Genomic DNA, 288,358 nt, shown 5'->3' on the forward strand with positions numbered 1-288,358 from the left:
CGCGATTACCTTTTCGTTTAACAGGAAGACTGGCATTCATTTGGCGAAGGCTGATTGCTACAAAGCGACCGCTGTCCGTGTCCTCGAAAAACAGACCCTTGAGCAGCTTTCAAAAATTAAGGGCCCGTATTACCAAACGTGTTGTTATGCCACAACTAATCATAAAAGAGATGCGAACGCTGGCTTAATATTTGCCACACATGATACCCTCTTCTGCCGCTGCACCATTTGGCATCAAAAAACGATTCTATAATGGTACCACCTAGTGAATTGTTGTTTTCGAGCAAGCAATTTTTTCAAGGAAGCGATCCCAGCACGCATGTCTTGAATAAGAATTCACAAAATAATGCAGTCGGGCTTACCATAGAGTGACAATAGTTTGTTTGTAAGAGATGAATAATTAGCGGGAAACGAAATAAGGGCACGACAAAGTTCCTTTGTGCTTGCCTCTGAGTGTCTGCATGGCTACTTTATCCAACCATGTTGGTTGGGTAACACTGTGTAACACCGTTTGGTTATTTCCCAGTAATATATATGCGCTGACTAAATCATACGAGAAATTGAACGTATCTCATTCTAAATTTCACATTTACTGTGAAGACGGCAGTGACATCAACTTTTCGAACATCTTGAATCGTATTGCGTAGTTGGCAACACTTTTCAATACTGTACTATCTCTCCCGGAAGCAAAAAGTGTACTTTGACAGCTTCCACTCTTCATATGGCAGTGTAACCTATGGGGTACCTCAAGGGTCAGTAATGGGACCACTTTTATGTTCAGTTTTTATCTAAACTCTGCCAACACTCTGCAAAGGTCTAATTCACTAATGTACACAGATGAAAAACCTCTTGTTTTTGTTGCTGATTTGCTTCCGCATTTAAGAAATACTATAACCTCTTAATCACCTAATGTGTCTAGTTGGTCCTCACAAAATCATGTAACATTAAATATCGAAATGACCAATTACCTGTTTTTCTCCTCAAAGAGAAAAAATATAGAAAACATCACACTTGATTATTGCTATGTGATCGGTTGATTGAAATAGCATACATATTTAAATATCCACCAGTCCATGACGTAGCTGTACAGTGCGAAAAAAAACGTTGAACCGGTGAAGAGAAATCAGGACGAGCACCCAAGGGGTCATTTTCGGTGAACATCTGCATTTGAAAGAGCTATTTTTTGTAAAAAATAGCTTGCGAGTGTTTCACTTTGAAAAAAAGCCCGATCATAATTGTCTTGCAGTTTATTAAGAACATTTCATTTTTCATTGTTCTACAGCCACACTGTCTATTATCGCTATAGAAATTACATGACACTCCAGGCAAATTTCCACCGTCGGCGTCGCCGTGATGTTCCCTCTAAAGTCCAAGTGCCATATAAAATTGAGGCGAGTGAAATAGCTGCGAGTGAAAACGTGTCAGGGTGAGACGAGGATGGCGGCTGGAACTCGAGCGCGCAAAGGAAGAAGGCTGGGAGGAGTAAGCACGCCATCTTCCATCCCGCGCGCACGGCACCGGGAGGGGAGGGGGGGGGGGGGGTGTTACTTCGGCTGCGGTGGTGCGGGCCCTATCTTGAAAGCGATCTGCGATGGGTACAGAATCTAGGCGCACCGAGGGTTAATAGCATCGTGTGGGCTGTGTTCTCGCCGCTTACTTCGAGTTGAAGCGAGAGGCAGCACAAAGGTCAATTCGCTCGCTTCTGTTGCCGCTTTTCCTCACGTCAGCGTTTTGACAGCGAGTGCATGCGGTCAGCGAGTGAGATCTATTCATGTTTGCTTGCGCGCGCGTGACACCATGCTTGCTAATTTTCTGAGTAACCGGATGTTTACTAGTTCATATGGTCGATACGACTACTATCCTTATTTCAGATAGCTGTATAATTATTTGCTAGCACAATCGATGCTTCGCGTTTCAGGCGAATCTGTGACTTTATTTGGCAGAGTCGTGGGGTGAAACATATACTTTGCAGTTATGACCACTACGTCGACCACAAAGCCGAGCACTGCGCGTAATCGCGTTTTCACCAGTCAGCCATCATGTTAACGAAATTTATCAGCGTTTATGCATACTACCCTTCTCTGTACTGTGCGAATGCAAGACATCAGTTTTAGTAGAAAACAATGTGCGTAAAAACTAATCTACTTCCTTCTATAATGTTCATGGTACAACCCCGCAATACGAGACAAGCATCAAAAGGTAACTACAATTTACTAATATGTCACAATGCATGCGGCGACAAACTTGTTCAATTTCATGGTTCAATGGTTTGGATTGAATCGTTCCCTTACAATAAAATTGGCCAGGTACTTAAAAATATCATCTTATCTGTTTCCCATAAATGATCAAAATATTCCCGAAGTGATCTACCAGAACTATTGCATGCAGATGTATTTCTGTCTTGTCACTTCAATGTTCATGACCCATTGCAGTTGTATTATAAGTGATTCATTCTTTGTGTATCTGGCGTTTTACCTTCTTTCAATTTTTTTAGTTCGTCCATGTAACCTACCTGTAGATGCAGTTTACTTTGGACCACTAACTAATTTGTAGGCTATTTCATTTATTAAATACTCTTTTTATGTTGCACTAATAAAGATCATTGATTGATTGATTGATTGATTCAATGTTATGCGCCTTCATACTACAGGTGTAAATGCTTTAGTGAGACACAAAAGGCGTCTATCATAGACAAGTCATCTACCATAGTGTATTGTCTGATTATGCATAGCGGAGACAAACTCACTGACACTGTCTAGTGGCTGAATTTGTCGTCCTATAAAAGTATCATTGCGGGGCCCCAGATTGCCCACAGAGCGACCATGGTAGCGATAATTGGTTGGTTTGTTTTCTTCACTAGAAATGTGGCTCAGTCGCAAACAAGGTTACGCTTTCTGCGCGTTATATAGAGAAATAGATGCGTCCGAATAGTTGAATTTTCGAATCGAATCATCTACGAAAGTTGGAGAAAAGTGACCTTGCAATATCCCATCGAATATTAAATATTTTCTCATTACTAAGAAAAGCGAAATAGAAAGGTTGTGGGGAACCAGCTTGCTAAAACAATGAGGTCTATACATATACCTGATTTGATACGTGCATGCAATATCGCTCACAATTGGACGTCCGGTCAACTGAAGAGCTCGGAAATGAGAAACAATTCCTTGTTGTTATCGCCTATAATACAGCACAATTATTTGAAACCATCCTCACTTGCATCATCTCTCTCGTTCGAGGCACCAGTAAGTGTTGTTATCCATAGTATTCGAAAATTTCTTATACTGAATAATCGAATCAAATACTAATGAAATAGCAATGACTACTGGATTCGTATTCGAAGTTTCGGGCATTCGTATGTCCTTATGGTGAAGATGAAGCTAGGCATGAAGAGGGTACTTGACGATGACATGATAACGACGAACACTTCACGTCTGCTTAGACGTCAAGTCATCTTGACGTCTTATTGACGTCTCGACTTGATGTCTGCATTTCGGAAATGAAGGACGAATGAATGGGCGGACACATGGATCGACAAACCAACTTCACTTTAGAGCTCTTGACTGCTGAATGAACGTGCGAGGATTCCACAGAGTAGACCTTCTGTAGGATTCCAACTAAAGTCGGCAAGTAAATTCATATTTGAAAGGAATCGGCCACAAGGCAATTGTGAACGACGTATGCTATGAAATTCGGTGCGAGTTCCAAATCCTGAGTTATACCGAGTTATCATGAGTTTCAAATCGAAGTAATATCGTGTAGCGCTCACCAGTGAACCGCGGTCTACTTATGAGGGCCTTCCGTCCGGTAATGCCGAAGTGATTACCGATGAAGACCAGGCGTACATAACGTTGCCGAAAGGTACTGACGTCGAGAAGTCCTGTTCAAGGAATTAGTTGCTAGGAGTAGTGACATACGGCACAGCATGAAGCCTGAATAATTGTTACAAACTGTGTGACCCTCCTTGAAGATGTTGTCTACCGCTAGTCTGTGCCACGATTAATTAGGAAACGCCAGATCGAGCCCATCGCCTGTAGAACGCTGACTGCGCTCCGCCTACATCACAGGCTGTCATGACAGCACTGCCGAAATAATATCGTGGAACCCGAACTCCTGCCCGTCGACAGAAGGCTCGTGTCAGAATAGTTTAGTATCCTCCTCCATGGCAATCAAGCTCGGCCATACTGGGAATCAAATTTCATTCCCAGTGAACGATTGCGTTAGAAAATAAGAACCTATTGGTACGCAGTTTGAAGTTGATGCACCAGTTATCCCACTGCTAAATATAACGCAATTTTTACATTGTTATTATGACCAGTTCTACTGAAAGTGATGAACAAACAGGACTTAATACAGCAAGTTATGTCAGCAAGAACGCTTTACTCTGAGCATGAGAAAACATCTACCCACCACAGCAACCAAGCACCACAACATGAAACAGCCGCATTATGCTGCAAATAAATTTTTCTTTTCTATTACCATTCCTATAGTTATCTGGAGGAATAATTTTGGAGCTACGTTAGGCCATTTCGGCTTCGCTTTTGTTAGTGCGTTTGTTCTTTGAGGGCAGCAAACTTTCTGAGCGAAGATTTCGTGGCCTACTCTATATATTCGGTCTACTTCATTCTTAAGTATAGGTGTGCTTCATTCTTAGGCGTAGCGTATCTGCCACCTGATATGTATCCATTCTTGACCAATCAGCCATAGTGGGTATGGACGACTGCGACCCAAGGTGCAGAGAAACTCTAGTTACATTCAGACTTGCCGCATTTCTCCGTGCCATACACCTCTCATTACCATTGCTCCATCAAAAAGCATCATATGTGCTATGGTCTCTGTGTCACGTGGCCCTTGTGGCGCAGACAGCAGACAGCTACAAGCGACGAGACCATGCGCGTGTCATCTCTTGCAACTGCTATACATCCATAGCTAAAACAAGCTTTACATCATTAAGATTCCAACACTGTGCCGTATCTGCGTGGTTTTTCCCTTTCTCTAGTTAGAGGTGGTTAGGTTCCTAAGGTATTTATTAGCCTTGTTCTTTATCATTTGTTTTAATAAGGTTCCCCTAACGCTTCACATTTTTTACGGTTCACCTAGACAAAAGGCAACTTTCGTCACGCCGGAATTGTTGGTCAAATGCGCACAAAAATTTGCATAAAGTAGAACGACAACAGGAACAACTCAGGACTCACAAGTGACAAATTAGAGGTACGGTCGTACAAGCTTAATTTTGCTGTAGGAACACCACACATCTTTCTATTTTCCAGAGCACGATCTAGTAGCCAGTACCCGCGCTTTGAATCCGTATAACGGCTATGTTTTGAGCGACTGCGAAGAAAGGCCAAATTGAAGGTGAAATTTCAATCACTGAAAGGGTACCAGTTGATGGCCCTGTGATACCGCTAAGTTTCGCGTTGCATTCGTGGAGAACGAGTAGAGCTTCAAAAAGATGTTCTTTTTCCAGGGCTTGCATAACTGCAGTTAAGGCAAATACTGTGAGTTGCGACGAGAAACAGTGATCTCAAAAGCCGCAGTATGAATAATTTTTCATGGAATATAACTACCTAAGCACTGCAGTACAACGAAAGATTATCTTATATAACCTGAAAGAGTTAACATTGTCAAAAGTGCCCATTTTATAACTTTAGGAGGATTTTCGGCCAACGAATTAGCAGCAATTCCTACTGGTCATTGGTATCACTACGTCTTACAAAACATTGAAAACTGCTAAATGCTAGAATCTCTTAATCTACAGCGAGGACGTTTGTATGTTCATTTTGATTAGTTGTACCACGGAGCCAAAATGCAATAGTTCCAGACACACGTTCCAATTATTTTTATAGAATGAATATGGAACTTGAGTAGAAACGATGGTTATGTTTGTACTTCGGCGAACTCTAAATTTCTAGACCTACTCTGCCAATATGTAGCAATGTTTCTTCCCCGTTATCTTTGCTGGCTCCAGAGCTGAAGTAAGCTTCTGAGTGTAGCTTTTACGAAGCGAGTCGACAGAGGCTTTTCAGTTTCAGAAGGCTTGCCACAAGGCCGAATGAAAATAAAATAAATTAAGAGACAATTATTATAACATGCAGCTAATAATCATGGGGGAACCACAGCAATGTTCCTGAAGAACTTTCTTTCCATTGTTCCTTTAAAACTTGTGGAGTCCTTATTTGACGGCAGATTTGCAGAATGTTTGTTAATTACCTCAGGTGCTTCACATGCTCTAAATAGGTCGGCGAAAGCTTCTCGCGCTTGTTATTTTCGGTGAAGGGCTGATGGGATTTGGGGACTTACATTCAAGCCGCAACGCATCGAGCGTTGCCTCGTAAGTGAAAAGAGATCGAATTTCGGGTTGATATGGAATCGGGTAGATGACTCCTCCTCCCGGCGAAAAAAATCATCGCATACGTGCACATGACACAGTGACTTTCAGAAACGCTTTGTAATTTTGTTTGTGGTGATAAATGGGTAACAGCGTAGGAAAAGGTAGTCGTGCTATAGTGCAGCAATGCCGCCACTCTGCGACGTTTCTATATTAGCCTGCCCTGCTCAAGCCGTGTGACCAGCTTAGGTTGGACGCTGAGCTTGGCATTTTCTTGAAAACATATATTCGGCGTGAGACGAGGGAGCGCTGTGATTGCTCTCACGGCGTCTCTGTTCCCCCGCTTCAGAATGGCGCACTGCGGTGGGGTATTGGGATCTGTGAAAGTACGCTTGATACAAAATACGCCGCTGGAGAACTCAGCTAATAAGATGGCGAGCCAGCTCGGTACATGCACAGCCACTCCTGAGCCTTCGAATAACAACGTAGCTGTCGTACTGCGTACATTTCAAGCCAGGTGGTGCCCATGCCGGACTGGTAAACGTCAAGCATGGGTAAGCTCAGTTCTACGGTTTCCGCTATGTTCGTTTACCCAAACTAGAGTGCGAAGGCAGTTTGAGAGACCTGCCTCGTGGCCACTTTGTTATTCATTGAAGTTTTGATTATTTTAATTATTACTATTCATTGTCTATGATCAAGTTGTTATCTCGATAAATAGAAGCATGATGAACATCGACAACACTTGAAATACAGTTTAGCCAATAATTAAGATACTGTGTTCCGGTGGCGCGGGCCAAAGGGGAGTTCTAAGAATTAAGACGCAAAGGAGGAAGAAATGACAATGCATCTTTTTCTGAACCTGGAGGAAGTTTTGTTCGCTAAACAATGCACTGCATTTGGATCAAAGTACTGCTTTGTCATATGAACGGGGCTAGATGACAATTCTTTGTACAATTTGCACAAGGAACAAAGAACAAGCAATAAATACACAAAGAACAAAGAAACGGGCGTCTCTTCCTTCTGCACGAGGCGTGATCGAGTCAATATCAAGGATTTTCCAAGACTACGAAGTACAAATATACTTCAAGCAAACTAAAACAACAACTCGTCCGAGTCAAAAACCGCCTGGAAAAAGGAAAAAATATCCCGGCGTGATCAACAAAATTCCTTGCCAGGACTGCCAGGCGTGCTACGTAGGCGAGACGGGGAACTTTAATAGAAGCTTACAGCAGCACCGCAATGATGTAGCTAAAGTGCACACGATTTCCAGCGCCCTGGCAGAGCATCATGAAAAGACGGGACACAGCACAGTATTAACTGGCATTCGGCTTCCATCATCGAAAGAGAGAAGAAATTATCATCCCGATTGCTCCTTGAATCGTTGCGCATACAATCTACTACTGACACGATAAACCGGACACGGGGACACCTCCCTGAGTTCTGCGCAAGCGCATTACGTCTTCCGACGCATATATAATAAAGACCATCAGGTATTCGTTCATTGTGAACAAGGCACTCGTATTGGGCGTCGAAACGTTAATCTGTTGTTTTGTGTTTTTTTTTTTCAGTTGGCGAGTGTATGTTTCTTCAGCCATTTCCTTTCCTCGCCAGACGAGTTTTCGTCAAACCCTAGACTTCTTTGCACAAATGAATATGCAACTGACAAATTAGGTGCATGTGTGAAATCAGAAAAGTGCCCCAAAATTCGGTGGATGAAGGGTTCTTGATGGGAAGAGCTAAGTCTCTCATCTAGAATCATTGTGGATATAAGGAGAAGGCAGGAAGAAAGCGATTTAGTTAGCGCAGTAAATAGTAGAACGTCGTAATCTTTCAATGTATCTAAACCACACAACAATATTGATACATGCATATTGCGTGTTTCTTATGGACGATGCGCGCGGGCGCCCAGACGAAGAAGACGAATTGCGCTTTGCTCTCGAGCTGTCGGCTGAACTGGCCAGCGCTGCAGCTATCCTGTGTAAATATATTTTGTAAATAGTCTCCAGTACTCAATCCTTCGTTCGCGTAACAATATGAAAGTCTTGAGAAACATAAAACCATGACGCTTCTCGTTTCGCTAATAGTCGTTGTCGTTTTGGTTGGACAAACAATGAATCTAGAGAGAGTTTACTACGATAAAAATAATATAAAGCCGGCGAACAACGAAAAACATTTGCATACAAAAAAAGGACAGAAGGGAGGGAGGTGGCCGCCGGCTGTTTCAAAGTCAGGAGATAAAAAAAAAACAATATAACTCTTAACACAATCCGAATTTTGGTCTAGAGAATGACCTCCGTGTTGCGTGTGGTCTGTGATACGGGTATTTGAGCGCACAATTTGCTGTTATTTTCTTTAGATAGCTTCCTGAGCGGAAACGAATTACAAGTAGTTCGGCAAAACTGGACGACCCTGGTTTTTTTTTCTATCTTTGCAACGAAACAAAGTTTGTCAACGATACCTTAAGGCACATATAACCTTTTACTTCCCACATACGTAACGCCTCCACCGGGATTCATTCGCGAAATGTGATTTCCTTGGAAGCGTGGGTTGAATACGTCGCGAAAACAGTATTTTCTCAGTTTGCAGACTGATTTGATCCAAACCGAAATACAAACAAACAAAAATTGTGAGAATGCTAACACTGAGACGCAGTCGGAGGTATTGAATGATTCATGTCGCTTCGTTTTAGAGAGCTTCACCCAACCGTGGCAGTGATAACGACAAAAGAAAAAACCATGCATACGCATTCTACTGACACCTTGGCGCGCGCGCATAATTTGGTCTTCAACGACAATCTCGTTTTCGGGTCGACATATGTATGTGCAGGACTATGTTCTATCATGTGTTTTTAAAGTATTACTTCCGTAATGTTTTTTCCACTTCGAGGTTGATATAATAACGCGTCTTTTCCTAAATAATCGTAGTGCCGAGAAATATGTTTGGGATTATCGTTTCGAGCCAGCTCGTGAGGTCATGGAATGATGTACACGTAGGCTATTTTTCAGTTATTGTACAACATGTTTACTTTATCTGACATATAATGCACGGATTTGAATGTCCGTAACAAAGAAATCAAAATAGAAAGGTTAACACAGTTCACCTTCAAAAGAAAACACCCGGTGAGAGAAATTTGTCAAAGAACAAGGTGCTTGTTTTTTTATTTTTTTATCTATTAGATACTGCAGACCCTTGGATCCAAGCAGGTGGGTAGTTTCAAAAAAACAGTCTTATTACAAAAAGCGACAATACAAACTGTTTGAAGATTAACGCAATAACATAGATAATAAAACACAAAAGAGCAACAATAGAATCTGTTTCAAGATTAGTGCAATAAGATATATACAACTGAATGCAAAACAACAACGGAATCTGTTCCTAGATTTTTGCAAAAATAGTGCTACAATAACGGATGTGAAATGGTGCAACAGTGATACTTCGGTGTGGTAGGAGAGACTAAGATCTCTGGATTAATTCGTTCCAATCTAAGACCGTGCGTGGAAAAAAGGAATACTTATAAGTGTCAGTTCTAGAAAAATAAGGTGTTAAAGAGTTGGGCTGATGGTGCCTTGTACGTCTGGTTAGTAAGGGTGATAGACACGGTGATGGATCTAAAGCAAGTTCGTGATTAAGAAGCAGTGAGAGGAAGTCGATTCGGAACTGTTTTCGGCGCGTTTTAAGAAGGGGAATGTCATTGGCTATCATTATATCGGATGGAGAGTTTGTTCGTGAGAATTTGTTATAAATAAATCGGACTGCTTTCCTCTGTATTCTTTCAAGCCACTTAATGTTTATTGGAGTATACGGGTCCCAAACTACACTGGCGTACTCCAGTTTAGGTCTGATTAAGGAATAATAGCAAAGTAGTTAACATTGCTTGGGGTGGTTTGAAGTTTATGTTTTAGGAAGCAAAGCTTTCGAAAGGCCGATGAACAAATATTGTTAACATGTATATTCCAGGATAAATTGAGTTGTTAATGTAACACCTAAGTATTTGTAATTGTCAACTTTTTTCAATGACGATGGGCCAAGTCTGTAAGTAAAAGACAGAGGTGTTTTTTTACGTGTTATAGGGAGGAATACAGTTTTGTCGGTGTTAACAACCATCCCCCACTTTTTGCACCACTTCAATATGTTATAAGTAACCAGCCAAAGAACTACAAAGTAAATTATTGCGTTATGACATTTCTTGCAACACTTAGTGGCAGGCATTGCCGTATCGCGGTGCATGAAGCTATCAGTGATACCACTGAGATTTAGAGGTTTCTCTCATACACAATGCCACAATATATGGAAGGCACCCTAGCAAGTTCGAATTGTAGCGTTATAAGTATCCTGACTCCATTTTACTAATCCGCAACGAATTCCACGCCAAACAGCATGTCACAGCATTTCTTTATCCAACGACCGCTTCAGAGATAAAAACTGCATTATACATATTTGTATATAAAGTAGTGTGTGCTCACATTTACGACGTACGGAGTCAGCCTGTTAAGCACACAAATTCGCTTTAATCCGATATTTTAAGCCACTGTCCTAGGTAGTTTGATGTTGTCAAAAGATGAATTTCAGCAGTGTTCATAATTGGATAAAGTGGTTCTTTCGTTTCAAGGTGCCGACATGAACAAATTGTCAGGCCACAGGCCAAAACTTTATTCTCCTGGTTCTTTCTAAAGTGATGGAAAACTTAGCATATAAAAGAATGAATGCTTTTTAATGAAACACTACTTCAATCTGACTTATTATTATTAATATCTTTTCTGACTATCCCCAACGCGCCATGATCTCAGTTCTTAACTTCCTAAGCGAGATGCGCTAAGAACGACGTCTCTAGGGAGACATGTGATGGGAGTACCGCGCGAAATGTGTTTGTGTGACCTGTTTTGTGGGTACCTAATCACTCCTTTCCGAGTGCACTTATAGCGTTCCTATGCGTATTGGATGACGTAGGTATAGTAGCTCATTGCACTGTAGCATACTAATCTATCATGTAACTCTCTCTTACACCGTATCTCTGCCTTCCCATCACCTCGGTGAGGAGTATATATGCTAGACGCATGCTTTCTAAGACGACCTCTCCTTCTTTCTCTTCAATGAGGACTTATCCACCTAAGAATAGAAAAGTACCACTTAGTTGAACAAAGTACGAATGCTAGATGTTGGGGAATATTGTGCTAAATGCTTTAAATGTTGCAATATAATAAAATGAATACATTTTGAGTACCGTACATATTAATGGAAATGCTTTGGAAATGTTACAATTTCATACTTTCTGAAATGCTTGTATCATTTTGTTAGAAATGCACGGTATGTTCTTTTGATCAATATACACATATGTTCCATTTAATGGGTTGCCTTTCCTGCGAACCAATTGTATGGCTTTAGGTAAAATTAAAAATAAAATAAAAATGATTTGATTACTGCTTACAACGAAATTGACATTGAATGACGATTTGATTTGATCTGAAACGTCTCGTGCTGGATAATATTTTAATACACACACTGCATATACGGCAGCACGAGCACTGTTTTTCATGCCAGGATGACCAACTGTCAAAAGCTTTGAAAAGTAGAGATATATTCATGGAGCGAAATGCGAAAGTATTCAAACCCAAGTGTCGTCGACAACGCATAGTCGGATACAACTATAGAAGGCATCGGCAATTGCCCCTCAAAGGCGGATGCACACAAGCCTCCACCAATGGGCGCGCGCTCTAGACTGACGTATGAGCGGAACGGCCGGGGACCCCGCCGTCCGAGAACATGGCCGCCCGTGCATCCAACTGAGCCGAGTCGCGTGAGCTGTGTGCGTCTGCCGCTCGTCAGAGTTAATTCGCGAAGCGTTTCTGGTGATCTATCATGCCAGAAATATTACTGCAAGCTTACGATGCACCATTTTTACGCGTGCCTTTGTTGTCAGCGATGATCGGGCGAAGAAAGATACCAGAGAGAATCGGTGTCCCTGCGCTACGCTTTGGCTGAAAACAACATCCTGCGTTTCTGTTCCATGGTGTTTTGTTTTGCTCCAAAGTGAAGTTAGGACGATGAAAGTTTGCCAAAGTCTGATAGCTACTGTGAGCAGCGGGTGTGTTGATGTCATGTTTCTCTGTGTTTTTTTGTCGGATGAAACAAACATACGACAGTCTCAAGAGAAAATATTTGCGAAAGCAAACTCCAACCCAGTTTCGTTGCTGCAAACTCCGCGCGCAAAGGATCGTTGGCAGCAATGTCATAAGATAGCCGAGTCCGTAGCAGCATCTGTAGCAGCACCGTCGATTGATTGCCGTCTACAAATGCTAACAATCAGTGGCTAACACGCGCTGCTTGACCGAATTTCATTGAATTAGTAACGGTCATATATTTGGTCGCAGCGTCTCTTTCCTTAGTATCAGCGCTATATAGTGCCAAGTCGTACAAAATTCTAACCATTAAACTTGGGAGGTATTCTGTAAGGTACACCTAGTGAACAGGTCGATTTCGTCTGCTATGAAAGTTCTGATTGGCTGGGCTGGAGTGTGCTTCAGCAGGATCCAGGTGCCACAGCCAATCAGCACTTCAGAAGCAGACGAAATGGACATGTCCACTAGGTGAGCAATAACAAAATACCTCCGGTGGTGTCTTTGCAAGGGAGATTGGCATAAATTCGCGTCACTGTGTGGCTTAATACAATTTCGCTCACAGCTCGCGCAAACTGTGGAATGCCTGCCGTGACACAATCACGTACCAGTTGTGCTGCCAGCGCTTGTTAGGCTTTCCCACAACGCAGCTCCGCGCTTCTTTTCGATTCTCGTGATATGTTGCTACTAAAATTCCTATGACAGTGCTAAGGCAAGAGCACAAAAAATACGTTCGAGAAGGTAGGCACAGCAGCTTCTGAATTGACTCCTAATACCCTCGTCTATTTTTAAATGTGCGTGCGTGTTTTCTTGCGTGTTTGTGCATATTTTTTTATTTGCTCCATAATTTTATATTTGACATTTTCTTAGTTCTCGCGCTCGCGTTTGAGTGCATGTGTGTGCTTCCGTGCGTGTTTGTGTTCACTCTTATTTCTGTTCTTAGATTTTACATTTGCGTTTGTTTTTGCAAGTTTTCTTTCAGCTACGTTTTTTTCTCTCAATTTCATTAACTAGTCTCATTAAAGTCTCATTATAGACGATCTCATTAAAGCCTTTCTCTCTCGCCTACCTTGTCTTCTCAATCTGCCTTCTCGCTGTGTTTTCTCCTACTATTATCTACTTGCTTCTTGTGTTGTCACCGCAACGTGATTAACGAACATGCACAAAAAAACCTTCTATCAGGTATGACAAGAGAAAAGCTTACAGATACAATAAGTTAAAAGGATCACATGGGTTGCACAGTAATTTCGCCTGTTACTGTGGAACCCCTGTTCATGTATAAACGCGATAGCTTGAATGGCCCCGTGTCGCAGAAAATCCGGCGTCGGTGTCGCTGTCGGCGTCGGCGTTAAGCATTGGCGTCTGGCGGAAATAATCATGCCGAACCACATCATCTCGAACCATCCCGACCGGGCGGACCCTTCGCGTGGCGCAAGGCATTAGTGAACAAAAATGGTATGTCTCAATGTAAAATCCATCAGAAAGATTGTAAAGTACGGCTTAACCACAACGTACAGATGTGGTAGCGTCGGTGTGTAATTTGAACATACGAGAAAAAAATCCTGATAATCAGCCAGGGATCCTTGAACGCTATCGCGTTCCACTCTTAAAGGCGAAGTTTAAGCCTGCTCCAATTCTGATGGCGTTCTGCTGTATTTTGGGTTTAGGAAACATTGAGGAGAATGTTCAAAACCGATCCATTCTAAATTTTGGACACGCGCACCCCTCGGGGCCACAGCAAACAATTAATAAAGTAATAAAAATGTCCTAGGGCCTTCACATGTGCATATAAGACGGTTTATATTGCCCCTGTAAAAATGTCTTCCCAGCAATGCATTTCTGTTTAAAAGTGCAGCCGACTTTAGGGGATTGGTGTAAGCTTGGTCTTTGTAAGCTGGCTTTCGCACGTTGTAGGTTGCATGAAGCCTACTCAAAGAAAAATGCGATGCGAACGGGTCCCCATAACGTGATAGCGTTGCACTCTTAAAGCCGAAGCTTAAGCGTCCCCCAAATGTTTTATGCATCAGTGAATGCGGCAGCTCACCAGAAGTGCACATAAAAGGGTGCCATATTGTGAAACAGCACCTTGCTAGGTTGTTGTTTTTTTCACCCTTCCAGTCACAGTAAACAGACGGTATCCCTGCCCACCACACATAGTGGTACACATTGTCAGCACGATAACATTGTGCAGTTAGGTATCAAGACCTGTGTAACGCTTTCCTCATTACACAAGCATTTTTCAGTGAATGTAGCCCAGCAATGCAGTGCACTGACAGCTTCTACAACTTTCACCATTTATTACTTCACCAATTTCATTGTCTGAATCTGGCCGTCGCTTTAACTACGGCTTGTGCGATTAACAATATGCCTCAATAAAACATGCTCAACGTTACTCAGCATTTTTTGACACAAAAAACAAAATAAAAATGCAAGCGAGGTTATACAGGGTTAATAATTGTGCTTGCATTTGCTTTACTTGCCCGAGTCAGATAAACAAGTTAAACAAAGGCTACGACATGAGTGCGCTTTTAACTGCAGACTGCTAACGGTGCCTTTCATGCGTACTCCGACTCTTGCTATTTCACTACGAGGGCCGTCAAGCTCGACAATAGGTGCCGGAATTAGCATTTTGGATCGGACTAAGCTAATGATGTTTTATAATTGTTCTCTCAATCGCATTACTTGCCTGAGCCAGATAACAAAAATAAACTATGCACCCAGATGAATGCGCTTGTGTGTGCAAGCTGCTAACAGTGGCTGTCAATTTTACCTTGACTACTGCTATTTCACCAACAATGGCTACGGCATGACTGCGCTTTCAAGTGCAGACTGCTAACGGTGCCTTTCAAGCGTGCCCATACTACTGCTATTTCAACACGGGTCCCGTCAAGCTCGACGGTGGCTGCCCGAATGAACATTTTGGGCCTCGTCACATTGGCATTATTCGTATCAACAGGGTTTAAAGAACAGTAGGGGCGGTACAACTACATGCAGACAGGCTACAGGAGCATGTCACTGTGCTTGCATTGCTATTAATTGTTCAAGTAGCCTAATGAAATTGCCAGTGACAGTGCTGGGGAGTAAACTGGGCCGATGCTTTGTTTTTGTTATCGCTTGGCTGCATTTATTGGTCTTTAAGGGCATGTAAAGCTTGATGCTGGCTCTAGCATGACTGCTTTTATTTTTGTTTCGACATGGTGTGTTTTCGTTTCGACATGCAGGCTGTCAACATTGGCAGTCATTTTTGCATCGGCTGCTGCTACTTCACCATAGGGCCCGTCAAGCTCAACAATAGCTGCCCGAATGCGCATTTTGGGCCTGAGTAAGCTGATGATGTTTTAAAATTGTTCTCTTACTCCCATCACTTGCCGGAGCCCGAGAACCAAAATAACGGAACCACATAAACGTGCTTTGGTGTGCAAGCTACTAACAGTGGCTGTCGATTTCGCGTTGATTACTGCTATTTCCCCATAGGTCCTGTCGGGGTCAACGGCAGCTGCCCGAATTATCATTTTTGGCACCACAATGTTATTTAGGATTAATAATTTTGTTTACATTCGAATTTGCCAGCTTTTAAGCCTGTTTCCATGCCAGTACCTCAATTGAACGCGATGAGTGCAGAACGTTGCCTTTTCAGAATTGAGCTTCCATGAAAAGGAATATGCCATCAAATGAACTACCTATTTATTTGAGAGGTAATGGGGTGGATGCTCGGCAATGGTGTTCCCACCAGCAACATTTTGGCAGCCCTAATAAGGGCTGTTCTTTCATTATTAAGATGCCATTACGCTGCGCCGAGTGGCTCAATGCCAGACAGTTCGCAGTCGGAGTCCCTTACTTCAGTGTCATCTTCACACAGTTGGATGACGATGAATAGGATGTAGTCACTCCCAGGCTTGCCAAGTTTTAACTTTGCCTCCAGTGGTACGACGGGATCCTGAGTACAATGCAACCGGCCATTTCAGCTGCTTGTCTACGATGTAGTTCAGAAAGCCTGACTTAACAGATGCCACCAACTCAAGCAGCTGCTTCTTCACCATCCTTTCACTATTTGGCGATGTTCTTGCTTTTGAGCCACACTGTAATTTTGCTTTCTTCCAGGCCATCATCGCCAGTTTCCCTTCTCGCCGGGTATGATAAGGTGCGTTGCCCATAACAATGACGCTACCAGCTGGAAACTTCTGCAAAACGTCTTTGACCCATGCCCAGAACCGATTCCCGTCCACTTATTTGTGGTAGTCGCCTGTTTTCTGGCCTCGGAATACATCGAAACAGCTGTCGACGGAGCAACTCTCGCTGTCGCTGCCATTCTCGTACCCGACTATAGACGTTTCGAAACATTCACTAATACCCTCCCTATTACAGTGTGGCGCACATCACGGAGCCAGCTGCCCCGCAGTAGCGTGACAGTTCTATGGCACAAGTGTCGTGGTGCTTTCATCCCCTCTCATTTGGAAGCATAACGGCGAAAAGGGCTACTTGAAGCTGAAGAGTTCTAGAAAACGTTTGAGACCGGGAACGTATTATAGTATAGATAGGCTTGAACACTTTAATTTAAATAAATAAAAGGCGAGTCCGCAGCGTTTGACAACGAAGAAAAGCCAGGTCACCTTGGCTTTATTAATGTACCGTTTGGTTTCTTAATTGAACTGCACTACCATGAGGATTAGCTCACATTTTAAGACTGAACTATCTCCGGGATTGGTCCATATTTATGGTTGCGTGAAGTCTCAGTTCCGGTTCCGGTTTTAGACACACGCAGCATACGAAAGAGCGCATCTGAGTTTCACTTCGGCCTCTCCGCGCTAATTATGCGCATTATTATTGCTCCGTACGTACCTCTAAGTAGAAGCATAGTAAGCTGGGCGGGTTGATAAGTTTGCATCATGAAAACAAATGCACACACATAGGGAGAGAAAACTGTCATCGTCTTTTCTTTGTCCGTGTGTTCGTGTTGGCTATGAGGCCTAAAATTCAACAATTTGACAAGGTGGAAATGACTAGACAATCCAGATACCAGGATCTCCAAATCAATCTGAAGTGTCTAAAGGTGACCTTGCATTAAAAAGTCAGTTGAATCTACGCTACATTTATTTTTCGGGCCATTTGGTTCTAGACCAAAGGCTTACAGTGTAAGCAAATCTACCAGAGTACTAATATCCCAGTCACACGGGCACTTTCAAAGACCTTTGAACCAAAGATCCTTTACTTCAAGGGAGATTGCGCGCTGTCACACGAGTGCCTCAAAGGAGGCCTTCTTGAAGGGAGCTTTCAGTCAAAGGAGTCCGCATTCGTCCTTTGAAATCTCAAGGGAATACTCTCGAGCCTAGAGGGTGTCCAATAGCAGAAATAACAATGTTTATAAATGCGGAAGCTTAAGTTTGACCTGTTTAGAACAAGCTTCTAAGTACTAAATACTAGTAATAATATAATAAACATTTTTGGGACACCCGCAATCTCGATCATGAACTCGCCGGTACAGCTGCGCCGGCACGGCCTGTCATCAGCGGCAACACATTACGATAAATACTTGTGTATTTGGTAAAGTAACGACCTTACTACGCGTACATTTTGTTTTGATGTTTCAATGTAATAGAAAGAGTAAATATCGCAGAAAAAATACTGCATAAATGTATTGTAAGACGCATTTGGGCCCATATTAACACGAAAGTGTTTTATGCCGGGGTCCACCAAGACTTCACTGACGTATTTCCGTCACGGAAATACGTCATAGAACATAATACAAAGAAAGAAACCAGAAAAAAAAGTTCCACAAATATGCAAAATTTGGAAATCGAACCCACGACCTCTCGGTCCGCGACGATAGATCGCCGAGCGTTTAACCCATTGCGCCACAAACGCATTTGCAGAGAGCTACACAGACGCGCCTTATATATCTAACACTCCTCCGTGTACCCGCGCTCTTGCTCGGGGCGGTGCCGCCGCCTACGCGCAGAAAAGAGAAGTACTGCATTATGACACTAACGCGCACCGACAGTGAACGCTTCGGTGGTCTCAGCACTACGACGCCTCGATGCCAGCATTCGAAGGGACGCTGGCATCAAGAAGCACTACCAACGCCACCTAGGTGGCGTTCACCGTACTCAGCACAGCGGAGCGTGGCCTCCGCAATTAGCTCTGAAAATGTTTCTGAAGTTGATCGCGGAGGCTGCAATTACGACGCGCTGTACGCGCTGATTTGACTCGGTGACGATTCAGTTACGTGCTTTGTCTTGCGCGTTGTATTAGTATGTCAGTTACGTGCTTCGTCTTTCGCGTTGTGCTAGCGTGTGCAGCGTAGTGCAGCTTCCATATGCACGACGGTTGCTCATGGTCATCGACGTTGGTAGTCGTGATGGAGGAGACGTGCCACCAGGCGTCAGCGTGGGTGCATCAACGCCTAAGGGCGCTTTAGCCACAAAACACCAATAGACATTATATATCAATGTGCAATAAACATTACACTACTTCTGTGAAGACACGTTTCACTTTCGTGTTCTATACCGATTCCTATATAAGAGGGATCAACCACATTTTTTTATTACTTTTGAGGCGACGGCAGCGCTATAGGATACGTTGCGGTTTCTGTTAAAAGCTTAAACGGAGACCGTGTAGCACTGACACATATACCTTGAACTAATGTTCCTTTTGAAAGCTCTATGTTCCTGAATTTCAAAGGACCTTTGGCACGCCCGTTTGAGGCAGGGGTATAAGACAACGATCGGTGTAAAGCTGCGAGCTTACATGTGCTTTGATATAAGGAGCCTGGCGAGGCCAAAGCCGTGCTTCCGCCTGCCGCTTAAGCAACCATTAGTTGCGTTCCTTTTGCCTGCAGCTGGGACTAAAATGAGAAGGGGGTTGGGTTGGCGTTTCACTGTCTACAATAGTAGTGAACCAAATATTCACTGAGTACCCCGGTAAGCGCGACGTAAAAGATTATCCACCGTAAAACGCCCTTGAGTGTTCATGTGGAAACATATATTGACATAAAAAACAAACTGGATACAAACAAAAACCGAGAAAAGTACGTCCAGTATTACAAAAAAACTATGAATATGAACATTAACCCTTATATACATCAGAAGTGCGTCACTGTTAGGCTACGTTTGTTACCGAAGCTTATCCAAATAGGTCAAGCGCTAGGCTTCGTCTTCCAACTACAAGAGCAAGCCCAGGTTGGAAACAAATAATCCACTCTCGAATCATTGGAAAGCCAACGGCATTTACACATAGCAGTACTTGTAGCTGGGCTCGTTGGTGCATATTCAGTAAATATAGACGAAAGAAACCTGGAACACGAACGTCCTCTCTCTTCGTCCGTGTGTCAGGCTGCGCTCCTTTATATTTACTGCGATTTAGGCATTTTAAAAGCTCATTAACTCGTCTAACTTTCACGACGGGTCCCGCATATTTGATTATCTATATCACAGCCAAAAAAGCCCTCACCAAGTGGCCTTTTGAAGCTTACATAAGTGCATTACGGTGTCTGGCTAGCTGACCGGAGCATTTCGTCTTATCGAAATAAGGAGGACGAAAAAGACTCCCTTTTGATTGTTCCGACAACTCTCTCAGAACCCTGTAATGTGGTCATCGCGGCGGTGATTTTGCACCACACAGTCCAAAACCGCAATAACGCACCACGAACGCGTTTGCTCTATAGGTGATTTCCTTCGTCAGCATTCTGAAACTTAAGAGGACTGTGGGTGACACAGCATATACGCTAATTTCACACGTCAGTCGCGACAAACCCTGTTGTGGACTGCTTGGTGAAATACTTGTTTGCCGCGTCGTCTGTTACGCTCTCCGCAGAGCACGCGGTCCGAGCGAGGATTAGGAGGAATGTTTAGCTCCCTCCTAATCCCCTCCTAAATACATGAGATCCCCTCCTAAATACATGAAATGAGAGAAATTGTTTTGCTTGGAATCGAATGCGCCGAATTTGATGAGGTTTGTTGCATTGGAAATGAGAAAGCTAAAGTATAGTCACTGGAGCAGTCAGATTTATTTAATTTGGCTTTTGATGCCCTTTAGAAAGTTAAATGATAAAATTGAAAACAAAAACTTCGAGTACCACATTTTCAACCTTCTAACTTAGTAATACGCAAATATACAGGGCTAGGCATAGATACTTTGCAACTGTATCATGATACGATTCAAGATGCTCAAGCAAAAAGAATTTGAGATACCGTTATAAGATACCACCGCAATTATTGTATCCGATACGGTACTTTCCATTTGTATCTTAAGATACTTCGATGCATTCCTATATTTAGTATTATAGATCTATATAATGTAGCAGCAAAGGGGCTTGCACAAAAATGTTTGCTTGGAAATTTCTTAACTCAGATCAAAGTTGTTTCATTTGAACGAAATGTCTGTTAGTATCTCAAAAATTTCGGCTTTCTTGCTGAAAGTATAACATTTTCTTTTCGAAACAATTTATTAGGGTTGCTTAATTCAGCTGCTTAACATGAAAGCCCTTTATACGCTGCGCTGTCAGCGGTTCTTGCATGTGGCTTTTGTAATTGATGGGAGTCGAGTTACTGCTTTCCGACTAGCTAGCGGGTCGTCATCTAATTACAAGAGCATCAGTAAGAAACATCTGCATGATGGCACAAATACCACTCTGGTGTTCAACCTTGTCTGTAAACGTATGACCGTTTACGCGATACCGGATCACTGGACACCAGCAGCAATAATGTTGGTAGGGACATCTTTTGTGGCGCATCGTGTCGAGAGAGAGCACATAAAGCTGCAATGACCTTTCATATTCTACTTATCCGCTAGCCTAAAGCGTTAGTTAGTGTCGTATTCACTAACGTGCAATTCTTTTATGATTTTTCATCTACGAAAAAACTTTTGCAGCCAAAAAAATTCCATACATACTGCAGTGGTACAAAGCGTCGCAGGATATCACCGCTATTCACACTCTGCCACTTACTTATAGCTCCGATTACCTGGTGACTTGTAACAGTAAGAAATTTAATGGTGAACTACAAAAGATAAGATATCTAAGCGAAATAGAAAGGCGGTTCTGCATCCACCAATCACAGTGAATAAGTAGAAACACATTACAAGTGGCATCACTAATAGCTATGACATGTAAGCATGAAGTATCGTCAACTTGCCCATTAAAGTCAGACAATAGAACATTCAGTGCCTGTGGAAAATAGCTCAACGCGGCCCGTGTGACCCTCATGATAAAAAATGTCACAGTTTCGCCCTACGGGCGAAGCAATGAATGCGTAGCAACACAGCAATGTCATACGAAGTAAAGTGAGCGGCTTTGGTAGCAATATGAATTGTAGTAAACATGAGCTGATTAAGTAAGCAGGTGTGCTGCGGCGTAAGTAGACCGACATGAAGAGAGACTCGATGACCACGAGAAGGCGCGTGTGAAACGGTGGTGTTGATGAGAAGCGCTTCCCGTGGCCAGCGCGTGTGAAGGGACACACCTGTAGCGCTGCACTGCCGACCCGGGCAGCATTGCATGCGTAGCGTGTGTTGGAAAATGTGGCCGGACTATTACTAACTGATTTAACAAGCGTGGTGTGAGCGCGCGCAAACAAGCATGAATAGATCACACTGAATGACTGCAGACAACGACTGTCAAAACGCTGGCAGCAAGCGCATACGCCGCAGCAACGGGCGAAGGTACGTGCGGTTTATCGCTTCAACGGAAACTGAGCGGCGAATGCACGGCGCATAAAGGTCAGAGCCATGTGGAGATAAGCGACGGTGCGAGCGAGCGACGAGCGCGGTTGTTGGCAGAGTAGACGTGTGCCCCCCCCCCCCCCCCCCCCCCCGCTCCCTCCGGCGCTGGCTTCCCGCTTCCTTGCTTGCGCGTGGGAGATTGAGTGCGTTCGCTCTCCGTGATAGCGCGCGTCCCCGCACGCTTCCGCTCGGGCATACGGCGCGCGGCGAAGATTTTATCTATAGGGAACCTCACGGCGACGCCGACGGCAGAAATCCGGTTGAAGTGTCCATATAATTGCTATCGCAATAAAACGGAGTATTTGGTATTATAATTTTCTTCGCTGGAGGGTCCTGGCGGAAAGATAAAAGTAATGTCACTGTCTTTAGTTTTATTCAGGTAGCTTAGTGGCAGCACTATCAGCTTGAGAAGCGCAGTTCAGCCGACGTTTATAGTTTCCCACGGTGATGTTGTGATAGCCGTATCTTGTATCTTAAGATACACGATACATTCTTTCATGTAACGGAAATACAGAATCTGATACACGTCTTGCCTGACCTATCATGATGCAGATACAAGGAGTATCTAAGACTATCTCAGATACATGTACCTTCGATACTGCTCAGCACTGCAAGAATGTGACGATTCTTTAAAACGGGAATTATACGAACATCAGTAGGGGACAATATTTAAGTGTTGTACAGTGCTCTGAAATGTAACAACTAATTTGTAATACATTTGCAAAACTTTAGTAAGCATTGCAACAGTTTGACGTAACCTCAATCTATGAGAAATTTGTCCGCTTTAGATGCTCCAACGGATGCAGTTTACTAAACTTCGCTATGTGTTTCTTGTACATATTTACGGGTTTATAACCTTCGTGCTTTAATTTTTCTGAGACACGAATTTCCCGCAATTTTTGAAGAAAATACATGGTTCCAAATAAAAATGGTGAATCGTACAGTTACCAGAATGATACTTTCTCTCTCAGTTTTAACAATTTTATTAAAATTGGCCGATGGTTGTTTAGTGAGCGCATTTCGGCATTCTACATGCGTTTGTGGAGAGAAATTGGAGTGGGCTTCGAGATTAATCTTCCTGTTAATACTTGTGCACTTAACACTTAACACACGTGTGTGTGCGTACGTGTGTGTTTGTGTGTGGGGGCGGGGGAATGCCTCGAAGCTACGTGTAAGCTGACCAGTGTCGCAATTCGGGTCTTCGAACCTCAGAGATGCTATAAAAGTTTGCAATTTGGAAGAGAATAGCGAAGGATTATCTACGTTGGCGGTGAACATTCACATGCATTTACATACTGTACACAAGTAGCAGATGTTAGCAGATACAAACAGCGCATTAAGGCCAGCCGTCTACACGGATCAACTGATCCGACTGGTAGCGTATCTCTCGTCTAACAATCTGGCCTAAAATGCCTTTGGGAACGCAGGGTCACCGGTCAATTCTCGTGCCGAACAAGGGAGGGTCGGTCTTAGTTTATGTTCAAGCGTCCGTGTTTGTCGTTCTTGGCCATACCCTTCGTCCTCTTGTTTCTCTTTCCACACTTTTGTGCTTCGCGCTGCAAAAAGGTAGCACTGGTGGTGACACCCCCCATGTCACATTCCTTTCCTACCGGAAGACAGTCACATGAAGATATTTTACAAAGCATTAGCGCTGGCTGGGCGGCCTGACCATGTTTGGCAAAGGGAGAAAGGCACTTCTGCAGGAGCCAATTAGCGTCCCGGATGAATGCAGGGAAGCGCTCGTCGGGACGATGACGCTTCGGAAGTGGTGTAGCACACCACCGGCAAGTGGCCTGTTTTACCGTACGAAGAATTCAGATCTACGGTCATGTACAATCGAACAATTGTTCTGCCCTCTCATACGTGCCATGTTTGTGCAGCCTGAAAATGCCACCCGTGGCAGTGACTGCAGAGCGGGAAAACGTCCGTGGAAAAACGTTCGTGTGCTGCGTATTCGTTGCACATTGGAGAGCCCCAGGTGGACATAATTAAAAGGAGCCCCCCCCCCCCCCCTACCCCCTTACGGCGTCTCTAATTATCAGATCATGGCTTTGGCAAGTTAAAAACCGTGGAGCTTGTTTATTTAAATTTTAATTACTCGTTATACCACCTAGGCTGCAAATTCGGGCTTTATCTCGGCGGTGGTCTTGAGATTGGTCCTTCATATCGAGGGATGGCTATGATTACACATGGTAGCTCGGAGCACTCTAGGTTGCGCCACCAGGCGAAGCGCACAACTGACAATCTAGTCAGGCTTTCCAAACGAGCAAGAAATGCAGGGAACGGGCTGGCCCTCGAACTGTGAAGGTTGGTGATCACGCGCTAATAAACATTGCAGTGGCATATACTTAGAGAACTATTTCTGACTACGTTCATTGTTCATATGTCACTCAGAGGCCGCAGCTTCTGCGATAACCTACTTGGCTGGGTGCAGAAGCCAAGTATACCTAATCTTTTTACTCTTTTGAGTAGTTTGAGGGTAATTTTCCTTCCTATTCTTGCATATACATTACGTTCAACTTAATGGCACCTAATTTTAGGGAGCAGCTGTTCTGCTCTTCCCTGATTTCTTTTGTAGGAATATATTTTCACATGTTCACAATAACCCTGAAACTCTTGAACACCATGAACAATGCCACGATTGCCAAGCACGCAACAAGGTTATGAAAGCGAAGCATGGTGCAGATACGGCACTGGCTGCATTCCGCCTTCGCTCTAATGCAGCTGCTGTGTACGGGAATTGAACTAATTGCCGATAATGTTATTGCGACTACAACCACCGGGGAAGGCTTACTAAGTCGAGTCTTTTTCAAACAATATGTCATACAACTACTGAACCATCCTGTCAACGAAAAAAAAAGAAAAAACCTATTGTGCGGCAAAGGGAAAATAAGAAACTATGAAATGGTTATTATCAGCGGTAGCCGGAATGCTGCCCACAGTTACAACAGCCTTCATTTACAGCTTGTCACTGGCGCACACTTGCTTTTTTTTGGTTTTCCGAAGCCACAGAAAACAACTAACAATATTTTGTGAGACAGTTACCTCAGATACAAATCTACGCATATAGTTCCTTGAATTCAGTGATGGACGGCGCTGAAGATATTAAATAAAATAATTGTTTTATTTGCACCTAAGAACAACGAATTTAGCTCAAGTTGTAAGTTAGAGGTTAACGTAGTTGAATTATGCGCAATAAGAGGCATCAACACAAGAGAGAGAGAAAGAATACACAGAAAGGCAGGGAGGTTAACCAGATGTAGGTTCGGTTGGCTACCCTGCACGGGGGGAAGGAGTAAGGGGATAAAAATAGAAACAGAGTGGAAGGGGGTGTGAGAAAAAGAGAGACGAGCACAAACAAACTGCGTACACTATAGAGCTGTAGGGGGCGGCGTTGGTGGTGGTAGTAGCAGCAGTAGTAGCATAAACAGAGATGTGACAGCTACTACTGCTGCTACCACCACCACCACCACCACCACATCACTAACACCACGAGCACTACTACTACTCCCACTACAACTACCGCTACTACAACAAAAAACAAAGCTATTCCTAGTAATGTTTAGTAATAAAGTGACATTTATTCCGCATTGTGACTTTTCATCAGAATATAAACAAATACATATTCTTTCAGAAAGTGTAAAGTGGGATACGTGAAATTTAATAATGTTTAAACATCACTGTATATGGTGGATTTGCGCAGGTAGTGCGAATGGGCAAGACATTCAGCACAGTCTACAGGAACGGGCGACCGTCTGCAGCAAAGGACGATCGGTAAGAACTCAGTGCAAGGAAAAAAAAAAAAACATCACGCTTTCTTCTTTGTGACACCCTCGTCTAATCATAAATGGGAGTAGGAAAAAAATTAACGCGGAAACGTCCCCTAGTCCAGCAAGAAGACGTCGATATTGCCAGCAGGCAATCTTCCCAGAGGACAGGTTTATCGGAGAAACAAAACACAAAGATTGCGGCATGATGAGATATACGGAGACAGGGTAACGTCTTGGTTCCCCCCCCCCCCCCTCCCGATCCCTTTTTTTTTGTGTGCGATCATTTTTTTTTATGTGTGTTGTCAGTGTAAGGGCGCACACTCTGACATCTTGCTAAGCCTCCAGTAGGTGATCAGATGACAATGTCATCTCGAGGTGTGCTGGCGACTGACTCCTTTCTGCGCTTATATTACGCCATCATGAGTGACATTTATGGGAATTCATGTGACAAAGAAATCGCAAAAATAATGTCATTCATCGCGCAAAAATAGTTCGAGATAATTGGCGATGACATGCAGGTGTTTTGTCATCAGAAAAAAAACTCATAACAGTGGTGTAACAAAGGAAATCAGGCCTGACTTGCCTTATTGCGATTCGCATTCCTAAGGTACTTCGCGTATTGTCCAGTGACTATCAGCCAATCTGTTGGACTATGTCTCTAACCGCTTTCCCGCATACTTGGGTCACTGGGTGCTCCATGGTCTAATGGGTAGAGTATTGGGCTACTGTGCTGAATGAAGTGGGTTCGAATTAAACTGTCGAACCAACTTGTGTATGCGACATTGGGATTGTTATTTGAGGTCACTGGGCATGCGCCGATCCTAATTGAACTTACCTCCCTGTCTTTCCGTCTATTCTCCCGTCCTGCTAAGTGAACTTTTTTGATGCCAACTTGGATCGTAGGGTATGTGCTAAAAGGCATGTGCCGCTCGATCATAAATGACTAAAAATATATAATTTACCACATCTCCGGGGCTGGACGGAACGGAAGCCTTGTCATATACCGGGTGCTCAAAATTAAGATTTACGGAATTTTTTTTAGATCGCCTGTCGCAGGTAGCACAATTCTTATCACTGAGCTGGGTTATTCGAAGAGGCGGAAATTAGTAGCACGAGAAATCGAAACACACATTCAAGTAATTAACAAAAATTGACTAATGAACTTCTTAGTTAATTACTTTGCGACACATATTGCAATTTACGAATTGTAGCAGGTGAGTTTGCAAGAGTTGAAATGAATTTCCAGAATGACACCAGTTTCGAGATATTATTTCCGAAAGTGTGGGACGAAATACATGAGCGTTGCAGCTACTTTGGCGCTTCATTGTATAAAACAGCATCTTGGTTAAAAAGTAAGTCGAACAACAGTGCATTTTTTAAAGGCGAGTTTGATGGCGCATATCTCCAAACTGGTGTCATTCTGGAAATTCATTCCAAGTGGATACGCCTAACAAGCTTACCCGCTAGAATTCGTAAATTGCAATATGTGTCGTAAAGTAATTAACTGAAAGCTTAATTATTAACTTTTGTTAATTAGTTGAATATGTGTTTGCATTTCTTGTGCTACTAATGTCCGCCTCGTCGAATAACCCAGCTCAATGATAAGAAATATGCTACCTGCCACAGGCGATTTTTAAAAAATACCGTAAAGCTTTAAAATGAACGCCCGGTATATACAGTCAATCTTGTCTGAGCATATATGTTCACACATGCGCTAATTGCGCATTTCGCGGGGGCGGCGCTAGGTGTCGCAGCGTGTATCAGAGAGAGCAGCGCGGTTGCATACGCGCTTCATACGCGACGCATCTCTGCGTTGGCAGTACGGTGCGCTGCTACATCCCTGCAATGCTAATCGCAGTAACGCTTACATTCATCGTGAGACGGATTCTTCAAGGACGTTTCAGTTCTCTTTTTCTTTTAGTTAGCTCTTCGAGGGCAGCAATTCTGCAGTGTATAGGCAAAATTTGATATCACGCATGTTCGTCAGTCCCTCCTTCTCTAGCTTCTGGCCGGCACCTCATGCACCTCTACGGCTTAATGGCAACGACGTCATGTCAACGATAAAATCAAATCAATATAAAATAATGAAGAGAAATGAGGAAATGCGATGCAGTGGCGTAAGCTCTGCATTCGCCTCTGAATATTTGCCTCTGAAGTTCACATTCTACCAAAATGCCCCATTGACAGAAAGGTTCCAAGATGTGCAAGAAAGAAAATGTGCAAGAAATAATAAAATAAGTACACTAACCAATGCACTCTGATTTTTGCGAATCATTTTTTCACCTGCTGAATGGCAGTGTACGTTGTACAGCTGTGACATTTGCAGTCTGCGTCCTTCTTGAAGTTACCCTAAGTCAAAGTTTCAAGTGCGCTCATATCACAAAGAGTAGTAGAGGGCGAAATGTAAGCGTGACTAAAAATAGCCTGTAGTGCATAGCTATGATCTTATGCTTGCTGTCATCTTTCTTTCTCTCTAGTTATCTTCAGTTTCTTAGTTTGTATCCTATTATTTTTCCTGAAGAGTAGGTAGGCATTCTGTCCCTGCCTCATCCATATAGCAGCGTGCTCCTTACTTTTTCCCTCTCTGAATTGCATACTTCATTGCAAACCAAGTCATAGTAATTCCTTCAGCATTCGTCATCTATTTTGCTCACTGGTTTATTTTTTTATTGCGATAGCAATTATATGGACACTTCAACCGGATTTCTGCCGTCGGCGTCGCCGTCGCCGTGAGGTTCCCTATAGATAAAATCTTCGCCGCGCGCCGTATGCCCGAGCGGAAGCGTGCGGGGACGCGCGCTATCACGGAGAGCGAACGCACTCAATCTCCCACGCGCAAGCAAGGAAGCGCGAAGCCAGCGCCGGAGGGAGCGGGGGGAAGGGGGGTGCACTTCTACTCTGCCAACAACCGCGCTCGCCGCTCGCTCGCACCGTCGCTTATCTCCACACGGCTCTGACCTTTATGCGCCGTGCTTTCGCCGCTCAGTTTCCGTTGAAGCGATAGACCGCACGTACCTTCGCCCGTTGCTGCGGCGTATGCGCTTGCTGCCAGCGTTTTGACAATCGTTGTCTGCAGCCATTCAGTGTGATCTATTCATGTTTGTTTGCGCGCGCTCACACCCCGCTTGTTCAATCAGTTCGTAATAGTCGGGCCACATTTTCCAACGCACGCTACACATGCAATGCTGCCCGGATCGGCAGTGCAGCGCTACAGGTGTGTCCCTTCGCACGCGCGCTGCCCACGGGAAGCGCTTCTCATAAACACCACCGTTTCACACGCGCCTTCTCGTGGTCATCGAGTATCTCTTCATGTCGGTCTACTTACGCCGCAGCACACCTGCTTACTTAATCAGCTCATGTTTACTACAATTCATATTGCTACCAAAGCCGCTCACCTTACTTCGTATGACATTGCTGTGTTGCTATCGCATTCATTGCTTCGCCCTTAGGGCGAAACTGTGACATTTTTTTTGACATCACTTCCTTATTCTCCTCTGCTTATAGAGAAATTAACGTTGCATATCCGGCCACCCAGCTATTGAAAAGCATTTCTTGAACGTGAGGTATCCGCCCTAACTCTCCCGAAAGCTCCCCAGGCGCAGGAAACAAAAATAAGATGCATCAGTTGCCTCTACTATCAATTTGCAGCTTTACCTCATTTACGCAAGCCCTACGTCACGCCATCGCTATATTAACGAACTGTTTACAAGCTCTCTCTCTCTCTACAGAGCTCACCCGAAATGTTTCACTGACCTTGAGTTCCTAAGTCCTCCTTAATCAAGCCCTAATCCTCTTTACTGCGGCGTGCTCCCGTATTGATCTCTGTCGACTCTTCCATGAGGACGTTGTCGCGGCTACGGAACGATGTGCCACTACCGGGATTAAGCTTTAAGCCTGACTAACGATCCCTTCTTCCTGCTTCGCGCCCGTCCTACTTCTAAAGATTAAGGGAGCGAGTGATGGCACCAGAGAATCGTACGTTGCGTAGTGCTGACACTCAATTCTCTATTGCAGCATGCGAAGCGTCACAGAGCTACCTGAACGAAAAGATGTGGCTACCGAAGGGCCCCCAGTTGTGTTAGTCACAACCATATGAGGCCAACAGAAAGTGAAGTCAAGGAGCCAATCCCAGCCTTGCCACGCCTTCAATGTCTCTTTGCTGTCTATGGTTGGGTATATTACAAATACCTGTTTACGAAATATTTATACCGACTTGAGCATAGCACGTACTTGTGAGGAGATCGCTTGATTTGCAGCCTTGTTACAGCTTTCCGGTGTCTTTTTGATCACAGTTACATTAATCAGGTTATATCACATATTTCACATGCAGAGAATGCGTAGGGAAGCCTAAGGTGGGCAAAAAATTTAAGGCGCTATTACTTTTCATCCGTAAGTACGAATTATGCTAAGCCAGATAACTTTTGATTAGCTTAACGCAAATGCACCATGAATTGCTGTTAAATAAGGACTACTGAAGTTCAATCCTTGCCGCCAAGTAGCCTCCGCACCAAATTATTACGCCGCATGTTACGTCAGAGGACATAGAATGTAAAGTTTCTTTGTCTTTTCATGCAAAAATGATATTCTTTTAAGTGTGTAAAAGTGAAAAGCGGGAAAAGAGTGACGCGTGAGCAAAGAAAAGTCCCAACATTTTGTGTTCAAGTGTGTGCATTTAGGGAAGCGAGAGAAGAGAGTTTTTAATGAAACTGAATATGCACCTGCTACATGCCGCAGTTGCTACTCTAGATAATGTAATTGAAGCAGCACAAAGAAGCGAAGGATTCCACAAAAATAGGAAGAAATAAACGAACGAATCAAGGCAGGACGACAAAAATTTGCAGCATGTTTATAATTGGCTAACTGACCTAAATAAACAGCAGGGCTGTAGTTGCTCAAATTGCCTACCTAATTCGGCCCCAAGGGCTTGCAGTGTGCATCCAACACCGGCCATATGAGTACAAATACGGGCCATATGAGTGGCCAGTATTTGTTGTCTTATATCAAGCGAACGCCTTTATGTTAAAGGCGTGGTGGTGTAGCGGTAGCAGTGACAGAGCATGTGCTAATATTATCAGGTAGCTTGCATTTGTTGCACATCAGTTAACTGAGTGGCCCTAATTTAAACAAACTACTGGTGTTCTCTGCATGAACTATCAACCAATGCCTGACGTCCCTAACGTGCACGCCCGATTTCCGGGGGCCGTTGCAGACGCACTGCTGGTCAATGCCGAAATGAGGGTTGGGTTTACAAGCAACTGGTGTTCTCCATCCGATGCGCTAGGCAAAGACTCTATTATACTCAAGGAAAATTGGATTTGTGTAGCAGATTGCAAGGAGTGCAATCCTTAATTGTTCGCATAAAAAACAAAGAGTTGGCCTTCTTCGCAATGAAGTTTCAGTTGACGTTTTCTGCAACGCGACAGATCCCAGGTATCCACTAAAGAGCGTTCTCGTTACCTTCGCCCATCGCTCTCGCGTGTGAAGCGTTTACTTCATAAATTAGAGTGCCCTGATTTCTACTCCTTTTGATGCTATCGAGAGATAAGCGCGCCTTAGTGAAAATTACTCCCTTTGCGCAAGCTGATCACACTCATGCTGCAATGTTATTCAGAAACACTTCAGTAAGCAATAACTATCTATAGCTGAGACAGCGATAACACCAATACAATACCAAAACAGCAACATAGATAAAGACCGGCACATAGGGAAAAGAGAATCTCTGTGAGGGGAAGTGATAAAGACTGCCACAGGTAAGTGAATCGAACAACAACGACGACGAGTACAACAACGTTCATTTGCATAAACAAGTATATGCAAGGTTGCCAAAAATGGGGGGGGGGTTCTTAAGGTAAACTGACTAGCCTTAATCTCCCAGACAAGCACGGTGGGTGGGTAGAATAATCAAGTTGTTACACAATATTATAAAAGTGCAATGCTCAAGATATAGATTATGAGCATACACACTGTTAAAGAATGGGGAAAAGATAAAGCTTTCGTTTGGCCAAGTACAATAATCTAAACAAGTGAAACCTGAAAATCTGTCTCATAAGTCAACTAGGCAATCGGAGATTAATTTAAACGAAGTTTGAAAGTGAATTTGCTTCCACTTGGAATTTATTACCATGAAGACAAATATCAGTTACCACTTGGTAGTTCAACTCGTGTACCCATCGAAGCACCAAAGAAGAGATGCTGTAGAAGTATGCAATGTTGGGCTCAATGCAAATCTAATGTTTTAGAACAACCAATTTGCACCGTATGGGCACGCCAAACCACATTCAAAACGAGGATGAATCTGCTTCTTGAAGAGATGGTAGCTCGACTATTTCAAGATTGAGTTGAACCAGGTAGAGATAGGCAGCAACCTTGGGTCAAAATATTAGTTCCTTGGCCTCATGATTGTTTATTCATTCGAATTCAACATATAGCTAAAGTTTAGACTGGCGCGAGAGATTTCAGTGGCAGAAGACAGCAACTAAACGCCCTGTTGTCAGACGTTCTCTATGCTGGCATTTTATGCAGGTGCTGTATCGAGAGGTCAATAAAGCTCTTTTGTCAAACATTTCGCAGTTTTTAGTCGTTGCCAGCGGGAAATTTGATAAGTGTGTTATGCATGCCACCTCACTTGTACTTTATGCATTTCAATTTGGAATTCATTCATTTTCTCCAAGTGAAAGTTACATTATCTTTTACCTAACATATATGTGGTTTTACTCAATCCAGTTCGCTCACACTTGAACTAATTTGAAACAATAGAAGCTAGAAAGAAACCATGTTTGTATGAACAACGCACATCGATATGAATCACACTTGTATGCAAGTCGCATACGATGTGGGTCTTCAAAACAACCACATCATGGCATACTCTCTTCGTTTTATCTTTCGTCCGTCTACCTCAGCGTTATACCATCCGGTTGAAAGCCTAGTTAACCGGTCTCTCGATAATGTTTTAAAACATCCATACATCATTGTGCAGATAGCTATTATTAGGTTTGCAGCTTACTATGCACCATCTTGCGCGCACAATTTGAGCCAACCCGATTCGCTTAAAAGCAAAGACTATCTGTTTTGCAGCTCAAGCACAATGCACTTTTCACTGCGTCATGCAGACATACGTTACGGTCGGGGACAACTGACCGGCGGCCACAGGGAACATTTTCACTTCGCCATTCACTAAAGCTTAATTTTGAAAAAAAAAAACATCCAGAAGCAACTAAAAGTTGTTTAGAGTTCTGGAAGAGAGAGAGAGAAAAAACAATGTTATTGCAATAATGATTGTGCTTGGTTACTGCGGTGGAATAACCATGCTGATCAGAAGTGCAAAAGTGATTACGTGAAGAAGGACAACCATGGCAGTGCAAAAGTGATTACATGAAGAAGGACAACCATGGCTGAAATCCCGATGTCAGCAGACCTTGGCCTGCAAAGTGCGGTTCTGCGCATTTGCTGTTTCGGGAAGCAATTGCGAAAACCGAAGCCGACGCTGGTTTTTGCACGGCTGCGTGCCATCGATGTTTGCATTGAAGACCATGTGAATCCATGATGAACTAAACAAGCTTTCGGTGTTCGCGCGTGCATTCAAAGGAAGGCACAGCAATAAAAAACGGCCAGAACTTTTCCCATAGCTCCGTGTTCCTTCTTTGCTGGATCACTTAAGGCATTGCCTCTACCAGCCGGTCGATACAAGCAGTGGGAAACAACAGGAGAAGAATTGATGCGCCAGGGCCGCAGGTGTAGTGACCTTGCGAGCCAAGCGAAGCACAAGTAATGCAAAGCCAAGTCAAGAACAAGTCAAGCACTGGGACGAGTTTCCCAGCTAAGGCTAGAAACGCCAGGTAAGGAAGAAGAGTGGTTGGATGCCTGCACACAGCCACACTAGTTTAACGTGATGCAGTGCATTCCATGCTCACCCCGTCATTGCGGTGTTCATGCTTCTTTTTTGTTCTGTTCCTTGCTGTTTGCAAACTTCGGTCGTTTCCTTGCATGCAAGACAGAACGTGAACCGAAAGTTAAAAGACAAAACGCGAAGAAATGCTAGACGACAACGAAAGCGTAGCGTAGGTAGCGAACATAGCGAAGTGGCTGGCTCTCGCACTGGCTCCTTTGTTGACCCCTCGATGGAGTTGTCCGTCTTTCTTACTCCTTTTGTGGCATGTCTATGCTCGCAAAAGGGTAACGCGTGGTAAATACAAGCCGGTCGATCCGTTCCGACAAGCGTGCGCGGATGTGCCCCGCAGGCCTACAGCGCAAGGCATAACCTGTTGTTTTGGGACAGGGGCTGAGCTCTCTTGTTTGCGTGGCGTAGCCATAAGGTCCTAGAGATCGACAAAAAAATGCCGACAGAGAACATCCGGGTTTATCGGCAGGGCCCACGGCCTGCCTTATTACGCGTTCATGGCCACGTTGCGACATCGTCGAGAACAAAACGGTAATGCGGGACGCGAAACCGGAGACGCGTGCCCTGAAAGACCAGACAGCGGTCGAACACTAGGTGCTAGACGAAAGGTCTTTTCAATTTCATCCCGCGTTGTGGTGCACTGCAGTTAATACTCCATATTCACTGTTATACCACGGCCCATTTAAGTACAACTGTTTCTAATAAACATACTGAAGAATGCATTTCTTTCTCGGTGAATACTGTGTGTGAGCGCTGTGTCAATTTCTAGTAAAGTGCTGTGCGGTCAATAATATAACGAATCTCGCATCACTATGTAGTGGCCAAAGCGAGACTTGTTACTTCCTGCGTTTCCGCTGAGCGCGTTTAGCGTTTGCGGAGCACAGTAGCTTACACCAGCAGAACTATCAGCTCCGGACAAACTCTTCGTTCCTACCTCTGTCGTCTCTCCTTGCCCTCTCCTTCTTCGCCACGCTGATGAGCGATGTTCGGGTGTTAACCACGTGCTAGACAGTTAAGGCGCGATCAGCAGGCCTTCCTCTTCTATGCCAACGAATCTCTGTCTCTCTCTCTCTCAGTGCTTAGTGGTGCACTCATTTTGTGGCTGTTGTACTAGTTTTGGGATATATAGCAAGCCGACATGCCTCAAACCTTAAAAGAGTTGCAATTTCGCAATTGAAACGTGTTCTCCAATCCAATTCAAAACCAACGAGTAACTTTCTACTGATAACACAGGTGACCCGCAATTATTATCGAAATCTACTGCTGAGCACTGCGTATATTCTATCCTTCAAATGGTGACAATTTTATTACTCCTGCATTGACGTTCGCAATCAAATATTGTATTCGCTGAAACACCTGGTGTCACGTACGCCTTGCAATACATCCCCCGGAGAATATTTTTTCAGCATGTTTTTTAACGGTTATGAAGCGCGGTGGTGGCAGCATTGGCAGTAATGGTAGGCAATGAAAATTACCTTCATCTTACGGACATGTTGCTTCAATTGCTGCAGTAAGATGGAAGTATCAGCATATTTGATGTTTTTAGCTGCTGCAATTTACGCAGGGGGATTATCGCCACCGACCAGAATGCTTTTCTTGTACAGGTCATCCGCGCGCGTAGGAAGTTCCGTAATGTTCGCGCATGTGTTAAAGTTCTGAATTGGGAATTTTTCTGCCACGTGGCGCGCATTACATTTGCCTTTCCCGAGCGAATAAATCACGCTGGAGGGCCTCAGTGGAAAATTTAAGCTGAACCCACTTCATCTGCCAGATGAAAAACGATAACACGCACACGCACGTACTCACGCACGCACATGAACATCTGTTGTCTGCAGCTACTCCCAGCGATAGCCATTAATTAACCCCAATATTTGTAGCACAACCATAAAGCGATAAACTGCACTACAGAACTTGACATAATTGGCATAGTAACTGATCACTACCCTGGCTAGCCTAAACATTCCGGATGAGCACAGCATCCACCTGCCCCTATTGTGATACTACGGAAGCTTCTCTTGAGCACTTTCTCATGAACTGTCCGCAATAGGAACAGAGAGTCCATTTGAGCTATAAGTAGACCCACTTGGACAGACGTGACATTTCTTTACACTAAAATAATTGGTACATGGTCCTGCTGCGCTGAATGGAAATTTGCTCTGACAACCGTACGAATTTTTCGCCGAAACCAAGCTAATTAATTTTGGTTGGCTTATTCTCGCACACCCTACTTACACTGAATTCTTGTTTGTGGACTATACTAGAAGAATCTTACGTTTGTTTGTACGTGTACAATAGTGTTATATTGTATAGGGGAGGCAAAGTATTTATAGTTAACGTGGCTACATGCTGGATGCTTCTTCTGGTTAGGATTATTTTTTTGTTGCTGATATTTCCCCTCTTTTTTTTTTGCTGAAGACATCTTGTTGTGTTTGTGGTATGCACATGCGTGGTATGTGGGGAAACAGGAAGCCAAAGCTTTGTGTCTCTTTCGTTAGCCGTCTCTGACACCCTGATTTATGGCAGAGGGAAGAAATAATGCTGGATATCGCAAATTTCGAAACACGACCCAGGAAAAAGCAACAACGAAGAACCGAGATAACGATAACACATAACAATGTACCAAAAGAAACATTGTACACACGATTGTCTACGTTCCCATTGCACCTTAGTTATGAAACAACAACAACGACAACAACTACGACAACGAGGACAACAAAAACAAATCTAACCATTCGCTGCTGTACGCATATGGCAGCACACGAAAAGCACAAGCATCGCCAAAGCGAGGTTTCGCCGAGAGCGTAGTTGTTTTCTGGGCGGAGAGGCCAGACGGTGACCTTCGAACGCCACCAACCAAGTCATATCCTATATAAGCGGAGCGAACATGTCCCTTGATCTCCGGGAAGCTGTACGCAAAAGAGCGGAACGGAGCGTCTCTTCAAATTGCATTATCCCCAAACGCGGAAGCTAAGAAGAGAAAAGCAATGACTTCGCATCTATGAATGTCGGCCACTCGCCGATGTCCGGGTAATACACAGTTGCCTTACCTAAGCGACCACGTACAGAAGCACTAACCTTGTCACGACGGCATAGAACACGAATCATGCGAGCATACAGCGCATCGATGCGCCCATAATGCCATTGACCCATTCAATCCAATCTGCCGATCTGTCATAATTCTATTATTCGTCGGTGCAAATTGGTCTGCCGGACTGCAAGAAGTGCCGCTGCTAGAAACCTGGTCAGGATACTAGTCACGGGAACGCAGTACTGACTTGTTCTGGAGAGCAAGGTAGTAGCAATGCGGCCGAATAAGTCGCCGATACAGTCCGCAGAGGCGGCATGACGCGGCTTACCTGGATACGATCGGATCATGAGTAAGATACCCTTAGTAGAATCATTGCCGGCGTTTTACTTCCTGAACCTACTACCCCCCCCCCCCCCCCCCGGCGTTGATATTGGACATTTCATTATTCGCAGAGCCATTGGAGCGTTGGCCAGCGCAAACCACGGCAGACAATCCTTTACTTCAAGAGATAGCATAGACTAGGTCCTGATAACCGCAATTTTGTGGTACAGTGCCATAACAACAACTCGGAAAGAAACCGCCGTATACTTTACGTAATCGATTGCGGTTTATAAGCGGCTTTCATGGGACGTCATAAAATATCTTAGTTTTGAAGAAAGGACCTTTGTAGCCATGTGTCTTACTTTTGTCCATCGTCATTTTTCCAACCTGTATCCCGAGGAAGCGTTACCCGGTTATGTCAGTGATCAAACATAACAGCATACAAAAGAGCACACCAGGATAGCAAAGAAAATATAAAAATGCAATTTGGCGTCCACCGGAAGTTCTGTAGCCTTTAAGTTCGCCTAAATGGACTTGGCACACGATCGGAGGCTGTGCCTTATAACTGCATTCGGCGATCAGTCCTGGTTGACGCCACGGCAGCTGTTGAGTAGAAATTAGTGGCGCCAGCAATGGGTCATCTTGGCAAAGAAGCTGCTAGTTGTGTCAAATAACGAAGCGCGCAGAGTCAAAACGAGAGCCCTTGCTGCTGTCAACACCGATTGTCCTTAGGAGAACGACACGGGTGCATTTTAGTAGTGGCCAGTAATGCAAGGAGGCAGGACTCGAAGCGATTGGCACTGTTACATCAGTTTGTGCGGATGTATTCACCGTGCATTATGAAGAAAATGGTGCAGTTCTCGTTTAATGTGACACTGACACTAAGCGGACATCGACATCAGAGGGGAAAATGGTAGCGAAAATAAAAAAAAACATACCTGACCGGCGTGGGAATTATAGCATAAAGTGTTGAAACACACCTAGAGATTACATGATTAGTACTGCTGAAAGGCCACCCACAGTACGATTTCGTGAACTGAGAATTTGGCATTAGGCATTGTGGAGATTTTATGCGGTGGAATGCGCTACGGTACTAGCGCCAGAGCCTTTTTTACAGCCCGTGTGATCTCTGGGCTTACTGAAGTGAACTGCTGCCCTAATTTCAGTCGAAATCATACCTTATTGTGTTTGCATGCAAGGCGAATGGGACTCCTTTCGTTCTTTAATGTCAACTTGCTGTGGAATAATATTATTTACCTAGAAAATCCTTGCCCCCAATCACTAAGGTTCTTGTAACTCTAATTCACGGAATAACCGGTGCGTCGACATGCAGCCACGCACCTCATAGAACAATTGAAACGGACGTGAAGGGAAAGACCGCGCAATGCTGTAGCTTTTTTTACAGCCGTTACAGGCTTGCAGCTGGTTGTAGCTATGACGCTTTGCGGCTGCTGTTTCAACTCTGAATCCTACATAGCCTACTTTACGTTTCCATCTGGTTTAATATTTATGACGTCTTTACGGCTTCTGTTTGGTGGCTGCTACGTTATTCTGTCTGCGAATGATTAATTTACTTCAATCTCTGGCAACAAGAAGTACCTGACTGTAAGTTGACTTAGAAGCAATGAAACGGGCTCGCTATTCTCCACACCATAATGAGGTTACGCTGCCGACTGCCTCGTGTCTAGTTCTTCCACAGACGCAGAAGAGAAGTGTGATTTCGATTCCCGCAGGCTTGGAAAAATATTCCCATTCTATCCTTTTGGATGTTTGTGATTCTTCTATTCGTTGCATCCTACATGCATGTCCAGATTGGAGTTATTTTCCTTATTGGAACGCAAAATAAAAGAAAACATAAATAAAAACCAGGGGATTTTACTGAATCCTTGGGCTTCGAACTCAATTACCGAGACAGCTCTCCCACCGAGAAGGCCATTTTCTGAATGACATTTCTTTTCATGTTTGATTCAGGAAGACTAACTTTCTAGCACCCTTCGTGAGGAAACCCTCTTCTCATGCTATCCACGGCGCCATTTTGTTTAAGAACAGAAACGCTTGTATCAACAAATTAAGTATACTGCACCGGCCTATTTCGTTGCACTTAATGTTAAATGAAGAAGCAGTGCGACGGACCTTAAACGAATGTGCAGAAGTGCACGCGAATCTCGTTCTTATTTTTATTGAAGTGTGTCTTTCATGCATCTAAGTCCATTGGCAAGACAGGAGTGATGCGGCGGTTTAGAAAGTTAACGAAAGTGGTGACGAATTATCTCTCTATCGAGTTGGTATTTTACCGGAGCTCTCTCTGTTCGCTGTGCGCGCACTTCTGTCGCCGTGATGAATTTGCACACCTGTTGTGTTATTGAATTCCGCTTTCCCGGAAGGTGCGCAGATAGTGCGCTGGGAAGTGTAACGCATTCTACCTGCATTTATGCGAGATACTGAAACGATTCACTCAGAATCGTATGCATCTACGGTACGATAAGGCACGCTCAGGTGAGGCAATTTCCGGGCAGTTCCGCCAAGCATACTCGGCGAGTACTGCTGCCATGACCGGAAGCACCACCTTTTGCCGATGCACAACATCTTCCTCATTCGCTAGAGTAGTGACTGCTGTGGTCTGATGAATAGATGCACGAATTCAGTCACCACTCACGCAGACTCCAAACATTTTACCAAGTGCTATAGCTGTGCGAAAGCGCTACCGCTCGTCGCGCCCAGCAGTCCTAGTGCACATTGCCGATGGGGCGTGGGTTCGGAGCCTAGTACTGGTTCGCATTAAAGTACCGCTTTTTCTTCGCTTCCTAGCGAAACTAAAGCGTATGAAGAAAAAAAAAAAACGTGGGCAGTATGCACTAGTGGTGCAAGGCTGGGGTAAACAGCGGCGCTGGTGAGCGACCTAGCTTTTCTTCCCGGTTTTGCTTGGCTTGGTTAAGTTTTGCCAGGAAACGCTAAGTGCTGCTAGACACGGTATTCCGAATCGGCTCGCCGCCGACACGCAGATTCTCGCTTGGCCGCGCGACGCGCTTCAAGATGAGCGGTTTCTTCTTCGGGTGTCCGGATCTTCTTTGGTCGTTCCATGTCAAGGGTACATGTACTCGCCACGGAGTCAACGAGAGTTCTGCCGCTGTCGCGGCGGCTCCGAGCTTTATCTCCGCGGTGACTTCAGGGCCAAGCTGCACCTCCACACTTGCCGGGGCGCGTATACGAAAAACGTATCCCACGCAGAAGAGGGCCGAAGAGCTGCACGCCTATTGGATCTCACCGCAGGCCACTCCCGCCAGCATGGCGGCGCCCAGCGGAACATTGGTTTCCGAGAGTTGAGGTTTGGTTTACGCGACGCGAGCGTGCGCTCTTGCGCAAGCGGATACTGCTCCAGTCAGGTAGACTGCTCCCTTGCTTCAAGAGGTGCATCAATTGCAGTTCATGAGGAATTTATTCGCTTGTGTACTTATGTCATTCTGTCTGCGCAGTAAACAAACAAATGTTCCTGAAAAGCTGGCTGCGAAAATTGCATATCTTTTACATATTATCAAATAATTCAAATGAGATGAGCTGTAGGCATCACGGGCTAAACATACGTCTCCTTTTTTTCTTTTTTAGTTTTATACACGGAGAAAAGGTGGTGTAATACAGGCTCTCAGTGGCTTTACAACGATGGTATGCAGAATTCCAGGGAAGCTGAAAGAACACATAAAAAAATCACAGCATATCCGACGGGGTGAATGATGATGAGTGGGCGAAGCTCCGGAGGGAATCATCGGATCTCCCGCTTAAGGGGACGCTAGCACAAACGCGTTAGAAACGTGCAGTACTCTCTAGTAAGGGGGAGCGGCCACAGCGTCTTACGCAGCCATTTACACATGCCGGAACGTGCACCGCGTTTGCCGACGCCATCACATGACTGCTGAGAGAGTATACCCCCAGTATTCATAAACGCTCCTCGACTTGAACTTGACTTGCCACCGCCTTGGGCAGCGCGTTCGAAACGCGTTGAAGGTAAGGCGGAGAGGCCACAGCGTCTTACACCAGCTTCTTACGCGGGCCGTAACGCGCTAGCACAAACGCGTTAGAAACGCGCTAGAAACGCGCCCTTTCGTTAATGTTGGGTATTTATTGCCATCGTGGTACGTGTGTCTATGTGCGCTTCGTGGCGGAGTGGTTAGCGCCGCGCGTTCGGAAGCGAGGGGTCCCTGGTTCGATTCCGCGCTACGGACACAACTTTCGGAATTTTTTTTTTCATAAAATGCCGGAAGCGTTCTCCGGAAGCCGGAAGCTGGCTTCCGGAACCGGAAGCGGAAACGGAAGCGGAACCGGAAGTGTAACCGGAAGCGGAAGTCGGCTTCCGGTTATACTATACGTATACATATATATGTATATATGGGTATACATATACGGACACACAACGCCATCTATTGAGCAATTCATAAAGCTAGACGTGGCTACCTACTACGACGGGGACGAACGGGTGCCGCTATAAGGAGCTTCGCCCCTAAAAATTGTTTCATATACACGCGGGTACTCCATGTCATCTTTACGTGTTCATGCTGGTCTTTATTAACTCCTTGACAAGTCAGGTCGAGTAGAGAGACGCGAAGACCTCCGCGAATTCGTGCGCGTCTTGGCTTTCATACGAAGAAAGTGTGGAGTTTAACAACCTGAAACCGTAGAGTTGAATTGGCCAATGCAGTAATTCGGACTGTTTTTGGTGTATCATACTGGTATCTCAAATATAGCGCTTAAAAGGTAAGGATAAATATACGTACAACAACAAATGTCTATTACGTCGTATCTTGTTGTTCGCGTGGCATTCCTTGCCTACGTCAGTACCTCTTAATTAGGCTCACAGTGCTCAATCGGTTGGTAAGAATGCCGTAGTGGAGGATTCAGGACTGATTTCGACCGCCTGGGGTTAAGAATAATAGCAAACTGCATGAGTTGATAGTGGGTAATGTTTTAATGGTAGTGCTATAGCTGGCCCGGACCCTTAAACCTCAAAATGCCCTAAACCATTAAAAGGTGCACCCGGTTTCCTTTAACGGGCAATAAATCTAAATATAAAGGAGAACTGTTGCATTTCACATTCATTGGAAAGCGGCCGCTTCTATTTGACGTTTATACTTGCGTGACAATCGATAGTAAACAGCAGTGTGATTTTGAGGGCTGCCTTTCAATTTTACCGCGTGCACGTTAATTACACTTATACGTGTTTTTGTGCATAAAATATGTCCATAGATTTGCCGAAATATTAGTGTAACTGTATACAAGCTGTTCATGAGAAGGAATATTCATTGTCGTGTTTGTGCCCCAGCATCTTCAGTTATTATGGCGCAAAAAAATCGAAAAACTAAATTTATGTACAATTTTTGAACTCCCACGAATAATTTTTGTCAAAGGAACTAACTCTCTCTTTATAATACAGTTCTGTTTTAGGCTTAATTACTACAAGTGCTTTCTAAAACACCAGAATGAGAGAGAGTGAGAAATAGAGAGAAGACAGGAGTTAAATACTCTGGGACTGAATGCAAATAAAGCCTCTTTAGGTGAGGACCCAAGAGTGAAACTTGCAGCGTAAGTTATTTCTGAGTACAGGGAAAAGCCAGAAACATGATCACATTTGCAAGGTATGGAGTGCATCATTTGTATATTTACCTTCGCGCGTAATGAAATGCACGCAGGGACGCAACCCACAATTATCAAATGAGCGCACACAAAGATTGCAATAAACCGGGTCACATTGATTAGCAAGCGTGTTCCGTTATAGCAATCATCAGTCCCAAAATTCGGTTAGGATGTAGTTTCCTGAACGGGGCCCCGTCCTGCAGGAATTCCTAGTGAAGGCTGCGATATTTACGAAATCTCATTACCAAATACCGTAGCATAGCAACAATGAGTTACATATTCTCAAACGAAAACGTACGTTACAGATAGGCGCAGCTGTGAGCAGCCAGAGCCGCGTGCCACCGGCTTTCCGGCCAAATTTTCGTTTGTTGCGGAGAATAGCGTCTCTCGACCGACATGGGATAATTAGGTGCTATTTCAGGATTATCCAATCTTCCACTGACTAGGTGGGACACTCTTGCTAGGCGTTGCTGAGTGTTATATATGCTAATTTGGAAACCGGAACCAGGTACGGAAATGTCACGTGAAGCTGGCGTACGCGCTGACGAGGAAGCCGCGACCCGTTTATTACAGCACCGCAGTTCGAGGCATGTTAAAAGAAAAAATAAAGGCAACGGGGAGGGTCTTCGTGGTGCAGAAAACACATGCTCAGAGAGAAAAACAAAAGAGTTTTCTCTCTTGCAGATACAACAGTACTCGCGCTGTTTGAAACGGTGTCCTTTACTGTCTGTAATTGTCTGCGATCACATGTGGGCATTGAGGGTTGTGTTTTAGACCCGCAGGTATTGAGTAGGCTAAAGAAAGCAAAGCTAGCATTATTTGTGAAAAGCGGGCACAGGTGGTCATATGAGGCTGCAGAGGGCCCGCGCATTGCTTTGAAAGGGGATGTTGGTTTGTGGAGACACCCACTGCTTCTTGCTTGACGGAATGGCGCACCGACGGCTGTGTGGCGAAATAGAATAATGGAGCGAACTGTGGCCGAACACATCGCAGTGGGACATGCGCCCTCTTACCGAGTTTCCTGCACAAATTACAACAGGGAACTCTATTCCGGAGATCCTTCATCTTACCAAAATTTGTGACTAAAATTGTTTTACATCAAGAAGTACCACTGCCCTGCAGATTCCGCATTCTAACAGTAAAAGCCTACTTAAAGATTTAGGAATCTGCATTGAGACGATCACTATTTTTATTTGTTAGTGATACGAGGACATTTTTCGATGAGAATTGGTCCCGTTTCCGCGGACACCATGTTTTGCTTGCAGAAACAGACCTAGCTCTATTAAACGTTAATGTACGCGAGATCATTTGCCTAGACAAGCCCTTGCCTAATATAAAGATTGAATTAGATGATACATTTCCATCCAATGTGAAACTCCTGTTCACTACATATTTAAATGGCATGTTAGATATGTAGCAATAGATAATGTGATCGCGACTGATGCGCCAACGAGTGAAGAGAAAGCGGGTGATGGTATTTTCTCCGTCATTCCCCTGGTCATATACATTACGCCATCCAGATTTTACACCCACATTTCTGGCTGAACTATCAGCCATTACTTGGCCCTTCAAAAACTTCCTTTAAATTATTCAACAGTGGTTATAGTGACTGATTCACTGTCAGTTCGCACATCTCATCTTCAACTTTAGTTACTACTGGAGTCAATACATTTAAATCATTAACCCCTCCAAACTTAAGCATAGTGCGATTGGTATGGGTTCCCGGTCATCGTGGTATATTCCTAAATGAAATGACTGACGCACTCGTGCCGTTATGTCTTGATGGACTAGTTATGTGCGTTATGCCTACTTCGGCTTAAGTCACTGCTGCTAGGTTTAGAAAATTTCTCTATTTAAAGATTCTACATAGCCGAAAATCCGACTGTCGGAAGCTTTTTCTTTGGGGAAAATAAGTCATGTCCGACAGGTTAATTACAAATATCCATAACAAAATTACGCTGCCGCTACCCACACTTCAATCATTTGCCTGTACAGGCCTGGTCTGAAACCAGCCCCCCCCCCCCCCCCCTTTGTGTCCTACCTGCCAGGAACCTGAAAACATTTTACCACTTTCTACTAACATGCCGTCGATTGGGAAATCTAAGGAAAAAATTCGAATTTTCATTCCGAAAATTAGGTATTTCTTGAAATGCTCAAAATATCCTCTCCTTCGGGCCTTGTTCAATGGGCTTTCGCCACAGGAACACCTGTATGATCATTTGCGGCTATGTCTGTGGCACAAGAAGTCTACCATGTTAATTCTCGAAACCAATAATTGGATAGCTAATTCAATCGCTGATTGCGTGTTCCAAGTTTTTGCAATACAACCAAAAATGCCACACAATTTCTGTTCATAAAAAAAGTTATTTTTACCTATTTTTATTTCTGCCAGGTAAGTCTGTTTCCTAATTTTCATAAACGATCTACCTCACCATGATTTACTTTTTCGTTAAATTTTACAGCGAAGCTGTTAGGTCGTCATTTTGCGTGTCCGCGTCCATGACAAAAGTGCGCCGATCCCGGTGGCAATGCAGGGCAAAAGCAGTGGCTCGTACCCCCGTAAGGCAAAGGCTTCAAGCACTCATTGAAACATTATTCTTTGAAATCACGTGTACAACATACAGATCAGTATTCGTTTCAATAAAGAACAAGCGTAAAACAACTCTACCAACCACATCATTGATGATAAGGCGCTCCAGATAACAATGCGAATGCGTAGCACTCCCGGCATACGTTTCCCAGTAAAGATTACTGTAGCGCAAGCTACCGCGGCGACAGCAGCTTGCCACGCGCGGAGTGACGTCTTTAGCCTTTCGTATATATATAAAAAACAGCCTAGCAACTGATTTCATTGTTGTAGCACCGCTACGGCTGCGTAACCCATAGCCGAGGAGGACTCCCGAGGAGGGCAAAGGGAAAAGAAACGGCAGTACGACCAGAGGCAGCGTTTTTCTAAAATTACCATTACTATCTTTATTCTAAAGCAATAATTGCATACCCCCTTAGCAGTTTTAGTGGTCGTTTTCAATAGCTTCGCTGGACATTCACTTTCGCAAGGCCGGGATGCCAATTCAATTTCTTTCTCTCTCCCCCTTCCCTTTAACCTTTAACCGCCGTCCTCTTGGCCAATCCCTTGTAGTGAGTAAGCGTCACAAGTGAGGGAACAAGCAACCAAGAAAGCAAAAGGCGCCACACAGGAGCGCCAAGCAAATCAGCGAATAACGCCTAGATCAAGCAGCCTACGGAAGGATGCGAAGAGACCACGTCGGCAAAGCCACGTGGTCGTGGTCAGGAATTGAGAAGAGAAGCAGAGAAGACGTGTTGGCTTGGTCGGGCGTCAGCGCTCGGGTGGCCAACAGCTGTCGGAGGAACCCGGTCGAGTAGCCAACTCACTAGGGGACCACGAAGGGACACGACTCCCGCTCCCATCGCCCGGCCGACCTACAATAGTCTGCGAGGGACCGCCTACCCTCTGTCCTCGAATAGTTCTTCGACCCAAGTTGTCTAATATCTTGGACCACTAAATATCGCGGTCGTGATGCCCTCGTGGTCAATGCATCACCGTCATTTAAGCTTTGTCATTCGACACTCGTTATGCCGTCATGGTCGCGCAATCGATCGTCACCATACAGTCGTCATTAATTCATCGTCACACCGCCATAGTCATGCCATCGTGTTAAATCGTCATCATTACAGCTTCGGGACCTGACTCTGACGTGCTCGTCATCACGTTTTCTACTCCACGCCAGTAGTCCAAGTGGTCTAAATAGCTTAGGCTGCTAGGTATGTGTTCGGCGTCGTGATGCCATCGTAATAGTTGCATGCTCGTCATTCCACCTCTGTCCTCACGCTATCCTCGTCCCACACTCGTGTCACGGCGTCACCTTTACTCTGTCGTTTTATCACTGTCATCGCTTCGAGTAACGTCATCCCAATGTCCTCATGACGTGGTCGTCATACCGCCTTCGTAGATCCATCGACGTCAATCTTTTTTCGTCGTTGTATTGTAATCATAATGCCATTCAATCGTGAATATGCCGTTCTTGTTATGACGTCATCTTCAAACCGTCGGTATCTTGCCTCCATTGTCCGACTGTCGTCGTAATGCCGTCGTGCCGTCATGGCCACTCTAGCTTCGTCATCCGACTCTCCTCCCGATTTCGTCGTCAATGCATTGTGGTAATACAGGTTTCGTGATACAGTAATCGTCAAGCCATTGTCCTCATACACTCGTCGTCATTCCTTTGTCCTCATATCGTCGTCGTCACACAAACCGTCATCATACAGTCTATCATCTCATGGTCCTCGTGTCCTCGTCACGTTGTCGTCGTAATACGCCATCGTCCGTATACGCCTTTGTCATTCGATCGCCGTCATTCCTACTTCGTCATTCCATCGTCACTGCGTTGGTGTCATACAGTCGTCGTCATGCCTCTATGCCTATGGGCGACCTTGTGCAAGTGAGTGCCATGACGCCATGAAGTCTCAAAAGTACCACTAACATGTGATAAATAAACGTCACTTCAGGAATATGGTCTGTCGCTACATTGCTCGATTGCTACTCGAATTAGTGTCGAGAGTCATCCTGAGATAAGTCCTGCCGCAAGTTTTTTTGTTCATGGACGCCATCTCCTGGATCAGCCCCAGTTTGCTATTCTATTCTTCAAGACCGACCCACATTGCTTGACCAGAAGCTAACCGAGCAGGCGCGCCTACTCTCGGCGAGGAAGGCAGAGAAGGCCTTTATATCATTAAGAATCAGAGGCTCTAACACGAATATTTGTTGCAGTGAGGATATTCAGCTGATGCATGTCGTTTCGGGGCGTCATTTCGTGAAAAACGGAACCGGTCACAGTATATGTAGCGGTAGTACCGATTATTATATATGAGCCGGAACCCCAGGAATTTGGGCGTGTCGGTTACGGCTCATTTGTTGTATGAATGATTTCGTGTGTATGAACTATTCGGTAAGAATGCATCAGCAGCAGCAGAATATATATATATGAGCCAGATCCCCAGCAATTTCAGCCTGTCGGTTACGGCTCATTTGTTATATGAATCATTTCGTGTGTATGGGCTATTCGGTAAGACTGCACAGCAGCAGCACCAAGCCATGACCAGAAAATTCTGGGAAGGTATGCCAAAAATGTTCGCTTTAAAACAAATCCACCGACTTCACTGATTCCTCCTGCGATCAAGGACATGCAATTGCGTCAGGCACAATCCTAACAGCAACGCCAGAGGTAGGAGAAGAGGTCGCCATTGCACTAGTATTGACATCTCCCAAATATAAAATTATAATAAGTGATTCCAAGACCGCCATATTAAATTACGCTAATGGACGCATCTCACCAATGGCGCAAAAATCCTCCAGGCTGGTTTCCACGGAGACCGATTTAGGGGAATGCAAATCATCTGGGCGCCAGCCCACTCTGGCCTGCCAGGCAATGTGAATGCGCATGACGCGGCTCGAGGTTTCGCAGACCGAGACGACGTCACCAACACCAACACGGACGCATTCGCAATCCGCCGGTCGGGCAGAGATAGGCTGGTTTCCTTTAGGGAAATAATTGATCATTACAGACTAGTCAGGGCTACATATCCGGCACCACATTGCTCATTAAACAAGTGGAAATCGGTGGCTTGGCGGCTTAATACAAATCAACACAATCCCCAACGCCATTGCCTTCAGTCACTATCACCCATACGTATACATAGACATATGTAAGCATTGCAACAACCGAGCAGATCTTCAACACATAATCTGGGCATGCCCAAAGAAACAATATCATAACAATAACTGTTCAAAACCACAACAACCAAGTTTAATAATACGAAATGAGGAGCAATGGGAGACCGTGCTGCTCAGCTCGGACCCGTATGTTCAAGCAAGAGTAGTCCAAATGGATGAAAACGCCGCCGCGGCTCAGGGGCTGCCAGCCGCCGTCTAAAGGGGGGACGGGGGAGGCTTCTAGTCATTACCCCCTCCTCTAACCACATTTTGGGCAAAATAAAGTTATTTCTCTCTCTCTCTCTCCTGCGCTCAGCTCGTTTGCTAAGAAAGCGAGAGGCTCTGGCAAGGCACACACAACGCAGGCTTCTTTCACGATCCGAAAAAGACTTATGTGTCACGTATTGAGCAACAGAAAGCTGTATCAGGAATTTTTCATGTTTGTCTGCAATTTGCTCAGTGACACTTTTCACCTGATTATAATGTTTGAGGAGGTAATTATTTAGGAAAATTAATTATGGTTTAAGGCGGAATGCAAAAAATCTGAGTATCTCGAGACGACGGCAAACAACATTACCTTGGTTCTGTCCAGCTACGTGGCATTTGCATGTTTCTTTAAGTCTTGGTGCATGATTAATGGGACAACCTGCATATGTCCACACACCATGAAGTAGCTCGCACGGTGCCAGGTCATCTTGTACCAAGAGTTTGCACGACGCTTGTATTCCAGTGTGGAGAGCACAGGAGAAGCATAAACACGTGCTGAACTGGCCTTGAACAAAGTCAAATCGAAGAGTGCGGGGATATCGGCCCGCGCTCAACTCTCATATAAAAGAGAAATATGCTGCGCTATCTAAACTAGTACAGAAAGCCCAGCCATATCAAACATAATTTTTATGGGGTTTTACGGGCCAAAACCACGGTCTATTTATGAGGCACGCCGTAGTGGGGGACTCCGGAATAATTTGGACCACTGGGGCTTCTTTAACGTGCACCTAAATCTAAGTACACGGCTGTTTTCCCATTTCGCTCCTGTCGAACTGCGGCCGCTGTGGCCGGGATTTGATCCAGGCACCATAGCCACTTAGCAGCCACGGTGGGTAGATCGAACATAACTAAAACCTTAACCTCTACTGCCTGTTCGACCTCCGAAACAGGTGCAGAGATACCTCCACATTTGAAGTATTTATAGCGTGTAAAACGCTGCAGAGATCCGCAAGCCCAAATATTACGTGATTACCCAGTGATTAGTCCGTATCGATATTAAGCGCGTATTGCCACAGGCACTCGAGCTCGCGTATTAGTGGCGGCGGCGGAGTTTTTTTTTTTCTTTTTTTTCGGGGTACTGACACAATGAAACAAGGGTGAACAAAAGAACAGCAATAGCTAAGTTGCTTCATCAAGAAAGTCGGGATAGAACACAGGAGGAAATCATGGATCGATTGGCTGCCAAATGTCTCCCGCTTAAGGGACCAAATGATGGAGACGAGTGCTCTGAATACTCCGGTGGGATATGTGAGGAAATGGACCGCGACTTTTCGGAGAGCGAAATCAGGACGGCTCTCCACAGTCTTCACAGTAGATCAGCGGCGGGATCCGACGGCATAACTAACAAGATTCTTAGGAATCTGGATGATGAAGCAATCACTTATCTAACTCACCACTTTAATGAACTTCGGAAAAAAGGGGTATATCCGGAGGAATGGAGGGCGGTCAACGCTATCCTCATACCAAAACCAGATAAACAGCTCACGCTAGACAACCTCCGTCCTATTTCGCTAACATCATGCCTAGGTAAGGCTATGGAACACATTATTCTTAATCGACTCAGGAAATACGTTGAACAAAACGACATTTTACCATACAACGTAGTCGGCTTTCGCCCTGGGCTGTCGACTCAGGGCGCTATGCTCCTGATCAAGCACCAGCCCGTATACAGGCCAGCCCAGCGCCAGTGTTGCCAGGTCCGACGAGGCGGCGTAGCCAAAAGCTAGAAAAGTTGAAGCCGAAATGTAGCCAAACACGAAAAACGTGCAAAATATTTCGTAGCCAAATATAGCCATTTTTATTTGCAGTTTTATTTGTGCATACATCTTCAAATTCGACAATGGCAATCCTTTTTTTGCACGATCCGTCGTAACAAAATGTCCGTGCCGCCGTGACGGTCGCGACGCCCTTGACAACAACAGCGACATCGTGCTTGCACAGAACCCTTTTTGGTTGCGCCCGGAAACTCTTAAGTTCCAGCGAATCGCTGCAGAGGCTAAGATCAGTGCTTTTATTTTATGACAGATAGTACTAAGTTATTATTTTTATTTATTTACAGTAATATTACCTACGAACTCTGCTTTTTAGCTGTCGTGAGCGCAAAATATAGTTTAGCATCGTCGAACTCTCACGTCATATCTGCCTACGGCGTAGAAGTTCAGCTGTCCAGCGATCTGCGACCTGCTCACGGCTTCTTTTTTTATCAGCTAAAACAAGTCTTTCGTGCTATGATATCTCGTGTTATTTGTCTCATCCCCCCTATCTTGTTTTCTCGTTTTTTTTCAATTAGCTTGGCCCGGGCTAGTTGGTACATGCTCTATATACTGTCCATTTACATCAACCTGGCCGCTATCTTAGATCTCTAGCACGGCGAGAACATGCGTTAAAATATGGTGTCAGACAATAGATGTCACTCGCAGTCTGAATCGGTGTAAGCGAAGCTTTAAAGGATTGCTGCGCAAACGGCACACCAGTGTAAGAAGCGCGCAGTCGTTTTCGGCGACGAGCACGTTCCCAACGTAACTCGCTCGAAATGGTAAAAGCCGCGACGGCGCACAAAGAGCAAAGGTAAACAACACATTGACAACAGTGGTTATGCTGTAAAAACCGGTCGCTGTCAAAAAACAAACCATGTTGATGTGAATAAAGTTTTACAATAGGGGGCCCCAAATTTAGGGGCCCCAAAGAGCTTAGCGGGTGTTAGCGTTCGGGCATAAAAATAATTAAACAAAAGATACCATTTCATGCTAACAGGAGTAATTCAGATTTTCGTGTTGAATTACAATTTAGAACTTATTCTATTAGCAGCAAGCAACTTGTTGCGCTTAGTTTTGAGTAACCAACTTTACATACCTTCACCCAGCCAAGTCAATCTGTGTTAGGCCTACGAGCCATGAAATCGACTATTGAATTCGGAATCAGCGGCGTCTAATGAATCAATGTTCGTTACACATGTTAGTTGAGGGAAATCAATAACTACCAAACACTTCTCTAGCTTACAAACTTCACGCGTTACCACGAATCGAGCCCAGTGCGGTGCTAGTTTAGAGCCATCGCTTCGATGGGCGCCGCCATGTTTGTAGACGAAAGCTTTTGGGGCATCTTTTGGGGCTCCCGCTAAATCGATAAAATAGCGCGCGCGACGCAAAACCCAAACACAGTTTGCGTCCTGCGCCTGCGCAGTGGCTTTACGCTATTTCTTTGGGGTGAGGCCCCTATTCTAAAACTCTAATAATTGCTGGGGTTTTACGTGCTAAAATCACTATATGATTGGGAGGCATGACGCAGTGGGGGACTCCGGAATAATTTTGGGCACCTCGGGTTCAATAACGTACACCTAGATCTAAGTACACGGGTGTTCCTGCATTTCACCTTCATCAAAATGCGGCCGCCTTGACCGGGAATCAAACCCGCGTCCTCGAGCCAGCAGCGCGACACCTCACAAGCTAAGCTAACATGGCGAGTGAAGTTCATGTGACGTGGTGCACTGATGTCATCGTGGCAAACATGTTTCATTAATAGCAGAATGAGTATCTTTATCCGTGGCATTACGGGCCAACCATGCATCTAAAAGTAAAAGCACCAGAACCCACATTTGGCTAGGGGTCTTGCTCCCTTCTTTTTTATATTTTCTCGCATACTTGGCCCACTTTCCCATGTTTGGATTCTCCTCTCGGAGGAGGATACGATCTGACGTCCAACCTATCGAAATGAATCTCGAATGTAAGCACGGACAAAAAATCATCTGGCAGGAGAAGGAAAATGGCACTAAAGCTTCGCGAGATACCTGGAGTAGGTCGAAAGTTGTTCCCGGCGCGATACTTCACCCAGAATTGAGACATGGACATGAACACACTGGGGCATGTCATCCACTCGTGCTTCCCTTCTTTCATGTCGGCGCCACGGTCGCCCAACGGCCCCGACCCTATGTTACTGCTCTCTGTTCCTGAGCATAGCCATGTTAGTGCAGTGTACTGTGAAAAACCCACTACTCCCAGGTTCATCCCGATGCCCTGCGATCGGGTACATAATGGTCAAGAAGGGTGTAAGTTTATGTGCATCAAGGATCAAAGCCACCGGCTCAGGCAATGGCGCAGAGAGGGATAGGAAGGAGATGGGGTTCATTACGCGCACGCACACATGCACAGCCACACAGACGGCTCAGCCAGCTAAAACATAGCCTTCGAGATTTGCTTCTGCCCAATCAGAGCCACCTCTGGAGCGTCGATTAGGGTGCCACTTATAGCCCAAACAAAGCCAAGTCGCAGATTTTCAGTACACAATATCAAAAGGAGAAAGGCAAGAGCTAAAGCATTCTTGCGGAAGATACAACAGCAGAATCAACAAGCGGCTTTCATAGATGCTGCCTGGGTGAAAGGGAAAGAAACATATACTGTCGTAGTAGCAAACATTCAAGGGAAGGTACAAGATGCCATCAGCATAATAAACCAAAGATCCCATGGTGGCGGAGCAAGTGGCAATTGCTCTAGCCATCAGGAACAATAAATGGACTTTTATTTACAGCGATTCCAAAGCTGCTATAAAGGGTTTCGATAAAGGCTACGTGGCCGCGGTTGGAGCTAAACTTATTGAAAACACCATGAGTATCAGAACTGAAATCCAATGGTTTCCTGCGCATATGGGAGAAGTGGACGAGACCCGAGCTAACCTTAATGAGGGTACTCATGACTTAGCACGAGGACTTGCTAGCCGTGACAGTCACAACCGAGCCGTCCACCACCAGGCCGGCGAATTTAGAGATCATTTATTAACATATAACGAGATAAATAAACACTACTATCTAGGACGCGGACAATTTCCATTGCCACATTCAAAGCTGAACAGGGCTCAGGCAGTTTCACTGAGACTAATACAAACAGGAACTTATCCCACGCCGTACCACCTTGATAAAATTTATCCAGAAAGGGAAGGTCAAGAAAGATTGTCATGCGTGCAATGGCATCATTGGGATCTGACACATGCTCGCGGGATGCCCTGCGACTCCCACCAATCCCGAAGAAGAATGGCTCCATTGGAAGATGCTACAGAGTTCATCTTTTCAAGATCAGCTAGCGGCTGTCCAGAGGGCCCACGATGTCGCTGAAGGGCTGAGCCTAACGGTGCCATCGTGGGTGCGGCCCACCTCGGATTGAAATAGTCGAGCCTCAGGACTTTTGTAAATAAGAAGTTTTCACACACACACTGACACAATGTTTCCGAGCCTACTTTTTTTAGCCCCAAAGGAACGTCCGGTACCTCTCAACACCTGAGAAAATACTATGAGACATCATAGCGCCTTAAATATTTTATTATAGTACAAATTTCGCAGCAAGTTTCTATTTTAGTGTTGTGGCGTCATGACGCAGTATGGGGTCTCATGGAAACAAGATATTGCGACATTTTGACACTCGGTCGTCCGCTGTGCTGTCACATCGGACCTCGCAGCTCTTGAAGCGAGTGACAGCAGGAGGCGGAAACAGCGTCTGCCTCCCATTGGCCGTGTCAAGCGCGTCACAATTACATTCAGCGCCAATTCCTTACTTAGCGGTAGATGGCGTGAAAATGTAAATCCCAAACCAAACAAAAGTGGCGGTGACGTCACGCGGCTCTTCTTTCGCCTTCTGCCCTCCTTTCCCCTGACGTCTCATTGCGTCTTCGCCTCTTCGCTTCGCCGACCGCTCACGTGTTCGCAGCTGTCCGCTGCACGTGGTTGGCTGGTGCGACTGCTCAGCCTCGCGGCGTAAATACCGCTCTGTGGAGCGCATGGCTTCTGCGTGTTATTCATGCAGCGTTCCAGCGACAGGAAACTACACACAAGCCCTAGGTTCATTTTTATTGCGATAGCAATTATATGCACATTCCAGGCGCATTTTCGCCGTCGCCGTGATGTTCCGTAAGAGGTCCAAGGGCGATAACACCGTCGCCGCGCGTCGTATGCTGTACTTGCGAGCACGGTGTAAGAAGATAGGTGTTCCGACGGCGCGCCCGCGCTGGGACGAGAGAGCGGCCACTTCGTGTGACCGGAAGTGAGCGCCGCCGCTAGGGACAGCACGTGTTCAGGAGGCCTTGGAGAAGCGGCACAACAGTGGATAATTTACGACCTCCGTCAGCATTTAAACACTTATACCCAAAGATATGCGATTTTTCGTTATTTAGACGCCAAATCCTGAGCAGGTAGAAGGTTTCATGCCACTTATAGTCAAAAAACCGTCATTTGAAACACGAGAGAGACGCGTCGTCTGCTCGAGCAGACGGCGCGCTGCGCTTACCGCTGCTCGCCGCGTCGGAGTCAATCGGAATGTCGGCAGAAATATAAAGTGACGTTCCTCCAACCAAGTAGAGTCGTTTTAAGCAGGCGAACTACATATATTCATCGATATAAAGCACTTCTGCCGCGCGTGCCCATAAAAGCGCCAGCAAAGCGAGCGAAACATTGGCCCCCAGAACAGGTGCTGCCCCTTGCGGCAGCGGCGTGCGAAGAGTCACACTGAGTGGCCGCGCCTCGCGCCGCCGTCGGATCACCTTCCTTTTTTACACCGTGCTTGCTAGTGAAAGCACGCGAGGGGAGCCGACGATCATGGCTCATAGTGATGTGCGCGAGAGGAAAGCGGAGAGCACACGTGGCGTCTTCCGTCGTGCGAAAGGCGGTGGGGGGGGGGGGGGGGGATGGGAGGCAGGGAGCTGGAGGCGGTATTGTGCTCCGGCACCTATTGTGTACTTCGCGACCGGGCGCAAGGGGAACTGACGATCGCGGCTCAATCTCACAAATGAAAGGGCCGAAAGCGGGAAGGTTGCGCGGGAGGCAGAGGGTGCGGCTTCTATACTGGCAGCAACTGCGTACACTTGAGCGGCCGCGCGTGGTGACGCGTGCCGTATCTTGAAAGTGATTTGCAGATGGCTTATACCTTTGTATTGTACCTTTGTATAAGTTTTCGCCGCTCAGTTTGCAGTGAAGCGATAGGCATTACGAAGTTCACTTCGCTGGCTGCGCGCTGCCGCGCTTGATAGTGCTTTGACAGCGAATTTCCGCGGTCATCGAGTGTGATGTGTTCATGCTTGCTTGTGCGCGCTGACACCATCCTGGTTAAGTTACTGGACAGTTGTAGAATAGCGTTTTCAAGCAAACGTAAACGCCTTACGTACGTAAAGAAATATCGTCGTCCTCACTGCGCATGGTCCGAACGTTATTGGGTTTTTGTGGTCTACGTGCCCTATGATAACGTACGTTATTTGGAGAGTTTAACGTTCGTAATGTTTACGGACGCCAAAAAATAGCGTTGTCGATCATGGCGGCACCCATGGCTCCCGCTTCAGCGTGAGTTCTCGTGTTGGCTACGCTCTCAATCGCGTTTATCGCCAGTAACTGCTGAAAATAGCTTTCGCTTTCTCTAAACTGACATGAAACATGAGCGCATGGCGGGTCCAATTTCCGAGATCGTTCGGCGATTCCAGAGACCGCAGGCCTAACGAGACGCCTCTGCGTAGCAACAACAGGATGGTTGTTATTGGATTGTTTTGGCTTGGATACGTTTGGCACAAGGCACCAGACGGCTCCCTGTTTCATAATGTTTTCTTTATGTTTGCGTTCCCATTCGGTAAACTAAAGGACGCGCACCGTAACGTACTGAAAAGGTGCTTACCTTTAAAGTACGCAAGGCGAGAAACGCTATTGTAAACTGTCTAGTAATCGAATGTTTCCAAGTTCATTTGGCCGATAAAACTACTATCCTTAGTTGGTATAGCTGTCTAATTTGATATCGCAATCGATGTTCCGACTTTTGAGCGAAACTGCGACTTTCTTATACGAACACATCAAATGTATTCTACAGTAAACTAAGCTTTCATCAAGCAAAGGCACGAAGGGAAACAGTGAAATTCGTTTACGGTTTTCGCGACTAAACAAAAATGATGGCATAACAAAAATGAAACCCCTGAGGAACAGAATATCGCTTACCTGTGGAACCGAAAGAACCTTGCGTACACCACAGAACCACATAATTGCTGTGAGTCAACGACATAACCTTCTCGTCTTTGGTCCGAGCTCGTCCGCCGCAGTCGTTTCTTGGCACCCCGGCAATTCGGATGGTTCCGAGGTTTCCCATGGTCGGTCTCACAGCAAAATCAGAAGTTGTCGCAAAAACAATGAAAAACGCGCACAACACTCAAGAACGCCCACGACTGCATGATCGGCATGATCGACTGAGCCAGCTGAGGAGAGCCGCCGCCACCCGTCACCGCCTCAAATGAAACTGTCGAACTAAAGGGACGGAAAGGGAAAGTGCTTTCGTTTCTTTCACACAATAAATTTGTTTTATTTTATTAATGTATTACATATAAAAACACTACCACAGCAAGCACAATTGATACATTCCAGTTTATGAAATTCTATCATTTAATAAACAGCCGTCCGCCACAAGGGTGGCGCAGAATCAGAAAATGATACTAGTCGCTGCTTTTCGCCGGTTGGTAACAGCATACTAGTCGACCGACCGAGCCGGAAGAAGCGCCTCACGTCACAATGTCATGCCCCCACGTGACCACATGCTGTATTATGACGTCCCAACGCAGTATCCTACTGAAGAGGAAACCGACCAAAACTGGCTGTTGAAAAGCTATTATAACAATAGGGCACTCTGAGGCTTGCCAATATTCTTTTTGTGGGTTTAGAGGTCTAGAACCTTCATTTAACGCAAAAAATGTTAATAGTCAGAAATATGTCAGTGCTGCTTTAAGCGCGCAAGTGCCCATATTGATACACAAAGTGCATTTAGCCGACGTTCGCACTTGTCACATAATGTGTTTAACATCACAGGTGCAAGAGCTATGTAAGGGAACCGTTGACTATTATACTTTTGTCTATTAGGAGGTATACGGGCGTTTTGGATAGCCATGAACCGGCAGCGTCTATGAAGGTATTTCATTGTGATGTATTATTTGACTAAACGAAAGCACGATGCATCCACTGGCACAATCTTGTGGTTGAGGCCACGCTATGTAAGCCGGTTTGCTGCGTCGGGAGTGCTTATATGCGAATATTGCACTCAATTGATACTGGCGCGCTGTTACAATCACGAAGAATCATGGGTCGTAGCCCATTTCGTGTTGTGCAAGCGAGACATGTGGGATATCTCACAACACAAATATTTCACGGGCAAATGCGAGAGCAAGAAAAGTACGCTATCGCATACATATAATCTGATAACTGATACTACTCGACAGCTGCACGTTAGTGCCGTATGGGCGACCTCGAACACTCACATTTATCAAAGTGACCCTTCTGGCCCTCGTATCTGTCTTGCGACTTCGTGCACACTGTGACACGATCTCGCATGCCTAACGCAGCACGAGTTTTATTGAAGTGCCTCCGAAGTGGGCAAACTGGGCCTATAATGCTACAAAGAAATGCATGACGTCATGCTATTCTGGTATTTCAGCACACTAGCCCAATGCTCTAACAATTAAGCCACGAGCGCAAGCATACTTTTCTCATGTGAAAGTCGCTTTTTAAAACTTGCGGCGCGTGTGCGTTGCGTGCCATGATCTCGCATTCTTCCTCCGTGACAGGTAGCGATTTGAGACGTTGTGTTAGACTACTGCTTTCGCGATGGGACTACATTCTTATTGCGATAGGAATTAGATGAACAGTCGAGGCGCATTCCTACCGCCGGCGTCGCCGTCGCCGTGAGGTTTCGTATAAAGTCCAAGGGCGATAAAATCGTTGCCGCGCGCCGTATGCTGTATGTGCGAGTGAAAATGAGCCAGGGTGAGAGCCAGCGATGGCGGCTCTATCTCGCGCACGTAAGTGAGGGAAGCTGGAAGGAAGCGCGCTGTTTTTCGTCTCGGGCAGCGCTCCGGGAGGAGGGTAGGGAGGGGGGACGGCGCGTTGTACTCCGGGTTGCCCCGGCTGCCGCGCGCGCTCACTATCATCAAAGCCATCTGCGTCGGGGAATAAGTGCGCCGTGCGCTGTGTTTTCGCGGCTTAGTTCTCGTTGATGCGAGACGCACCACGAATTCGCTCGCTGCTTCCGCCGCGCTTCCTCACTCCAGCGTTTTGCGAGCGAGTTTCCGTGGTCATCGAGTGAGATGTGTTCATGCTTGCTAGTGCGTGCGCGACACCACGCTTGTTCATTTAGTTAATTATACGGCAGATAAAACTACTATCCTTACTTCGCATAGCTGTTCACTGATTTGCTATCGCAATCGATGCTTCCCGTTTCGGGTGAAACTGTGACTTTTTTTATCGGACGGTTACTTACAAAGTGTGTGAGGTCTCCTTAAATGATATCGCATTAACAGGGTTGAATTTGCTCATAACAATTTTATTGTAACAGCAACCACGGAAACACTCGAGGCGCGTTCGAGCCACCGGTTGGTAACAGCATAATAGGCGACCCAGCGAGCCGGAGCGAGTGCCTCAACGTCGTAATGTCGTGCTCCCACGTGACCATATACTGTGTCATGACGTCCCAACACAGTATCCTGCTGAAGAGCGAAACTGATCAAAACTGGCCGTTGAAAAGCTGTTAGAATTATTTATTTAGGGCACTCTGAGACTTGCCAATATTTTTTTCAAGGGTTTACAGGTCTGGAACCTTCATTTAACGCAATAAAAAGAATACTAGTCATAAATATGCCATGAAAGAACTTTATGCGCACAAGACAAGGGCAGAGATGAGGCTAAGACACGCAAGCGCAGACTTACAACGGTGCCTTATTTCGAAGCAAGCAAGCAATATCTGTGACACATCACGTGTGCGCCGGCCGCAGAAAATTACTATCTTGACTCAAGGAAGATAGCTCTTTCGTAGAAAGTGCGATAGACGTTTTTGACACACAGGTTTCACCAAAACTGTCAATCAATTCCGCTTCGATGATTGTGGTAACGGTGCGTCTATGGATACGCCTAACGCTCAGTGCGCGAGCCTCAGATGAACCGTCAATAGCAGGACAGCACGGCGGCGGCAGCGGTGGCGGTGGGATTGCACCTTGATCCTCCATATAATTGCTGTCACAATAAAACAAAAATTCCTGTGTCCGATGTTGGGATTTAACCTCAGTACCCTAACACAATAATCTGATCTGTAACCAGTCGGCCACGATCATTTTCTCTCATCACGATAGCAATTATACGGACACTCGAGGCTTGTATCGCCACCCTCGTGCAGGGTAATCCCCCACGTACCGTCCCACCAATTTCTGTAGCTAAATGCCTACGCCTGATGTAGAATAATTCCTTACAGGGTACAGTGGCGCCTGGAATATAACAAAGTTTACAGAGACTCTAAGGTTTGTTTTTGGCGTAAGCGTTTCTCGACTGATATGTTAATTTTTTGACTGTCGTTTAAATCAATAATCTCTGGACTTTTACTTCTACGTCGCTATTATTCGCCGTAGAATGAGCGCATGGCATCATTGTTCATGCCGCTATACGTGATGTTCATGAATCGGTTCGCTGTGGCATTCGAGCGCATCGCTTGAGCTGAATTTACATATAGGATATTGGTGCACACCAGGGGCCATCAGACGCACGTCTTAGGGTTGTCCAAAGTTGTGTCTTGAGCCCCTCACTATTCAACCTTATATTCATTGGACTCGCAGAACACTTCACAAATGGTGCCCAGTTATCAATGCGAGGCATCAATAGTTCACCGACGATTACGATACTCCCTAATGCGAATTTAGAGCTCAGATGTTAAGGTGTTTTTAATACGCAATATATTTTGGCAAGGAATATAATTCTGAACGACAGGGTTCTCTCGGCGGCGGCGCTGAAACTCTGCTCGGGCAGTTCATTTAGCAGCAGTGGCAGACGAAGTATTTCCACCGTTTGCAAAGCTCATTGTTCAGAACGAAAGCCAGAACACGGGAACGCGTGGCGCGCTGGATCGCATTCTTGAGCGGCGGCGGCGTACGTGATGTAGCGCATGCGCAGTGGGTCGGAAGCCCACGCCAGCGCTTTGTTTCCATATGTGGCATCGGTGGATGCGCCCGCCTCATGCCTAGTGGCCGCCGTGAAGCATGTCTCGTGTGGCACTCCGCTTTCCTTACAGACTGTCACTCAGCATGTAGAGCCTACGCGAACGGCCATCTACATAAAATCGCATGCGATATTCTTAATCGCCTCAACGAAATACCCCGCACCACAATAATTTGGACACCGGGACACGAAGGCGTCAGCGGAAACCATCGTGCACACACGATAGCCCGAGGTCACTGCAACCGGGCACTGCAAGAGACGCCAGATGACCCAAGTCCAGACACACTACAAACTTACTACGACATACTGCAGCACTACCGCCTTTCGAGAAGAACGATGCCGGCACCGCACCCATCCCTCCCCAGAACTGAAGCCACGACCTGGAGGCAACTCCAGACCAACACCTATCCTCACCTCACGCTCCTTCACGCGATGCACCGCACCCTTTATCAGCCCCTTTGTCCTTTCTGTACAGAGCGAGCTACCCTCTACCACACCACATGGGCATGCCAAAATATCCCCAATAACTCCCCAAATCGAAACGCAACGCACGAGCAGTGGGAGATGGTGTTGACCAGCTCGGCACAGGAGGATCAGCGAAAGCTTATCGCCAGAGCCGAAAGTGCTGCCACCGCCGCTGGGGCCCTGAACTGAAGGCTCCACCCACCACGGAGATCGACGCTACTCCGTGCCCCATCAAAATAAAGTTTTGTCTCTCTCTCTCTCTCCTCAACCTTTCGCCATACACTCCTCCTCCGCTTTCCTCCTCGCGCTCTCTTCACTATCACCATCTTTCATTCCTCGATGCGCACCGCGCTGCACTCCGGAACGGGAGCCTAATAAGAGCTGAGCTCTGAAAGCGGCGACAGCAGTATCCACATGCCTAATTGAAGAAGGGATCGAGATCTGACAGGGCAAATGTGTGTTAGCCTCGTTTACTCGTAAGCCAATGACGTTCTACTTCTATAAATTAAAGGCTTAAACGACTTTTACACAAGAACGCACATATTCTTAGCAGTAATCATTGATAAAGGTCTCTGTTGAAGAAGGCGCCTGACAACCAATTCACATTTAAACAAATATTTTTGATGAAAAGCGTGGTTGTGTGTTGGTAGTGTAAATAACATAAGTGTACGCGATGCTGTTGCCGAGGTATCCCCGATAGAGCGTGCCAGTACAGAATAGCACCTGCTGACATATCCATACTTACTGTAATAAGTCCCGTAAAAACGAAAGCTATCACGCCCGTACGCTCACAGTTTGTCTTAGATTGCTACTGCGTGCGCCAACAGCGTTAGCGATTGCTCAAGACTACCTGACCACTACTCGAATAAACTTGGATGTGTTTTCACTAAACACCTAAGAATGCTACCCGAACCTCTCTCTGCCTTACGGCCTCGTTGCTAGAAAAAACGAGTCCCTGCGTTTTACTGTCACAAGGTATGCTCTAGCAAAAAATACGACTAATCTCCATCTCGATCCTTATATATTAAACCTGTGCGGCTAAATTCAGAGTAACTGATTGGTTTTTAGCCCAACCACATGTTTGACTTCCACTGCCAGGAATTTGGATGAAAGCAGAATTACCTGGAGCTTATGAAGCAGCTTTCCCTACTGGTACTGTACAAAACATACGAACACCATATTCCCAAGCACACTGTGGATCTGTGATCTGTAATGCAAAATCCGATCCCGTAACGTTATGACGTCTCACGGGAAAACAGCGTCAGTTGACTAGCTTGCTGCTAATCGCTGTGCACCTTAAGTGAATTTTAAGGAAGTGCCTTTAAAATTGAGCGTATTCAGTGACTCTAAGGTAGCACTACAGTATTTGCATTAAGGTATGAATCCGAGCTAGTTGGTATGGTAACACATTTCGAGGAGAACATCGCTAAAGCATGGAGAAGCGAGTAGCACGCAAACAGCACTGCTTCAAACTGAGTTTGCTAAAACCCACTGACCCGTTTTTAGGCCTTCACAGCCGACAGTTCAAGCCACACGCACGCGCACAATTCCATCAATTGCTTCTTCCATCAAATTGTTTCCTGTATCAGTGGTCATGCCAGTTATCAAATGCGATGCCTGTCAGATTCAGTTCTACTTGTCCCTTTTTTTCCGCTGTTCGCTTCAAAGAACGCATCAATACAACGCTTGCCGTCCGCCGTATTCGACATAATCCACAGGTACAACCAGTGAATGAAGTTCGAAAGCTTCTGCATCATCTCGCCGAACCAGAACACGAGGTAACTCTTCATTGGCTTCCACGCCACTGTGGCATCATGGACAATCAACATGCTGATGAAGCAGCTCCTGCTCATGAAGATGGCGTGGGAACCCGTCCCGCGGTCAAGAATATTAAATTATTGTTTCAACTTTCTAAGGAAATTTTGGAGCTACAAGAAACCCCTTGTGGATGACTCCGCAACAATTTTGACCCCCTGGGGCCCTTCAACATGCATCTTTATCTAAATTCACGATTGTTCTTGCATTTCTCCCCATCAAAAAGCAGCCGCCATGACGGAGAATGAAATCCCTGACCTCGTGCTATGCAGAACACCATTTCCACTGAGTTACAGCGACAAGTTCTCTCAAGAATCATTGCAGCAACGAAACTGCGCACAGACACGTGCGTAACCCCACACGGTGTATGCGGAACACTACGTTTCCTGTACACCAATCTGCTAAGCCGAAGTCCTTCTCTCCAACCCGGTATCCCGTCTAAAATGCCTCAAACCGAAGCAACTGTAATTTGCCACTTTTGGCTTGATGTAAGTTTTACGAAATATTTGCTTGTCGCATCTGATTGTGCCACAGTGCTACATGTGACGAGTGAGGCAATGACGAAGCCATCAAACACGTATTTTGCTCTCTTAAAAGCGAAGCTTTTCATTGCGAACCTCGCTGCGTTTTGGTGACCGTGGGTGCTGCGGCATGGCTGTTCTCTAGACAATTAGGTCAACCAATCAAAGCAGAGGACGCGCACCGCACGCGTATTTGAGTTCCTTGCACCACCACCAGATGGCGCTCGCCTCCGCAGATCCACGGTAGGGGCGGCGCCGGCCGTGCAGGAAAAAGAAAAAGTTGTCGCAGTTTCACCTGAAAGGCGAAGCATCAATTGCGATAGCAAATTTGTAGAGAGCTATACGGAGTAATGATAGTAGCTTTATCAGCTGTATAAACTTGGACATGCAGCAGCACCGGCAACACGCAGAACTGTTGTCGACGCCGTCGGCGTTTTGCCCGCGTTCGCTCAAAATGCGTGCGGCGTTGGTGACTGTTGCCAGAGCCTCTGATATAAATAGGCACTTGGTGCCGCAGCTAAACGTCGCCTCCCTTCCCTCCCCCACGGCCTCTCGCGCGTCGGAAGAAGGCGCGTTTGCTCTACATATATGGTGATTGTAAAGGAGGAAAGAGACGCCTACTTCTGCAGCCCTTAAGCGAGCACGGTGCAGAACGCGCGTTTGTTCTCCGCCGTGCGTTCACTCACCGTGAAAGCGCGCGCCCCTCGCGCCCTTTCACTCGCACATACAGCGTTCGGCGCGCGGCGACGATTTCATCTCCATTGACGTCATACGGAACGTCACGGCGACGGCGACGACGACGACGACGCCGACGGCAGAAATCTGCTTTTGAGTGTCCATATAATTGCTATCGCAATAAAAACAACCAGAAAGCTCGTCATCTCGCATCTGCGGCAGCGGCGGCGGTATTGCATTAGCCTCTCCACAATGCCTGAATGAAGCGTTTCGTGCCACTTTGTGTGGACATTCAATACACAGAAATTCGTGTTTCGACTATTTATGCACTCACATAAAGCTTCGCTGTGTATATATTCCACTTCGTTGTATCTGCTGCATTTTCATCACTGCAGCACGTAGAGCTGGTTCCTTGAGATCCTGCCAAAACGTCTCGATGACTGGCCCACTTCCGAGTAGACGATCCAGGAGTGCTGGCCTATACGGTGGTCACATTAGAAGGCTATAGCTGCTCTAATGAGCTTACTACGTGGAACTAATTTCGTCAGTAACTCCAGCAGTCCAAATATTATTCGTGAAACTGCTGAACTTATTCGATTTACATCAATCATTCCGTTTTCACAAGCCCTTCCCTTCAACCAACTTAGGGATTGGGTATTTCCCTGTTAACCTAGTCATTTTTTCTTTGTCACTGTAGTGGAATTTACACCTGTCACGCACCATCATTAACAAAATACGGGTGACGCTGCTGGCATGTTTTCGCGCCTCAATTTTTAATTCGCAAGTCCACAATACTACCGTACAAAATAGTAGTTACCCACAACTTGTTCTACTTTGTCATTATTCATTTCTACAACTGCAGCGTAAATGTATTTCATGCTACTCTGCCAAGCATTTTTTTCACTTGCTGTTATACAAAATGCAGTAGGTTACGCTTGTTACTAAATCCTTCTTTGTTACCCTAAAATGGAGCGTTTTTCATAACAAGGACACGTATTGCATACAAAAGTAATGCCAAGTTAGAAATATTGAGGCGCAATTTATAGATATGCAGGAAAGAAATTAAGAAAGTCCAGGAAAAGTGCATAATCTGCGGAACGTCATCACAGTAGCTTCTTGAATAAAGTATAAAATTGGTTCTTTTCGTCCCAGTTTTTGATAGAAATTGAAGTTTCCGTCGATAAGAACTAGGTTTTTGCTAATGTTGCTTGATTCCAGAGGTGATAGAACCAACACTGTAGACCTTTTTTCTTAACGCCAAAAATAAAGGGCATATTTATTTTTCACATACGTCAACTTTCACACAGTCTGGTTTACAGTTTCTTAAAGGGAATACCCAATGATCGTGCTTCATTTTTACAATACTATCCCAACCGCAATCACTTCATAGGAGTCTTGATTTAAAAATATACAGCACTCTCAATAAGTCGGCAACACTTGCGTGACTCCGCAGATGTACATCATATTGGTTTACTTTCTAAACCACTTTGTCACACTGGAGCTGTACAAAGGAAGCTTGCAACACGTGTAGTACTGTGCTGACCAACTATCACACACAAACCACGGCAACTCTCAAGTGAGGGTGGACGTTGTCAACCCAAGCGTAATGTGTGCACGAACAGCTAACCCCGTATTGGTCAGCAGTACTTATATCGACATGGGAGTCCCCAGCTTTGCCCACTCCCTAGGCAAATCTTCACGCTGTGCACCAAAAAATATTTGCACTGCAAATTCAATTACACATAACACATAGTCGTTGAAAAGAACATTTGTCAATGCAATGGTGGAACGTAAATAGCCATATACACTGGCCAACATGTATGACGAGTACATACAAATGGAAACAGTACCGTTGTACGCAACGTTGACATGTTGGAGTGCGTTACAATACCTGGGAGTGTGTCCACAGCTCAGAATAAAGAAAATGATACACTTCATGCATGTTTCACAATGTATGGTAGTTATTAGCAGCCGGCGAACGGGGCAAGGGTGCGGGATGTTACACGCAAACTTTCAGGTCTGTACATGAGAATGTGGCCTTTGGGTTCGCAGGATCTGCTATGAACGCGTAGCAAAAACGTGTGCGCAAACAGGGCACCTAAAACAAGCTTGCCTGCACAACACACATAACAGAAAAATCGAACACTACTGACTGAGGTTCACAGAAAGCTTCACTCTTCAATAGATAAACAAGCAAATCGCGAACAGTGATCAACAAGGGATATCTCTGGTTGGACTCAACGCTTCCACAAGGGGACAAGCCGATGTTTACGCAAATGTTGATGTAGCTTGCTGCTGAAACGTTGTCTTCAGCCTGAGACATCGCTTGTTCCTACGTTACTGATCAGAAACATCCGCACGAACATTGCACAGTGAAGCATTTTCATAATACTCTTATAGGTGAAATGACATTGCCTAGTGACCTTGTCTCACTTAAGCTTTCTGTAGTGGTCGTCAAAGTGCAAGTTATGGAAATACCATGTATATTACAAGAATACGGAACAAATCTTTTTTGTAGAATTTGTCATTTCCACCATTTCCATTGGTCATTGCATAACTAAAGTTGCAACCCGAACATTTTATTGCACGTGTATCATAGCAGTAGGTTCTGCTAAATTTTATGAACAGTTTTGTGCACCGTGCTGCAAGCCCCCGAAATCGGAAAGCATTGCAATATAGGGCAATGCAAAGTTTCAGCGAAGGCAACGCCTTTTACTGGTTAGCCTTCCGCCATAATAGCAATATTAGGCAAGCATGCTTTTCACATTCGCACTTCAGCATTGCCCAAACTAACAGCGCTCCTTACGCCTTTCCGGGACTGAATATTTTTCGGAGCGTTTCATAGTAATCATACGGACAATTATTACATCAGCCTAGTAAATTGCGGAATGCGTACATTTTTATTTGTCACAGCATTGGCATTATGATTAGCTGTATTGACGATGACATATAACTCCAAATATTATTCTATTCGGTGCATGGTTCCCCTCATTACGGTGCGACGAAGTATTGAGGCTATTTGTGAAGATCATGCTCCATGCCATCTTTTTAGTGGCACGGGCATCGAGTGTCGCTTTTGTTTTTTGCGCAGCATTTCCGGTTCACCTTCTGAGACAACCGGGCACGAAATTCAAAATAAGTCAGAAAAAAGGAGAAATAATGTACAGTACAAAATTCATGGGTTTAATTATAGATATGTTATCAGAGCATAAGTTTAGTTAGAAGTTGAGTTACTGAAGTGTCTCGAATAATTAGAAATAATTAGATATAACTGAAGTAGAAATAACGCCAAAGCAAAGAATCGTAGACATTAGAGACCCGCCACGTGGGCACGACTTTGGCAAAATTTCTGGAAGTCCGGAAGTAGAAAGCGGCAGTAATAACGTCACTAATGACGTCACAATTATATTTACCCCCTTATTATTGAAAAACCGTTGCCTGGCATAGACTCAACATCTGCCTACAGGCCTACAGACAAAGGTTCTCTGTGTTTGTGTCGTTCTTTCAAAACATACACACACAATGTTAACCGAAAGAACATCGACGCCAAGGTGCGAGTTGCACTAGGAGACACCTAAGTCAAAGATTAGGGTCGCCTACCGTTTTTTTTTTCAGTACCTTACATTTAAGAGTGGAAGCGAAAATTGCTTTGCGGGAAGGTGTTGAATACATTCCTTGCATAATTTATCACGACCTCCACTAGAGAAACAGGCTATTCAAATCTGAGAGAGGAAAAAAAACACAAAGTGTGAAACCACCCATTTAGTAACCCGTGCGTAGAAGGTATTCAACGTACTCAAAAAACACCCAATAAAGGCAGTGACCAAATACACGGCACAGTCGGTGGCCGTCCCTAAGCCAGGAAACGTCTCCTTTTCTGCACTAGAGGAGCAGAAGAAGTGTACTGTTGCTCCCTCTGTTCGTCTAAAAACCTTATCAGTTGAATTCCGCTGAGGAGCCACGAAGCACCATAGACGATTGAGTTCTATCGGAAATAATTTTTCACCACGAACAGGCAGACTCGCATGAAAAAGTAGAAGATCACGTTGTCATGCAAAAAAATACTCTTCTCCTCAGTAAATATAGGCATACACAATGATGAGTTAAGGCTCTTACTTGTTCACCATTGGATGTATAATGACTGAAAGCTTCGAACCTATATTCCAGTGTTTGTACATATAAATATTCTGCACAAAGGTTTCAGAAAGCACTGTACACAACATTTTGTATCCTTGCTTATCGTAAGAGAAACGAAGTATAAAGAGCTGGAGGTGTAGCTCGCACACACTAAAGTGTCACAATATATGACAGCTAGAGGACCATCTAAACACAGGTATTTAGACAATAGATAAAAGGAATCAGCGTCATGCTGAGCGGAAACTCACAAGAAAACATACCAATCCTGCGGGCTCGCAGGACTACGCTAGAGAGCGTGACCATTAGAACACTACATGAAATCGCTTGAGTCTTCTATAAACCACGGTCGGCCACCACCTCTTGCAAACTTTATCTTCTGCACCCTTTAACCTTCCAATGCTCAAACATGACCCTACTTTCTTTAGAGGAATAAATAGGTATTCAATACTCTGCTCCGTGTTTAGACCGTTCAAATAATCTACGTGCTTGTTTAAGTTCACACTACGCGAAGTGGTTTTCAATGTCCTAAATCTGGGCCTCAGAAGTATTAATTGCCGATGATCGCACTCTATAGAAAAAAAGGCAATCTAAACTTTCAGCAATGATTAAAATGAGCGTCGTTTTAGACTGGAAATGTTTGTGATACTCCGAAAAAAACCGAATGTGTGGAATTTAGAAATCTCTACAACATTAGATAGCCAATTCCATTTAAGAAGTTATACATGGTGAGTACACAGTACATATCGTATATTATTTTCTTTCCTACCGAATTTCTTTTTCCTTCATACTGCAAAAATCAATTTTGTTGTCGAATAGGGTTTTATTGCAGAATCTGCGAGTTGAACTGCTGTGCAAGAGCTACCGCATGTATATCAAAGCAGATAAAGTATAACGACTACCTGAATATATGCTTGTGCAATGATAAGCCTATGCTCTGCCATCTGTATGTGCACTCACGAAACTTTGACGTGGAGTAGAAATTTGAAGTTAACCCTTACGCACGAAATTCACAGGAAAACCCACTTGTTCTAAGCTAAGTGTTTTATTTTAAGTAGACAACAACTAAACATATTTATATCTCTTGATATTTAAATATATCTGCAACAAATACATTTTAAAGCGAGGAATAAAATTTTGACACCGAAAGAGACAAGTAAAAAGTGCACAAAGGCACGTGCCTAGTGAATAGTGATCTGTAACAATGCCAATGCCAGATTAATTACCCTAGCGTGACACCATGCTTGGTATTATTTGCTCAAAATCAGCATCAAGACGTAATGCGTAAGATGTCCATGGGAGATTAAAAATAGCTAGTGGGAACACTCACACGACATATAAACAATGAAAATGAGAGTTTGAAGGCTGGTGGAACTACGCCTGTTTGCCTTGTCAGACATCTAAAAAATAGTCACAGTATTGCCGGGCGAGGTGTAAACAATATACGAACTACGAGTTTAAAGGATAAACATCTCTACATAAGCGGCAGCTGGAGGTCATTCACATGCACGGACAACTCCTTTTTCCGCCATACAAACAAAGATATGTACATACGTACACTTCCGCGAACACCATTGTGACATATTTCAGGAATTGAACACGTCACTGGCCCACGCGAGACATAGAGCAGGATACAGCAATATTCTGGACTGTGGAACGAATGGCATAACTCTACTCGGTTTACATTCATGCGAGCCCAGAAAGATGTGAGATGCTGTGTGAAGCATAGTTTTATAACATTTGATGTAAAGAATGCTCTTTGTGGGCACATAAAACGCATAAGGTGCCTTATTTTTTACCTCTCGGAACCAGCTCTATTATGACTGCCACTTTCGCGCCTTTTGGAAGTCAAGTGAATTTTCACGCATTTACAATACTTATTCACGTACTTCACTTACACAACTCACATTTCATAGCAGAAGGTCGCATGATATCTCCGTCTACACAGATTGCGAATTAGTCATGCTACAAGTACCCATAGCACTAGCACTAACACGGGCGGTAAAAAGTGCTATAATCTTGGCGTGAGTCTTGACGTCTGTGTCACTAAAGTCAGGCGGCTCTACCACTGGAAGTCCTTGCTTGAGTAGAGTCTAGTAGTTTCATCGGGTACTTAAAACAAGACTTCTGAATGTGGTAGTAAATACCAGGTGAAAATCTAGTGTTCATGAAGAAGGGCGTACTGGCCAGACACGTACTACCAGTAAAAATACAACCTGAAGCTGACAACAGAATGCCCTGATATATACTTCTTCCCTTGTTGTTCCATTACTTGGCGTTGTAGGTGCGACTAATATACGTGATTGTAACAATCCTATTTAACACATTGTGCAATTTACTCTACACACTGCATCTTGCTTAAACACTGTGCTTAAGCACAACCATAGACAAAAACGCTAACGCTATGCTGCAAACCAAGTTTAGCGAAAATGAACCGGGAAAAAAGCATCTTCAACTTATTTTACTTACGACGCTTGGCGCGCACAAACAGCAATCATGATGTCTTGTAAGGTGCTTTGATGACGTTTAGTGCAGGGAAGTATGCCACGAAAGCTGCGCACATTTGTCTGCCAAGCAGAATTCACCGAGAACATACGAAATAGAGTGCCTACTAGAAATCTCTATTACAATAGGAATATCCTGAGTTTGTATACATACTATATTCAGTGAAGCATTATTTGCAGATTAACACAGAAAACATTTACTTACGTTTCAAGAGGCAAAGTACTGCATGGGAACACTAAGCATCGTGCATTGTGAAAATTTGATAGTTACACAATCAGAAATCGCGATGTGTAGAAGCCATATAATGTGGTATTTTTCATTTCAGATCAGGCGATGATGATAGGTGAAGGTGAGACACGACTTTTCTGGAGCACGACTTGTGTTCACTTCCCAGAACGGTCAGTGGTGGTTTGTATTTTACATCGCAGCGAGATATACACCGAAGAAAATCTATGACATATCTGAAACAACTACATCTAATACCACATCTGTTTAGGTGCCTACATATCACAAGTTGTACAGTTATTGGTAAAGCTATAGGTAGGCAGGCCTTAGGTATATTCAGCGCGCATTAGCGGTACTGATCGTACCTAAAACACATCATTATAGAGGAAAGAAGGCAAGCCAAGCAACGGCATTTTTTAAAAGCATATCTGAAATCCTGGTCCGAAGTGCATCGCGAAACGACTGTACATGTGGCGCATGACGTAAACCATTGGAAGTATGCTAGTAAGGAACTTTGTGGGAGCAGTTTTCCTAATGTGTGCGCAGGGTAAACGGTCCAATATCTTTCGCATATTCCAGAGTATCACATTGCCTCTTTTTTAATTAGGAATTTATTCGGCATAAATAACATTTTTCCTCACCTTCGGAGGGTGCAAGAGAAAGTGCCCAGCATGTTCTTAAGACGAGAGTGGCTGAAAGGTTCTGGTGTTGTCACCTACGCATCAAATCGCAAATGTGTAGCGGCCCTTGATGTGGCTGCCAAAGGCTTCTTACAAGCGCCTACTGCGCCAGGAATTCATCAAATCCCGCTCAAGGCAACTCACAGCAACACGAGTCACACAGAAGGAACAAGAACGTATAACTAGAGTGGTATAAGAATGAGGATCAGGCGTTATGCCACACCGCACTTTGGCCAAATGCATTTTCATGAAGTCTTTAAACTCACATCACCAATGTTCAGAATGCAGATCACTGCTATTGCTTCCTTCCGGCGAGCAACAGTTGTACCTTGGTTACAGTTACCTTTTCCTGCTAGAGAGCGAAACACTCAAAATCTGGGTAAGCGCTTTCAAACGTGGCGCCCAAGAATGTTCTTACGACGAATTCATGCCGCTCGCCACCGAACACCAACGCTCTGAGCTGACCTATTGGGAACAACGTGGTGTCCTCGATTCCAATGAGCTTAGACTTGTACTTCGCCTTTAGTTACCTTACAATGGCAGCCTGTAAGCACAACTGCGGCAAAAGTGTCCAGTCTTATGACGGCAGGTCAAACTGTGTCCAGCACAGAACCAGCTCAGAAAGCCATTTTTACACAAGCCATCCGTGGAGAAAAGATCAGCACTGTTTTGGAGCGGCTGAAGCCAGCTGCCTCCCACGCAATGCCGCTTTGCGGAATCCTTCAAGAAGCAATGCTGAGACAGCAGTCAGCGTTGCCAGCAGAAGCCATTTCGGAATTCGAAGTGGTGATCCCGCAAACTCTTCACTTTAGACAGGTCACTGACGGTGTTCGCGGTGGGTCCAGCTCAGCCGGGAGGCTGTCTATTAGAGGGTACCATTGCGCAGTCGGTTTCCGTGGGTTGTCCATGACGGCAAGCCAATGGTCACGTCCAACGCCAGTAGCCAACTGTCCAACGGCGCAGCAACCCATGAGTTCGTTTGGTCCAACCCTGCAACAGCGAAAGGGTTTTTGCAGGCCAGAATTCTTGTGTACGTGTTAGTGTTGTGGACATTTATGGGCATATTTAGCTAACAGGCGTTCTGGAAGCCTAAGTTGAGACTAGGATGACACGTTATCCTGTACTCTGCCTGACAAGAATTAAGAAGTTTTGCATGCAAGAAATGCAAGCAGGTCAGTAACGGAGGCTACAGAGTTTTTTTTTTAACATGAGAATGCTAACGGGGTAAAACACACAAAATAGAATAATGTGCGTACAAGAGTAAGCGAACATTTCTCAGCCGAACTAAAGAGAAATAAACATGCGGAAAACTGAAAGACAACTAGAGCAGACTATTTTGGATGACGAATGAACCCCACGACACAGAGAAATGCTACCTTAGGATAGCAGAACGCTCCGACGTTATCGGGCACTTGTTAATAATGAATCACAGTAGCTGTAGTATTGAACTAAATAACTATCCCTAATATGGATAGTTATTTGGAGATTCATAGGAGTTATAATCCATGAATCTCCAATGAGTTCTCGAGCCTTGATTGCGCTATATTATCCCGATCCAATCTTGCCCCTCTCGATAATTCGCATAAACAATATGGAGCAATTTCTTGTATAGATCTAAGCCGTGAACGGCATAGATGCGGCGTGAAAGTTAAATTGAGCAATACAGTGCTGGAACTATGTCGAATATTCGCGTTTCCTTTTATGTCAGCCATGTCATGCATGTCCTCAGTACACAGTTGGACTAATCTGTTTACATGCAGTAGATAAAATATTTTTAATGACCGTGGCAAATCTACGCAATGGCTACTCTGACGATGATGTCCTCATACTACTTGCAATGAGCTGACCAACGGTTTTAGAGAGAAGCCAGCTTGTACTAACCGTAACCAGGCGCTGTGAGGCAGTTTTACTTACGAGGAGAAGAAAAAAAAGATTACATGTGATAACCCACTGTGGTGCTCAGCCTTTACGAATGATGTAATCTCAACAACTGTTTGAGGTTGTGAACATACTTCAACCGCAAACAGCGACTCAAATAATCAGTTTCAGGTTTAGTTATCGGACGTCATGCTGGACCAATGAGTCATAGCTCACGAAAGAATATATTTTGCCAAGGCACTTATACTGATGCTAATATTAGTAATTTGCAATACATATTACAACCTTGTTAACTGTATATCACTCTTCAGAAGCGATTACAGAACACGTTTTGAAGACGCTACCAAACGTTGAAGCAGAAAAGAAGAACTTTTAGATCTGGAGCGCGAACTAAGCATTGGGCTTACCTGTCGTAGTCAACCACTTTGATTGCAAGGTTTACGTCGTCGACGTTCTCTGGCGGCACGTCAAAGACGAGGGCCTCATTGAACACGGGGTTGAGCGTGGATTTCTTGACGCTTGTTTTCTTTTTCTTGATTCTCTTGCCCTCGCAGACAAGGATCACCTTGATGTAGGGGTCTGCATCAAATCGCAGAGAAAAGTGAGAGAACGAGCGGTACACCCACGCTCGGCCTTCAGCACGGCAGCCTTACGCTCTAGCCATTAGGCCACAGTTGAACATCTAGTGGTTAACCCCACAAAACCCAAGGTATAATTTTTGATATGCTAAATTTGATGCCTAACAACTGTGATTTAGGCAGTCTGAAACTGAATGTAGAGGCAATACTAGCGTTTTTTATATGCTGGGGGATGGGGGGGAGGGGGAGTTTCCTAGTTGAGCATAGTTCAGCAAAATAATTACTAAGGCCAGTAATTACCGTACAAAATAATTTTTACTCCTGCTAACATTCAACTGTTTTCTTCGTACCAATATACTCTCCTTCATGATAAAGTGTGGCTGAAGCAGCGCACTTAACAGGACAAAGAAGAGATGACACAAGCAAATATGACACTTCGATGTGTTCTCTCCGCTTTGTGCTGGTCAGTGCACTGCGTCACACACGGTGTGCTGATTAGTCACCAACTCGCCTCCAACTTTCCACAATTCTGATACTAGCAATATGCTCTCCATGGCCAGAAATAAACATGAATACGTTGTTTTAATTTTCTTTGATGCAGAATGATGTTCGTGCTTCGTGGGGTTAAATAACGTGGATCGAATCTAAGTAATGTAGTCTTTTTTGTCCTCTTCGTGAAATGACGCCTGATTTGTTTTTGTTCTTGTCCTTGTCTTTAGTAAAGAAGTATTTCAATTTCTTTGTAATATCGATGATAGTGGCAAAATTTACACGGAGATAGAGTGAGGGATAAACAAAACGTGTGAAGGTAATTGGAAGAGTCACCTTAATAACAGGCGTGGCTGTTGCTGCAGGTTTAATATATGGCAAAAGAAATACAGAAATACATTAACACACACACACAGCCGCAGAACGCAGTCGTAGGCGTAATCAAGGTGATTTATAGTCTTCGCGTTGCGCGTATTCTTCTGGAATGCTACAAGCGACTGCACAAAAAGGTGACGAGGGATGGCACAATGGTCGCGGCACGTCTCGCTGCTCCAGACGCGCGTCATAAAAATTGTTCTTTAGGAAAGCCATCGAGGCTCTCGAACGTGTGGAAACGCAATTCGAAGGGTCCACCTCCTTGTCAAGAATGCACATGGAACACAGAGGGCATGCTGGACAACATTATTTCAAGAGATCAGTGCTCACTATGAACTCTCAGATTGTGAAGATTCTATAGCAAGTCATAGTTAGCACAATTTCCCTTCTGCTCGCCCCTTTCTTCAACAGGATTCAAGCCACCATTTACATGCATTATTATTTCTTTCTTTCGCGTGTACGACACTGAAACGAAGGGGACTTAGGCACATATGATCACGACAAATGAGACCACGTGGGTTGTGGAAGTAACATTACTGGCTCATGTTACGCGGTCTGAATGGATGCGATTGGACATGGCTACAACTGAAGCAACGGATTCAAGACACTCTTATCACGGTACTTAAAGTTGCTGCCACTTCACATATAATATGCTCCCATTGGTTTTATCTTTAGTCAAACACACGTACCAGAGGATCCGCTGATGTCCATGGGCTTCAGGTGCCTGGCTTTGATGACAGTGACTGTGAGTCGTCCGGCAGTAGGGAGATAGCACAGTGAGAGCATCACCTCTCCCAGCTTGTCCATTTTTTCCTGCATAGCGTAACGTGGGAGAGGCTCTCAACTAAGATTTTATTTAAGGAGCGCACCTTTTATGTGCGGAGCGCTTATTTGTAGGCGCTCCACGAGTTTGTTCGTGAGAGTCTTAGTACTGTAACAGCATAGGTTGTTATGGTTTTATGATGAAACCGTTGATTATGACAAGGTTTTTATTATAGGTCTGCGTGATTTAGAAATATATCGTAACGTTTTGTTCAACGTGGATTAGCAGAAATAGCAATACAGTTGCCAGGAACGCTTATCTTTGAGCTGTATATATGTATGTATATATATAGAGGGTGTTTCAGCGAACACTTTCAAAATTTATTTAAGGTTGCGTGTGGCAGAAAGCCCAATTCTAGTTAATGAGCAGGTCTACTCGAAGAGGCGGATATTACTTGCACAAAAATTGAAACGCATAATAGAATCATTAAAACATTTACTAATTAAGTTTTTAACTGATTACTTTAAGGCCCATATTGCAATTTACAAATTGTAGCCGTGGGGTTCGCAAGGCGGATCCACCTAAAATTAATTCTGAGGTTGACACCAGTTTCGAGATATTAATTCCAGAACTTTGCGGAGAAATGCATTGGCGTTCCAGTTAATTTTGTGCATCAATGCAAAAGCGACGTTTTGTTAAGAACCTAACTGGAACGCCAATGTATTTCTCCACAAAGTTCGGGAATAAATATCTCGAAACTGGTGTCATCCGGAGAATTCGTTCCAAGTGGATTCGCCGTGCGAACTTCACGGCTACAATTTGTAAATTGCAATATGGTCCATCAGGTAATTAGTTAAAAACGTAATTAGTGAATTACTGTTATTTATTCGATTATGCATTTCAATTTCTTGTGGAAGTAATGTCCGCCTCTTCGAGTAGACGAGCTCATGAACTAGAATTGTGCTATCTGCCACAGGCAACGTTTAAGAATTTTTGAAAGTGTTCGCTGAAACACCCTGTATATATATATATATATATATATATATAATGAGAAGTACTTCTTCGGAACCGGTTTTAATAAATTAAAACAGGCACCCATAAAAGAGCAACAACATTTAATTTCAACGTGGTGGTCGGGGTACGGCCTTCATCAAGAGTGCGATTCAATCGCATCAATCACAATCCTGATGAAGGCCGGACTCCGGCCGAACCGTCAGTAAAGTCCTGTTATTTTTTTCCACGTGCTTGTATTCTTGGAACTATAAATTTATATGTGTGAACGAGAAGAAAGGGAGCCCAGGGGCCCAAGCTTTATTACTCCTATCAGAAGTAACAAGCAAACAAGGACAACAGGCTCCTTAGTGTCATTGTTTGCTGGCGTCTTACGATATATATATATATATATATATATATATTGTGAGCGCATTTTGCGCATATCGTCGTCGTCATCTGTACATACGACTCATCATCATCTTTTGTCTCGTGCGGTGCTTCGTCTCTGACTCGGGCGACTGCTCGGAAATAAAGGCATCGCATCGGTCAACGTCTCACAATATGTATAGATATATAGTTCGTAATTGAAATGCTATGTGCTTACAAAAACAGAGATGGGCTCATTCTCATACTTTTGTGAGCTAAAATGATCCAGTACGATCGTGCCGGGACCTTTTGCGGCAAGTAGCCCTTAATTGTTGCCGGGAGGGGGACACACTGTTTGCCACATAACCACATGTTTCAGTGCAATTACAGCCTGCATTTCCTAAACGTCATTTTTTCGTCGTCTCCGCCTGCAGTTGAGCATGCCACGAGGAAGATACATAGCCACGTGCTATGCAAAAGGCGTGCGAAGGTGATCTCAAAGCTTTCAGAAGAAATAAAGCATGACACCCAGCCCACGATCGAGGAAGGTCACCTTGTTCTGGTAATGTATCCGACCTCTTTGCAGGCCGCGTGAGATGAGGACGACAGGCCGGAAAGGAATGGCAAGCTCTTTTTTTCATTTTTTTTACTGATGTGCTTTTTTCCGACAGAACCACGGTGAACAAAGACGCAGGTACCATGAAGCACGTGCTGGGTGTGTCTGACATAAATAATTAGCATTAATAAAGACAAGGCTGGAGCAGCGCTGTCTCTTCGCTGCGCGACTGTGTCGTCCACGCTCATCCCTATCATTTAGATTTTTTTATTTTTTCTATAACAGCGCTCATAAGACCTGTAGGCATCTGCGACAAAAAAAAAAGAAAGAGTGCTGCTACGGTGAAACAAGGGGAAAAAAGGAGGAAATGTTTTGGGTCGTTTTAAGGAAGGTGTGCAAAGTTAACAGTACGAACCGTTTCTGTGAGAGTTTTTTTTTTTTTTACTTTCGAGTGTGAAGTGTAACGCGAGGTTGAAAAATAAACAAGTGTGCAAAAGATGGCCTTCAGTGTAGGTGCAAGTCATAGAGGAAGCAACAGTCTTTATTGGAAAATAGGTGGTGTTTCTTGCTGTGAAAAGCAAATTCCAAGCTCTTTACACGTTGCTGCCGGTACTAAGCCTGTTTCGGGCCTGGCAAACACAGATGAAAGCATTAAATCTAGAAGATGGGCACGGTACTTCAGAAGTGGAGTCACTCAAAATGGCAGTGCAGTTGGCAGAGATTTTCCTGTCTACAACTGCCACAACTGATTCACTATTGAGGGCCAACAGTTAGGCTCGGACTTTTTGATGACTATGTTGGAACCTTTGAATGACATCGGACTGCACGGAGCATCGTCCAGTGCGACACGTAATTTATCATTTCGACATCGTTACGTCTGCCACTTGTGAACGGTTGAAAATGTCATCCCCGTTACGGAGATAACGCTGCTGTACCGTTTTACAGTTCCATTTATTACCTGCCCTCCAGAAGCATACTGCCGCAGATACTATTCGCATTCAGGTCTTGAGTTCACTTCACCACTCAGTTTTCTCTAGAAAACTGTAACCAAACCAATCAGTGCAATTAATTAAGCAGCCGTTCCGCGGAATATTATTCAAGAGCGCACCATAAGTCATCCATGTTGTCTACGTTGGCTTCATGTGTTTGACGTAACAATTCAGCGGAAACCCGCTAGGTGGAGAGAAGTAATCCTGTGAAGCAATTGGTACGATTGGGTGGATGTCTCATTTTCCATTTAATGGCTTCCTGTGTGAGTCCATATTCCCTTGTCTTCCTCCCCTGTTGTTCAACTGAACTGTAACAATGTCGATGGGAGACTTTGGAGATTATCTTTGCACGAGGTTTAGAAAAGCTGACAAGCTTTTTATAGCAGTGACAAAATTTGCTCGCCATGTTATCCCACGTAAAATCAGCGGAATTTAGGAGTCACGAATGTCCCTCATGAGCCCATTGCGAAAAGTGTTTTAGGAAGAATGTCCATCATTTACCTCACAAGTCAATTACCTAAGGAATTTGAACAAGAGTCCCCTCTGTCTCAGAAATTGCCGGACAGAAGCTTAGATGGGACGCAATCTGACAGACTGCCTTTGGGAAAGGCTGTCAGATCTGAGATTGGAGTGTGACATCAGCCGGTTTCACTGACATGAAGATATCGCTTCTTCACTTTTGCTGCTGAACTTGAGATAACTGGTTCCACTCCTGTCATAGGCGACAGCCCCTCGTGGTGGGCAAAACACCCCAACACCCGGTTACTTATATTCAGGTTCCCTTTGAAAAACTTCTCTTTGTCAAAATTATTCCTCCATCACTCCACCCTGTAGTGCATTTCGTGACCTACTGCGAAGTACTGCGAAGTATCGTCTCATCAGTGCTGCAAATTTTATTTAATGTAAACAAAAAGAAATTACTGAATTGGTGCTTACCTGGGGCACACCCACAATATCCATGGTGTATTCCATCTCGTGAGTAGGGTCGCACAGCTCGTGTAGGTGCTTGACGATCACGTGACCGATGAGGTCGTTCCGCGAGAAGCGGTCGAAGTCGTACACCGAGAACTGCAGCGTCCTCTGACGGAGTTCGTCCAGCGACATGGCGAACACGAAGGACTCGTTGAACACGGGGTTCAAGTTTTTGCGGTGAACCTGATTAAAGACCAAATCACTCACGTTAGATTTTGTCAAGTCAACTAGTTGTCTATTCTTCCAGAGAAAACGGGATGGTGAACTCTTTGCTCGGCAGACCTCGCCTTCTAAAATCCTATCGAAAATCCATTACTGATCAATAAATAAAATGTGCTATACTTTTCGTCTGTAAAGCGCAATGGAAAGGATATAAATTTCAGAACCTTTGAGTAGACAAACTGTTATGTACGATCCAAAATTTGTCACAGAAAAATAATTTTTCCAGTAGGCGACGATATCAGCGAATGTTTTTGTAGCAACTCGCTATGAGAAAGACACGTAGCTTTCCCGTAATTCAAACTGACGTCATTATGCTGACATGATAAATACTATCATCTGTTGTAGCCTAGAATAGTAAGCGGGTAGGTCACTTTCACCTGGGAAGTTGGAGATTTGACGTTACTGCTTTTTTTACGGCAAACTGCTATTTGTATTGCACAACTAACAAACCAAAGCAATTATATGGCCTCTGAAATGACAAGGGGCTGACTTACTCGAGTCTGAAATTTCTTGCGGCGTTCCGGGAGGAGGTAAAGCTTAATGTAAGGGTCGGAAGAGCCGAGGAAATCCTTGGAAGGAAGGTCCTTGGCCTGCAGTATCTGCAGCAAGAAATGGAAACGAGAGAGTCGTTATCAAAACGGGACTATTCGGCAGTTCGCACATGAAAAGATGTGCCAGTGGCGCCCAATATTTAAAGTAACAAAACTTGTTCTGAGCAACGGCACGTCTTCACAGACTTCAATAGGGATGGCGAAAGAAGATAAGTGCTCGTTTCCTGAAAGTACTGCTTTTTGTTTAAACTCATCTCGCGTTTTCCATTAAGCAGGGATATCTCAGACATAATTTTATTTTGAGTTCACGTACACGCAGTAGCAGTGGGTGCTTGTGTCACAGGCCTGCCATTGCTGTTGGAATCCACACAAAAAAGATAAATGTCGCTGCAGGCTGGCCGCGAAACATGTAATGGCTACTTGCAGAATGCAATCATCCCTCCCTCATCTTATCTCCTTCGAAACCGCTCGACAAGTACTGACTTGTGCTATTTTATTGCTTGAAAGAAAAAAAAGTGCGCAGGAGGCATTTTCGTTTTTCTGCCATCCACCCTATAAGCCGGTGAACGAGATTGAAAGCTTGAACGCTTGAAAAATAATATATACACCACAATAAGTGGACAGGAAAGACACATAAATATTCAGCGTTAATTTTCGGCTACTCATTGCAACAGTGGTAGGTCAACGCACATCGGATAGTGACACCTGTCTTGTTATTTATAACCAAATTTGCTAGACGTAGGGCGCGCTAGCTCCTGAAACTTCGTACTGTTTCATTCAACAACAAAAACAGGGGAAAAAACATTAAAAAGCCAACTTTCTTATGCAAGGTAACGCCCATTTGCTCACGACTATCCAATTTTAATATAACGGAAAACCGGTTAGGGCTCTATTTTTGATAATTTTTCATGTATTAACACTTGAAGGGCAACGATCCTCCTGCGCTCTCCTGTTATCTACGATAGCTTGCGCTGCTTAAACTAGACCATCCAAACATTAGGCGACTCATTCACATCATCTGGCTATAGTGCTATATTCCTGTGATAGCTAAGCATCCGCAAAATTTAGAGCGCAACCTAACGTATTCTGTCACAGGCAATTTCTTCGCCAAAGTCAAAGGATTGCAACAAACTTAGCAGAAATTTATGTCACGGACCATGTAAGACTCCTTAACAAAATTGCGAAAGTCCTGCAGCCTTAAGGGGCATCGCTTTATGAATGTCCTTGCACAACATCTCCTCGAATATCTTTCTGTATGAGCCGACCGACGAATAACACGTTGCTCGTGACGTGCCGCTAATTATTTTTTTGCAAGAAACGCCGAATCTAGAATAGCCCCAAATTTGGAGCCATAAATATAGATCCGATGCTAGGGCAACGCCCTAGCCGCTCCCATGCGACCCTTTCTTCTTCAATTTCATTCACACGCTTTCTTTTACATTTTCTTGGTTGTCCGTTATTGTGTCTTTGTCCCGCTCAGATTCGAAGACAGCTGAAGCACGTAAGTGATTTTCAAGTTGGTTATTAGTTAAACAAATAGAATGTTACTGACGCAAAAAGCGCTTTTTGCATAAATACCATAATTAGATGCTTAATGCACAATTTCTATATAACGTGGGGGAATTAGCCATATCCTAATGATCCCTGTCGAAAAAGCCACATTTATTGGCTTAAGCACAGAGATGGAAGTGTGATATTGCGTAGCAGGCTGGCATGTTGATGATGTTGCTTGGATTTTATGCCACCTTGCGGGCATTCGAAATGTCCTTCATGGTTGTTTTTCAGCTTCTCTGACGACGCAACATCCTGGGTCAAATTACTGCCAATTTTCGCAAGATCTTCCAGCAATTCTGTACCTCATCCACTTCCACATATGAAGATCCACACGCGTCTGATGTTCACATTCGTGTGAATATTTATTCTACGTAATCGCTTCTGAATATCTTTTCATCAAGTAAAAGCAAGGTACCAAATTAAGTACCAAGGGGCCGAGGAGGTCATTGTGAACTACCATCCGTCGCGCTAGCTAAGTTGCTAAGGCGCTGCGTTGCCAAGTGCGAGGCCGCGGGTTGAAGCCGGGCTCCGGTGGGCACATTTTGATGGAGGCGAAATGCAATTACGCTCGAACCCTTATATTTAGGTGCGTGTTAAGGAAGTAAAGGTGGTCACAATCATTCTAGAGTCGCCATCTACGGGGTGCCTCCTAATCACATCTTTGGATGGGAAGGTTATATAATAAATTAAATTTTTTATAGTAAAATACATGGCAAGAAGTGCTAGTTGATTTGACTTCACACTGACTTTATAGTACAACGAAACACAAAACGCGGAAGCGAAGGTACATGAAGGGATGCACATTATTTGTTCGCTTGCTTTGCATTAAGACTTCACAATGAGACATCGCGGTATTGTGGATGCTAGAAATGACTAAAAGTGATGCTATAGTGGGAGTTTGTGTGACACAGCAGAGACATGGGGCGTTGATATTCGTGAGCAGACTCTCTCCTCGTCATCAAAACCACATCGCTAGCTCAACGGAGTTATATAATCCCAAAACTTCACTTCGAAGTGCTGGGAAGAATACTTCTGACATTGAGCCACGTTGTTAAACTTGAGTGAATATACATTTCAAGTAGTCTGCTGACGTTTTAAGCCACTACATGTATGTATGTATGTATGTATGTATGTATGTATGTATGTATGTATGTATGTATGTATGTATGTATGTATGTATGTATGTATGTATGTATTGTATGTATGTATGTATGTATGTATGTACGTATGTACGTATGTACGTACGTACGTACGTATGTATGTATGTATGTATGTATGTATGTATGTATGTATGTATGTATGTATGTATGTATGTATGTATGAATGAATGAATGAATGAATGAATGAATGAATGAATGTATGTATGTATGTATGTATGTATGTATGTACGCGCACGAGTGTGTGTGTGTGCTTGTGTAAGTATATAGAAGTAAGGGCCGGTCACAATATTTCGATATCATAATGCAGTTCGAATAAGAAAACACTATAACACCGTCGTACCTGCATACTGAAACGCATATTACGAATTCGTACATTCATTACACACAGCCCAACCACTTCTCATAAAAGACGTGAATTTTTCAGGCTTGTGGTATTTCTCCAGATAAATGGTAAACATTAACCTGCACTGAGATACATTATAACAACGTTTATTTGTTCCCGCTTTCAGTGTTTGCTTCGTAGTTATCGCGACAAATTTATTGCTTCTCTGCACTGCGCGAAAAAACAATCGAAAAGAAAGAAATGTTTGCCGCGTCCTATACCAGATCGCCGGACTAGCACTGCTGACGTCGCCACCAGAGCAAGTGCGAGTACTAGAAGTGCTAAGTGTAAAACAGTAGCTCAGTCTGCTGAGAACAGCACCTCACGAACGCAGTGGAGCGCGCAAGACGCCGTCTGCGCGATACAGTGAATATCCTTGCAAGAGCATACCTGATACCACGCACCGCCACAATATTTGCTGTCCTTAAGTCACCTTCATTTCTACGGGGTGCACTAACCAGACGAGAGCTTCCCGTGCTGAAGTTCCGGTTGTGCCAAAAATAAAGGAAGACAGAGTAATCTTACATACATAACAGTTCAGGAATAAAACGTGCTTGGCTTATTCCTTTTTTTATCCTTGCCGAATATATATGATGTGCAGTTTTTGTCGCAGCCTAAAGATATATTTACGGATAATGTATTCAGAGTTTATTTGCATTTTGTTTTTCATAGTTTCACGTAGAAGAGCACATGTTATCTACATATGCAGTATACACGTGCGTTGTTTATGTGTAGCATATGTATGTTCTATGTGTATGCCATATATGCAAGTATATATTTGTGGATGTGTTGTATATACACAAGAATATCAGAGTGTGACTGCACGGTATGTGAAAAAAAAAACTACGTATTTATTTGAATGTACTTCAAACTTTTCCTTTCGGAAATGTTACCCAAGCTTAGCCATCGGCTTATGTTCTTAACCAAAGATTCCCGACTTATACTGCGACTTATATAGCCAGAAAAGGTACCGAGTTAAGGAAGTTGCTCCGTCGCGCCCGTCTCAGCGGAGATTATCAAAATTGCCTTTCAGGAATGCTGCATATCCAATGCACTGACGGTATCGAGGAAGTCGTCGTTTGCTTGCCGAGGGCGCCTGCGAGGCATCCGATGAGGATGACATCTCTGGCAGTTGCGACGAGCATGCAGCTTGCGGCATGGACAAGATAGATTAGCTTGTCGATGCCACGAAAGTGGCATCATGCGTAAACGTCCCATCTTTATCGTGTCAAAAACAAAAGGCAATGGGACAATAAAAATAGCGAAGTGAATTGTCGAGAGAAGGATAATCAGCCGACTACGACATGCACCTAAGGGACTTGTGCTTCACAAGCGATAGCTAAGTGCTGCTTGGAGTTCATTAGGAAGTCTTCACACGGAAATGCGATTAATTAGTCCAGCTTTGCCGCGCAAGGGTGTCGGTCAGCGAACGAAGGTAGCAATAACGACGTAAAGGATTCTCCTGAGAAGCAAATTACTATCTCTACATTATTCAGTGTGTAGTCAATATACCCATATAGAAAAGTGGAAGTAGCAATGACAATGTTCTGCAGCCTCTGTAGGAAGGCAATGCGCGAGCCACTGCCCGTACTCTTTCCTCACACCACATAATTTATATGACCACTTGCATAGAGCCTCCTAGAGCTTTCTATGCCCATACACGTAGAGAAAAGAACACTTTTAGCTTGTATTCTCTATATTTGTATAGGCAAGCAACAATAAGTAGATGGCGTAAATATATGCCGTGCTCCCTCGGGGAATTATTTATCATTGATAGCCCACTTCAATGGCCTGAAATTTTATTCCTCGTGGAACTTGAAGCAAAATTGCCTTCCTCGGTTACGTTACAGGAGAGAGATAGTCACGATGACGACACAAACAGCATGCATGCAAGCATGAATAAAGAAGTGAACGTCCATTAGCAGAAAGACAAAGCATGCTTCCAAAGCCTAGCCATATTGATTTTGGTAAGATACGATAAATGTGGTACACCAGCCACACTAGCTGACGTTGCTGGTTAGCCAGAGCAAGAGCAGTCAAATGAAGACAGTGCGCAAAAAAAAAAAAAAAAAAAAAAAAAAAACGGACTGCAGCCTCTCTATAGTATTTTCCCAACAAATAATCGAAGGGAATACCGACGCGTTGCCCAACGTGCCCGGCGAGCGTCACCACTTACAAGCACGCAACATTGATTCCTTTGTTATTCTTTGTCCAGGCGCACTAATATGGTTAGTCGCCTTGATAGCCTTCGAACAATACACTAGCAGTGAATGAACCGTAGTTTAATGCACAGTGAATGAAAAGTACCAGAAAACTTATAAACTAAGGGTGCTAAATGTTGGAAGACTACGAGTAAAAGGCTTTACCGAAACACAATGGTTTTGCAATGTTTTGTGCATCTGGCAATTGATAACGAAATTGCCCCGATTGCTGTGTTGTTGCGTGCAGTGAAATAAAACAAAAATTACCACTAAATCGATTAGAAACGTCTTCTTTGTCTGCTGCCGGCTGCGTCACCTCTTTATCATTCTATCGCAGCAATCTGTTTTAAAAGCATCACCAACAACAAAACTCGCCTTCTCTTAGTGAGTGGCCGGGGATGAAGCGCAAGTAATTTCCGCTATTAGCCAAGTTCAAACAACGCCTCTAAGCACTCCTCCCTCATGGTTAAGCAAACCTCCCGGAGACTTGCAAATGAAAATGAAAGCTTTAGGTACATCTTTGCAGAGATATTAGCTGTAAATACTGCTCAATGCGTGTGCTCTTGACTGTTTGTTCCAAGTTGCAACTATTATCTTCTAATATCAATACTTTCTACATGCAACAATAAAACAGAAGCTAACAGAATCAAACACACATTTATGTATGACACTAATGAAAAGATATGAAATTCAGTAATATATTACTGTAATAACAAAATGGTGCCAAGGAGAGAACTCGAGGTTGAAGACGCGAATAAGGATTGAACTGATAAGATAAAAATCTGGAGTACGAGAGTTGGATCAATCGACAGAATACCAAAATATTTAGGAGCCCTTAGAAAGGCCTTTCATTCCACAAAACACAAATTAAAGTGCTACTGATCAAATACGGATATTTTAGCCCTGGAGAGCTTCCGAGTACTGTCCTCTATTTCTAAACAGCCCAACAATTTGTTCGCGTCAAGTTACTTCCACTCGTCGCACAGCCAACTCGTCGGATTAGGGATAGCTCAAAACAGCCTGATGCTTCAAGACAATAGCACTGCTGAGTGGAAGTTTAGTAACTTCTGAAAAGAGGCTACATTGTTTGTGCGCTTGTAGACATTGTCTCGATTGCATCGTCACAGAGTCCCACTCGCCTTTCTTTCTTGGACAGGAACACTGGTACAATCCCCCCCTCACCCCCCCCCCCACCCAAAAAATGAAATAACTACAATAAAAAAAACTAGCATTGAATAAATTCCAGCCATTGTTCGACAGACTGAGTTACTTTTTTTTCGCTCAAGCTCGTAAATGACTGCGTTAAGCCAACGTTACACAGGACTGACACTTTCGCAATGCCAAAAGGGATTCGCAATTTTCAGATTCTGATTTCAAAAGCACAATAGTCATTTAACGCCTAGTGCGCAGAGCGGGGAAGCAAGAACAAGGAGGTAAGCAGAAAAAAAATGTTGGAGTCAGAAACCGGAATAAGTCTACAGGCCTTACTGACGTTATACATCAGCGATGGCGAAATGTTTCTTTGAAGCGGCCGTGCCAGTGCATGAAGGCCGGTCTTACCCGCAACTTGTGCTATAATATAACTTGGTGTTTGCAAAGGGAGCTCGGGTTACGCAAATGCGTATGAGGTAGCGGTGATAGATTGCTATCGAAACTTCCCGGCGCCTGCTCATCTGCATCGATCCAGCCTGCGGTCTATTTGACAGCCGTTATTTGTTCGCGCTGCTCCCAGACAGCATCAGCAGGAGAGGAAATGTCGGCATGCACTCGAAAAAGTATTACGGAAGGAAGAAGTAGCGAAGACGATGCAAAAACGAATTATAAGTGAGCAACTCCATCAAGTTGCAAGCAACTCTTCTGGATAGATTATTATGCCGAAAGTTCTTCCCTGTCTGCTCTGTCGCAATCACCAGGACAGTAAACTTCGTAGACACACCTGCTCGGTTGTATCAATATACTGGTGACATCGATTTGTGGTGCAAAGCCTTCTTGGAAAGAGGCTACGCAAGCAGAAAATGGATATCAGCATGGCCGACATGCACTAGTATAGGCTATTGGGAGACTTTCCAAATCAGAACCGCAGTGGTAAAACAAGGCAATGAACATCGCTTAGATTAAGGAACCACTTCCTTAGTAGTGCTGTTGTACAACAGACATGACAACGCCTATGCACGTTAAAGTCCAACTTAGCAGATTTTGTATAAATCGACGCAGATACATAGGGTTCCATCCTTCTTCACTAACACCACGGGGGGCGCCCACCGACTATTGGACGGCTGAATGATGTCACCGTGTAGCATTTCGTCGACGTCCGGGAATAAATGAATCGTCGTAGCTACGGAGCGTAAACGCGAACCTATCGTTTGCTTTCCCGCTGAGCAAACTATAGACTTCTTACACTCAACTTTTATGCCTGTATGTACATCAAGATACGAGGAGATATTTTGGTTAGGCACCTAAGCTATCAGCTTTTAGTCCTTGTCTAAGCATTAGGTTTAGTCGTGTGAAATAATAAAAAGCAAGTTCATTTCAGCTGTCGTAGAACGTTCCCGCATTGCAAGCATTGCAAGCGCAGTAGAAAAAGTCACAACCCTGCGCGGTACACGCAGCAAAGTCACAGCGTACGGTAGAGGATTCGCTCCATAGAAGACCATCGTAAACTGCTTGAAGATGGTAAGTGCAAGTACTGAGTGCGAAATTTACGGCAGCACGTACTAAAGCGTCTTCGCCGCGAAGTCTCTTTGCGTCGTTTTCACGAGAGCGAACTGAACTGTCCGCCAGACTTCGACGGCGAGCTTCGGCTTGTGCTGCTCTCTGCACAGCCGTCTGCTGAGCCGGACATTGAGTGGTTGCAGCCGCGCACGTAGCTGTACGATTCGCTTCTTCAGCCACGGTTCGTACCTTGCGAGGAGATGTCATAACGTCTAGCGATGAGCAAACACAGGGACCGACACTACGTAGCGCACATGTCACATTCCTTGACACGATGCAACTGCTACCTGGAGTGCCACCTGGTGCAATAATTTGCAACTGCAATGCAAAGTGTGCACTTATCGATGCTACGCGGCATGCCTCTCCCATCGCGCGACTCCTCAGGCGCTATGACGCCTGTATAGGGCATGTTTCCGCAGTAGGTAGCAAGCGCTGGCGTGGCTCAGCGCAGAAGGCCTGCGTTCGATCCCGGCAGAAACTGGGTATTTTTTTTCTGGTGACAGCTGCGCCTGACACCGGCAGCGGCGGACAACTTCGCCAACCGAAATGGTATTGGGTTGATCCCATAACAGCTTACGCTTTCAAAAAGCACAACAAATGCTTTATCAAAAAGAGCGAACAAGAAGCAATAGGAGAAAGGCAGAAAGGTTACCCAGGCTGAGCACGTTTTGCTACCCTGAACTGGGGAAGGAAAAAATGTGATCTAAAGATTTATGGCTATTGCTAAGCAAGTGCATGTATGCCTGGAAAAGCACATGCTTGGAATTAAAATCTCTTGGGCTGCTCGGAACAGATTCCAAAGAAACCTCCACCCTGAAAAGGCACTGGGCACCTAATTGAGCATATTTTTTTTTGGTTTTGAAAAAAAAACGGAAAGAGAAAGAAACTTAGCGCGATAAAAAATTCTAAAAGAAGAAATATACCGCTGAGAAAGGAATAAAATGATTAGTTGATGCAAACTATGCAGTTTTGAGGCGGCGAAACATATACGCGCATATAAACCATGCTAGAAGAGACTTCGAACTTGCTCGTCGATGGCTCCATGGCTGTTTCCATGAATAGTAAACTGTATTTGTACCACAGGATGTCAGGGCGGAACAACACACTTATTGCTGCGTGTAATTAAGAGGCCTAAGGTTAGGGAAACGATGCATAATAGTGGCAAAGACGGAAATCAATAGAATAGTGAATAGAAGTTCTGATTCAGAATGGCGATCGGTTTGTTATGCACGAAGGCTATAATTTAACCGAAGATCCTTCACAGATGTATGCTAATCTGAGCAACTGATACATCAAACACATACAAGCTATGTACGCGAGTTCTTGGTGCTAGGGATTTGTTTGCTGGCTAGTTTTAGTGATAAAACATCACCTACGTCAAGGTCATCTCATATGGGGCGCCAAAGCAGGCTGCGTTGCTTACCACTTCGTGAATTTTCACCGCCGCTGTAGTACAAACTTCTATAGCTGACCTCCAACTTGGAGCCGGTAAAGTGCGATGTGAGACAAATTACGAATTACAGGCCTAAAAAAGGTGCCAAAAAATCGTGTTCATACGAGTAAGGTACACATACGAGACGCGTTATTTTATAACTGTTTATAATTACGCGTCAAAGCAACCATTTGGTATTTTGACGCCGGTTGCGTCGCTGACTGAACCGAGCATGACGGCGCACACCAGGGTCCAGCGCATTGAATCATGCGTGCCGGATTACACGCGTCATCCGGTTGTACCATCACCATTGCCTCATATGTATATACGACGATCATAGTTTTCCCCCTTTCTTTCCCTCCACCTCCTAGGCTTTTCTGTTTTCAATCCCCTTCTTCATGCAGAGTTGCATGTAAGCGCTACATTTACGCTCGCAGAATTTTAAATGTTTCAATAAAGAGCTTTTTTTTCTCTCTCTCTTTATTTGAAAGTAGACACGATACGCCATAGCTTACAGAAAATGACGTCATAGGCTTGCTCGTTACTGTGTGGGTACTTGTAGAAGGCGCTCCACGCCGTCTCCGCCCCAATCACGTAAGAAATGGAAATAAAAAGACTAATTCTACGTATGTACTCTAACAGCCTAATAAGTGTGCAAATGCGAGAGTAATACATGATAGAAACAGTAGGTGTCAAGGGATTGTGTGACCTGTATGACGGCCCATGACACTCCCACTGCGCGAACTTTTATTTCCAAAACGTGCGAGGCGTTTTCTATATAGTGCGATCAAAATAACGCTTTCACGCCACGCGGTCTAGTGCTATAACGAAAATGACCAATCATGTCGGGTTACTACCCCTAAGGCTTAAAACTCCGGGACGTATCTCTTGAGCAAAAGTTGCGGTGCCGTTCCTAGAACGGTTAAAGCGGCGACCAACGCTGCACACCGTAGAACAAGAGGCGCTTTTCGTGAGCAGGGGTGCACTGAATTATTTATGAACCCATTGACTCACGCGAACAATTTATACTTCAATATCTCCTTAAAAGGAGACCTGAACATCCATTCAGCAAAACGCCGACTATAGTGGTTGGCCTTTCAGGACCATCTCGAAACAGCCGGCCCTGAAACATCAACTACTTGGCGATGACGATGTTGTAACATGAAAACAAAAGAAACAAGGTATGTCGGAAAAACAGGGAAAACATTGAAGCGCTAGCAGGCAGGCCTTTAGAGGATGACCTAGACACCACAGGTGCTCTTCAGCGCGTTTTTTGTCCTTTTCTCCATGTTTGATAGCGCTCTAATGCCTTCCAAGTACGCTCACTAGCATGCCCAGCACGGAGCTGTCAAAAAGATTGATCCCTGACTTGCAATACTGCCTTCTATGGAGCAAGAAACTTCGCTGGCTCACAAGGCTGAAAACATTACACCGCGACGACGTGCGGCTTCTGTGACATCTTAAACAGCGCCCGCATTTCTTCACGCGAACATTGCCTCCTTCAGCCAACTTAGTCGCACGTAGTGCAGTTTTCTTTGGCTGCGCTCTGCGTCTGGGGACGGCATGTAGCCTGAAACGACAGTAGCCTGGCGCTCAGGGCGAAGTACGACAAACGGCAAACGGGAACTGCTGCAACACAGCTGGCAGCGGCATTTCGTCTTGCGAGCGTGGTTGCGGTTTTCGTCATCGCTCCAGTCATTTCTTCTTGGAAAGTGTTCGCTTGGCCGGCTGTACGTGCGGCATCTTCGTCCTCCTGTTTTATTGCTGCATTTTAGGGCGAATAGCTTTCACTGGCTATTTCGGCCGTCTTCGCGGTTGGTCTGTGGTCGATCATTTGTCGGTGGTCAGACTCGGCAAGGAAAACGCTCATTCTCTTACTCTCTCTCTCTCTCTCTCTCTAATATCTCGTTCGTTCAGTCTACCCGCTTTTATTGACGATCATCATCGATATTTTAAGGCAGGTAAAGCGCAAAAAACACGGGCAGGGAAAATAATGAGGACATACAGCGCGCTCATTCTTTTCACTATCCGTGTATTTTGCGCTCTACTCGCCTTAAAATGTCGCCGTACCAACTAGGTGATAGTTTCTACACATTTTTTTAATTTTCCGCCTCTCGGCTTATAGATGGGTTCCAGCGTCGTTTGTAGCGTTGAGCACTGTTTTAGTGTGCGCCTGATGAAGTCTATTATACACTCTCCATCTCGTTCCACGTAAGTTCCACTAAATAAGTGGGCCATTTTTGCAAGTATCTTCACACATTGGAACCTACCTGTAATGATATGGGGCACTTAGTTCCGCTTAGTGTAACCACGTGAGCTACACTTAGTGGCAAATTTTGCAAATATGTGCCCATGTCGAACAAGATTAAGAGTGTATAGTCGACCAGCGTCGAATCCTCTAGGATCGTGCTACTAAAATTAACAGTTGAGAGGAGCAGGAGGAGGACGAAGAAGAAGAAAGAGATAGTCAGAATGCAGGGAGGTTAACCAGAATAACGTCCGATTGAAGACTGGAGCCAGTGGCTCATAGCACGGCCCTTCAGTGAGTAAACAACTGTTATTCGACTAATCAACAAACAGTATGCAAGGAACATGTGGCCTTACAGCTTTTACGAGCCTGCCATTCCCTTCTCTGCTCCATCCCCCACAATAACACGGGCACACGCAGTTCTGCAACGCCTAAAGCAGGTCATCGCAACCTACCAATTTTACAATTAGTTTAACCGTTACATTTTGGTCTTACGCTAAGCCTAGTAGATACAAGTAATATGAGCTTGTAGTTTTGAGTCCGGGGAGCTACGAGGCCTTAGGTCTTGGTCAGGTGATATCGAGTCCGCGATTCCTGTACCAGCAGTGAGTCCTCGTCCGTGATTCGATGAGCCTGGGTCAGTTAGTTATCTAGAAATTGCGTCCGAATAAGCTCGAGTTTCAGAGCGCTTTAGCCTCATTTTGGTGAGTTAAGTGAGCCAAGCTGGGCATGATTTTAATCAGTCACGTGCTCGAGTGACCCCTAAGCTCGACATATCAATTGTGAGCGAGTCTGAGTGAGGTCTCCTTATTTTATGGATTTATGATTGGGGCTACACACCATTAGCTCCCCCTTCACTATGCTTTGTGGCGTTTACGGATATTTATTGAATGATGATGATGGTAGTGCACGCGAAGATGAAAAGGCAGTGTTATTTCGTACAGCCAAGGATGGCGCGTATTTTCCAGAGGAAATATTTAAGTTATGCTTGTTCCGTGCTACGCTTTTCTTTTAAAATTATTTCTTCACAGTTTTCCGACCGGTTGTGTAGTCATAAGTTTATTCCACACATCAAATGTCTGTTCATTTTCATATTAATCCTCCGAAGTACAGTGGCACCGAGAATTTACCTCTGCGATTCTGTTGTGTTTTCTTTAAACCAGCATGGTCTTTAGCGACCAATCTTTGCCCTCATGGTTGTTTGCGCAAGGCAGTATTCATCTCACAAGCATTCACCAAGGCTATTATCAATTCGTTCCGCGAACTCAAGGCAAATCGAAAGGGAAATCTAAATATTAGCTTAGTCTAAATCCCCATCGACGAAACAGAATTCCTTTTTGATCCGTAAGGCAAGCGTGATTTCTAGGTATATATCGAAATGCTGCTACTTTCGTCTGCTATATTCTTGCCGGCTAGCACTTTTCGAGCCACGCTGACTAGTGGCAAGGTCTGTCTGCGCGGCTCCTGTAGATTTTTATGCTTTTGCAGCACCGACGCTGTTTGCTTATCCCGTCCTTGATTTCTGGTTGCATATGGATGCGGTAATCTGAGCTGTCACGCACATGCTGCCGACGATTACGCGCACTCATGTTTGGAGGAAACTTCTAGGAAACGAAAACAGGCCACGGAGGAATGATCGGATTGGAGATGCAACACATGTGTTTTTCAAGCGACGTTTTGTGCCTACTTTGTGTTATTTGCTCGACTATTCCTAGGAAAACAACATTTCGTAATATAGAAGACGCGACAGTCTTGAATAAATTCTACATGTGCAGGCGTTTATTATATTTCTTACTTGATTCGTCATATTACCATTATATTTTTTACATAGAGGGCGGTGTTTCTTTAGTCTATAAATTATTTTTTTTAATTCACCGACGATTACGATACTCGCTAATGCGAATTTCGAGCGCAGCTGTTTAGGGGTTTTGCATTCGGGATATATTGCGGCAAAGCATTTCATTCTGAACGACAGGGTACACTCGGTGGCGGCGCTGAGCCTCTGCTCGGGCAGCTCGTTTTGCTGCAGCGGCAGACGAAGCATTTCCACCGGTTGCGTCGCTCATTGTTCAGAGAGAAAGCATGAACCGGGAACGCGTGGCTCGTGCGGAGCGCTTTCTCTAGCGGCGCCGGCACAGGCGAAGCAGCGCATGCGCAGTGGGTCCGAAGCCCACGCGAGCGCTTTGTTTCCATTTCTGGTATCGGTGGACGCGCTCGCCGCATGTCTGTCTGGTCGCCGCCTTTGGAGCACGTCTGGTGCGGCACTCCGCTTTCCTCCTCACCGTTTCGCCACACTATCCTCCTTCCCTTTCCTCCTCATGCTGCCGCTGCACCCTCCTCCTCCACTTGCCTCCTCGCGCTTTCTTCGCTATCGCCGTCTTTCATTCCTCGCTGCGCTCCGCGTTCGCTCTTTCATCCTTCGCTGTGCCACGGCCGCTGGATAAAAAAAAGTACAAAGCGGCCGACAATGCAACTACGGCCGTCACGTTCGCTCCCATTGCAGCGCGACCGACGAGGCAGGCCGCACCTTTTTTTTATCTAGCGGCCGTGGCTGTGCTTTTAGATGCGAAGCAGCTTATGGCGGGCGCTTTGTCCGTCCCTCCCGCGGCGTCCCACACCCCCACAGCGCATGCGCGTTCCCTCCCCTCTCTCTCCTCTCCTACGCTCCCCCTTTCTCTCCTCTAGGAATCCGGAGCGGCGCGCACGACAGGTGGCGCGACAGCTGCATACTCCGCTGGAGGCGCCACGGTAGTTCCGCGGTATGAAAATGAAGGAGCGCGCGCGCCTCATTCTCTCTCCTGTGCAGCGCCGCGGTAAGCGCTCGGGGTGCTGCCGTGAAACCATCTCCCGCTCAAGCTAACCATCTCGCCGCTGCTTCTCATCCATACATGGTTCCCTTTAGCGGGAGATGGAGTAATTTTTTCGCTCGGTTACGCCGAGGGACGCCGACGCTAAACGCAGGAACGGTCGCCTAATAGCTGCGCTCTAACACATTACCTGCAACAGAGAGCTCAAAACTGCCATAATTTCGAAATTAAAAATATGGACAGGCAGGCATGACTGCCAAGAAAAGTTCCGAATATCAGTTGATTTAACGACCAGTTCCTCATAGTAAACTTTTCAATTATTGCGCTTACGGCACAGGTGGTACAAAATGCACATTTTCAAGCCCAGCTGTGGCTCTTCAAGGCCATATAGTCGTGTAAAAATTTTTGTTGCGCAATTCTAGGCAAAGAAATGCATGATCAATAGGTGTAGTATATGATTTGGAAACAGCGTCTGGCGCTTCGCCGTCGCGGAGGCATGACGTAGGCAGACCAGGCAGCTGCTTAAATAACCGCTCACAACCCACGAGGTCGGCAACGTCGTAAATATGAAAATATTTTGACTCTTGAGACTCATACGACAATGGTGACGAAGACACTGCTTTGACTGACGTTCAACAACGTCGAGAGCCGTGTTTATGAAGTGAGCGCTGGGGATGGCCGCTGCGAATGAGCGTGGAATCTTCACCAACAATGACTGCGCGGGCGTACTGTCAGATGTTGCCTCCGAGATACATACGCATGTAGACGCCATCACTCTCGGAGACTCTTTCGCTCACAAAACGCCCTGCATATTACGGAACACGCAAATTGACCGACAGGTCAAAACGTAGTATGCGTCAGTGATCAGGCAAATCCAAACATAAATCGAAGAATGAAAGCCAATCAAGAGGTTCGATAGAGCGCTCATATATCCCACGTATTTCAATTATTCGTTTTTGAAAGCGCTAGTAGTTGTTCTCGGTGGTTCACCTTGCGTATGAATCATTCTTGCCTTCCAGAGACCATGAAATAATCATAAAGGAAACACATGGTAGGCAAGGTTTTACTTTTAGAGACCTCAAGGTACTTGATACTGACTCGCTTCATTTCGAAGTTATATTTCAATGTTCACAGTAGGATTAAAAAAAAATACGGCATCTCACCAACCCGTGTTGTAATAATCAATCGTATCTTTCTTTTTGCATAATCTGCCACTTGTGTCCCAGGGAACAAATGATCCTTTAGTATTTTGCCTCGACTCTACACGAAGTGTCGACTTGGGCATCAAGTTTCTCTGCTGACGTAACTGCTACTGCTTTTGTTTCTGTGCAGTAAAGAAGAAAAAAAAAGTGCGCGATAGCAGAATGGTTGGCGCCTCTTGCTCACAGCTGTACTTGGAACGGTTCTAGTTCTCTCCGCGATGAGGGGAGGGAGGAGTTGAGGGAAAGGAGGCGTAAAGTGAGAAGGTGCCTTGGCCACGACAGCACGATAACCACTCCACAACGAAATCAGTGTCATGACGGCGTAACTCATAGCTGGACACATTGAAGCCCTTTCAAAGTTTTAAGCACTGTCGCAGTAAAGCCTCCAAAACGGATTGCCCTTGGACGACGCAATGCTTCGGATCTATAAATTCGGTTTACATGCCTTAAGGGCGAAAATTATTACGCAAATTAGCGGACACTTGATCATTATTGCAATGATGATTCTAATTTTCTTCGCAAGTGTTGTTCCCGCTTGCCCATAAAACCTTCCACTACTAGACTGGCTGTTCCCCAGTAGTGGGTGAGCGCAGTTATCCGAGGAACAAGCAAGCAAATAAAGCCAAGAGGTAGTCTTCCTTGTGGGGGAATGCTGCTGTAGCACTAAATGAGTCCATTTGCTTTTTTTTCTCTTTGCTTTCCCTTGCTTTAGTTTTTGAATACAAATTGTGAAACAGAAGCTTTAGTTGTGTGAACTGCCGAAAGCACCGACACAAGCAAACGTCTAATTGCGTCCTTGTTTGTTAACACCTTAAAACGACTGCCTCATACAAAATATAGAGCGTTGTTTCACTTTCTCACAACGTAGCGGGTTGCACCCACACGAAGACTGAAACACTTCATTAATTTTGAACGGACGAGTGAAAGCTTGAGCGTCTCGCATGGCGCATGATGGGCGCTAGTTAGCAAAGGCGGTACATTCATTAAAGTACTTGCACTAGCCCCGTAGGAGCATTAATTAATTACCCTTTCCGACAAGCAAAAAGAACTTTGCAGAGCCGCTGAACCATGAAAAGGGAATCCGCATTGCAGTTATTTTGCCGTTATGTTTTGTGTTCTGGGTATTTAGTTGTTTAGCGAAACGCATGGAATCTCAAGTTTGTTGCACTCACCACCAGCTCGAAAACACAGAAACAATTCCGAAAAAAATATCACCACAAATTTGCACGTCAGTATGGACTTCCAGTATTCGTCTGCTTCTCTTGATCGCGTTTCGACTGGATTGATCTTCCGTAGCGTCGCCCACCGACGAGACGATAAACACACGAAAGACTAACGAGCACTTTCCGTGACGCTCGAAGAGACAACGACCTCGGAAAAACAAACAAACAACGTGTCGAGCATAACATTGCTTTGCAGGCTTCTCATGAAAAGCTGAAGATGAGTGCATTTCATTTGAGTGCCGATGAAAGTTTCGCGTGTACGTCATCGTTGCTAAACAAGACAAGAAATAATGGGATTACCTCGCGGACGGTGCCCAGAGGCATGCTTTTGTTTTAAAGAGAAGCTTTATTTGCCTCGTCTCCCCACTTTCCGGGCGCTGCTGCTGCTGTTATGGTCTTGCTCGCACGCGCCGCGGGGTTTCTTAACACCCACAGATGGCGCTTGCCTCCGCGCATCCCGGCCGGCGCCGTCGCTGCTGCGTTTCCCAGTTTGTCCGTATGGCACGTGCTGTGCTTGCTTTCCTATGCGACAAAAATGCAGGTGCGCTGGGCTGTGGAGGTCGCGTGCTGCGCTGTGATAGTGTAAACATTACAATGGTCCCTAACCTGAAGAGAGAGCTCGGAGCTGGCGTCTCAATAGCGTGCTCCCTACGTATGCACAACGAGCACGTAAACACGCGCAGCGAAACGCGGTGCAGACCGGGAATGTATGCTGGTTCGAAGACGTGGGGCAAGGTAACGACGCGTGGTGGCCATGGCAGGCGAGCAGCGTGGTGAGCACTACGACCAGAAGTGACAAGCAGAATAATAATTATCGTCAATCAAAGCAAACAGTATCGAAAGCTTCGCTTACAGCAATCATAAAAGTGCGTGGGATTCACCTATTTCTTTCTTTTGCATTGTGCTAAAGAGTACAGTTTTATAGTGTATATGTGTGGTGTGCAGTGTCAGACACCGTACACACATATACACACACCTGGATGTGCCTGGATTGGCTCTTGTTTTCGTTGATGTCTTCGGACGTCAAGTAATCACTGAACGCATGTCTCCGAATAGCTATACTAAAAGGAATTACTGTGAACAAAAGATGTTATTGATTCTTCGCGCCTATAACTAAAACAACCGAGCGTTTTCAGGTTCGTTGGCTTTTTTTTATGCTTCTCTAATGCATCTTTCACATGTTGCGCGCCTCTGATGTGAAACTTTTCACGCAGAGATGTTACACCCGCTAAATTTCTCCGTGTTCCAAAAGAAATCTTTGGACTACACAAGTAAAATAAGCCACGCATCTAGGAAGCCATCCCACAATTCATTTGGTGTATTTTGGTCTTTCTGAGTATTTCTCTCTCTCTCATCGTGCTCTAATGTCAATCTTATTTGTCGCACCTCATTAATTTGTCTAAACGTAGATAGCGCCAAGTTTTCCTGGAGTCCAACGACACAGGTCGTAAACTGAAGGCCAGACTATGAAGGTTCCGTGAATTGCACACTGGAGTCCAATTACATCTAAAGACAGGGCTGCTAACCCAATGTTTATATAGCACTGGTGACTGTTTGAGCAAAAACAGTGTTTAAATGGAAAGCTACAAAAACAGGCTCTAATGCCGCGTCAGTGAGAAGTCTGAGACATTACCTAAATGAAACCGTTATGGAACCAAGAGATTCCGAATTCGTCGGCTCTGTTGGCCAATCACTCACGCAATGGGTTTCCAATTGACTCACCCTCTCACTGACGCATTATTACCACAATTTATACACTCGACGACGAAGACGACGACGAAGTTCGTGCGTTCGGCTGGTGGCTCCTTTTGATGGTGAAGTTTTTTCTATTTTTTGTGTTTAATCGTACATCAGCAACACCCAGCGCTGTTTGTGCGGGCCTTCAAGACTGCTGCTTTGCTGGGAGGCCCTCCCTGCGAAGCCTGCTATGGAGGAGATGGTGGTGGACCCATCTAGCGGCAGGGACAGGCCTCCCGTCGCAAGGAAGCGCCTCAGCTCCTCGGTGGAATCAGAAGCTGCCGATTCCGAATCTGACGCCAGGTCGGACGACTCGGATGCCTTTATACCTGCTAAGCATCGGCGTTCAAGACGGAAGTCTTCGACATCGTCATCAAGCGAAGCAACCATTATATACAGCAGCATCGTGACTACGACAGTAGCCTTCGTACCAGTCGACGTGATGGTAAGCCTGAATGCCATCTCCAAACAGAAATTGCATGATTTCTTCTTCAAACTGGCACCGGGTCTTATTCAAGAGGTTCGAGTGAACCCAAGGAAAAATATCATTGCCGTGGACACAACAGATGAGAAGACGGTGCAAACTCTACTTGGTCTGTCTCAACTCTGTGGTGTCAACACGCGGGCTTACATACCTCAGGGAGCGGATGTAACAGCTGGCGTCATATCCGATGTTGACCTCGAACTTCAAGACGACGTGTTAAAAAGTATGATCGTTTGCACGCCACCATGCAAAATCATCAGCGTTCGACGGCTCGGCTCGTCAAAGTGTGTGAAGATTCTTTTCGACTGTGCAAAACTGCCTAGTCATATAAAGGCTGGACTAGTGCGATACCCAGTTCGGCCTTTCGTACCAAGACCCTTACAGTGCCGCAAATGTTTAAAGCTTGGTCATGTGCAGGGTTTCTGCACAAGTGCTGTGGTGTGTGCCAAATGTGGTCAAAATCACGACGCAAATTCTTGCGACAGTCCGACATCTCGGTGCCCGAACTGTAACGGTGAACACTTGGCAACAGACAAAGAATGTCCCACACTGAAGAAAAAACTAAAGTTCCTTAAAGAGAAAGCTAAGAAGAAGGCATCAGGAGAGAAGCCGAGTAGCCGCAGTGCCCGTCCAGCGGCTACAAATGGCAAAACTGAAGATATACCCGCACGTACGAAGAATAGCAAGGACAACGCGCGTCGGCAGGACAGTGGGAAGCGGAATTTCTGTCTCTCTGCGATATCGTGGCCGGCGCTTCCATCGAAAGCGTCCGAACCAGTATCTGCCAAGATCACGCCTCCGAAAGCTTCGGAACCAGCTCCATCCAAGGCGTCCCCGTCTGCAGTAGTAAACTCTGTAAATAGGGTGCCTACAGCGGTCTCGGTCAACGATGACGAACAACTTATCAACCTGCTTAAGATGCTTGTCAACGTTGTTAGGTCTCTGATTGCCGGTCGTCAGACACCAGCAGCATTAGCCGCAGAGCAACTACTAGAGGCTCTTGTTCCAGTGCTTGACGGCCTTCACTAGAAACATGAATGCTCGTGGAAAGCCCCGTCCCTCTGTGCTGCAATGGAATGTCAGGTCCTTACGGCCGCGGCATGCGGACCTAGTCCTTCGGCTTCTCGCAATGAACACCCCGCCAGATGTTATCGCACTTCAAGAAACCAATGTAAGAAAAGATGATTTCAGACTTCCTGGTTACGTAGGCATCCACAGCAACGCTCGATGCACAGTGCCGGCATGCGGATCCTTCCAGTGTACGGACGCCACGCATCCGCGAAATCCTTCAAAAGCATCGCTATACATCCGAGCTGACCTACATTTTGCAGTTATTGACACAAGTGACATCTGCGACGCCGATTTTGAATGCACAGCCGTTACTGTGAGTATCAGAGATACGACGACGACTGTGGCAAGTATATATTACCGACCGACACGATCTTCAGACACCACCTTATTGGAGTTCTTAGTCTCTCGGTGTAGCCCATCATTTGTGCTGTGCGGGGACTTCAATGCTCACCATCCTCGCTGGTGTTCTCGTCAACAAGACCAGCGTGGGATAGAGATCAACGAGCTTATTGTTAGGCATGATCTACAAACACTCAATGACGGCTCACCTACATTTGTCGGCAGAGGGAAGGGACAGTCCACCATCGACCTTGCGATATCAACAAGAGATGTGTGTCTCGCCTGGTCATGTGAATCTGACCCATGGGGCTCAGATCACCTACCAATTTGGTTGATTCCAGAACATACTCCTAGCCGCCAGACTGCCGCCTACACAGTGACGAACTGGAACAAGTTCCGTCAGCTGATTTCAGAGGCCCCATCGCACGACAAGTTGTTTAAACTGGTGAGCGAGTGTCTTCAACAAGCTACCGTAAGACGACGGCGGGGCATAGATAAACCGAACCCTGATCTTAAGCTCTTGAGGCTACGCGCCTGTCGACGCCGCGCTTACAGGAGAGCGCAGCGCTCTAAAAGAAGCTCCGATTGGACGGTGTATAACCGCCTAGACGCAGCCATACGGCGGCACACAAAACAACTTCGTCGAAAGAGCTGGGCAGCACTGTGTAGTTCATTGCATACGGCAAATGGTTTTGGAAGTGTTTGGCGAATACTGAAGGCTCTTCGCACTCCTGAGATCTGCAAGAATCCAACTGCTGCTTTGTGCATAACGACTGGCCGGACTCCGAAAATTCTTGCGGAAGCATTTGCCGACCTTTTCGTACCTCCTATGCCAAGTGACAACGCAAACAATGACGTTAATCCTCTGACAAGTCAGAACAACACAACGTTCTGCTATGGTCCAGCCTGCCAGATGGATGAAACAGACTTTACTCTCGAAGAGCTGCATCACGCCCTCAGCCTCTCCAAACGTCGCACTGCCCCTGGTGAAGACGGTGTTACGTACCAGGCATTACGAAACATCGATGAGGCCTTTCATCAAAATGTCTTGGACGCATATAACGAAGTATGGCGAACGTCTCTGATCCCCAATGATTGGAAATCATCTGTGGTGATACCAGTCTTAAAGCCCGGCCGCCCTGCAAAACACCTAAAGTCTTACCGGCCAATATCGCTAACTTCTAATGTTATGAAGCTGATGGAACGAATGGTACTGTTTCGTCTAGACGGCAGGCTACAAGAGCTTAATTTCTTTCCTGATGTCATGAGCGGCTTTCGTCGTCACCGTTCAGCCCTCGATAGCATAGCAGACCTCGTTTCATCTCTAGAGTCTGCTCGAGAGAACAAGCACTCTGCATACATGCTCTTCCTGGATATACAGCAAGCGTTCGATTCGGTTCCCCATAAGGCGATTATTATCGCCCTTAGGAATGCGGGAATTTCGGGTCGACTGCTTCATTTCGTGCATAACTTTCTATCTGAGCGCCACATGAAAGTGCGTGTTGGAGGAGCAACAAGTGATTCTCGCCCCGTTAAGTGCGGTGTACCACAAGGCAGCGTCTTGTCGCCGCTTCTCTTCAACAGTGTACTTGCTGGACTTCCAAGCCGATTGCCTCAGGAAGCAGACTTTCCAATATGTATAGCAATCTATGCTGATGACATTGCACTGTGGATCAGCGGTCCTTCGTACCACGGTCCACGTCTTCGTGGAATCTTGCAGAGAGCTCTGAATGCGACTTCAGAGTACTTGGAGGAAGTTGGTCTGCAGATCTCACCAGCTAAGTCAGCCGCGATTGCGTATCATCCAAGGCAACGGGCTCGTCGAACCATGAGCCGGCTGTACCTCGGAGAGACACCGGTACAATGGGTACAACACCACCGCTACCTGGGCGTAATTATCGATGATCGCCTCTCTTGGCGCCCTGCCATTACCTCTGTGCGGTGCAAATCCCGGTCGCTGCTCAAGTATGTGGCCGCCTTGACTGCTAGAGGCGCTGGCTGCGACCAGACGACAGCACTTCAGGTATACCAATCGTCTGTCCTCTCTGGCGTGATGTATGCCTTGCCAGTCTTGAACGTGCCGCCAAATGTGATGTCTGAGTTGGAACGGGACCATCGTGTTGCCCTCCGAGTCATGCTTGGCTTACCTCGTGAGGCGCAATCTGTTCCACTACTCACGGAAGCGCACCAGTTGCCCCTGAGCTTGCAAGCAGACCAGAGAGCGCTACACCATATCGAGCGTTTGCACCGAGCATCAGACGGCCAAGCACTGATTAATCGGCTGCTTCAGCGCCCATTCTCTCGGATGGGGAAAATGGCGGCATTGTTTGTGGACATTACTCACAGTTCAGGAGACACTTCTTTCACAACTCCGAAGAAGCGCAACAAATGCTCCTTCCCCATTTATCTGACAATTCCTGAAATACACAAAAAATCTAGTCAGCCTGTTCCGGCACTATTTCAATTGGCCCAGTCCCACCTATTTGAAAAATTTGAAGGTTATATTGAGGTATTCACGGACGCATCTGTACACAGCGACGCGCAAGGCGCTTCTGCAGCTTTCTTCTGCCCTTCGACTGGCATCAGACGGGTATTTAGAATACTACATCCAACCTCATCAACAACTGCAGAACTAGCAGCGATTGATGTTGCTCTGAAATACGTACACGAAGAATTAAACGCCTTGAAGGTCGTCATTCTTACAGACTCCCGTGCTGCCCTCAGCAGACTTAGACAAGATGCCGATAGCCCATTGTTGTGCAGTATCCAAGAAACTTCCGGCAAAATTACTTCCTGTGGAGTGTCCCTCATTGCCCAGTGGGTACCCTCGCACGTGGGCATCGCTGGAAATGAAGAGGCTGATCGCCTCGCTTCAAGCTGTGCCCACCATGAATGTGACTGCCCTGACATTTCGTGCACATTTGAAAATGCCCGTCTCCTGATACGCCGACACCTCCTAAAGCAGCACCCAGACCGGCGTGTTGCAGACGGATCGTTCCCTCCACGCGTTCGTGGTCGAGGCCTGCCCCGTCGTGCTAGAGCACTGTTATACAAGTTAAGGGTTGGGTGTGTGTTGGTGCGCGAACGCCTATACCGACAAGGACGTGTGGACAGCCCGTCGTGTACGTTTTGTGGCTCCTGTGAGACACTTGAACATCTAGTTTTAGAGTGTCCCGCATTCGTTGCGCCGCGCGCATTACTAATTAAGGAGTACAGACTTATGGGGCTGCCATGTGCGACCCTTGACGATTGCCTTTTTCCAAGGGGGAGCGCTGCAAGACGTGACCAGGCCCATCGAGCCCTGCTAAGTTTTCTGAAGGACACTGACTTGGCCTCCCGTTTATAGACGTTATTTCTATTTTTGTTTTGTTTTTGTTTTGTTCTGTCTGTGTCTCCGTCATTTCTTTATTTCCTCTTTTCTTTTCTCATATTTTCATTTCCTCTATTCCCTCCTCCTGTAGGAGTAGGCAGGCGTTGTGCCCCTCTCGGTGGCAGTTGTCAGCTTGCTCCCTCCTTAATCCCTTTGTGTCCTTGTGTGTATATGTGTACAAATCAAATAATAATAATAATAATACACTCTTTTACACATTGCTTGCTTCACGCAACTCGTGTTCAATGTTCCCGAAGCATCACCGCTAAAGACTAAGTCAGGCGAAGGTTCCTGAGCGCGCCATGGCCAATGGTATGACCATTCCGAACTATAGCGCTGAATAATGAAGTCGAAACGGACACCCTATGTGACCTAAGGCGTTTCTGAAATGCAGCCGTTGCTTAAACGCGTTTTAAAAAAAAAACTAGTGTAGCTGTGCATGAGCCCAGTTTAAGAACTCCATCGGGACCTGTATCAGCAGTGTAACGTGTATCAACGTGTAAGCCGACGGCGTACGCGGCTTCCTGAATTGTCCATGTTTAACCATTGATGGCCAAGCCATGCTATACCGCTGTGTGTATTAGACACTGCCGCAGTAAGTTAGCTTATGAGTGCTTTAAGGAACCTTGCTTTCATCGCAAGATTAACCATTTATAAATAGTTGTGATGTGAATACAGGAAAGCTTATGAATTGAATAAAGCATGAGTAAATGTAAAGCGATGAACTGAACCAGTTGGTGTTTATTAATCTTGTAATACGCTGAGTGGGGTAGAGTAGGGCTATAACACGATTTATTTGTTTTGCACTGGGCCCGACGTTCGGTCATAATTTCTAGGAAACTGAAATTTTCTGCAGTCACACATAACGATCATGGTCGTAGGCATCAATTGCTTGCTTGCTGTTTTTTAACGTTTATGCTTTTCAGAGGTTTATTTTGTTTCTTATATCAAGGAGGCATTCAAATATTAAGTACTTGCTTATCGCATTATGCGTGAGTAACCTAACCAGCGGTAACCTAACCGCATATTAACCAGTGGAGATAATCAATCTGAAGAAAAGAAAGAAGGAAAAACTACACGAGCATGTTGCGGTGCAGTAGCTAGAAAGTATCGCTTAAGCACCACCATCTTGCTGCATATACTGTTACTAAGCAATGCGTTGTGATTTCGAGCTTAACACTAAGCCTGTGGCAACTTTCGAAGCATACCTAAAGCAATACAACATTGCCTTTGCACCCTTCGCTAATGGGTATTACGGTTTCGTTATTACTAAAGTATTTCTGTGACATTGTAAGATTTGCTTTGTTTATTCTCCATGCCGGGGAGCGCTCAATGCACGTCCGCTTAATACGTCCTGCATTAAAAGGACGTCAATTACACCGTATCCAATTTACCAGATGAGTATTTGGCCATAATCCTTTCTTCACACGTGCGTATTATTTAGATTTTATTCAGGTAACCATTTTCCAACCGCCTAATCACTGTTATACGGTTAGGGCTTCAGGGTTATAATTTGGGCTTTACAACCACTGACCTGACGAAAAAAGTTGTGCCTCGCATATTGCCCTTAATGAAGCAAGCACAAAATGAACGTGCTTGCGCGCAAACTGAACATGTAGATGCATTTGAAACATGGCAAACAGCGCGTTCATTTCGCTACGAAAATACACAGTATATCATTACATTTAATCATTAAGCATTACATTAAAGGCACAGCAAAACGATGCCCCTTTTCATCGAATCCTTTCTAAATACAGCCATTATTACATGTTCATGTCCTCCTGCGCGTTTTAAAGCGATTCTTTCCTTGACTCGCCTTGAAGATTTCGTGTCCTCACACGATGAGTGCACATAAACAGTTGTGTCACGAGCTGCACGTAGCACAGGGTATGTGTTCGAACAGAAGAAAAGAACAAGAGGAATTCGTGTCGCGTGGAAACGGAGGCCGCAACTGTATCGAAAAAGTTGCTTCATTGTATTACACTTACGTGATCGCGTCACCTATGAATAAAGAATTCACTGCATTACGCTTATGCGTTACACGTAATACACAATTCCATTTTCGTGATTTTGTACAAGGATTTCCATTTTTAGCATTACGGTTGCGTAACATTCGCACAGATACGAAATAGGCGTTTGCTTAGCAGCGATTTCAACATAAACCTGGGACCCGCGATTTCTTTCCTTTCCCGTGTACGTCGTCATCTTAGCCTTTCAGGTTTTCAGGCTGAAAGAAACGCGTTTCGAGAGTGACTTGCCGTTAAGGAAGCTCAGAATAAGCTGCCCCCGAGCGTCGCAGAGTGTTTTCTTCGTGGTACGTATCAAAGCAGGCTTGCCTAACAACGCCGCAAACATTCTATTCACAACTTCGCGCAGATGCGTCCCATGCTTCTATTACGGGGGGGGGGGGGGGGGGGGGGAGGTGAAATGGGATTCTTATTTTCGCGTATCTATCCAAACTTGAACTCGCGGCGTTGACTCGCGCCGACTTCTTCGAGTAATAGGCTCCTCAACTTTCGCGGTCTCTAAGGTGACATGTCAAAAATGGAAAGCGTTCACTGCGGCGGAAATTCGAAGGCAGTGAAGTGTGCTCTAGAGTTCGCGGTCCACGCTCCGGGCGAATTTCATTGAGTTTACGTCGCTGTTTAACTCGCTACGTATTCAGCAGTGGCCTGTGACCTTTATGATTCCGGAAGGATCGCTCAAGCATAACGTTGCTTTGAGCTAGTTGGTGAGTCATACCCCAGGGTAAAAGGAACACGTGGATAGATAACACATACTGAAGGAAGTTTTAGACTTTCCCTTTTGTCCTGAATAAGTGTCACATGTGATCTCCGTTTGCGCTTATCTAGCGGCGTCATTTTGTTAGGAGCGTTGGATTTATTCATGTAATATAAAAATGTCACAGTTTCGCCCTAAGGGCGAAGCAATGAATGCGATAGCAACAGAGCAATGTCATACGAAGTAAGGTGAGCGGCTTTGGTAGCAATATGAATTGTAGTAAACATGAGCTGATTAAATAAGCAGGTGTGCTGCGGCGTAAGTAGACCGACATGAAGAGAGACTCGATGACCACGAGAAGGCGCTTGTGAAACGGTGGTGTTGATGAAAACCGCTTCCCGTGGGCAGCGCATGCGAAGGGACACACCTGTAGCGCTGCACTGCCGATCCGGGCAGCATTGCATGAGTAGCGTGCGTTGGAAAAGGTGGCCCGACTATTACTAACTGAATGAACAAGCGTGGTGTGAGCGCGCACAAACAAACGTGAATAGATCACACTGAATGACTGCAGACAACGACTGTCAAAACGCTGGCAGCAAGCGCATATATACGCTGCAGCGGCGAAGGTACGTGCGGTCTATCGCTTCAACGGAAACTGAGCGGCGAATGCACGGCGCATAAAGGTCAGAGCCGTGGGGAGATAAGAGACCGTGCGGGCGAGGCGAGCGCGGTTGTTGGCACAGGATAAGTGCGCCCCCCCCCCTCCCCCCCCCCTCCCTCCGGCGCTGGCTTCCGGCTTCCTTGCTTGCGCGTGGGAGATTGAGTGCGTTCGCTCTCCGTGATAGCGCGCGTCCCCGCACGCTTCCGCTCGGGCATACGGCGCGCGGCGAAGATTTTATCTATAGGGAACCTCACGGCGACGACGACGGCGACGACGACGGCGACGCCGACGGCAGAAATCCGGTTGAAGTGTCCATATAATTGCTATCGCAATAATATCGTACTCTGTATAATAAACACCTGTTAAATGCAAGCTTACGCTCCCATCCAGGTGATTTTCTTTGAGATGTTTCGTATTTTATTGTCGCGAAGCTACAGCAAACCCACACAGCAGTCGCGACACGCAGGTCTCTCTCTGTTTCCGTACACAGTTTCCTGCATGCCAGGCGACGCTACCAAGCCTACAGTGTGAAATAATGTGCACATTATTAAAAGTGAATAAAGGTGTATATGTGTCTATAACCCACGCTCTTACACCCTTTTAGATGTACCCTTACACTCCGAAAGAGTGTAAGGGGTGCAGGTTACACTCTCCTGGGTGTACCATTACACTGCACAAGAGTGTACGAGGCTGAACAATTGAACAATTGAAATTGAACAATTTGCGACGTACCAAAGCCGTCTGAAGCCAAGATGTCAAATTTTAGGCGAATCGATGTACTAATCGTAATTTGCATGCTGACTGAATCGCCTTGCCAGCAGCTCCTATAGACTAGAGCGCCAGAGCTCCCTCTAGTAGTTTTTGCTGGAAAACTTTGTGCTATTACCGTACCTAGAGTCGACAGGTCTCGCCGACCGCTTTCAGACTCGGCGTGTACCTTCACGTGCACGCGCAAATAGTGTTCTTTCTCTTTCCGCCGCTGTACCACCTTCCCCAATTGCAGGCCATCGAAGCGGATGAGCGCCTGGTTAAACTTCCTGCATTTCCTTTATTCAATAGGCAATCAGCGCCTCTGATTGCCCAATGAACGCTTGTTATTAATTTTCTTCTATTGTTCGAATTTTCATATTTCCCGCTTTCCCTTGCATCAGTGTAGGGTAGCAAACGAGGTTCAACTTGGTCAACTTCCCTACCTTTCCTTTGTTCTCTCTCTCTCTCTCTGGCACCGCGAAGTCAACGGGCGCGAAACTTAATGCAAAGCACCAGCCAAACTCACCTTGACGACGAGTCCCTCCAGGTCGGTGTCGTACTTGAGCGTGAAGTGCAGCTTGCCACAAGTGGTCGCCTGTGCTGTCAGGTCGGTGGAGTCACGTCCCGACTCACCGGAACTGACGCCCTCCTGGTCGTACAGTTCGGGCTGTATGGCCCCCACGGTGCCGTGGTTCTCACGCTGTTGCATGTTGCACACTGGACCACAGAATTTGTGAAAAGAGGGAGAGAAAACATAAAATGTCTCTAAAGTCTACAAACCCTCTGGAGAACGCTATAAAACGTAGATAAATTTGCCATGGTTACCGTAAGTATTACTTTATTCCCATGAAGACTGCATAGCAAAACATACTACAGAAATTCTGAGAATTGTCTACTATAGTGTGGAAGGATGATTTGGCCCAGCCGCTACTTCGATTTTGCTTATTTAGCTAGCTCATGCATGTCAAGCCATCACTACCAATCATCTACTATTACACCATTATAACTATTACATGTGCTAACTTAGTTATTTTGCTTTTTTCTACTACCATGACGCGCGACGACGACGTAACCTTTTTTTTTAAATGTAATGTAGCCGTGCTACGGTCCATGGTTCGAATGCCGGTCAGAAGTACACGAGTTTTTTTTTTACAATGCTGACAATCATCTACTATTACACAATTATAGCGATTACAAGTGTTAACTGTACCAATTATGCATTCGTTTTGCAAGTATAAGTCGCCACGGGATGGCCAGATCTTGCTGGGGTACCCGCCAAAGAATGCTGACGCATTAGAAATTATATTCGGTAGCATAAGCATCTGGCAAATTCATGCCTGTTATTATTAACTCTAGCTATCATGCTGTCAGAGGTGTTCTGCGTTTCACGAACAGAAGTGAAACGTGCAGAATTAGGGATCGCAAGATTTACGTATTATACATGAAGAGAAGACGATTCGGAAAATAGAATTTTTCAGGTAACATTATTATGCCTTTCACAGTTATCGCTGTTTGTCCCATTCCTGTGGTGTAGTGTGGGGGGGGGGGCGGGGGGGGGGTATACCTAGTTAGCGCACCAAAGGCAGCAGCTTTTAGGCAAAACGCTGTGTGTCACCATGTACAGGCTTTATTTTATTGTTGGACACTTAAAAAGCAGAACCAAGCTCCTCTGCCACCTAGTCACTTTCATGTAGTTTGGGGACATATCGATGAGTGGGAGACACATCATCACATGCGCGAACGAATACGCAGTCTTCGCATTTAAATTATGCGTAGCGCGTAAGAGCACAACACGGACGGGAGCAGACATACGATGCGCTGACTTTTTTTTTAAGCGCGCACCTTTCAATATACACTCGTTATCATCGGCACGTCAATTACAAGGTGCGCTGCACCACATAATGATGCAGCTGAATGTGCTGAATCCACAAGTGTCGTAAAAAAAACACACACACAAGGCACTGTACCACAAAACATTTTCAACCTGGCATGCAATTCTCACCAAAAATTTTTAAGCAATGTCTGCTTCTGCGCAGTGTACAATCACCCAAAGACGATCATAATACAAGGTACATCGAGTTGCCGTCTTCGTATTTCGCTCTGAAGCTGACATATTGTACGAGTTGCACCAACTCGACTCAAAACGCGTACTAACGTCTAACACATTTGAAGTTCATCGCTATAGGGTTAGTGAGGGAGTCCGTAACATGCTTCTGCCCTGCGGGTCTAAGTATGCATTACCAACAGCACAACATTCCTACTCTTTAAAACTCACCTTCGAAGGGCACCGTTGTGGAGAGGTCAAGACGGTGTGACAGCTGCCTCTGGAAGGTCTGGTGGCGGGTAGGCACGGTCGGGAGGGTAATCTGTCTCAAGGGAGCCACCTTCTTGCCGGCGCTCTCTTGCACCCCGTCTGCCACTACTTCCTTCATCTCGGGGAGGCTATGGCTGATTGTGATTGATGGCACGTTCGAAGAGCTGGGAGACCTGAAAAACAAAAAACAAAAACGCTTAAGTTAGCGCGGGCTCTGGGGACTGATTTGCTTAAGGAAATTTGGACAATGATTTGGGACGGCCCATACACTAGCCTATACCACAGAAGTGTACGGCCGTAATATACACAGAGCTAAATCACACCTGATTCTGTTAACCGTAGAACATAAACAAGTTATCGACAGTGGTAGGGCAAGGAATGTAGCTGGAGCTGAGGTTTCGACCTTATTATTTGTCTGTATCGGCACAGCAACGCACGCAGCCGCTCTGACGCAGTTGCTGGCCTATACGATAACACCTCCCCTTGCTGAAACGTTAGCCTTAGCGACATTACTCGTTCGGCTACGCCGATCGCTTAAAGCCTCCATGTTGCTATGAACTTCTGCCTTGTTGCAATAAACTAACTGTGCTTCTTCGCGTGGCTTTGCTATGTTCAAGTTCTGTTTTCCGCGTCACTATATAAACGCTGCACTTAAATAGACATCAGGGTAGCTGTTAGAATCATTTGAAACACTGAGAAATCTTATGAGACGGTTTTATACCGAACAGCCTTGGCTAATGTAAGGTTGGCGAGTTTTAAAGGTCCAGTGCAAAATCACATTCTAAGAATATGGAATGCCACTAACGCGCTATGAAAATATTACTGCTGAAGTGACGAATTTCACTGTAGTGAAAATTTGCGCTTGATCGCACACCCAAACCGACACGTTATTCGTGGGATGAAGTTTCCTCTCGTCGCAATATTCAGCAGATTCTATGAAAGCCAGATTTTTGTACCACAAGATGTGCTCGCAAAACCGCAATGCACTCGCCAATTGCGCAATTCTAAATGTCCTGGCAAATATTTTAACATATATTTTAAGTTATAAGCAGTTTTCTACCATTATAATATCAGAGGTGGCTTGAATGGCGTGACACCTTCAATAAAACCGATTTATCCTTAACACATGTCTGTCTTCTTTTATTTATATCACTTCACTAATGATATTAAATCCGAGTTTTCTACATGTAGAAATAAAGCTATGAAAAGGAAACATAAAAAGCAAACATAAATAGGTGAACTTTGAAAACATGGAAACTACCAACAATATCAGCAGAAAATACAACGTAGAGGCGATATATGCATATCAGTGCCAGGCATCTAAGTAAATAATAAACATTGATTTCAGATTCCGTCCTTGTCGTCCCATCTTATTAGCTCAAACGCCACTGCGCCAATGTTGTCGCCGCCTATAGCCACTCGATTCAACGGGTTAATAGAAATGAAAAAATAATCGACACTGATATATATCGTTAAAAATTGATCTTTCTTAGTACTCTTCACTTATTGCTAGCAATAACAGATTTGCAGTCTTTCTCACAAGATAGGCAAGAATATTTTGCGTTTCCACCTAAACATGCACTTTCGGCTTGCTTGATCAAACGATAAAGTGAGGTAGTGTTCCCGTAGCCTGTCTTGTTACCTCGGGGCAATCTTGACGTGGACGGGGCTGTCGTTTAACACTTTCGGCTTGAATTGGAGGTTGTCGTAGAGGCGCCGGTACGTCAGGTACGTCACCACAAGCACCACGGCGAACACAAATATGGCCGCCAGTAGCAACAACAGCAGTGACATGTCCACCGGTTCTACAATGAAAAAGAGAAAAAAAGACAGTGATGGCTTCATGCTCGTTTATTTCTGAAAGGTATATTGAGAGAGAGAAAGAGAAGTCAAAGAAAAGGCAGGGAGGTTAGTAAGGCGGGGCCCTGTTGGCTACCCAGCACTGAGGAAGCAGGAAAGGGAACCGAGAGATGTGAAGAGAGAGCGTGCACGCAAAACACAAACGCAGTGAAGGGTTTCATCGTTCTGTTCATCACAAGTGGTCATATAGGCTGGTGCATCTTAAGAAACGCAGCAGCGCCTGTGTGACTTTACTCATGCCAGACGCACGGGGCCCTAGGATATTCTGTTCTGTAAAAGGTTTGTCATCTATTGCAAGTGCCTTGAAGCTCTTCGAAGGACACGCATGTTACCTTCGTGTGATGGCAAGTTACATAGTATGTGCTGGTAATGTTTCTTCGGCACCTCTGTATCACAAATCGGACGACCCTAAATTCCAATGACAAATGAATAGAAGTTCGCAAAAAAAAAAAAAAAACGCTTTCTCGAAAGAGACGCCGTATAGGTTTCTTCATGTCGAGTAAAACCGGGCAATAGTCCTAATTAATGATATTTCAGTGGCCACCGGGGCCCTGCGGTGTCATCGACAAAGAAAGGGCCAAAAAGCTGCCCGTCAGGCACATAAAAAATTTGAAAGCGCCTCGATTCCTTTTGCTGACAACAGACGCAGCGCGACACCTCGTGGTCTTGCCCGTACCATCGCATTAAAGGGGCCCTGCGACCATTTTACACCCGCCAAATTCTGCATAAGAATGTCTTCCCTGTGTTATCCCCCTTTGAATGCAAAAAATAAGAAAATTGGCACAGCAAAAAAAAAAGGTTATTCAACTTAAAATTTTAAAATAAAAGAAGTCGACAGAAACAGGTATATCCTCTCGCATTTCGTTCAACCGGACAGGAATTCTGCGGCTTCCCATGAAAAACTCGGCTTTCGCCCTGCATTACCGGAAGCTTTCTTCCCATTATGGCCTTGCCCCCGCAAGCCGCAGTCACGCAATTTGACAGCATCGTTACCACGCGCGGCAGCACAACAATAAAGGTACATCGTATTGAACAAAGCCGAGTTTCTAGCGTCTATTACAGGTAAAGGTGAGTTCTCCGTACGTTTCAGCAGCAAGCGCAGATGACGAGATGTGATTCGGACGAGACACGCGGTCGGGCACGGTCCCGAGAATCCGCTGGATATGATGGCGTCATCTACTTAGAACACCTGCAAACGCACCTTGGTCATCGGATGTTTGCCAAAAATATGCAGAATTTACCTTACACGCTGTTCACATGTAGCGTGCTACGTTAGAATGCTAATTTTTTCATTATATTTTTACTGTGGACAGTTGGACAGTGCACCACATGTCAGTTGCAAATGAAACTAATTCATATTGCACAAATGTGTTTACTCCCTGTAGATTTAATAAGCACATAACACGTTCTTATGTTTAAAGTTGTCTTTGTATGTACGCCGTTAACATGCAAAATATATTTTGAGCGCCCGACCAAATAGGAACGAACAGCATAGGCCACGCGCCTTTGCGTCACATCAGTGGCCCGAAATTGCTCATCTATGACGCTGCAGTCGGTGCGGAAACTGATTTCAGGAGCAAGTTAAAATATGAAATGCTCTGATTTCGGCAATTTCACTGGCAGTGAAAACATCATCAAGTCCCACAGTAAGAAAACGAGGAATGAAAATAACATGCTTAATTGGCGACGCATGACCCCTTTAAGGAATAAGTAGATTTCACTGGAGTTCCCTAACGGACGCCTATACAGGCCGTGTACCCGTATACCGTGTAGAACCTCACCAAAGGGTTGCAATCGCGCTTCACATATGCATAACATTTTTAAATGGAAGATAATATTGAACCATTGTTGGAAACTGCAAGCACAGTACCTGCTTTATATTATATGTTCAGCGACCACTAGCCCTGCTCAGAGAGAAAAAAGAGAGAGAAATGAAACTTTATGTCAACTCGGCCAATTTTTTTTCTGTTTTTCTGTGTTTCAGATCTCCCCTGTAAGCTACACAGCGAGTCAAATTGGAGATTGGTCCGGGAAATATTGCCTGTGGTTTAGCTCCGGTTAAACCTAGTCGGGTAGCGATAGCTACAGACCCCCGGCTGCCCTTAGGCTTGGGCTGTAGTTAGACATGTTGTTATAAAACTTAGTGGTTTCCCACTAGACTAAGAAAGGAGAGCCGTTGTAGTCAACCAACGGATAAAACTGTATTTTTCGCTCCAATGAATACGCTTCTACGATCCGTAAAGTAATGGGCTTTAAAGGGAAGCCATTCGGCACGCTCCTCTTGAGTCTCTTCAGCGCGCTGTCTCCGGTTCACTTCATTTCTACGGCGATCCCTGACCTCCTTTAGGCTGGCCGACTTCTCACCATCCATACTGCGGCCTCAACTATGGCTACGGCGACGCGAGCTCTCCCCTTCTATACTAGCGGTTAACAGCTGCGGAGCGCGGGGTGTGACGTCACACAGAGGGCGCAGCGAGCGCCCAACGGCACGAGCGGTGGCCGCGCGGCGACCGCGACCGAGGTGAGTTGCTGGAGAATCGAGGGCCGTGGTGTGACGTCACAGTGCGGCCACGGCTCAAAGGGCGGCACCGGCGAAGAGGCGAAAACCGGCCGTAATGTAGCTATCGTTACAAACGGATGCCGAAAGAAATTAATTTATCATTGATGTATATAGTCCTTCGCACACTGGAACATATGCAGAGACAAAGCGCGAGAACAAGTTGCACCACACACATATTCGGTCCCGACATATACGCGTATATTGATGTCCCATCATGAGGCCATGATACAGTCCTAGATGAACTTCATCTTGCGGACTTCACTTACTCTCTTTAGTTAGCTCCGCTGTATATTTTGTTGCCTGTGACGTTTCTTCTTTTCATGTAATATTTCTCTAATTCTTGTGACTATTATGTAAAAGGAGTAGCCGCCACTCATATAGGTGACTATATCTCCTGATTTCATTCTTTTTTCAGTAAAAGTAATAAATATGTTTAAATAAACTCTGTTTATACGGAAATTTGATTATAAAAAATACTGGACTAGTCATCTTGCACTGACTGTTGCATTGTTAACTCGTGCCGCAAGAAATATGTGGGCTGCAGTAGACATGGCCACTCACTAAGTGACTGGCTGACAAGGTAAAAGTAATGAATCTAAAAATTCAATGCAGGTGTAGCAATGTCAGCAATGGGCGAACAATTTGGCTCCTTCTATGTAACAATAGCGAGAAATGTATGGTATTCTGACAGACACGGCTTGAAATGGCTCCCTTGATTGTTATTTCGCTCTAAAAACGAAATTTAGTAGCTATGATAACCCGCCAGAGTGAGAAAATAGACATCATTGTTGTTAACTTACGTATTATGAAATATTGTTGGCCGGTCTTTCTATGTACTAGACTGTTACCATGACACAGGCAAAATATAACGCTTGATAGCACCCGTTGACACTTAAGCTTACTAGTGAAGATAAACGGGCTTGAAACGCCTCATTTTTTTTTTGCAAAGCGGTAGATTGACAGCGTTCATGGGTCGCGGCACAAATGCGTATTACATATTATTATTAAACCGTTCTGTCATATTTGCCTTAACGTTGTTGCCTACGCAAAATAGCTCTCGTGTAAAGCTAGGCCTATGGATTACCACTGAGCCTTGGTTGCTATAAACGAGATGAGATGACAGACTTTAGTCTGCAGTTCCAACCTCGTAACACTATAGAGAGGATCGCCGTAATGTCTGCACTAACTATACCTTAGGAATTACACTTTGTGCTAGAACGTGTACTTGGATCGTGAACTAGGGCCACCTGTGTGCCCTATGCCCCCAAAGCTTCTCTTAATGTTTTCAGAGCTGGTCTCAACGAAATATTTTCTGGGTGTTGTGCGAGGTGTGTTGTTCGGTGCGTCTGCTTGTTGTATGTCCCCTGTGTGTATCGTTTCATTCCTGATCGCACTCACTAGGAGTAGGGTGCTATATCTGAGTCGCCAGGCAAATCTCCTTATTTTTCATTAAAGAGCTTCGCCGCGTCTCACATGTTACAAAAGACCACCTCTTCTTTGCGTGATGCAATAAGCACAAGTTCGGCGGTCCCGCACACGTTTATTAGCGCAAGCAACAACTTTTTCTCCGAGCGATCTAGTAATTGCAAACAACAACGTTGTCTCCAGCTCCAGGATCGCGTGTGAAAGCACACTCTTTACCCCGCACCAAGCTTGGCAAAGCCCCTTTTAGCGAAGGCTCTGACAACCTTGAATCTGATTACGAACGTTCGCTATAGCGCGTCTATAGCATTCGGAGCATGTGCGGCCTTGGCTCATTCTTTCGGCAGGATTGTTTTTCTCCGTTGCAAGAGAAAGTAGAGGGCCGAGAGCGAAGGATGGTGCACTCGGTGCGGGAGGCGCACCACATATTTGAAGAACAACAAGCGCTGACAAGAACAACCAAGGTTTTCGCTGTAGTCTTGGAGGATCAACGAAGTTAGCCTCCGGAAACGTGACGGCACGCCATCGCTAATGAAGCGTCCAAGAGCGTCTTGTCAAAATAATGAATAAAGGGTTGCAGTCAACTCTGGAGAATGTGGCCGCATAGTTTGGCGGCATATAAGAATGCTGCAACGAGGTCAGGAAGCATAAGAAGACAAAGATGTGAGATAAATGGAGATGTGCACGACTTGTAGACTAAGTTATCTGAAAAACAAAGAGAGAGACACTAATAAATGGTCGCGTTAGCTAGTCGGTTCTTGATATAGAGGCAAAGTCACGCTGAATATACGTAGTTGTAACACGAAACACACACACAAAGAACTCTCGATCACACTCACGTAAGATGCTGCAGAAGATTGCACGTCATCTAGTGCCTGGGATCGTATTATTTCAGTGGGGAAACAATTACTACAGTCGGATATCACTTTCTGTCAATAATCCCACAACCTCTTTCATGGCCTGACGCGCAGTGTGCTTTGGCTATGGACTTAAAAGAAGGTTTTGAGAAAGTGGCCGTTTGTCGAAGCATGCCACAGATGGAGCCATCGATTGTCTCACGAGCAAGTATAATGGGCACATACAAAGCTCGTAGGCTATACTTCTTTCTTTAGTAGCCACAGAAAGCGCCGGCTATGCCAAAATCTAGATAATACTCATCAAATTTAAAAACTAAATTACAAAACACTGTCGAAAGTCTATAACGAAATAACAAAGCCCTAATGCCCCAAGTTCATGGATCCCATAGAATGCAGAGAAAACTAGAAAAAAAGGGCGTCACCTCAGTACAGCAACAGCACAAGCATGAACAGGCCATGTGAACGCACATGCATTTAAAAATTATAGCGTGCGGTTGATCTGGCTCTCTGGCAATCTTGGCTATCCGCACGCCCAATGAGATGTCGATAGTGTTGCACAAAGGTTACGCCAAGAATCAACCTGTGTAGAAAGCTTGCGTGGGTTCTTCGGATCTTTAGCGGTAGGCTGGATTGAAGCTGCGATGAAGGCGGCTAAGACCATTAGCTTACCTTAGCAGCACGCACAATGTTATATGACATAGCGTTCGCGTATGTCATCATAAATGATCACGAAATGGAATCTGGATTGAGCAGGGTTCACTTTACATCATCGTCGGCTAGATCAGTTCCATGAATTCCGCAATGACCGGGAAACTTTCTAAATGTTACACGGCGCCCATTTCGCAAGCTGAACTCACAAAATTCGGCCACTGATGAATCCATCAGACTTTATAGCCTTATAACAACACTGGGACATATTGCAAGCTTGCGTAGAAATAAAAAAAAGAAAGAAAAACTATGTTCTCGGAAAGCAACAAAATGATAGATATGCTTATAGGGAAGAAATTTACAAAGTATACCTGATACCTACTTTATCCCTATAAGTGTATTTTATAGCCCGATAATGCTAGAGCTTCGGCTACTCTTAACATCATAGTTCGAGTGAAGATAATATGACTACATGAACAATGAGCCGTCAACTATGATCTCTTTCGGAGACGACGAAGGGTATGAAGCCGCAGGTGCTTGGATATGTGGCTGATGAACTTTATGTGTGGTTAGCCAGGTCGTTAATAGATTGCCCTCAATGCTCAAACTTTGCTTGGAATTTCGACCTTCTTACCAAAAGCGCAAGAAAAATTCTTCCATCGTTGCAGGTTTATCAAAAGCCACAAAGCCACAAAATGATCTGTCTGCCTGTTTGCATAGCAGTTTTTTGTGTTCGCGTAGACGCACACCGGAGGATAAGCACAAACGGTGCGGGAACAATCGGAAAGTAATTTCACATCAACAAAGCAAAAGAAAGAATACATCTCCGTTTGTTCTGCTGAAAAAAATAAAAATAAACGTCAACCTTCTGCTTTTTACGGTGTTGCCCCGAGTGCTCCAGCCACCTGCCATGCCAGGTTCCGAAATGGCAACGCTTCTGGATAATTTATTCGGTAACTGCTTCTAGACAGATCAAACGCATGCGATGTTTACTCTATATAGTTAAGCAGCGCGTGCTTGTTTTGCTGGTACGAAAGGTGACACTAAAACTGACCCCGACGGTCGTGACTGATTGTAAGTTTGTATACCTAATTTTTTTCTTTATTTTCTTGTTTGCTTTGCCAGAACACTTGCGCGCACACCGTACCAAATGTCGTGTTGCGCCCACTACATGGCTCACCGATTCAAGCGCGCTTTCGCTAAACGCTATTTATTGTGTGTATGTTTGTGCACACGTTATTTGCTCATTTCTTCGTGTCATTTCTGCATATTCATTAGACCGTCAAATGATGTGAAAAGCTGGCGACGAAAGTTGCTCACGCATCCAACATCTTCAAATAAATGAAATCAGAGTTTCACCGGTATATCATACATCGAAAAGACAGCAATGAGATGTTGCGCGCATGAAAAACACGACCATCTTCACTCGCATAGAGGTCAGCGACACCTAAGGGCAACGACCATTGATTGCACGGCCGGCCGTGGCTGTCGCAATCAGCTGCAGTAGTAGTAAACATTAATTTTTGAAACTTACGTTGTTCAGAAAGGAAAACAAAATACTTAGAGAAAGTTTACGAGAACATGAGAATCCTAAGGCTTTACATCTTGCTTGAGATGAAGGAACGAATTTGCTTTTATAGAAGATTAATGGAGCGGAAAAGCAAACGCAGTGGTTTAGAACAGACGAAGCGCCACGCGTGTGTCCTTCTCACTAGATGACACGGCAACTTCAACGAGCAATCAAGGTTGCTTGTACGGATTTTTTGCCAACCCACAATATTTCCAAGAGCCGCGGTAGAAGTGAAATGTCGAGCAAAGCACATTGCTCCGTGCGCTTTGCATCAACAACCGTTGATTTTGGAGCATTCGCTGCATGACAAAAAAAATAGCATGCCCTTTTCAACATAGCCAAAGAGAACGCCATTTGTCGCGCTTATGCGACCTAGTATTTCCCGCGGAGCGCCGGAAGTTTTCCTTGAAAGAAAGAAAGAAAGAAAGAACGAGAAAAAGAAATAAAGAAAGAAAGAAAGAAAGAAGGAAAGAAAGAAAGAAAGAAAGAAAGAAAGAAAGAAAGAAAGAAAGAAAGAAAGAAAGAAAGAAAGAAAGATAGGAATTCCGACGGCAAAGTTCAAGCCACATTCTACGAGCATGGTAGTCAAAGAGATGTTTGGAAAGCGAGGAAAGATGTGTTTGTTTTCGCTGCACGTAGGTGGGCCTCTATTATGCTAAGCCGGGATTCAGACACGGAGTGAGACTTCTGCTCGCGTGTAGCGATAACACTCTCCTTCGAACGTATGCTTAAAGTTGCAGAGAAGTCGAGTCAGCGTTAAGGCTACGGGTTTTAAGACGGCAGTCCTTGCAATTTTATTCCCAAGAACGCAGGTTTCTTTCGATTCGGAGAGCAAACCGATGAATCACAGAAACTGCCAAGGCGTCGCTTTGTGCAGGTTTCCTTTGCGTCAACGCTTTGATGCAGGGCTTCCATCTGTTCAAGAGAGCGCCGACAAACCATGGTGCCGTCTCTTAAACCAGGCGTGATCCGTGCCGAGGGCAATGCGCAGAATTCTATAGGTCTCGTGCTATAAAGAAAACACAGGAAAGTTGGAATGTGCTCGTCACGTTGTATTTACATTCAGCAGGGACGATGCGATGCCAGCAGTGAGAACTGGGCCTGCACTCGCTCGAGCACCATGTTCAGAATTCAATGTTTTCGGCAGAATTTAATGTGTTCGGTAGATCATAAAGACAAAAACAATACATGGTTTGCAGATATTAGCGTTGTATTTCACGTGAAACAGGTCTACCTTTAATTTTGTGATGGCCTTATTTTTTATTCGCAGTGTGCTAGTGACTACGTAAGAGTTAAGACTAGCACGTGGTGGCGTGGGTAACGGTTGCATTTCTTACTGGAATACATTTTTCTACGTTTAGTGCTACGTGTGAATAAAACACCCGAAAGTTCCACCATGTGCGAGTTGTTCTTTATATTTTCCGATTTTATGTGGAACAACGTTCCTTTTGGTAAGAGAGAGAGGTCTATGTCTCAGTGTGTTCACCATTGTTTATTAATAACGGGGAGGGGGTAGGCTACATCTGTGCAAGCTAACCCAAGACACGGTTAGGAAATCGAGGCTACCCAATTACCAATGTAAGGTAAAGACAGTGCACAGAAATAGCTGCATACCATGCCTACATAAAATAAGAAAACGAAACGTAAGTATCAATACAAGTAAAGAAGAAAAAAATTCTGACCGGAAGAAGCGTCCTATTCACACACGCGTTAATAAAATTTCATGCACATTATGCAATAAAAACACAACCATACGCGCAGACGCGAATGTCACATTGTTCTAGAGTCCTAAAAGAAAGCACAAAATGTACTTTAAGTCGAGCTCACAAAAAAATCAACATATCAAAGCAAATTCTTTAGGTTACTGTCCACAAGGGAATTTGTGAGAGCTATCTCACAAAATTTCTGTTTGGCGGGGCATGACCGTCGACCAAATATTTTGGTTACTGAAAAACATGTTTATTTAATTGGCGAAACTGATCGGGCAAACGTACTCTTGGTCGATCATACTGTGGACATTTCACCAGAAAGACTTTAGCAGCTAGGGCCTATGGGCCTGTTGCTATACAAAAGCCGAAGTGTAACGAGAAGCAAAAGTTTCGGCTAACATCAAGCGAAAGAGCGCAGTTCGCTGAGCCCGTAAAAATGCCAGTTCCTGCGTCGGGCTTCACACGTGACGCGATATAAATTATGAGTTTTGCGACACGGAAGCGAAATAAGGAAGTGCTAGGCTGTGTCGCCCGATATTACCGACGCTATAGCTGTGGCAGCTCTAGTTACTCCTTTAGCCATGCTTGTAGGTGAAACGTATACCGTATTAAAGTTCGCCACGTGTTCAATACTCGATGAATAATCGTGCGTGCGCGATAAGCACAGCTTTTTTATCAACCTCACAGCTGCACAACATTTCATGCATGAGAACAACGTATTTGAAAATGTTTCTTTTGAGGAGTTCGCTATAGTAGATATTAAGAACGGCAAATAACAGCAGATTCAAGAAATAAGAGAAAACCTACTCCGCTGCCTTATGACAGAAGTTGGTGCTCTAGGAAACGCCACGATTTGTGAAATGCCATGGGCGAGAACTTGTCTGGGTGCCACTGCTGTGCCTATAGATCGTAATACAAGCCAGAAAACTTTCGAGAGCTACCAGTATGCCGATATCTTATGAGCTCGCGCAAACATTGCACTTAAACACGGTCTCATTAAAGCTCTACTTGTAAGAATGTGACGTGGGCCGCGAGAGAAACTTCCGCACCACGGGGTTCGTTCTCGGAATTCATTGAGAAGGCAGGTTGTGCTTGAATAGTTCTCAAAATATGGTGCTCCGAATAGTGATTTAAAAATTTCCTCGCTTAAATATCTCAATGATCACACAAATGAATTAATGATTCATTGCAGTTCATCGAGGTTTCTCACCCATGTTACAGATGTGTTTAAAAAGACGGCAGCGTTTTAAACAATGAATAGCGACAAAAAATATACTGACATCTCGAAAGTTATATACACAACGTAAGTAGACAAAAAGAAATCTTTTGAGCAGTTCAAAGAATTTAAATCTTCATGTTGAAGTAGAAACCTCCACTTTCAAGAACATCTAGGTTGTTAATAATGTGAGACGGTCGAATAAAAATAATGTTAGGTGTTTGAGGACGAATATTTTTTTTTCGTGGTGCATATTTTCTTAAGCGTGGATACTTACGCACTGCGTTCCGGGTCATATTGTTTCCGTACGGTACTGAGAGAATAAGACAGAATACATACACGAAGCCGCGACGCATTCTTTAAAATGCATTATATATAGCATGTCCGTTAGCAAGACCTAAGGTATTAGTCGGGCAGGCGTGGCTAGATTTTAAAAAGCCTTAAGCTACTTTTGTTCGATACGTTGGGGGTCTTGAACAACGAGGCGTGGAAAGATATCTTTGACGCGGTGTGTGTCATGAATTATGACATCACAGTTCGGTTGGCCCTTGGCTTAAACTAGGACGTCTATTCGTGTAGAAAAGTCGATCCAGATCTGTAGCACAGTAAACCATCGCCATCGCGACTGGCTGACACCTATACGCGGGTGCCCAGAACACGTGTAATGTAGTATGTTCGGTTTTGTTCTCTTTGTACTGACCCCAGCGAGCAAGCGAGGTAATCGAGAATGCAGTGGCTTCGACGAGCACTGCGAGCTTGCAAATAATCGCAGGGAACCACGGTTCAAAGTTTTGTGCAGCAAACATGGGCGGCGTATACAAGCGGATTTGCATTTTCAATAAAGAAGCATGGCCCCGGGAGCATTAGAGACTGCCATTCAATTAGCATTGTTCTTGACTGCCAATTAAGGAGCACAGTCGTTGGAAATGCCTTGAGCCGGATATTGATGGTACCCTCATGAAGATGTCCCAACTCTTTACACTTCTTTCCGCTAACACTTTCACGAAGCGCCAGCTTCAGTATCCTCACAAAGGTTGCTTAGGGTACTTAGCGAACTCTACAAACACACCTTCTTATAATGAGGTGGCTCGGTGACTGCGCCATAATGCTGTTCAGAACATGTTATCCGGTTTCATCGCCATGACAGCAGAATGCTAATGCTCCAGGTCCCCGATATTATTGGTGCTCACTGAAGAACATCAGATTGGCATAAATTAGTTCCGTGGCCACGGCCAAGATATCCCGCTTTGCCAAGGTATAGGTTGCGCAACTGAAACTTACATCAGCTAATCACTAACCTTTTGCAAGCAGCCTCGTTTCACATGAATGCGAGAGTTGTGCACCGCATTTCCATGCGCATCATGTTAATGCGACGCGCCACCGTTCATGCGCACCTCAGCAAATTGCGTGCCGACAGCATCGGAAAGAAGATCGCACCTGAGCCTAATGAGAGCGTCTCGTCTTTAAATGGACAAGAAGAAACGCCAAAAGGCATCTCTCTCCCTCCCCCACCCACCTTACTTTTTCTTATCGTCCCATTTTCTCGTGCTCTCTCCTCCCTTTGATGGAAGTCACTGTCTCACAGCATCTGGCGCATTAACGGAGCCTGACTTTCTATTCCATCAACCGCGTTTACTTGAATGCGATACGCTTAAAATGATGACACGATTTGTAATGACGCATTCATGCAGACCAGGCTTATAGGCAGATGTTGCAGAAACTCACGGCATTCATAGAAACACGTAAGGAACACCCGCGAAAAAGGTAATTCATTGCTCTTGACTACGTTGCGCTAAACTTTTCTCGCCCTCGTTAAACTCTCATTACAGGAACAAACGTAATTAGTCCGTTCATGCTCTGAAAAGTTGTACCTTATGCGCAGGATATTTTTTTTACCATTCCTGTAATGCAATTGTGTGGGCTGCGGCTAAATCTAGCTTGCCGCGATCGCTATACTTTTTCTTTTCAGTGATCTGCGTCAACGGTGGTCGCTCGTCTTCGCAGTTTGGTTGTTTACGAGCTGACTAAAGCGCAGGAGGTTTCCGATTCTGGTACTAATTACATGTTTTCACCCTATGAGTGATTCTACAAGTTTTACGTCTAACGGCCATGCAAATTACATGAATTCGTTATCAATTCAGCATTATTTTTTGTAAGAAAGTAATGCACAAAGTACGCTGAAATACCCTCTCGCGTAGTGAATCTGGCTATTGGGTGCGTTTGTATTGAGCTGCTTCTGGCGTTTGACCCTGCCACAGATTATGAAATTCCTGTGTGCGACCCCTGTAGATGCGAGGAAACCATTGAGCATTATTGTGTACCTGTCCTCGCTGCGACGTGCAACGCCTCTCTCTCAGGCAAACTTTAAGCCGACTGGACTCGAGAGCGTTTTCCGAGTCAAAGAGACTCCGACCGTGGCTGCACCCGTCACTGGAACAAAAAGCGATTCGTGCACTAGTACACTACTTTAAGTGCACCGGTTTAAGAGACCAATTATAGTGTCCCTGTGCATGATCCCACGTGTACTCAGTACTTTCTCTCTCTCCCTCTTTTCCTCTTTCTTTTATCCCTTTCCCTTACCTCAAGTGTAGGGTAGTAAACCAGACGCTCCTCTGGTTGACCTCCCTGCTTTTCCTCTCCTTGCTCTCTCTCTCTCTCTCTTTCCTGTGTGTTCAAAATATTGGGGGCCATGGTCTCGAACCTAACAGCTTCGGAAGGTCACAAATGCGCTGCTACAATTCCTGAAGGCAACATGACAGAGAGGATCATCTGTCACACAGAGCTGAGAACTTTCATTATACGTCGACAGCAGGGTCGTATCTAGGGAAAGAGGGGGAAGGAGACTCATGGGGCTTCAGCCAGCGCCCTACCCCCGGAATTCTGTAGTGCTCTTATGGACCGCCACCAAGACAAGCACCTGTGCAGGAAACTATCCTAGGATTTCGTCTAGAATGTTCTTTTGCGTTACGGAAAGAGTTCGCCACTTCTGTCCGCAAAATGGCGGCAACATAAAGTTACTGACACTATCACACCACACGACCACTAATTGTTCGGAAACATGTTGCCACTCCCAGCCCTATACCTGGCTAACAGGCTACACATATGCCGCCTGCTGATCCGGACAAATGCGTGACACCCCCCCCCCCCCTCCCCAGCCTCTCTCCAACCAAAATTTATGGCAACGCCGCGACTACACGCAAAAAGCCTCGAGCCACCGGTCGCGCGGCAATTTACGTCTATTCGCGGGCGTTTTTCACGCTCTAAAAAACACTTTTATGTATCCCGTATTGAGCAACACAAAGCTGTATCGGGACTTTTTCCTGTTGCTTTACAATGTTCTCTTTGACAAGACTTATATAATTATAATATTTGAGAAGATAAGAAATTAATACTAATTATGCTATTAGGCAAATTAGTACGCAAAAAGTAATCTGAGTATCTTTAGGCGACGGCAAGCAACATTACCTTGGTTCTGTCCAGCTACGTGGCATTTGCATATTTTTAACTCTTGGTGCGTGACAATTCGGACACCCAGTATAAAAAGGCTATGTCCGCGGTTACTGATGTGCTGCTGGATAACTTTCGAAGAGATATGACGGATGGCAGTTAGGACAGATAAATCAAAGTAATCAACTTCTCCACGCTCCACGCGGAGCACACCTAGGAAAAGAGATTTCAAAGGGAAAGACAGGCAACTTAACAATAAGTTATATCCGGTTGTCTATTCACTACTGATCAAGGTGGAAAGGAGTATAAAAGCTGGAAGAATGAAAACGAAAAAAAGAAAGAGTAAACAATATATGACCTAACGTTTCAAAAGTGCTCTGGGCTGCGTAAACGTAGTCATGCATTTCTGCTATTGCATAGAAAAATTTCTATATAAAGCGAAATCGCTATACGGAGTCTCAGGACGAAACTCCTAAACGCGAGTCCTTCGTTCTTCCAACCGTTTTTCACTTCCGCAGCTTACGCAAGTTTTATCCCCTCCGGTCATTTCATATTCCCTTCCCAAAGCAATGGACCTCCTATTTATTAACGCTCCCACACAGTCAATATTTTCCAAAGAGAGCGGATGTTCGCATGCAAATGAAAGTACCGGCTTCCTCATTTCTGTATAGCCCATCCACTCTAACTAATGCGCATACATTTGCCGTCTCTAAACCAATTGGTTTGCAGCATTCGAAAGCGGGTATATTTTAGAGCAACTACCGGAAATACTCGCGCTGGTCCTTAAGTTATGCTCAAGTGTGCGATAGCGCGCCATCAAAGAATTTCTGTAGAAGTGTCAAGAACAGTGGAGAACTGTTAAAGCGATGTAATATGATTTGCATGAATTATAATTTCTAGAAATGCCAATGTGCTGCAGTTTAGGTTCTCTGTGATGTGTGTCTATAATGTTCTAGACCTGTTGTGTAACCTTGTACATCTTGTATTGAAGTGACACGCCTAATTGAACTAGATAAGAACTATAATTGAGCGGGATACAATTCAATGTTTGTTTGACTTCATAGAAACCGTCATTACTTGCTGTAAATACTGTTTTTTTTGTGACGTACAATGTGTCACGGTAAACTCAATGGCACTGATTCGTTAGCACGGTCAGAATCTTGATAGCCTAATATTTCCGTGTTTATTAGTTTAAACCAGCCGATTAGTGATGTGCATTCTTGGCCAAAGCGAGCATGATTCATCGGCATCACCCACGATGCCAGCCTCGCCTACAAACGCATTATAAAAATAAAAATATACGCGAGTTATCGATATACAAATATATATATATATATATATATATATATATATATATATATATATATATATATGACTTCATAGAAACTCTTAAGCGCGTTTCAAGGAAAGAACCCGGAAGTAATATTACAGCACGGTAAGACGGGACGTCCTCATTGTGAGCTACCTCAATGGCTCTGTCCGCTGTTTCTCAATCCCTCAATCCTTTAATCACGCCCCCACTGTATCTCGTCTTTCCCTGTTCTTCCAATTTTATCACTCGACGGTTCGTGCTCCCGCCATCAAGCCAGTCCAACGTCATTCCGTTCGAATCAACCACGAAGAAGTATTGCAAGCGCCATCTACTCACACCACTGCGCACCTTTCTTCGTTTTTTTTTTTTTTTTTGTCCAGACATCCGAAAATTAAAATGAACATCCCCCTGCGCTGTGCTCCACCTCCGTATTATTGACTTCAAAGCAACAACCGAGCTACTACACAACTCCTAGTATTTCCGTCTAATATTTATGTTTATTATTCCTGTCTATCAGCCTCTTCCTGGTGTGAAAAGCACCCGCTGGCTGGGTTTTTACGGGTATTGTAATAAAACAAAGAAATATTCATGTGTATAAAATATGTGCTGATTACGTTAGCACGTTCCAGCAAGTAATACAACGTAAGGAATTTTTCATAGCGCAAAATTACAGTAACAACTTGAAGAAATAATGAAATTGTTAGCGCATCGTGTGTTCTCGTAAGAGAGGAAAAAAAACAAACAAAATAACCTAGACGCTAGGTTGGTAGGGTGAAATTTGCGAGTATTATTTAGGCCGAAAAGGTGAGAAAGGATAATACTGTTTCATATGCGTGTGCAATGGTTGCTGACAGTTCTATGAAACACGCGCAATGAGGGATTTAGGAATTTCTCTATTGGGACGCATATTCTTCTTTTATGTGTTTTGAAGTTTGGTTTCACTCAACAGTATCAAATAAGTGGGCCAGAGAAGTAAAAATAAAAAAAATGAACCTTCATATTTTCTATACCACCACCATAAAAAAAAAAAATCACGACGCCTAACAAATGTCCTATTAAATGTGGAGTGTGAAGGCGTCACTTTCGAAATACAGTGTGTTGGGGTACTCAGTTACGTTGATAAGTCTAACGAATCAAATTTCAACTCTCTTGCAATCAAGGCTCTTATGTTGAACCTTAACTTCTCGCTCAAACTAAGCGTTCAGCTCACTCAAATATAAATAAACTCCCAAGTTACAGCCGCTTCCATGTTCATGTGCGGCACTCGCTAACACAACCGGGTCTTATCTAGTAAACGCATACAAAAAACCCCGAAGAATGCAGGGCAGAATCGCCGCCGCCGTAAAGCACCCGACGCGCAATGAGGTAGATTTTCGGCTTCAACTTTCGGAAGTTGCATTCTCGGTCGAATTTAATTTACGTTTTTTTTTCTTTGCTTTTTTTTATTTTCGTTGCTACATTTCACTTACACACAATAAGTTCGTAATTTCTAATATGCTTTCTGTGGCTAAATTTATGTTGTCTTCATGTGGTTGTAACCATATCACACAGAAAATACTTGATGATTACGAGTGCTTAACGCGAATGTTTTAATCGGTAACTGTCGCGCGGGCTGCGTTATCGCTCCCAATCGGGAGCTCCCCAAATCGCGCGTGAGTCGGCAAGACCAGCTTCCGCCATGACACTACCGTGTGAGGAATGCTTTAGAGCGTTTTTGGTTTAAGCTGTAACGCTCCTTTCCGATTGTCGAGGGTTCGCCAGCTTTCCAAGCAATCCACTGGCGCAGCAATAATAAACGAGAAGAGTTTCAGCTATATATATATATATATATATATATATATATATATATATATAGAACCCAGCCTGCTTTTCCCGTCCCGTCTAAACACACACACGCACGCAAGCACACACACACACACACACACACATGTATATATATATATATATATATATATATATATAATTGCCGTAGTTAGCACCAACATTTTCAACACAGTGTGTGCAAAGGTATCAATGTGCGAGAATCATCTGTTCTATCATTTTTTTACCGAAATAAACATATACCTGCCATGTGGTTCCATAAATTCAAACTCAAACTCAAAAGGTGCTGCTACGCCCGGGCAATACAGATAGGTAAACAAAAATGAAATGCACGCAAATTGACATTTTTCAGATTATGGCGTGTGAGCAATTTTTCGGAATTTCAAGGCATCCCACGCACATCGAACGCGTCCGCCCACATGAAAGCGTATTTCACCGCAAATTGAACCTGTCGCACATAATGAACGCACTGAACCTCCCCCCTCAAAAAAAGAAAAAGAAAAAGCATGTGTGCGACTTGAAGCAGACAATAAAAATGGAAACGTTTTCCATGGCACTGGGCGTACGAGAAAAACACGTCGTGGGCGGTGGCTTGTCGACAAAAGCGACATTTGACAGATCAGCAATTGTAATAAACGCCAACGCCCCTGACGTAGAAGTTAAAGGGCAAGGATAAACGGATGCGACAATTCAGCTTTCCATGTCACGAATCGCTGGCTTTTGAGATGACGGAATCTCCCTACCTTTTCGCCTAGTTCCATCTACAAACGTGAAGATTTTGTAAACACTTCCCACTTGCTTAATTGAAACGGCGTTACACACATTATCGCAAAGTACATGGAACGAATATATGGAACGAAGTTCCGTATATTGGAATGTTTCTAATTATAAAATGCAGATAATAAGTATGTGGAACTCTGTTCTAATGAAATAGCCACTGCTATCTGAAACATTGTTCCAGATTAAATTAGAGGCATGTGGAACACTGTTCTCGATAACGTTGACAGTTTCACTGGAACACACTTTCACATATTTATTGATACGTAAACTTAAAAAATAAAATACCTAATATATAACACACTGTTCTACATAACCTCTTTTCTTTATTATTTCGTGCAGAGCGCCATTTCATTTCATGCAGGGCGCCACTTTCCATTTAGGTAAATGGAAAGTATTTAGCTCAGCGGAAGGCGATCAGGAGTGTACTAAAAATTCCACTGAACAGCGTCGTACGATGTGGCACAGCGGTTTTCGTGGAGCTCACTAAACGTGTGTCACGTGCCGCTTTGGAACGAGTTAGGTGATCGCAACTTCACCGTTTGTGTGTTTATATTTGCTTGTTGCATACTGTGTGCATCGTACTCACCTTGTGCGTCTTGTGTGATGAATCTGCTTTTGACTGTTGCCCAATCTGTGCGTTTTCCTTGCCTGTACGTCTGTTCATCTCGGACCGGGTTGCGGCCTCGTGTGTGTTTCCGGCACTCGGTATACGTGTATATATCGGGGCTCAGTATAGTTCGTGGTGAAGCGCGTGCTCGCTTTTTGGCTTTGCATATTCCAGTGTGTCTATGACTTCAAAATGAAGACTTAACTTACAGTGCTTCAATCAATATGTCCCGAGCTTTTGTACGTTTTATGTGTATCTTACAATATATTCTTATTATTGCGGTTATGTCAAAATGAGTAGCCGTCCCCATTATATGTTGCGTAAATTTTTTGTGTCAATTTTATTTCAATTAAACAAAATTAGGGGCAGCTTCACACTAAGTGGCGCGAAGACTGGGAAAACAGCGAAGCTGGTGGCACTTGCCTAGCTTTAACTTTGCTTTCCTTTGCTTAGCTTGGTTTTTGTTGGCTGGTTCTTAGCTTTAACTTCGCTTAACTTGGTTTGTATTGGCTGGCTCTGAGCTTTGCCTTGGCTTTCCTTTGCTTAACTTGGTTTGGTTTGGCGGGTTTTTAGCTAAACTTAGACGACCGCGAGTATCGTACCGATACTCGGGCTCTTCTAAAGTCTTCTAAAGGCCGCTTTATAGTCCGACGTAGCGTTGACGCGTGAGCACGCTCGGCACGGGGACGCCACGCCAGCGAAAGTGCGAACTTAAACGTTTTATCATTCAAAATTAGCAAAGATCAAACACCTAATATTAAAGCCTTAAAGAGAAATCCAACCGTTGGCACCATTAAGCAGGGCGGAAGTCGGCTGAAGAACGTCTAATGAGGATAAAAAGAGCTATGTATATATAAGCTTGAATTGTGACGTAAAGCGCCATGAGATAAAACGCTGTTGCGACATTGACTTTGGGTCACTCAGTCCTTCTACACTTCGATATTATACAGGTATACCGTTATATGTTGATATAATGCAGGTATATACAAGTAAATATAACTCACAAACATACAGATATACGGCTATATTGTACAGCTGATAGCAACTTCTAATGAATGTTCATGGACATTCCGCTTTAGCGCTTTTTATTACATTTTTTTATAGAGATCCGCGTGTGAGCTACATGCTTCGAGTGGGTACGGGCACTACCGTTTCGTTTGATGAGCAGTCTGGAATTTATAATACAGGCGCCAAGCATGGGGCGAACAGCATGAACATTTTGGTCCGGTCTTTGTTTTGTGGAAGTGTGGTGAAATAGACACTGATGTACCAGTTGCTGAGCCGTGATATTGGTGAATCAGCGCATTTGAAACAGGCAAGTTCACGCACACATGGAAAAGGCCATACACATACACAGGACGTACACAGGGCCTGTGTATGCCCGTTTTCATGTGTGCTTGTGAACGTGCCTTTTTTTACAGCAAAGCTATTTAAGCGAGCCGTAATTTGCGGTGAATATGAAAAAACTGCCAAGAAAAGAACAGAAAAGAAACTTCCTTGCCGAGGCGGGATTCGAGCCCACGTACCCCAGGTCGCAAAGAGAGTGCCGTAACCACTAGGTTATAGAGCCACGCTTGTAGAACGTGCGTTTATGCGAACCATATGATTGCGTTTGAACGTCGTCGTCTTCGTCCACAGCTGGCGCGTTCGTACGCTCGTTCTGCGAGGTGAAGAGGTTTTGCGCGCTATGAAAGCGAGAGAGAGAGAGACGCATTCACGGAGCGGGCCTCCTGGAACGCGGTGTCGGTGTTGCAAGCAGCACTATGCAACGCGCAGTGACGGCCGTAAGTCCGAGACGCGCGAAAAGAAATTATCATCATCATGGGTAATAAGATCAAGAGTTCGCACGCGCTTCCGGAAAATGCTGGGCTACGATCGCTCAGCTTCGCTGTTTGAAGCGTTGCGCGACCGAGTGGAAGATTGATCGTTTTTTTTTTTGTTTTCAAGGACGCCGCTTAATCAATATCACGAGTTGTAAAGTTGCTTTCCATGAACGGCGTACGCATTGCGACATGAAAAAAGGAATGGGACGCACAAAGATCCACAGTCTCTTCTGTATCCATTGCCGTTAACTTGGACACCGCTAAATTCAAGATTGCCTCCCATGATGCATTTCAATATTTTTACTATCTACTGCATATTTTGTCTATATTACCCCACTCTTTTCTGTAGTGCCTTCGTAACCTGAAAGTAGCTTTATGAACTGAATAAACAAGGTATTAATTAATTTATTTATGAATAAATAAATATATCAAATAAAAGAGTATTCACTTATTTAATTATTATTTGTTCGTTATAGCACTGTAGCGGCAAAAGCCTACATTTTATTATATTCGTGTTTGCGTGTGAATGGGGGAGAAGGGTGGGCGGCATAATAGCAAGAATTGTGTACAAAATGGCAACAGTGTCACAGTGGTCACAAGTATTACCTATATGTTGTGCTGATCGCGGTGCGCATTTTTTTGTAGGCATAACTGGAGGAGCACTCGTGCTATGGGACACATACGAAACGAGGCAAATATGACCATAAATGCGGTGAAAGCGCTGCATGCGGTGACTGTCGAACACGCTACAGTCAGCTCACAGTTGCTAAATTTATAGGCTTAGAAATGAAAAAAAAGCAATTAACACAGGCACGTACAAGTGCCAGAACTACAGCATATTTTTGGAGGTGGAAGGGGGTTAAATAGCAAACCATTATTAATGCGAGAACTGCAATTGTACAACTTAATGATTCGTTCAAGACTGGCAAATAAATCTGCCTCAGACATGCACTGGTCTTTTTTGCATAAGTTGTACTTCAATGAGAATCATTTTGAATGCTGTATCGTACTTACAACCTACGTACTCTTCGACGTTTCATTAATATTATACAGACGATCCATACTGGACTGTTTCTCATTAACCACTGCGCATTCCAATAGACACCTTTTTTTCCTGTCAGGACAAATAACCAGGGTCTGCGTTCACCTACTGCCACCACAACTGCAAACATTGTTCACTAAAAATTCTACTGCTTGTTTTTAGGCTTTGCTTCAAGTGTGTACACTTCGCCTTTGGTACATTGCTTTTATGCATTTATCACAGTATCCATATCTATTTGCGGGGAAGAACGCATATTTGGTAAATTATTTGGAGACGTTGCCGTATAACCCTCTCATCTGCTGTAAACTTATTTATTGCCCCTGAGAGTTATTAATGGCGTTCTTAAATGCAACATTTCTGAAGAGACTCGGCTGTAAATAGAATGAAACGTACTCCTCGTAATATCTGAAGATGCGGGGGAAAGAATGCGAGCACCTAGGGGTTTACTTTAGGGGCCAATTTGTTGAAACTTCTACTCTGAAGAATCTGGATTATAAACAGGGATAAGGTGCCTCAGAAAGGCTGGCCAACGTTTCGACAGGAGGACCTATCTTCGTCAAAGGCCTTCGCCTTTGACGAAGATAGGTCCTCCTATCGAAACGTTGGCCAGCCTTTCTGAGGCACCTTATCCCTGTTTATAATCCTTATTCCTCGTGTGCTACTCCATTAGTCAGCCATCTTTTTTTGACTCTGAAGAATCTGTCACTCGACTTGCATCTTGTGAGCGGTGCCCTGGCAGTCTCGCTAGAGGAACTGCAAAACACAAGCGATCTTTCGCACACGCGAAGCCGAGGAAACGCAGAAAAAAGAAGAAGAATAAACACGCAGGAAATATATTCTGTGGTCTATTACAATGACTGTTTACTGAATCGTCTTGGATCTTATTCGCCCTAAATTATCAATGAAAAATTATGGATTTCTAAATTTATTCACTTAGCACATACGTAAAACGTGCCAGACTCTTGGCCAATCCCCGTGAGTGGATATGCGCCAAAGAATGTAAGGTCATCATCATAATCATCAGAAGTGCACGGCGTTCCGAGCGATACATTCAGCCCATACAGACGCCCGAAGAACTCCACAACACCGAGAACACTTCTCTGGCCTTCACCATCCGTTTCTTCACGCCTGACTTTGCACGTCGTCAACAGCGGATCGATACAGGTAACGGAAGGGGGGGGGGGAGAGGCACGATGGCGAGACTGGCACCACAGGTGTACTGACCTTGCGAGCTCATATACCAAGCGGAGGGTGGGTAACGAGGCACGCAGTAAAAGAAGCGCTACTAACATGAACGAAACAGAAAGATAGAACAAAATAAGAGCAACAGATAGAATGAGCTCAACATCTGAAACTTAGCCGCAGTACCTGACACCAATAGCAGGCCCACTCTCTTATAGAGTATTTTTTTTCCCCTGTCTGCTTCAATTATTTTTGCTTCCTGTCTTTCGCCGACCGCACCATTCAGCACGTGGATGGTTCGATCGCACACCAGAGATGAAAGCAGAACTGACTGAAGACAGACAAAAAAAAAAGAAGGAAAGGAAGAAAGAAAAAAGAACAAATGGAGGCACGTGATGGATCCGCACAGTAGCAACGAAGCCAACAGCTATACTGCGCTGTGTCAGGCGTCAATGCTGTTTTATCCGGTCATTTTTTTTTCTTTTCGTAGCCAGCGTTCTTTTTGTTTTTACTACATCGATCATGGCGAACCGTCCTCAGCTACACTCGCTAACCCCGGGGTGTGGAAATGGGGGTCGATTTGTTTCAAGAGACTTTGCGCAGGAAACGTACGGTACCGCGGGAACACGCGTTGTTTCTCTCTGATGCGGCGGGCGTTATTTACATTAGATAAGACTGCATTTCCCAGAGCCGAAATCGACAAAAAAAAAAGCACCTATGGAAGCAAAATTACGGATCACCGCTGCCTCGGTGAATCCATATGTATTATCGGTGAATCCGCTCGCAGTATTGTTCCTTGGCAGTGCGCAGTCATTTTAGGAGAACGCCAAAGGAGCAAACCATGCAGTTGAAACAAGGCAGACGTGTCTGAAGAAAAATTTCAGAGCGAATTGCGGAGGCCACGCTCCGCTGCGCTGAGTACGGTGAACGCCACCTAGGTGGCGTTGGTAGTGCTTCTTGATGCCAGCGTCCCTTCGAATGCTGGCATCGAGGCGTCGTAGTGCTGAGACCACCGAAGCGTGCACTGTCGGTGCGCGTTAGTGTCATAATGCAGTACTTCTCTTTTCTGCTCGTAGGCGGCGGCACCGCCCCGAGCAAGAGCGCGGGTACACGGAGGAGTGTTAGATATATAAGGCGCGTCTGTGTAGCTCTCTGCAAATGCGTTTGTGGCGCAATGGGTTAAACGCTCGGCGATCTATCGTCGCGGACCGAGAGGTCGTGGGTTCGATTTCCAAATTTTGCATGTTTGTGGAACTTTTTCTTCTGGTTTCTTTCTTTGTATTATGTTCACTGACGTATTTCCGTGACGGAAATACGTCAGTGAAGTCTTGGTGGACCCCGGCATAAAACACTTTCGTGTTAAAACAAAAAAAACAAACGAAGTGCGCTAGCCTTCACCCGGCACTCCCTATTTTTTTTTCTCCTCTGTAATAATGGCGCAGCCGGCGAAAATAAACGACACAGTTTGCTCGAATATATGGCTTCGCGTCTCCACAACGAATCTTCCTGACAAAATCCTGGATTTGCAGGGGAACTGTAAATTGGGCTTTTCCTTGCAAGTTCCTCGTAGCTTTGAAGTGAGTAATAGGAAAAGCCGGTTACTCTAGTTCTTCGTGGCTGGAAAGCGCGAGATTGTTTTCTCCAAGAGAAAAATGTGTTACCTAAGACTAACGTCCCGTCACAAGAAGAAACAGTTATCCTGGAGTGTGACAAGTAACTGTCAGGCAGCCTCTTTTTTTTTTGTTTTTGACAACGAGGCATTAGTTTCACGTCAACAAACGGTGTCGCTATGATAAATCTAAATTTTTTTTTCACGGCAGAAAGCCCCAAATTGCTGCTGCTAGGATGGAAATTTTTACCGCGGTGACAGCAGCGTGATCCACTCTAAATTGCACTCCATAGTCTTACCTTAAAAATAATTTTTTTAGAGCCTCTTTGGATGCGCATTAAATTTGGTGTAACGTTTGCCAGCTTTCATAACAGCGACACCCGCTGAACGGCTTTTAAATTGGGCTTTTGAGAAAGGCTACTTAAACTGGGCTTTTGAAACGGCTATTCAAACCACGTGGGCTGTAATGCCATGGGCCTGAAATGCGATTAAGTATTGCGTATGCAACTTTTGTGAAGATCAGCATCACCATTTCCGTTTAGCCCACTGGTAGGAAGACAGCCTCTCCCAGTGTTAATTAATTTACCTAATTACCAATTACCACCTAATTACCACCCGTCTTGCTTAGTGTATTTCATCATCATCATCATGCTATTTTTTTTTACACTGCTGGACGAACGGCTCCTCCAGCACTCTCTAATTCTCTTTCTAGCGCCAGCTGATTCCAACTTCCGCATGAAAATTTCCAAATTTCTCTGTATTTAGGCATCGCCACATGCACATAATTGAAAGAATCGTAAATTAGGTCGTCTGCTGAAGTCGGTTAAATGTTCGCGGAGTACAGTGCCGCGAGTAACAGACTTTCACAGCGAAAGCAGCCTTTTTCCCTAAGATTCCGCGTGCGAGATAGAGGGGAAGGCGATGAACATGTGCACGTGAGCGGACAGCACGACGCGAGCACAAGCCGGCCGCTTTTTGTTTAAAAACCCAGAAGTAGCCTTCACTTCCTGTTGGGCCGATGATCGGCCGGGACGGTGTTCCAGTATAGTGTCTTAACGGTCAGTGGACGATCCGTCTATTTTAGTCGTCGCAATGCAAGCTTCCACGAAGAGGCAAATCGGCGCGGCATACAGAAAGGCTGAAAATGACGGCACAAAGCGAGAGACATTCGCTGGGCAATCTCCGAAGTGCCAGGGAGTGAGTGAGTGAGTGCGAACTTTATTGAGGTCCTGAGGAGAAAGAATGTCAGAGAACCAGAGCGAAATCTGCGTTCATAATTGACGGCGCTATATGAAAGACTAAACGGGCGACATCGGCTATAACTGTGCAGGAGAAACACCGACTGACAGTTGGAGAAGGAAAAGCAGGAAACAACCCAGTAAGCATCAGATAAACGGCACGTAAAGCAACAATGAAAAGAAAGTTGAACGTAACGCCAGAATCGGAGAAACAGCATACGCTAGATTGGTACGAAGGAAAGGAAGCTCGCTACTAAACTGGCATTGAACGCGAATAGCGCGTTCAATAACAGCAGTGCCTAAATCGCAGCATCGAAATGGCAGTATCCAAATGACAGTATACCAGTGGCATAAGGCAGTACCCACATTTTATAATTTATTATGTGTATAAAAACCTGCGAAAACTTAGATGCCAACATTTCCATTTACTTACAAAAACATCAACGAGATAAAAGCGTTATATTACTGAAAATCAGTTTCCAAAGACGCATGACCATGCAAATTATGATGCTGATACGCACGATAGACGCCACAAAATGTCGATAAGGTGCTGCTCGAGAGAGTCGCATGTTTACGAAGGAGCCTAGCCGAAGGCACTCGCACTGCCCTTGTCGAAATAGCGGCCATTTCCTGGGGACTCAAAGGCGTAGCTCGCCGGCTTTCCCGAAGATGTGAAGCACAGGGGCAAGGAGTAGGACACGCTATCGTCATACCGTATAGCTCTGCGCCCGCAGCAGCGGCCGGCATCAACAAAGCACTGACCGGCGGGAATCAATGCCCACTACAATACCTCCCACCGGCAAACCAATCGAGCCCTACGGGCACGCCAAATGGAAGGGACCCGACGCGGAGGCACTGACCTTGCCAATCTGATACAGGGACGGAAGCGATGCGGTTCGGTTCGGAACGATGCCGGTGCGCTCAATACCTCGGGGCCGTACCCTCCCGGCTATATCTCTTCCCTTCGTTTCCCATGTAATTCCCCGGTTTCCCGGGCCAATTCGATCCCCTCGTGGCTACCGCTCTCGTAGCCAGGGGAGGGCAGGTCGTAAGTGCAGGGTCACTGTCACTTTATCTCACTGGTATCGCTTTACGAAGGCGTGTCGAGGCAGCACTTATATTGTCAGGAATTATACTGCCTGGCAGCGGGCCAACCATCAAGGCTCGTCCTGAACGGGTTAGATCTGCCGGGATTGCCTCAGCGCGAGGATTGAGTAGATTACACCACCCATGTGATTCGGAATCATCCAGTTGCTCGTTTATTCGAAAAACCATTCAATTTACCACTTGAATTCTGTATTTTTTTACGTATGGATACACTCTATTGTGGCATAAGTTTGGAAAGATTTGGAATGATTTGGAAGACCTATGCGCGTGTGAGCTGACCTGACGTCGCCTCCATCCCACACACACGCACACAATGATGCCCTGCGGAAAATTTAGCTGGTCCGAAATCCGGGAGACTGAGAGCGACGGTGCGTCAGCCTTACTCAGTTCCTGACCGTTGGGCGTGTCACAAATAGATATCACATGTCATTTCACAAGCGGAATGACGAGTGCAATTAAAATATTCGATAGACGGTACACCGCCTCAGCAAAACGAACACAAGCCTAGCTCTGCTGTCAAGGGTCGGCTGGCCTTCGCTTTATTTGTAGTAGAGCCTACGCATGCATATATGCCTACTTATACTCTATGTAAACCGCATTGCGGATGTGTTTATTACAGCAGCTTAAAAGCCCAGCAGCCGCATTAAAACTGTAGTCTAAATGAGGTACCGCATAATACGGTGGACCATTGGCGAATCGACTTAACCATGGGCTATACGCAATGTATGTATGTATGTATGTATGTATGTATGTATGTATGTATGTATGTATGTATGTATGTATGTATGTATGTATGTATGTATGTATGTATGTATGCATGTATGTATGCATGCATGCATGCGTGTATTTATGTATGTATGTATGTATGCATGCATGCAAGCGTATATATATATATATATATATATATATATATATATATATATATATGTATCTATGTATGTGTTGTAAATACGAACGTAGGTATCGAACGCAGTGTATGGCCGCCAGTTTGTGATATTTATGCTCACCAGACAAAACAATGACGGTAGCATGCCATATGTCTATGCGTGCCGCTTACGCCACCTGTTAGAATAAAATGATCAACGGACGCTATCTTTTTTTTTCAATGTTTGTAAGGTTCTCATGAGAAACGGTTAACATTTCCTTATATATATATTTTTTTTCAGTCCATCACAGCTTCCGCTTCTAGCATTTCTGTAGTGCTTTTATTTTTCTTCAGCCTAGTGTGGCTCTAGTACTTTTTTTTGGTCTGGTTATGTTAAAGGTGATCAACTTTCATAGAATCATCGAACTTGAATTATTTGATAAAGCAGCCACACTAAGCACCGTCGCTTGGTTTTCCGACTAATTCAGTGGGCTCCTGCTTACCTGACTATCGGTTGAGAAAAAAACACAGCTCCATTCTCGTTCAACGCTCATTGTAAGAACAGTTTGCGTTGATGTTTTTTTTTTATTGTCATGCCAACTCCTAACAAGACTTTCAAGTTGGCTGCGCTATTTTCTTCCTACTATAACTTTTTTGTACAAGTTTATACATCCATGCTGAGGGCAATCAAATGGCCGCGGAGAGTCGTCTCAGGCACAGTAGCGAGCACTTCGACCTTGGACTGTCGCACTTCGACCTTGGACTGTTATTGCCTCCGCCGCGGACGATGCACGTACCAAGCCGGCATAAGCCGGAGCCGTAATCGACAACAGGCGTCGACCTCGACTCTTTCTGTAGAGCCAGCGCCTCGCCGAGCACTCGCGTGGCAGGACCTCTTCCGGCGCCATCCGGACTTCCGTCTCGGGAGGGCGTCTTGCGCACCAGAGCGCGAGAATGTGGTTAGACCTCGAGACAGAAAGGAAAAAAAAAAAGGAGAGAAACAACGACACACGAAGCGTCGCAGGTTCTGGCAGGCATTTCCGGCTAAGTGGTGCGTAAGTACGCATCGCAAACGGACAACACTAATGCGCAGTGCGGCAATTCTTTCCCTTCTTGAATTACCTTACTTCCTCCCGTATAGACCAACGGTTAATGTACTTTATCTTGGCTCCATTTGGATAGCGAAAGGACGTCGCCGGTGCTACCGTGATTTCAAATGGCGATGCCGCAAATGGACTGCACGTTCACTGGTGTACAGTAAGGGCTCACTGAATATATACGAGTATGTTAATATAGGATTTATCCGGCACGCTTCCTTGATAACGAGTATGTTGGTCTTAACGTGAGCGAGAATGATAAGGGGATCCGAGAGGCTCAATTTTTCGTTACTGACAAACACGAAGCCAGGAAACGTACAGCGCACGGTAATTGTTATGTTTAATCGAAATGTACATATATAATAACTCGAGTGCAGACGTATAGTAAGTCGTAAGGGGGACAACGCAAAATGAGCATGGTGGCGCCGCTTTAAATTTTCCGTCCATGATGTCGTGACGTGACCGTTTTTCGGCATCTCTACTTAGTGCTACGTAGTACATGCTTACCAATAAAAATGCAGTACGTTTCTCCGTGGTGTGAAGCATTGACTCGATAGCTGGTGACTATAATGAGCTGTAAGTCTTGGACTATTTCGTGCACGGTTTGTTGGAGTGAAATATCGCAGGCCCGCGCGAGCAACTTCCTTTCGTGAAGTGAAAGAAGTGCGAGTCGCGTTCGTTTGCGAAGTTGTTGTTTTCCTCAACAATTCTTGCGCATACGCATAATGGGGGATTGGATATGAATCAAGGGGCAAGAAGAACGGTACTGAAAAAATGAAAATTGACAAATATACCTGAAAAGTGTAGTGTGAAGGAGGAAGTAAAAAAAAAAGAACCAGGAAACACACAACTTTAACAAACTTAGAATCAATTTAGCAGGGTAATCGAGTGGATTCCATAAGAAATTTTCGAACTGCCAAGCAAACATTTCTGTCGATGAAACCAAGAGGCCCAAAAGACAGGCCATTCGGCTATTATTCGTCCTCCTAAGCCTAGCCCGACTTAGCTACTGGTCTATCCTAAAACAACCCTTTAGCTTCATATTGCTGGTGTCGCAATGATTTATAAAAATTTATATTTGGGCTGCTCCGTTAATAGGTCTCCCGCTATCCTTGAAAAAAAAAAGAAAACGAATATGTGAGCGCTTTCGGTAAACATGAGTAGAAGTGGAGCGCTAAAAGAATTATAATGATTATGACGAAGCAGGCGCGTTGAGTCATTGTCATTAGAGGCAGAAGAAGAAAATTGAGCACCGCCGCCCCAACTGGGCAGGCTACGTGCTGGAATGCTGCAGCTCCGCCAGAGTGGTTGCGAGGTAAATTGCTGGACTGCCAACATGTCTGTCGTAAGTTTCAAGCTTCGCCGTAGAATGCGAATTTTTCTTTCTTTGTGATTTATTCGCAACGAATTTTGGGATTTCAGCAATTGGTCGGACATCAATATGGCCAAAGCAGTTATCCCGTAAACGCTATCGCTGTTAAAAAAAAAGACTGCGTTGCATTCAGCAATTTGTGTTGATGTTTGTTGAACAAAATGTGCTTCGGATATGTTAATCTGCATTGGACGTGGCATTGGACTGATGTCATTGGTGCCACGGCTTTTGACCCGGCATTGAAATAGGAATGTTTGAGCCTCACTTTATTCGGTAGTACTAAACCGTTTGCCTTCAAGAAAAATGTACATAAAAGTTTGAAATAATGATTGATACTAGCTTTATTTTTATTTCATGTTCTTTATTTTGATTTCGTGTTCTTTGCACCGTCGGCCATTTTCGTAACGTCTTTCGGTCACGTCGGCTAGACGGATTTTCGTGCACGATCAATAGAGCATATAAAGATTTCACATCAAATGGTACAGCATTATCCAGAGCAGCAACGGATGCAAAGATATCACACTGTAAGATGCTGGCAAAACACAAATTAATGGTTCTGGGATAGATCGTAGATGAGATATGACTATTGCACTGCATACATACGGTTGATATTAAGTAACAAACCAACCTGGTGCAACATCGATTAGCAAACTGAGCATTTTGTTTGCTCCACCAGCGCTCACAACTCATGTGCTGCAGATGCTTCCTGCGACATTCGCAGGTTTGTCTAACAAATTCATGCAGAAAATAAAATAGTTGCGCGCGCAATTAATCCTAACTCATAAAGTGAAATAAACAAGTAGTTTGGACACATGACTAAATATATGCAGCCAAGTTTTCAGAGATCTTCGAAATGTTACACACATAAACTACCGCTTTCTTAAAATTTCTTTACCAAACGTGGGAGTGTATTACCAAAACTGAGCTGCGTAATTCGGCATTTCGGAACATGCAAGAGCTCCAATATTCCTCCTGTTTTACACAGAATTCTCTGAAAGATTTTCAGAGGTACCGGAAAGTTCTTAAAGTCCCACGGGATTCTCTAGGCGTAATAAGGAATCGGACGCTCCTAATTGCTGGTCTTAGTAATCGAGTTAAGGAAATGAGCGAGTAATTGAAATCTGGCGAACTGCGTACTGACTGCTTCTGCGGGACCCTGTTGGTAAACTTTTCGTATATATAAATAAGCCTCGCTAGATCGTCCACTTTGGCGTTCTGTCCCTAACCAAGACCGTTTCGTTTGCTTCCCACATCGCTGTAGCCTGCAACGCCCTTAAAGCGCTCTTTGCTAGCTGACGCTCCATTTTCGCCGCTATATTGCGTAAGGCGATAATTACTCCTTAGTCGTAGCAGCATGCCAGAGGTAATGGCACTAGCGATACAAAATTAAGGTTGCTCGCCACTCAGCCTATAGAAACTCGGGCCCCTGGAAACAACGCGCTCACTAAGAACAACGGCTGACACGGGACGGCTATACAGAAAAGTCAGCCTTTCTACCCAAAGAAGTGGGAAGTCCAACGAAGCTGGCGCTAGCAGCTTCATGTCGTTTTCGCGTCCATTCGCGCTTCTGTGCGCGTTGGAACTCCTTGAATTACCGCTCTTCTTCATCCGAGAGAACGACACGCGTCCGTCATATAGCGAGTCCAAAGGGCAACGGCCGATAATAGCGCTAGCGCGATCTCTACGTCACGAGACAAAGGGGCACAACGATTGGTGGGAAGTGCCGCCGCCGAGTATCCCGACACTTGTGAAAGAGGCATCGGTGGTGGCGAGGAGCATAACAATGGACCATCCATCATGCGTTTTGACACATGTGCTAAAGCACTTTTTACATAAACCGTTATATATCCACCGCCCATATATATATCACCCGTATTCCACAGGGGTACATGCCATTGCACTTGAACCCTTTCTGCACTATATATATTATAACCAGGATCGGTCCACATTGTTGGTCTATGTCGCCGGAGACGATCCGCCAGACCCTAGCCATATACAGCTTCGCTGTAAAAAGCATGTACAGTATCTAAGAATGCGCCATCACGTGCTCCCAGAGTGTAGGCATTACGCAATGATCGAACGAAACCCGCGTTACATCTACGTCAACCTCGGTCTTGTCAGGCACGCTTATGTGAGCAACAAGACTACTGCAACCGTTGAGGCGCGCGCTGGCTTGCTTGTTCTTGCACGGGCCCGACTGTGAGCAAAGTTGCTCGGCGTGATGCAGAAAGTAATACATATACCGGGCATGTCGCAATCAGGTGTCCCGAATGACGACTTGATGTTTCCGATCAACCCTCTAGCCTCCAACGTGCTACCACCGTGTCCGATGCGTTGCTTCTGCCGAAGTAACGCTCCATTAGGGTGGAATTAGATTATATCCACGCCAGGGGGTATGCATATAGGCCTGGTAACTTGATGAATTTGCGGGCAGGTAAACAACACAGCATTTGTAAGTTCGTGGAGTATTTGCGCTTGATTTAGGGGGGTGGGGGGGGGGGGGGGGGCTGCAAGGTTGTTTAGTTTCACATATACGGTAGTATTATCGGCTGCTTCTGTACAGTAGACTAAACGCTGGTATTTCCTCATATGCGTTTTCCAACGGCGTCAATGCTAACTCATTCGGTGCATGCTAAGGAACCGGGGAGTTACGGTGCCTTTCTGGATAACTCGGCTTCAGTGTGACTGGGCTCCTGTGACTTGCGTTATTTACAGCGAAGATGTGAAAAGGGAGTTACGAAACGGCTTTCGTGTGACGGCGGGCGACGGCGTGGTGGATAGGAAATGTAAATACAACGCAACATGGGTCTGAGCCCCGTCTCTGCTTTGAAACGTAATGATTCACTTATAAAATTAATCTTATCTTGCGCATATCTCATTCGAATAGACACCAACTTATATGTGTTGGTATCCGTATTGTTTGCTCGTCATGTCCTCTTAAATCTCATGCTGTGTTCGAGGTCCCATAGGTCCTTCTACGGCTGGTGGCGCTAAATGCAGATGCCATGGTAAAGCAACGTATCGAACGTGAGAGCCGTCACTAAGATGTTTTAAAATTCTATAATGTGATTGCATATAATTGTAATGTATTGACAAACATAAGTAATTTACGAAGATTTTCGTACAAATTGGTAAGATTGTATAATGGCGTGTGTGTGAATGCGTTATAAGAACATGTAAGTTGAAAATGCATTGTGGGATACAATGAAGCTCCTCTTTTAAACAGGCATGCCACGACCACTCTCAAACGCAGCAGCAACTGCCGCTGCGTTTGAGCTACGCCGTGAGCCAGCTCACGTACCTCTACAGTACTTCCGAAGTCTGTGAGAAGTGGCTTGTACAGCTTCGGTCTCCTTGATGTATCGGTCACGAAACTGGCATACATCTGTGACAGACTTTTTTTAATGCGTTAGCATTGGGAGTGCCAAAGGCCAAAGTAAAAAAAAAAAAATGCGTGTGTGAAAGGTGGGAAGCCGGTCACATGATAGAGGTAGAGAGGGGATGGGAGAGCTTATAAGAGAGTGTATGTGTTTGCATTATATATTTAGGCGGATTGCAAGAAATAATCTGGCTATCTCCAAGCCCCGGTAGACAATAACGTTACCCTGATTGTGTCCAGCTACGTGGCATTTGCATATTTTTAAATATTGGTGCATGATAGTTGGGACACCCTGTATATGTGCGCACTAGTAATGAATTTTCTATATAGAGAGCTTGTTATCTTTTGTTTCTCTCGCGCTCCAACAATCCTTCTCGTAAGTGGCCTTCTAGCCCATCTTTCACAGCGAAACGAGAACGCCCACGGCAATGCGGCATCCTGCAGCGTAGTCACAGATTCTCTCGTTTGCATTAAATTTGTTGAACATAAAGGAGAAAGCAGAATTGTACCTACTGTAGCAAGTTAAATTGTGGCTTATAGTCTCGAATTCTTGCAAATACCACTGAGACGTAAAATTTACATATTCCTACCTTTGCGCCAAATAAAGCTATCGCAGTTCTGTAAACTTCATCTCTTTGGGTGCCTAAAGTCCACAAATGTGATATATAAGGTTTTAAGTTTCGGCGGTTTCATTCTCGATGGTTTCAAGACTGTCTTGCTCACAATATAGTGCTATACTTCAGAACTCGTGTAAGGGATGCCCCTCAAGTTTGCAGCCCAAAATTTCGAAAAAGAGAACATTTTGAACGGAGAAGCAATTGTGTTCCGTGTCCCGATGCCGCGCGCGCTTCGGCGATTTTTCTCACGCTGCGTACTTCTGAGCGCCGCTACTAGATGGCGAGAGCTGCGCATTCACCTCTTATGCAAGGGTACATCCTGGAATCCGGGGTGTGCACAAGTAACTGGCTGCGCCGGCACCATTCTGACCAAAAGGTTCGGCCCCGAGTAAGGGCCACACCTTGTAAATATTGTGAAAAAGGTGCAGCCCTACACGAGTGTATACGGTAATTCATAAATTTTGCCAGGTTTAGATTTGTCAATAGACGTAGCTTAAAGTACTGGGATACTATTTTATCCCGTAGTTACAAGGTTGTAAAGATTATTCTTCAGTTTCTCAGGAATTTCGCACGTTTCGTAATTTTTGTCAAGACAAAATAGCCAAAATCAAATATCTCTACTTCCCGTAGACAACAGATTTTATCTTTAATTTGAAATCAAGAAACAACACCAAAATACGTGCAGTGTTTGCCAAGAAAGACGATTTCGCTGTTCCCATGTATCTGGATAGGAAGTCCTGATTAAGTCTTATGAACAGTGCAAGCGACACAGACGGGATGGGCAAGACAGGAAAAATGCACTGAGTACCTATGCCGATCTCTATCTTGTGCGTTACTATTTTGCGCTCTCTTAATTTATTCCGTATAATGAACCGACTCGCACAACAACACTTCTTGTTATCCTATACTAGATTAACAAATTAAGCTTGAAAACAAGACACGGACGAGAAAGCCAAGACAGGCGCCTGGCCTGTCATTCTTGTCCATGTCTTTTGTTCTGAAGCTTAATTTGTTAATGTCACTGAGGATAATAAGAAGTGATGTTGTGCGGGTTGGTTCAGTGTGCGGAATAATGTAACAGAGCAAAATAGCCACGCACAAGACAGAGAATGGCATAGGCACTCAGTGCATCTTTTCCGCGAATGTGCACACAATGAACTGTTCTTTTTTCTTCCTGAGATACACCTGTTGGTGTACGCCTGCGATGTCCATGTCTAGACTGTATCTCTGTTAAGATACTTTAACTGATTCCGTATAGCTCACTCTAAGCATTACTAAACGTTTATGTGTGTATAAAGAGTGTTCAGTTTAAAGGGTAAATAAAATCAAATTGTTGGTGGGAACCAATGATGGAATCTTGTTTGCCGACTTTTTCTTGCAAGTCGAAATGGCGACAGCTGTGACAGGCGACATAAAAAGTGCCTTAAATGAAGTTTCATGTCTGTCTCTGTGAAATTCTTCTGTCGGATATTTCTGTGCGCCCCAGGCTGTCAGAATGATTACATAGTTTTCAAATAGGTCCTTCGTTACCGCACGTCAAGTTGGAGCTACGTTGTAGTCCTCTATAAATATTTATAAGCCCCTAACGGTAGGGGTGTTATCCGTGTGACAAGCAAGCACACTTAGGGGTGCAAACATTTTTACAGTGTTGAGTATGCCGACGCCGGCTAAGGCGACGGAAGATGCACCATCGTGACGATAGTAGTGAAGACTACAGTGCAGCAGGAAGAAAACGCAGCGTCCACAGTGAGTTAACACTTCGGCATACGCTGGTACCTCTCGGCAAGCATTGACAGACTAATCTAGCTCAGTCATCGCAGCCGGTGTAAGTGCAGAGACCACGCAACGCCGGTTATAACCGCAGTGGTTAGGTTGATGCGCTATTTCGAAAAGCAATATCCCGTTCCAAAGCGCTGCTTTCGAGAGGCCTAATAAAGTCCGAGAATAAATGTGTTCTGCTTTGACAAAATAAAAATCGGGGGTGGAATATAAGCGATAGAATTTGCTTTTGCCACACGCAAGCACTGCCACGGATTGCATCCCCCCCACACGAGGCGAGGTTGTTGCTGACGTCATCCTGCTCGGCACAAATCGCTCGCCCCCATCTATACCGAAGTGCAGTGAATGGCCCTGCATGAGTTTGTCTGCAAGCTTTGTAGCGTAGTGACGACATGCTAGCGAAGAAAAAAAAAAAGCAAACGCTCGAACGTCGGACCCACGCAGCGCCATCTGCTGAGTTTCACACACACTGGCCCTAATTTGCTGAGGCGGCAGATCGGTACCGTTGGGCGCGAGATTTACGCGGAGAGACCCTGATGCAATAAAACTGTAGCCACAAATTGCTTTACGCTACATACACGACGGTGTGCGTTGTGTTGAGCCTTCGAGACGAAGGTCGATGCACCTTTGCACTCCGCGTACGACTCTGGCGAAATTGTTTCGAAACCTCCTGAGCGCCGAGCTATTACAGCAGCTCGTACCCCCCCGCCCCAGACTCCCATTTCCAATCACGCAGCAAATATATGCGTTTGCGGGTACAACACGGCCGCTGAACCTGCTGCAAGATATTCTGCACGTGTCACACCGTCAAGACCAGCTGTTCGTAACACCTTACCCTGCTAATTAGCACCCTAATTAGTGTCTCGGGGCCCCGTTGTCCACCAAAGTTTTACGAAATGGCCAGCAATCACTCAGTTCATGGGGATTCTTTGAGCATGAATAGAGCGCTGTTTTGGAGCATTGATGTTTGACCAGGTGATCGCGGTAAGTGATGGGCTGTGATTGCGTTGTGTTTGCCACGTTTTTTTATTATTAGTGTTTTGTCGTAAGGCGACTTAAGCGCTCCAATCAACGCCAGTCAGCGCGTGGTGTCCCTACAGCAAATACTCCCTAGAATAATTCATATTGTATACGTACTTACATACACATCGTGGCACGTTTAACAATACTGCCACATGCAAAGGATGCCCCGAATACGCCATCTGCAAGTCACCCTGACGTGCGACGCGACACTTTCGTAATTGTTCAGGGCACATATTCCAGTCCCGAGTTCTTTGCGTTCATTAAATACAATAAAACGCAATCTGAGCAGTCATCGAGAACCACGTACTTCAGAACCGAGTACATAACGACACCACCTTTGTCGGTAACTAGGAAGAATCATTGTTCAGACCAATCATTGAGCCGGATTACTCATGGAGTAATCGGGCACAATGATTACAGTTGTGCTAGGCACCACAGGTGATTCTTAAAATCCCTAGCATATCTATAAGCTTGTACATATGCATATTTCTCTGCGTAAACGTTAAAAGAAAAGGACCCAGTATGACACCGCGTTATACCGCATACAACGCGTATTATTCCGCTTTAATGAATGCCTGATATTTGCCTACGCACTGGCATGCCACCGTGTAACTCACATGGCACATAAGATCCTAAAAAATCAGTCGATTACTTAGTGCTTGGATGAAAGCCTCTGCCCAAATGCATAGCATACACATATTTAGGACGGAAAATATGTATTTGTTTTCTGCCAGCGATGATTATACATTTATGTGATTGGAACTGCTTATGGGGGAAAAAAGCTTTACTGTGCCTCCGTCATCATTCTTTTTTTTCCGTTGCTGCAAGAACATGATTGCAGCATCGATAATTATTCAATTTATTGTTGGCTTTATTGCCACACAGTCTTACTTTTGTATCATGCTTCAATCACCTGCTGTGTATCCTGTATTAGGTTTGTATCTTATATATACTAGCCTATGTATTTCTTTTGTACAATATTACTCACTAGGGCGCTGTAATGAACAAATAAATAAATAAAGAAGCAAACCAAGAAACAAATATATATGCGACTGAGTTGCCAAATGCGTTGCCAAATACGTAAGAAAAAGCAGGCCCTTGTCGGACGCACCTGCCGACACATCTCTCGAAAATAAAACGTGAATCGCGTTTTCCGTTTCTGCATACTTTGGTTACGTTTGTATTTTTCTTTTTTCTGCTAAGAGCTCTCACTCTGAAAATCTGCCCTTCAGAGATTCGGATGAAACCTCTCTCATAGCAAAAAAAAAAAGTAATAAGTAAACTGCAAGACACTCGTGAAAGCTAAACTGAAGAACCGACATTACGCAGCAGCAGGGCAACTGCTAAGATTAGGAATGTAACCAACTACAGCAACAATTTAGAAAAAAAAAGTTGACTAAGAAAGGAATTGTTCTGTAGGTCCACTCTCCACAGAGCAAATTGCTTAAGCCAGGCTGACAGAGTAGTGGATTGTCCTACTTTTAAAACTCAGATGCTTTAAGTGTAAAAATAAGCTCATATTTGTCATGGATCACTGATATTTTGCAGACTTTTCATTGAAGTCAATTTGAAAAGGCCGTATGAGGAACTGCGGAAGTGCAGCTAAAAGACCTTCATGTCTGACGCTTTCACTATTAGAATTCTTGCCCTTTTTACTTGGCTCACTCTGAGAATTATGTTACTATAGATAGAATTTGGTATAAGGAGATAGAGTCAAGTATTGGGGCTTGATTTCAACGCGCCTTTTATCATCGTTTTTTTCCTATGATATTTCAGAACTAAGAGCTACTCCAAACCTAAAAACTCACAGAGTTTGCGTTATAGAAAAGCGGGGTTTTGTATCATGAGGAACTAATATGCCACGTCGTAAGAGCCCAGAGAAAAAGTTTAGACTCAATAGGTATCACGGCAAGACACTCGTGAAAGCTAAACTGAAGAACCGGCATTACGCAGCAGCAGGGCAATTGCTAAGATTAGGAATGTAACCAACTACAACAACGATTCAGAAAAAAACGTTGACAAAGAAAGGAATGGTTCTGTAGGTCCACTCTCCACAGATTTAAAAGAAGAGATGTCTGCCGACATAAACGTATTCGACTACATAGTAATTTGGAAGGAATGATGAGAGAAGGGTCTTAGAAAAAAAAGGGGTGGGCCTGAAGGAAGAGCAAAATAAAAATATAAAAATAACAAAAATGAGGACATAGGAAAACAACTTAATATCCATAGTGGTGAGCATTTCAGCCTGACTTGTTATTTTGATTTCGATGCTGGACTTTTATATAATGTACAATATATGGAGTCATAATGACAGCTATAACTCTTTGAAAGATAGCTCAATTATATAAAAAACAAAACAAGAAATCGAGCGTTTGACGTTGCATTGATAGAAAGTGCCGGAGACTTAGCGCGCGTCAGTGTCGAAGAACCTTGATAGTGTGTTGCCATAATGGTCCCGTATATGACCCTTTCTGCAGTGTACGCTCTACATCTTAATACATTGGACTGGTTCCACCAAGCCGCTGATGTTGAACGAATAAGCTTCCTTGTATGACAGCATAACACAAGCCGGAAAGGTAGTAAGACAAGAAAAAAAAAAGCTTTCACGTTTCGCTAACGCCATGATTGCTCAATTTTCTCCTGATGGCACACATTTGGTTGGCGACTGCGATAGCATCAGATGTGCAGCATAATTTGTCTTCATTAGGCACATTAACCTCGCGTCCCTATTTCTGGATTTAACTTTCATGTCACTTCTACGACGGAAGAATCATAGAAATATCCCTATTAATCTACTATGCAGTGCTTGCGTTTCCCACCTGTAGTGATTATTTGCAGACAAGAATGTTGAACAAAAGAGGACAAATGATCGCTTTATCTCTCATATCTACTGACTTGTCGACAACGGTTAATTACTTTATACGCTCAGTGAATTCCTTTGTTCAATTTGCTTAGCTAGCCAACCGTTCATTTCTTAACACATTTAGCTAAGTAAGCAATCTTCGTTTCTTGATTTTATATGCTAATTTTTTTCCCTCATCCAATACGCTGCTTGCAAAGAAATCGCTTAAATTGGCTGTTCGGTATCAATATTTACGAATGAGTATATGACGCAAAAGTCATAAAAATTGCTATTATTCATATGAAAAAGCAACACAGTGACGTTCAGATTCATATTTGGGCATCATCCTAAACAATAAATATTGTCGAGAGAGGTGCCGGTTTTCATTCAAGAATGGTAAATGATAGTCTACCGTGACATTGGAAGCTGCATAACCTATCTTCAAGGACGCGCATACCATAATGAATTACACTGCGTCCAATACTTCTAACGCATGTAACGTTTATTAGTAAATAAAGACAACAGTTTAGCACAGAAGCGACTTCATTGTTGTGGCTGTGTTCATCTCGGAAAGGGGAGAGGGGGGGGGGTTACGCCTGCTGGCTCTCTTCATCTGTTTTCTCTTATGGGGATTAACTGCATTTCGAGGAGCTTTTTGACACTGCAACGTCCCCTTTCACACTCCCCCTCCCCCCCCCCCCCCTTGATTCGGTATTAGCTATAACATGCCCCGCCACCTCCACCATCTAGAGGATAGCACTTTGAAAGATAAAACAAGAAACGTAATCCCCGAAATCGACCCACTCGCTTTCTTTGAAGCATGACGAAAATCGGCAGATGAAGCAAAATGCAATGTGTTTCTGACATCAACGGCACAGCTCCTCCGCCGTACTCGACACGTAGATAACATCTGCACTCAATTTCCTTGCAGGCGCCTGTCAATCATGGCGACAGATTTAGCTCAAGGACTTACTTTCCGACATTACGGCAGTCATGTCTGTCATCGGTGTACCCTCCCTCTCCCGTCCCCCCTAAAAATATAGAAAAAAAAGTATTCTTCACAGGTCGCTAGATGTTCGCGTGGGTTGCTCCTCAGCGGTAACGAAATCCCCTTACCAGCAGAGTGACGTGCGTGAACATGCAAGTACAGCACATCTATTCTCCTTCACTTGAGAATGGAGGATCTTCCCGACTGCTTTCCATGCTTTCTTGTTCACTTACTATGCTTTCACATCTTGATCACGCTCTCGCCCGAAATAAGTGAAACTAGAGACTGGTGATAACGAGAAAGCTGATATCTAGCGGAGCGTAGGGGTTCTGCCTACAACGCCATATCATTTCCACGGTTCTAAGCAGTTTTTTTTATTCTATAAAGCATAAAGAAGCCATCGTATTGGTCCTTCCCTAATGAGCGAGCAAACATCCGGTGAATAGTCGCTTTGCTTTCTGAGCGAAGATGCCAGATAATATTTCGTTCAGGGCATGCTTGTTTATGTTGAGAACTTAAGTGAAAGAGGTCGTCCTTGATCGGCAACATTCATATGCGAAATTATGATCAGGCTTATCGCTCTGTTTTTTTTCGCAGATAAGTGAGCAGTGGCTCAACCGCAGACAATCGATTCAAATGCAAATGTTACTCAATATTTATTAAAATATAAATGTTCTTTTGAGAATGCGAATGACGTACGTCGTTCATACCGGTTTGCAAACACTGCACCCGCCTGACACAAGAGCCTCTCGAACACGGTATCAAGAGGAATCATGGGAACACAAATATTCGCAAATGCTGAAAAAAAAACAATTGTGTCCACATTTACGTGGACAATTCAGAGATAAACTGAATTGTAAATTTATGACGTTGATGGTTCTTCAAGAAACACTACTGTGCTGTACTGCCTATGCTGCACATAGTTGCAAATTTTCGGATGGTCATGCACCGAAGATTTTACCTAATGATACTGGCTTCCTATAAAAAGTATATACTTTCGCAGAAGGCCTGGTAAGAAGGTTGCCATAAATTTTGCAGTCTCGCTGGAGATGCTCCATGTCTTCATCAGCCTCTTGATATAGGCGCCTGTCGGTGCCAGTTTTTGCTGCTTTAAGCATAGGCGTGACATAAGCTGTGCCAAGCCGTAGTCTGAATTGTCTGAATTAAGCGGATTCTTTTCATCAGTATAATGAATTTCACATAGAGGTCTATCTCATAATTTATCTACTGGGCACATTTAAGGGAACTTTAGATCTGCCATCACTGCATTCTTATGTCTATTTCTTGTTTAATTATTTTACATCGTTTGGTGCACACACGCCAACTAAGAGGAGTATTTGGCGCTCCCTACAGGCACCAACATCTCCTTGAACACCAATAATAATAATGAAAAATGAATTCAGATAATTGGTAATATGAAAACTCGCAACCACTAAATAGCTCCTGGAGAGATGCAGAGCTGTTTTTTTTTCAGAACGGTGCCAGACAGAATTGAAAAAAAAGATACGCTTTGATTACTGTTTTTTTTTCATATTGACAAAAAGTTGGAGCCCAAGTAAGACACCGGCTGCTCGTCGCCGATAATAAAAATTGGTTGGAGCGCATACGGCAGGAACTACCAAGCCATGAGCGGCATCTGGCTGCTATTCTTGAAAATAAAAAAGAAAGATAATAAAACTTGGGAGACGCTTGGCTTCACCTTTAAGAGTACAACGCGATATCATTCAAAGATGCCTGACTGCTTCTAACGCTTCCAGGCAACTGCAGCTTATCTAACCGTAACGTTTACCGGAAAACACCGGCGGCGCACGCTATTAACGAAGGCGAGCGTTGGGGTTCTTTTTTTTTTGTTTTCTTTTGCGCGGATGCGCGAAGGCGAGCGCCACCTGGTGGTCTTCAAGGAACCAAGCGCCGCTCTGTGAGTGGTAGAAACTACGCGCCGCGCGCCGCTCTGATTGCTAGAAACGCGGTACGCGCCGTGCGTCGCGCTGTGATTGGTAGAGGGTTTTCGCTCACGCTCAACGCCGTGCTCATGCGTAACGGGGCTTTTAAAGCTGTCGCTTTAAAATGGCAGTTTTAACCCGGGGGCGGACGGTGTTTCAATAATACGCGATGCGACGTGCTGATGAGACGCAGCACGCAAGGTAACTGCAGCTGTGCAGAAGAAACAGCGTCCTGGCGGCTACCAGGCGTCTCACACCGCTCCTGTGATGAGGAGCGCCGCCAGTGGCGCTGCAGGTGTCGCGTTCGGATGGTGCACGAGGTCAGACTGACGAGAAACAATCGGTGTTAGTCGGCGCCCAGTTAGCACGACGTTTATTGTCTGTCCCACTCAGATCCCATCGTACACAGCAGCTCAGCAGGAACGCTTATGCACTTTCATTTCCCCTTACCCTTCCCCCAGTGCAGGGTAGCAAACCAGAATCTTTTCGGGTGAGCCTCCCTGCCTGTGCCACCCCGTTTATCTCTCTCTCTCTCTCTCTAAAGCGTGCGCACGCACAACGCCCGTGCCAGCAGCGGAAGGCAGAACGCTGCACTGGCTTCGACACCGAGCCTACATTGAGGGTAGCGTGCTTCCATTTCGCTTCGTCGATTTTGCAGCCGAGCGCCACATCGCGTTTCTGGAAACCTTCTAGCCTTCAGCGCACGGGCCGCGTAAGCGCCGTCGATAGCTGGACAGCACGGCGGTGGCGACGACGACGGCGGTGTCAACGGTGGTGACGACCACATCAGTGTTTTGTGGCAACAACAACATCAGTGCCCCTCGAGCGTCCGCATAATTGCTATCGCAATAGAATGTACAGTTATTGGATTCTACAGGTACTTATACATACGGGGATGAAACTTGGAGGTTAACAAAGAAGCTTCAGAAGAACGTAAGAACCGCGCAAAGAGCGACCAAAAGATAGACAATAGGCGTATAACGGTTAAGAGGCAGAAAAGCAGCGGCGTGAATTAGAGAGCAAACTTGGGTAGTCGATAATAAAATTGACATTAAGAAGAAGAGATGGCGTTGAGCCGGACATGTAAGATGTATAGGGGAGACAATATGTGGTTTATTAGAGTAACACAATAGGTTTCAGGAAAACCAAATGCAGTCGAGGATGGCAGAGAGCTAGGTGGGGTGATGAAATTAGGAAATTTTTTGGCAAGCATACATTGGTGTTCATTATGATAATCATGATGATGATGACTCATCTCATGAACAGGTGGTACAGTCACACAGTACACTCACGCACACAGTTTGCGTGGAACAACGAGTAGAAGATGCAACGCGGCAGGGACTTTACGTAAGTGCCGCGTCATGATCTATCCTTCTCAGTGAGCATTCCCTGCTGAGGCTGAGGGGCTATTGTGTTCGGCCGTTTTACATACGGCCGTAGCTTCATACTTCCTATAAGGGCAGCCATGTTCTATTGGTTACCGGCCGCGGTAGCCTAGCGGTAGGCATTGCGCGGCTAAGCTCGAGGTCTTATCGGTTCAATCCTGGCCGCGGTTGCCACCTTCCGATGAGGGCGAAATGTAAAAACGCTTGTCTACCTAAATTTACATGCACGTTAAAGAACCCCAGGGGGTCAAAATTATTTCGGAGTCCCCCACTATGGCGGGCCTCATAATCAGGCCATGGTTTTGGCACATTTCACTAATGAATTAAACAAAGTTAGGTCTGGAGGAATTCTCTGGCTCTATTGACGCGTTAGGTAACTCCGAGGGGTCAGCCCTAAACCGCAGCTGTAATCCACGGCATTCCTCAAAGCCCTGGCGCAGATTTGGGACGTCAATCGCCAGCATTTATGATCCCAGTATTAAAATGCTTCCGAACAGAATGTCACCGCAAATCCGCGCTAAGCTATTGAAGATAATAGCGCACCCAGCTATTCGAATTAATGTTGTCTCAGTAATGTTACTTCAGTCACTTCGGTCCTCTCGTATAACTCAGCGAGCTCATTTCACTCTGTGCAGGCGTTATACTCGGCTGTAGAATGTCATCGAAATGTCAATGAGCAGATATGTCACATCTCTGCACCAAGCAGTACCCGCGGTTTTTCTCATTCTCTCTTCTATGTTCTTCCGGAGCCGAACATTTCTAAGGCACCCAGAAGACAAATGTCAATGTCGCGAACTGCACGATTCATCACGAGTGGCAATTGCTACGATCTGCTGTTCGCTGTGGTAGTTCGTAGGTGTGCACGCACCTTGAAAGGTCGCTGAGGCAGAGAAAAAAAATATTCGTTCGACTGTACCTGTGCAATACTCATTTACGGGAAAATCGCGGAGCCGCTGCAAGGAAAATGTCATTCGTTGATGACGAGAGTTAAAATGTAACGAAAAAGTACAAAATGCGAACGCATATCTTCTTTCTTTCTTTCTTTCTTTCTTTCTTTCTTCAATACTGCCGGCCACCCTTTTGGTAGCCAAGACAGGAGTGGGTACATGACGTTTACAAGTTCTTAGTCCATCAAGAAAACAACAGCAGTAACAACTCCAAAGAAAGATACATAGGCACACAGTAAAGTTTCTGCTGAGAAAATCAGGAAGAAACAAAAACAAGACACAAAAGCATTACATTCAAATTCAAAAACAGAAAGCATCCAAAAGCATACCATTGAAAAATAAATCCAACCACACAAGACCTATTGGCTAGAACTTATTGCAGATAAAAAGACATCGTAAGGTAACTTATTCTACAAGCAAACGCCGTGAAATTGTGCATTCGGCATAGCACTGTTTGCGCAACGATTTCTGAAGCAACCAATCCACGATGTGCTCAATATGCGTGCTTCACGGTGTTGCTCAATACCGTTTACGGCAATCACAATGTGAGTCACGTTACTGAGCAATCCTTCTTAATTCCTGCGCAGTTTTGCACGTGTCAAGACTTGGTTGGTCCGAGTCCACGCCACGACGAGACGGCCCTATTCCTTATGAAATGTACTAAATTTCGGAGTATAGAAGGTCTAACTCGAACGAGCACATCAGATTACGCTTACGACACGTCGCAATCCTTCGACGTTCCGTTCACAACAGTGTTCGCGGCATCCTCATTACGACAGAGCTTGCTCACGAAGTGGTGCAAACTTTGAAAACGCAACCGCAAATACGTTTTGTTAAGCTGGTTAGCACGACCGGCATTAGGCTGCGGCATTCCTTCGTAAGCTTTATTGTGCCTGCGGGCGGGAACAGAATCCGTAAGCTTTCTGGAGAGCCTCGGCAGGTCGAACACGGATTTCGCAAGTGATCAGCGAAATGCGCAGTCATTTGCCAGTTCAGCCAGAAGTTCTCTCGCACAGGATGCGGGGACAGCTACGTGGGCACCGCAACAGTGAAGCGTAAAAGAACATCCTTGGAAACTGGCCTTCACAAACAACGGCGCGAGCCGCTCTGAAGGCACTGCTGCGCTACTTGAAAGATACCGGACTCAGTGACGAATTGTGACTCTGCACTGTGTTACGTAGGATGGAACGTTCACACTATGCAACACAAGAACGCCTTCGCAGACTGCGTGACAGTGCCCACAGAAACAGTTCTGTTTTGTGTGCGTGTGTGATTTTTTTCTTTCCTCCCTTTTTTTATTCTTTATTTTTATTTATTTTTTCTCTCTCTCTCCTTTCGCACCCCTTCACCCCTCCTCCGGTACAGGGTAGCCAACCGGAGATAATCTCTGGTTAACCTCCCTGTCTTTCCTTTACCTTTTTCCCTTTCTCGTAGACACGCATATTGGAATACTCTCTAATTTGTCTTTATTGATGCTTTAGTTCTTTCCTTCCCTCCTCTCTCTCCCTGTCATCTTTGTGTTCCCTCTTCCCATTCCCCCGGTGTAGGGTAGCCAACCGGACGTTATCCTGGTTAACCTCCCTGCCTTCTGCCTTTCTCTTATTTCCTCCTCCCTTAGTGGGCATGCTCGGGATGAGTGCGCCACAATACAATGCCTTAGTTCAATGCACTCCACCACGGGTACGCTATAAGATATGTGGGAGTATTTGGAACTGGCTGAACGTCTCCGTGGGGCTATCGCGAATGCCCCTGTGCATGCTGCCACTCCCACGTAATCGCCCACATTTCTAAGCACAGCCCACGTGGTCTCATCCGGGCGGCCCGCAGGCAAAAGTGGTGGCTCGTGGGCCAACTGTGCGCAAGCCTCTGGGGATTACACCAAGGGCAGCGCCGGTGGGCGTAACACCGGTAGCAACGAAATCAAACAATCTGGTGCTTATCGATTCAGGCCAGGCCAGATTACACAATGGCCAAGCCAAGGTTCATTGAACGTGCGAGCAAATGCCTGCCCTCGTGATCCGCGGTGCCATTAGGCGCATCACTTAGACATTTATATCTCATACTAAACTACAGCTATTGCTTCGAAAACACGCACGATGGAAATGGCGAGTGTTTTAGGTGAAGCACATTCTGCGATTAACGGCTGAAATCTGTGCATTTTTTACCGGGCAGTAGAGTCCGGTGGGACGTCACAATACTGTGACTTTCAGGATGCCTCAATTTATTCACATTATGAATGGCCAAACCGCAATTGCGGGACGCAGAGCTCGGGTGATCGCTTTGCATTTCCTGTATATGTCGCCAAAGTTTTGCTGTGCTCGAGGAGCCGCAATTTATCAATTTCTTTAACAACAGATGTAGTCATGAAGGCCGAAATAACCCGACATCTACATATCAGCGCAGTGCGATTTAATACTTTGTGTTATCATCACCTAATTACACGATTAAGTCGTTTACTGAAACGAAGGCCTACGTCAACGACTTCCCATCATTTATATCCTCCATCAGCCATGCCTTAACTCTAAATATTTTTAACCATGTTCACTACCATATCATTTGGCGCGCTCACGAGCTTTTTGCTACCCCGGGCATCTGTATTGTAACACTAATAGCCCACTTAAATATATTTTCTTATGCGTCAGTTGACGTGCCCGAACAACTACTTCGTCTTTATGATAACATGATGATCATTTAATCGAATAGTTTTTCTAGTTTATACTATTGTCCTCTCTAACACCATCATTTCCGTTTATATGGCTAGTTGCACAGTCCTTAACGTATCATTAGCTTTTATTGTTATATTTCAAATTACCGCCACAAAGCTTAGTACCTGTCAAGTGTTTCATGAGGATCTTGTTCATTATATTGCTAAGCTGCCCTTCATTGTTCGAGAGCTACTCCAATTGAAATCCAACTGATGATAACGCATCTGCAAATTTTATTAGAGCAATCTGGGGCCTCAGTGACAAGTTCTTGTTTTCCTATATGTTGTGCTCTTTTAAAGCGAATCTTTCTTTATCTCTTCCTTCGACATTTTCAGTGCTGTTCCTGCTGTGGTTGGTCTTGCACGCCGCGTCTGGCGCTGGGGTTCATAGCGTGTATATAGATGGAAGGAGCCTAGCAGAGAGGAAAGGCGGCGGAGAAAATAATTTGAACCTTTCAATCAGATCGCATGTGCACACTGCCCTTGGAGCTGCCTGGGCGTCGCCACATTAGCCTCTTGACAGTTGTAATTATCCGTGACCCCCGGCAAAGGTATGGCAGAAACTGCAGCGCTTACCTTTGCAGTAACGTGCAAGTCCAGAGGGGAGGTGGATAGAATGGTGGAGAGGAGGGGGAGAGGAGGCAGTTAATGAGTAGAACCGATGCCAGTCGCGAAACAAGTTAATAACAGCCTTGCCACTCGTCACTCGCAGTTCCCATACATGGGGAAAGGGCGGGATAGGGAAAAGATGACGTGAGAAGACAAGCAAACGCCCCTACTACGGACACGGCAGTGGTAGCTGGCAGACTGAAGGTACGGTATACGGTACGTTTCTGCTATTTCTGAAAAATAAACACCTGTGTAAATTTGTCCAACGGACAACTGACGCAGGGCCTACAGACGCAAAGCCGCATTAAATCACCGTAGCGTCTAGGCGACACTACGGAAGCGGTCTCGCGTAAAATTAACACTTCCGAGCCCGCCGCGGTAGCTTTGAGGCTATGACATTGCTCGAGGTCGCGGGTTCAATCAAGACCATGGCAGCCGCAATTCGACGGGAGTGAAATACAAAAGGGCTGGTGCACTTAGATTTCGATACACGTTAAAGAACATCAGGGTGTCAAAATTCATTCGGAGTTCGTCACTATACGGCATGCCTCATAATTCGATTGAGGTCTTGGAACTTACAGCCCCCCTAATGCAATTAAAGCTAAACACTTCTGCCACGATGCGATGTGCCATGTGATGCAATCATAATGCGAAACCCCCTCTCGGATATTATGAACAATGACTCACAACAACGCTTCAAGCAAACACGTCCCCTTGTGCGTTCTGTGTACTACGCAGACAAACAACAGTGGTGCACGCAAGGTAACGTTTAACATGAACTCACCGCTATCGTATTGGACTAAACGTTGAAGAAATCAAGCATTCACCGTCAACATCACCACTAATTATCGTCAATCACAGCAAACAGCACAGAAAGCTTCATTTACATCGATTCCCACACTGCGTGGGATCCGCATAATTTTTAGCTGCTAATATAAAAATTGCGATCAAAGGTGATAATGAGTGACAAGCGTATACCAGCGCACACCGACAACAATTATATGGCTGACAAGACAATGTAGCCACCAAATTTCGCCGAGAGGACGTACTTCCCTGCTGGACAATCTGCTCCTCCGTAATGACAAAGCAGCCTTAACTGGTACACACGGGCAACATGATCTAATGATGCACCTAGTTTGCTGCTTATTAAGCGTAAGGATTTTAGCCACATTTTCGTTAAGTTTGCCTTTATGTTTCTTACAACAGTGAATATTTGTTTCCTGCGAATCCACTAGCCATGTTATATATACCTTTCTCAATAATTATCGTAGAAAACAAAATTATCGTACAAACAACCACAAAACTAAAGCACGACTGAAAACCTAGAATGCGTTGAAGACAGATGATTAAGCCATAGCAATGATCTTTACTAATTATGCACAATATTTTTCCTAAGAAATTTTTATTTTTTGGCGATATCTTTAAAGTGTGTTTTGGCCAGGTATGTATACGTTTAAAATCGACACATGTTGGTTAGTATTTATTCAAAATTGTTTACAGTCTCGTGTTATAAATTATGATAATCACTCCGCACAAGATATTAAAGGCCATGGACATATATTGTGACATGTAAGGAAAAAGAAACACTTGAATCTCATGTGATGACGTTTTTCTGTTGACATGATGACGTTGAGTGTAAAAAAAACCTACTTGAGTACGGCATTTTTTAAACGAAATCACGATAAACATAAAAAAGCCCCACCAAAAATGTCAGGTTATCTATCAGATTGTCCTGATGTCTAAATATCTAGTGGCGTGGCTCTCAACTGATTCTATCCTTTTGTTTCCTCCTTTCTGTAGAGTAAGCTGGCATTGTACCCTGTCCGGTGGCAATTGCCAGCCTGCTCCTCACATTCCCTTTCCGCTCAAGTGTACATATGTTTTCAAAACAAATAATAACAATAATGATATTAGAATGGTAATTGTAAAATAACACTGGTGCATCGCAGTCAGGAGCGCCAGAATGATTCTATAGGTCAGTAATTTCACAGAGGAAGTGGAGAAAGAAACGTCAAGATGCAAGTAGTATAGCGGAATTCGATGTGTGATACGAAATAGCCATTATGATCGCGGCGGATGTGTACACCAAGACGTTTCAAACAATCGGCAAGGGCTGATACTGCAATTGTTAAAGGTGTAAATTGAACAAGAGAAGCTGTTATTACGTCAGGATATTTGAGGCATTCGCGCAGGGCTGCAGCCGTCAATGACGGCAACAGTAACGGTGCGTAGTAAAGGTGCAGCGAAAACTAGATCACTGCTCGCTGTGCGTCCATTTCAATCAGACGTGTCTGTTTTAGACGCTTACCGCAACGTTTATTACAGAAGAAAGAAGACTCTTTTATGAACATTTTCGTATCAAGAACGCGTTTGAAGACAAACCACGTTCAAGACAAGACATGCCACCCCTATCCCGGCATTCTTATAGGGTGACATCGGTATAGCACTAGAGAAAATCTTAGCTCAGTGATACAAAGACTAAATAAACGACAAATTGTGCGCATACCGTTAACGAATGTTTTATTTTCAATCGCGTAGCGCAATATGGGGTAGTTATGAGTAAAGCACTGTTGGTAGTTAGCGCTTGGGTGTCGTACGTCATTCCTATCACTCCGGTCTCCGTGGCCTTGCACAGAAAGTTTCCATAGTTTATATCTATATATGGTTCTATTTTTTATACGGCGACACTAACATTGCAATACCTGTCACTTAGGAAGCAATTATAGTCGTTATAGCAAGCAACGTTCGCATCTCAATTCCTTGTTTTAAAAGAAGGGGGCTTCGAGAGCAATTTGCCTTGATTTGATTATTATATTCGATACACTGACACTCTGAAATCAGTTACTATAGATACTCTGGCACGAGCTGCCTAGATCCTCAACCTTGGCGTTGATGCTGCCTGGTCAAGCAAACTAGCCTGCATGGCTTCGCTCGTTTCCGCGGCTGACTGTTTTATGTTTCAGGCCAAATAAATGAACCACGCACTGAATGGCCCTGGCGATCCGCCCAGCGTCGCCTGACTCCTAATTTAGGGTGTTTTTCCTCGGGGCCGCTCCAGAACCCCGCGTGGCCATGATCGGGTCGCTATACGATGGCCCAGCATCGATCGCTCGACGCGGACGGGGAAATGGCCTGCAACTCAAGGCTAGTTTTCGGTAATGTCCCTCCTTGGCGGCAGTTCTATATGCATGGAGTCACTATTGACATTGTATTCGATGTATCTGAAGGCTGGCGAGGCGACTGCCTGCCGCGACGTTACACTGAGAAACGACACGCTTTGTGGGTGAACCAGGCACAAGTATACGAGGTCGGAAGAGGCGTTGCTAACAACGTGTAATTTATGCATGTTTAGCAGCGGACAGTATTCTAAAAGAGTGAACGTTTGAAGATAGCTATATGTTTGGCACACCTTATATTGCGTAATTGCCTCATAAAATGATGTCAATACTATAGATAGTCACTTCTGTTATTGTGTTTTTTGAAATAGAGAGTTTCAATGAGTGTTTCCATTATTACTGACAACCCTAATGCACTGCTTCTTCTCGCATCATAATGAGCTTACTAATCTACATTCCGTTGAAAATCTTGAAAAAGCTACCATAACTTATTTAACGTTACTAGTGTTTTGTGTGTTCATCCACCGGCATGAGTGCTACAGGAGCTAGCCACAATTTAATTAATTTCACAGCAACGCGACAATGTGCTTGGTAAATTTCTTTTTCTCCTCCTGTTGCACTCACGCCGGCGGGATGCATATACAAAACGCTAGTAACATTAAATAATTTTCTAAACCTCCGGCCTGTGACGAAGTAACTTTTTTCCAAGATGCGTGTCTTTCAGTGCTAAGCGTTCTTAAGCCGATTCTAACACGTCACTTGAAGGTGCTGGGTGGCATCTTCGATTGTGCCCATATAGTTAAAGTGAACCACAAATGTGGGCCGCGCCACCCCTGCAACGATCCCCTAGAGCCAGTTTTTTTTTCCGGAACGCTTAATCTACCGCACTCCAGGCGGGAATCGTGTTTGCTGCAGCAATTAAACGCTCCCGCACGTCGACTATCGTAGTCGCTTATGCCCTGCGAAATGGGGACGAGATTGTAGACAACTAATGATGATGCAGCGATCTCAATCGATAGCTAGATGAGGCCGAGAAAACGGCTTGGCCTGCTTCCGCTACGCTATTATTGGGATTTACTCGTATATTCAATTGGGTGTATGCAGGGAAGGCCCTTCATCCTAGTTGATGTAAGCTTCAGGCCCGAACATATATTAATTAACTACGGGTTAGGTCTAGCTGACGAGTCATAGAAGCGAATGTATACGCGATCAAACAAAGGCACGTATGATTTATAAGAAATGTGTATGTGCTCTTCCGTTAGGATGTTCTCACTGCAAAAACTCGTGGTTTAATCTGTTTTCACGGTGACTCAGAGGAGCCACGCTGTGTGCTTAGTTACGAAAAGCACATGCGGGAGAAATTAAAAAAAAAAACCATAAAAGCTTTGATTAAAGTGCAGTACCAAAGCGACTTCAGTCTTCCGGATCCTGGTGGAACAAATTTGGGCAGTCCAGCAAGCCCACGACATGGCCTCGAAGCTCAGTCTTCCGGTCCCGACGTGGGATTAGCCCTTCTATGGGTCACCCCATAGCCTTGCAGGACCAAATAAAGTTCTGCATCCATCTCATCCATCCAACCAAAGCGATACACCGAAAGCAAGGGCAGTAGACACGTTAATAGACGCTGTCATACCTTCCGTCGTAGAAATATTGCAAGCTTGAAGAGCCGCCACAGAACTCCTTTGCAAGTAGTTCTTGGTATTAGAATTTTTGAGTTTTGAAAGCTTCCGTATACTTTTGGTACAAAACGCTTAAAAGAAGCTAAGCAGTCGAGATCAGGGAGGACGTGATGAGTGACCTGTCCTGGCGGAAACAGTAAGTGCCCCGCTCAAGGCGGAACAAAAAAAAAAAAAAAATAGAACTTGAACAGTAGCCATAAGCACATGGAGTTCTTTCGTGATGGCGACCCGTGAACTCTCACTGTCAAACCACGATATGCTTTATGAAATAAGGAACGTTTACCCCAAAACCCCAACGTCGTAACACGCCTCTACACACGGCTACACATCATCGGTGGCTAAGGGGCTGCTGCTGTACATCCAACTTTCACAGCAAACAAAACATGCCTATTGGTGATAATGCTTTCTTCTTTTTTCTTTCTTTTTTTTTTTGGGGGGGGGGGGGGGGGGCTAGGTGCCAGATGCGACGGACGTCAGATTTCAGCGTACGGAATATAACTCCAAGTGAAACACCAAACAGCTTACGTGTCCTATAGTCTTAGGTAAGAGAATTTCATGAAACCCTTAAACACTTATCCATCCCTATAAGGCTAGGTGCTCCATTTGCTCCCTCTCTATCTCTCTTATCTACATTTTCTCCCTTTCCCTCCTCCCAGTGCCGGGAAGACAACAAGACGCTTCTCTGGTTATCATCCCTGCCTTCTTCCTTTTTTTCCTGCCCTCTTCCCTAATGGTATTTCTTTCTTTCTTTGTGTATTTCTTATTATCTTTCTTCATTGTGTGTTTCTTCCTTTTTTCTATTCATTAACCCACTAAAGTTAAAATAACATTTAATACCATGGCGTTATCACATTCAGGGCCACCAGAACGTACACAGCGCTACATCGCTGTGTCGTCTGTACCCCTTTCAATAAATAGCAGATAATACATTCCGTTCACGTGTATATAGCAACGTATTTTCCCTTAAGCACAATTACGGCCTCCTTTTTTTTCGCCTTGGTGGATAAAAATGACCAGACTGAAGCTTGCTTGGCCAGAGTTCTGCCATGGCCGGCTTTAGTGAGAAAATCTAGCTTCTACTGCCATGTTGCATGCAGCACGGCTTCACATTGTCAAGCCTTGTTGTTCGAAAGAAACTGCGCAGAAACTGATCATCAAACACCTCATTCGTCTTTGTGTACAATAACTTTATAACATCTTTTACAGGCGGGTGCACGGAAGAGGGAAAGATGATAGATGCCTTCTGATTTCGACAGGTCGAGTGAACCATACGCAGCCGAGGCAGGCTTCAATGAACAGTCTGAGAAGACAGCAAAAAAGCATACACGTGTTCGAACCGATTCTTCAGTTTGTATCAGCCAATGATAGCCGCCCATCTCTGTGATGTCGCGGTTTGAGGGGGTCTATCTGCTTGAAGCTAGCAAGTAGGAGATATACTGTGATTACAAAGCACGTAAGTATAAGCTGTATACACTTCGCTGTACCAGGCTGCTTTTTCAGCGTGCGGAGTGAAATCTTTTTTCACATAGAGTGCGACTATGTGCAACTATGTGTTCCGTATGTGCCCTCTGTTACACGTGTCCTGTGTTGAGAATAACGAAAAATAGGGCCAGATGGCAAAATTTTATTTCTTGGCATATAAAATAATATTAAAATATAACATTAAATAAACAATAACTAAACGTAATATCAAACATTCTTTAAACATAAAATGCAAAGTCAGCGCCGGTGTTGTTTTTATTTGAAATGTTTGTGTGTGTGCGTGTCGACTGCCATGAAGGTATTATAAGGAAGGCGTTAGAATGAGCAAAGCAGTCATTAAAGCATAACCACAACTTCTTAGAAATGAATGCAAATCCTAGGCCACAGCAATGAAAGTAAACGGAAGAAAAAAAAAGGAAAACGAAGGAGGTATCAGGTTTAGGATGAACAAGATAACGTCACAAATGCGCAATAACTTCAAGAATGCTAGAAAACATTCTTGGATGAAACTTGCACAAATCCAATGCGATCACGAATAACATTTGGAAAAAGGGCAGATTAGCCCCACGTAGCACTACGTATCATTTTTGATCTGCTAAATTTGACGCTTCTAAACTCTGATTAAGGCACGAGAATGTTAACGAAAGCACACAGCAGGGGTTTTGTATGCCAGAGCAAGTTTTCAGTTGTAGGTAGTTCAGGAAATCAATTACAAGTTAAACGTTCACGTTACTAACAATTTTTACTCGAAAAAGAAAGGTTTTATTCTTTTTCTTTATAATGAATGTACGCTCTGTGGCCTGCCATAAACGCGAAACATATTCTTTTATTTTCCTTCATGTGGAATGGTTTTAGGGTTTTATAGGGTTAAGAGAGTGACTTGCAGGTTAGTGCACGGACTTTCAGGGAATAGTGAAGGGATTGAAAGCTGCAATGACGCTTATTTAAATGTGTGTCGCTCTGTATATTAACGGTATCCTGACAGAAGTCCTTAAAACCTTTAACCTTTGTTTGCTTTATTTTTTAAAAACATCTTTAACATCTCAATTGAAGTGCTTCTCTGCGTGTGTCACCCCAAAACTGACGCCGTAGTTCCTTCAAACATGATTATCGTAAGCATATTTCATGTCCGCTGCGTGGTGAAGGTCGCTTGCCGTGATCTTTAATTACCCATCTGTCGTGTCAGCAGACTACATTGCATTAGGCCTGCGAATTTCCTCATCCCCACACCTAATTCATGTTCGCCCTCGACTGCGTCTTCCTTCCTTTGCACTCAATCTTTTACTGCAGTGTAGCCCCGGTTATTTGCCCTACGGACAGCCTGCCAAGTACACTTCCAGTTAATTTTATGCATCAGCTACAACCGTTTGCTCTCTCCTCGAAACATACCGATAAAATTAACTCTGTACCCTTCGAAAGCTCGACAGCGTGGGCAACCAGAGCCCAACATGGCGTTCCAACAGCAGCACTTTAACACACATCCTAAGGAGCGGAGGAAACTGTTTACAGCCGCGCGTGCTACAACTACAATTTTGCGTCCGTAACTTCACCGCTTATCTTGAAACACGTATGTCCAGCTCCTGACATAACTGGCTGGTGGTGTGTCAGAATGTAGGCGCGCACGCGCTCTCAGCTAGGATTGCGCACGACCATGGACTGCATACAGTTTCCAACCAAAATTAATAGAGATAACTCTGGCGTTGTGATCGCTCAGCCAGCATGGAAATTATGGTTGGTACGTGAATTTCTCTCATCCTCGGGCTCATGGCTTCAAACGTTCTTGTGTCTTAGTTTACTTGTCTTTACCTGCTTTTATTGGCCTAAGTCATGAAACAATATTTTTTTTACATGCAGAAGGCGATAAGGCCCAGTGGACATATATAATCAATAGTAAATGTTGCATATTTGACGCAGTATCTTGTCGAAGCAGATAAACTGCTTAAGGACGAAGTTTCAGCAAATCCATGAACCAACTATCATTCCGTTGCTGCCTCAACCGCTGTGCTCAAAGCTCCGCAGAAAATAACGTCAGAGTTCCTACTAGCCTATATATATATATATATATATATATATATATATATATATATATATATATATATATATGCGCACATTGCAGCGCATACATCACGACTTTCGTCACAGTCCCCGTGGTTTTCTGCGCTTTTGATCGCCACGAAGTCCATGGTGATGCGTCACTTGTAGAGCAGCACTTGGCATTCGCAGGCGTACTCGCCTGCGGATACCAGCATTCGCGCCGAGTTTTGCGGTCGTGCCACACACTTTACAATTTCAGCGCGCCAATGTTCGTAAACATTGCAAAATGAAGGCGTTACAAACTGCGAGAAAATGTGTTTTGATACGCAGTTTGTCCGTCGCGCTTCATTTCAGTTTGATAATGCATACAGTGTACAATAACCGTGAGCTATGCGATGTCTGTACCTCGTGGCGAGCTTAAAAATAAATTATGGGTATTTACGTGCAAAAAACATCATCTGATTATGAGGCACGCCGTTGTGGGGGGCTCCGGATTAATTTGGACCACCTGCTGTTTTTCTTTAACGTGCACCTGCACTTAAGTACACGGGTGTTTTCTACATTTCGCCCCCATCGAAATGCGGCCGCCGTCGTGGCGAGCTTGATGAGGGCAGCGAAATGTCACTTTTCTGTGAATCTGCAAGAAGCTCTGATGCATGAGCGTCTGCAGATGTCATGTGCAGCGTCAGAGACGCAGTGGAACCTGTGCGCAACAAACTGCTAAACATCTGCTAAGCTATGAAAGCTGAAATGCGCTTGATACTAATCACTTCCGAAGCTTTTGACATTTGCGTTGCACTCAAGCAGTTTTTTTTTCGTAACACGATGACGTTGCAATTTGCAGCATAGCAGGCATTAGTTTGTTTCAGTAGGCATGCCAGTTCTGAAAGCGCCACACTCGAGCCGACAAAATTGGTGCCGCCTTCTGCAAGCGTAAACAATTAAATTACACACACAGACTTGAATGCGAAGGGAAATCGAGGAGCGTGATTTTTGTTAGTTACAACCGTATGGAGCCAAAAGGCACTATACAATAAAAATCATGATGGAAGTAAATGTGGTTTTAATTGAAATTTGCAAATAATAAGGAAATTATAAATGCATGTGGACGAAAAGACAACTCTGTTGATGCAAGCCGAGACCCCATCTTCCGCGTTAGCCTTTATAAAATTGTTATAGAAATGGTATCCTCTTTCTGTTGTGCTTTTGTTGCTTCCTGTAGACTTCTACGTTCAGATGTAATTTAATTTCATGTATGGATCTTTGAAGGGTCGTGCCATGCTCCAAAGCAATTGAGTTATATATACGGCAATTCCCCCTTTCGCTTTCTTGGGTATTGTTGCATCTATTTGATCTGATTCTTAGAGTGTTAACTAGCAGCACTCACACCCATTTACACAAACACAAGCACGCACATTTGAAAAAAAGTAACTCACAGAACAGTTTTAAAAACGTGCAAGGTTCCCGAAATGGTAAAAAAAGCGCAGGAATTCAGCATTCCGAAATATCCCTCTGCGTAGAAAGCTGTTGCATACTTCATTCTTTATACAGGGGGTATCCGATTGATTTGTTTTATTTCTTGCCAGTATATAAACATTGTTTAGCTTGTTTTATTTATAGAAACGTTCATCTGAAACACCTAAAAACATGACAGCGCAAAGTTCATAAAAAAAGCCGCCGTACTGCTCCCATAAAGTACTGAAAACAAAACCAACAATTGCTGCATTCATGAGGCACCACAACATGGAATCGCAAGAGTCAAAGTGCCAAGATGCAATTTTTTTTCTGCGTTACAAGAAAAAACTTGCGCTTTTGCGGCGCAAAATTTCTATATTCTCACAATAAAGCATTGTGTGAAAATTGGATCAACGAATTGGGCGCACTTCTTTTAAAGAAATCTTGTCACCCACCTTTTCTAAATATTCAGACTAACGCTATCGTCCCACATTCTTCTCTACATTTTTTTATAGTTCGTGTTATATTTATTTCTTTACGTTGTAAAGTGTAACCGCAATTTTGTACCAGCAGAATTTGATCGACAGTTCTAACAACATTAACGTACATGCAATTATTTGCACAGAAGGGTTAATTACAACTGTAAGAACTGCCATGCCTTTCAGCAGTGGGGAATTTTGCCGATAAAGGTTCGAGTCTCATACAGAAATACTTCTAAAAATAGTAAATGTTTATTTTTTTTCTATAAGCAGAATAAAACGCCAAATAAACGCCTGTGTCGAGTGCGTAGCCCGATACTGAGTAGCGTGCAGTAAGCGAAAGATTACTCACGTGCCAATGTCACGGAATTTCAAGAAGCGACGTCCTTCCTTCTGGTTCCTGCACCGGTTTTCCACCAAAAGTCACAGCATCTGTTGCACTGTGGTTGCTGAGCCAGGGAAGCAGCGCGCTAACTCCGTGCACAAAAGAAGAATTACGTACGAGGGTCTCAGTCCAGCGCTCGAACGACTCACGCAACAGGTGAGTGAAGGGTTGCCGAGAGCACGTGGTGACTTTTGGCAAGTTCTCGCAAGATTAACGCACCCGCTCGGTAAGATTGATTCTAGTTAACGCAGACTTCCCACGAGTGAGTTCAGTGTTCAGAGACCACTAAAACTCTAGGGTGTCGCTCGCCAAGCCAACAGTATTGACGCAGGAGTGCTGGCGAAGATCTTCGAGAAGTGGTAAGTCTGCAGCCAACCACATTTCCAGCGGGCCGTAGGAAGTAATTACTTCTGTCAACGAATTCCGCAAAATATGGGCTCCCTTGTTGGAGAGTGGCACTGTCGGTATGGCTACAGGTCCTTTTCAGTGGCAACCTGTTGGACGTCTGACAAATTGACAGTCACCTACAACAGCCTTGGAACAATATTCCGTCTTATTTTTCCTCAATTGTGATTTCGAAACGCTGGAGGTTCAAAAGAGCAGTAGCACAACGCACAACGTGTTTTTTCACAGAATGTTGTCAAAAGATGTCGCGGTTTGTTCATACACAGCTCCTTCCTTCTGTCCACAAACGAGCTTGAGTGAAACAGTCTCAACTGTCTGTCGCACCCCGCACGTGTGCTTGTTGAACACAGTAGTTGTTATCAATAAAACAAGAAGTTATTCTGTTGAACGCAGTAGTTGAAGAGCAGGGAAATATAGCCTGCAAAAGATAAACTTACGCGGCAGCCACCTGAACAAGAAGCGGAGAGAGACAGAGTCGGAAGCTGAGGACCATTGCAGCTGACGACTTCCTTTACGGGAGCCAAAAGCGGGAGATCCAGACACCGGACTGCCGAGAAGGCCGATAGATGAGCAGCACAGGACGACCGAGCGGACTCAACTTTCAATGTCACGAAACCGGGAAGCGAGCGAGAGAAGCGCGTCGAGCAGAGCGGGTCGATGAACCGATGCCCAAACAACACGTTCGAACGGTGCGGCGGGCGCCGTACGACTGAACTCCGGGCCCAGCTAAGCGCTGGCTTCAGCCAGCGGCGCGCGATACTGAGAGACTCGCGCCGTGCGCGCCGACCTTGTCGTAAGCGCCGCCACGCAGACCCCCGGACAACCCGAACGCGCACGCGCACCACTGGAGTTCTGCTTTCCTTCGAGCTTTCGCGCGCTTTTTTTTTTTTTTTTTGCGTTTTCCCGCCGCGACACTTCGCTTTCGTTCTCCTCACCCTTGCTCCTGGTGCGGAACCGTCTGGCGCGGATTCCGCCGCGAGTGCAACAGATGGCGGTTTCGATCCCAGCGCTCCAAGAAAGCAGCGCCGCCTAAGCTGTACGAGCAGAGGCGCCGGCGCTGAGGTGGCGATAATTCAAACCGCAGTCCTGTCCATGCGCACCTGTTGCGATGGGCGCCGAGCTGCTGCTGTTCGATACGGCTTTCCCTTCGAAGGTGCAGATTTGCGTTTACTCGTGCCCGCGTGGATGGTCTTTTTCCGGGACCGCTCTTAAGCCTATTAGCAAGCTCCCACGGAGTATGTAGTTGGGTTACGCCATTGCGTTTGTCATCATATTGTTGTCTTGACTTTGTTTGCTTGAAAACGTCATCAGCGTCTGTTTTTTCGGTGTATACTTTAACTTTGCACTTCTTGACCACCTTTGCAAAGGGGGTGGGACGTTGGTTGTCACGGTGACGTGCTCATATAGGAGGTAGGAGGGGGAGAGAAGCAAGGAGGGGAGGATAAGGAAGTCAACAAGACGAGCGTCGGGTTTGCTACCGTCCTCTGGGAGTGAGGGAAAGAGGAAATAGGAAGAGGAAAGTAATGAGCAAGTGAGTACTGGGTACAAGTGAAAGGATTTACCAGAAGGCTACAAATGATAATTTAGCATGCTGTGCTTCCAGAATTGCAGTATGCGTGAATAACTTTTTCCGCCAGTAAAGGATGTGGCCATTGTCCGCGTATCTTTGCTCTGAAAACAGCCTTGAAGCCAATTGCTTTAAAGTTGTGGTAAGATAGTCCTGTAGAAGTGAAGATCGTATGCTGTTGCCTTGAGGGAGATAAGGGCATGGAGCACAGCTCGTAATCCTAGGAGGACACGCACCATAGACCGTCCCTACCTCATGCATGGATGGGAGGAGAGGCGATGGTATCACCAAGGGTTTTGGAGGGAACTTTGGTAACTGTTTAGGCAAGTTCTCAGCTGGTGTTTTCGACAGCATGCTCCGCTGTTGTTGTTCAAAAATAATGCGTTTCCCTAACTTTTTTTTTGCCATCTGTGGTGTCGCCAATGGTTCACGAAATAAATCTACATATTCAAAGAAGTCCATCAGAGTTTATGCAAGGACCATTTCACTTTATGAGAACCGTGCGACGGTTCAGAACGCCCTTAGTAATTGAGTGAGTAGGTGTTCAGAAGTGTTATTACCTTCTCGAACTTCTTTGAGTTTTCATTTTAAAGCTCAGCGCTTAGGCGCCCGTTCCTGCGGCGATCGTTGGCGTCACTTGTAACCGAGAGAATGAGCACAGCGAAAGATGAAAGCGAACGCGACGCGCAGCGGGCAATGAAAAAAAGCGGCGAGATCGAATAGGTACGAGGAGGAAAGTGGAGAGGAGGGTTCAGTGGAACCAAGAGGTAGAAAGCAGAGGAGAGTATGGCGAAAGCGTGAGAAGAAAAGCGTAGTGTGCCGACAATGGCTATGAGATGGCGCCAGAATAGCGCGCTTCGTCTGGGAGGTCTGTCGGCGGCGACTGCTGTGAATCGCCCGCACGCGTCACCCAGGCGCTGGCTCTCGCGATCTCCAGATTAGTGAGGCAGTCACGCCGCACTTTGCTCCGTTTGCAACGTGCCGCACTAGACCGATCGTCCGCGCCAACCAATATATCGCGAAACTGAAAACACGTATAGAGCTGCGCTCAAATTTCGCATTGGGTAGTATCGTAATCGTCGGTGGATTTTTGCTGTAGCATGCGAGGGTGAGCCGCCGTAATATTCTTTTCGCAGTTCCTGCACACTGACATCGTGCTCGGCTGTGAGGCTCCTTGGTCAACTTGGCGCGCTTTTTCGTGGAAAATGATGCCGGCAAGCCCGGCAAGCCATTTTTAACCACCAAAGGTTGTTGTTGGTGCGTGATCACCTGGTCGGATGTAAACGTTTTTGTTTGTTGGGGTAGCACACATCCTCACGACGTGTAGCAAATCCCCGTATGTATTGATATGACGGTGAGCAGAATGTCATATGGCGTGTTAATCTGCTCATAGGGATTGCTCATTTCCAATTTTATTGCGATAGCAATTATGTGGATACTGCGGCCGCATTTTTGTTGTGGCCGTCACCGTGAGGTTCCGTAACGGTGAGTCCAACGGCGATAAAATCGTCGCCGCGCGCCGTATTTTGTGAAAGCATGCGAGGGTGAGCCGGCGATCGCGGCTCAATCTCGCACGCGCAGGGGAGGAAAGCAGGAAGGAAGAGCGTCGTCTTCCGTCGCGTGCAGCCTCCCGGGCCGCTGTAGCTTCAAACTCATCTGCGTTGGAGACACAGTCCGCCATGCGCTGTGTTTTCGCACCTTAGTTCGCGTTGATACGAGACGCAGCACGAAGGTCAATTTGCTCGCTGCCGCGCTTCCTCACTCCAGAGTTCTGACAGCGAGCTTCTGCGGTCATTGAGTGAGATGTGTTCATGTTTGCTTGTTGATGTGTTCATGTTGGCCTCAATTGTGGACGTAATGGTTATCAATTTATGGCAATCTCTGTATCACGCATTTCGCCAAAAAACTACATGTCTGTTCGTACCAACCAACGATTGGATCTTATGTCCACAAAACATGGAAATTTGCGCCAACGGCCGTTATTGGGGTCGTGCATAGCCGTCGTTATCAGCGTCATGACAAACTGGTGTCCTTTTCCCTGACGTCGTTATCTGTGCCGTCGCTCTCGCGCGTCGCACTGCCACTGGAGTTGTCGTTGGCCTTTATATCATTGCTTCGAAGGGAACTTAAGGCACTCTGAGTGGCTTTCTGTCACGAGTTCAATCCTGGCGGCGGCGGCCGCATTCCTATTGAGGCGAAGTGCAACAACGTCCGTGTCCTATGCACTGGGTGCACGTTAATGAACCTAATGTGGTAGAAATTATCGCGGAGTCCTCAGCTATGACATGCCTCATGATCAGATCATGGTTCTGGTCCGGAAAATCCCCGAATTTGATTAATTTATTAGAGTGTCACTCTTTTTTGTTATTGCGATAAAGACTTGCCGGTACTCTAAAGCTTCTGAATTAATCCGCTGATCCGTTGTACTTGAGTATGTCCAGAACTTTCGCTTATGGGGTCATGACGCTGGTTTGTGTAGACGTTGGTCTGTTATGCTGTCGACTCGTCTGAAGCGAGCAGGAGGTTGCGGGCATAGACAATCATGATCAACCAATCACTGCATTTTTTCTTCGTGTTCCTCTCTATACAGGCACAGTCTCAGTTATAAATATATAGCACCGTTTTATTGCTGTCTCTAGACAGCCACCTGGGGAGACAGAGTAAACGAATAAAAATAACAACAAGCAATAATCTCCAGAGTTACCGTAGATGTCGTCGTCACTGCTGGGCACCTTGGGTGATGCAGCTCGCAATTCTTTCGCCCTTAATATTAAAGCGCTATGCGCATATAGGCTACTATCACTGTGCTGCTGCTAATGCGTAAGTATTGCTTTTACTAGCCTCATCGGCGCAGCATAAATGATAAACGCGGTTATCCATTCAACGTTCTTTTCAGTGATTTTGCCGGTGTTCCTTTGTGCCAGCACGCCTACTTCTCCGCTTTCCTTAGCTTCTGTCCACTGTCACTATCATCTTTCAAAACTACCACGTGGTGAGATTCCGCAACGGTGTACGTACCTTACAATATATCACTTCATTGTCAAGGCACATTTCGCAAAGGCTACTGACACTTCCCTTCTGCTAGCGGGTTAATAAAAAAGCGCGCACAATTTCATATAATCATAATCATCAAAAAACACACAAACTTAAATGCTGAATGAACGTCTGTATTCAACATTCCTCTCCATGATGTTCTCAGTGTTCCCTTCTGAAAGTACACCCATTTGTCCACTTCTCGGAGCTTTTATCCGCGATTAGGCCTATGTACCCCGACTTTAATACCTTGCAGTGTTAACGAGTGGCAGGATTCAAATCACTGACATGAAATTACGCAATGGTGTATGAACGGTGCAAACAATCTCGGTGCCGGCGCTGTTCCGGAATGCCACGTCGTCAATGGCACGTCCGATCTGCTTTTTATATGACACCTAACGAGCCGATACATTAGCTGGCAGAAGAACGCGGGCATTCCACAGGCTCGAGGAGGGGATATTTCTGAGCAGATACTTAACGACGGAGATTGGGTGTCGTAAATTCGAAGCGCCTGATGAGAAAGCCCCGTTACGTGCAGGTACCTCAGATTCATCAGGAGATGAAGAACGGAGAAACGGACTGCATTCAGGCGCAGTCACGAGCCTTTAAAAGCACGCCTAATGTGCGGGATAGTCCCGGCAGGCGCATCACTCGGGCTGTGCACAAAATGACCGGCCACGCGTCTCATTCGTTAATTCGTTGAAAGCCAGGGGCTGCAATACCGGCTTGCAGAAAAGAGTAATAACGATATGGCGAAGAAACTCACTGAACGGGAAAGTAATATCGCGTCCGTCTTCCGGTGGTGAAACAAAGCTCGGCGGAAGCCCGGGCATAAAGCCTGGTTACCTAGCAACCAAGCGGATTAGTCCACTGTCAATGCTCCTAAGTCATTTTTGCTCAGGCCCATCGCGAGTGAACAATGCAGCAATGTGGAAAAAGAGCAGATACCGAGCCAGATACACACGCACAAGAAATAAATGAACGAAACCTCATCCTGCGCTGTTTGTTGGGCGCTGGTTCTCTCACGTGTCCATGAACACAAGATCTGTGGCCTCAGTCTTACGTTTGCTCGGCAACAGATTCGGAACGTCGAGTACGCGGGTAATCGCCCGAGGAGAGCGTCTCCTTCTGGAGTGCTCAGCGGGAGACCGGAAAGAAAATCCGCTTTGACTTATTGTACGGCAGCGGTCGACATTAGGGAGGATAACGCGAGAGTTATGTTGAATGATCTTGAAGGCCGTGAGAGGCACCGGGGGTGAGAGCGAGAAAGTCGGGCATGAATGCTACCATCAAACTTCCAAATTTGTGTTTATTTGAACCAAGCGTGACGTGAAATTTTTGATGCGCGGAGTCTGGTACCTTGAAAGACTCATTTAAATGATGCGCAATTAACGCAAAGGCCATAGTGACGCTATTGATACTCTTTAGGAAGTTTCAGTTGTGGGTATACCTCCGCAATCGATCCCTATGTAATTGTTACCTTGCAAACTCTTTCGAGTCAATTGTCATTTACTTGTATTTGGTGCGAATGTACTGTTCGTGGCAAGAAACAAATGTGAGAAAGTTGTTTTAATTTTCTGTGACATGGAGTGGTGCTTTGGCTTGGTAGGGTTAAATGGTGCGTATCACATACATGCAGAATAAGGAATACCTGGTTTTGAATGACCCATAACGCATTGGTTCTCTCTTAACAACTCTGGTCAAAGTTAGCATAAACGTGTAGAGACACATACTTTCCAAGTTGAACAAACTGTGCGACACGTTTGGTGACCGTAAAAGAATGGCGCTTAGCAAATACGAAGGTTGAAAAACACGAGATGTTTCCATTTGATATTAATGTGTCGTTTGGAATGCCGGCCCTGGCGTCGTTGAGATTATCTGACGTCACGGCACTTAGCGAAATTTGCTGACGTCGCGCACGAGAAAGGCTAGGTATGTCATGATTGCTGATAAAAATGTTAAACAACTATGATTTGCCCAATTCATGTGACGACTGCGCTCGTGCATGTGGCAGTCGCTGTGATCACAGGAATGGACCAAGCCAATGTACTATGACGTCACGATTCGTGCAGATTCTTGCTACCAAAACCAAAACTAGTTCGTAGCCATTATTACATTATTATTACATATAAATTATTCGGTGCCATTTGACGCTTGCCAGTATTTGTTCTAGGGTTTACTTCGTCTTTACTTTTACGTAAAAAAAAGAAACAAATTAAAAATGCCTTTTCATGCTCTCCTAACTTTACCGCAAGGGGACTGCAGGCAATGGGAAAACTAGAGACATTCTGACTATGAGAGGCCTGCCTGTGTTTCATGTTTGGTTGAAACTGCAGCGCAACTGACAGAGTTGAATGACAACCGACACCTTTTCAACGACATCTTCCAACATTCAACATGTTGAATAAGGAACTATTTCATTTGATTTTATCAATAAGTAGCTACGCTAACAATGCTGCCAATACTGTTGCCACGCTGCAATTATACCAGGCAAGTGTCCGAAAACACACGCGGCTGCTAAGGAGAGCACTTGCTATGCTGACGAACACAAACCACCTTGTCGACAGGCTGGCTCCGGCGACATATCCTCTTCAACCGTTGTTGATACCTTCTTCCTTCTTCAGTACGCAAGAATCAGTTTAGCTTTTAGGCCTCTCCTAAATCATTGTTTATATATAAAACACTCTACCAGAGGACGATATTACTTATAGACTTGCTTTCCCGCAGAAAGGCGTGTCTCGCGATGCGCGAACTTCTAACGCAGGAAAGAACGTTACAAATTGACCTTTTGCCGGAGTAAACAGGTCTCGGAAGAAAAAGAAAAAAAAAACGCTTGTAGATTAAGCAGACTGTGACCCCGACTCCAACCTTCCCGCGTAGCTTTTTCGCACTTCGGCTCGCATTATTTATTCAGCTCCAAGCCATGCGGCTGGTTTTCCGAGATAAAAATTCAATCCTCCCTTTAAACGCGAAAGTAGCAGCCTACGTAGCATATTTCCTCCACGCTACAGGTGTTAATCGCATCAGCACACTATAGTAATACCGTGCGTCGTAGCACCACGATCTATAGCTACTGGGGCGTAGAACCAATAGCTCAAACCTCACTTTAAAGGTGCGCATGTAACAGCCAAGTTTGAAGGTTTGCTGCGGAAAAGAGAGCTGCTCCGTAGGAGATATTCCAGCAGATTTGAGGGTACAGCCTATGTTTCAGCATTGAATTATTTCCCCCTTGCCCACGATTAGGGTAGCTAGCCGGGCTAGAACTTGGTTAACGTCCGTGCCTTTGGTACTTATCTCTCCATTGGATATTGTCACGCTGTGGCTATGGTTTACGAATCTAGTTCTTATATGGGCGAGCTTGCGCCAAGAGAAACGCACAGCACTTTAACCACAACGATATAGCGGTGGCGACAGTCGATAGTCGTCGAGTCATATGCGTTCGCTATTTGCACATGTATCACTGCTCAATAAATAGTAAGAGCTGGCGCTCGCCTAAAATCGCACTCAGTTCGGGCCGCGTTCGCAGTCTGAACAGATAGGAACCTTTCGATATATTATCGGCGACAACATCCAAGAAATTTATGGTAGAGTACGGGCGTCTGGGGCAATACAATTACTGAATAACACTGATAATCCGGCGAAAAACATCACTGTCATAAAGAGAGGGGTGGGGGAGGGGGTGTCCCCATGAAACTATCATGCAGTGATCGCACCAAATGAAGGGGTCACGAAGTTCTCAGCGGTGCTGTGTCCGCAATTGGATACACATGGAGCAGTGATAAAAGGCAGCGACAATGTAAGATCTGCAGCACCTGCTTCGACCTGCCAAGCCACTCGCGCTTATTAAGTGCGTCATCCACGTCCACGTAAGTTCAAGGGTTAGCGAGGGATCTATTGTTACGAAATAAAAAAAGGTAAGTACATAACTACTGCCTTGGGGGTTTAACTGTTTACAATAAATTTCTATAATCAAAGGATGTTATATGACGCGAGGACAATAAATCGAAATGTGAAGCATTGATTGCGATTGCAGAATATTAGCGAATGGCATGAAGTAAGGTTCGTAGTATTATCGGCCGCGTAAGTTGCAGTAAACATTTCCTCACTAATAACATTAACCAGCGTGGTGTTACGCGCGCAGAAGCAAACGTGAACGGATCTCACTCGATGACCATGAACGCATCCTGTGACAACGCTGGCGTGATGAAAAGCGCTGACCTCAGGGAGTGAACGCTCTTCTGAGATGATATAAATCAAAACTTTAGGGGCCCGGGCTGTCGACGTTTAATGTGATTTCATGTCGTCGTGGTCATGCACGCGCAAGAACAGGGTCAAAACAAGTGCTGAATTGATCAAAACCGGTTCAAAATAAACTAACGTGATTCAGACTAATGTAAAAGATAGGAATGACTAAGCATTAAGCGCATTAATTAGCAGAAGCTCGTGAAAATCTTGTAATGTCATCTCATGTTGTCGGGGTCAGGCGCAAAAACAAGTTCTAAAAACAGGGTCAAAATAAATGCACAATTGATATAAACCGGTTCAAAATAAACTAAGATGATTCAGAATAATTTAAAGTATAAGAAAAATCAAGCATTTAACGCATTAATTAGCAGAAAATAGTGAAAATCATTTCCCAAACGCCAGTCTTGTACCAGCGCACAGCAAGAGAGGGCGCCACCACCCCACAAGCACTGCACGCAAGTTACATTGTAGGGTCGGTAGGTCCACGAGCGTTCGAAATACTGAGCGAACTTTACTACGAACGCTCATAGCATCCATCCATCCATTCACCCCCCTAATGAGAAAAATCCTGCGCTTGTGCAGTTCAAATCCAGCGCTAATGTAGCTTTACTTTGTAGCTGGCAGGGTTGCGCATATCTGGATGCCGGCCCACTCTGGGAATGGCGGGAACGAAATGGCCCACCGTGCTGCCCGAGAATTAATTAACCGGGAGGTGGAGGCATGTCCGGGACTGCTACCAGGTGGAACGACACCCAGTTACATCTACAATGAAACTGTCACCGCTTACAGGGAGGACCGGCGAATATATCCACCACCGGATTCTTCCCTTAGTAGAATGCAAGCCATGGATCTCCGTAGGGTGCAAACAGGAACTGTTATGTCCCCCAAAATTCTCTTATCTTATATATATATATATATATATATACATATACATATATATAATGTATATCTTATATATCCTAAGATATATCTAAAATCTTACATATCCAAAGGCGCCTATAATTTAAAATGTAAATATTGCGACACAGATCCCGCCGATCAGCATCATATTCTATGGGGTTGCAGGAATAATCCTTCCCCAAGAAATCTCCTGCGGCAAGCTCCCTCACACGAGGCGTGGGACTCCATACTAAAATCTACTAACCCTCAAACGGAAGCCGGGCTGACGGACTGGGTGGCGAAGGTTGCGGCCACCTGGACGCCACTCTGCCTGATCTCGGCTCCCCCCTCCCCTTGTCTTCAATAAAGTTTATTTTCGCCTCCTGGGACTTAGTCTGCCTAATGCGTTTTGGACACGCGCGCGTCGGGGCAATAGCAAACACTTCATAAGATAATAAAAAAAAGTCCTAGGGCCTTCACATTTTAATAAAAGACGACTTATATTGCTCCTGGAAAAACGTCTTCCCAGCAATGCATTTCTGCTTAAATGTGAAGCCGATTTTAGAGGATCGGTGTAAGCTTGCTCTTTGTAAACTGGCTTTCCCACGTTTTGTGTGGCAGTGAAGCCTATTCTTAAAGAAAAATTCGATGCGAACGGGGCCCGATAACGCTATCGCGTTCCACTCTTAAGGCGAGGCTTAAGCGTCCTCCAATTTTTTCTGCATGCCGCCTAGATAGCATTAGTCTTAATTACATAATTAGTCTAGAGGGGGAGCCTGATCTCGGCTCCCTCCTCCCCCCTCCTTGTCTTCAATAAAGTTTATTTCCTTCTCCTCCTCACTCCAGTGCAACTCCAGCACCCAATCAGCGCGCGCCGTGTGTCAAGAGAGCAGGAACAGGGCTTTGTAAGCAGTTGGCGCGCTCCAGAACTTCCTTTGTGCCATGGACGCCGAGCTGCAGGCGTGCATAGAGCGACAACGCTGGCGCATCACTGATTCGCACTTCCCCAGGTTTCAGGTTAGTAAAGCTACATTAGCGCTGGATTTGAACTGCACAAGTGCAGGATTTTTCTCATTAGGGGGGGGGGGGGGTGGATGGATGGATGGATGCTATGAGCGTCCCATTTGAAACGGGGCGGTGAGTTGCACCACCTAGCTCTTGTTATTGTTTTGCCTAATGTCCTACCTATATTTTTTATCACGTCGTATTACTCTCCTTCGATCATCGAATAACTTGATGTTTGTAGAAAAACCGCCAAAGCAGTAGTTGACAAAAACACGAACCTTACTTCGTGTAGTTTTGGCTATCGCTATCAGTGCCTTTCAAGTAAAACCAATTTCTTGCTTGGTGGCACTTATACAAACAGCAACAATAAAGTGCAGTTATAGAATTTGTTCCGGACACTGTGGGCCCTGGCCGTCTAGACGCCGCCCGCCTAGGATGAAGACGTCGCCTGCTCGTTTGATAAATATAAGGTTAACCAGGGAGCTTGAGAATTAGCTAAGGCCTGCGCAGAGTAATGGTATGGTATGGTAAAACTTTATTAAGGTCCTTCGGAACGCGCCTCACTGAAACAAAAAATAATAGCCATAGCGTTAAGAGATAATAAGACAGTGGTGCTGATTTGATAGGAAAATGAGGTAGAAGAAGAAATAAACTTTATTTAAAGTGCCGGCACTTTGCATTTAGTGGCCTCAGGTGTCGGCTCGAAGTCCTTGGACTCGGGCGGCATCTTCGGCTTGCCGGACGGCCCATAGCTGGTCTTCCAGCTCCGAACTTTTCAGGGCCGCCTGCCAGCGGCGGCGACGCCGATGGAGAAGGTCCCCGGCGGCCCCAGCAGCCGGGGCAACGGCAGGAATGAGCGAGCTCGAGGCTTCCTTTAATCCAGTAACGTCTGCCGTTATGGGCGCGTCGCGAACGGCGGCGGTTTCAGTACCGTTGTTGCCGGCACATTCCCAGAGCATGTGTCGCAGCGTTGCTCTGAGTCCGCACGCTTTACATGCAGGCAACTGTCGGATATAAGCTAGGGTAACAGTGGTGTAAGACTGCCGGACTTGGGTAACTGTGTGTTTGTAGTAAGCTTATAAGTTTACAGCCTCTTTCCTGTTTAATTTACCGTGCGGTGGTGAGAATTTGCATCTTTCGAGTCTGTAGTGTTGTGTGAGGTCTCTGAACGTGGTCAGGCGATCGCCCCACAGTCATTGTGATTGTTGTTGTTGCAGCGTGTCAGTCGTAGTGTCTCGATCCGGCAGATCCGACGCCCCGCACTCGGGGGCGGAGGTGGCGGCCACGTAGTCTGCCACGGCTCGGCGAGTGAGACCTCGAGCCGCGGCGTGGGCCGCCTTGTTGCCCGCGAGCGGGACGTCGGTGCGTGCCGGGGTCCAGAGGAGGAAGACCGTATAATTTTGTGACGTCGAGTCCCCGTCCTCACAAACTGAGGTAGTCGATATTCTAGTTGTAATAAAGAAGAAAAGGAGCGTGTAAGGCCATGTTATGCGTAGGGCAGATAACAGCTGGGCGGTTAGAGTTGTAGATTGTGCATCAAGGGAGGAAAAGCGCCGTCAAAGATGGCAGAGAACTAGGTGGCATGTTAAAGTTAGGAAATTTGCAGGCATATGATTCGCTTAGTTGGAGCAAAAGAAGTGTTGTAGGTGATCGATGGTAGAGACCTTTGCCCTGTAGTGAACATAAAATAGACTATAGAAGCAGAAGATTACGATGACACCATATATGCATGAACCTGTGTGTCGTATGTATGTTGATGAGAAAGTGATTAAGAAACTAATTGGTCAGCATATAGAGGCGGTCATGTCCTCTATCAAGTATTATCACGTGGAAATGACGCAGTGCTTTCTTTCGTCTCATGAAATGGGATATGGAAACAACGGCTGTGGCCCAAGACAGAGCACTGCATTTGCATCCTGTGTAGCAAGTGAGGAAAGAAAGCGCGGCGCGCCAAAGCAAAATTGCCAGATGTTTACAGAAAAGATGGATTGTTCAGCTGGGTAGCTCGAACTAGTTAAGGATTTGATTATTCGACTGAATCAGCCGAAGCGTCTAGAAAACGAACACACAACTTCGCGCTGAGCAGGAGAACGCCATCACCACATAGTTATAAACTGCGGTAAATGCTAATTTAGAAGTGTCGGGGAAATAGTATATACAACCCATGTTTCTTGGTACCTTGACAAGCCTTGTGAGCTACTTAGGGGCTCACTCGGAAACCCGACCTGATAGTCCGACGTACCTTTCGTTGATAACTTTTTCTTCGTATTTATTTTTGAAGATCAATAACATATTTGATTAAATAAAATTATACAATAAAGCCTAGCTGATTTTCAGGTAATGATCCACAAGGCAACATTTTTTTAATCTTCAGTTTCAAAGGTCTTTTCTATTCTGAAATTTCTTTGAAACATGTTTTGCTGGCGGGCTTACGTGTTGCTGCAGAATAACAGAGTTCGTTTAATTTTGTCAGGTGTCCCTACGGTCGTACAAAGATCTACTTTCTGCATTGTGGTTACGCAGGATACCTGATAATAAAGCCCACATGTGGGGACAAAACCACTATAATTTATCATCATTGCGAATACCACGACATGAAAATTACTTCGCAGAGATGGTAGGCAGCCCCATCAGCGTTTGTAATTGTGGCATTGCGCATGTTTTTGAGAGCAAGTCATTCTCGTTATCCCATCTGTCAGTGTGCAACCACTTTCATAGTTGTCATATGCGGCCTGTTTTGCGTGAAACGTCACACCTGTAGCGCATAAGTTGTCCACGAAAAATGAGGACACCTAATTTCCAGCTTTTAACTCATTAGTATAGTTTAAATGCTTTGACGCGAAGCAAAAAAGAAATGAGGACGTTGACCCAAGCCGCAATGTCGTATGATGAGCGGTCAAGTGTTACACCGAGGAAATTGGTTGGCTGCTGTAATTTTATAATCCTCGTGTGGCGTCATTTCCTTTGCAAGTTGAGTCCTGCAATAATTAAAAGGAAAAAAAAGTTCGTCAGTATGTGACCCGCACGGCGAGAACACGAGGTCAGGCAAAGTCTATTTGAGTTTACAGTGAAAATTATCCACAATTCTAGGGAATACAAGTGAGATAACGTTTGGTGCACAAGCAAACAGCTAAAATACATCTCCGAGGAAGCTCAGAGAGAACACGCGAATTACCACATACACTGGCATCCAATCTGCACTTCCAAAACTTACGGAGAACAAGGTACATCATATCGATAACTTGTATTTTCGACGCGTGATGTACATGCTTATTATCGATGGCAAATAATGTAAAACCTTCCTTCCAATGGCCGAGCTTTGAAGAAAGCTTGTCACAGAGCTAAGAAAGACGCATATCAGCAACTTCGCTAGTGGCTAACCGGAAATAACGGATTAATATTTCTGATGGAAACACTTGTATTTCCTGTGATGATTTTTGTCCCTTTTCAAGTTGGGCGCCCAAGAAATAAAACTTCTCTCATGCTAAGACTTAGACGACATATGCAGTAAATAGAACTATATGTAGGCAACTTCGTAATTCTGAATAAAGTATTTAAAAAATTAGGGCGGTGTTGTTTTCTGTAATCAAAAGTGCACGTGGAAGGCATCGTTTACGCAAAAGGAAAGAAATCATGACCTCTTTTACCAATCATGAACCAATTACCTACATTTCAGCGTTCCAAACCTTCGATAAAAGATTTTCTGCTAACCTCTGATAATTTTTCCTAATAAATACTCGTATTTGTATTTTCATAGTCATCTGTTATTTTTTTTTTGCAGTGTTCTCACTGCGCCACATTTTTTTTTCTCTTTGTTCATTCTTTTTTTTCTTCTGCCTTTAAAAATTGTATAATTTTTGTCACTTCCGTGGTTATTTCGTTTACACTACATCGATTAGAGCATTGTTTGTTGGGTTTTATTTCGTTATTCTCATTTGCTTTTCTTGCAACTAATATGCTATCCAGTGTTATGCTGCCAACAATTTTACAATTCTGTTGTAGTTTCTAACCGAGAGTCCCGTTTTCAGTAGCAATACTTTGGGATCCTCGTCTGTATATTACATTTATGCACCTATGTTTTGCATATGAATAAACTTCAACTTCATTTCAAAAATTTTGAACTTTCAAGAAAAAGAAAAGATGCATTTCAAGATAGGGAGGTTCAACCGAGGTACTTCCAGTTAGCTACCCTGCATGGAGGGGGGGAGGAGTAGGAGCATAAAAACAGAAAGAAAATGGAAGGGGAGCGAGTGAGAAAGTAACCAGCACCAACAAGCTGCCTACAATATAGAGCGGTAGCGTGCGGCGTTTCTAAAGTGTATGATGAAGTCCCTTAGACTAAAGGCCCTTTACCTTAGACGACATTAACCTTAGTAGCATGAATAAAGCCGTTTGCGCACACATTTTAACGTGATAGCGTTTAGGGCCCCGTGTCGCAAAAAATCCGGCGTCGGCAGCCGGTGTGTGATCGCGGGTGGCGGAGAAAATCATCCAACCACATCGAACGCGCAGGCCCTTCTCGTGGTGCAAAGTTTTGGTGAATAAAAATTGATTTTCTCACAGTGAAATCCATCAGAAAAGTGGTAAAGTACGACTTTACCATTCGGCGTCGAATTCGCCGTCGGATTGTTTGCCAATCGGCGTCGGATTGTAATTTGAATGTACGAGAAAACCTAATTCTGCTACGAGGAAGCTCAAACATTTCTACCAGACCTGTGCGCATCGGGGCAATAGCAAACAATGAATAAAGTGATAAAAAAAGGTGCTAGGGCCTTCAAATTTTAATACAAGACAACTTATATTGGCCCTAGAAAAACGTCTTTCCAGCAATGCATTTTAGATTAAAAGTGAATTCAACTTTAAGGGGATTGGTGTAAGCTTAATCTTTGTAAGCTGGCTTTCCCACGTTCAGTGTTGCAGTGAATGAAGCCTACTTGCCGTATGCGAACGATGCGATCCGAACGGGTCCCGATAACGCTATCGCGTTCTACTCTTAAAGGCGAAGCTTGAGCGTCCTCCATTTTTTTGGGGGGAGGACTGGCTGAGAGCTTTGGGATCTGATAGTGGACGATTGTCCAATTAGTCCAGCACTCTGCACAACACTTGTCTCTCGGCACTATAGCGCGGGCTGACACAGATTATGTGTGTGAGCGTTTCATCAAAGGTAAATGTGTCGCACGTGGGGCGGTTGGTCATTTCAATAACGAAGGCATAGTAGTTTGTAGATGCGATGCCTAGCCACATACGGTATATAATGGTCTGTTCACGTCATGGTAACCAAGGTGGTGGATGTATCTGTATATTCGGAGACAATGAACCTAAATTACACCTGATGAAAACGCTCCAGTCCCACAGGCGCAAAGTATGTTCCCGCGACATTATATACCTTTAGCTCAGGGTGTTTATGTTCTCGTGCCCCAGTGGAGCGTCGCACGATAACAGCTTTAGCCTGGTGATCCTTAGCCTACTAGAGCGGAGTAATTTTTTTCGAGGTGATTTAGAGCGGAGTAGGGAGCTTACATGCAAGCACCGTTTTAAAACGGCGCTTGCATATAGGCTCCCTAGAGCGCGCTTTGCTGCGCCACCTATCAGCCACGATTGGAGTTATGATGAAGTAAATATAAAGCAAGCTTACTTTCATTACCTTAGGGAACAACAAAATAAAGGTAGATTTCGTGTTCACACTGTGCGACTTAATAGCAGTAGTGTTTTGGATCTAGCAGGGAAAAGGTTACGTTAGTAAAAAAAATGGCAACTGAAGTGAACTGCAAGCTAGAGCGCAAGTTGTTCTCTGGCGCCTGTTACAGTAGACGTCGCATAAACATGTGCTCCTGCTGGGCGCATGATCTGAACTGAATTTAAAAAAAAAGAAAAAGAAAAAAGAACCCACGAAGGCTCAACTCCAGTTGACATCAACGTAACGCGAGGCATTCTTGGTTTGACTGGATCATGAACCATGTGTGTGCATAGCAAGTTTGGTTTTTGACGTATTAGTATTGCCATTAAATAGCAGTGTGTTATAGGAAGAAATGATTGTACATGCAGTGAATTATGGATGATCCGGATATTATATACGCATACTTACTTGCAGTACATCATGCATATATTATTTGTTTAGACTTTCAGTTCTGATCCATAGTGTCGTGTTGCACTGGTCGTGTAGCTGATGCACCGGTTTCTTCTAGTGCAACTGTGGTTCGAATTGCGCCAAGCATCTCAACGCGTTGGCTTGCCCGCGAGGAAGGGTGTTATATGCCTCTTGTCGAAACATGCATCCGTTGCGTTGGGCGTTAGAGGCTAAATAAGTAAAAAAAATTACGCCATCTTCCCGTAGGGGAACCCAGAGTAGTATGCGAAGCAGCCATGGGGTCGACTCAAGGTAGTTTTATCAGCTGTATAAACTTGGACATGCAGCAGCACCAGCAACGCACAGAACTGTTGTCGATGCCGTCGGCGTTTTGCCCGCGTTCGCACCGAACGCGCGCGGCATTGGTGACTGTTGCCGGTGCCTCTGGGGCGCCTACCGTCGCGCCTCTAACTTAAGCTGCTTCGCATTATCGCGCACGGAGCCGCAGGTGTTGCTATTCGTGGCGCAATCCGGAGAGGAGAGGGGCGTCGGAGAGGAGAGGAGGAATGCCGAGAGCAGAGGAGGTGAGACAAGGAGAGGAGGGGAGGAGGATGCGCATGCGCAGTGCGAGTGTGGACGCCGCACGGCGGATTCAGGGAGGGACATAGCCCCGAGCATAAGATGCTTCGCGTCTAAAAAAATGGACGGCGCAATTTCTGACTGCTTCTCGCGCTTCCCGGCAACTGGAGCTCATGTAACCGTAATGTCTACCGGGAAACGCTGGCGGCGAACGCTATGCACGAAGGCTAGCATTGTGGTAGAAATGTGGCCTCTTGCGTTGTCCAATATTCTGTTATTATTTCGCGCTTTTAATAGTTCAATCTCGAAGATTTAACATAAAAGGCATGCGCTGTCAGTGTTTTCTTTCATGGAATGTGTTTGTGTGCTGTCATTCTCAAAATTCCGAGGAATAATTTTGCAAAGAATATAAGACAAGGTAGTGGAAACTTTAGTGATAGAAGAACTTTAGTGCCGTATAGAATATATAGGGTATGACAAAGAAGTCTGGCACGGCTGTGGACGACACGAAGGACGCCGACAGGAAGACACAACTGCGTAGGCTTAGCCAGGCGCACCAGGAACAGCGTCGAGCCCGAGCCCCACTTCAGTAGCGCTGGCAATCCGGCTGCGGAGCTCTGCACGGCGTACTGCTTCTTCCTTACATCTTCCCCCCTCGCTGAAGACGGAGCCGCACAGGAGGCCTAAGGCGTTGTAAGGACGAAGGGCTCGTGATACGGCTTGAGCCGATCGACATGGACAGTTTCGCGGCTTCGGCGACGCAGGTCCGTAGGGGGCGTCAGAGGTTCGATGACGTAGTTCACCGGAGAAGTTTGCTGTAGAACCCGGTAGGGTCCATGGTATCGGGATACAAACTTGGAGGAGACACCTGGTGTCGAAGTAGGAGGCACCCACAACCAAACGAGAGCGTCAGGCGAAAACTGGTTGTGGGGGCGCCCGTCGTCATGACGAAATTTCTGTAGCGCTTGTTCTTGCGTTGTTAGAGAGCGAGCTAGTTGCCGACATTCTTCTGCATACCGGGCGGCTTCGGAAACCGGTGTACCCTCTGATAAGTCGGGACGGTAAGGAAGAATAGTGTCAATCGGAAATGACGGTTCTCGGCCGTATAGAAGAAAGAAGGGAGAAAAGCCCGTCGTTGCCTGGGGTGCCGTATTGTAGGCGTACGTGACATAGGGAAGGATGAGGTCCCAGTTTGTGTGGTTGGAGGCGACATACATCGAAAGCATGTCGCCAAGAGTTCGGTTAAACCGCTCTGTCAATCCATTTGTTTGCGGGTGATATGCGGTGGTACAGCGATGAATAATGCGGCATTCAGTGAGAAGTTCTTGAATGACCTCGGCGAGAAAGACGCGACCTCGGTCGCTCAGGAGTTCGCGGGGGGCGCCGTGACGGAAAACGAAGCGTTGAAGCAGGAAGGAGGCAACGTCACGAGCTGTCGCGGCTTCTTCCTTACAAGGGCAATTTTCGATCACTGGACGCCAATGCCAGCTACAAGGCTGATAACGGATTTTCTGCGACACGTGGCCCTTAATGCTATCAGGTTAAAAGTGCCTCGAACTCGGCAAGAAAGCTTTGCTTTAAAAACACTCACTACCAGGTCTTGCGGTCTTGAATATACAATCCCAATGTCAATGAGGTCCTTATAGCGCCAAGCGCGAGTTCACGGCGAAACGCCCATTTGGCGTTCTTGAAGACCGTCATCCAGTTCACGCCGTCTCCAAAAGGCCTTGTTGCGGCTGCTTCCCACAGAATGCACAGGTCGCCTTGAGCAGTAAAACACCTGTGAGGATTTTTCGGCTGCAGGCATGCTAGCGCCGCGTTTGAGACGACGGTGCAACGTGCTGGCATTCATGCTTGATGCCACCATGTGGAATTTGCAAAGCCACTCGCTCGCTGGGCGCGCTCCGCTGCGGTGAACAGGCGAGCAGGCATGAGTGCCGATCCGTAAACCCCGCTGGCCGCTTCAGCGTTCTGCAGTGTCGTCTCCGCTCACCGCAACGGCCCGTCAACCCGCTGAGATAAACGTATCTATTAATCGCAGCTCAACCGCAGTGCCTGTTTGCGAAAGCTGTATCAAAACACATTCAGCGCTTTCATGTGCATATCGGGTGGCTTCATCAGTGTGGGCATTGCCTCAAATGTTGCAGTGTCCTGAAAGTGACTGAAAGAACATGTCGCGTGCGTTGTCATGGCTGCGACCATAACTCTGTCGAATTCCTGAGGCCAGTTATTCATCGAGGACGTGGCGCATCGGGCTTTGTATGCCCTGAAGTGCTAACTTGGAATCACAGAGAACTTTCCATTGTTGCGGTGATTCCTCATTAATGAAATCAAGGGCAGCAGAGAGAGATATAATTTACTAGAAAGGCAGAGAGGTCAGCCTGAGCTATAGCGTGCTCTGGCCTGGTACCCTGTACTGGGGAAAAAGGAAAGGGGGCAAAAAGAGTGATGAAATATGGTGACGACGACAGGAAGAAGGGATGCGTATATACAATAAAACAGTGGTTGTCTTAAAGCCTTGTGTCTAGTCCGGTGATCTTCAAATACTCCAGAGTAGCTCTTGCAGCTATTGTTGCTACTGTGCACACTACGGACAAAATGGTACTTTGCGACGTTTGCCTGTCAATGCCTGGTAGGCAGAAGTCAGCGTCTTCCCCTGTGACCCATAGAGAGGGCAGTGAGTGCAGCAAGCGCTGCAGCCTTCGATGTGGTAGCAAATGATATTTTAAACTTAATTTCTCGAGATTTTGCCTGGATGATGACTGCACCAACAGAGATGTTCAGCTTTACCGAGCTAAGTGTGTAGATAAATTGCCGGAATCTGTGCACGTATGAAGGTGTTCCAAAGTTGCTTGCTTTAAAGCTCGCAGTGGCGTTTCAGCTTTCTCTGAAACGTTTTAGCTTTCTCTGACAAGGAGCCGGGAATTGCCAATTGTACTTGCGGGCCGATGTAGACAACTCACACAATTCACGCCACAATATAGGTGGCGTGAATTGTGTTGGCAAGTAAGACTGATGTCTTACAATGCCTTTGGAAAATTTTGAATGTGGCATCTTAGCTCAGAAGCAAGCAAGATGGTGTGAGGGAATCCCATTCAGGTGTCGGGATGTATGCTCTCTAGACATATTTCACGATGTAAACAGTAAACGGAGTTTCTCTGCCAAAGGCCTCCTTCGTGAACAGCGATGTCTTTATTAGGAGACCCAGACAGGTTCTGAGTCCTTGGGCTTGTCTGAAGTCCGCTAATATGGGCCGTGCAAGTATATCCTAGTATAGGTAAGCAGTAGCACAGGAAGCCCAAAAATATTGCGTTATTTAATTGCAACATTGATGATACAGTAGCACCCCAGGACTTCCTGCCGACAAAAGGGGAGAAGGACGCATTAGTTTCAAATCATTTTGAGATGTATGAGACGTGAGGGTTCCAAGACAAGTTCTCTGACGTGTGAATGGTGTAAATTGCTTCAACACATTATTCATAAACATACCACAATTTTTCGACCTAAGCATTCACTCCGGTATCCGTGTCAACATTTAGAAGAGGCTTTCCAGCCACAACTCAGCCCGTTGAAAGATCTCATGACTTCGCTCTGGCTATTAATAACCAAAGACAAATGGATGCAATTTTCTTAGACTTCGTGAAAGCATTCGATATGATCTCTCATTCTTTACAAGTGGTCTCAGGAGTCCCACAGGGTTCCGCGCTTTTCCCGTTGTTATTCTTGCTATGCCTTAATGACATTGTTGACAATATGCGGATGATTGCGTCGTTAAGAAATAAGTTCTGTTAATGATCAATAAAAGCCCAAACCAGAAGTAGACAAATTGATGCATTGGTGTAAGACATGACAGATGTCTGTTAATTATCAGAAATGTCTTTTATGTCCAACTCGATGGTCTAAATAAATGTTTTTTTCTCTCTCTCTTTTATGTCCATAACTAATAAAAAAACTGGCGGAGGTTTACCTCTTGTAAACACTGTAATCACTAGCGAAAGGTCTGTTTGGCTTGGGTTGGCAAAGACTATGCACACAGTGTTTCATTATTACACGCTTCCGCGCTTGGCAAGCTTCTCCATAACGTGCTAATCTGGCCTCCCCTTGCTCCGGTGTTTCAGCAGCCAGCTTTGCCTTTGCTTGACATTTCGCAGCCTGCTGTCTAGTTATGTCTACTGGATGAGTGGATTCAACCTGTCGCTTGCACTGAGCGCCGGCACAGACGGCCCAGCCGGCCCCCATCCATGGCGAGACTGAGCGACCAAGCGCCGGCGAAGCAGCCGTTAAACCCTCGCCCAGTCACGTGGTACCGCAACTGTGATGCCTCTCCGCAGCGGATCACATGGCGTGACGTCACACCGGCCACACTTGCGCTCCGGCGGCTCAAGGTTATTGCGACGTGATGAATGACCATACGATATATAGGGAAGCAGAGTTTTCGCTCCAAAACAACTTTTGACTTTTTCTTGAACACCGAATGACAACGTACTGCCTCGTGCTAGGGATATTAAGCACGTCGGTCTACACTTCTGTGACGACCTCAAATGGGATCAGCATATTATTCGCATGTGTAATAAAGCAATGCCAAAACTTTATTTCTTGAAGCGTTCTCTTCGTGACGCGTCAAGCCACACTAAACTTCTCGCATATAAATCTTTTATAATACCAATTCTGGATTATGCAAATGGGACCCCTTTACAAAAGTCAATGTAAACAAATTAGTGTAAAAACTAAGGCAGTACTGCTCAGTGTTTAATAGTTATGGACGATCATCAATTTCACTAATAATGGCGATAGACAATTTGAAGCGACTATCAGAGACAAATCGAGTCTGCTATTTGACTTTTATGTTTAAGATCGTCAAGGCACTGCTGAATAATCAGACCATGAACTATGTAAATTTTTGTTCTGGATATGCTACTCGGCGCCAACATCAATTTACATTAGCTCCCTTTAAATACCGAAACAATACTTTTGAGTACTCCTGCATTCGTCGAACAATTATTGAGTGGAATGATCGTAACGCTGATATAACCGAACAAACTTCATTAGAAAGAATTCAGGATCTAATGGAACTATGACATGCTTTTTTATGTGTGCCAGCTTCTTTTTTTCTTTCTCTCTTCCCTGATTATCTCTCTTGCTTTTCATTTTATTACCGAGGATGGTATCTTATTCATATCTTTATATAGAAAGCCAACAAACAAAGACACGAAGGACCACATAGGAGAAATCACTTGTCCTTAATAATTGAAATAAATAAATGACTAATTAATTGAAATAAAAATGGATGAAAAAACAACTTGCCGCAGGTGGGAAACGATCCCACGTCTTCGCATTACGCGTGCGATGCTCTCACCATTGAGCTACTGCAGTGCCGTTTTCCCGCCCACTTTCCGGGGTATTTATGCTTTACTACTACAACTAACCCTGGTATTGTTATTACACACACACACACACACACACACACACACACACACACACACACACACACACACACACACACACACACACACACACACACACACACACACACACACACACACACACACACACACACACACACATATATATATATATATATATATATATATATATCTTTAATTACATATTTCCTACGTATTTGCTATGTTATTTGAACAACTCTGCCACAACCCGTATAATTGGGGTTAGCAGCATTTCACATAAATCAATGCACGGGTAAAACAGCTATAGTCCACATTTCTTCCCTGATTCATATCGAAAATATTCGTTAAGTTTCCGAAGTAGACTGCGATATCTCCGAGCAGTTGCCTTCGAACGAGTCCCCGGGTCGTCAGTCAGTTGCGACACTTTCCTGTAACTTCAAGTCTTCTTTTCCACTGCTGCAAGCGCAATTTCATCTCAGTGTCAACATATAGCACGGCGCTTGCTCTCGTCCTGCATTGCTACATTTCCCGTCAGCAACTCAATAGTAAAAACGAAAACTCAATTCCTTTCTCAGAAGACGATATCGCTTGCCGTGTTTCTTCTCTGATTTAGTGATCAGGCTCTGCCTTTGCATTGATCCCCAGTTTCATCACGTCCACTTCCTCTCATCAAATTCTGTGCAAAAAAGCGAAAAATAAAGAAAACAAAAACAATAGAGTCCTTGCGGGCTTTCGTTTTCTAACAATATACAAAGTACTTCTCTAGTACATATGAAATTATTCTTCCCGCGTAGTTGCAACTTTCATCGTCAATGGGATTACAGAGCTCTTGCCGATGAAGACTACTGTTTTGGAAGAGCGAACTCGGGTTCATATTTATGCACTATGCTCTTTTGGCGGAGTGCCGACATGTTCGCGGTGTAATAGGTATTCTATAGTGCTCACTGGCGCTGCGCTGACGCTAATCCAACAAACTGTTGTAGCGACAGGTTCGGAGGCGCATTTTAACCTTATGGAAATTCCAAATGTTCATCTTGTTCTCTGTGTGCTCCGCACACCACTAAAAGGTTTGACCTTACTGCTCACGACGACGCCCCAAGAGCTGGAAACAGTCTTTGCGAGGCGAGGTGTTACAGCCCCTGCCCTCCGCAAAATGTCAAGGACAAGCATAATAGGGTATTACGGTTATAAGAACGATTCGCAACTCGGCTCAGGTTACTCCGTTTTTTTATTATTATTTTGTGCTCCACAAAATACAGTAGATTGCCTTGGGAGGGTGACCTTTTCTGGCCACTCGCGTCAGTGCAACTTGCGTCATCTAGCCTCGTAACTCATAATGGGCGCATTGTGCATGCTGTACTGGGTTCCGCCCCGCCGGATTATTAGAAAGCTCATAAGAGCTCCGGATGGCACCATTAAAATTGACCGCTGAAAGGCTACTCTTGCGATAATAAGCCAGCGGGTTCAAATTGGATGCTAACTCCTGAAAAGTTTATTTGATGTCATATGCATGTTGCTCAATATGAAAAGCTAACTGGTCCCTAGCAGAAGACGCGGTAGAATGACGTAGTGTGCCAAATTATGTTTTAGACCATTTTTAGCAGTGTACCATTGCCCGCAAAACAGTAGAATTTTGCGTCTTTCGTCCTTCTTTGTATATTTAGTGCGAACAAATATTTTTGAATAAAATCGTAGTGCCTATAACAAATTCGGCTTGATCAGGTGTATTCCTGGAAGAAGCGAACGGTACTGGTGATCGAAATTTCAATGTACAGGTACCAAAATAAAAAGATTTGAGGGCAAACTTTTTGATTGTCCAATTAGGGTGCACATTCTAATTGCGAAATGAAAGCCATGAAGTGAAGTCATGCTCCGCTTAGCAGAAATACTAACACTAACGTCACTTTTGAGAGAGACAGAGAGAGTGAGAGGGAGACATGATTTAATGATATACTGGAGATGTGAGCTTGGCTGTTCGCCTGACATGCTACTCCAGGTGCTGGGTGACGATTATGATATGAACAGTGAGAAACACTTAACAGCACATACTGACACACAAACACACACACACACGCATATATATATATATATATATATATATATATACTATAGAGATATTTACAAAGTTTCATTAAGGCTTGTTGATCGCAAAAACGTCAACAGCGCTTTAGTGGCACGTAATGCGCACGCGGTGCATTGCCATGGGCCGCGAATGTGCCGCAGTACCAAGCTGGAGATTCGTTGTTGAACGCGCTGTGCCACCTTCAAGGACTCTCTCTGACGCATAGCGGCCGCATTCGCACAGAATGTGTTGCAAGTCATCAGGGGGCATTGCATTCAAAGCACCTTGGAGAGTCCGTCCGTTCTATCTTTCACTTGAAGGAGCTCGTGTAGGTGGCGTTAAGTATGATACGGTGTAAGCAAGATTGGTCTCATCTATTGAGGTCTCGCGGCATGTACAGTCATACGATGGGTCTATTTTGTATAGGGGTCCATACTAGTGGCTTGCGACGGTCCAGAGGGATCGCTGGAGACACCAAGCGTATACTGATACCAGTGTCGCCGCGTCGTTTCTCGAGGAAGGTATTGGGACCATTACTGCCGAAGTGTCGTGTCCAGCTTTCGCAGCGCGGTCAGCTTCTACGTTGCCTTGTATTCCGCAGTGGACTGCGGAATAATCAATGCAACACAGCGCTGTGGTGCAGTTCGCAGGCTTTATTGCATAGGTGTCCGATGTCTATTACGAGTTGTTCCCTCGTGCGTGGCGACTTCAGGGACTGCAGGTCCGCTCTTATGTCGGTGACGATGGCCCAAGACTAAGCAGTCTGGTCTATGATGTAATTAAAAGATGCCCGCCGTGCAGCTAGTTAGGTTGCTGTATAGCTGAAGTGCGGTGACTGAGAGTGGCAGATATAGTAACACTTTCAGTCGGAATCAACACACCAATGGCAGATGACGTTTCCGTAACAGAGCCAACAGAGCCATTAGTGTAAATATGACGGTGAGCCCTGTAGCTGATGTTGACATGCTCTAGAGCAAAATATGTCAACGCTGGACCGGGTGTATTTCTCTTGCTCTTGAACCCAGGCACGAAAGTGACAATTGACCACGAAGGAATTTTCGCCGATGGCTCCTTCAGCACATATGCCATTTGATAATGCAGCGGGAGCAAGCTCCGCATCTAAGGATCGCTGTCTGAAGCAAGTGGATGACCCGGCACTCTGGTGGCAAAGCGCATGTGGACTCGGAGAAATTCCTGATCTAGAAGCACTGGGGCCGATAGGCATCTGCTTTCTGTAGGCGTTCCTACACTTGATGTGTTTTAAAGACGATAGTCTTTCTTGGGGAACTTAAACGCTGAAAATTTGGTCTGTCTGTCTGTCTGTCTGTCTGTCTGTCTGTCTGTCTGTCTGTTTGTCTGTCTGTCACCCGATTCAGCCACCCGGCCAAAGTTGGACCACTTGCTTACCGCCCACACTACTTAAACTGGTACGGCTGTTCATACTTGTGAACGTTATCGATCACAAAGTAAATATTGCGCATATCTGAGGCGCAACATCACTAGGTAAGTATTAGGAGGTGTGTTCCTTTAATAGAAAATACATAGATACGTAACTCTAAAGACCCTAGCTTCTTAAGCTGCGCTGAAAATGCCATGCTATGCGCGCCGACGAACGACGTTCCCCGACTGCGCGCCGACGAGCGCCCTCTGCCATGGAGGAAGGAAACCCTCTGCACAAGCTCATGTTTCCCGATGTATTGCCAGATGACGTCCATGTCTCACGCAGCGCCTCCTCAATTTTATCAATGCCAGCCAGATGCGGCCGATTCAACATAAAGGAAGCACTGTCTGAGGCAGGGCAAAACATAAATGGCCGCTTGATGAAATAATGCGGTAAAATGAAATCTGTTCAAAGAAACCTTCATGCCAGGACGGAAATGGTACGAGAACAGCATCACGGGTGGCCGCGGATCAGACCAGCACTCATGTAGTACGGCCGGCAGAAGACTATCGTCTTTCGACGACATTTGCAGCTAAGCACGCAGATACGCGGCAAATTTTTTTCGGTAGGCTGAGGCCCGTGGCCGAGGCACACTGTCAAGGATTTTGCTTGCGCACCAGTGAGTGATTTTATATTGGTTTGGAAAATTCCCTGTAGCACACGAAGGCTTTATCGTAGGAGACCTTCACGGAGAGCCGTATACATGCATGCGTAGCAGAGTATTTACGGAAGTGTCCTAATTGTTGCTTGATAGCATACGGAAGATGCTGGCCTATGACCTAATTGTTTCCTTCAATATTCGAATGTGAGATGTCCACATCGTGAGTCTGTGTCGATTGTCACAAACAAAAACTTTTGAGACATCCATACGCAAAGTCTGCTAAGAAAAATCACTGGCGTTAAAGTTAATATCACTGCAAACGGTTAGACCGCCGCTTTTAGGCAACTGTTATCTGCCACTCTCATGCAATTCGTAACACACTTGGCCAGATATCTCAATTGTGGCGCTATAGACTTAAGATTTCTGCAAAGCAATCATGACTTTGCCACTTCAACGCTTTGTTTTCGTCACTGAAACGTACCATAAAGTGAATAATAAATAAAATAGTAGAACCCATCTTAGCACGACTGTCGACACTAACGCGTTCAGCATTGAATGCATATATCGACACAACGTATCTCTACGGTAGAAACGAGTTAAGTATAAGGTGTGTTCTGCAGCGAGACTCCTCTTTAACGCTTCCCTAAGAACGCACGGCGACCTCTAGCGCCCCCGCCACGAAGCCTGGCCGTGGCCTCTGAAGTACATGGCGTGCCTGTGCGTGCAAACACTTAGTTATAAACGCGTCATGCGGCAAACCTGGACCCTCTCAGGCCCTTCGTTCTGGACATGCTACGTCATCTCGTGGCGCTGCCGAGAAGTTCGCGCGTGGCCTCCGAGATCAGAAGCGTGGCATGTCGGTGCCTGCGAACAGTGAAAATTGTGCCCGCGCTTGCCGCACAATCGATGGCACACACTCAGTGAGCAAAGTTGGCGAGAGCTGCATTGAAGAGGGCACATACCTAGTGCATTCATGGCGCACCTCGCCAAAGCGTTGACAAGGAAGACATTCATTTAAAAGCCTAAGAATGGGGATACATTAAAGGTTGTATATTTCTTTTGTTTTTCGTAACAAAACATGGTGACTTTTCGTGCATGTAGTGTCTGCCTCTTCAGGTTCTTCACCTGCACAAACCGGATGCGCTGTCAGAAGCAATTTTAGAAACATCAGTGTCATTCCACTCTGGGAAGGTGGATGACCAGCGAAGCTATGTGGTGACTGAACGTTGCTCCGGTGAAACGTTCCCAGTTTGCGGGATCGGGGCCACATGGACGGTTCGCATTTCTTTTCGCCTCGTGGTCCTGGCGGGCAGCACGCTTACGCTTGGCGTCTGTTGCCCGTTTATTGTCGGTGGTCTCCTTCCGCTGCCGCCACGCCCATTTCATTTTCTGTTCACGCCGTCGTTCTTGGTAGGCACGCAGTTCTTATTCAGACCACACAACACGCGGCCTACCCATTTCGCAGTCAGAGCAGAACTGGGGAAAGAAGCCTACGTAGAGCATGACGTCAGGAGACAGAAGACACTCATATTGGTAGGCACTAGTTTGAACACGCGGGATGGCATACACGCGTATGGTGCAAACCTAGACATGGCCGATGCAGGTCAAAGTGTAGTATCTGTTCTTATCATCTTAATATCTCATACTGATTGTATTGGGACCCAAGATATTACTACACGCGTGTTGTATTTGGTTGTTTGAAAGAGGCGCGCGGGCGCCATTACTCCAAAAAGAGGACACTATTAAACAATATTCTAACAATATTAAACTTATTTTTGCAAGTTAGCGGAGATCCTGAAGCCTGCTTCACCTCCACTGCGGGTAACCCCGGCATTGTACTATCTTCGAGCAGCGCAACACCAAATGCACTACGCCACCACGGCGGGTAATTGCTGATGAATTGTCCGCAATGTAATCATCAGCGGCCATTTGCACGACTGGTTCAACCACTTAGATAAACGTACTTTTCTAGTGCGAGGCCGGCCTGACTAGGAGGTTACGACTTCGTTCCTTCTTATTGATCTGTTTGCTCATATGTTTCCACCAAATACCATCACCCTGCTTATGCCACAGAGCCATCCTTGTTATTAAAATTAATTCTCTCTTTGTGTAAACAAAGTAATTGGTTCATGGTCATGTCTCGCTAAACAAAGATGTGCTTTGATGGCCTTGTGAACAGCGACCTAATGATCTCGTTTCATTTGTAGATCGTTGCAAACTCTACTTGCATCTTGCGTTTGCATTTAGGACTACTACAGCAATATGACATTGGCGTGCGCGCAGGTGATAGTGTTGTTATTGCACTGTGGGCGTGTACGTATTTTAACGGGCATTACTATAGGATGCTTTTTCTGGTTATTTTTTCTCTTCTTGTTGATACTTTGTCTTCTGTAAACTAAGTACGAAGCTGGGCTTGTTGTGTGTATGTGCGTGTTACATTTGGAATGGCGTATAGCTTCGATTTCTTAAATATGCATTGGGATATCCGATGTTGATGTAACCTTGCCTTCCCGTTCCTCAACAGTTATTGAACAAGAAACACATGGTGTTGTACCAAAACAAAAATGTAAGAAAAAGAACAACTGCGCTAAGTCTGCGGACAGGCTCGCAAATCAATTCGGTGCAAGATATGCTTACATACCAGCCCAATAGGCACGAAATAGACGTTTAAATGTTCATAAAGTACCTGCGTCACCGACGCCCACATTGCCCCTTCGGGATTACTGTTCGCGTGCCATTAGGCCTGCTGGTTTGGTACAACATACTTGAACGTTCCCACGACAACAGGCAGCGTGATATTGACGATGACGCGGGATCACCAAAACGCGAGCGCTACTATAGTGTTTCGTCGATCCTGTGTCCTCAATTTCGCGCAAGCCGTTACCATGGAATAGTACAACCTAGCCTGATCAAATTTACTGTGAACGCATCCGTAGGCCCGCTTTCACGTCTATAGATAGCTCAGATGTGAGGTAAATTGAATTTTGTACTCGACCGAAGACGCACTAGCTGAGGGGAAAGGAACTAATCAAGCGCAACGAAGTATAAAGAATATGCGTCCGATACTGTGTCAGTGTGACATTAAAAATAACGCAGGCCAACTTAAGCACGAAATCGTGAAGCTTCGAAAGCCGAAGCCAACGCGTCATCGCGAGAGTGGCGAAAAACTAATAAACAGCCTTGGAAGCGAGGAACTGTGGGAGCGGCTGTATCCATCTTTCACGTCTCATCATGGGCCGCAGGGGAACCATTTGCACGTGCTTCCACAGACGCTAGCGTCCTAACTCGCCGGCGCAGTGTTCCAACTACCGGTGCATTGGGGACCAGTTTTAGTACCGGGGGTCCAAACCGTGCAAATGGCGACAGAGGTGCCTATACCGAACCTCCCGGCTATTCTTTCAGAGTTAGCCTATGTTTCGCATTACTGTTTCCTCCTTATCTTATTTCCGATCGTTTTGTGACCCGAGTGGATTGCAAGCTGGGCGCGAGGGGCATGTCGGTTGCTGCCGGGTTCCTGGTTTTCCTCGCTCTCTCTGCGAAAGTTCCGGGCAGTGTATTTGAGAGCAAGCATTCACTCGAGAGTTCTTGCCTATAGTGATACACGGGGGAGGAGAAGTTTTTTATCTAAATCTTGAGCACCGATTTTATGCAGATTATAGCACTTCAAAAGAGACAGTGGAATTATACTGGTCTTCACTTCAAGAGAGTTTAAGTATTCAGGTAAGGGTCTCGGGTGTAAATTTTTTTTGGGGGGGGGGGGGTGGAAAGAGAAAGAGCGAGAACGCTGCGCTTAGAGCCCCACTCCCTCTAGATCTGTTAGTGAAGCGGCCAAGGTTACCTCTCGTTATGCATTCAAGATACATAACACTATTTCGACAGCAATTGTACGGACAGAAAACCGGGGATATATGGCTACAGGAACCAAACCAATAGCCCATGCATGGAAAGCCTTCAGCGTGTTAATTTAGTCTTATGTTTGTCTCGTGATCGAGTAGCACTCCTTCGATTTTGTGCAAAATACGCAGGCGCCAAAATATGACGTCACTTGTGGGAACGCGTGGGCAAAGTTTTCCTGCGTAGCAAAGAGGAGCACATTCGTCATCACCAAGGCTTGACTGTGCTGCATGCTTCTACGGAATACTTGTATTGATTTTTTGGGACTCACAACGTTGGGCCGGCTCTTTCAGTGTAGCTTTATAGCGCGACAATAGGCAATAAAACGAAATATAAATGGGAGTGTAAAGGCTCCGTTGCACGCTTAATTTTTTTTCGAAGTATTTTAACTTTATTTAAAGCATACTGCAAGCCATGGACCCAAGCAGGAGAGGCATGGTACACGCATAAAAGATACGCGTACAAAAGGCAGAATTGCAAACTATAAAAGCTTGGAAAGCAAACGAAATAGCGCAAAACAGCAATGTTACTTAGTGAGATCCTAATATTATGAGTTTGAATTGATTCAGGGGAGTCGAGATGATGGAAAGGTGTGAGGTTCCATTCTCCTATAATTCGAGGAAATAATGACAATTTAAAGAGGCTTGACCTGGCAAAGTAAGGGGAGAGAGTGAGAGGGTGGGCAATGACGGGTTTCCCTGGATGCAGACCGAGTTACGTATGGACTAGGATCTATAGAAAATTTACAGTTTATTAAGAGTAAAGGAACATAATCGTATTACTTTTCGCCTCGTTTGAAGGGTGTGAAAACCACTCGTGCGCAATAATTCAGTTATAGACTCTTGTCAGTCGCATTTAAAGAAAGTAAACGTATGTCTCTTCTCTGTATCCTTTCAAGGGCGTTAATGTCGATTTTGGTAAAGAGGTCCCAGATAGCGCACATATTATTCCAATTTTGGTCGAATAAAAGTGGTATAGGCTAATAATTTCACTTCATGGGATGCATCTTTAAGCTTACGGTGAAGTAGGCATAGTTTTTTAAATGCAGAAGAGGCGGTGTTAGCAATGTGGCTATTCCAATTGAGGTTAGCAATTGTAATTCCAAAATACTTGTGCTCGCTCATTTCGACCAAGGGGTCTTACCTATACATTCGGAAAACGTCGGGGGTAGTTTTTTGTATGTTATAAGCAGAAGGAGATATTTATCATAGTTGAGTTTAATTTCCCACTTATTGCTGCACTGAAGAAGGTTGTCTGAAGCTAAATTAAGTGATAGTTGATCATTATTACAATACATTATCATGCAAGTTTATTTCTCTTTGTGATACAGTTTGAACAAAAAGAGCGGACGCCGAGAAAAAAGCAAAACTATATTAATATTTTAAAAAAATGATATAGTCGACAGCAAGCTGACGAACATTCACAAGGGGCATATATTACATCTACTATTTGTCACAATAATAAGAAATAATAGTGGACCAAACACCCTACCTTGAGGCACGCCAGAGGTTCCTGAAAGAGAATTGGACTGCTGTCCCATGAATCACTGCTTACTGTTTTCGACGCGTTAAGCAAGCAGGAACCCAGAACAGCATAAAGCTAGGAAGACAAAGGAATTCTAATTTACAAATTAATTTGGCGTGAGGAACTACATCGAAAGCCTATTGAGAATCCAAAACGATTACGTCCTACTTGGCCAGCCTTGTCAAGGACAGAAGCAAACGAGTGAATGACTGTGTTTAATTGGGGGACTGTCTAGAGCCCTTTCCTGAAGCCATGTTGGAAAGGAGGTAAAATGTTACACTCGTTTAAGAAACTGGCAATGTAGTCAGCAACAATGTGATGAATTAATTTAAAAGTAGAGGATAACATGGAAATCGGACGGTAATTCAAGACTGAAGTTTGGTCATCATCTTTGATTATAGGGACAACACGTGCTACTTTTCAATCGAGTGGTACTACCTTAGAATGTAAAGAGGCCTGAAAAATTACTACAAGAAATTTACTTAAAGGTTCCGCATAACGCCGAAGGAAGGTGTTGGGAATGCAATCTGGACCAACAGATTACTGCACTTTTAATCGGAGGAGCATGTTAAGTACACCTTGATGAGAAGTATTAGCGTCAGAAGAGCAGGGCGGTGAAGTTCGGAAAGAGGGTTCAGTGGGCGGGGAGAAGACGCTGTGAAAGTGGTCATATAAAAGGTTAGCAGTAGTCTTAGGATCAATTATTGGAATGCTATCGTGGGTAATGTTCATTATAGGTTTGTTCCGTTCCTTAATAAGTTCCAAAATTTCTGTAGATCTTCCTTAATAAAATTTGGTAAACTGTTACTGACATAATATTTTTTTTGCTTGTGCAATGGGATATGAAATTGTGACACGAACATTTTTTTAATTAACGGTAGCTGCGCCTGCCTTTCTTAGGCGTCAGGATTTACGGTTTAATTGAATAGTCCGCCTATTCATCCATGGTGTACGTTTAACTGGCTTTTTAAGTTTGTTGGGTACAAATTTTTCAATGCAAAATAAACACATGACTTCAAACTTTTCGCCAAGGCACAAGACGTCATTCTGGCAAAATTCAGAAAAGCGAGAATCAAGATGATCTGTACTTCGCCCATCATAGGCATGCGCGCGATTTTTCCCAATCGTAGATGCATGCGGGCCATGCGCGTGTTTAACATTCAACGAGAACGATACAACTAACGATATAAGTTCATGGTCAGACAGCCCAGGTTCGATTCATACAGAATAATCTGAAACGGAGCGTTCAAGAAAGACGAGGTGAAGGAGCGAACCAAGACCGTTTAGATGTCTGGCAGGTTCTTTAAATTATGGGGTTTTACGTGCAAAAACAAGGATCTGATTATGAGGCACGCCGTAGTGGGGGACTCGGGAAATTTGGACCACCTGGGGTTCGTTAGCGTGCAGCTAAATCTAAAAACACGGGTGCTTTCGCATTTCGCCCCCACCGAAATGCGGCCGCCGTGGCCGGGATTCGATCCCGCGACCTCGTGCTCAGCAGCCCAACACCATACCCACTGAGCAACCACGGTGGGCTATGTCTGGTAGGTTCACAAACTACTCGTAAAAGATTGTTGATCGAGCATCATATCAAAAAGCACATTTGCGCCGACAACTGAACCGGCACCTGACATAAGACCATTCCAGTGACTACTTGGCAGGTTAAAATAACCAACCTTAATATCCTTAATAAGTAATCGGAGGCATAGTCTGGTGGCCTGTACACCGCACATAATAGAAGGGAGCCAGACACGCGAGATGCGCGCAGTGTGTTTGGCTACATAAGATCCCGGCGGCAGTGCAGGGCAGAGAAATGGATCATATACCCCGTAAGGCAGAGACTACAAGCAGTGACTCATGAATAGCTCATACCCCCGTAAGCTAGCAAAAAAGCAATGGCTCATGACCCCGTAAGACACAGGCTACAAGCACTCAGCGAAGTCGAGCTAACAGTGTATACATTCTTTGGAATCACGCAAACAACATACAAAACAGCATACGTTTCAAAAGAACAAACTCAAAACTAGCATCTGAACCACATAGTTATCAGGCGTTCGTGCTAGCAATGCGAACCATGCAGTGCCCCCGGTATACTTTTCTCTGTAAAGATTACTGTGGCGTAAGCGGCCGTGGCGATGCCAGTTTTCGACGTGGGAGTGACGTCCTTAGCCTTTCGTATATAAAATAACCAGCCTAGCAACTGATTTCAATGTTGTTGCAGCACCGCTATGGGCGGAGGCGTGCTCTAAAATAGTATTACTCAACCATTACTCTAAAATAGTATTACTCCGTAACTCTTAAGTCATAAAGAATTGCATACCCCAAATCAATTTGAGGGGCTCGAAGCCCGTCATGGACGCCATGTTTTAGAAAGCACCAATATACAGGCCAATACTCGGTCGTGTGCTTTGCACCCGTGGTTGTAAGGTGAACAGATATCGGATGCATGTTTATAAAGCGTTGGTGAGTCAATCGTGATATTCTGGTGTGGTATGTGTCCCCGTAAAAGTTCTCGCGAAACGTAAGCTTCAACGATGTTCGAAGCTGCGTCCTCGCTGAGGATATATGAAGCAGGAAAGGCAGAGCAGTGAACGGTTATGACGTAAAGTACACGCGAGAAGAACAGCCGTTGCGTTTGCGTTCACGTCGACAAATACATGATCTGGCGAATGAGTGCTACGGAATTCCGCAGCATTGAGGAAGTTTTATGGAAGGGAAATATTGTCATCTCTTCGACAGTAGCACGTAGGTATGCGTAGGAAACCCTTATGGATGAGTAAATATGGGTCTCTCAGGCTGTCTTTCTGTAACTGCAAGGAAAACTGCGTAGTAATAGAAATAGTGCTCTCGTATTTGCTTCTCGTAGGCACTGAGTCACCGTTGGGGATGTTGATGATCTAAAAGGGGCCCATCCAGGGGCCCATCCCCACTCAAGGGAATAGGCCATGAGTATGGTGGATTGCATATATGCATTGCAATCAGGGATAAGTATTATAGTATATATATATATATATATATATATATATATATATGTAAAGCTCGAACATAAGAGTTCTCGTCAACTAATTATGTTTAGAAATCCACGTTGCAAATTATGAATTCATTTTGGTTGTTTCAGCCATGGACCGGCCTTTATCACGATGGTTTGACGTGCGTAACGACACTTGTTTTATACATTTCGGCTAGAGTATTGTTCCAACATTTCTCAATAACTAGTTTTGCAACGGAAAGATGAGGGTGCACAGTACAATACAGAGGTATATGTATATCTGTGTATACAGATACTAATACTGATAAACAAATTAAGAACTACCGCAGTAGAAAGATCTTCTTCTTGAGCAGTAAGTCTGAATGAAAAATACGAAGAAATCTTAAACAGAAAAATTAAAATAATTCCGTGCAGTCAATGTCATCATTTGTTGGTTCCAAGTAAAACGGTCAAACCCACTATGCGATAGGTTGAGAATCCAGCTGTGCGTAGTAGCTGCCAGGTTCTTGTTCCCTAATGAAATGGCTAAACCAACCCTGGGGGATCGGCCATATATCGCACGGTGAAAAAAGTGTTCTACCTAGAGGAGAGTAAGTTGAAATGAAACAAGTATCTTGTAAATGGGACTTAACGTGCGCACTGTTACAGATATGAATGATCAAATATTTAATATTTTTAGAAACACCTTATGCGAGCATATTAAGTTTTAAGAAGAACTTTAGCACGCAGTTCTTTTTGTCTCACGCAGAAACGTGCAGAGGGCTTCGCAAACATTCCTGTGGCTGCAGCCCAGTAGGGTAGCCGCCATGGGTCGTGTGGTGAGAGAGGAAGAAAGAAGAAGCGGGCTCGCACGGAGCCGGCCCTGTCTGTTGTGGTGACCGGGTGAGCCTTGCGCTCGCCCTGCCCTGCCCGGCCAAGACGCGAGCGCTTTTGCAGACGTCGAGGAGCGCCAGCGCGTTGGCCTCCGCCGGCAGCGCTCGATCGCGGGCCAGCATGCATGACCCGACCGAGGACACCGTCCTGCGGCAGCTGACCGAGGCCTTTGGCAACCGGAAGTACTTCCTCATCTCGGCAGGCGTGAGTGGCCGGGCGCTCAGTTTCTCCGCGCAAATAGCTGTAATACACACGTTGACAGGAAGGCAACGCTTCGAAAGCTACGAAAGAGAGCGGTCACAGAAGACTCGCTCGGCGCGTTTCGCAGTGCGGTTCTTAATATGCCCGACGATTGCTACGTAATAACTACTTTCTGTATTGTAACTTTCACTAGGTGAAACGAGGTTAAGCCAAGTTATGCAGAATGTGTGCGCCTTTGTGCTTCCAATATGCGACGCACTATGATTTAGTCGCGAAAGCAAGCTGTGGGCTGTGGCCGCTGGTCAGGAGAATGTTTCACTGCGCGAGCTCGGGGTAAACAGTTTCATACCCACGAGGCCTTTCACAAAGTAGGTCACATATTGCGACATAAAAACACGAGTCAAATGGTGCACTGTAATAATGAGGGATACCGGTGCTTTTCAATATGATGGCTTGCTATATTTTGTTAGCAAATGCGAGCAGTGAAGTAAGCATATCTAGGCTTCGTAGGCATTGCCAGCTATGTATGGAACACAGTATAAATGTCGTCTACCAACCCCAAGTAACTGATAGCACTTCAAGCCACTGTTACTACGGATGCCATGAGGAGCTCTCCCGGAAACATTCCATGCGATAAGTACAGAGAATAGAAAACTGAGACAGGGATACCGACAAGAATGCAACTTATCTATTTTACTGTCGACACGCATGCTTACATGGGAGGAAGAAATAACGAAGGAAAGGGAATGTACCTATTGAAATCAAGTTTCGATATTAGCTGACGATCACACCAGTGGCGTCAGCGAGCTTACATGACAGGGCGTTCTGTAAGATTTAAATTTCTGCCCCTCATAACTGTACGGACGGTGTGCTGACACCCTGTTGTTTGTCTGCCATTTGAAATAGTCTTTCTTTAACCGCTTCAGTAGCGAATTATGAAAAAAAAATCACATTCTCGCATTCTCCTCGCAAACAATAGCTCTGCAGCGCCGGATTTCTCTTTAGGTTTTTCCGGATTTACCTTTAGAACGAGAATTCCTGATAGGCAATGAGCCCCTAGAATCTGTGCAAGAGTGCGTTTATCTAGGCTAATTATTCGCATAGGACCTTGATCATGAGATGAAAGTTTACAGACGAATGCAAATGGGTCGGACCGCATAGGGTAGGCATTATCAAGTATCCTTAGTTTAACATGAAGGGCAGAAACTCACACACTGTCATGCAACATAATTCTATAGCGCAAATTAGGACAGAGCCAGAAACACAGGACAAACGCCCAACTTCAACTAGTCTTTATTGCAGAACACTACATTACCAGGAGTCGTTGCGCGGGGTTTACAAAAACACTGCCACTGCGCACACTCTCTCAAGCGCGTTAGCAACATTTGCGCATTTAAACAAAACGTGATTTTGTTAAAACGAGCAGTTTTTTACGGCAAAATAGCCGCAGTGCGGACGAGAAATTTGACTTCTTTCTTGATAAAAAGGGCCTCGAAGAATTCTTTTATTGCGATAGCAATTGTATGGATACTCCAGGCGCATTTCTAGCGTCGCCGTGAGGTTGCGTATAAAGTCCAAGGGCGATAAAATCGTCGCCTACACGCCGTATGCTGTATGTGCGAGTGAAAGCGTGCGAGGGTGAGTTGGCGATCGCGGCTCAATCTCGCGCACGCAAGGGAAGGAAGCGGGGAGGAAGCACGCCGTCTTCCGCTGCACGCAAGGCTCCGGGGGGGGGGGGGGGGGAGATAGGAAGGGGGGAGGGTCGCGTTCTACTCCGGGTGACCCGGGTGACCGCTGTATCTTGAAAGCCATCTACGACGGGGACAGAGCCCGCCCTACGCTGTGTTTTCGTGGCTTAGTTCGCGTTGATGCAAGCGACTGCACGATGGTCAATTCGCTCGCTGCTGCTGACGAGTTTTGACAGCGAGCTTCCGCGGCCATCTAGTTCATGTTTGCTTGTGCGCGCGTGACACAATGCTTGTCAAAATTACGTTTACAAGTTTATACAGCCGATAAAACTACTATCATTAGTTCATATAGCTGTCCACTAATTTGCTATCGCAATGGATGCTTCGCCTTTCGGGCGAAACTGCAACTTTTTGCTTCTGTGCGCTAAATGGGTACGGGTATGGGTAAATGTATGGGTAGGGGGGCCTTTTTCAGGCAGTTGCATCTGCCTTTAGCTCCTACATCCCAGCCAATGAATTCTTTTAATAAAGCTTACAAAAAATGCCCCAATAATATGCGTTTCAAGATGGACAATCAAAATAAATTGTTCGAGGCTAATACTGCATCAAAAAAGAAGGTGAATTTTGTGTCAGCACTGGGACCTATTGACCTGTAAGAAAAGAACAGCTTTATCTTAAAAGAATGATGCTGCGCTTACACACGCTATGGCTGCGAATGTGCTTGATGACATAGTACATGCATTGTCAAGGTTTAATTGCTATAGCATTTACATGGACACTCAAAATTCGCTTGTGTTAATCCTGTATATGTCGGTTATATTGGTACACTATTCTGCCACTAAAGTTACGCATACTACGTTTTACGTACTTGGCTAAAATTACCTCAGGACATTTGAAAATGGCGGCGCACAAACAAATGTCATCAAACATAACATTCGCAGCACATGCCTTTTATTTTAAACCTTCCCTGACTATTATGTTTTAAAAGTGCAAAACTATATCAGTGCTGGAACCTGTAACCGATCTAAGTTTACTGGCGCGGTTCTTCAAGTACAGCTTAGTGGCGCCTGTGCGATGCCATCACAGGGTCTTCATGGCGTTGTACTGCATTTAAGGGTGCCGATAATTATTACGCACCCGTGCACGTCGCGTCAGCGCTATTCAGACCAGCGTTAGTATTTTTTTATTCATACAATTCCCTGCTTAGCTCGAAGGCGTTACCTAAGGGGGGTTATAAGCTTATAAAAAATATATCTTCATTGTCACTGCACACTTGCTCAGACGTCACTCAATTCGACTGAGCGATAGTTTTTACAAAAAAAAAGGAATTTGCGTACAGGTTCGTCTTGGCCTGGTATTCCCTAATTTGGTACTTGTGGTCAGTCCGTCCAGATATATAATTTGGCTGTTTCAAGTAACTTTCGCTATCAATTCCAGTTTTGTTATTTAATATTTGATACAAGAGCTTTAACTGCAATTTTTTGTAGCCAGACGAAAGTGATTCCTAATTCAACTATTCATTTGAGTGCAACTGTAGTTCCTACCGTACCTACCCAAGACGAACCTGGCTGCTCTGTTCTGAATTTTTTTCTAGTTTACTGATCAGGCATGCTTGAGACGGGTCCCAAAGAGTACAGCCATATTCCAAGATAGGTCTTATTTTAAAATTCTTGGAGAAATACGATCGGGGCCAGTAGCCTTACCTTCATCGAGATTCCTAAGCACAGCTTCAATGCCGCTAACGCCATGTTCCATTGGTTGCATAAGAGGAGCGCTGTGATTTGACGACTGTGGGATGTCTGCAGGTTTCAAAAGAAAAATTGATTCAATGTAACTGTTTAAGAAAGTCGCTTTTTCTACGTCGTAACAAGAGTGCGTTCATTGCCAGATGGTTTCATTTATCCCAACAGGAAAAGACCCAAATCTGTTCAAGTACTGCGAGAAAGGTCTCGGGTTTATTCTCATTTTGCCATTTAGTCGTTTAAAATACTTTTGCATTTTCAACAGTTTTTTTGTATTCGCGTGTTAGCTCCTGTAAACGTTTGCAATTGACTTGTCCTATCGTTCTTTTATATCTTTTAAACACGCGCCTTTTTTTTAAGTAGCCTCAAGATACGAAACGCGATATCTGTTTTTTTACGCTTTTTAAGCCTATCAGAATAAATACTTGGCATGAACGCCTTTGTAAGTTCAAGTAACCTAATTCTAAATGTGCTCCACAAGTAATCTAAGTCGTGGTCCACCGTTACACCATCCAATAAGCGTCATGCTAAACATTGTTATCACAGTCAGAGCTTCGCCCTTCAGGCGAAACTGCGATTTTTTTTACCCCCACGAAGCGACTACTGAATATGTGTCGTGGTGCATTTAGTACCAGCTAATGTTCGGCGTTGTTCCCTGTGTCATTCGCTTTGCGCAGTCAAAATTTGTGCTGCAAAATCTGTGTCATATAAGACTTGTAACCAACTAGCCCATCTCATTTGCGCGGTCACCATACTTGGAGACTAACAAAGAAGCTTGCAAGAAGCTAAGGACCGCGCAACAAGCGATGGAACGGGAAATGACAGGCGTGTCGGTGAGGCAGAACGTAAGTCATGTGGATTAGAGGGCAAACGAAGGTAACCAACACTCTATATATAACTGACATTAAAAGGACGAAATGAAGTGGTGCACGCCACTTAATGCGTACGGCAGATAGCCGGTGGTCTCTTACAGTTACAGAATGGGTGCGAAGGTAAGGGAAACACAGTCTATAACTACAGTAGAAGTGGGTGGGGCGATGGACTTAGGAAATTGCGGTCATAAGATGCCGCGAGCTGGGGCGACATTCTGTAAGAATCTACCTAGTGGACTTTCCATTTCGGCTGTCGCTGATTGGCTGCTGCTTGATGTTGAGGAAGGTGCCAGCCAGTCTCCTTCCTGCACATCAAGCAGCAGCCAATCAGCGACACCCGAAATGGACAGTCAACTAGGTGGACTCTTGCAGAATATCGCCCCTGGCGTGAAACAGGAGTAATCAGAGATCGCTGGGACAGCCCTTCGGCCTTCAGTGGACATACAAGATGATGATGGTAAGAAACCCAATGCTCGTTCTGTTACTGTTCGGTGCAGGTGACGTTTATGCTGATGCTCGCCGCCTTGGTGACCGCCTCGAAGCACCTGAACAACGTGCGTAGTCAGGCGGTAGACCCCCGGCGCCGGGTACCGTATCGGCTCAAGCAGATCAACAGTCAAACCACGGCAGAGGGCCTGATGCACGACCTTGCACAGTTTAATGAGGTTCTGGGACCGCGCTCCAAGGCAGGCGACAAGGTACCCAAACAAAAGTACGCCATATATTGCAGGCGAGGCGGGCGGGAGAGATAAGGACTACCATTGAATGAAATTGCGTCCCCTTCCCCGTAAAGAAAATATCTACAAACCTAAGTCCATACTCCTTATCAATTAGACCAATTCAATCCACTATACAGGGGGTTCACTTTTAAGTTTTACAGAATTTTAAAAATCGCCTGTGGCAGGTAGCATAATTCGTATCGTTGAGCTGGGTTATTCTAAGAGGCGAACGTTAGTAGCACGAGAAATCGAAACCATAATAAACTAATTAACAATATTTGACTAATACACTTCTTAGTTAATTACTTTACGACACATATTGCAATTTACGAATTGTAGCCGGTGAGTTTGCAAGACGCATCCACTTGAAATCAATTTCCAGGATGACGCCAGTTTACTCTCTAGTGTCTTTTTGCAGCGAAATGGTTATTGTGACTCAAGTGGCGCAGTACGTCCACTCCAAAAGGTCTGCTCCTAATTATGAGCGAGATTGATTTAAATAACCATCATATCGAGCGCATTGACATCAACACGAAATGCTGCACATGTCGGGTGTAGTCTGTGGAACTTGGCACTGTGTGGAGTACTTGAGCGTTTTGTGGCAAATTCCTAAATTTCGTTTGAATTGCTTATAGCAGATTTATGGGGCACTCAATAACTCATCGTTTCAAGAATAAACTGCTTCTTAATAGAAAAATGCTGCTTTAATCTCACTGTTTCAACTGCTATAGGCGCACCGGAAGAATATATATACGTGCACGTAAGCAATTCTTATGATGTGCAAGTGCAGGAGCATTACTTGTCGTTGAGTGTGTCACTGCATTATATTGCTGAGTTTAGTGTTGCGGCGAAATGTTGCTTAGTAGTGCTGCTACGTTCAACGTGCGTACTAACTGAAGTCCCCTACAACAAGCATGGACGTGCCACAGCGTAGAGCCGAAGGCCGATTCGTGTACACGAACGCTGCCGCATCCGTTTGAGACAAATTCGGCGGCCCCACGTATACGCACACAACCACGAGTTTCGTTTATACGAACTACACAGCGCACATCTATCCGTCTGCGCCGAAGCTGTCTCTGAGTTTGACGGGTCGTAGTTGAAGTCCTGGCTTGGCCTTTATGGCGACGCCGGAGGCAACGTTATCGGGTCGCTGATTGGCGCACACGAAACGAGTCTCCCGTGATCTGTCTCTTGTCATCTGGCCTCATCCATGTCTTAATGAGGCAAATTATGTCGCCTCTGTTGACGTTCACAACGTACGCCGTGGCGTCCCTGTGTTTCGCTAGAGAACGAACGTTGAGGAATGCCACGAGGCAGGCTACCCGATCTGCCTTGCGCTTGCACTGCTTCGTGTGCCAGCTAGTGAATTGCCCGCCCATAAGAGCCCAACAACGTGCACAGACTCGAAAATATTCATCAGTGACGCGTGTTGCAAGGGCGGCGCAGTGGTAAGCGCAGTCGGCTACGGTGTGGTAGCAGTGGAGGTGGGGCAGAGGATCGAATCCTAACCGTGTCGACCTTTTTTTTTACTTAAATAAAGACGACGTAACTAATCTCTGCCGTTTTCCTGCCATGACTTCCTGATGAAGGCGGGGCCACACAATGAGCCGAATAATGCTCTCGCATTAAAAAAAGCACGTATACAGTGGAATCTTCATAAACCTATCTGTCGCTTAAACGGAACACCATCCTCATGGTTGGTTGCTTTTGTGTTCATGCAATGTTAAAATACACTCGTTAAACGGTACCATCATTTTTGCAACCTCCGGATAAACGAGTCTCTGAGCATCAACATTAAGAAAAGCGACTGCGACAGATGAAGCAAACACAGCTGCAGTCATTGCTCGCCGTTCAAAATGTGGCCAGTGTGTGACTGCAAAGCATAATTTCGTTTGTTATGTTCATTGTGCTTTTGATTATGTTGCTGTGTCTAATAGAGCGCTCGTCAGTGGCCACCATACTAGCCAGTTAAATAACTAAGTCAGTTTCATATGCGTGTGAGTTGCAATCAGTGATACGTATATCAGGCAGTGGCTGACTAACTTCCTGTTTATTTTTATGCTGTGGATTGTCTCTCTGCTACGCAATTTATATCTTCTATACAATAAAGTAGTTTCTACCCTTCAGCTGTGTCTCTCAGTAAATGGAGCTCATGATAAACGCAACCAATTTCCCTGGTCCCTTGAGGTTCCGTCAAAAGAGAGTCCATGCACTATATATCACAATTGGGCAAACTTGGGTTCTCGATCCTTGAAGAACGGATTAAGCCGTTTTCAGACTAGACTAGCAAGAAGATACTTCATAAACAGAAATTTTAAGATATTTTAAGACATAATTTTAAGAAAACTTTAAGATATAGGGTCATTGAGCGCTCCGGCAGAACTTTCCAAAATGTCGAAATTTTTTAAGAGCTTCTTCGAGCATTGTTGAATATATACAGGGTGTTCAAAGAAACTTGAGTCAAACTTTAAAAATATGCAAATGCTACGTAGCTCGACAGAACCAAGGTAATGTTGTTTGCCATCGCTTGGACATACTCAGATAATTTTTTGCATTCCGTCTAATTGCCATATTCTTAGTTAATTATTGAACATCTCAAATATTATAATTAGATTAAAAGTGTCAATGAGAAAATTGTAGAGCAACATGATAAATTACCGATATAGCTTACCGTTACTCAATACGTGCTATATAAAATAGTTTTTTTCCGAGCTTGAAATATTCCCGCGAATACACACGATGCGCCTCGAGCGGGCAGTCGCGCGGCGATTTTGCGTGAATTCGCGGGCTTCTTTCCCAGATAATTAGTAGGGGGGGGGGGGGGGGGGATGAAGGGAAGGTAGGGTGCTTGGTTTGGCGTTTTAAATGCGAAACATTCTTTGGCGAAAATTTGCTACTTTGACAGTATCTATCTATCTATCAATCTATCTATCTATCTATCTATCTATCTATCTATCTATCTATCTATCTATCTATCTATCTATCTATCTATCTATCTATCTATCTATCTATCTATCTATCTATCCATCTATCTATCTACGTCTTTGTGCTCTCATGGTCGTTTCGTTAACTTGGTATGTACCAAAAATTGGCATACAATCACAAGAGTATATGACGAATATAAATGATATGTCAAGACATGCGTGTCATGGAGGTCATGAAACAGCCGCCTACGTCTTGGTGCTCTCATGGTCATTTTGTTAACTGGGTAGGTACCAAAATTGGCATAGTATGACAGAAGTGCATGACGAACGTAGTGATAGGTCATGACCAAGGAGGTTTAAAGCATATTTTTAAACCTCCTTGGTCATGACATAAACGGCCTAAAATGCGTGTCATGTAGGTCCTGACAATGACTCAGCGAAAGACGAATAACACTCAAAGACCAATGAAATGGGTTCGGACGTGGGTACTGAGTGAAGGAAACACTAGAGGATGGTGCTAGAAGCCATAGTCATGAGCATGATTCAGCAAAAATGACAATGACTCAGCGAAAAAAGGTTAACACTCAAAAGCCACTGAAATGGGTTCTGACGTGGGCACTAATGGAACACAAAAGCATGATGGTAGAAATCATAGTCATGAGCATAATTCAGCAAAAATGACAATGACTCAGCGAAAAAAGATTAACACTAAAAAACCACTTGAATCGGTTCTGACGTGGGTACCAAGTGAAAAAAAAACACAAAGGATGATAGTAGAAATCATAGTCATGACCACAACTCAGCAAAAATGGCAGACTCAGCGAAAAACGATTAACACCCAAAAACCACTGAAAGGGGCTCGGACGTGGGTAATAGGTGAAGCAACACTAAAGGATAGTGGTAGAAGTCATAGTCATGAGAATGACCCAGCAAAAATGAGAATGACTCAGCGAAAAAATAATAAAACTCAAAAATAATGAAATGGGATCGGATATGGGTCTAAGTGCCGGAAAACGCTAACGGTTGATGGTCGAAGTCTGTCAGGAGCATGACTAATGCCTTCGCCTTAATGTCTCTTAGATGTAGCTAAAGGGACTCGTGAGGACTCATGACATGAATGCCATGACGTGCGTGTCATGTAGGTTATAAAAGAACCGCCTACGTCTTGGTGCTCTCATGGTCGTTTCGTTAACTTGGTAGGCTCCCCGCAAACTGCTTCAAATAACATTGGTTCCCACAGGGCGTGGGATCTGTCGGCTTTTTATTCATCGATTTTAAGTATATACAAATAAAGTTATTATTTAGCCCAATATGTAGAGCGGTTGTCAGTTTAGACATGACGGTCGTGCGCTGACCGCCACCGGTACTGGTGCAACTGTTGTGGCCCGACCAACGCACGGTTTACATAAAGTGGTGGCAACTGGAACACATTTTTTTCAGGCATCCTCAAGTGCCCAGTGCTGTCGCATATTTAAAAGAGCTCTGCTTCGCTGTGTTTTGTATTGCGATTCTCATAAATCGCACAATCCGGGATGTCATCTGTGTCTTGTGAGTTTATGTACATGCGTGCATGCGTGTCCAATTCTTCGCTCTAGGACATGTGCGAATTTTTGGAAACCTCCGTGCTTCGCCGCCATGCCTCAAAAATCTAACATCTACGTAGCTATATACACAGGGAGTGCAACAAAACACGAACAAAATAACACAGACGAATACGATTAGTAGGACAATGCGCTGTTTCTATTTTCTAAAATATATATACGTTCCTTTTCATTTGCTAGGATTACGTCACGCTGCCTAGTTGTTGCTAGAAATGCGTGCTAACGTGCCCACCTATTACTTAATCTCACACTACTAAGTCTCCAATGAGCGAAGCTCTTTGTCGTCTGGTTAAGAGAGCGAGACAGTCGACCACTCGCAGCCTTCGACGGAGCAGTCAGCCTGCAGCCACCCGGACTGTCGCTGGGTGTCTCTCTACCTGAATAACCGCGATCAGAACCCGGCGGACCCATGCACGGATCTCTACGGGTACGCGTGCAATCACCAGTGGCGCGGCGGTGGCGAGTTCCCATTCGGGCCGCGCTCCTTCCGCCAGTTGGCCGTGGGAACCATGGTGGCCAACCTGCACAGCTACTTCAACCGAACCTCGAAGCAGAACTTCCAGGATGAGCTCAAGGGACGCTTCCTGCATCAGGTTTGTGGTGCCGCAGACAAAAGTACATGTGGTGGCAGCTATGGGGAAGTGGTAGTTGTAGTAGCAGTAGCAGTAGTGATAAAAGAGGGGGTGATAAAGGGGACTGTATTAGCGGTAGTCCTTATAGTGGTAGCTTTACGGGCGACGACTCTACTAAAGCGACCGTTTTTTTTTTTTTTTTGCGAACCCTCACATGCATTCCTGACCGTGGTTATTGCGGGCTGCTGCTGTCTTGCTGAATAGCTGACACTTAAAAATTTCGCCAGAACCAACCTGACGAAGAATGTCGATGCTAATGCGTTTAGCACTGAATAAATAATAGCGACACAATGCAATGCCACGTCGAACCGTATAAACGCGTTATGTACTTGTGAGCTCCTCTTTCACGCTTCCGTAATAGGGAGCCTACATGCAAGCAGCGCTTGCATGTAGGCTCCCTATTCCGTAAAAACAATCGACGCCATCTAGCGTCGTCATGGTGAAGCCGGCGCGCGGGTTCTATGATGCATGGCGCACCGGTGCCTGCGAACGCTTAGAAACGCGTCATGCGGCAACCGGATGCCCCTCTCGAGCTTCCTTATAGACACGTTGCGCCTTGTAATGCCACTGCTTAGAAGTCTGTGCGTGGTCTCCGAGACAACAAGCGCGGAACGCCGGTGCCTGTGAACGCTGCGAATTCTTTCTTCGCACGCTGCACACCCAGTGGCGCATACTATGCGACCCAATTTGAAGAAAGGTTCCTCGAAGAGAAGCACATATTTAGTGCGTTCATGGCGCAGTTCGATATAGGCTCCGTACAGTCGAGTTCGCGGCTGCGCTGACGTAATATGCCGCAGCGACGCGACAGTACTGGGAAGGTGACTCCGCAGCTCGGCCGGCTCGATGCGTATTCTTTCCCGCGCGCTACACTTCGTCTCGACCACGGTTGAAGCCGTTTTGCTTTGTTCACCAGCCTTCCTTATTTTTTTGGATGCGTCTTGCAACGGTGCAATGGCATGCGCTTCATCGACAAGCGTCGGAATTGACGGAGGTGAAAAAAAGGCAAGTGGAACCGGCGATACTGCTGCGTAAAGGACTGTCACAACCACGAAGGCCAGCCCGAGATAAAATTGTACAGGTTTCTTGGCAAGCCTTACGAAATCGAACGGCGAAAGAAATGGATCGCAGCTGTGAGGAGAGTAAAATAAGTCAGCTTCTTTCATATTTGTGAGAAGGGTTTATATCGTAAATCGTGCTGCACATGGGCGTTTCACAGCTCGTTGTGCGACGCCATCGGCCATGGCCAGCTGCTGAGCATTTAAAAGAAATTTGTCACGATTGTACTGATTTGACGACTGCTTTCCGTCGCCTTAGCATTCGGTATGATTAGCATTGCACTGACCATGTGCGATGAGCAATATTTTATGCCAAGGAAGCCTATTTTGTGCTGGCGAGCGCTAATTCATAGACGATCCTCGTTTCGGCCGCTGGCGCTCGAGATGCGTGGTTTCACATGGTGTGATTTTTCTTCTCATTTCCAATTACGATATAGCATTGCAAAAGCAAAGCGCGTATGCAAGCAAAGAAATTAGCAACGAAATCGTATGTTGTGAAAGGGGCCTAATGAGCCGCGATCATCGTTCAGGGTGAAAAACGAACATTCGCGTCATGTAAATTAAGATCACCTAGTTAATAAATCTCGTTTTTCAGTGCTGCAGATGGCACACAGACAATGTCAATCAAGATCGCGCCCAATCCAGATCATATTTTCAATTTCGATCAAGCATGGTCACTGCCACATGGTCCAACAATCCGAATCGAGTTAGTTTAGCTCACTTGACATGACTGTGCTGACGACAGCCTACGAGTGAACGTGTAGCTGCAGGCGCTCCAGATCGAGCTGTATGACAATCTAAAGTAATAGTGTGACATCAAATGATAGGCCGCGGGGTACAACGCGCCGGAGCGAAATGAGGCATGCATTGCCAACATTGAGGCGTCGATTAAAAATCGGTCAACTACATCGTTTTCATCGTGCCAGTTCAGTGACTTCAATTTTAGTGTAACCGTAGGCTTTACTCACGTGAAGGATGATTTCGTATAGTTGCTTTCCCTGCTGCGAACGGCACTTAGCGTGAACGTCCACTTCTTTCACAGAGGTAACATGCGAAGCAGCGTAGAGCTTGTCTCCGCTGGTTAACGCTGCACCTTGAAAGTACTCGTCTATTCCTTTAATAGGCCTAAACCCCGTAAAAACTATCTGTGACATCACAGAGGGCCACGCTTGCACTTTCACGTACACACACGCACAAAAAAAGACGGCGGATCGCGGATTCACGTGCGGCTTTCGGAGACGTGTACATGTAGTTTCGAAATCTCGCGGTCTTCCCCCCTTCCCAGTTTCGTGCCTCCCGCCACATGCGGCGCTGAGCATCGCGGCAGCGCTGCTGCGCAGCAGCGCCGCCTGTTCACTGTACGGAGCCTATAGTGTTGGCGTGGAAGACGTTCAAGGAAAAGCGGCACATACACAGTGTGTTTATGGCGCAGCTTTCCAAAGCGTCCGGTTGTGGTCCTTGATGAGCCCTTGTGACGTGAGTTCGGTTTCGCTCAGCATCGGGGAAATTCGGAGGATCCTTTTGTCATTGTAAAGTGGCAAATTTCCATCCAAGTCGGCGTCGAAAAGTTTATTCAACAGCGATGCCTACCCTGTCTTGCGTCTACGTTTACCCATGCCGCTGTCAAAGAGTTTCGTTGAAGATTGACACGTATATCTATACTTTGCCACATACTCAGTGAGCCAAGTTGGTCCAATTAATGGTTTGTTTCGAACGTTGCTCCCTCAGCACACAAACCCGATGCATACCAATTCGACCATGGACTACCCAGTGACGCAGGTATGCGATAAAACGGTTACATACAAAAATACATACATACATACATACATACATACATACATACATACATACATACATACAAGCATGAGACGTGTGTTTAAAAATGTTGGTTTCGCCCGAAAGGCGAATCATCAATGACGACAGCAAATTAGTAGAGAGCTATACGGAGTAGCGATAGTAATTTTATCGGCTGCATAAACTTGGACACATTCGCCTACTAACTGAATTACCAACCATGGTGCCAGCACGCACAAGCAAACATGAATAGATCACACTCGATGACCACAGACAACCTCTGTCCAAACGCTGGCGTGAGCAAGTGCGACAGTAGCGGCGAGTGAAGGTTCATGCGGTCTATCGCTTCAACGGAAACTGAGCGGCGAAAGCACAGCGCATACTAAGGTCAGAGCCGTGTGGAGATTGCTTTCAAGATACGGTGCGCGCGACAGCCCGCAGCGGCGGAAAGTACAAGTGTGCGAATTCTGGCAGAGTAGAATACGTGCCCTCTCTCTCCCGCGTTGCCTTTCCGCTTTCCTCATTTCGCGTAGGATATTGAGTCGCCAGTTCCCCTCGGAGATATGCACTTGGGGCCGCAGCACAGCGTCACCCTCCTCCCTCGCTTCCATCCCCCCTCGACCTTTCGCGCGACGGAAGAAGTCACGTTTGCTCTCCGCCGTGCGTTCGCTCTCCGTGAAAGCGGCCGTCCCTTGCGCGCTTTCAGTCGCACATACAGCTACAGCATACGGCGCGCGGCGACGATTTTATCGCCCTTGGACTTTATGCGGAATCTCACGGCGACGACGACGGCGACGCCGACGGCAGAAATCCGTTTGGAGCGTCCATATAATAATTGCTATCGCAATAACAGAAACGGAACTTTCGCTATAACATCTTTTTTGCTTATTGTGCAACATGTAAGCAGTGTCCCCATCAAAGTTCTCCCCTCTACTGGCAATACACTGTTCCCCTCGTTTCTTCTATTTTTGGAAAGCCTCCTGGAATGCACTTTCTGGGATGGCGCGCATCTGTCTTGTCGCATTGTCCTGACTCTCCCCTATAGTTTAAAAACAAGCCCTTTCAACGTGGTTCTAAGTTTGGGAAACAGGAAAGAAGCCGCAGTTTCTTCCCAAAGGCGTAGCATCGATTGCGATAGCAAATTAGTAGACAGCTATACGAAGAAAGGATAGTAGTGTTATTGGCTGCATAAACTTGGAGCTATTGGCTTACTAACTAAATTTACAAGAATGGTGTCAGCGCGCACAAGCCAACATAAGCATATCACACTCGATGAGCGCGGACATTCGCTGTCAAAACGCTGGAAGCAGGAAGCGCGGCAGCAGCAGCGAGCAAAATGACCTTCGTGCCGATTGTCGCTTCAACGCAAACTGAGCGACGAGAACACCGCACGCACAAATGTATAAGCCGTCTGCAGTTCCCTTTCGAGATAAGGCGCGCGCGGCCGTGCAAAGTACGCAGTTGGTGCCCGCAATTACTTGGACACTCTAGGCGAATTTCTGCCATCGTAGTCGTCGCCGTCACCGTGAGGTTCCGTATAAAGTCCACGGGCGATAAAATCGTCACTGCGCGCGGTCCGCTGTATGTGCGAGTGAAAGAATGCGACTCTGAGCCGGCAATCGCGGCGCGCGCACACAAGTACTGAAAGCGGGTAGGAAGCGCGTAGTCTTCCAGTCGCACACAACTCTCCGGTGGAAGGGTATAGGGAGTTGGAGGGGCCGCGATTTATTGCGGCCGCGCGCTCCCGCCGAGCCGGAAGGATCCGGGGAGAGGATGGACAGGTGGAGGGGCCGCGCGCTCCCGCCGGGCCGGAGGGCTCCGGGGGAGGGAGGGGGGACGTTCCGCGCCGGGAGCCACGACCCGCGCGGCTGTATCTTGAAAGCCATCTGCGGTGGGGGCAGAGTCCGCCCTCCATGTGTTTTCGAGGCAAAGATGGCGTTGATGCGAGCCCCGGCACGAAGCTCAACCCGCTCGCTGCTGCTGCTGCGCCCACTCCAGCGTTTTGACATTGAGTTTCTCCGGTCATCGAGTCAGATGCGTTTCGTGTTTGCTTAAGCGCGCGTGACACCGTGTTTGTTAATTTAGTTAATGTGGCGGTGTTCACAAGTTTACACGACCGATAAAACTACTATCCTACTTTGTATAGCTGTCGATTAATTTGCTACCGCAATCGATGCTTCGCTTTCCGGGCGAAATTGCAACGTTTTTCCCCAATCAAACGGGCTTTAGAAGGACTAAATTGCGAGTTTGACTATACCAACGTGGCCAGATACCCAGATTTGACGAGACCCAAATCCATCTGAACTATCTCAACTCTCCAAAGAAGGTCTTGTCTTCAAAACCTGCTGTTAAGATCTTCAATTCATAGGAAGAATGACTCCTGAGGACGACGAAATCCGGCTGTATAATAGAATGGTGAAGTGCGGTTTCATGGTGAAGGAGCACGAAATGGCGTATTATATTACGGCCTTAGGTGGCGCAATGAGTTTTTTCACTGCATGACAAAGGCTGAATTAGATTGTTTACACGGTCCCAAGGCTGTTCTACAGTTCTTTGATGCTCACTACATTTAATTACTTTGACCTTCCACATTGCAACTGTCTTTCGTAGTGATGGTTACCATGACGTCGCAGACATTTTTCTCTAAAGAGCTGTCCCATATTATGCTGCATAGTCTGTTACATTAACCCCTTAACCGTTTTATTGTTTTCACAATTTCGGTGCCCACACTGCTTATATTTTTAAAATTTGATATTGAATATTATCCTTCCAAAAATCAAGTTATCGGTGTTGAAAAAAAGTCAAGCACATACTAAGTCAAATTAGCATATCAAAGGTCATTATTGCTCATGATAAAGAAGGCCAGCTACCTGCTGGTAATCAACACTAAAAAACCGAGCAAGAGCGCTGTTCAGAAAGTTTTATCAAGTCATCAAGCGAGGTAACATTGACCGCCTTACCAGGGACGCCCAAAAACGGAAGTATCCTTCGTGGGAATGTCCTTCACATCGATTCGCCGCCAATGACGTGCACTTGCAACATAGTCTTCTGAGCAGTGTTCTTCATCTGATGAACTGCTAATTTCGAAGTCATCACTATTGTTTGCTTCCAGAAACGAAGTAAATTTCGGTTTCTGATTCACCATCGTCCAAAGAGCTGGAAGACGGCGAAATGCTTCTTTTCCGCGACAACGGACCAGAAACACATGTACAGTGGCTAGAATAGGGGAAGTGTGATTACCGCCCGGTGGCTCCTATGGCAACCGCCGTTGCCGTCTTGTGATGCATCCGCCAGGGGGCGCTCGCACTCGTTTATACGTCAAGCTGAGCGCCCGTTTGGAATTGGTCCGCGAGTTTTTCCCGCTTTTTGGTGGAAATTCTTGTGCGAAGTAATGTTTCGTGCGGTGCTGACAAGTGCTCAGGGATGAGCCGCCGTCAAAGTCACTGTTTTGTGCCTGGCTGCACGACTGGTTACAAATCGTGCAAAAAGAAGTCGCTATTCGAGGTACCTAAAGTGGCAGCGCAACATACCTCGGGTGGACAAGCCACTCGAACGAAATGCCGCTGTGTGCAAACTGCATTTCGATTCGCAGTTTGTGTCGCGTCACTTTGTCACAGACCCCGTTAACGAGGCGCAGACGCCGGACCAAATTTAAAAGTCGACTTATCAGCTTCCGAAAATAATCCCACGAAAGCAAGGACAATTAAGAGTGGGCCCTCTGGTGCGCCAGCGAACGCCGGTTGCTGTCCAAAGACCGAGTCAGAGCCCAGAGTTGTCGAAACACAACAAAATATATTTTTCACACAAGGCAGTTACACACACACTTGCACACTTAGTCTAGACACTGCACAATACAAATCAGATGGGTATTAACAAACACAAGAAAATAATTAACGACAAGCACTAAGAGTCCAACACGTAAAGCACAAAATAAAAAAGGAACACTAAGTGTCCAATCGTATTCACCAGTGTTGGTCTTGAAGTCGGACGATCTCGGCGTAACTCGGGGCAAATTTCGAAGAAAAAAACTTCTTCCGGAAATGCAGACGCTCGATGAACCCGTCGACTAGCTTGCTGGGGAATCCCCTTCTTCCGCAGACGCTTGGTCTTCACGTTACATCACTTCACCGGTGCAGACTGAACGCCTGAACTCCTGAATTCTCGCACGGCGGTTATATAGCTTCCACAGGCGTTCTCGAACATTCTTAGCGGTGTCGTGATCTCGTAGCATGGCCAAAGCTTGGGAACCTTCGAGGCTTTTCTCGTTCCTTCGACCGCTGCTGTCGGAGCTTTGTCAAGGGGGGGGGGGGGGGGGTGATGATAACTCATGCTGTTGGCGCGCGCTCACGCTGTAGTTATCTCTCTCGACTCGCCGGGTGAGAAGGTGTCTCGGCGCGCGAGTGTGCTCTCTCCCTCTCCGGTTAACGTCGGTTCGTCGAGGTTCTTCCAGACGTTTCGGCGCCGTTGTTAGCGTTGTTGCTTGAGACCACGGTGGAAGAATATTTAGGTGTTGACACTGCGCGCGAGCAAGCGTCCAGATTATGTTCGGCCGCGCGCGGGCGCACCGAGTAGCTCTGCTGCGAGCAGATAGAGGGCGCCGTGGCCAGCGGTCCCAGCTTAGCGGCGCCGGCGGCTTGGCATTCCTCTGCCTCTGCTAAATTTTCGTTCGTAGTGGAGTGAGTAAATCTCAAAGCGCGAAAAAAATCGTTATTTCACATTAAAGTGATAAGTGTACCAGGCGTCGCTAACATGAAGGTTCCTTGTGCAGGGCGTGGATGACGTGAACACGGATCAATCGGGCAGCACTCAAAGCCCACTGAAGTTACCCTCGCGCGCGCAATTTGTTTCCTCCGGTCTAGCCGTTCATCCAAGCATAAAAAAATGAATGTGTTAGCCCACGTGCTACCCCTCGATCAGAAGAAAATAGTGACTGCACCAGAAAATGTATTTCATGCTTATCGCTGCTTCCATTCACACTCAGAAAACCGTTCAATCATCGTTGCGCGAATTCAATGTGGCCGCGATATAAATTAAGAAATGAAACGGCGCAAGCTTCCGATATGCAATGCACTAGAGCAAAGTGGCTGTTCATGGCTAGAACTTAAGATGAGAATGCACATCAGCTATGTAAAAACTCTTTCAAATGGGAATTTATTAGGCGGGACGAAGGCAGGCGTCTATCTTGAATTAGAGCATCACTACCACAGTTTACTGATGAAAATCTGAGCAAATGCCTTTTTTATTCCAATTCCACTTAACATAGACCATGTATATTATTCATTGGGCTTTCGTCCATTGAGGACTGAGTGACTCTTGCAGGATCTAAAAAGGAAGAGGTAACTTTCTTTTTTCTTAAGTTGCATATGAGAAGTGTGCCAATGTAAGCGTGTTTGACAATGCATGCTACAGCCTGTCCACAAATACACCTACACCCACCACACAATAATCCTATAGACCTTTTTTTTGCATAGACACAATACGAAAAAACTTGTGCATGAAGCAGCTCGATAATTTTAATAGGTGATAACCATCCCAGAAGCTTGCGGTCTCATACACTCCCACAATGTAAAAATGTATAAAAACATGCAAGCGTGTAATATACACCGCACGCGCATTGCAAAAAAAAATCCAGTAGCCAGGATGGAACAAATTTGAAAATCAGGCACACATCTGCACAGAAAACATCACTATTTTACAGGGTGCACAAATATTTCAAAATGTGCAAATGTCACGTAGCTGGACAGAACCATAGTAATGTTGTTGCCGTCCCTTGGAGATACTCGGTTATTTTTTACATTTCGCCTAACTAGATAATTAGTCGTATTTATTGATCAACTTCTAAATTATTATAATTAGATTAAAAGTGTCAATGAGAAAATTGTAGAGCAACATCAAAGACTCCCGATACAGCTTTGTATTGCTCAATACGCGCTACGTAGAAGTGTTTTTCCGAGCATGAAAGAAGCTCACGAATACACGCAAAGTGCCTCGAACGGCCAGTCGCGCGGCAATATTGCTGTATTCGCGGGTTTCGTTCACGCTCGGAAAACACTTTTATGTATCACGTATTGAGCAACAGAAAGTTATACTGGGAGTTTTCCACGCTACTGTACAATTCTCTTGTTCATACTTTTTATCCAATTATAGCATTAAAAGAGTTGATTAATCAATTATGAAAATAATTATGTAATTAAGCGGAATAAAAAAATCTGAGTATCTCCAAGCGACTGGCAGACAACATTACCTCGATTCTGTCCAGATACGTGACATTTACATATTTTCCAATCTTGGTACATGAAAGTAAACCACCCAGTATATATCTTTTACATGCAGCAAAATTTGCACAAACTACTGCGGCACACAGGAGGTTCTCTCTTCCGCAGCGGCTTTCGAGGTTTATTTGACCGTGTGAGGTTCTTTGGACAGTTTGGAAATAAGATGGGAATCCTTCTATCGAGCGCTCCGCGTAATATTGCCACGTGTCTAGCGCGGTGATGACGACGGCATAAGACACATCGGCACTTATGAAAAACATAGCAAGAAGAAGAATCAGTAGTGACTAGCGCGCGCTATTTTAAAACCGTCCCGTTCTTGTTACTGCCTCTGCCGACAAATGCGTTTCGTTTGTCCCTCGAGCTTTCGACGTCGTGACAATATGCCATCGATATCGTATCCTCTGAAAAATGGCTGTGCAGACATGGTCGGTAGGCGCGTTAGAGTTCGGTCTGCCCTCAGATTTGCACGGCGCCACTGCTCTAGACGACCGCTGTCGGACCGCGCTTTGAATAAAGGCACACGCTCCGCACAAGTCAGGTATCCAGAATTGCAGTTCGGAACGAAGCACTTTCTAGCCATTTCAAACGCCCCTCAGAAGGCCGCTGCCACCTTCGTCGAGGGCCCGTGGCGACAATACCCAAGCACAAGCTCATGAAACGAACGCGAATAAAAATCGTGCTTCAAAACAGCGCAACCGCACATGCAAGCATAAAGACGAAGCAGCGGCAGCACGCGCCTTGCCGCCGAGGCTGGGACCGCATACCGCAGCGCCCTCTACGACGGCGCTGAACCAGCTGCAACCAAGCCGAACATAATCTGGACGCGAGCGAGCGGCGCTTCCGCGCGCGTTGGGGGGAGAGTGTCAGCACCTCTCCTTATTCTTACACCGTGCTTGAGACGTATGCGTTCTCCCCCTCTGTGGAAGTTGCCGCGGGGCCGGCGTGTTCTTTCGATGGCTTGCGTGACACTCGGCGCGCGCTTGGATTACGCGCTCTTTTGTGACAAACTTTGAACACATCATCAATGGTGAGCTGGTGCGCCTGGAAAGGAGCAGGTCATTGCTACAGCCGGATGCGATACCGACGATCTTTCCCAACGTCCCCAAGTACCTCTCCAAGCCAGTGCCTAAGAAAAGGAATCCGAAAGAAAGGTTGGACCCACAGTTTGCGCCTCCACAGAAAAAATTCAGAATCAACGTGGCCTCACCCGACACATCAGATGAAGCACCCACGCTTGCCGCCAACTCTGCATTACCAAAATGTCATCGTGCCGTCCAATCAGTGGGGTAAGCACGTTTTTTTCTAAAACTTCTCTTTTTGTCGCATACGGTGTCTGCCTACCGGGGCCAATCATGAGCTTGCTTCACGCCCAAAAGCTTCTGCTGTTTCGTGGCGGGGACCGCATGATCGAACACCAAGTGTTTGTACGTGGTGTCGAGCTCTCACTTGATGAGCACTGCGATCCTGCATCCTTCCAACAGGCTGTTGACAGCTCATGCAGCTCTGTTCTGGCGCAGCGCGGTCGGTAGAGTTCCCTCTTGCGTGCAGCTCCAACATGACAAGCTGGAATGAAAGCCTCTACCACACGAAGTGCAAGGGGCTTGTAAGTGGCCCTGAGAAGTGCTGCATCGCCTCCAAGTACCTGTCGAGCTAGGCAGCTAAAGCGTAAGGAAAATTACGCCAGGAAGTTAAAGGCAACGACCCAAGCTACGGTGCGCCGCCTAAGAGCCAGAGCGAAAAGCTTGGACGAGGCTCTCACGCAGTAAAAACAGGCAAATACCGCGATTAAAGAAAGTGTACTGAAGAAGAAGATCGACAAGCTCCCACCCAAACAGAAGGCAGCAATCATGCAGTGCTTTGAAGCTGCAAAAATTATAAATAATTGCACCATATTTCGCTTATAACATCCCAGTTTCCAAGAAATCGTGCAAACGTGAAAGTATTGAGCGAGCCAAGGCAACTTTCTATATAACAATAATTGGTGCATGCCTATTAAGGGCAGTTACATACATTTAAGTGAAATCCAATTGCACCTTTCTTTAACAAACAACTCGGACTAAATTCATCTTTGCAAGTAAGAACAGTTGTTTTCGTTCAAGCGTGTGTTTATAGACAGTAATTTGCGCATAAAATAAGACCGCAGTAAAGCAAAACCCGAGGCGTGTCTGCGCGGCCATCGAGTTAAACAAGCCAAGACGGCCTAGATCTCGCAAGCAAATGACGTGTTATACGCGAATTTACTGGGCGCATATGCCGCTATAATGTTGCTGCGATCTTCGCGAACACGAGCAGCTGAGCAATATGTGCCATTCGAGGTCAAGAAAAGGAAATTGGCATCGCGAATCGGGGCGCTTATCCGGCTAGCCGATTGTCGGGCCTGGTCGGGCCACGTGATGATGATGATGATGATGATTTATTGGCATCCCCTTTGAAACGGGGTGGCGACAAATAGTCACCTAGCCCGTACTTGCGTGTGACCGCTAAACTTTACCTGTCCGGTTCCGCTCATCGTTCTGCGTGCGGCTATTGAACACTATGGCTAGCACATGTGGTTTTGAGTGAGCTGTTCTGTTCGCGTGGCTCGCTTTGTGTCACGCTATTGAAAATCGAGTACCTATCTCAAGTAAGGTCTCCGGTTCGCGTGGCCCGCTCTGCTTTGCGCTATTGTTTCCAGTAAACTGTTCGGTTCGCGCGACTCGCTTTGTTTTGCGCTATTGAAAATCGCCCAGTACCTATGTTTCAAGTAAGCTCCTCTACTTAGTGCTGGAAAACATCGCGGGCAATCTCTCCACGTGTTTCATGAAGAAAACGTACATACATGATGAGTGCTTGAGCGCGGCTCGGTGGAAACAACAAACATGATTTAGCGTGTTGTGCTACAGAGTAAAAGGAGGCGGCGTGAATAACGTGTTTTCCCCTTTGAAATGTTGCTTCAAAATGTCTTCTATAGATTTCCTGGTGCGACTTCCACTTTAGATATTTTAAGCACTGTCACAGGGTAGGGTTATAAACATTCCGATTTTCTTCGTGTTCTCCATGGACAAACTATAGGACCATTTCATTCCTGATGATATTGAGAAACCAAGAGTCGAATCGGAAGACCTGTATGCTTTTGTGATGCTTGACGAAATAAATTGTTGTTGTGACTGTTGTCAAATAAATATGTTGCTTGCCTCCACATCTTACTTTGTGAGTGCATGCTGTTCTGAAAATGCGAATTTTGCTGACAGCATGAAGCAATTCGGGGACAAATGGCATGGTGTCCCTTATACAGGGAGGCTGTAAAATAGTAATTTTTATTGCAAACCTGCTACAGCATGATTACGGATGCTTGTCAACTGGCACAGCACCTCTATAAACAGCCTCATACGTCTTTTTTATGCCGTGAGTGCAGTGACAAGAACATCATTTAAAAAATAGAAGTGCTCAATGTTACAATTCCGTTTCAGAAACCTAGTTTTTACCGTGTCTTCGTAACTTTTTTTTCGAAAACGTCTTTTTGTGTAAATGATCCGATTCACATAAAGGGTATACAATAAAAGGAGCATGATGGAAAATAAATATAGGAAAACCGCACCACTGTTTAGTACTGGCAATGTCAACACAATACTCCAGAACACCAGATTGGAAATAACCAGTACTCAAAGGTACAAAAAAAAAAAAAAATCGTACACTCTTGCGTATGCGGATCTCTAGTTTCGGCTGATAAAAGCTGTTAACCATGTTTACAACGTTCCTTCAGAGGGCACTTTCACAAATCGACGAGAACATTACAAGCGCTTCGCAAACACGCCTAGCCGCAAGAGGGAGTTTGTTGCAGGCTGCTGGCGTTTTTACTGATACTACGCAACTTTATAAATATACATAAAAATTACTGCTTACACTTCTCGCAGATAAACAAGCGGGTGGATCTTTTATATTTCGAAAGGACGTCGCATGAAGGCAACCAGAACACCCACTCCATTAGGTCAATGTTTTTAGCGCAAACACAGCTGAGTTTTCATGCAAAAGGTCAAGCGAATTCTGGGCGCATACAAGATGTTTGCAGCAGCTTGCACATAGCACTGCAGCATCCAAAAGCGACACGTAGACATGTCGCGGGCTCGGAACCATCGCACGGTTCTCGCTGGGTGGATCCCGTCGCATTCCATTAGGATGTGCTGAGTGGTCTCTGGATCTTTACTGCAGCATACACATGTCTCATCTAGTTCCGAATATTTGTTCCGATATGTTTTCGTCCTTAGGCAACCGGCTCGAGCCTCAAATAGCAAGGCACTGCCCTTTGTGTTAGCGCGTGAATGCTAGCGTGAGCGCCGCCTTGCGGCTGCATCTGAAACGCTCACGCGAGCGGCGGGGCCTTCGTCACACTTCCCTAGTCTAGCCACTGTAACACATGCGTCGCCTCCACCGAACGCCATTTTTTTAAACATCAGTTTCCCACCAAAAAAATATGAAACGGCGTTTGAGAAAACAGAAATTGCCTGCCCAGTGCTGCCATCTGCGAAACGACACATTAATAGCGCGCAAACGAACGTGTCTCGTTGAAACGCTCAACGTTGGTTTTGGGACAGCCCGAAAAATACGAGCTGAGCTCGTCCAAAACGGTTAAGGGGTTAAGGAAATACCTTGGGAAATGCCTAACGGAACTGCCGAGGTAGATACCTTTTACACTGTAGTTATTTCCCTCTGTCAAGGGAGGTGAATTGATTTAGGAAATGCCGGAGTACGCCAGTGAATTCGTGTAACTGGCTACCACGTAAGCAAAATCTGGCAAGCTGGTGAGCAGAATACAGGTAATTTTTTTTTACCTTAACTTGATGTGTTGGAAATGTGTTAATTGCTTAAATTGTGCAAAACCTGTTAAATATTGCTTTTACATCATTCGTCGAGGTATGGTGTTAGGAGTGTTTTCATCGCTTTCTATTCATAAATGTGCTACAACGGTGTTTCTCTTATAAGGTGTCGTTCGGTCATACACACAAAGACACACGTAAGCTGGAGCGCTAGTGCAACGCCCTGCAATAATGTCTCCGCCATTGAAGAGCATAATGTTTTCATGTGTATTGCAATCACATTCCTCCGTTTCGCGCAATGCCTTAGAATAAATGAGTTTTGGTTATTATATCTGGCACAATTTGCAAAGAAATACCAGAAAGGAGAAATCAGTGCTCCAAATACCTAGAGCTTCTTACAGTTCCTGGCATAAACTCTGGTGGATTTAGATCTTCTTGGTCTTGTCGCTATACCGATAAATTATAGTGTGCTCGTCAGATTGTTTTGTATCAGCATTTTCTGAACCCGCTGAATTCTTCCAGCCCCATTGAGTCACAAAGCAAGAACAAGACACGACGTGCAAAGCTCTCCACCACTTGAGGGCTAACGAACCGAAATCGCCGGATCGTGCCTGACTAAGCACTGAGAAAAGCAGCCAAGCGGAACGGCTTGTTTGATGCTCTTGCGACAAACGCCTCTTGAAAACGACAAACCTATATATGCATGCATCCCCCGCAAACTAAATACAAAGTGCTAGTGAGCCGAACAAGGCGGTTTAGGACTTCTGCATTTCGCTTCTTCAGATGCATAAATTGCTCCCTTGAGAGGCAGCACTCTTGTTTTGCGCTTGAAGCAAGCAACTATAATATGCTTTTGTGAAACTTTTTTTTTTTGCAGGGCGTCCCTCATCATTGCACGGTGACACCGCCGTAATCACGTTCGAGATATTTGAAATGGAATGCTAGCAATTAAGCTTTTGAGCCGTGAATGCAGTTCAGCAGCCACGTGTTGTTAAGTGAAGCGCGCCGTTGGCGCCATAACATTGCCTCGTAAGAATAAGTCGAAATGGTCGCCGGAGTGTTGTAAGCTTCATTTTTATATCATTAACAAGTTTCGTAAACTGACAAATAAATGTAGCACTCATGCAACTGAAAGTATAATTCTTGAATTATCAGTTGGGTGCGTTGCTCGCCCAGGTCTAGCCGAGTTGGTGACAACCCTCTCCCGCATCATTATTGCGATAGGTGTTGTGATCCGTGAGTGGTGTTGGGGACCTCACATTATTATTGTTATCCTACCCTACTCCTACCTCGACCCTTCTTTAGAATCTTCACAAACTTCCTTCTGCGCGGCGCGGTGGTTCGGATTGACTAGCGTTTTGCGGCTAAGCATGACGTCACGTGTTTGATTCTCCCGCTGCGACACTCCGTTGGGGGCTTAGTTCAGGAACGCTTGCATGCCGAGATTTGGGTGTATTTAATTTATCCCATGTGACAAGAAGTTCAAGGCACGACATCCACTATGTGGAAATCCTCATACATCCAGATGTTGTCTTGGGGCGTGTAACGTTAACATGAAATCATTGCCGGTTCAATAAAATTTCTTGCGACTCTCTACGAGTGAGAATGACTGCTCTTTGGTGCCGGAAATAGTCTCCAATTTTTTCCCTTTTTGTTTGTGCCGGTTGGTGTGCAGCATTTATGTTTGCTTAACTGCATCTCTGTATCTTCTGAGATTAATTAAGCGTTTGCAATTATCGCCGTGAACATATCGCTAAATATGTTTTCTCACTCTCTCCAAGCAACATTTCTGATCGAGTCACTGTTTTGGAGTGATTATATCTCTAATTCTACTGATCCTACCGCAATAACAATTTTCTTGGTCAGTAACATCAACAGATAATATTACAGAAATGTCTCAAGCGCCTACTTACATTTGCCTGTTCATTAGAATTCTCAAGTGCCTATTTCCATGATCGCCATTCAACTGTGTCAACCTCACGCCTACCCTCTCGACCAGTTCTCCAACCTGTACATGGACTGCATCATTGAGTACAAGGGCAAGAATGAGCGCGAGAGCCTCCAGGACTCTCTACGAGACTTCCGCATCCACGAGACAAACCACGACGAGAACCTGACGAGTCTGCTGGGCTCCCTGGACCGAGAGCTGCGCGTGTTCCCGTTCGTGACAGTCTCTCTGGTGTCCGACTCGCTGCGAGCCACGGTTACAGCCTCCACCACACTCCTTAAACGGTAAAAGCGGTCAGTTGGGATGCCCGAAGAGTAGCCTGTGTGATTACACGGTTTTGCTATATGCGAAGCATTTCTTAGTGAACATTTACCACTTTAAGAGCATCTATTTAGCCGCCTATGTCTTGGTGCTCTCATGGTCGTTTCGTTAACTTGGTATGTACCAAAATTGGCTTAGTATGACAAGAGTCTACGACGAGCATAAATGATAGGTTGGTACATAAATGTGATGGCATGCGTGTGATGTAGGTCTTGAAACAGCTGTCTACGTGTTGTGTTCTCATGGTCGTTTCGTTCACTTGGTAGGTACCAAAATTGGCATAATCTGACAAGAGTGTATGACGGACATAAATGATAGGTCGTGACATAAATGTCATCACATGCGTGTCGTGTAGTTAATGAAACGACCACCTACGTCTTGGTGCTCTTATGGTCGTTTCGTAAACTTCGTAGGCTCCCTGCACATTGCTTCGCATAACATGAGTTCTCACAGGGCGTGGGATCTGTGGGCTTTTTTTTTCAAAAGCTCTTGTCCTTTCGCGGACCATTTGGTGGAATGGGTAGAAAAAAATAAGCAAAATAAACAATGCACAATAGACGATGGATATTAAGGGGCTCGAAAGGTGACCGATAACAACAATAAAATAGAAAATTATCTTGAGCGATAAACGCTTCGCTTAAAAAAATAAGGAAGAAGAAAAAAGCAAGGTACTGAAAAACGGTTTGAGATTGACTCGAGTTGAAGTTTCGTCAAAACAACGGGAAACGATGACACCGCTACCAACACTCGTAAAGCAGTACGGCTTCAGTAAAATAATCCCAAGTGGAAGGCGATCGCATCTTACCACAGTCATTTCTCATATTTGCCTTAGCCATCCCATACCAAGGCTTAATTTGCGACCGTTTCAATTCTAATAACTTTTATTGCGATAGCAATTATACGGACACTCCAAGCTCATTTCTGCCGTCGGCGTCGCCATCGTCGTCGCCATCGCCCTGAGGTTCCGTATAAAGTCCAACGGCGATAAAATCGTCGGCGCGCGCCGTACGCTGTGTGTGCGAGTAAAACCATAGGAGGGTGAGCCGGCAATCACGGCTCAGTGTAGCGCACGCGAGGGAGGAACGCAGGCCGGAAGCGCGCGTTCTTCTTCCGCGCGCGAGGCACGGAGGTGAGGCGACGGAGAGGGAGATGGAGGGGGGGGGGGGGTTCGTTCTGCACCGTTGGTTGCTGCTCCCAGCGCGGCCGCGCGGCCGCCGTATCTTGAAAGCAATCTGCGATGTGGGCGAAGAGTGCGCCCGCGCGGGGACAAAGTGCATGCGCCGAGTGTCGGTAGCTTCGTATACGCTGTGCTTTCGACGTTTAGTTCGCGTTAAGCGAGACGAGAGACAGCGCGAAGGCAAATTTGCCCGCTGCTGCTGGCGTGCTTCCTCAGGCGCTTTCACAGGGAATTTCCGCGGTCGTCGAGCGAGATGTGTTTATGTGTACTTCTGCGCGCGTGACACCGCGCTTGTCTATTTAGTTAGTAAGCGAATGTTTACAACATTATACGGCCTTTAAAAATACTATCCTTGCTTCGTGTAGCTCTCTACTAATTTGCTATCGAAATCGATGCTTCGCCTTTAGGGTGAAACTACGACTTTTTTTCATATTGGGACGGAGAACGACAGGCGTAAGATGGCACTCTTGTTTACAGAGCAAATGCAAGTTTTTGATATTGCAGTTGAGATTAAGATGCGATGAATTCACTAGGATGTGTAATGTTCAATAACTACTACGTCGCAGTAAGTGCAGGGCACATAAAAGTGGATATCACTGGAAGGGCCACCGTTCTCAAGCACACCTACAATTTAGCATGCTGCGATGCTGGTTGATCATTTAAATGTGTTTACCAACTGTATGAGTTATTCCTTAACATCCTCAGAGCAGAAGACTGCTCAGAGCGGTAAAAACTTTGTTACAGAGGCGAAAAGGTATTGTTTAAATATAACGTGTACATGCTGAAAGCTGCGTCTTCGTACGCCTGGAAATAAATGCCCGTCTCGTAATTTCTTTGTGTTATAATTTATTTAATTTGTCTGAATAAAGAGATGTTAAGCTGCCGTGTTGAGGCCGCACTTTGCATTTTCATGTGAACCGGCAATATTTGAAATGCACTTCATGGTTGTATTTCAGCGTCTGTGACGACCCAAACGTCTGAAATATATCCTGTTGACGTCATGTTTCTGGAAAGCTCACAATTTCAATACGACTAAACCACTTTAATTTTGTTCTACATATTTCTGGCTTCACATTTATCCCTATTTTACCTAATAACCTCTGAATTAATTTTGAAACGCATTAAAAACAATGTGCAATACAACTTAAAATAAGCCTCGTGAGATAAAACTGCAGTGTCCCTGTCGCGGTTTCATCTTCTTCTAACGCATTGAAGGACTGTGCAATATGATCGCTAGATGCAGGCACAGGTCGGCATACTCATCCAGGTGTGCGCCTTACTCGCACTCACTCCAAAGTAGCTTCACAGACGTGAGATAGCGAATGGGTGAGCGACGAAGGGCTGTGAGCACACGTGAATATGATCGTGAGTGACTCTCGACGACTGGGAATGCACGCGAATGTGTACAGGAGCGACTGCAGGTGACTATGAGGTATGACGCGAGTACGGGCGTGAGTGGGTGCCTGTAAGTGTGGATGTAAGTGTACTGTGAACGATAAATAGTGCTGGTGAGGGCACGGTCACCGACCCGAGCGATTATAGACGAGTGTGAGTATGGAGCCAGCGATAATATTGGGTAGTCGGTCTGAGGGAGTCTCGGCTTACCGTGCCGGCCTATGCATCCAGGTACTTCCTGTCGGCGGATCGACCCACGGATGAGGATTACACACGGATCGTGGCACGTGCTATGGCTCTCCTGAAGCCGGAGACCGACGTGCGCAAGCACGCGCAGAACGTGCACGATTTGGAACGCAAGCTAGAGAGCTCCATCGCAGGCCTTGTGCGCTCCCAGAAGCAGCAAGCCCTGCCGGTGAGGATGGCCCTTCTTGGCCTTTTGCAACGTAGGTTCGTGACGATAACTCGACCGACATAATCAACGCTTTTGCAGGCAGCCTTAGAGGAACTTAAGAGAAGACTAAGAGGAACATCAAAACAGTTTGGACTGATAAAGTGCTCTTTCATAAGTATAACGTTTGTTTCTCTCGCTGTAATAGCTGAATACTACAAATATAAATGAAGGCCAAGCGGTGCTTTTTTTATAACTACAATTTCTTGAAACTTGCTGAGTTCATTATGTGGCTCTTCTAGAAAACCACTGCCAATGCATGTTTACATACAAAGCATTCACAATTCTCAAGCAGACATCGTGATAATCAATCACATCCCAGCGAGTGGGTGCTGGAATTGCAATGCGGCGTACCCGCCCAAATTTTGTTCTAGCGTACTTTTCTCGCTTATCCAGCCTTTTCACATGGTAGCAGTGGCTCTTTTGCCATTGCAGAAAGGTAATTTACGAATACAGTTCAAAAATGCTTTTCTTTAGGACCTTCTTTCAATGAACAGTGTCGCATGAAAAACCAGGCCGACACATTACAGTTCACGGGTTGCCGAAACTAAAAGTTTCAAAGGGTGTCTGCGATTGTTTAAGTTAGGCTTAGTTAGGTATCTGAACGATCCTTACGAAACGCCATGCCCGTGTTCTCCGAACCTGTATGACCGATCATCAGACGTTTCCGCGTATTGTTCGTCGTGTTGGTCAGGCGATGTTCCGTGCATATCTGATAAGCACTGTCTCAATTTCAGTGTTGTCCGCATTGCCTCAACCCAGACATGCTAGTTGCTATGCTCTAGAACTAATCTACGACTGCATGTAACACCGCTAGTCGTCTGAAAGCTAGAGCATATTATCGCGCGCAAAAATGACCGTCACGCTATAGGGGAGAGCAAACATCGTTTCCTAATCAGTACGGAGGCTCATTACACGCGGCGTGCTTGACGAAAGCGTTCGCTCTCCGTATCAGTGATTTATACACCGGCGTTATTGCCGCTGCAATGTAAGCCCAGATTACCTGAATCCGTTTGATGGAGAACTTTGCTATTGCGCATTTCATTGACCGTATGTCTGTCGACCGTCTTAGTCAAGTCAGTCAAGTAATTATTCCATAGTACACAAATTACAGTTGAGTTCGCAAGGTCACGTTCAGATCTTGGTTTACGATTCACCATCACTCACTCAATGCTTGAATGCCTCTAATGCACTCATTTCGACAAGGTATAATTATTCTTTTTTCATACCATTATTCTTGAAGCTCTCTTTGTTCTTGGAATATTTCAAGGACGCCCTTTCTGACTGCTGCAATCATTCTTTGGGATTTTTCCTTTCTTTCTATCTTCTCGCTCTAATCAAAGAGCTAGTAGCGGTGATTTAGTACAGGCAGTGCACATTACGATGCCATCGGACATCTGCCTATAGAGCGGTATAATTTTCTTGACGGTGAAGTTCAAGGACTCGCGCAAAACGGTCCACACGCCCGGAGTATCGTTTAAATATGGAGTCCTATGTTTAGCTCACAGAAAGGATTCAAGTGAATTCCCTCCCTAATTGCAGGGATTTGCGCGTGTCTTTCAGGTTATTCATTGAAGCGGAACACTCGTAAATTTTCTGATCATAGCTTCTCAAAGTACCAGTCATTTTTCATATTGTGACAAGTCGGCTCTTTCCAGGAAGTCTTTCATCTTTAGCGCCCTGCGGCAATCTACAGTTCACCCATTCCGGTGCTATACAGGGAATCAGCCCACCGATTCAAATACTGCGTTTTATGTCATTACTCTAGCTTGCTTTACGAATTTCATAGAAGTTGGAGCGATGCTCATATCGACTGACAATTCATAACTCGTGCAGTCATTCTATGACCCGCCTTGAAATCGCATTTTCCACGGTTCGGGTTGCCTTTAGCTCGTGTTTAATCTCGTGATGCATGCAAAATATTAGTGAACGCCTCACGTCACAGCAGAAGATTACGCTTAAGGATTTAATGTACATCTACACAGCAGTGCGTATGCCCTCAACCTATGATTCAGGACACTTTTATTTCAAATTTTATCCAGCCAGCTGCGGGAAGTTTCACTGCAATATTAGTAGTCTATACGCATAGACGTATACGTAACCTTGCCTTCCGATGTTGCGAGTTCTAGTGTATTCCATTCCTAGTAATTCCGATGGGTTAATTGCCATGTAATCTCGTCTGCAGTGTTAGCGCGCATCACCTTAACATAAATTATATTAGGACGAATCGTTCCTGAAAGCCTGCTTCCTTATCGCTTCATGCATCATACAAGAGAATATAGAATAGCTGTAATCGCAGCACCAGTGCACTTGCACATCTGTGCTTTTAGGTTTCGCGTACACGATATTCGCAGTGACTGGCACGTCCTATAGATATATGTTCTCAGTAAACATACTTATGCGGCGATTTCTTCCTGTTAAAGGAACCACTGACACGACAATTATACGCTCCCCTTTCTTTTTGCGGTAAATGAAGGCACAAGTAATATAAACCCTCTTTAAGCACAGTCAAATGCCTTTAAGACGAAGTGCTCAGGTTCTCCAAATTCCTTCATTATGCAGGTAACTTCGTTGTAAAGGTCTCACACCGCACCCCTCACGCTATAGAGCCCGCTTAGCGCGCCCAATAAAGGAAAACTTCTTTCTGGGGTTTTACGTGCCAAAATCAGTTCTGATTATGAGGCACGCCGTAGTGGAGGGCTCCGGAATAATTTCGACCACCTGGGGTTCTTTAACGTGCACTACAACGCAAGCACACGGGCGTTTTTGCATTTCGCCTCCATCGAAATGCGGCCGCCGCGGCCGGGATTCGATCCCGCGATCTCGAGCTCAGCAGCGCAACGCCTTAGCTGACTGAGCTACCCCGGCGGGTAATAAAGGAAAACGCCTTAGAGAAATAGGTTGATAATTTTTTAATGACACTTTGAGAGAATGTGCTACTGTTGCCAAACTATAATTCATCGACGTTCACAGCGTGCTCCGCGGCGAAATGCAAGCAGCAGATCCTCGAATGTAGCTGTCAGCTCCCTGGGCTTCAAACTTCTTGGTTCATTTACAGAATCTATATCCCTCTTGCCTTCGTTGACATTCGCATCCTTTCTGCCCTAGCATGCTTTGAAAATGCCGTCGGTCGTCAGCTATTGGCATGCACCGTCACGTAGTCATCAACTGGGACGCATTCGTGAGCCTTGGCACCCGTGAATGGGCCACAACAAGCAGCGAACGAGCTGAGTGATTCCTGGACTAGTGCAACAGGACGGCTTCTAACAACGGCACGCCTGCTAAGTGCGTCGCTAGCGCTGCCCCAAGTGTAGAGCGCACCCACCGCACACCTTGGTGACGTCAGCGGCGGTCCGTCGCGGCACTCTACGTGGCGTTCGTTGTAAAGCAACAAATCAGCCGTCGGGGACGCCTAGACTCTTTCGTTATACAGCCAAATTGGTTGTAGCGGTAAATTGCAGTGCACAGTATACAGGAAAATTCGTGGTAGTTTAGAGGCGTTCACAGTACATGCTAAGTACACAAATTCGGTCGGGACAGAATCACTCCTTCGAATATGCAGGTCATCTTGCTGTAGATGCGTTCAACTGAAGTGAGACGCTCAGAGCGCCCTCAATAATTTACTATAATAATGGCTGGTAAGAACTAGTTTCAGTTTTCGGTACCAAAGAGGCACATGCATCATGGCTTTATGATACGCTGGCTCGTCCTGTTCCGCGATCACTGCAGCTGCCACACTTTTTCGCTAGCAGGCGAAACAAGTACGACACTCTTGATTTCTTTTTTTTCTTTTTTTTCCTAAGAAACATTATCATACCTAGCCTTACTACTACACAATGTCCGCTGCGGGGAGTTTCGCTGCAATATTAAAAGTCGATTTCGATGACATGAGCTCTCGCATTTCGAGAACCACACGTTTAGTATCTAATGAAAATATATTATGTTTCCCAAGCTTCATGTTTGCTAAACACCATCTTTTCACACATGAAAGGCCTTTGGTAGAGTTTCTACAAGATATAAAATAGCTCTGAGTACTCCTTTTAAACGCAACTTTGTTATTTCGAACAGCGACCTGAGCACGTGACTTCTCAACGGATTTGAGGCCTCCGCGCGATTCCAAGAACCACCAGTAGTACTAAACACGCCGAAGGAACTGCAGTGGCCACCTAGAAGACTTATGGTGCCGAATTGATAAAGCTTTTCGCTCGTAAGAGCTGTCTGCTATTTGCCAGCCACGTTCTCTATAACATAACGAACCCCATGGCTTGGTAATATGCCGGCTGGTATACGAACAATTCTGGAAACCTCAGAACTTGGGAACCCTGGTAACATCAAAAAACAAATATGTGAAAGAGTAATCTAACTTAATAAGCACTCTTAAGTTTTACGGGCCAAAACCACTATATCATTGAGCCACGCCCTAGTGAGAGACTTCGTAACAATTTTGATAACTTCGGGTTCTGTATATAACGTGCACCTAAATCTGAGTGCACTAGAGTTCTTGCATTTCGCCGCCTTCAAAATGCGTCCACGGAGTCCAGGATCGAACTAACAACTTTGAGCGCAGCAGCGCAAGACCAGGGCTCTTAAGCTACCACAGTGGGTAAAGCGAAGGTTCTTCAAACTGTTTTATTTCGTTAGTATTTCGTTAATTTTGTACCTGAGTGCCTGAGTAATGTATCATATTTACAGTATATATACAATATACAGGGTGCCCGAAAAGTAAGTCTGCAGTGAGAATGGTGGTCTTCAAATTTTAAGTTTCACTTAGAGCAGATGCTGACAATGCCCACCACAGACTCACAGTAGTAATCGGTGGAATGTGGTGAATTATGGCTCTGTGTAGCCCTTGCACTGTCTGAGTATGTTTCGGGGACCCCCACCTTTGGCGTGCGACCAATGAACTACAGGTCTTGCACTGTCGTTTCGCACGTGAAACTGCGATTTCCTTCACACGTGTGATCGCATTTTTATTTTCTCACTGCTGCTGACACGCGTTCCGAACGACATTAATAAAGCTTTACCATACCATACTATGCAGTTACTTTGGCGCGACTGAAGACGTCGCGTTTGCTCCACGCTCCATACCCTCGCGCGCGCCGGATTGAGGTGCGATTGTCGGCTGCCCTAGCCTGCTTTCACTCGTACATACAGCAGACTGCGCACGGGAACAGTGTTGTCGCTCTTGGACTTTTTACGGACCATCAGGGCGACGGCTAAAATGCGCCTTATTTGTCCATATAATTGTTATCGCAATAAAATACATTGACAGCAACATCGCGCTAAATGTAGGCGCGTGAATAGCGGAAATAGGCACCCATAGGTACGATCTTGTCTTGCGTAAGCTAGAGTTTTCAACACCTAAAAGCAAAATGATGTTATGTGTTTTAATGAAATATATATATATATATATATATATATATATATATACAAACGCCATTTTCATATATCTTTCAGCGCAGATGTTCAAGGCCGCGTTGCTTATACGGAATTCGCTCCTATCAAGCGGTGTTTGTTGCTTACTTGAATGATACGTTCAATTTGTAATACAGGTGGGAATATTTCATACTTGCACATCTAAGCGCCTTGTTATTTAACATTCACATGAAGTTACTGCTTAGAATGTTTTTTTTTCATGACATTGTTATGCACTCAACGGCTAAGCAGCTATGTACTGTGATCGTATCAGCGCAGGCAACTGGGTCCCTGGCGAAGTAAATGCAGTAGTCACTTCTAGGTCCCCGTTAAGGAAAAGTTGGACAGGCTATTAACGTTAGCGCATTCACACGTTGTACTTCAATGCGCCGTTGATTAGCTCAGCAGCTTTCCGATTAGAGTTTTCGTGTTTAAAAATCAGGTCAGCGATTAAATGGCCCCAAGCGGGAGCTTTTCAACTAACGCTACAATGCGGGATGCTCGCGGTGCGATTACGTCGGTCGTGCATTTAACCTCCGTGGCTCAACGTTGTGAATGCGCTACGAACGGTAAATGTGAGCAGTTGCGGTTGGCGCTGATGTTTCTCCTAGTGTACTTCCAGTTGTGTTTACAAGAGTAAGTCACGCTGGTGAGAGTAATTCGTCACTCATGGTAGCTGAGGTCAAATTATCCACCCTGCTTTGCGCGAACACCAATAAGGCGTTTGAAACGATGCTGTCGAGAAAGGGTAATCGTTACTTGTTGCGATCAATTGTTATATCAATCAAATCAGTTTTATTTACAACAGTGGTGATACACGGGGGAAAAGAGCTGCCAGATTATTTTCCGTTTTGACGCGGCTTGAAGGCACCGAGTGCCCGAAACAGTGAAAATTTATGCAAATAAAGCAATGAAAGCCGCAATTATATTATAAATTTTGCATATATTAGAAAGTACACAATGTAGGTGTTCAAATATCCGTAAAAAGATTTTGGTTCACATGAATTAAATATGGCGTACGACTACAAAATATATCAGGAAGTTATTGTTATTAGGTGTCAACAAGTTATTGTGTTGCTGATCCAGGTAGGTAAGTATGGTTGGCAGTGAATGATTATTGCGTTGCAGTTCATAATTAGCTCGCGAGAAAAAGAATTTCCCAGGGCGGTTGATAGCGACGAAAGCATACACTTATTCCTTCCTGATTTCTCGCGAGGTTCCTAAATGGTTGCAGCTCACCGCTCAAACGGAACGTTGAAACGCAAATTCCTGACACCAAAAACATTGTTTCATTGTACGCAGGTGCTCGTTCAGAACAAGTGGGAGGAGTACCACTCTTTCTGGAAGTGGGACGAGTACTTCGCCACACTCATGATCGAGCGTAGGGGTTTCCGGATGTCTCAGTTGCTCGTCAAGCCACCGGACCTTCTTCAGCGGTTATCCACCGTCATCGGAGAGACCGACACGCGCACACTGTTCGATTACATCCGCTACCGGTTCGTGACGTTCGTCGCCCCCTTTCTCTCCGAGGACTTCCAATTCCTGCTTCCACTGGGTCACGCGTACCACCAGGCCAAAGTACCCGCCCGGTCCCTGGCCTGCCTTCATTCCATGGAGAACATCTACCCTTACGCCATGTGGGTCTTGGCGTCCACAGCAAACCGGGAGAGCGTCGAGGCTGCCACCTGGAAGGAGCAACAAAAAACAGTGCGTGCGCTTACTACCGCTTGCAAGAAAGTTCTGAGAGACCGCATTGCTGAAGAAAACTGGATGATGCCTGCTGAACTGGAAAATACCCTCTCGAAGCTCAACGCCATGACCGTCCTCACCGAACATGACCTTGAACAGGAGATGGCAACGTTGGTTCGCTACTACTCCAGACTAGCGGTACCGCTCGCCAGCCAGTCTCCGTTCCAGGTGTTCCTGACGTTACAACAGTCCAGTAGTCAACTGTATTGGATGTCAGTCGACGAAAACATCGACATTGACACGAGAGTAACAGCGAGTAGCCTAGTACCTGGATACGAGTACCGAGAGTCCAACAAGAGTGTATGGGTCGCTCCGGCAAGCATGGCGTTATTGACATCCGTCAACGTTGCTCCCATTTTTCTCATGCCATCGGTGCTCCCTTACATCATCATGGGACTGGCAACGCCGATCTACTCGGCAGTTGCGATGCGGGGGTACCTGAGGCATCGCGAGACCAGCATGAAATTGGCCAAGACGAGGCTGTGCCTATTCGAGCAGTACTACGCCGGTATGACGAACCTCGTCAAGGAGGACGTGGCACTAGACGCCGCTCAGACCAAATTCGTCGAGTTTGGCGCAATTGTGGCCCTGCTGTACGACGTGTTCCAGATATACAAGAACGTGACAACTTCGATGACACTGGGCGTGGCCAGTGTGGAGGATAATTCGACGGACACGGCCCTCGATCAGATGTTTTTGACTGCCTGGGCATTGACCCAGTGCGATGAGATGGCGCCCATGTTTCAGGAACAGGCAACAACGTTGTTTCAGGTAGCCCGCCAGCATGTTGCAGCGGCTGCGAACGCGAGGGATCAGACGATGATACGTTTCATGGAGGTGCCTCCTCGGCTACTCGTGGACATTTCCCTGCAGAACTTCAGAAAGTTCGGGAGTATCTTTGATTGTCCAGTTGGCAGTGCCATGAACCCTGTCTTACGCTGCAAGATGTTATGACGGCCTGTTCCGCGTGACAGTGAGAAATGGACAAACCCGGCCGATGAAAACATTAGTGAAAGAGGGCGTTGTTAGTCATTTTGTCTTGTGCAGTGCTCTATTTTCTGTCGCCGCCATCTGCAGTTGCCTCATAAAGTTGTTCTGCTGTGACCACACTAGAATGGCTGCTCACGAGGACCGCTACTCATAAAGCAAGCTCAATACGAGTTGCAGAGGACGTGCGTCAACCGTTATTCACCTAATGCTTTAGGTCTCTTATATTCATTCCGGGTAAAAACACGCTCATATTAAGTAGAATAATTGAACATTCGGGTAAAAACACGTTCATATTAAGTAGAATAATTGAAAGGACATGAATTTAAGCAGGGAAAGGATGCTAGAGAGGAGAAACCATACGTAACCCCGCAAAAGTGTAAACCAGTGGGTACAAAAAAAAACTAACAAAAGACTTGCAACTCTGCAGTTGCCAATTATCGACGAAAACGGAAGAGCTTATCTTCCCAGAGGTCTCTGAAAGTCAAGTTCACGATTGGCTTAATATTTCCAATAGCACTTCGTCTAAGTTGTCAAGCTGAGCATTGTCGTATTTGAGACTAAGCCAGGTATGTCAGTGAGCACTCCACAGCCTGGTGTTCTATATCGCCTGTTCTGCAGCACCATATTCACTCGGGCCGCTCATGGTACCAACAGGCTTTAAATTTTTCACACTCGTCTTGCTTATTAAAGCTATTTGTGGCTGCTTACCACGTCATATTGTGCATTTACCAACTATGCAGAATGTGTGGCATGAAGAAGTAGCGATTCCCATGCAGAGCAGTCACATACGCTGTTTCCGTCAAAATAACGCAACGTAAAATGCATTACAGCGTAGGCTTAGGGGAGCGGCAGCCGCAGCTGCGGTCCGGCGATCCGTGAAACGCGCAGCAAGTCTGACCGAGTGGTCTGTAAGGCGAGCAGTCGCTCTCGTAGTGTATCGCCACATAACCGATCCTGCTGATCTTAGAGATTTCATGGTTCAGAGTAGTAGTCCGTCAATTGCACCGGACATCTATAACGGGAGGTGTACGTTGCTTGAGGCGTTGTCGCTGGTTGTCGAAGCCCAAGAGAAGCACTAGGAGAGTGTGGTTTCTTGGAGGGAATGTATGCTGGCTTTAGCCTGTCGATGGAGACGCGGGCGCCCTCCTATTTGATACTAAGGCTGTAAGCTTTGTCAATCGCGATGGATAACACAGTAGCGTCACGTAACGCAGCTGCAATGAAGCACTGGTCGTGTCATCGCGAAGAAAGGCTTGCGTACAAGTTGCGAGCTGCTTGAAAACAAAGGACGTTGGCCTAGAATGATGTGCTGCTGGTGACGGCGGTGGGCGGTCATGGTGCTTCGGAACCTCGCCATGAAATCGTATGTATCCGAGGTTGCCGCGTCAGACGATTCCGAGAGTTACTCTCCGGGAAGGTGCAGTTGCTCCCCTTAGACGAGTTCTGCAGGTGTCGCTTGACTGTAGGGTTTGAAGGAGGCGCGAAGATTCAGGGCTACGGCTGGGAGGGGCCAGGTTAAGTTGGTACGGGACATGATATCTGTTTCGAACTGCCAGGGAAAGCTTTCGATCGCTCTAAAGGCGCAAGATTGGTAACTTGTGGTCCTCAGTTGCTCAAAACCGGTGGCGAGCCCGAGGATACTGAAGAGCTGAGCTTCGGACTGGCTTCCTTGAAGGGTTGTGATGCGACGAGGGTTGCCGAAATGGGATATGCAGACGGTGAAGAAAGTTGACTCGACTTCTGCAGTGATCCTTTCAAGCGGCTATACTTGAGACCATTGAGCGAAGCGATCGATGGTGGTGAGGCAGTGGCGACAACGTCCAGCTGGTGGAAATGACCGACTGATGTGCAGGCGAACATGTTGGAAGCGTTCTGAAGGCATGTAGAATGCTCCGAGGGACCAAATGACGTGCCGGGTAATTTTGGGACGTTGGCATCGGATGCAGGCACGCACAAAGGTACAGCAGCCAAGCGGCATGAAGGGCCAAACGTAGCGGGCAGCCACGAGGCACGGATAACAGGATGGCTGAAGGTCTGGGTCTCGTTGAAGAGCCTATGGCGACGCGATGAAGGCGCGTAGGACTTGGTTCCATGAGAGCAAAGGTCGCAGTGCACAGTGATTTTTTACCCAGGGAGGGGAAGTTGCTGCAGCTTGAGCGAAGAGTGACCCTTGGTGATTTGCTGCAGTTCGACGTTGGTTCACGAATCCTCGGAGAGAACGTCATCAATCACAGACGAAGAACGGATGGCGGATGCACGGGAAAGCGCGTTGATGACCACATTATTCTTGCATCTAACAAGCTGACTGTCAGTGGTAAACTGGCCGATAAACGGCCGTTGGTTCTGTTGTACCAGCGGAAGTTTATCGTGGCGTGGAGAGAAGGCGCATCGGATAGGATTGTGATCAATCGAAATGGTATAGTGCTGTGCTTTGAGAATGAGGCGAAGGGGTCAAATTGCCTCGTGGATAGCAAGGAGCTCTCTGTAGTAAACAGGCCAGTTCATCTGCGCTGGGAAAATGGCTGTGCCGGTGGAACTGGCGGTGGAAGAGGTTGTCTTGTAGCTGGCGAGTTTCTCGAAGAATGCTAATGGCCTCCAGGTCTTACCCACGCGTTGCATGATGGCTGCTCTGACAGCGGTGCTGGAGGCATCCGCTTCTTGAAGAGTCTCAAGGGAACGTCTGGTACTAAATGAGACAGCAGAGTGGCGTCGCTCAGAGCAGCGTTGTAGCCTTTTAAGGCTTCCGTCAAAGATGGTGTCTAAGTGACGCCTTGGTTACCTCGCAGACCGGCTAAGCTGTCATGTCGGGGCCTCATAGGGGGCTGCTTTAGGCAAGAAACGCCAGGAGTCCTCGCTACCCTTCAAAGTGCTGTTGAAGGGAAATGAAGGTTGAAGGGAAGCGAGAGCGCACGGCCATCGTCTGCTTGGCCATGGCGGTGCGAATTATCAGATGTCATTCCCACCAGATGTGAAATTACGAAGTGATGAATCCCATGCAAAATACCAACTTACGCTGGCTCATTACGTCATAAAAATGTAAAGCGCATTACAGCAGAGCCTTGGGGTAGCTGCAGGCTCTGCTGCTGTCCTGAGATCCGTGAACTGCGCCTTAATTCTGGTCGAGTGGTAAGTATGAGGAGCAGTTGGGACAATATTATGTCGCCACAAATATAATCAGACACATACTCACCGCAAACAATGCTTTGCTCTATCGCCGAAGAGAAGAAGACGTGAATATGTTCGTTTAATCTAGCCCTCTCTGGACTAATGATGCGAGGAAGTAATCAACGCATTGCTACAAATATCCGGCCCGGAAAAAAACGCACAGGAAAAGTAATCTTAGAAACCTGACTTGCAAAAATCTAATTACATAACTTGTGAAGTTCGTGCAGCAGGGAAACGTGGTTCATTAGGCTATTTCGCTAATATCCAAGCGTCGCATCAAGTTGAAGTTAAGCGTTTGTGTATTGTCCTTGAAGCCTGCTGCCTAAGGCATATTGCTGTCTGTGGTGGCAATAAAACTATTATTTTCAAATATTGAGTGATTTTACATCACACCATTAAGAACACGAACTATGAAGCTTGAGAAATCATACACTTTCGCGATTGGCTTGAATTATTGGCAAGTCAAAGGGAAGGCCTATAATATGTTACGAAGAAAAAACAATAGCGAATTCTCTCATTATTATTGTCTGTCTTTATGAGCGAAGTATAAATTTCATATTTCAGTAATAAATTCAGACCAGAAAGAAAGAGACCCAAAGCTTTCCACATATGTGTATTTGGTTCAGAAATTTTCCCATTAGGATCAGGACATTTGATGGAGCCGAAGGTTTGCAAAATTTGTAGCGTGAACCTTCTATGTAACAACAAGCAACTCACTATTCCTAATATGCGAAATATGATACAATAAATCTAAGCGACTCGAATTATTCGAACGAGCACGCGCATGGCGTTAGTTTGTCGATTTTTAATACCGACCCGCTTACCTTGGGTAAAAGTGACAGGGCAAGGTAGTCATCGCTTATGATGTTTTCCAAAATGGAGCAACATATCCTCATTCCAACAAGTAAACGTCATAGGAGCACAATTCCTTCATTATAGCAAATATGTCTAGCCTTTTCATGCCTACTAACCGTAAGGCCACAACAGCACGTTTACTTATATCCTGCCAAAGCCAACTGTCTCTATGAATAACGCCGCGTGTTGAAGACGATAACTTCCGTACATGCCCACAACCGGGTACCGGCCAAGAAGCGGGCGGAACGTAAGTAAATAAGAAGAAATGAAGAAATACAAGGCAATATAAGAGTACTCACATTGCGTAGCACTGCTGCCCGGGCGCGCGTGCGCGTGCTCATTTTTCATCTTCTTTTTTTTGCGCCATTGACGCATGAATGAAATGGGCAAATTTATAGCATTTAATTACGCTTCACGAAAGTTCCCGTAGATTTTAAAATGTGCGTTGAATCTGCCCAATGTGTTTTTTTCGCTTTCACACAAAATCGGGATATTCTTCCCCAAGCAATTTCATCTCTGATATCGGCAGAGCTATAGCACCATGACTAATTTGTAGTGGTTAAAGGATTTCGGCATATTTCCTCCGCAAATCTGTAGTCTGAAAGTAATTGCGTGCATATGCAACGCTGATCCATCAAATTTTAAATGCTTGGAACGCCACAATCGCTCGCCAGACGTTTTGTAGTCTATATTATAGACTTTAGCCAAACACCACGGTTGCTGCAATAATGGCTTGCACATTTTGTCGCTCCAAGTTTTGTTTTATCAGCCACTGAAATACTCAGGCTTAGGTACATCCTCGTCAGCGCGAGTCACAGTAGTTACTGATGCGTTAAATTGGGCCTGTTTGGTTATTTCTATTTCTGTGGCGGCCTACCGGTCGTACATTTCTACTCACGTCTTGCTCAATGCTTTTGCGACGCCGTTGCTGTGCAAATTGCGATGCCTAAGCCACCGTGAGAAAACGTGAGATGCCCTCATATGCATGGTTGCGAATGTTGAAATTTGATCTGCAAGTTAGTCCGAACGCCTGCATGACGGGAGTTGTCAGCGGAAGCAAAATCGATTCCCTCTGTAAACTCCATGCAAGTATTGGCCGACTCGTGATTCTTGCAGTCGTTTCGTAATAATTTCAATGAAAAGAAATTGTCTAAATGCAGTAATGATCTACTAAGGGCAGAAGAGCTCTGTAGGCCTGCCAGCAGTAAACTTCTTAGACATCTCAGAGCTCGCACTGTGACCGGAGACGACACGTGCCCGCTTAAATTCTTATGAAACACGAGCACGGTTTGGTGACAATGCCCTGAGCCGAGTTGCGGTTCATCCTTAGCATGCTTCACTGCATAGTGGTTCTACGACAATCGGTCCGTCGCAACATACTATTAGTGATTTGTCGCATTGTCAAAAAAAATTATGGTGAAGCTTACTAAAAGGCATCCGTCGTTATGGAACGTATATATAAGACCCTTAAATTCGTAACACTCCAGAATTAAACATTCTGGAGTTTTACGTGGCAAAACTGGCATAGTGGGCATAGTGCCAGCGTGTTCCTTAAGGGTAAGTAAATGATGATGATGATAATTATTACAGATTAATTCGCACCACATGGTGTTCATGCATAAGTGCACGAGGGTTTCCACTTTCAGGCCCCACCGAAATACTGGCCGCCACTCCGGGATCAAACCGCAACCTGGAGCTCAGCAGCGCTAAGCCATAGCCAATCAGCTACCACGCCGAATGCGTTTCTTTATTCTTACTTATATTGACGATGTTTAGCGGACATCAACTACGGCCATACCACGTGTTCAAATGACAGCTCCATAGAACAGCTATTGATTCACAAGGCACTCGAAACATGTTCGCGCTCTGCACCCATTTTGACAGCGGATCATAAAACAATCCTTCGCCACAATACGGCGACATTCGCTTACAGAGATTTGAGCGCCCATGAACGTAACGCACGTTATGTCGAAATGGTATTTACGCAGCGAACAACAGGCTCCGCTTGATATGCGGAAAAAGAATGTGGTTGCGGAAGCGGTAGGACACAAACTGGGACGTCCACGTGCCGAGCTCTTCGTACTGTCTCACTCAGTGTCGAAGCAAATGAAACGACAAAGGGCAAATCGCTATCCCGTTGCTGATCGCTATTCGTGCGAACATTGAGCTCGTAGACGCGTGCACGCATTTGGTATATACTGTTTACGGTCACGGCGTTAATGGTATCTCCGCAACGGCCCGCAGGAATACGGAAACAATTCACACAGCGCATTGAATAGCGGCGCTTTGAGACGAGGTGATAGGGTTGACAGACGTGCCTTCGGTGTCAAGTTCGCGAAGCGATACTGTTCATTTGCACAGTGCGAGCACCAAGCGGTGAAGCATGTGTGGTTTACCTTCTGTGCAACACATGCCTCTCTTTGTTTCTGTTAGATGCTTGCATTGTTTCATTTCCGCTGGCACCATGGAGTGGCGAAAAAGGGGCTTCGGTGTGCGTGACATTGTCCATTCTGGCTTTCACATGAAGCCGGAAGTCACTGATAACGGAGGGCACATTAAACATACTCGCAGAAAAAAATACATATAAAGAAAGTGAAAACACATCTTTCAGCTAAGTGTGCAGACAAGCGCAAAAACACATTTGAAGATAAATGAGGAGCTTGAGAATACTTAATTATCAAAAAATACCGTTGTGGATGGGTGCCGAAGGCAAAAGGCCAAGCGCTCTGAAGACATCATATGAGGATTAATTAATACTGCTATTATACGAGACAAAGCGAAATAATTTAAATTATGGGATTTAACATCTCGAAAATCATATCTGGTAATGCTGGACGCCGTAGAGTGGACGGCTCAGGATTACCCCCCTATGGATCTTTAATGTGCATTGTAGGCACGGAAAACGAGTGTTCTTGCATGCCTGCGCCCCTTGATTGCGGCTGACGTGAGCCTGAAATCTAACCTGCGACATAATGTTCCACAGAACATCGGAGCCAATGAGCCACCACGGAGGTTACAAACAGTTGCGTATAAGATATCCGATATGCTTCTCTGCTTCTCAAAGATCGCCGTGAAAGAAAAAAAAATTGCTGCAGATGGGAGAAGTCTTTCCGGAAAAGCAGATTGAACACTGCAGCAGCACTTTACTTTCACCGCAAAATCAACTACTGCTGACGCACTGCTTTTGCAAATGGCGAGCACTATCCCACAAAATGTGGGCAAAAGCTCGACGTTAGTTATCATTGTTTTGCTCTTGCACCAGTTGCTCTCTTTCTGCCCACCAGCTTACTCGCAGCGTGCTCAGCGCGACGAGCTTGGCGGAGATGCTGCTTTAACGTCCCAGGTCATATGATGTGTTCTGCACTTTTTTCTCGTCAACCTCTCTAATGAATTACACGACTGCATCTGCGCCGTTGCTCGAACACCTTAGCAGCCTTCTATTCTTATCCGCTGACGACACGTTCTACCATGTAGCGTGTCTCCTCTGAGGCCCACAAGTGCGTACCTTGCTAGAACTTCTCCTTCTCCTATAGGCAACGTGAAGCTTTTTTTTTACTAATCCCTGCTGGAAATTGGTCTAAATCAAAAGATCAAAAGAACATACCATAAAAATGTGTTTTCGCGCATTCTTCTTTTATTTTCGGCTATCCTCCGTATAGATCCTTTCTGTCCCCGATCCGCTTTCCTATGCAGAGTAGCACGTAGGAGCCTAAAAACACGCTGACAGAATTCTCTGCATTTCATTAGGGAGCTTTCTCTCTCTGTCTCTTTCTATCTATTTCTAATTGCAGAACCTAATTTTCAAGGCACGAGCGCAAATATACAGGGATTCAAGTTAATGTGTGCACAATATCAGCGCCCTGCCTTTGTTTTTCTGTCTGCACCTATAACTATCAAATTGCAAACACTTGCTATGCTTCACGTGAACCTTACAGGGCAATTTGTCGAGTTCAAGTAATATTTTCGGATCATTGTATTTAACGCAGCGCCTTTTTGAAGAATGCATTTCAGTGGGAGACGCCCGCTACGCCCTAAGCGCGTCCTGCAGGACCTAAATAAGGTTTTCCCAGTCCAGTCCAGTCTGACCATCATTTACACTATAACTTGTGCAAGGCTCCCACCCACTACCCGATTTCACTGTCTTCAGCGATTTAGTGGAAACCTTGAGCAAGTTCTGAAGTCAATACGCAAGGAACGGACCCTGGACTTGACATAGACGGTGAGATTCTCGGCAATAACGGAAGGGGGCAGCAGACAGGCTGCATGTTTGCAACGTATGCAAAATAGCTTGGCTTCGGCAAGTCAACGTCGTCGGCAAGTTTAAACTTGAAGTGCTGCTTTTTGTCATGATATAAACCACGCCGCGAACACAACTCATGGCCTAAATGAGCGCTCTTTGCACGTGATAACATACAACTGTCTACAGTATATTTACAGCAGAGTAGACGACTGTACCTTTGTCCGCAGTGGTAGCGCAGTGGATATGACGTATACGTTGTGCTCCTGAGCTCGAGGTCACGGGTTCAATCTTGGCCATGGGATTGAAATTGGTCGGTTACTTAGATTTATGTCAACGATATGCATCCCCACGTGGTCAAAATTAATCTCGATACCCCACTACTGCGTGCCTCATAATCACAGTGTGCATTTGGCACGTAAAAAACCCAGAATTACATTCTTATACTGAGATTGCCATTTTATCAGCCTACGAGGATGACTCTGTCGAGAGGACAATGGAAAAAATTCACCGACGATTACGATACTCCCTAATGCGAAATTTGACCGCAGCTGTATGCGTGCTTTCATTTTGCGGTGTTTTGGCTGCGCGGAAAATCTGTCTCGAGCGACACGTTGCAAACGGAACGATGTGTGGCTCGACGGCCTCGCTAATCGTGAGATCGCAAGGAAGCGCGTGGGGTACGCACGGACGCGATTCGGTCCCCTTCGAAGGCGCACAAGTGAGGCACGACTACGGATAAATTTTGACCACCGAGGGAGTTTTAACGTGGCTCCAGTGCACGGGCCACGGGCGTCTTTGGATTTCGCCTCCGTCGAAATGCGGCGGCCGCGGCCGATACTTGATCCCGCGACCTCGCGCTTACCAGCCCAACACCATGGCCACTACGCCACCGCGGCGGGTGAAAAGTTCCTGTTGTGGCACGTCAGAGCATGTGAAGGAATACCAAAGTGCGATGCAAGCGAATGAAACATTACTTTTATGTGTATGTGTTTGTGTGTGTGCTGCGTGTGCGTCACGTGAAACCGAATTTTATGCCGAGGTATTAAATGGAGATGTGAATAAACTTACTGGAGTCTTGCCCAAAGAATAAAAACATGAAGAAATTAAAGCAAACTAGGCGTACACGACAAAAAATAAATAGTAATTGACATTCATGCATGCGCACTCAAGATGCACGCTTGGCAGAACTTCATTCTTTATATAATTCAAACTGATGCAGCACTTTCAAGGCTGAAGAAAAGAAAACGAAGAAAGGCAGTGTTGATCCCTGAAATTCAAGAAGCGCCAGTTCTGCGGCTACTAATATTCGAGAGCCCGTCTCGGGGTGATTAGCACTACATATGCGCGATGGATGAGCGGGTAAAATAATCTGCCCCAGAACAAGGAACAATTACACAGACATCTCGAACCGAAATCGATGGTCGCTACAATAAACGGTAAAGAAATGACTGCAGGGGCTCGAGCTATAGCAGCATCAAAAAAAAAGTGTCATCGCGCGGAAATATGTGGAAAGCGCTTCCCGGTCCCCGGGGATGGCCATGACGTCAATGCAACGTCACGTTGCGCCGCCTATCAACCTTGAACTTGAAAGTGGGACGCCCGGCTCTCCGGGCCGAATTCGAGAGGGAAAAGCTAGAGAGCCGGAGAGCGTGCAAGCTAGAGAGCCGGAGAGCGTGCAAGCTAGTTCGCGATGAGAGCATCGCACGTGTGGAGAACGGGGGCCGTAGGGAGACGTTTCCCTGGTAACTAAGCCGGCGGGTTTGTGGTCCTCTTGTGGAAGACGTTATTCGAACGTTCAAGCTGCTGTTCAAAAGAAAGGAAGCACCGATGTGCGATTACGTTTTTGTTTCGTTCTTTCTTTCTTTGCAGTCATATTCACGGAAAAGGTATTTGCATTGGTTGCCGCGAGATAAACACTTTGTGCGTTTGCTGACGTGCCGATAAGGGTGCGTGTCTCAAGGATGATATGGGAATATGGAGGATGTTACCTAGGAAGGCTATCGCTGAGTTTAACTGCAATTTTCCTTTCACAGACTCATGGAACTGCTGCGAGGAACTAGGTGGTTGCATGTTTTAATATTGCTGGGATGACAACTTGAAGAAAGGCGTGGCGTAGATTCTGCAAACTATGTAATTTGTCCTTCAATGTACTCATTTGTAGAAACCCGGCGGGCATTTCAATGTGCTAAGACTTCTAAAATTAAAGGGACACCAAAGGAAAACGCTACTTGAATTTAGACTTATTGAGAATTCTTTCGAAATGTTATTTTTGTAATGTTCGGGCTAATCTGTTAGTGATCTTAAGATGAAATGAAGCGGAGAAGTTCCGTTTCCTAAATTTGACTCTGAAACCTTAGCGCCAGTAAGTCGGTGTGACGTCACAAATTTCATATTGGGGCAGTTATGGGTCTGTGGAAGTTTTTCAACCTTGCTAAATTAAGTGTCTGACTTTTTGGAATACAATGCAATCCATCATTATATACATTAAAAAAGTTAACTAGGCCTTTGCAGACGCTGGCAAAATTTGTGACGTCATGGTAGGCTGATACCGCAACTTCAAGGCCGCGTTTCCACCCATCTTTCATTTTTCCGTCTTTTCCAGGTTATCAACACTCCTGTTATGGCAGCAGCTGTTTTTCGGTATTCTAGAACGCTGATTTACTAGTACATCTAAAATAATTTTTCTCTTTATTTTTATGTTTATAGCGTCAACGAAGAGAGAATTGTATAAACGAGAAAAGAAAAACAACAACAAAAGCTAAAAGCGATCCTGCAGCAGCGTAACGAACTAAGTATTTCGCATGAATATGAGAAAATAAGCTCGTTCCCTTATTTCGTTTTTTCATACGGAACTTCAGCGCACGCGGCTGGGAATATAATAGCGCAAACGCGTGCACTAGACCGCGGAGAAACTCGTGAGAAGTGAAGAAATGAGGTGCAAAGCTATTATTCTCTAACCGTGTGCATCGGGAAAGAAAAGAGAAAGGAAAGGAAGCGAGAGGCCAATAAAGTTTCTTCTTTTCTTGCTTGCCTGCCGATGGCATTTATTTCTTTTTTTCTTTTTCTGGAAAATGAAAAGTTGAAATGAGATTTATTCATGGTATAGCGGCGACAGCTATTCCTTTCAGTTAAATGCTGGGGAGAATACGAAAGCTTGGAATTCGAAACCATAATAATCAACAAGAAACTAGCTTAAGATTCACTTGATCCAGCTGACTTGGTAGCAACACATGCGTTGATGCGATCCGTTATGGCCCGATCAACAGAACACGATATAAGTACATCCTTACGCCCGTAATTCCCTATACACCCATGCTCGAACACCTTTTCACCAACATAACAACAGACGAAAAAAGATAAGCAAGATAAAAGAGCTAATAAGAGAGATCCCGCGCTATTCCACTACTGTTAAAGTCGATTACTAGCGAAGCAGTTTAGCACACGACATGGAGGTGACACAGAATTAAGATCAAATGTATGAGCAAATTTTATTTCTCTTTAGCGGTGATGGCGGTCACACCGAAGAAAGATGCACCCACAGACACTTTTATTTTTATCGGCGGTCTTGTTCGAGGCATACATTCACGTGGAAGACTACCGCCATCTCGGGGAGCCGGGTGAAACTAGACACTCGCGATGTGACCGCCACCCAGCGGAAAGTAGACACGTGCGACCGGATCAACACGCCGGGAGAGCGGAAGGAAACTAGGCACGCAAGCGCTTGGAACGACGACGAAGAGAAGGCAGTGTGCACGTACACGTGGCCGACGCGGGTCGTACAGCGGCAAGTCTTTGAGAAACCCTTATTATCTGCTTGATAGTCTACTTATCTTGAAAATTGTGCCCATTGATAACTAATCTACAGAAAATGCATGAGGGTTTACAGCGAAATACAGGCATTACGTGCCGCTTTAAACCGACCGGTACGAGACGCACTCACAGAAAAAGGAAATACTGGGACTATTGGCGCGACATGTGATCGTCGCAGCTGGTCACAAAATGACTTCCGCAATTTTGGAAGACGTCATAGATTTGCGACCGCCTTCTATTGCGGCGTGGACGCTGTTATGTTGGTGCGTGCGCATCACTAGTCTTTCATTTCCTAATTCCTTTCACCTTTTTTCTACCTTCTTCCTCCCTCCCCAGTGCAGCGTAGCAGATCAGAAGCGAGATCCCTGCGTTAATCTCCCTGCGTTTTTTTTTCTGTCTCTGTCACACACGCACACACGACTAAGCTTTTATTACAGCGAAGCTGTTAAGGGCTAGGTTCCCCAGGATCGTGTCCGGGTGTAAAAAAACTATCATCATCAGCACTGGCTCGAGCGTCGTCGTCTTTTATTGCGCACGGCCCCTCCTCCCTCCCGGCAAGCTTAGCCCCCGCTATCTCTGTTCTCTTGCGCCAGTCGACCTTCTCTTATGCCGCGTTCCCCCCTGAATAGAGTTGGGCCCGGCTGCGAGGCTAGCGCGGCAAGCTTGCTGGAAGCTGCGCCCGACTAGAGTTGAGCCCTTCTGGGAGGCTGTTTGCATCCCTCCGCCTCGGCGCCACCTCATGGAGTCGTATGAAAACACCGGGTTGGCGGCGTTTTCAAACTTAGGATTGTAAAAAAAGCGTGCATTAATACCGTGGTTTTCGCCGTATCTTACGTTTACTTGTTCACTACGTGGCGTAGGTCACCCTGGCAACCACGTGAGCTCGTTAACGCTTGTGTGCGCGCCGCGATTGGCGTAGTCGTCTTTAATAAATCGCTTTGACGGTACGGCGATAGTGACTTTGTACATTCCCCCTGCAACGCCGGCGAAATACATCGAAACGTTCATGATGGACATGTTCGTTTGGGTGACGCCAAACGACGATACTCCCATTCTCATCGTGGGGGCAATATTCACTACCGCAGACACACCATTGTCACAGCGTCGCTGGCTAGCATCCTCACAGTAGTGGAATGGCTCCGAACTTTTTGACAAGAAGCGTATACAACTTCCTCAGACCCGCACTATAGAGCGAAAGAACATGCCCGTTTTTCAAGTTGGGTATTAACGACTGGCAAGTTACGAACGCGAAAAATCTATCTTTTGTTAAAACGCTCTGGCTGCATGTTCGAGGCAATGTCTCCGCTCGCGTGAAGAAGTAACCCCTCTCTACACGTTTCTTGCCGCGTTAAAACCGCTGTTCATTGACTATCCCCTTAAGGCACTTTGCGAACAATTGTACACGCCAAGAGAATGCATCGAAAGTGAGGACACTGATTAAAATAATGTTATTTTGAAGCATGTAGCATACATACTGAGACACCTCAGATTGGACCTGTGCTCCAATTTTCAATTAAATGCGTGAAGTCTCTTAGTAAAACGAGTTGAAAGGAACCACATACAGCTGTTTGCACTAGGTGTCAGTGTCCGCCGTCACCTAGTGGCTTCCCTGATGTCGTTAATTTTCACGTTGTTTTACACCAGGTCATGTTTTTCACGTTGCTGGATTGGCGTTTTCCAAGTTGGCTAGGCATGAAAGAGCTGATGTTCTCATATCTAACATCCTTGTATAGAGTTCTTGCATGGAGTCCAAATTTCGTAAACTTGACAAAACTCACTGAAGAACTGAAAATTGTAATTTGTCTTGAAGCTGTGTGCTTCGTATGATGGAGAAGATGCGAGAAATGTGGTGAAACTATATTTTCTGCGGCAAGAATAATTGGCGCCTGAATGGGGTATGGACACACAGATCAAGGTTAAAACATGAAATACTCAGGTTTCACGTGCAAAAATTATATATCATCTGAATATGGGGCTCGCCGTAATGGAGGGTTCCGGAATACTTTCCTCCATCTGTGGTTCTTTGACGTGGGCTCCAGCATACGGTACGCAATCATTTTACGCGTTGAGCCCCCAGAAGGATGCAGCCGCCGTGGCCTGTATCGAACCCGTGTGCTCGAGCTCAGCAATGTAGCGCCATATGCACTGGACTACTACGGCGGGTAATCACGGCGGATAAGAGATCAAAGCGTGTGATCGTATGGTTACCCTCCGTGGTGGCTTAGCGGCTACAAATTTGCACTTCTAAGCACGGCATTGCGGGATCGAATCCCGGCCGCGGCGGCCGCATTTCGTTGGCGGTAAAATCCAAAAGCGCCCGCGTACCGTGCGTTGGGTGCGCGTTAAAGAATCCCAACTGGTCTAAATACATCCGGAGTCCCCAACTACGCCGTGCCTCATAATCAGATCGTGGTTCTGGCCCGTCAAACGCCGACTACCAATTATGGAAAACTTGCACAGTGAACGATAAAAGAAAGTAAGAAAGAAAACATTTCTTGGCATACTTAAGGAAAATCTGTACTACTGTCCGCAAATCTTGGAGTACACGTGCAATCGCAAGAGTGTAAGGCAAATCAGGCCATGTTCCACTAGTCAACGGACGTTGATGGTCAATTTACGTCTCTCTATCTCATCTCCCCCGTGTAAAAGCCATCGCAGCTAAAAAGAACTTTTAAAAGGATTTTTATTTGCGTAGTTATTTTGCACGTGTTCTGCTCTCGGTATTTTTGCGCAATTTGGGCGCCTATGAACGTATGGCTGGCACTCGCACTTGCGACAGTGAACTATGCTACCGCAACCGGTGCAAGTTTCGATAACGTTCTTTCCCGCTTGGTGATTCGCATTTCGTGCTGAGTTCTTTATGATGCAAGGATACCCACTCGCCCATATGCCAGTTCTCCTGCGGCAAAGCTAAATGGGAAAATTCGCGGCCGAAGCTGGGGAACCGCAATACCTTTTTTCCAGTGCAAGAAAGGTAAATGTCACAGCGGCAGTGCGAAATAGGAAATTCGAGAAAGAAATGCCTACACCGAGGCGAAACAGGTGAGAATAAGACAAAAAAGAACTTTCCGACCACCTTTGCTTGGCTTTCGTAATTTTCGTCCGCATTTTTTTCCGACTTGAGGGAAATGAAACATGGCAGAAAGTTTGGCAAATAAAAATGGGGAAGTTTAGAAGGATGAGCGCAAAAAAGAAGCACGGACCGACCTGGACTCCATCACTGAATGAATAAAAAAAAAAAATAGGAAAAGCGGTCCCGGGAAATGAGCACATGGCGCGAAAAAAAAAAAAGGACGTTGCGATGTAAAGGGTCGAGCGCGCAAATCATTCTTCGAATCCATCTTTATTTTAATTTTACGATGAAGTTCGTAGGTTTAGACGTTTCCTATAGGACCTGCTTACAACTTTCGCGTGGGATATTTTACCCGAAGCTTGATTTTTGACTTAAGAAAAATTTTAAATATTGCTTTCGAATTATGCAACAAAATCGAACGCAACATTTTTTATTTTCTTCATAGGGTAAGAAACATGTTTTTGTTCACGTCTTTCTACTTTGTTCACGTAGCATACATTATTGCCTATTTATTTGGGGCACAACAACCAAAACAAATAAAGATAGTATTCACAGGCTGCAAAAAAAGAATCTTGCGTATAATCGAAAATGTTCCGCGCCGAACGCCTTCTGCTCCACTTTTCCATAAGCACAGAATCTTAACATTCGAAAATATATTTTATAAAAAGCTAGCGACAGTCATCTACGATCAAATTAAATCGAACACAGATATGTTTAAAGATACTTACTCCCGGAAGACACACACGTACAGTCGTAGGAAAACCACCTATTACAGTGAAAGGATTCGGACTAACTACGGCAAGCAAAAACTAACACACCTTATTCCTTGGTTTTCGAACACTAACAGGATGGCCATGAGCATAATGGATGAAAGCCGGTAAGGAAGCAATTAAAAAAAAATAGATACACGCCTATCTACTCACGCTTCAAACATGACATTTTCTTTTCTCTTCTGCGTACGACTTGCGTATCTTCTATACTTTTTTCAGAAATGTACTGTTCCCTAAAATTCAGCCGTGAAAATTTCTTTTCGATAAGCTCTTGATAACCAGATATGTTCTAGATCCCTTGTTAAAACCACGGCTTAGTTTTTTTTTCTTTCCTCTTTTTTTCTTTGGTTTTTTTTCACTGCATTTGTATATTAGAGCACCAGGCTGAGTGTTTTGCAATATTTTTGTTATTTTGTTCACTGCATTTATGTATTACGTAGAGTGAGACGCCGACTGTTGTGCAATATTGTGGTCTGGACGGGGATTGGCGCATTGTCAGGTATTCAGTTGCCTTTTCGCCACCCCTTCCCGCTGTACCACTGGATAAGATATGTATGCTTGAATTGATGAAAAATAAACTTCAAACTACTATAACACACGCCTATATCTTTAAAGCTTATCTCAAGGAAGCTGGGACACTCGTATATGTGGCGATGGGTTCGGGTAATGGCAGCGCTTCGATTTTATGGAAAAAAAGTTATATCGATAAGCATTTCGAAGATAGGTGCTGACATTTTCTATTATAGAGAAATCGATAGGATAAATTTGGCCGTCGTTTGTCTTCTACCTTACCGACGTTATTTATTTATTTATTCATTTATTTATTACGGAGTTTATTCACCACTATCGGCAACCGCAGTCACGTAGAGCATACCTATAGTCACCTGCAAGTTGGAGCTACAGCGCCCGAGTCTTCAGCCTTCGTCTTTGTCAGAAGCAAAGCGGCAGTACCTGTGCTTGGGCTATCTGCGTACGTACAACCTATCTTTTTGTTTTGTAAGATCTGTAGCGAAAACTTGTGCAGCTTTTTTAAATGATATCGTTTCACAAACTTTCTGATACATCAGTGTGTTCACCTTGAAGGTACATTAGAAACAAGACTATGGTTCCAACTCTTCCTTAATTGCTGGAAGCATCCTTGAAAGTCTTCATCTGCTAAGTGCTTCAACAGCGATGTCCTTTCCTTTTGAATTCTCGTCACATCCATGAAATACCAACCGTGGAGCCTCAGTTTGCTTTTGGGGACCACAAAAAGAAATGTAGCAGGGGCCCAAAGCCAGTGAGTACAGTGGAACTTTTAGCACACTGATGGAATCGCTTGCCAAGAAATCACGGACTATCAATGCAAAGTGTGCAGGAGCAATATCGTGTTGGGCAATACCGTGCCCCTCTTTAGACAAACTTAATCACATGCGGAGGAAACAATGTTTGAGAGACTTAGAACATCCAAGTAGAAGGCTGCATTGGCCATTTGACCCTCAGATACAAATGCGTGGTGCACAATCCGTTGCCAGTCAAAAAACACCATCAACATGACGAATTTTTACTTTGCTCTGCCACATTTTTTTTACTCCTTGCTCTGCAACTCCAGCTCGATGAGGTATTCGTAACTCTAGGCTTTGTCGCCGGTAACGACCCTTTGAAAAAATTATTCGATGTCGTCGGAAGATTACCTTTCAATGCAACATTCTTTTTCTCGCAAATTTCGCTTAGGCCGGAGCAGTATTGGCACTATCTTTGCGCTAGCCTTTTTTCATTTCCGAATATCCTGTAGAATTTTGGTGAACAGATGACTTTCCCAAAGAAAGTGCTTCTGATATAATTCTAACGCTCAATCGGTGGTGATTGAGCCCAAAACAACGCAACCCATTGATGTCTTCATCGTCGCATGAGAGAGAAGGGCGTCCTAACCTTGCATTGTTCTTGGGTGTCTTCACATTCTTCTCAAAAACGGTGGATCAACTTTAACACAGTTTCTTCTTATAGGGCATCGCTTTCCCTCGACAGTTTGCAAAAGTTGATGAATTTCTGCATCATTCTTGCTGAATTTCACGAGAAATTTGCTAATGTTTTTTTGGTTCCGTCTGTTTGTCGTTCTTCACATCGATAAATACTAAAAATGGGTTGCACAAAAAGTACACGCATAACATTGTGCCTTGTCATACAGTAGTCTCTATCATGCTAAAGGTCAGCCGGGTCCTCTCGAGTGGAGGGAGCCTGTGAGTGGCGCCACTATACCATCTCCCATGTTTTTGCTGACTCACTGCATGACATTTTGGGGCAGGCCTCACATAGGAGCTGTTTCGAATTGAAGAGGATGCAACAGAAGTGTCGCCATATTGAATGCCATAGAGGAAACCTGGTACCTGCACTGCGCAATGCAGCGGACTAAATTCGTTAGGATAAAAAAAATGAAGGAATTCTTTGGAATGGGCTTGCCAAGCTCGTGTTACGCGAGAACGGAGTTCGACGAGCAAATTCGACCCGTCGCTGTTTGATGCATGCCACTTTTCTGAAAGCGGACGCATTCGCGTTGCTTGGCGAAGTAGTAATGCGATGCTTTTACTTCCACCGCCATCTGCCTGCCAGAGGTTGATAATGGAAAGAAAAAAAGCAACATAATAAATAGGCTCCAGTTACGAGCTTCACTTTTCCGATTACAAAAGAGTTGATTGACCTCACTTTACCGACTTTCTCGTTTTGCGAAGCGGTCAGAAATTGGCACACGCAGATGCGCGCACCCAGAATTTTCAAACGTGCTACGGCCTCAAATTCTCGTGCAATATGGACTGAAAATTCGAATAGCCCGTGCCCTGAAGCGTGTACTGCTTTATCGGTTTTCTTTGGTAATATTGAACATAGATTTCACATGCAATCACTGTTAGCCTGTGCTCGAATTCGAAGGATGCTTCTGAACTTCACCAGCAAAGAGGCGCCTTGAAGCAGGGTGTCGGGTTCAGTGGACTAGCGCTTCTGCCTGAACACTACGTTATTTAGGTACAGATTGGTTGTTTTGTGCGCTAAAGTGAAGTGAAGTGACGTTATATTTCTCTTTCTTGCAAGAAATGAAGAAAGAGTTAAGGGACGAAAGGCCTCACGGAGACCTCGGCTCCTCTATACATTTTTTACATAATAGGTCAGAAAATAAATTGGCATGGTGAGGAAACCCGACATGCACACGAAATTGTGAGTGCAGGAATTACAGTTGCATTACAAGCTTTACATAGAAGCAGCTAACAAGCGGTAGGCAGCTGAATAAACATGCTATGTTGCAACGAAAAGCACGAGGATCAAACAATTAGGTTTTGCTTATAGTTATGAATTTCAATGTCTTTCAAGAGACACCAATATTCGCTGACACTTTATTAAGAGTAGCAATTACTTCGTAGTCAAATTTTTTGTCGTAGTTAGTACGTGTTATAGGGACGTGTAGCCTTTGTGAGCGAAATTAATATGATAGTCAAGCAGGGACACAAGTACCTTCGTTGAAAAAGGCAGTATTCACTATATCAGAAGTTCGTAATAAGTGGACTTTGCCTCAACACTACCAATAACGAACTTGACATGGAGCAGAACCGACGCTGATTTCAGAAGTGACGCGCATTAATATTACTGGCAGAAGCCAGTGATTGAGGTGTATTTTACTAATGTCGACCCTACTGTGTTAATTACGTTTAACAGGCTGTCGACGTGGTCGTATGTCAATAACTTGGCATACACAAAATGCTTGAGTGAACTATGAAGCTTAATAGATGCGATCAGACATCACTATAGGAGAGTAGTTGGTGGGTGACCGGTTTTGTGGCCTTCTGTGACTTCACTGGACAGCCCCATATGCGGAACAAGCCCGCGAACAAGCTCTTTAATAAAAAAAATGCATTTGGTGCTTTTCTGCGAATTCACGTCACGCTCCTGAACAAGTTATAGAAGAAGCGCTGAACAAGTTCTTGAACCAGCGCGTTATTAGATAGTTTCTGACACATCGCTAGCAGCATCATCTTCTCATGCTCTCCGCCTCCCTGCCTTTCCTCTCTCCTATTTTTTTTTCTCTCTATCCCACAGTCGGCCAGTTTGCATCGAGAGCCTGTGTTCACAAGGCTCAGTTCGCTATCACATTTCGTTTTTGTAGATGTGTACTGAGCAGATGGAAATTCTTTGCAAAAGCAGATTTTTATTCTGAGAGGCTGACAGTCTTTCCACAATGTTTTCATCGTTGCCAATTGCGTCTAGAATTGAGACGCTGGTGATATTTCCCGAGCTCGTGGTTGCTAGGCTCATTTTTGGAGCTAACTAGTTCTTATATTCATTATTCCTGATGTCACGTATGCTAAGTGGCCGGAGTTTACCGTCAAGTTTGATGACAGAGACAGAAGTGCTAGTTTTTACCCTTTATGATGACGTGATGCGCCGAATAGTCATTCAGGATTTCAGTGCAAAACCTGCGCAGAGCAAAAAAAAAAAAAAAAGACACGAGAACAGCTTTACGGAGCTTGAGTCTGCCGAAGAAAGGCAATGAACAATAAAAACGTCGCAGTTTCGCCCAAAAGGCGAAGCACCGATTGCGATAGCAAATTAGTAGAGAGCTAGAGCAAGCAAATATAGTAGTTTATTGGGCCTCTAAAGTTGTAAACATTTGTTTACTAACTAAGTAGACAAGCACGGTGTCACCCGCGCACAGGATAAACATGAACACATCTCCCTCGATGACCGCGGAAACTCGCTGTGAAAACGCCGAAGTGAGAAAGCGCGCCAGCAGCAGCGAGCGAATTGACCTTCGCGCTGTCTCTCGTCTCGCTTCAACGCGAACGTCGAAAGCGCCCACATCGCCGATCGCTTTCAAGGTACTGGCGCCCGCGCGGCCGTGCTGTCAGCAGCAGCCGACGGTGCAGAACCCCCTCCCTCTCACTCGCCTCAGCCTCGTGCCTTCGAGCGTGAAAGAAGACCGCGCGCTTTCGGCCTACCTTCCTCCCTGGCGTGCGCTACATTCAACCGCGATTGCCGGCTCACCCTCCTACGCTATCGCTCGCACACACAGCGTACGACGCGCGGCGACAATTTTATCGCCGTTGGATTTTATACGGAACCTCACGGCGACGGCGATGGCACAAATGCGCTTGGAGTGTCCTATAATTGCTATTGCAATAAAATCAAAAAGTAAAATTCCGAAAAAAACATTCACAATATTTCTCATTATAAAGGAATAGCCAGGCGCATGAAACATCTTCGAATTTAATACAGGAATGGTGCGTTTGAAGGCTTATAAAGTTTACCGTGAGGACACACAATGCCTGATTTGTCGTGTGTATGTTGTCTCCATCTGCGCAAGCGCTGACTTGGAAGGCAGCCGCCATCCTCTTCAGCAGCCTTCCCTGGGCGAGAGCGGGGTGGAATAAGAGGAGGGCTGTTCTTCCCGAGCGCTCCACCGCAACACGCCAACCTTCAGCGCGCTAGCCGCTTCCGGTGGCACGCATCCGCCCGACGGAAATATCTCGCCAGGCCATATCGGCGGCCGGCGTCAACTTTTCTGACGCCGGGAATCTGTGGTGATCACCGCTGGACGAATTTCCTGGCTTGGACGCCCATAGTTTACTCCACGTAATATAGGCTTAGTAGCGTTCGGCGGGGAACGTGCCTCTCAGCTCGGGTGCCCGATAGCATGCATCGTTTCTTCCGGCGTCTTTGTATTGGCTGTTGCACTAACTTCCGGCCACCCTGAAAGCTAGCGAAAGAGCCGAGGAATGCTATACACTTTAAAATAACCAAAAACTATGGCGTGCTCACAGTCGTGATTGTGTTGCCGGCCACTGCATGAGCACAGCTGTGGGTCTGAACACCAGCTCAGTTGAAGTGGACGGGTCTTTCATACACTCCTTGCGAAATGTTTTAGTTGTTGAGAAACTATTCGCAGTAGCCAAAAGTTCACACTTAGTGAATCATTATATGTAGGCTCGACTGCACATCTAACGCGATAGCGTTAAGGGCCCCGTGTCGCAGAAAATCCGGCGTCGGTCTCTGCGTCGGTGTCGGCGACGGCATCGGCGTCTGGCGGAAATAATCATGCCGAACCACATCATTCCCAACCACCCCGACCGAGGGGGCCCTTTGGGTGGCGCAAGGCGTCAGTGAACAAAAATTGAATTTCTCAAAGTAAAATCAGTCAGAAAAATCGTAAAGTACGACTTGACCACAACGTACAGACGTGATAGCGTCGGATTTTCATGTGGATATACGAGACAAAATCCTGATAAGCAGCCAGGAATTTTGAATGCTGTCGCCTTCCACTCTTAAAGGCGAAGCTTAAGCGTACTCCAATTCTGATGGTGCTTCGCTGTACTTTGGCTCTAGGCAACATTGAGGGGAATGTTCAAAACCGAGGCTATTTAAATTATAAAGACCATCTTGTTTTGACTGTGAACGTTATTTGCATAATAATATTGCAGCAAACAAAAATAATACACCTGATTCGCCTTTAGCGTTTCGCGTACGGAGGGAGGCCTATTTCCCACATGGCTGTAGTATGTGTGTAACCAGACAGTGGGAGGCATTATTCCAACCGCATGAATGTGTCGTCGTCTTGCAGAAACTTTGTCGAAATATGCCTGACCAACGCACATGCTGCAATATATGTGAAGCAAAGCTTTAGTAAAGCAGGTAATTAAAAGCTTCACAACAAACGGGTGCGACAACAATTTTCTTTCTTTCTATGCAACTCGTAATGTCATGCAATGTTTATTTTTATCTACTACCAAGATCACAACTTTATGGTCATTCTATTTTTATTTTGTGCACTGCATCATTCACAAGTTACGCCGAAGTACAAACTCTAAACTGCAGGCAGGTGCAATTCAGTTCTTTTCATTTATTTCAACACGAAAATGCACAATGTAATACGTCTACGCAGCGATGTCAAGTGAAGAAGGCGAAGTGTGATGTCACGGACACCTGTAAGGCGACATTATACGTCTAGCTTTTATGTATAGGAGCGTATTTTTTTGTTACGCAGAACAGATGTTTGCGCGTTATACAAGCCCGTACACTGGTGATTAGATTGGGCGCCCATATAACTTTTTCGCATACAACCACAAGTACATCCGCCGAAATACTGAGTGACCAAGCAAGAAGCAAAGCCACACTTTGGGGAGGTAAAGAAATCTTCGTTTAAAAAATGCAAGAATGCTCTCAGTTGCTACAAAAATGACTTCACCGCCCACCTTGCGTGTTAATCCAATGTCGGTGATGCCGTCCGCTTGGTCATTTCGCATCAGTTCCTGATTGAGTAGTTGCGTAATCTTCTAAAGCAATTTTCCTTGGGACAAAAACGCGTCATTCATTTCGAATTCGCTGCTACATGGTTTTGCTGTGAGCATGTGTGCCAGCACTGCAGCATGAAGGCAGCAGAGGGAAGGACCTGGTACGTTTACCACCGCTGCGCTGTACCCCTTGGGAAGACGCCTGCTTCGGGCAGATCATAGAAAGCGAAGCAGTGTTTGCAATTATTTTTTCGCTCTGTCCCATCGAAATGAATTTCAAGTGTTAAAAAATGATATTCTGGTATGACGTGCCAAAATCGCGATCCGATTATGATGAACGCGGTAGGTGGGAGGGGCTCTGGAATAATGTTTAGCACCTGGGATTCTTTATTGCGCAATCAATGCACGGTTCCCCATCGGAATGACGCCGCCCCACTCGGGATCAAACCCTCTCCCTCGAGCTTAGCTCATCAATTCATATCGCAAGTGTACTGCAATTTTGTGATTAACGCAATATATATATATATATATATTAGCATCCACCTATGAGGCAGCGAGGACAATACCTCCGAATTGAGCATTTCCGCAAATAATACTTGAATGATAATATGAAATATTCGCAAGGAGCATTCGCTGCCCTATCTTGTAGGAGCACCTCTCGAATGAAGTGAAAGAAAGGGAAAGAAAGGCAAGGAGGTTAGCCAGTGTAAAAACCGGCTTTCTACCCTGTACTGGGGAAAGGGGTAACGAGAATAAAAGGTGATCGAAGAAACAAAAAAAAATTGAAGTACGAAAATTCACGCAATAACGCGACCCTACGCGCTACAACGTTCAGAGCCGGTCGCACAATTCACAAGCCCTTAAGAACTTCAGCAGAGCCCTTAAGGCCTTGAGTGCCGAAGCCCGTCTAGACCAGTGTCCTAAAGCTTTTTCCTCTGTGAGGGGGCGATTGTCCAATTTTTCAAGCGCCTTGGCGAGCACTTTTCTTGCCACATTGTAGCGGGGACAGTCACAGAGGAGGTGCTTGATTGTCTCCTCGCAGCCATAGTTTGTCGCCCAAGCAGGGCTGTGAGCCATTTCAATGCGGAAGGAATAGGCGTTCGTAAATGCCACGCCAAGCCACAGGCGGCACAGAAGTGTTGCTTCCGCTCGTGGTAACCCTGGTGGAAGACGGAGTTGCAGACGTGGATCCAATCTGTGGAGGCGTGCTTTGCTGAAATCACTGGTGTTCCACAGAGTCTGCGTAAGTTCGCGTGTGAGGGAACGAAGTTTTGTGGCTGCGTTACAAAAGGATACAATACAAAATCGATACAATAGGTGCACCATCGTGGGCCAATCGGGCGGTGTCAACCACACTGTGATTTGCCGGAATTACGCAGTGACCCGGTATCCACTGGTAGATGATGTTGTGCCCCATGTCGATTGCGTGATGGTGAAGTAGTCGAATGTCTGCGACTAATTGTGCATTAGGTCCGTGGTTGAAGGGGGCTGCAGGCACTGGAGAGCTGCCTTAGAGTCTCAAAAGATGGACCATGACTGTGATGATTTGGGAGCAATAAATTCCAGAGCAGCACGGATAGCTGCGAGTTCTGCAGCCGTCGATGATGTAATCTGAGACGTCTTGAATTGGATGGTGACAGATTTCACGGGAATTACCACTGCTCCAGCTGAACTTTTGGAGGAGACAGAAGCGTCCGTGTAAACGTGGGTGCGTTCTCTGTGCTTTTCATGCATGCATAATAGCACGGATTGTTTGAGGGCGAATGACGACATCTCCGTTTTCTTTTTGATACCGGGAATTTGAAGAAAAGCTTGGATTGGATGTAGGCGCCACAGTGGTAGAGATGGTCGTGCTGCAGGCGTGAAGTTCGACGGTAAAGTTCCATGGTTCGCAGCAATAATCCTGCTAAACGCTGAACGAGGTCGACTGGCAGGAAGGGAGGCGAGATGATGCGATGGAAGTCGGGCGAAGTGCCTGATGTGCATCCTTAAAGCGTCGACTTGAATGTACGTACTGATGGCGTTGTAATGCACGATGGCTATTGTTGCTGCCATGGAAGCACACCTGGGAAGGCCAAGACATATTCGCAGAGCTTGAGCTTACACAGACTGGAGGGCACGGAGGTTGGTCTTACCGGTCCCACTCGGTACAGGTATAAGCTATAACGTAGGAGACCTAGGAAGAGTGCGTTATAGAGTTGGAGCATCGCCCTCACAGATGCACCCCATGACAATCCCGCGAAAAATCTGAGAACATGGGTTACCATGGCCAGCTTCTTTTTTAGGTAGGAGATATGAGGACTCCAGGAGAGGTCTCCATCGATTGCCACTCCTAGAAAGCGGTGCGTCTTCTCGTAGATGATTGGCTGTCCATTATTTTGAGAACATACGGTCTCATTCTTTAGCGCGTGAAAGCGACTATAGAGCACTTCTCTGATGACACCTCCAGACCTCGTGCTCGAAGATAACCTGATGTTGCTGTATCACCTCGAAGGTATACAACTGCGCTGGGTAAGGCGAATTCGCCCCTGAAACAGTTTAAGTAAATGACACAACTAAATAAAAGCATTGAGGAAAAATCTTTTGGTCTGTAATAATTACAGCTGATATACCGCAAAGCTGTCTTTTGAAGTATTAGCAATTTCTGATTGTAGTAAAGGTGGTACACCATTCTATAATACAGTCTGTTATTAAGAATATATAAAAATTAGCAGTTTAACCTGAAGGATAAAGCACTGGCAGTGATAGCAAGGCTAGCGTAGTGCTTAACTCTTCGCACGGTGTTCTAACTATACGTCCGTCCAGCTAACATGGACGCTACATACGCGAACGCGCCAAAATTTCTGGCCCTCTTAAATGCTAAAACACGCAATCTAGGTCCTGTAATGCAAAGGTACATGTACTACTACGATGCCTGTAAGGAGTGGTGCCAGTGAAATTACATCACTTTCAGTCAGATGATTAACAGTATTTTATTGCGATAGCAATTATATGGACACTCAAAAGCAGATTTCTGCCGTCGGCGTCACCGTCGCCGTCGCCGTGAGGTTCCGTATGACGTCATTTGGAGATGAAATCGTCGCCGATGATAAGTGGTTCTTGAGGGAAAGGGAAAGGTTGGCGCTATCTTCTGCAGCCCTTGAGGGAGCACGGCTCAGCGCCAATTGCGCCGAACACTGTATGTGCGAGTGAAAGGGAGCGAGGGGCGCGTCTTTCACGGGGAGTGAACGCACGGCGGAGAACAAACGCGCGTTCTGCGCCGTGCTCGCTTAAGGGCTGCAGAAGTAGGCGTCTCTTTTCTCCTTTACAATCACCATATATGTAGAGCAAACGCGCCTTCTTCCGACGCGCGAGAGGCCGTGGGCGAGGGGGGGAGGGAGAGGGAAGGGAGGCGACGTTTAGCTGCGGCACCAAGTGCCTATTTATATCAGAGGCTCCGGCAACAGTCACCAACGCCGCACGCATTTTGAGCGAACGCGGGCAAAACGCCGATGGCGTCGACAACAGTTCTGCGTGTTGCCGATGCTGCTGCATGTCCAAGTTTATACAGCTGCTAAAACGACTATCCTTACTCCGTATAGCTCTCTACAAGTTTGCTATCGCAATTGATGCTTCGCCTTTCAGGTGAAACTGCGACAACTTTTTATTGCGATAGCAATTATATGGACACTTAAAAGCAGATTTCTGCCGTCGGCGTCGCCGTCGCCGTTGCCGTCGCCGTCACCGTGAGGTTCCGTATGACGTCAATGGAGATGAAATCGTCGCCGCGCGCCGAACGCTGTATCTGCGAGTGAAAGGGCGCGAGGGACGCGCGAGGGACGCTCGCTTTCACGGGGAGCGAACGCACGGCGGAGAACAAACGCGCGTTCTGCGCTGTAGTAGTAGTAAGTGGTTCGTGAGGAAAGGGAAAGGTTGACGCTATCTTCTGCAGCCCTTGAGGGAGCACGGCTCAGCGCCAACAGGGAGGGGTAAGTGGGAGAGAAAGAGGGGTAGAGCTCCCTTAAGGGCTGCAGAAGTAGGCGTCTCTTTCCTCCTCTACAATCACCATATATGTAGAGCAAACGTGCCTTCTTCCGACACACGAAAGGCCGTGGGGGGGAGGGGGAGGGAAGGGAGGCGACGTTTACCTGCGGCACCAAGTGCCTATTTATATCAGAGGCTCCGGCAACAGTCACCAACGCCGCACGCATTTTGAGCGAACGCGGGCAAAACGCCGACGGCGTCGACAACAGTTCTGCGTGTTGCCGGTGCTGCTGCATGTCCAAGTTTATACAGCTGATAAAGCTGCTATCATTACTCCGTATAGCTAGCTATCTTCAAATTTGCTATCGCAATTGATGCTTCGCCTTTCAGGTGAAACTGCGACAACTTTTTGTTACGCACTTTTTAACAGTCTTAATTTAAGTCTTAATTTAAGATTAAAGGCCCGAGCTCTGTGCGAAAGTTATCGTGATCTTCATTTGCGTGCTGCAATTCTGAAAACATTGTCAGGAATAATGGAGTCAGGAACGTAACACTTGTCTTGTCAACATTTGTGGCTGAATAGTATAGAATCTACTTTACTTTTACGGCATATGTTTATCTAACATATCGCATATATATAGATATACAAAGATACATACAGAACATGACGCCGACACCAACCATTCGCATTAAGTGCGCATATAATTGATATTGCTATTAAAGAATTACCAGTGGCTTAGCTCGGCTATGCCAAGATATACGTAGTGTGAGCTAAGTCGACCACATCGTTCAGAACCGGTAGACCTCGTGGCATGGGCGGATAACGATACCCATTGGTAACACTAAAGAGTGGAATCTTCTGCTCAACGAGAAAGTTCTCGCACGATGTACAAACCCGCGCCACGGTTTCCCCTCACTCAGGCGGCGCCGCTAAACACAATGTTTCACGCATGACACTACTTACCGGCGTCAAGTCTTTCATGTGCCGCAGTGTTTCACACACGTCGCACACATATCCAAACGGATTGTTTACGAAGTCCGTCTCGAAGGTCCGAGTCGCACTGGCGCTTTCGCTAAGTTTCACCGTATACTCAGTCAATCGGCGAGCCTTGACGTCATCGACGGCGTCTTGTTGCTGCTGCTGCTGAGATGGTCGGGCACGTCGCTCAGCCTCCTGGGGACGCCGCTTTGCTAGACGTTCCTCCCTTTGCTCCGGTGTCTCCGCAGCACGTTTAGCCTTCTTCTGTTCGTTCTTCCAACGCTCAACCACTAATTGCCAGGCAACTACTTCGGGATTCGATGAGTTAAGCTTCCCCGCTCTTCTGCGCCGCTGAGCAGCAATTTCTCTCTCCTTCTCCATGGCTATACCACACTGGCAAATGCCCAGCGCAAACGCTGGGAAAACGCCCGGCGCGCCAGCTGTGTGCTGTGTGACGTCACTGCTTCCTCGCGCATGCGCAGCACGGCTCTCCAGGAGCCACGCGAAACTGCTCAACCTCGGCCAGTGTAGCTCACGCTACAAAATTGGAAGACGCGTCAGCTGCGCCAAGGAGAGCGTAACGCGATAGCATTCAAAGATCCCTGACTGCTTGTCACGCTTCCAGGCAACTGCAGCTTATATAACCGCAAAGTTTACCGGGAAACGCTGGTGGTGAATGTTATGCACGAAGGCGAGGTTTCTGGTAGAAACGCGGCCTCTTGCGTGACCCGATGCCGGAGGTAGTGCACAGCTGCGTCAAAAAGTTACATAGTTTTCAGGTTTCTTTTATTAAAGTGAAGCTTTCTATGTTGCACTGATTCGTCCGTGAGTGCCGAAAGCTCCCTGCAGGAAAGCCAACTTACACAATAGAACTGTCTGCGCATCTACGCACACATTAGAACAACGGCTGCGCATCTGCGCACACAATAGAACAAAGGCGCACGACATACGTATCGTGAAACACTGCAGTTTACATTCGCAGTTGTACCGATAAGAACAATATGGGAACTACAACGCCCAGCTACGCAGACGAATTGTATATATCTGAATTGCATTACGCGCGTCACGCAATGCATTCCCGGCCATCACCATGGGTAGACCGCGGGTGCTGCGCACGGCAGAAGTAGAAGTTGTCGTACGCGAACGTAAGCGCGAGCGCTGTCGTGGCCATGAGGCCGATCCCAGAGCCTGTGACCGTCTATCACAGCGATCATAAGGCAGTACTGTGCAAGTGTGGAGTCGTCCGTGGAAGTGTGAGTGTTTGCTTGTAATCGACGGCTACATGATCTATATTATCAAGGCTATGCAACGTAACAAAATGTGTCTTCCTTCAAATTTAACGTTCAAAAAATACAATCCTAAACAAGCAATCAACTCACATATGCATCGCATCGTGTCGCTCAGCATTTCTTGGGTTTGTTGCGTGGTCATTGGCTAGGACTTCGACTTTGATTCAGGTTGCATGGGAGAAAGCTTAGCGTTCAACCCTCTTTCTTTAGGAAAGAGGCTTTGAGTTTTCTTTCGCACTTTTAATATTTCATCTGAGAGAGAGAGAGATAAACAAAAGAACGGAAAGGCAGGGAGGTTAACCAGGCGCAAGTCCGGTTTGCTACCCTGCACTCAGGGCAGGGGGTATAGGGATGAAAAGAGAGAGAGAGGAGATAGAGAGAGCACAGTTGCGCGCACACTGAAGGTTCGCACCAAGTCTACACACGGTCGCCAAAACCTGTCGACTTCAGATACTGCAACAACGCTTTTGCCGCTTTCAGTGCCATCGACTTGTACGGTCGTGGTCAAAGGATCTTCATTTCGGAAAATGGTCTAGGGTCCAGCCGATTCAATGCTGTCCGGAGAGCTTCAAGTTCGACGTCGTACTGGGGACAGATACATAAGATGTGTTCTATTGTTTCAATATTTCCACAAGAGGCGCACGTGGGCGTATTCCCCATTCCAATGCGGAACGAGTAGGCCTCTGTAAAGGCCCTCCTCCCCCCCTCCCCCCCCCCCCCGAGCCAGAGCCGGCATAACACTGTCGCCTCAGAGCGGGAAACATTTGAAGGCCCTTGTAGCTTTAGGGATGGGTCAAGTCTATGAAGATGACAGTTCGGGAGGTTGGAAGAAGACCAATAATTGTTTGTCATATCTTTAGCCATGATATGAAGCTTTCTTGCAGCATCGGTTCTGGATAAGGGGACTGGAACTGGTGGGGCTTCCAGATGGGCAGACCTGGCGGCTTAGTCGGCGAGATCATTACCAGAAATACTCGTATGTTCACGTAGCCACTGAAGTATAATCTCATGCTCTTTAGCGATAGCTTAATGGTATGGTATGGTATGAAGAACTTTATTTGGGTCCTGAGGAATCAGTCTGGGACTGGTGCGGGCCGCTCCCACGTCGGGACAGAGAGGCCGAGCCCCTCTGTCGCCACACGGGCCTTCTGGACAGCCCCGAGTTGGTCCGCCAGCACTTCACTGTGCAGCATGCGCTGCCACCACCGTTCACCTTGAGAACCATCACCGGCCAACGCCGAGCAGCGCCAGAGCATATGTTGGTGGTCTTCTCTTATTTCATATGCCAACTGTTCATGAGTCCTGTGATACAGGACAAAATGCCGACTCTGAAATGTAGCCTTAGAGTCTCAGAGGATTTAACATAAAAGGCATGCGCTATCGATGTTTTGTTTCATTAAATTTTTTGTGGTCTGTCATTCTCAAAATTCCGAGGAATAACTTTGTCGAGAATCTAAGAGAAGGTATGAGCAACTTTTGTGACAGAATGGTGTGGCAATGTAACGCGCACATACAACATGTCACAGAGCAGTAATTGGCGTATACGTATACCTAATATATACGCAAATTTTCTCTGAAGGACAAAGCCGTCGATGCCGGCTCCGATAACGGATTTTCTGCCACACGGGGCCCTTAACGCTGCCGCGTTATAACCTAATAAGGCGGTAGCCTTAACCCTAGTTATCAGAGTGGCAACTTGAAGGCAGTTTAGTGGCCACCACTAGGCGGCGGCTGAAGATGAAGAAGGAGAAGTGCTGTCGCGCAGAATGCAAGCACAAGCAACATCGTGGAGGGTGTGTGAAAAATCGTTCAACGCCTAATCTCGGTTCTCGTCTCGGCCTCGCCCCCTTGTCAATTCAGTGATGGCCACTATAAAAATTTTAGCCGAGGAGCTGCTATCTAAATACACAGCAACTTAGAAATTGTTTTGCTCGGCAACTACTACTCTAACATTGTGATGAGGCTAGGTGTATCTTAAATGAAAAATAAAGTCTAGTAACTGCGATATGCACATTTTCAATTTATGCTACATATATTCGATAAAAGGTCATGAAAGTTCAGAAATTTGAAAGAACTCCTGTTTCAAGTTGCGAACTCTCTAACCCTGCTATCAAAGCCGATATCACAGTTCTGTAAAGTGCACGTAATAATGCATCATAAGCGGGCAACATTGATGCAGTATACACCACGCTAATTTCCCAGTCGAACTACTAGACTGGTGTCGTTAACGTTGTAGCAATTTCACGCGAGGTAAAAACTCGTGTAAAGCGATTGTCCGCTTTGGATGTTGTAACAGATGCCCGTAACAGAACGGCAATGCCTGTTTCTGGTGCCCACTAACGGATATAAAAACTTCGTGCCTTTAGTTTATTTCGCTTATTATTTTTCGGCAATTTTGTTACAAACTCGCGGTACGATATTATAATTCTACATTTAGACCCTCTAAATTTTAATTTTGTCTCTTAAATGCAGCAAATTTCATTCATGTTGTCCATCCGCTCTCTTAAAGGCATTTCTGAGTTTTAGGTGCATTTGAATAGAGAAATCAGAGTTGGCCCCGATCAAGCGCTTCCCCTTAAGAGTCACAAACAACGTACGGCGCCATCGAAGTTGCGCTCCCAGTGGTCCAGTCGTAAGTGTAAAGCTGCCAGTCATTTGTCTTTGTATTTGTATTTTCTGTTCAGTCTCGTAAGATTTCAGAGCATGTTTCTGTTTGTCAAAAATTGAAGTTAGGTCCCGACAAGTGCGGAAAGTTACTTTTCTAACCTAAATGCCACTGAGACCCAAATGCCCGCGCCGCGATACCACTACTTAGTCCCAACAAGCAATACAGGGATGCTTTTATGAAATCACTCTAATTACCGCTATCACTTCCTCGCTATTAACCAGAACTTTAAACGTTGATGGTAGATCGATTCTGTTTGCTACAAAATTGACATTCCAGTTGGCTTAGTTTGTGCAACAAACAATTTGCACGTATATAACATGGCAAAGAGTCACTTGCATACGATATTACGTATATCGATATCACTCATACGATATTCGGTAGCACTCGTGTATTACGGCAACGTCAAGCATGAAATGCGCCCGTGAAGAAATGATAGATTCACAACAACAGTCGCGCAAACGCCACCAATCACGATGTTTCTAGCGCAATGAAAAACGCGACTATAAAGAATTGTAAATGCTGACTTCGGCACGTGGCACTGTAAGCGTGTGGTTTCATAAGACTCATCTGAAGTTAAGCTTCTGATTCGGAATGCGTTACAAACGAATAATCACGCAGATAAAGATGCGAAAAATGAAAGCACGAGTGCGCTCCTAACTTCACGCGGACGTGGAATCCGCAGTACGGACCGCAGTGTGTGTTTGTCCCGCGCAGAAGTTAATTAGCAATGCGTATTTACTTCTCATTATGAAACTAAATCCCTTTTCAGGATGGAAAAGGGAATGCAAGACAGTGTGAAGAGGAAGTGCCTAGCATAACCAATCATAAATGAACACCAAATCGCGCATGCTAGCCCAGCGGGAATGAGCCGCTGGTCTGCATCGTTACGAAAGTGCTGCCATGGTTGCCGGGACTTCGCGTAGCTACAGGCCTGTCACGTGGTCCCGCCTCCAAACGTCGAATATTCAAGTCAGCGGTTTCCCTGCTCTTTTCTAGGGAAACTGAAACACAGAATAAGTTGACGGCGAGAAGGTTTCGGTAGAGTGTACGAGAACTATTTAGTGGCGCGACCGAAGCCATGCCACCTTGCATTCCAGCGTCCCCTATTTTGCAGAAATTAGCGGTGGCGCTGGCGTCGCACACTATTGAAGCAAGTTGGCGTGTTCCGACCTGTAAAGCCTGTGTGTGCGTGCGCGCGTGACAGCTTTGCCGTACATTTGTGAGTCAAATGAAGACAAAACAGCGTTTAAATCACTGCTATGTGTGCCGGTGGTCCAATACTGGGATGCTCGCACAGACCAAGGCCGCAAGGTATCCTTTTTTAGAGCTCCAAGAGGTGAAGAGCGACAACTTGTTTGGGAGTGAGCTGATAAGGGGAGTTGTTTGGGGAGACTTGATAAGCCCCTCGACGCCGATTGCGCTGTGATCGAGCTTCATTTTCAGCCTCATTACATCGGGCGAGACATAATTAACGGGCAAGTTCGAGTGCAAAGAGGAAAACCAACTGTTAGACCTGACGCGATGCCGACTATTTTGCCTAATGTGCCTTCATATCTAACCAAGTGTCATATGTAAGAGGCCGCCTGCGGCGCGAAAAAGAAGAAGGGCACGTGAAGCACGGTGTTCGGAACGGCACGAGCTCTCTAGGCGCGTGAGACGAGGCGTAATCGGGGGATCAACGGCGCTGTCCGTTGATTATCGACGTGACTCCGGGCCAGGAAGGTCGCATCGCCAGCTCCGCTCTGGCGACGGGAGACTTGGGTGTCTGGCTGACTCCGTGACGTTGGCCGTCCAAGGTGTGGCCATCGACCTCGGCAAGTTCGAGCGAGGCTCCTGGACTGGCTGCAGCCTCTCACGGCAGGACCGGGCACCCCAGAGAGGATCCCTCTTCTGCGGCAGACCGGCACGTTCGATTCTCCGCGGGACGCCACGTCGGCACTCATGAAGAAGTTGCGACACATCCCGACGCTAGGCCTATCCAGGTGGGCCTAAGCGACGCCGAGCGCCGTCACTGAAGAATTACTGACGAGCTCATCAGTGACGAAGTGCCGATGAGCTCACCACCGATAAAAGAGACGACGCGCCGACGGCAAGGCAGAGACGACTACAGAATCGACGAGAGTGCTGAACTCTTGGAGAAAGGGCCGGCGAGCTTCGGACTCGGACAAACGTACAACGACGGGCGCAGGAAGGTGACTCTTTGTAGCATTTCAGGCGTGCGTTTCAGCGAGATAGGACAGGGTTGCCTGACTTAGAAGGTTAGCCGCCACAGGCGAGCGTAGGCGTGAATTAGAACTTGTTTAGTATATTAGGCTTTAGTTTGTATCTTTGTTAGTATTGTTCCCACAGTGTGTTTTAGTGTGCTTGATTTTTTTTTAGTTTGAGTCTCGAGTTTGCGTGCTAATAAACAATCTGTTTGCTGTGTCGCCATCCGTCTTCCTTCTTCATCTCTTTTACCACCCGCACGCCCCTGAGATCGGTGACAAAAAGATCACAATTGGCGAGCCTGTGCCAGGATCCGTTCCAGGATTCTATCTTAGCCCAGTCACCGATACTCGGGAGTTTCAAAGATGGACTGGGAACGCTTGGCGGCGATAGCAAAAGATTTAAACCCGTCAAAGGACGAGACAATGACATTTTTTGAGTACACTCGACAAGAGAAAGAGAAGGAGCACGAACGAGAGCGCCAGAAGCGCGAACGCGCACGCGAGCAGCAGAAAACCGAAAAAGAAATTTTAGAGCTAAAAATAAGACTAGTGGAGACGCTACGCTACAGTCACTACAGTCACAACGCTACAGTCACTGAGACACCAATGCGGTTCAGTAATAGAAACTCCTTTGTATGGCGCTCTAACACGTAAATTGCTAAAACTCCATTTTCAACGAGTTGTGTAATCTGCAATGTAGTGCGCTAACTTTGAATACATAAAATCGTAGCTAACATAACCGATCGCAGTTTAGGGTAATTATTATGTGATAATGTCCAAAAAGGGAGTAGAATAAAGGACAAACACTTACTCTCGCTTAAAGAAGTTGCCGTTGGCTACGGATTTTCTTAATATTACTGTGTACGATCATGCTGTTAGGGTGCGGAGAAAAGATGTCCACGCGTACAAACTCATATTCTGCCAAATTGCTGGTGTCGAAAATGTCCAATTTATACTTCTGGAACTATGAAGAGCTGGGCAAACAAGCGATACCTACGGCTAGATTGCATAAGCTTCACTGAATATGCAGAACAATGTTCTTTCTTCCTTTGGAATTAGAAGCCATAAGATAACGCCGTTTGATGCTCCTGTATTAGGGGGCCTCAGAATCATGTCTCGCTGACCTGACTTTACATTTTCGTTTCCATCGGTTTTTTCCAGATATTTGCTTATTTTCACGCTGTCACAAATGCCTGGGTCAGCACATCCAATGACGATTATCTGCGCCTCTTTTTATGCACCGCATGCGGTATGTTTTAAAAGTGGTCCGATGCCTGCTGTAAGAGCAAAAATGCCATAAGCGGCTTTTATATGAAATGATTCGCGTCGAGCCGTGGCTAGACGCGAACGAAAAACGCACACAAAAATTGTAGACTGAAATTCAGAAATTCGGTAAGATAGCATGGAGTGTTTGGGATTACGCACTATGAAATGGTTATACGTAATTTCGATGCTTTTGGAGCCGGCGATCTTAGTTGTTTGTCTTTTTTTTATTGGCACATCCTCTCAACCTTCCGGACGTTGCAGAATGTTTGTTTCGTGGTCTTATTTTGGACCTAAATAGACTGGAAGAGAGCGGTGTGGATCAAAGAGTAAATGGGTAGCCGATATTCTGACTGATATTAAGAGGAAAAAATGGAGCTGGGCAGGCCATGTAATGCGTAGGGCACATAGCCGGTGGACCATTAGGCTTAAAGAATGGGTACCAATGAAAAGGAAGCGCAGTCGAGGAAGGCAGAAAATAGGTAGGGTGATGAAAATGGGAAATCCGCAGGCCGAACTCGAAATTAGCAAGCGCAAGACGGGGATAATTCGGGATCGTTGGCAGAGGCCTTCATCTTGCCGTGAACATAAAGATTGGAACATGATGGCGATATATGTTTAAGAGTAGTAGCGATAAACACGAACAAAAACTTTTGAGCACAAGCTCCTCTTCACTGTATATATTTGTACAAGACACAGTTTTATTATACAGCATTGCTGGCTGCGGTAATTGACAAAAAGTTAATAACTGCTTACCCTATATGTACGCAAGACGCATCGCGATAAACCTCGAGCTCATAAATCGTTTAACGTTAAAACAAAAAGAAAAGATCATTGAGCATAAACGTTAAACGGTAATTACAATAGTCATGAAGGTAGTGGTCAATTACTTCAGAACGGAGGTCTATTGCTGTTTTCGAGAGAGAGAGCCTTGCTGAAGCTAAGCGGCCTTCCTAATTTGGTTGAACGTGGACTAGCACAACTTGACAAGGGAACCGCGCGAAAAAGCGAAAGACAACAAGAGGAACACACACCAGGGCTGATGTGTATTCTGGTGTGTGTTCCCATCTTTGTCTTTCGTTTTTTTCGCGCTGTTCCCCTGTCGAGTATGCACCGACTAGCCAAAGCCTCTACGGTGTAGCACAACTTCATTGCCACTCAGGAATTTTTTGCTGATCTCTGGTGCCAAATTAAGCATAAAAACGTATTCACCTAGACAAGGATTCGAAAATGGGACTTTCAGTATAAAAACCCGGTGCTCTGCCTCTACTTCATGCCACTGCAAGTGCTCAGATGAAATTTGAAAATTTGCAGGCATAGGAGGGGTAGCTGGCTGGTGCCGGCTGGTGCAAGAGGATGCGAATTGTAAATCTATGGCAGAAGCCTTCGTTCTAAGTGGACATAAAATACGAAGACGATGATGATGTAGTATATTAAAGAAATATTATGTAAGTTTTGAAATAATAATAGTAACTACGTTGATACCACGCTATAATGTGCACTCCACACTGTTTGAAAATTTTCGTAAAGCTTAATTTTGGACACCCGGTATATGACAGGAACACAGGGTTGGCAAGTGCCAATGTGCAATAAGCCAAGACAGGAGATAACAATACATTTTCTGGGGTTTCACGTGACACAACCAGTTCAGATAACAATACGTACACACGTACGCATACACGCACGCACGTGCGCGTGTACACACACACACACACACACACACACACACACACACATGCATACAATACATACATACATAAAAAGGGACATCAGGCTTCGCATAGGATCCCTGGCTCTTTCCAGAGAGGTTACGGAATTACTGCGTAAGCTCTTCCGCATACGATGCCGGGAGGATGGATGGGAATAAAAGGAAAAGCTGAAAAAGGCTACAGATGAGAAATAGAAGCTAACTTGATTAGAGAGCAATCCAACGCTTCGCGAGAGCAGAAAAAAAAAAAAAAGCTCACGGAAAGAACACCAAGGAGAGGCGAATCGATAACGCAGGTTTTCTTTTCCCCCTAGCTTTATCCTGCGGAACTGCGGTAGAGAGCACTGACGCTGCCAGTGCGTCTGAACATGGCGCTTGATTGTTCCCCTTGTTCCCAGCGACGCTGACATTGGACGCGGAGGGAGGAAAAAGCAATGCTGACGCTGGTGTCGCACAACCGGAGTCTAGGGAAAGCGGGAAGAAAGAAGGCAGGTGGACGAGGCGCACAATTAACTGCCGCGTGACAGAGTTAATCCAAGGGGAGAGGGAAGGAGCACCGCGAAGACGCGAGAATCGCACGCGTTCACGTCAAACAGGAAGGGCAGTGAAAGGAGAACAACAGAGCTGTGGCTGTTAAGGTGCAGGGGAAAGGGAATAGAAGAAAATTGCTTGCTGCGGAAACCGTTACTCTTTCGCCCGTGGCGGACACCTTAACTCTTCTCAGGCTGGAGAAAAGAGCAGACTGAGCACCACGGGAGGCCGCGCAAGAAAAACAGTAGAAGGAAGAAACATTTAGTTTTTTTCAAGAAAAGCTTTATTTATTATTTTATTTCTAATTTTCCAAATTTCCGTATTTACGAACAAACTATGAGGATAAAACAGGCTGACGGCCCGGGAAGCCTTGGACAGGTGGGAGATCGAAAAAGAAAAAGAAAAGGAATTAAGGATTTCCCGATCCCGGAGTTGAATAAAAAAAACTGGAAGGAAGCAAGAAGCATAGGAGAAAGCTCAGAAATGAAGTCTTCGAAGAAAAAGACTGCAAACCGCGCGATCGAAATTGGAAGTCCTGCTCCGGTCCCGTTGTACCCCCGAGAGGGCTTCTGCGACAAGTCGGAGGCAGACCCACCTCCGGCTTCCTCCCCCCTCGCTGAAACCGTAACTATATATCTGTGCAGTGAATTCTACAACGCGAGCTTCTTTATTTCTCGTTCCCGCTAAATTACATTTAAGGTTTATTTCAGTTTCCTTCTCCCACAGAGACTTTACGCGCGTTTTTTTTTTCGTTTTTTTTTCCTCCATCGCTCCCATTGCCGAGTTGTTGCGTGCCGCTCGCGCGATTTCGGCTTTCGGCGCCGAGGCGCTCATTCCAGCAGAGCGGGTCCTGCAAATGAGCTCGCGAGCGGGCTGCCTCAGCCACCGTACATTTTCCTGAGATGAGGATGGAGTGAATCCGGCTCTGTCAGGAGTGCTGGGATCGCCAAAGCTGTCCCTGTATGAGAACTAACTGCGCCCAATAGCTATGGCTTCTCGAATGCACGTGGGATGCACGGCCATAAGCGTGGGGAGTAGGTGTCCCGTCGAAGGCGAGAAATAAAATGAGAACTAGCATGGCAAAGTGTCCTGGTGACAAGCTAAAGAATGCGTCTTTTGTGAAGGGTAGGAGCAGGTGTTTAGATAGAGAAAAAAAAGAAACGAAAGCGCATCGACAGCGACCTTGTTATATTGGTGACACATTCTTTACAGGTACGCTACGAAAGGAAAGAAGAGAAAAGTAAAATCCGGTAGGTCTGCTCAAACGCCTACAGTCTTGCCATCGGCATGAGTGCCTCGTAGAGTCTTTGTGATTGTGTCGATACAGTAGCAAATCTTCTCGTCTACGGCCCCCTTTATTTTTGACGATGAGTCTTTGTGTGCTGCATTAACCACGTAATAAGAAAACCCGGTCCCCATCATGGAAATTGGAACCTTTTCAGCTTTGTATCTGGCAATTGCGCCAAAAAAGAAAAAAAAAGATACAGTGACATGTAATTGAGTTTTTGTAATTGAGATACAGTGACATGAATTGGTTTTTAGAGGTATACAACTGAATACTCGCTACACCTCATCAATAACGCTACCAGGTGCGCTTCAGCTTACCCGCATTTGAATGAGTTTGGCGGTATAAAACCAGAACATGAAAAATGATACATTGGACGTTTATAGCATTTAATCGACTGGATGACAGGGCATTCACAGCTCACATTGGAACTATAGCCGTGAATTATCATCCTCAGAGAAAGCCACCAGAAACCTTATGCAGTCTTTAAAAACGACTGGGCTCGGCGACAGTCTTTCAACGCACAATGAACGCTGTAGCATGAGTTCTCATCCCTTTCATTTTTCCTTAAGATACCCTTAAATAACGAGAACGAAGGCGATGGCTGCCCAAATGTTCCGCCTTTTTTAATGCAAGACCATAGTGTCAATGATGACGGTATGTCCGGAGAACGTGCACATTGTCCTTGTTTTTTTTTTATTTTGAGCATATTGCTGTCCTCGCCAAGGCAAAGGCGATGAATTCAATCTAGCGCTGCGTCAGCACTTGTTAGGTTTGTCAGCTGGCTGCCGTCGAATTGAGTGCTTGGCTTTTCAGCCAAGCACTAGCTCGCGTAGTACATATTCCACGCTGCGCGAATAATAATGATTTTGTTTCTGGGCGTCTTCTTCTGACCGTTGGCGTCCAATTGTACTTTCCCCCCCATCCGTGGTCTTCATTTTGAAAAACACGCTGCCCCATGGGGCAGCGTGTTTTGAAAAATGAAGAACACTGCAGTGCAGGATAGCAAACCGGGTGAGACTTGTTACAAAGGCAGCTTCACCTCAGAAACTCCTGCATCAGTACATCGGAACGAAATATTTTGCTCGGAATTCACGGCACCAGGTTCTGCGAGGTTTCTTTGATTCAAATGTTAAATCCAATCTCCACGAAGCTGCAGATCTTAATAATGCGCAAGCATTTTTTGGCGAGGGCCCTTGCAAGTGCTGTCCGTGCTGTGACGCCTTACATCTGCAAAATACATGCATAATTGGTCAAGTTGGCACATGGAATTGTTATAATAGTGTAATAGTAGATGATTGGTAGCGAAGGGTAGATATGCATAGGCTAGCTAAATAAGCAAGCAAAAGTGAAGTAGCAGCCAAGCCAAAGAATGCTTACGCATTAGTAGTCAATTCTCAGAATGCCTGTGGTATTTTCGAGGCCATAAATAAACTAACAATAGTTGTCTATAATTAAAAGTTGAAAATCAAGTTTCGAGTTTACAATTATATAACGCAGCAATGAAAGACGATATCATAATTCTGTTATTTGCAGCTAGTGGTACATCTAAACTCGAAAGAAACTGGTGCGTTCTATACCACTGTATAATATACAACAAGCTTGGGAGTAGGACTTTTGCAAAGCGCTTTGAAACATCGTAACGATTTCACGTTAACCGGAAACTCATACATCACATTTGTTTGCTTCAGATGCTCTCACAGATGTTTACAAAAAAAAGCAATATCTCTTTTTTAATGCTGACATATGGATTTTTAAACATCGTGCTTCACCTTGTTTTTATACTGTTGCCGTTTCGGTATAAACATTTGAGGCGCTGAATGAAAGTATTGTTTTCTACGATCAGTTTTCTCTCACATGCAAGAAATCGAATTTTAATCTGTTCAGCGGTTGTCTTAGAGGAGTTCTGCATGTTACCTGTGTTTTAATACAGAACGATGTCGTCGCAGAGGTAAGGCTTCCTCTTAACCTCTCTGCCATCTCATCTCTTCCACACCTTCGAGCATCACCTAACTGCTTTCGCACCACTGCTGCTGTTTACGACTGAAACACACGCCACGACGCTCCTAGTCAAGTGAGCTGCGAGAACTGCGCCGCACTTCTTAGTTTAGGTAAACAAGGCCTTGTGTATAAATAGGATGTGAGCCTCACGCAAGGCGCCAAGACGATGGCGGTGTTTCTCAGAGGAAGCAAGGCTAAGGTGCGGCCCCAGTCCGTGCTTTTCCTGTTTATGTGAACAATAAACGTCTGTTACTCCAACAATCGTACTAGTGTACTACTCGTTTGTCGAGTGTGCGTTTCTACCACTGGTTTTCGTCTCATGTTTAGAGGCGAAGCACGGAAAACACACAAGATTGCGCCCAAGGACGAGAAAGGCAGCTGTTTGTTGTGAAACAATGGAAGGGAGGTAGAGAGAGAAAGGGAGATAGTGAGAACAACATACAGAGAGAGCGAAGTAGAGAGAGAGGGTCGGTTAAAAAGAAAAGTGAGGGTTAGAGAGTAAATCAGGGAGAGATAGAGAGAAACGGTCAGGGCCGGTTGAGAGATAGAGGGAGTAGGGATTGGGAGAGAGTGAGGAATAGGGAACGAAGAATAGAGTGAGAGTGAGGAAAAGTCAAAGAGAGTGAGGGAGAGACATAGAGAGTGAATTAATGAGGGGTAGAGAGAGAGTGATGGAGGAATATAGTTAAATAGAAAGAATGGGCGATAAAGAGGGAAAAGAAAGAGAGGTTGACGGACTAAATAGGCAATTTGGGATAGAGGGTACTGTGCACTCTTCTCGGCACGCCCGCCATGGATCCTAATGTACGGAGGTTCGCTGCTAAGTTAGTGGAATATAAGAAAGTGACTCGATGGTAGAATTACGGTAGCCCACGCTCATGCCAAATACTACGAAATGTTAACCTTTTTGGTGAAGCTAAGATTAAATTTCGTCGCGCAAGACGTAGTGGAGAAATAGTTTGGTTCGTGTGCATGAAATGGGCCAGTGTAACTGGTTGTTGATGAAAACTTGTTCCGGACTATCTTTCCAAGCAAAAACAAAGAAACATTAATGGCCCCGTTTGTCGTCTCACCTTCTTTTGGTTTCACATTGTCGCTCGACACCAAGCAACCGTGACAAGAAACAGGTGATCCAGGTTCAGGCTTGCAGCGCAGTAGGTTCACCTATTACGGCAAGCGCTGACAAGTTCCTTCGTAGTTCTCAAATCGTTGTGATGCCGCCGCGAACAAGCCTGAAAAAGACAAAAAGAAAACGATATCTAAAGACTTTTCCTGTCTACTGTTATGCACGTCATCGCGACAGAAAGACAGCAATGTATCATTTCATCGTTTCACAAAACAAGTAGATGCACATCGGAGAGTGACAGGGATAAGAAACTTGCGCATTTGGAAAATATGAGCGACACTATGCCGGTTTGTTGGAAACGCTTCGCTTGGGATGACTACTTGCTGCCCGAAGAGTAGGCCATTGCTTTATGTTTATATATTTTAAATTTCATGCGGCCGTTTTCATATCTTGAGGGGCTGTTTAGTTTAGGCAGGCGCTATATTAAAGTATAGTGAAACACGCTGAAGATTAATTCGGTTTGTTAGTTGTTTTCAGCCCGCGATTTAGTGCTACTAGTGTTTTAAAGAGCAGAAATATTCTCGCTAATGTACTTTTGTCACAGGCATGGTAGGCAGTGGACGATAACTCGGAAGCTATGAAGTATGTAATGACACAAGTTATGCTGCGAGGCCACATGCCGTTTTGACAACATGACTTAGTTTTGCTGTGCAAGCAGAAAATGCTGTTTTCTCTTTTAACGCTGTGAGTTATCGGTTTATTTGGTCGCAAGACATTTAGTAGCAACTGGAAGCAGCGCTCGTTCCAGCTTTGGAGCGTTCGAGATGCGCACAGCGCCGCTAGTTTGCTTTCTGACACTGTGCAGACAAGTAACTTCAGTTACAACTGATTCAATTCGTTTCTCAGTCGTGCATTTACAGCAATACAAATAGCTTTGCTAAAAATAAGCCATGTCTATATTTCAAATACATGCTCGGAGAAACAACTTGGTGCCATTGTTTGCTGTTCACTTCTCGCGTCCTGAATGCTTCACCGTGGTTTGAGACTCC

The 288,358-nt window shown here is 45.4% G+C and overlaps 2 protein-coding genes and 1 pseudogene across 3 annotated transcripts; 2 read left to right on the top strand and 1 right to left on the bottom strand.

The window, feature by feature from the left end:
- Positions 1 to 65,516: 65,516 nt before the first annotated feature.
- Positions 65,517 to 172,091, bottom strand: LOC119465333 (synaptotagmin-10). Of its 2 annotated transcripts, XM_049656419.1 has the most exons (10): positions 170,843 to 172,091; positions 123,797 to 123,916; positions 112,528 to 112,690; positions 110,847 to 111,058; positions 109,098 to 109,288; positions 80,461 to 80,565; positions 79,709 to 79,927; positions 75,795 to 75,918; positions 74,071 to 74,242; positions 65,517 to 72,775 (listed from the first exon to the last, which is right to left on the bottom strand). In XM_049656419.1, exons 3-10 carry the CDS (start codon positions 112,677 to 112,679, stop codon positions 72,589 to 72,591), a joined length of 1,362 nt encoding a protein of 453 aa, XP_049512376.1. In that variant the 5' UTR covers positions 112,680 to 112,690; positions 123,797 to 123,916; positions 170,843 to 172,091; the 3' UTR covers positions 65,517 to 72,588. The 2 variants fall into 2 exon arrangements, with proteins under 2 accessions (XP_049512376.1, XP_037582060.1); XM_037726132.2 differs by lacking the exon at positions 123,797 to 123,916 and having other exon boundaries at positions 170,843 to 172,089.
- Positions 172,092 to 199,744: 27,653 nt separating this feature from the next.
- LOC119465391 (U2 spliceosomal RNA) lies at positions 199,745 to 200,026 on the top strand (annotated as a pseudogene).
- Positions 200,027 to 207,418: 7,392 nt separating this feature from the next.
- Positions 207,419 to 245,373, top strand: LOC119463676 (uncharacterized). The gene is made up of 6 exons (XM_037724500.2): positions 207,419 to 207,648; positions 212,445 to 212,645; positions 217,512 to 217,784; positions 233,740 to 233,972; positions 236,813 to 236,996; positions 243,750 to 245,373. The coding sequence occupies exons 1-6, from the start codon at positions 207,565 to 207,567 to the stop codon at positions 245,148 to 245,150; spliced, it is 2,376 nt and encodes a 791-aa protein (XP_037580428.1). The 5' UTR covers positions 207,419 to 207,564; the 3' UTR covers positions 245,151 to 245,373.
- Positions 245,374 to 288,358: the final 42,985 nt, after the last annotated feature.

The sequence above is a fragment of the Dermacentor silvarum genome, chromosome 9 (genome assembly GCF_013339745.2).
Source record: "Dermacentor silvarum isolate Dsil-2018 chromosome 9, BIME_Dsil_1.4, whole genome shotgun sequence".
Classification (NCBI taxonomy): domain Eukaryota; kingdom Metazoa; phylum Arthropoda; class Arachnida; order Ixodida; family Ixodidae; genus Dermacentor; species Dermacentor silvarum.

Coding starts and splice junctions, on each gene's coding strand:
- LOC119463676 (XM_037724500.2), top strand. CDS start 207,565: ATGCATGACCCGACCGAGGACACCGTCCTGCGGCAGCTGACCGAGGCC. Junction 212,646..217,511: donor GCTCCAAGGCAGGCGACAAG/GTACCCAAACAA, acceptor GACCACTCGCAG/CCTTCGACGGAGCAGTCAGC. Junction 217,785..233,739: donor AGGGACGCTTCCTGCATCAG/GTTTGTGGTGCC, acceptor CCTCTCGACCAG/TTCTCCAACCTGTACATGGA.
- LOC119465333 (XM_049656419.1), bottom strand. CDS start 112,679: ATGTCACTGCTGTTGTTGCTACTGGCGGCCATATTTGTGTTCGCCGTG. Junction 111,059..112,527: donor CACGTCAAGATTGCCCCGAG/GTAACAAGACAG, acceptor TTTGTTTTTCAG/GTCTCCCAGCTCTTCGAACG. Junction 75,919..79,708: donor ATATTGTGGGTGTGCCCCAG/GTAAGCACCAAT, acceptor TACGCTATGCAG/GAAAAAATGGACAAGCTGGG.